The following is a 216,636-nucleotide window of genomic DNA, read 5'->3' as shown; positions in this document are numbered from 1 at the left end:
TTTCACTTAATTTCTGTACATGATGAATAATTATTCTGATTTATGAAAATTATATAGAATAGTTTATTAGAAGTTTTATTAGATACAGAGTAATAGAGGCCGGGGTCAGTTACAGGCAGCTAGAAGGGGAGTTACTGCCCACTGTTAATTAATGTGCCAGTGACTACTAACTGTACTTGTTATATCCCACAGAAATTTTAATCAACATCCTTGTAAATTACTCATTACCTTGCAGTAATTTTTGTGCAGAAAACCCACAATTCTTTCCTGTGTTTCTTCTCCTCAGATGCAAGGGCATAGCAGAACTAGCTTTGGACTGCAGGAGACCCTACTGTAGGCCCTTTATGTGTCAGTACTTCTGACAATTGTAGGTTTAAGATGCATTTTGCATGAAGTAAACATTGCTGATTACACACAACCCAATGTGAAGCAGCATTTTCATGTGTTGATTTTTCATCCATTGCCACAAATGGTGATTTTGAGTCTTCTCAGGCTTCCTTAAGTCAGCATCAGCAAGAAATTTTCTAAGGTGGTTTCAGTTTCAGATTAACCAGATTGCTTCAGAGAGCTCAGCAAATCTGTAATTCACTCATCTAAAAGCAAAAATGCATTCCAAGAGCTTGATAAAATAATGGTAATCTGCATTTCAGTCTTATTTTACTAAAAACACAGATTATTTAATGAACGGTGAAAAAAACATTTTCCAGTGGAAGTTCCATGATGGGTAACGTGACATAAAGTAGGTAGAAAACATCCACTGTGTCACTCTTTGCCCCTGTATTTCTGTGGCCATGGGGAGACCATTATTTCCCTATTCAGTTATGTAGGTAATTAACAGAAGTGCTAAAGAATTTGCACTCTGATGGTTGAAACTATTTCTGTTTGTTCTTTTTGTGCATTATTGTGATTCTTTAATGATTGAACTTACAGCAGCATGTGAAGAACTGTTTTACAGTGGGGTTGTAATTTGATATGATTATTTGGTGGTGAAGGCTTTGAAGTGTGTCTTGCCTCACACTCAGCTGTTTCAGAAAAGAAGGAATTAATTGTCAGCTCTATGGATAGTCAAAGCTCAGCTCTGACCTAAGACATGAGCATTTGTGATGAGGCATATTTGCCTAATCAAAACTGGCTGGTGCTGCTTTGGGATTCTTGAAGGTGCTGGAGAAAGCTGGCTGAAGCTGGCAGGCACAGGAGCTACAGATCCTTTCCTGAAACACTAGTGGGTCATGTTGTCAAAAAAGTCTTTAGATTAATATTGAAAAAATTGGATTACAGATTGGGTTGAATATGCCACTGAGGGAGATGCACATGTATACTCACTCCTGATGTATATTGCTGAAATAGACTAGAGGCAGAGAGGGAGGAGATAGAGTTGTGATTTTTTTTTCTTTCTCTACCATCATCTTACCAGCCGGCAAAGAAGCTGGTACCCCAAAATCTGTATCGCCATCCCCTTTCTCCTTTGGGTGGGGGTCCCCTTCTTCCCCAGCCCAGGTATCCAAACCATATTCTTACCACTGAGTAATCCTATACACAAGGAGGATTTTGGCATTAGCCTGTTTAGCTTTTTCTTACTCAGCCCTACACTGGAAGGATTAGTGTGAAAATGAACTGCAAGTGCAAAGTGACAAAATGGGTCTCTGGCTTACAGTTTCAGGCTGTAACTCAGGCTCAGCAGATACAAAGCTGTCCCTTCAGTTTGTTTTTGTTTTCTTTTTCCTTTTTTTTTTTTTTTACTCACAGACAGCACAAGAATTTTAAGAATATGTAGAATGTCAAAATTGGCACCTCTAAGCCTTCTCAGACAAGGGAAATGGTTTTTCTGCAGCTCCCCATCCTCCTCTGCCTGGATTAACCACGGACAAACAAAAGCAGTGGATTTTCTCCAAGGCTGGGTGCCGAAAACAGGGCTGGGTCACATACAAAACAGGCCAGGTGAGTTTAATGTTTTGTCTATTGATGCCACTGTATCTTCAAAGGCACCATGTCACTCAGCCCTCAGAGGACTTGATGGTCTAAAGATCTGTAAGTAGTTTTAAGTTAAAATAAGATCACATTGACAAAGAATTTGTGTTTCACAACAGCCTTGATCCCCCTCTCCTCTGTCCGAGTATGTGAGGATTCCAAACCCACATAGCCCTTTTCAAAGATGTGCCCAACTCAAACTGGACCCTCAAAGTTTTTCATATCAGAACTACATAACCATAGTTGGGAACCATTTTTCCCTTCTGCATCTTGTGCTTTGCTGGGACAACATCAGCTGATACAGCAGCAAGCACAACTTGACAGCCACTGTGACCTACAGGACTCAGCCATGAGTTTCCATGTCTTCTCTGCATCACATGGAGCTTTCCACCTTTTGTGTTCTCATATTAATAAAATGGCACATTATGATATCCCCAAATATTTTTATTAGCAGGTGTCTTCATTGCAGGTATTCAGCAGCTTTTGTCAGAGTGGACAGAGGATAAGGGCTTGATCCAGCAAGGATGCTTTCATTTCCCAGGCTCAGAGTGGCTGCACTGCCTGAGAGTGATAACAATTAAAGCTGTTATGGAGTAATTAAACTGTCTCAAATCTGAGAGACATGCCAACCCACTGTCAGGTCTGCAAGCTGGTGCCAAAACACAAAAGCATTTTTCGTGCTGGTAATATACTCTGGATGAGTTCAGAAACAGAGAACATTGCTAGTAAATTCTTTGGAGGAACTCAGAAATGACTGTGGAGGTAGCAGATTAACCGAGTGCTTGCTGTATCTCTTGTACTGGGACAGCTGTACACAGCCTCCTGGTGACAGAAAAGCTCCCAGCTTGGTTATTTTAAGTCTATTGATTTATAATATATAATTTATAAAATATATATTTATAATGTATATTATATAATATATAATAATTGAATATAATATACAATAATTGAATATAATATAAATTCATAATTTATAATATTACCTTCCAGAGCTATTGCTATACCAAGACACCACAGATCTGAAATTGGCAGGACAATTAAGGAATTAATTTTAAACTTTTTTTTTTCTAAACCACTCAAGTTTCAGTGGTTCTATTATTTTTTTATACATCAACCAGTTTTAGGACAATTACAGCAAAGTTTTTCTTAGGCAGCTACATTTTAATTGAACATATAGTACTTTTACCTTGACTATCATGACCAAAAAGGAATTAGATTTTTAAGAGATCATTATTGAGAACCACATTTTACCAATGGAAAACTACATTAAAATGTAAAATCAGTTGCCCGGTATTTTTTTTTTATTGGACTAGAGAGACAGGAAAAGAGAGGGCATCTTTTAGGTACAGAATTAAACAAACACAAAAGCTGAATGCATATATATATATATATTTGTGTGCATATTTGCATAAATTAAAGACTTAAAAAGAACAATTATTTATAAAGAAAATCAAACTAAAAACTGTACAAAAATTGTAATTTCTCCATTTTTAACTACAATTCTTCATTACGTTCCTATTAAAAACGGTCACTGATAAGCATTAGTGACTTAATAACTGAGTAATACAGTCCGCTGCCTATAATGTGAGTGAAAAAATCAGTATTTTTTCCTTATTCCTCAAAGACTTTATACCAAGACAATGAATCAGTATCTGATGTTAAGCTTTTGCCATTTTACTTCCTCTCTGAGTGCAAAGAATTACAACAAGAGGAAGAACTAAACTACAGTTGTCCAGCTGCATCAACATAGGACATTTTGGGATGTGCTGTTCTTGCTTTCTAATTATCATAATTGACAAGAAGCCAGAGTTTTACACGTTGTTGGGCACTAATCCTCTAGTCTGGAAGTCCTGGAGTTTAGGAACCTACATCAGTAAAATATGGCAATGACAGAGAGGGCATACAAATATATGTTTTGAAATCTGGAACTAATTGGTTTCTAGGTTTTCTCTACACACTGTCTTCCAAATGCAGAGAACTTCTGCACAGCCAGAACATTAGGGTCTACGCTCAGCAACTTTCTTGTGCACTGGGTCAGTCCCTTTGCATTAACATCCAGGAAAGTTCTGGGAAGATGCCAGGCTCACCTCTGTCATACCAGTCTCCAAATCAGCCGCATAAGCTGCCTGCTTGTTAGGCATAAGAACGATTCCTGATGAATGGGGACCAAGTCTATCTTTGCATTTGGACACATAAAACTGTCCTTGCTCAAGTCATAGTCACTTAGGTCATCTTGTTTGCACAAAACCAGGGACAGTGCTTACAGGTAAGCAAAGCACTGAAGATATTATTGAAAAGGCTGGAGGTCTTAAGAACTTGTGGTTAAACCTCTGAACTGTCACAGAGGATGTTTGGTTTCATTTCTTATCACAGACTGAGCTGTTTGATATCAGACGAGTGACTTTATTTTGCTATGCATCTACCTCTAAATCAGAAATAAATCCATGGTCTTCAACCCAATCAGCTTTAGGCATGATCTCTGCAGAGGCAGGAAAAACTTTGTGCTGAGCATTTGAACACACACTTGACTTTTTCCAAATGGAAGAGGCAGACTTAATAGGTGGGGCTGAGAAATTACCCAAGACACACCTCACACAGCAGGGGAAACCATTTATCTTCGCTTAACTCACTTTCACACCTGTCTCCCCTATTCTTTAGGCTCTGCTATGTACAAGCAGTAAACTGGGGATAATCTGAGCCAGTAATATTTGACCTTCCCATGGCAGTTTGTGAAACAGCTTTCCATGGTGCCACCTCTTGCAATTCATCCCCTAGAGTGTGCATTTGACACATATTTGTTTTGAGGAGTTTTAAGCTGCAAAGATGTATGAATACCTGCCATCCACTTCATCTTGCTTGTCAGGGATGGGCTACCAGGCAGGAGGGATCTTGGGGTTGCACCTACTAGGGCAGGCCACACTTGCAACTTAATTGAATAGATCTGAGAAACAAAACAACTTCTGTGAGTCACATGGAACAGAGCATTTAGTCAAAAGAGGGGGAGAAAAAACCTCAGGAAGAGAGAAAATGTATCTGGTGGTTATCTTTAGGGGAGCAAGGAGCAAAGGAAAGAGACAGAGGACAGGAAAAGTGCAAGTGAAAAGCCATTGCTTCCTTCAGGATGCTCAGTAATGTTTGCTGTAGAGGCAGGAACCAAATTCTTCTTTTTATAATCAGCATAATCCACCAGAAATAATATATAATTCCTTGTAACTGAACGGCTGTCTCACAGATGGATGGTGTAATATGTCCCTTGCTTCCCTCCCTTCCTTTCTTTCCCTCACTGGAAGTTCCTGTAATTGCCACTTTGTAATGTATATTCCAGCACATGGACATGTAGAATGAAGTCTACATGCTCATTTTGCACCATAAATGATGTGTACTGCCTTGTGTCACAAACAGTAAATCCTTTATACCAAAAGTCTGTTCATTTTCACACCATTCACTTGTTCAGTAACAGTTGTCCAGATTTTTTAATTCAGCTCCTTCCACTAATCCAGCAACTGCTGGTCTTGGACAGGTGCAGGGATCAAACAGGCTCAATAAACTGAAACATCTGGCCTGGAAATGATAATAGGCCCTTTTACTTTCCAAAGCAGAGAAGGAATGCAAAGCTTTCAAATGTTAAATCATGCAATTAGCCCTTGTAGTATACTTTTTTTTTTTTTTTAAATTGAAACAATAGTGTTTTCTATTCAGGGTTCCATCATTACTTATGTCCTGCTCTCCTCTCTGCTGCAGAAGATGCCAGGCCAAAGGGGTCAAAACATCATCTAATACTAATAAATTTTTTAAAAACCCAAACAAAACAGACCTACCTCCCCTCCTTCACAATCAGTCATTTCAAGAGGCCCATCCATGCAATAAGCCAAAAACCAAATCTGGCAGTGTTTGGGAAGACCTATGCCCCAGAGAATGGGAAAATGCCTGTACAAGACCAGTTTCACGCAGCTGAGTGATCTCCATCGTGTGAAGGCTGGTAAGAGAACAGAGCTAGTTGCAGACAATCACCCCATTATCTGGATGACACTGGGAGACAGTTGTCCTCACACTCTTTCTAGAGCAGAGACTGTTATCAGAGCTAGACAAAATCTTTCAAACTCTGAAAATGCCACAGGAGTATTTCTGTTCAAAGCTGTCCAATTTTGGAGCAGCTCTCACCATGCTTGTGCTTGGGTTTGGTTAGGCTGTGCCCATGGTGAGAAGGCTCATCTTGCTTTCTTCCAGGCATTGTTCCCAGCTATCCCTGGCCTGTACAGGGCTGCCTCTGCGCCCACAGACCAGAATCAAAACCTTCTGCAGGAAAGAAGAGTTGTCAGACACTTTTATGGTTATGACTAAGGAGATGTTGTCTTCTGGGAGACCATGTATGTTGACCAAATATTAGGACAGGTATGTCCCTTTTTCTGTATTAGAAAATAATTTCCATTTGTTGGTCAAAAAGTTCTCTATCTTCTTGATTAAAATGCTTTGGCTTGACTAAATAAAATTCTTTTTTAAAAAGTTTCAAACAGGCCTCACCTTGACTACTGGCACTCATTAAATCTCATGTGAAGAGTTGGTATTTTAATCCAGCACCATTGCCAAAGTATGGTCTTGGTAACTTTGCACTGACCAAATTTTCCTTTACACTTGGAGCTTAACATGGCATGATCTCTTGAGTAAACTGGAATGTTCATCTTAGGCCAGAGAAACTTGGAAGCCAGTTCTGGGTCCCACTCCAGCCTCAAGTTTCTTCTGAGGTCTGAATGCTGGACTTTCACAAGTGCTGCAAGCCTGGGCACAATTTGTTTGGCACATTTGGGTCCAGGATTCCAAATGTACATTCAGCTCCTCTCACACACAGTCTAGCCTTATAAACCCTATTTGTGAATAAAGTTCTCTTGAAAATACTGTCTTTAGACTCTCATAACTTCTGCTTTCAGGAAAGCTAGAATTATAACAGAAACTGAATATATAGGGTCTAGATTGCCTACAATGCTGATCTCTTCTATACAGCAATGGTGTATACAAGACCAAGGTAATGAAAACAAACAGAATGTTCCTCCTTATTCATTCACGAAAAGATGTTGCAGTGTTCCTGCACTGCTGGCTGTGGAGGTGCAGCCACAGGGCCAGAGGCTGAATGCATTTTACAGACCATGCCATGGTCTGCATTTCACTGCATGACTTTCCTCAAAGGTCATGGGCCTTCAGCTAAAAACACCCTACATCACTGTAATGTGGATGAGCATATAGGTTTCCCTCAGTCACTGTATGTTGACAGTCTCTGGCAGCTGTAGCAGATCTCTGTTCTCATCCTGGAGTCAGTAAAAGGGAGTCGTGAGCCAGGCAATGAGGAAACCAGGGAAACTCTTTCGTTTTCCTGAATTCTTGCCCAGGTTTTCCTTAAGGGCACGAGGCTGTGACCACAGGGATCTCTAAACACATGCTCAGTGACTGTTCACCTGTGTTAATGGCACCTGTGTGATGTAGAGATAGAAACTAAAAACCTTAGAGTTAAGTGAGTACCAGCCTTGATAAGCAGTGTTCCTAGGTCAGGGTCAGGCTTAAAGTAGACACAGCAAGAGACTTTAGCTCTGACCAGGGCTCCTAAATGCTGAGTTCTCCTTTCATGATAGACCTTGCACAGTGAAGTTCCCTAGGGAGAGAGAGGTGCTGTGCAAGAGTCTCCATGTGCTCCCAAAGGCAGCATCCCCACCTTGCTGCAATGGATCTGTCAGACCCAGAGGCAGCTGCTGCATTCCGCAGGTGAGGGAGTTTGGGTTAAACTCTAAAGGGCAGGATGGCAACAGGCACCTCTCCCACCACAGCAACAGGAGAACATGGCAGACAGATATCAACCAGCTTCCTGTTGTACTCCTTCCTTTAGGAATCAGAGGACCAGGAGCTTCTGACCTTAGAAAATAAGGTGGACTGAGATTTCTTTGAACAGGGCAGATGGTACATCCCTGTGGCATCTTTGCTATTCCTGAAAGCCAAAAAATCCTCGCTGATTTTTGAAGAAATTATGCAAGTAAGAGAGAAATTATGTATTGGTACACAGATAGCTGCTCTCTCACAATATTCTACCTATATAGTTGCTGATTAGAATTTTAAAAGTTTCTGAAGTTGTGTTCACAATTAAATTGTAATGATTCATTTTGGAAATAAGTACAGATGAATAAGTCAGAATTGTGTATACCTTCCATTTTCTGATTTCAAGATGTTTCAGCTTCCTGTAAGGAAGAAAGAAGTAATCTCTAGAAAAACATCTCCTACCAGAAAACAGAGACCAGGCCTAGTGGCCATGGCCCCTAATGGTAGGTACCAGCACTTGTACATAATTTTGTAATTTGCCACATGAATACAGCACTGAGGATTTACTTGATTTCACTTGATTTGCATGGATACAAAAACCTCACTCACCAAAAATAGCAAGATCAAGGTCATATTTATTATTGACTAATAAGTTTAGGTGTAAAATGAAATCAAGACAGAGATGTTTTTTTGTTAGTATAGCAAAAAGCAGCTAAATTTGAGTGCATTTCATGAATTCAGTATTCTTTTTACACGTTAGATACTCTGGTTTGTTGAGCTCTACCACTATGTCCTTACATGTCTTCAGTTCACGTACTCACTTCTAGTACACTAAATCCATCCTATATGTCTGTTATAAATAGGGTACTGCACATACAGCAAATGCAGCCCCCACTACACACCCTTGCATGATCTCTTCAAATAGCACACATATTCTCACGCTATATTTAGTGCTTCATCCACGGTAACATATCACCACATCATTATATACAAAATGTCTTCATAAAAACAAACATTGGAGCAGAGAAATGGGTCTCTTCAGCCTGCATTGAAGTCTGCCAAGCCACAAAGTCCTACCAAAACTTTTGTTTTACTTAGTTTAATTCTGATTACATAAATTTTTTAAGCTTTTCCTAGTTTGTGAAGCTCCCAAACAAATTCAAATGACAATTCTCTGCTGATATCAGTCCAGATAGTTATTCTGCATGTGAGTCTAGCAACATGAATAAGCTGTTCAGATAATTGTTATGGCTGAATATTGCCTTCTGGTTTGAAATTTGGACTGTTGTAAGGATCAATATACTGGCAACTTGTTCACCTAGTAAAGATGGAGCAGTCCATAAAAATAGAGCAGTAACCTCCTTCAAACCCACAAGTAAGAAATCTGGACCAAGGTGCTGCTCTTAGATATTGCATCAACATAAAATAAGTATTGAAAAAGACACGAACATGAGAGGATGCACAGCAATGCTGGCTGACACAGTAGCTACAGACTGAGCACACCAGCAATTTGTCATATTTCTCTTTTTTTCATGCTGTAGATTTCACAAAATAAAGGACTCTTAAGAGGAGGTCTCAGGGAAGATAGTAGCAGGGATATGTAGAACATGGATAACTGGTCAAGAACATCTTGAAACTGAGCATGTGATGGCAGCAGAGTGCAAATGGAAAAGGAAGTTAATGCTTGAGAGTGATTAAGACCTGTTGAGGCAAGATAAAAATGTCCAGGAGGAGCCCTGAGTTTGAGGCACTAAATGCAGCAGAAAACATGAGGAATTGTTGGAGGCTTTGTAGGGAAGTGTTGTCCAGGGAACTTGACGTGCCAAGGAATGGTCGTTACAGCAACACTAATGAAAGAGGATGGTGTCTCTTCAAGACCAGCTGTCCTGGTTCTGGCCAGGACTGGCCTCATTTTTTGCAGTAGCCAGGAGGGGGCATGGCCAGGATGCAGAGTTTACTCTGTAACACCAGATGTCATTTTGAGGGGATTTGAGAAGAGTCACATAGCATGGTAGAGGAAATAGTCAGCTTTTGCTGGGTGTTTTCCTTGGGATGTAAGCAATCACATGTGAATCACTCATGTTTTTTTTCTTCTGCACTCTGTCATTAGGATTATTACTGTTTCTGCTCGTTTTTCTTTTTATTAGCTCTTTCCAGTAAATCATTCTTATCTCAGCCTGGGATCTTTCCCCTTTGTGCCTCCAATATTCCTCTCCAGCCTGCTGAAGTGGGAGGAGGGAATGGGCAAACAATGCATAGTTTGGAGACGTTCAGTGGGAACACTAAACTGGGGAATACCATTACTAAACCATGACACCAGGTAAGATAATTTTGCAGTAACAAAAGTTGCATTGTGAAAGGGAAAGGGTACATTTTTCATGATCACACATCAAAATGCCATCAGCTAAGGTACCCCTCTGTAGCACTCTAACCCGGCTGAAATCCTGATGCTCTCTTCCTGCAGATTGACACTGCAGACCATGAAACCTCACACTGAAGTTCTTCAGGGAACCTACAGAGCTGAAACCCAAATCTTCCAAAAACATCAGTTTTGTCTTGAAGCAGCAGGGCTCACTGAAGTGCCTGACACATTGAACCAAGCACAAACAGAGGAAGAGAGGGAGGAAGAACATGGAATGGGCATCAGGGTGGGCACAGCAGCTACCAGGAGACTCAGGGGGCGTCGTCTTGAATTCACTCCTCTGCCAAAAGCTGAGAGAATGGAATGCTGAGAATGGTGCTGACCATGGGACAATATGTTGGTTCAGTGTTAGAAAAAGGTATAGAAAATAAAAGAGCCATTTTTAGCTAGATAAATCCTGAAACAGTGACTAAACACCCATTAAGTATTACAGGAGAGAGAAGACAAGATTTCATCTGGGCAGAAGACAGGTTAGGAATTAAAAGGTAGATCTGTATATTATTGTTTAAGATGTCACTGCCCTGAAAGCAACAGTCAGAAAGATGGATTTCTTAGCTCCTACCTGCAGTCCCTTGTCTTTATAACCATAATATTATCTTACCACATCCCATTAGTAATGTTTTCTTTAAAGCCTATTATGGAGAATGAGTTGAAACTCCCAAATTTCCTGTTTTTATTGCTGTCATTTCTGCTCTTTGTTTTTTGAAAGAAGCCTGTTTTTAAAATGCTCCAAAAACAACTTAAACTGGGCTTAAACTCATTCCTTCTGGTAGTTAATTCCACTCAGAGATTTCATCCAGTCATGCTTTTTCCTTAGCTACAAGGAGTTTTATTAGGCACCATTAGCTTTGTTGGCTTAAAAGAAACTGCTCCAGCTGAGACAGTTTCTAAAATACTCAAAAGATTTTTCATGGAGGCTGAGATGAGAGCTTCAAATTTGCCTCAGAAACAAGTGAGCGAGTAGTTCTGTGGAATATACTCACATTGTGGTCCCACCAAGAAGCCCAGCTGCTGGCTGCTGTGCAGACAATTGCTTTGAAAAAAATCTTGAATGATTCTGAAAGTAACCCCCCAAAACCTAAAAGTAAGTAAAGAAGAAATTAGATAATAAGGGCAGGAAACACTGTAGTGAGCAAACATGAGGAATGCTTATAGTCCAAAACTGAAGCATGATGAATAACTCACATAAATAAGTTTAAATTAAGATAATTGCAATTGCATGGGCTTCAAGACGTTATCTTCCCATCATGGCAGAAGATGGTTTCACAATGTTAAATTAAAAGCAAACGAAGAAAACAAAGTCTTTGTAAGTAAAATACTGGAATTCTATTAACCTTTTGTCTTAGAAGAGACACCCACCACAAACCTCTGACAGAGATGTGCTGCTGCCCTGCCAAAGCACTTCTCAGCCAACTACTCACAGCATAACCCACACACTCAGAGCTGGGCACCACACTTCTGCAGAGGACAACAGAGCAGCCCAGATAAAACCAGCATCAACCTACTTAGAGGTAGAAATCTTCTCTCACATCCCTCTTCTGACCTAGACTTGGCAGCTACACCACTGACTTCAAACCAGGAGGTGACCTCAGCCAAGAGGGTCTGGAGCAGAAAGCTGGTCTAGAGCAGCTCAGGGAGACAATAGAGGGAAGCCCAACTGTTGGTCCCTGTATCAATGTATATGTAGCACAAATCACACTGTTCAAGGTCTTATTTCAGTTTTCACTAGCCCTAAGATGTTATTGCACCCCTGATAATTAGTTGCCATGTTCACTGCTGAGCATGTGTTGTGAAAAATCTGTCCTCTGCTTCAGGTCAAATTCAGCACATTCAGTAAGGATGTAATTAGCTCTTACTGGTGTCCTTCTTTGGAGGAAGAAGCTTAAAGTGCATGTGGTTTACATACAGTTTGGAAAGGGCTGTGATTTAAATAAAAAATAAAATTCATGTCTAATAGAAGATGTAAAAACACAAGATTTTCACAGCATTTTTTCAGATACACCTGAGTATTTTACAGACAAGGTTCTTCTGAACTGTAACAGTTTCTTTCCTATGTATATATTGTCAGACATCTGTACTCTGGTTCATAAGCTACCCTTGATGATTCAAAAAAGCAGTCTTATTCATAACACATTTTAAGAACAAATTTTAAGAAACAGATTTGTTTATCAAAAACTGACCTTCAAACCTTCACTCAGTCTATTTTTAGGACAAGTAAAATGCACTATAACTAACCCATTCATACTGTGGAATAAACTCTGAGATTGTTTCTTGTGCTCTCTGGAAAGTCTTCTTATATACAGTGTTGGCAATTGAAAGTAAAAGCTGCACAGATTTCAGTAGCTGAAATCATGTTAAGAAGCTCATCCATTCCCTTTAATATCTGTAATCAATTTCTCCAAACAAAATGTAGTACAGACATCACAGTTGTAAGCTTGTACTCAAATCTCAGTCTTTAAATACTGGACTATCTGGCCACTAGCTCTCATGTATTTCAAGGGCATAATGTGACTTCTTTCCACTTTAGGATCCCAGTGGACCGGATTATGAACCAGCTGTGCCTGGCAAGCAAGGACCTGGAGCAAAACAAGTGGCCTCAGCATCACCCCTCAGCTGTGGCAGGCACACAGCAGTGCATGTGCAGAGAGGTGCTTCCCAGAGTGTCATGTTCAGCTGCAACATTTCCTTACAGCCTCTCTCTTGTGTGTGTGTGTGTGTGTGTGTGTGTGTGTGTGACCCCAATTCCCATATTCCCATACAGCAAAAAGCCTTTGCAGCTTGACAACATTACAGCATTAAATCTCTGACCTAACAGTGTCTCAATGGAGATGGTGCATGAATCTGGCATGTCCTAGGGGTATCCAAGACAGTTTTGTGGGGCTATCAGACTAAACACAGGATCAAGGCTGAGGACTTCCCAGTGTAAATGATTCTTCATTCTCTTGTTCAGGCTCCTGAGCATACAGGACACTGACCCAGAACCTCATCATCAGTAACTTCTGGCAAAAATATGTCCTCTGGTTAAAAAATCAAATTCAGGCTATCATTTCACTTACCTTTTTCTTTTTTTTTTTTTTCTTTTAACCTGAAGACAGGCTGGATGGGGAAGGAGAAGTGCCATGTGAAGAGACAGGCTGTATTATCATCCTGGTGCAGACATCCAAACATCCAGCCATGAAAAGCAAGGTTTTAGCAAACCAAACTTTATCATCTTGTCAGCTAAACATTTTACTCCAAGACTGCATCTAAAAGAGAAAAGTTTTGTTTTGCACTTGCTATTACTACTCAGTGGGCCAGCATTCCCAATGTAATTAATAATTTGGCTTCTTCAATTTCAGGCCTCCAAATCAACACCTGGAACTCTTCCTCGGGCTTTTCTTGACATGGACACATGGAGTTTTGCTTCTTGACCATGATAACAAGCCCCAGAGCACAGAGGGATGCTCTGTGTTCTATGATTTTGGGACCAAAGTGATGCATTCAGACTGCCTGTTATGGCACTCAGGTTCAAAAGGACTATTTTAGCTGCCAGCTGTCTAAAGCTGCCAGCTGCTGGATGAAGAAAGAAGTAACCACCACACATGAGTTCCACATATAGAAATATGCCCTTCAGGTACAACCTGTGTCTCTTGCCACCAGTAACTGTGGCAGCCAGCCCACAGTGCTGGGGAGCAAGCTTTGTCTGAACAAATGGTTGTCTCTCCTAGACTGGAGGCACATCTCTGGCCATTCCATTGTCTGTGTTAGGATGTCAGTGGGCAGCTACAGCAATTTTTGTCAAGTGACTCCTTGTATCTGTTCCTCAGTTGTCCCATCCACATAACTCATGTCAAATATTCTTGGAGCTGCAAATATAAGGCGTGATTAATTAATTATGGAAAGCATTGTAGATCTTCAGAGAGAAGGAGCTGAGGGAGTCCAGCAGGATCATTATTATTACCACAAAGTCAACATCACATATTCAGTGATGAAAGCCTCTCCGAGGAGTATTGCAAACCTATTGCTGGAATTAACACTCCCGCTCAAATTTGATAGGACCCTTTGTAGAGGATTTTCATTTGTATTCACAGAAAAACATAAATAAGTGCTCAGGCTGGCCAATCTATTTCCTCTGTAACTGGCAGCATTCACAGTCACTTTATTGTATGAAATAATGTCTTGGGTTTTCCTCCCTCTATCCTGCTTGTGCCTGACCTTCCATTAAAAGTTGCTTGGAAACTGCTTAGAGAATAGTCAGTGGTGCTCCTTATTGATATCTTCCTTTTGTGATTTCTTTGCTATTCTGTCTTTTTGTATTCCTTCCCTGAAGCTTTTTATGCTAGATGAAGATGAAAAGAAAGCAGAGAATCAAAGCCTAACATTTTCTTTTTAAAAGGAACAGGAAAACCATACTCCCTGTATACACTGACATGCTAAAGAATAAAGAAATGCTCTTCTAATAAATGCTCCAGCCAGTTTTTAACACACATGTTATTATCAAGCAGTTTACACATTCTTTTTAGCATCTTGGTAATTAGAAACGGGGCATATAAAGTATGTTGTGCATCTAAATACTCCCTGCAATTACCATTGTACAGAAATGCTGGAAAGTGGGCACCATTATGACAGCCATTTTACCAGGGAGGCTTCATAAGGGTAGTTAGAGCTGTCTACTAAAAGAAGGCTGGAGTAGTGGCTCAGAGGATTAGACACTGGTCACCAGAGATCATGGTGGATAGTAGGAATTTAAGAAGCACACTGAGGGAAGGAACTATTCTGCTCTCCTCTGCTCATGGGAGTGTAGATATGGGATTGTCAGGGACGTCCTCTGGGACCAGGAGCAGTGAGGGCTCACCTAAGGTGACAGGGAAGGACCTGGCAGCCAGAGATGTTCCACAGCCCCAGCCAGGAGCAGAATAGCCTGGGAGTGGTTGGGTGCAGCCAGTCTGCAAATAGTCCAGAAAAGGACTAGTAGAAAGTTAGGAGTGTGGAGCATCCAAGAAAAAAGGAAAAACTGAAGGAGATGTATTTTTCTGGCCTGCAGAAGACAAAGCAAGAGAGTGAATCTAAGAGCAGTCTTTCAGCAGTGTATCTATAGTGAGCTGTGGAGATGATAGAGGCAGAGATAAAAGTGAAAGGACAAGAGGCAGCAGTCACAAGTTGTAGCAACAGAAGTGCTGGATGGACTTGAGGAAAGTATCTTTTATGACAAGCACTGACACACTTGTTCAGAAAAGCTGGTGAACCTCCATCCTTGAAAATTTGGCTTGATAAATCTTGGGAAAGCTGTCCACACGTGTCTTTAGTAACAAATCTTGAGAGTAATTTGAGAGGAAGTGATTTTTTTTTTTTTCATAGCAATATATTTCACTGTGCTTTGCATGAACTTTCAGCCTTCAGCTTTTGGCCACATGCTTGCTCGATGCTTTTACACTAGGACACAAAAATGTCTCCATACAGGGCTGAAAATAGCTTTTCAGGTCTAAATAGTTAAATAACAGGACTAGGTAGTTTTTCTCCCATAAACAGTTTGTCTTTATTCACACTGAACTACATCAGATGCAGGTTGCTGCTAGGGCTTGTGACTGTCTTAGGCAAATGGCATGGTACTGGAAAGAAGACATAGCAAAGCCTGAATCTGACTTTATTAAAATTCCACTTTTTTTTGTCTAAGCAACATTTCTCACCTTGGTCACAAACCATGTATAACTGTTACAGGAAATGACAACCCCAGTGAAAATATCTAGACTTTAAAAATTAAGAGGAAATACTTATTTTTGAAGATCTGCTCCAATTTTCTCTATGAAGAGTAGTGATAACATAACTTCAGCTAGGATAGTATTCTTCAAAATCATAAGATTTTAATTTTTTTTATATTTTGTCCATTTTTCCTCATTTTCCTCATTTGCAAGGAGAAAGTGCCAAATATGATGTATTTGTAAATTACTCTATTTTTTTTTTCACATGCTTGTACTTTTTGGATCCACAGGTACTGCTTTCTTGAAGATTTCTGACCAGTATACACATTTTAATGTGATTTAGCATTTAGAAATAAAACAGTAAATTTAACCAGGAAGCAATCCTTCTGTAAAGGAGTCTGCAAAAACCACTTCAATATATGAGTAACTTAAGTCAGATTTTTTATTTTTTTTTTTACTTCTTTTTCCCAAATTTAACTCATTGAATCCTTTATCTAAGGCTTTTGATCATGGTTCTTTGTTGATCACAGTCTGATCAGCTTGCAAACAAAAGGTTACATCCATTCACAGATGTCAACATGCAGCTCTTATCTGTTTCAGTCCACAAATTCCAGGAAATTATCACATGGAGTTCTTTGCGTGCCCTTTCACAGCACAATCTTTCAGTCTCATCTGTAAGATAGTGGTTGGGGTCAGATCTACACATATTAAAGTGTTTATTTCCCAGGAGAGAAATAGCCCAGCCCCTTGACTCTGGGATAATTTTACTTTATTTTCTAAGTTCCTCTAGTTTTGCTGTCTTCTGTTATCCTCCAGTTTGCATATAGCTAGCTGGGGTTACCTCATAGTTATTTTAACAAATGGGTACAATTCTGGCAAAAGTTCATCTCAAAACCGCAGTCGAACTCTGACTTGGGTCTGAAGAGAGTTTTTTACTCACAAAATATTTCATGGATACAGTTTTGAAAAAACACAAGAGTAACAGAATATTTTGCAGTTGGAAGGGACCCATAAGGATCATTGAGTCCAACTAGTAAGTGAACAGCTCATGTGGGGATCAAAACCACAGCCTTGACAGTATTAGATTTTCTTTTTAATATGTATTTGCAGAATATCTTTTCTAATACCTTCAGGTATAATATTTTGCATATACATCCTTTTCAAAAGAAGAGCACTAACTGTTGGGAGACCTTCAAACTTCTATATTTTTCTTAGTTTGAAAATTAATTTTGTTTTATTTTACTGCCTTACATACTCTTAAGCACCTCCTAGGTACATCTCACCTGTTTCATGACAGTGGCTACTCTCAGGTCACCACAGAAACTCAGAGATGCCATGCCCAGATCCCTGGCAGGACGATCAACAATAAAAACATGGGGGAATAGGGTCTGTGTTGGTAGAAATCATTAACCATCTCCCTTCTGGGATAAAGTCTAAGAAGAGAACATGAAAAATTTATGCATCTAGGCAGGTCCTGCTTCACAGGTCATGGGACTCATGCACTTCCATGAAGCCACCCTTTCCCAGTGGGTGAACAATTTCTGTCCTCCAGGCCTTGTTTCCTTGGCTTGCACAAGGTTCTTCAAACTTCAGATTTAGGTATCTCTTCTAATTAATGATCATTTCACACTGTCTTCAAAAGCCATTGGGTTTTGATTAGCCAGCAAATAAAAATGGCTTCATTTTCTCCTCTGGGTACATATTTCCTCTGTCTCCTTGGCAATTAATTGAGTAGGCGAATAATAGTCAGTGTGCTTTAACAGTCCCTGTGAGGAAGGCAATACCAGCCTGGTCACCAGGAGAATGTCACTGCCATTAAGCACTTAGAAAATCAGATCCTCCAAAGGGAGAGAGAAGCTAGATCAGTGCACCCTGTTACGTGAAGCCCTGATGGCTCCTGTGCAGCTGAAGCATGGAAAGCACAGTTTGCAACATACTTTTGTTGTGGATACTCACTCCTCCGTGGAGATGTCAGTCTGGAGACTGACAGGGAAATAGGAGGGAGACAGAAAACATATTCTTGTTTCACCTTATGTGAAAATACCAACCTTTGGAGAAGTCTAGACTAATTGCACTAAAAATGATGAAGTGGTTCTAGCATACCTTGCAGACAGAAATCTGCAAATCAATGTGATATCCCTCCTTTTTTTTTTATTACTGCACCTAAGATGTTGTGCATGTCAACAGCAAGTTTTTTCCAGGGCAGAATGAGGGCAGAAGAAGTCCCCCAAATGTTTTGCTATTCTCAGCACAGTGTTTAGGCAACACATATGTGAGAACAGTGCATGAATATGCCAACCATCTCATTGCACAAATCAGGCAAAATGCAGCATGTGAAATCAAATAGGTATTAAATTTGTCCTGTGATGAAGACATCAAGAACAGGGAGTACTGGATAGCCTCCAGTTCATCTTGATACATTGTGCCTTATTGAAATACTGCTAGCACAGAAAACTTGCTGTCACGCTTCCCAATGAGGTGCTGAGTTCAGAGGAACAAGCTGGAGGAAAGAAACCTTTCAGCAAGTGCCGTTTTTTGAATTCTCTTGGCCTTGGAGTGTATTAAAGCATTGTATGTATTAAGTGTAAGCAGATCCATGTACATATAATCAAATTGACATCAAGAGGTGCTGAACTTGTTTCCACAGCACTTAAAGCAGGCCTTCAGCTTTCACAGGGATGAGAGGTGTCTCTGTCATTAGCTTCAGGCAAGACCTGAATACCAAACTCTCTGAATGCAGCAAAGTGTGTGCAGTGATTCAACAAGCAGAAGTATTTGTAAACACATTCTGGAATCCTTTTTATTGTCCAGTTCTGTTTGTTGGACTGTAATAGAAAACACCTAGAGTTTTCATGGGAGGTCAATGATCAGGAGATGCTTTGTTGCCAGTGAAAGTTGTACATCTCTTCAGATATATTAAAATACTAGAAACAACGTGCTGTGAAGATTAATGATTCGTCATCAACAGGCACCAGGATACAAGGTTAATTGACACTGGCACACTGTGGGCACACTGTGGGCACATCCATGAACGTTTCCTTTTCACATAGGCTCCCCTCTGTACATAGGTGGGCACAGAAATCAGCTCTTGTTTTTCTGTCTTCTGAGAAAGGATCCCTACAACATGAACGGTTTCTCTTCTCTGTAGCAATGTAACATTAATTAGTAACTTTTGCTTTTAAAAGTGTTGGCATTATGAAATTGGTCTGCCAACACTGGTCTCCTTTCTCTTTAATTTTTCTTCACAAAAACCTGAGTATATAATGAAATTAGAAGGTGAGTCTAACCTTTTGTAAATTTTAGTTCAGAAGTTATCACAAGATGAACACAGCCAAGAAAATATTTAAGACCCTGATCAAAAAAAAAATGTTTACCTCCTAGAGTTACAGTCTGAGTTGAATTCTTAAATACATTATGGGCTAAACATGGAAGTGCTGAAAGCTATTCACAAGTTGAAGCAAGGCCACAAGTTGCTGTTAAACATCCCAAACTCTACCAAGGCTTTCTTTAGTTTTCAAGCTACTTTGTTGTCTTACAGAACTGTCACACAAAAATCAGATCAAGTAACCTAATGTTGGTGGGTAGAAAAGTGAGTAAAAAATAAAAATTATCCCAATGGGTAGAAACTTTTTGTCAAGACCTTTCTTGACAGAGTAACTCTAGCTGAAAAGTAGATACATTCACTCAAGTTAGTCTCTACAAGTTATGTTAATGAAATAAAATTTGCTCACGTGTATTGCCATGGGTTATCAATCCTTCAGGAGAAAGGCAAACTTCCTTTTGTTTTGTGTTTATCCCTAGCTGCATTGCCAACAGCAGAAATTCAAACATAACCACACTCTATGCCCAGTGAAGAACAGCTAGGAAAGGTTTCAGCAGACAAATCACTGTTTTGTGCAGTCAACTCACCATGATTCCCACAATTGACATTTTCCTTCTGTGTAATTAATTCAGCATCACAAGCTGTTCAATACTGAACAGTTCTGTGTTTTCACACAGCACTGCTTTTATTTATGACCCCTTAACTAAACTGGAGGATTGAGAAGCTCAAATGGAGACAGAGGCCTCATATCCAGTCAATGGAGGTTGAAGTTGATGAGAAAAGAAAGCAACAGAGAAGGGAAACAAAGGCTTTGGAAGTTTAAATTACTTCTTTAGGGATATGCAGTAAGCATAGGTGTGTCACAGAGCAAAAATAAAATGAGCTGTCACCTGATGCTATGCTCTAATTTGACAAAGCAATACTGACTTTAGGAGGCAAGTGCAATCCTAGAGCATCATGGTTTTAATAGTTTAAAGGATTTATTTTCCATTTATTTCAGAACAATGCTGACTCAGACCAAAAGTTTTGCTTAAAGGTAAAAGCTCAAGTATTAACTCTTTAAGCCCCATATTTTATCTCAATTGTGTGGTCTCACCTACAGAAATACCATAATCTCTGTCTTCTTCAACAACTACCATAACTTTTTTCCCTGAAAAATTTATTCCAGTGGATGGTTCCTTATTTCCATATTACTGCTAATCTGACAAAGGCAGCTGTAGGTGCTAATAGATCAGTGTAACTAGCACTGCCTTCTTTTCCCCAAGGCAATCTGAGACCAGCCTTTGCTGATATACCCAATACTTTAGTCCAACAAAGGCATGGGAAATTCTTGTTGCTCTTCTACTGCTGGGGTGATGCCTTGCTTTGGTTTAAAATATTTGTTAACATTACTCACAGGGGACAAGTAGATGATCACCTTGGAAATGGCTTCATTGCCTCAAGATTTGAAAAGATGAAAGGTGATGTTTTTCCAGAGTTTACTGATAGTACTGGTTTTTTGTGTGCTTTCCATTAGGAAAAGACAAGACATGGCAAGATAAACTTATGTCCTGTGCTAGAATTATCTTTACTTATTCTCATTACTAGTGGGGTCTTTCCCATTTTCCCTAGTACCATCATGCCTCAGCCCCCACTGATCTCTCCTGCAGCCCTACAATTTCCCCTCCCCACCATGAGGCTGTGCTCCAGCGCCCAGCAGGCTGCTCTGTCCCAGTCCCCTGCCTGCCTGCTGGGAGCAGCTGTTGGGCCAGCAGATGCCTCTCAGACCTCTGAAAGCCTCCTCCCAGGCCCCAGCCACCCTGGCCAGGGGCCAGGAGCTGCTGTCACCACCAGACCCATAGGAAAGGAGGTATGTTCCCTGCTCGGCACACTGCCCGGCTCTGCACCAGGTGGGGCAACTGGGAAGGGGATGTCACAGAGGCAGGAGCTGGCCCCTCATTCTGCCAGCAGCAGAGCAGCCTTCCCCAGAGACTATTTCATCTGGATTGTCCTATCTACCTATAAAATGTCACCAGATGCAGGGATGGGATGATAGATCTGTTTTTAAGGCAGAAGGTCTCAAAGTGTGTGTGCCCATAGCCTTAATGCTGCTGTTGCTGCTACCAGCTGAAGAAAGGGACATTGAATCCTCAATACTGCCAGTTGCCAACAGGTCTGGGAGAGGAAAAGAACTCAAAGAACACCTGAAAGGAATGCAAGGAACACACATACCAAGAGACTTGCCAAAATACAGCATCCATCACTACCAGTAGCACTCCAGTGGATGCTCGTGCATTTATTTTGGGAGAGAGTATGGGAAGTATTAAATGGGACTGGGATCTTATAATGATAGTGTTCAGTTTGTATTGTAGAAACCGTGAGCAGCACCCATCTGCAGCCTTTTACTAATGAATGGGCAAGAGTATCACCCATACAATACCAAGTTGTTAGAAGGAACTTAAAAGATGCTCACGAGAAGACTAGAAGACAAAAAGCAGTCTCTGTTAAAACACAAGTTATGGATCATTAAAAAAAAACCAAAAAAAGAGGGTTCTACTTTGCTGTAAATTTATTCATCCATAGAAGGATTCTATGCCATATAAGGATTCTATGCCAACAGGGTAACAGATTTTGCTTGTGCCTCTGAAGGCAGCATCCAAATGTTTTGAAAAGGATGCCTGTTCAGCTTCTGTTCCATTCACTGCTTTTATTGCTTTTTATGCTGGGAACTGTCATGCCAGGACCTCACTCCATACCAGGGGTCACATCAGCACTCTTGTCTGGCACCCACAGTTATGGAGCTGAGAGGTGACTGTGGTGCTGTGATACTGCAGGTGCATCTCCTTGGACCTTGGACACTTCCAGGCATGGATCCTGGAATGGGTCACAGCGCACACCTGGGGCAGGAGCACACAGATTGGAGCAATGGGGTGTTGCAGCTTCTCTGCTTTGTCTGAGTTTCCCTCCAGGTGGATGTATCCCTCATGGTGGGGGTGGTGAGAGGTGTAGACTGAGAAGCCAGATTTGGGGGAAAGGAGAACACCTAAGTGCTTTGCTGATGGAAGCTTTAGGACTCTGTCAGGCTGTGGAGAGCATGTATGCTGGCTGAGTGTCTACATGCACACTGGAAGAAGGAAAACCCGTGACTGAATTAGTGCTGTAGTCAATCACGTGCCAGAGCTGTAAAGGTGGAGCTGGGAGGTGGCAAAAGACAATGACAAGTGTGCACAGGATTGCCCATTCATTGTAGAGAGTCTGCTCCCCACTCCTCACTCCCCATCTTGCCTCTGCCAGCTCAGCTCCTCCCAGGCACGCAAAGGCAAAGGTGCTGCACAGAACCCAGAGCAGCCCCGTGTTAGCCCGTTGGTCCCTCCACCTGTCCCACGGGGCAGGATCAGTACCTGGGGGCCACCCCTGGCTCTCGCTGGCACAGCCACATGCCCGCTGGCACCAGGCTGGGCGCTGCCCAGGGTCTGCGGCGTAGCCGGCCCCCCGCTGCTGGGGCTCGCTGCCTGCTGCTCAGCTGTCCCGTGCAGCAGCCCCAGGGCTTGGGTTACAGGACAGTTTCTAACTTTGTGCCTGTCCCAAGGCATCAGGGCAGAGGCACATGATTTTTAATTTATGAGGACACCCGTAGAGCTGTCACTTTCAAGGCAGGTGTTGAGAAACTGGCAGGGGGCCCGAGCAAAGAAAAAGACTGACCTCACCCTGAAATAATGGTGGCCAACATGGTCACAGGACAGAGAGTATTGACATAAGCAGACTTTAAAAATAACTAGGTCATCCCGCTAGACTAGCTCACTGTCTTATACAAAGAAGCCATGAGGTACCAATTTATAGTAAAAGTAGGAGTGTAAACAGCTATTCAAGGGGTTGAACAAATGTGTAGTGTTTTGAGTCATTATTTTATTTAGCTTTTTTAATTTTCCTACCCAAATCAAGTGCTAAGTCACCAACAGACATAGCATCAGAATAAGGCAAGCTTTCAGGGCCCATGTGTGGCAGTAGCACTGGACAACAGGCAGCTGTGGCTGTACAGTGGTCATTGTTCTGTGCTGTGGCTGAAGTCACCTCACTTCAGATCCAAGTCAAGGCAAAAGTCTAAAATGGCTGTTGGACTAGATAATCCTCATAGGCCTCTTCCAGCTGAACTATTCCAGTCTGAAAATGAAGCAAAGGTCACAAACAAATAAACATTTTGTTGCAGAGGAAAGTCGGTGAATATGTGTTAATAGAACCTGGCCTTAGGAAAAAAGGAGAGGAAATCCAGAGAGGAAATTACTATTTCCTTACCTAATCCAAGCTTTGGAAAAAATTTTAAAGCAGACTATTCTCCATTCAGATTTGAGGTGGGGCTGAGTGCTTTCAGACAAGTGTTGGTTTGCAAAACACACTTCACACCTCCTACGATCAGTGTATTTCACTGCAATTCCTAAGAGGCAAGAAACGAGATTTGGCTTAGACAGAAACCTCAAATACTTCCATTAATTATGAGAGTTATAAGGCCAATAGTGACTTAGGTTTTGACATCTACATCCACAATCACCTATTCCTGGATTTTTGGCACCCATTTAATTCCACACACAGTTGAAGAGTGCTTACTGCAGCTCCTGCCCGCTTCATCTCTGTCTGTCATTGGAGAGAAAGTGTGATTTTCTTGTAGAAAACTCTTTTACAATAACTCTTTCATACCACCTGAACAGTACAAAGGGAGAGGACAAAAACAGACTAGATACTTGTTACTGCAGCTTTGTGAGAATACAGACACTGCATGCTCAGAAACACAAAAATTAAATTAATGTACTGGTTAACACTATTGCTTTCATCAACAGTAAAAGCTGGCAGCAAACTCTTCCCAGTCTTCGCTTCCTAAAGGAAAACTGCTCCTCAGCAAGAGCTTACCGCACCCTTGTGTTCCGCCAAACTGTTTTTCTCAGCCAGGAAAAGAGAAACGAATAATTACAACATGGAAAACACTTGCTTTTGCTTTGACCAAGCATGCCTTTGAGTCAGCTGTCAAAGGTTTGTCACATGGTGACTGTTCCTCATCTGGGTAACTAGCGAGCTACCATAAAAAGTCCAGTATCGCTGGCATTAGGTTGTTTGTCAAGCTTGTAAGGCAGTTTTCTAAATCAAGACATCGTATTACCAGAGGTCAATAGATTGCAATTTCACGCTTGATTATTTTCCATGCTCCTTCTAAAAAGCTACTTGTTAATTTTCAATTTCTCAACTAAGCCTTAAAGATATCAAAAATATTTTGTTCCAGTAGGACACCCATTCTGCTGCCTTTTCTTGCTTGGCTTTAGCATTCTCAGCTTGTCACCCCAGGAAAGGGCAACGCTGTGTTCCCTGTACCATGTTCAATTTAAATCTAATTTTTCCATTGCAACTTGCATCACAAGTGTAACTCCTTTCTTTTCAGTCATGGAAGACTTCTGTAACTCAATTCTGAACGGTAAAAGTATTTAAGATTAACTGGGAGAATAAAAACAAGTGTATATTTTAATACCTTTTTTTTTTAATCTTTTCTGGCACCCATTTTATAAGACAGACTGAGAATAGGCCCTAAGGAGTTTGCAGCATTTCATGACAAATTGTAATTGACAGGCCAATTAAAGAAGAAATACCCTCAACAAAGCAGAATCTGTGAGCCCAAACATCTTATTAAAGAGACAGGCCACCTAATTAGCTTCAAATGGAATTAGGAGCTTGTTCCGTGTTTCTTTTCCAATAATATGGCCCTCCCAATTATCCGTATCCTGTTTCATTCATTTTGACTGTAAACACCTTTCCAGTATAACAGATCCCTTCTTAGTTAGTGTACAGCAGATGAGATTTGACAAAGCCATGGTGCTGTTATTCTCAGTTGGGGTAACCCTCTTTGGTGTTTTCCCTGCTGCACCACAGCTGAGAATTATGTTGACCAGCCAAATGATTATAGTTTCTGGAAAAGTAATTGGGAAAAAAAGGGCCATATAGAAGTGGCATTTCTAGGCATGTCAAAGAGCTATATATTATAGACTGCCACAGAGCAACAGTAGAGTCTGCAAGGTGGAGACAACGTAAATTCTGAGATAGCTGTAATTTTCCAATTTAACCCAACCAGTAGATAGTTTTCATAGTATCTGTTCCAGAAAGATATATAATTCAAATGATCTTTTAGTTGCTTGGTTTGCATGTGCTACATTCAGGAAAAGGAAACTAAGCTGGGCTTTGATAGCTCAGCTGAAATAACCCCTGGTAAATGTTTTTGACCCTGTAGCAAGAAACAAGTAAACAAGACATACAGAGCATATTAAAGTCTTGACTCTTCAAGTTACTGACACATTTGGTGGTGATGACAGTTTAGGGGCAGGAAGATCATATCTTGTACTTAATACTCATTAGTTCAAGGCTCCACAACAATCTTTTACCAAGCATAAATGATATTATCTCTAGATAATATACATCTGACTGTTAATTATACCACTTGGTCTGGTATTAACCTTACAAATATTGGATAAAAACAATATTAATGCATTTTAAATTCCAATATTTGGCTTACATATGGTTGTGTAGTTTTCCCATGTATGTGTACCTAACAGGTTCTATATTCTTAGTTAAAGTAGAAGGATGAGCAGCCCTGAGCCTCTCTAGACTTCTGTGGTTAAATTGCTTAGCAAAGTTGAAATTAACTGTTTATAATTTTGGGAGTAGGGAAAACTTTTCAAAATCATTTTACTGAAAATGCACAAGGGAGGGATCAGTTGATTAGTTCTCACAATAATGATCCATAGCCAAGAAAGCAGCCCTGGGAAGTGGAGACACATGGTCTTTCCAGGCTCAACTTTATAATTTACCTGTTAAGTTCTTAAGTAGAGAAGGACTGAATTCAGTGCTTCCAGTACTCAATGAGCCTTTCTTTGCCTCGTGTCCAGGGATAAGGATGGCAGGGGTGTGAAATTTGGTTTGAACTGCTTTCTTAAATGGCCAAAAAATATTTCTGGGCAAGCTCACTAAAAAAACCATACAAACAATAGCACAAACAGTAGCTCATTTTTTGCTAAACAGCTGTGAGTCAACAATAAACCATCCAGGCAGGTAGAAGCGTTGCATTTTGGAGTTTTGTACCAGACTACCTAAACATAAATAAACTCCAAACAATAGCCAGAGTTGCTGGGTAGCCACTTGATGCTTCACAGTTATTCTCATTATGTTACAGGTTAAGTAGGTTGCGTGTTCAAAGGCAGCCTACCAGCAGACAGTTTGATTAGCTATTTCCAGGCTGAAATCACCCACACAGTTCACTTCTTGAAAATTAATTCTGTGCAGCATATGTATTGTTGCAGTCACAGAAAAGCTGTTGTTACGATCCTGACGCGCTTGTTAAGATTATACCAAAATTTGTATGAAAGGGATGATTCCATCTCTTTCTATTTTTATTTATAATATACATTCTCTAGTCAATGACCAAGGGATTTAATTTTGGAAGGACATGGTATTCTCAAGCAAATATGATCATCGTGTTGTTTGATGGAAACATTAATATACTTCCAGGACTGTGTCAGGCAGAAAAGCATGTGAATTATTTTACACATCTGCCATTTTCTAACTACATGCTGACATAATGTTTATATAATGTGGGTAGGTTGATTAAAATCTGTTGTACAAAAGAGAACATACAGTAGCCCATGCTTATTTTTGCCTTCCATGTCTAATTGACTGGCAGCATCAGTGGAGAGATGAGAACAGTGCTACTGATTTAAAGGAAATTTCCCTAGTTGTTCCTAAACATCTTTCAATCAATGAAACAGTAATACTGGGTTTGAACTCAGTACAGACTGCAAGTGTTCTTCTTGGAACCACAGCTCCAGCTTCCCTAGTAATGCTCCCAGTTTGCATTTAAGACTTCCCAGTATATCCAGTTCCCTGGTTGTGGCCACTGAAGCAACTTAGTCACTAAAGAAGAATTTTATGGAAGTGCTTTTCATAGTGAAAATTCCTTTGCTGGTGTATCATATTTTTTTCCATACTCTTTCTTTTCTTCCCCTTATCATTGCAATCAGGGATATTTTCAGCTCAGATTATTATGAGGAGAAGGATACAACATAAATATCAAAGGTGCTCTTCACCAAACTTCTTCATCAAATGTAGGTCCAGAAGATTTCTCTCTACCATGACAGACACCTTCCAGCCAGTTGGATGGCCAAGAAAATAATAAAACTTATCCATGCAAAGCAGATGTCCTGGAATACCTCATTACTCACAGGTGAGTGTGGGATTCCCTAAATCCTCGTAGCATCCCAGGAAACTGCTTTTCTTTGCAGTCTTCACTCATAAAACTTTGCAGCTTATTAGTGGACTTTTTTTTCCCATTCCTTCTCCTTTTTCTCCAGCACTCTGAAATATTTTTTTTTTTTTTTACCAGCTCTGGGAATTCCTTTGTCCTGTCTGCTTTCTGAGGGTACTTTTTCCCTTTCAGTATAGTCAGGGTCCTCTGTGTCTGGAGCTGCATGGTGGTCAGTAGCCTGAATTAGGCTGGCATTGTTGCAGTTGTCAAAATGAGCTTGACAAAAAGGATACACTGGCACTAACAAAGTAATAAAGCTAATTTCAAATTATTAGAGGTGGCTGATTACACCAATCTCAAAATTTGAATTTTGACCAGGAAGAACATACAGAAGTGTTTCTACCTGATATCCCCAATACATAAAATATTCAAATGTTTAAAGTGTTCATATTGTACAGTGTTCAATGTCCAATACAGAATTATTTCAGATGTTCAGAATTAGAAACCTGCAGTGCATGCTTATCTGCAGATATTTTCCTTCATTAAAATATTCTCTCTTTCATTAACTACAGTAATCTCTGCTGTTCTTCTTCAGAAAGGTTTGCCCAAGGTGCTGTTACTCTTTAACGTCTCCTATATCCCCAAGGATTATGTAAACTGTTGCCAACTCTAATGCAACAAACAGCAATTATTAAAATTCTGTTCATTGAGGAAACATAAGCAAAAGTTGTTTTGTTTTCTGTGGGAATCAAATCAAGCTTAGAGATCCATTCACTGCATTGGGTAGCAAAAAGAAACAACATGCTGCCTCAGAAAGTCAGGAGCCTAAACTGCTGTTAGAAACTCTTTTTGGAAAGGTTTCTGGGATTTTGAGAAATACCTTTAAAAAGAAATCACTGTTGTACTGCTCTTTCTCATAAACACATTAATTGATTGGGAAAAAAAAAAGGGAGCATACATCTCTGGGAAGCAAGGCTTGGGAGGGTGAAGTGGAATGGATACCTCTCAGTGGACATCTTGTAGGCTCACATTTCACAACCCTGTCTGTTCCCATCAGTTCCAGTTGCTAGATTAGTTCCTATTAAGTGTTCCGTTTAACTCCCTATTAAGTGTTCCATTTAACTCCCTCCCCTGTACATTTTATGCCACACTGCTCCTCAGAGGACAACTTGATCTGTAACAAATATGACTTGCATACAAGACTATGTTTTGACATAGCCATATAAAAGGTTTTTTTGCACATTATAATGAGAAGACCTGTGGTAAAAGTCTCACAAATTGGTACCATCCATAAGACAAATACACAGAGATGTTAAAAAAAGTTCATCTGGGCAATTAATATGACAGCTTTTTGGAAATAGGAACAGCTATAGATGTGAAATAACATACATGGAAGTATTTATTATTTCTTTAAATTAAAGTATAAGTGGCTTTTTTTATTTGGAGAAATACATTGCACCATTTAAATAAGGGCACAAAGTTGCACATTCCCTGGCTCTGTGAACTACAATCTTCACTACTAGAAACATTTAACTGAGTGTTCAGGTCCCTGCCTGTTCAAGAGCCCTTCCTTAAATGCAAGTGTATATAGCAATACTTAAGCATAGGTTAGGTCCTTTTCTCAACTGCCATTCACCTTTTTTAACTTAAAATACCTGTTCATTTTGTGCAGAAGTAATTAGCTGCCATCACCCCTTGTGACCAAATGAAAATATAGGATTCAGTTTGGTTGAGGCCAAAGCTGCTGAGGGCAACCAGGTTGGCACATTCTAGTAGGGAATAAACCATTCTGGTCTCAGCATTTCCCTGGAAGCCTTTCACCTGTAAATCCCAGGTGTGAGTGAGGTCAGCCATGGCAGCAGTAAGCAGCTGTTGCCTCTCAGGACTGCAACCCAGCAGGGAAATTGAGTTGGTGGTCCCAGCCCAGGCAGTTGTGCATGGCAAAAATCCCCAGCATAAGCAATATCCTTGATGGCAGAAGTCACATCAGAAAGAGCCAGGACAAAATTAAGCAGGAAAATACATAGGACCCCACTCTCCTCTAAACAGGAGGGAGAGGAGTAAAGGGAAAGGTTTCTGTAGCAAGTCATACAAACGAATAAGCATGGTAGGAATCAGTGACCATGCTCAGGCTGTATTTTTTAGATGCACAATGTCCAAAGAAAACCTGAGACACTTCTCTAGACAAAGTTAAATTTTGCACAAGGAGAGAAACAGAACACAGCACACTATATGGGCATTCTGGAAATATTAAGCATTCTCTAACAAATTCTGAGGCACAGTTGCAAAAGAACGAACTGGTCCTGTGTTCCTTTGGGACAGATGGGAAGCTAGTGACTTAATAACTTGTTCTTACGTCACCTAGAAAATCTTAATCACAAATTCAAGAAAAAGTTGAGAATTACCAGCTTTCATCCCCGATGAAGTCTTATCAGCAAATGCATAAGTACTGCAAAGGCTATCTCACAGTCAATTTTTCTTTAATTCACAAGATGGCAAAGATATGGAAGGAAAAAGCAGCAGAAAATTTCCTTTCCCCACCTCTGAGGGAGAAGGGAAACTGGTTTATTTTATCAGAAAGATACAAAATGGTTATGGCTGATGATGCAGGGACACTCAACACAGTGAAAAGCACCAGCTATTAGATAACCCTCCAGCTCCTCTCCTCTAGCTGAAGCACGTGTTCCCACATCGTCTCATGCACATTCCCAGCCACCTATAATTAATTACTTTCAGACCTGCCTCCTTCCCCTAAAATTGACAGATGTCAGTGGTTTAGCACAGGTCTGCCTGGATTCATCCCCCTGCTGTCCCAGCCTCTGCCTGGCTGCCCCTGCAGGAGGCTGGCCAGCATGGTGAGTTAAGCCTAAGATTCTCAGGATTCCCCACAACATAACAGCAATGCTTCAGAGAGTTTCTGCAGCTTGTTATGGGGGATGCCGTGCATGGTTACCAGAGGGTATATTTTCATTTAGTCTGAATGCTTGGCACCCTTGGACCGTAAACAGAAGCCTAGGTAGAAATAGATGGAATTATTTACTTACACGTCCAGTGATGAAAATGATTAGTCAATTAACTTTACTAATATACAGTATCTTGTGAGAAGATAAGATGTCAACAGACAAAACTAGCTTCCAGGTCATGTCAAAAAGAACAAGCCCTCTGATATTTACATTGATTTATGGTGAACTATGACAAGTATGTAAATTATGAGAGTTCCCTTTTATGTTTACATTTGTGCATTTTTCTTTGGCTATTTCTGATGACAAACAGATTAGTGCAGCTACTTATAATTTGATATCATTGACAGGAAAGCATTCAGCCTGGAGAGATATCCTGCAACCCCATTTTCCTGTACTACAAGAGGCTGAGGGAACCATGTTGGTAAATACCTTCAAGGGGAAAATGGCATCTAAAATTGGCCACAATGACATTACAGGGATGTAATGAAAAAAAAAATGCAGATTAAAAAAGTGTATAACATGAGATACGTTCAATTAGTTATTCAGTTCATTTAAGTAGTCCAACTGGACAATTATAGATGGCTACCAATTCCATTACATAACCATGAAGCAATGTGTTCATGAGCTTCTATTTGTGCTACTGTATCCACCCGGGATGTCTAAATCTCTTTTCAGTTCACTTGCACACTGGAGTTACTGAACTATGGTCCTGCATGCTCACCACACAACTTAATTTCTTGGTGTCTCAAACCATGGAGGTGCTTCAAGCTTCCTCCAACTGATTGGGCAGCCCAGGAAGTGAACATGGTGTGAACATGGATAGCCCTGACCTGAGTTTACATTCATTTTATGCAAATGCAACTTCATCCTCTCACTGTGCACTCCCACCAGCCTTAGTCTAAACTGCTTCTCTAATTCTACCAAAAGAAATAGAGCCCTAGAGATTACAATCAAGCAACAGGGTTCCTTCACACACATAGATCTGAGTGAAAATGTTTAAGGAACTAATTATCTCTGAATCAAAACTGTCCCAAATTCTGTTTGGCAAAAGTCGTGTGAAGAGTTCTGCCACTGGAACTCTATGAACTCTCCATGTCTTTGATTTCAGTGGGCTGTTCTGGTGAAGAGTAAATCCAAGTAATATGCTCTCCAGAGATCTTTACCCTTTAGAGATTTCCTTTGAACATTCACATTCCATCTTTGGTGACTCAAAACAATTTGGACTCTCTTGAATATCAAAAATCCTTTCAGAAACGAAGGTGATTTACTCCAGCTGATGGCCAACATGGAGTCCAGAACATGAGGAGCAACATGCCTACGCTTGTGTATATGAGCATAAACCCAAAATCTGCCTGCATCTTTCTTGCCACTTCTGTGCATCCAGACACCTTTTTTGCTTTAGCACCAACAACTCTGGCCTAGAATCAGCAGCCAGCATGTTACTTGGACCTGATTCTACCCTGAACTTCTCTCACATGTCTGTAAAAAAGTTAGAAGAAGGTTCAAAGCACAGTCTACCTTAGCACAGGCAGAGCTGCCATCTGCAATTAAATTATTTGTGTTGGAGGCTACTTACAAAGCTATCCAGTCCCTGACACCCCCAGATATCACCTATGAAGAAAACTACACATTTCAACACTCCCAAAGCCTGAATTCAGATCTAAACTTTGAGCAGGTTCACAAGTATAAAGATCATGCAAAAAAACTCTCACCTGGGTGAATCCTGAGCATTAGCCAAGCACAGTCACAATTTCTTCAGGATACAGTAGTATTTCTATAGCAGCTTTCAGATGAGTGAAGGGGAAGAGGCAAGGCTACACTATTGATATTTGCCTTCTCTTACAGCTGCCACATGTTCCATCCAGTGACATCCTCTCTGACAACTTCACAAAGGTATGGCACAACTGTTGGACCCCTTTAGGCTGCTTAAAGGTCTGAGGGTCTGGGAGAAAACCTGGAAACTACAAGGAAAAAAAAATATTTTTTTTCACTTTTTTTTTTTTTTTTTTCTGTGAATGTCTACCGAAAGAAATCAGAAAGCTTTGAAAAAAAATTTGAAGGAAACATTTTCCACATACAAAAGATAATTTCTCTTGGAAGAAACAGTAAGAGAACCTCTAATGTCTTTTTCTTTAAGGATGTAACTGCTGAACATCAAGCAATCAATAATCTACCTATGAAATTAACCTTCCACATGACATTACTCCACTGAAAAGCTTGCATTTTCCTTGGGTCAAATGGAATTGTGTATTGTGTAGTGTTAGCAATACGAAAACATCTCCATATACATGTTCATGAAGTAAAGCTGAGTATTACCTATTAGATAAATTTTCATTATTTAAACACAAAGTACACACGCGCAAATACAAAGTTCTTAGGAAGGGGTGATGTAGTTGGACAAACACATAAAAGAGATTACTATTCTTGCAAAACTTTAATCTCTTGTGTTCTTAAACCAGCCAGGATTAAGCACTTGTATTTCCACTACTTCTAGTAGAAACATACACTTGTTCTTCTAACTTAACTGTATAATTGACATTCTCAAAATTAGGAAAATTTTCTTTTGATAACAAGCAAGTAGCCCACATTGGTATTTCAATCTTCAGTTATTAGAAAATAAATTGCTTCAAGAAAACCTGAAAAACATTGTGGAGGGATGTTACTTCCTAGAGCTTCAAAACTTACAGAAACTTTGCACCTCCAACTCTAACTAGAAGACAAAAAAAATTACCCAGGGCCTCAAAAAATACATTTAATAAGCGGCTGAACAAATAAGCTGTTTTGACCTCTTGGTTTAACCATGAATATAAGAGGAAGATAATGTCTTATTTTATTAAGCAGAAGCCATCTGAGAAGTTGAAATGAAAGAAGAATCAAAGATTCCTGTACTGTAAGAAAAATAACCATTGCCAGGATAATAGATAGAAAGGAAGAAAACAAGCGCTTAAGTCACTGATTCCAAGAAGCACTAGGTCTTATCTGTTGACAGGAATATCTACACAAATCACTTGGAGGCAGGTCATTGTGTTCTGCCAAATTGCAAGTAACAGAAATAGCGTAAAATAAAAAAGTGAGCTCATCATGTGAGCTCAGTTATCCTACTGGGTCCTGAGAAAAGTAACTTGGAATAAGAATAAGGGCTGTGGAAGTACCCATCATTGGGTATAGTCACAGTCTGGTTAAACACCCAGTTCTCACCCTCTCCATGGCTAAGTCACACAAAACAAGCCACGGGGTAAAAAAACCCAGCACCAATATGAACAAAAAACAAACAATACTAATTTCTTCACATATTGTGATAAAGACCAGATTGATAGCTATTCATTTTAAAAGCCAGAGTATGACATGCAGTCTTATGTTTACAGATCCAGCTCAGCAAAATGTCTTCTTTTTAAACACGGACTTCAACCCCAAGAAAGAGTTCGCTGTTTGAAAGCCTGGCATGATTAGTGCCAGAAATTAGAGTGTTTCAGAAGCACGAGATACATACTACTATAAAAGTGTAACTTTGCAGGACAGCAACAGGCACCTCTCCTCTTACACAGGGCAGCTGCTCCAGAAATACTCCCTTGTTTACCGCCGGCAGCGCGCACACAGAGTGCACGCCTCCGCTCCTGCGCCGCGTGTAACGAGGGGGTGCGTGCCTGCCCAATCCTCCTGTCAGCAGATCTTCTCGGTTTTCACTTCTTCTTTGCTACTTTACAAACTCTCAGCTATTTTTTCCCGAGCCGTAACACGGGGGCTCTTAGAGATTATTGCCATTCTCCCCCTGCCTGTCATACACCTTGTTTCCAAGTATGGTCACTATGAGGGGACTGTCGCTTGGAGCCTTTGTGGAAAATTAATGGCAGACAGGAAAGGGCAAAAAAGACAGGACAGATGGCTCTGTCACCACCACCAGCCTGATGCCATGAGAGCTCTTCAGTGCCTTTGCAAATGCCACTCTGTTCTACAGACTTACTCTGAAGTTGATCCAATTGCACCCTTGGCAGCTGTCTTTCTTCTTTTTTATAAGATTTTTCCTTGTCCTTTGACTTCCCAAGCTCATCCACGTGGTGAATTCAAAAGGTCAGTTTTTAAATTAGTGACTGGGTGCTGATGGTCTGAAATACTGTTTAACTATAAACCTATTGGCATCTTGCTAGAAGTAGTGTTGAATAGTGTTGTTAATAGGGCTTGTTTACTTGTTGGTTAAAATCCAAATCAGGTCAGCTGAGACTCAAAGATGCAGTGAGTAATCTTCTAATTCAAGTAAGCAAAGGGAGTGATGTCACCTCACTTTATTCTTTAAATGGCATTCTGTCTAGTTTCACTTTCACAGTGAAACACACACCCGTAGTATATTGAGTGCACACTGGAAGCACAGAGAGATGCCTCTCCTTATGTGAGCAGTGCCAGACAAATCGTGGTTTGGTTTATGCACATACTTGAGGGAAGATACACTTAGGATTTTATGTGTTTAAAACAAGATAAACAAGGTGAATAAATTGTGATGTGATGCCCGGACATAGAGTCTGCAGAGAGAAAGCTAATCCCTCTGGAGGACTGGGGTTAAAATTTCTAGTTATGTAGTTTCAACTGACATAACTATTGTATTTATAGGAGAAGTTCTACACTGGATACATCCCAACTCGGTTTGCTGTTAGACAAGAACAATAGTGTTTGCAAAGCCTGGCATGTTTGCATAATTTTATTAATTTGGGGAAAGCATTTCCAGGTTTGGTCAAAATTTTTAAAAAGGGAGAGCTAGCCTGATGACCAGAAGAGCAAGTGCTGTGGTGTGATTCAGGGTGGAATCACACCTTTTGTCTAAGTGTGAAAATGTGTAACAGTCCCAAATTTACAGACAGTATTTAACTGTGGCCACTTGGTGTGAGGGAATACCTGAGATCTTGAATATTGTGGGAACATTAATGGGAATTCTGAGGCAGAAGCAAACAAACCATCTCTCACAAGGGATTCTTCCCATTCCTGTATCTCTGAAGGTACAGGCATTTTCCCAAGTACCAGGTATAGCTCAGGCTTGACGCCAGCTTTTCCCATGGTGGTTTTGTGTTGCACACGAACACTACTGAGTACTGGAAAGTTCTTTGCTGGAAACCTAGTGACAGATTGCCTTCAGGAAGTCAACTGACACCCACCTACTGCAGTGGAAAGAGCTTTCTCTATTACTGTGACTCTAGAGGGAGGGATATTGCCATCATACCACTACATCATGCATAGTCAATAATGTAATTCCTTAGGCAGAAGCCTGCTATTTCACATGCCCAAATTTTGTTTGCCTAATCAAACTCATCTTCAAGACTGACTCAATTAAATATTACAATGTTGAAGTTTTAATATAAAATGAAGATCCAATCTGGGCAAAAAAGAATTATTCTGTAGCAACAGGTTACAACTATGCCTTAATATGAAGTATTAAAAGAATCTACATGATCTGCCTTGAAAATGAACCTGAAATAATTGAGCTTACTATGTCATAGTACAGAAGCTGCCAGCACCAAGATTTATTACTTTAATGCACATATCAAAGACCACTTTGTGATAGCCTGCAACAGGGGTAAACCCTGTTTTTATGAAAACAGAAGCTGAGCAAGGAATGTAGTAGCAGGATTTCAGGACTATTAATGCTAAAGCATTCTTCCTATCATAAGGATGTTATTGATTACTTTTCTAGATTCACCTGAATCACTCAGCATTCCTCCTGTTTTCTGAGCAAGAAGAAGATGTAGCTGAGTTACACTGTTTTCAGCAGATCTTATGTGTTCTTTGTGTTCAGACAGATTAGGATAAGAGTGAATTTTGTCATTTGCATTTTACGAGGCCAGACAACATACAGTGACAATGCCACTTACGAAGTTAAACAGGGAAAGGTGCAAGTCATTGTATGCCGACATGTCTGTTTAAAAGAAGGTGGTCCTATCTCATCTGGGCTTCACTGATAAGTCAGTGCTTAATGCCATGAACAATAAACACGCTGCTTAGATGCAAAGCATGCTGTAGACATCACTGCTGAATCTGCTGTAACCAAAACAGCATCCCATAGTCATCCACTTCCAGGCCTGGAGGCACCTTGTTTGTGTGTTCTGCGTCCTGTCCTAATTTTAGTCAGAGTCTGAAAGCAAAAAAAAGATTGCTGAGAAAGGCATAAAACCCTAACTGCTGTCCAATATTCACACTTGGAAATGGATGTGCTGAATATGGGAGGTGTCCTGTCACAGTCTTTCATGAATGAGCTTTAAACTGTGAATGTAGGTGTGATTTCACGTCTTACATTGATGAAACAGGCAGCTTCCATGCTCCCTAAATTCATTGAGGACCATCATCTTTGTCTTTTCCAGGATGGAATAACATATCTGCCTTCCTTTCCTGATGTGTCTCGTGATCCCTGTTCATCTTCCTTCTCATTTTTCTTGAAACCTTTCCCAACACCCCTACTCCCCCTCTTTGAGTACTTAAGTATTTTGTCCTTCCTTTGTCCAGCTGTATGACTTGGCTCTCTCGACCCTGGCCTAGATTTGGCATTTCTACTTGTTGTCCTTGCAGAATATAAATAATAAAGTGTTGTCAATAGAAGACAAGCATGGGACTTCTGTTTTTGTACATGGAGGCTTTTGTCCATGTTTCCACCTGCTAGATATCATTTAGACATATCAAAATGCATCAGATAATTTCCTACTATTACATTTCCTTGTCAACAAATGCTATAATCCCCAGAGGAAGGTTATGTCATGATGAACGGGAGGGAAGAGCCTTCTGTAATCGTCATGGGAGGACAGACACTGTGCCATTCCTTAGCTCCTCTTTCATGTCTCAGAGGCGTGGCCTCCTTGGCAGTGTTTAATTCTTACTTTGTGTTCCCTTTTTTATATGGCAATAATGATATGTCACCACCATGAGATCTCAGGAGATGGTTGCAGAAGGAGTTTAGGAATATCAGGTTCTTAGGCAATCCACAAAGCCTAACATGAGGTTACATTTTCCAGGCTGCAAGCCTGAGTCAGGTGCTTGATGGAGGGTAACCAAATAGCATCTGCCAACTTAGAGAGCACTTTTGAAAAACAAAGGTGTCGTTAGAGTAAGCCCAGAGTTATTTGCACAAAATTGGACTGGAGTTCCTCCTCTTGGCAGCAAGCATTGGTGCTTGTGAAGAGTCTACATGAGCCTTAATGAATGAGCTAGGCAAATAGAAAGTACTTGTAATTTTAATTACTTCATTTAACAGAGATGAGGAAAGAATATTTTTCCAGAAAGACCCTCAAATCTGAAGATGAGATTTAAATTTTGGTGGCGGCTCCTCAGTGTCAATGTGCATGTGTGATAAGCTCAGGATCAAGACTGTCCACTTTAGGAAAAGACAAATCCATTGTGAAGAGGGAGATGGAGACCCTCTACTTAAATAGGTTCAACTGGGAATAAAGTATGTGCTGCCTGGACTGCAGGCTAGAAAGGAGAGTGCTGCCTGGTGATATAGCCAAAGTGAACCAAGAAGAGCTCCAGAAACAAATGAGGGTAGAGACAGTGCCTCTTCCCCTCAACCATGTCTCCTGTTTTCTCCTATTTCCTATCCCACTCAACATTCTGGAAGAGCAATGCAACTACTGCCCGTGTTGTGGTGAGAGAAAAGAAAGAAAATATTTAAAAAATTATTAAGTCTCTCCATGTTCACTACACCAAAATTTAAAAGTAACACTAGTGAGCTACTGCTACAGATTAATTGGAGAGAGAACAAGATCACACCATCTCTCTTTTCTGCTAACGAAAAGTCTGTATTGATAAGCAAAGACCAAGACTTGCCTTTCACAGAATGTCATCCTGTGGATCAAAAGTGATATGGAGACAGAGACAGTCACGTCAGAGTGACAGTGGACCCATTTCTGTGCCTACCTGACAAACAACTGCCTTGTACTCACTGTAGCCTGGGGAATGCAGAAAGACAAGGGCTGCTCAATATAGCACCTTGCCAATCTTCTCTTCAGGTACAATGTGTTGCAGCAAGAGCTGAAAATAAGGTCATGTACAGTGACTCAGAAGTCATGTTCAGGGTAAGAAAATATCAGAGAGGAGGGGGAGAAGAATGGGATGGCTGCATGGGCCTGGCAGAGAAAGTGTTAGACATGAGGGCTATATGAACATAACATGCATATGCCATTAGGAAGAGAGAAAGCTTGGAATAGACAGGATGCCTAGGAGGACAGAAGCAAGGTGTTAGATAACAAGTTATTAAATGTCAGGTGAATGAAAGTGTCTTCTACACCAGGTCAGGTGAGTGCTAGTTAATTCTGCCTGTGTCAGCAAAAGGGGTAAGAACTTACAGCTGCTCTTGAAAAGCAGTTCCATGAGGTTGAACAAGATGACTGTACTGCCTGGACATTTAGAGCAAGAGACATGGTTTGTATGATGTAATGGTTACAATGCTTTTCTGAGGCACATTTATGCCTTATGACAATAAACAGGGGAAACTTCCCAAAGTGCCCCTGTCCATGGCAGGGGGGTTGGGAATTTTGGGACTTGTTGATCTTTAAGATCCTTTAGAATCTAAACCATTCCATTCTATGATTCTAAAACCATGGAATCTGGTACTGAAATTGCAGGATAGGAAATCACATTATTTACTTGAATAACTTCTGTAAAAGAAGAAAAATTATCAAAAGGTAAAGCTGATGTAAAATGTGCATGAGTGCAGCCTAAGGAAAAATGGGTGGTGAAATATCATGTGTCCCCTCAGGCAAAATACAACCAAGGGCATGATTACCTTGAGGCTCACCTTCCTGCCCACTGGAATTCAGAATGTATTGTTTTTTCATTCATCTTTACCTGTTCTCTAACACCAAAGATGCAGTGCTCTAATATTCCTTCAAAAAGCCTGCATTACCATGATAAGCTCATGGATAACCAGCACCTCTCACCATACAATTGGTTCTTGTTTTCCAAAAGAAATATTCTAAAAGGGAAGGCAGCTGATCCAAATTTTATTTGACTCAATGATTTTAGAGGTGTTTTCCAACCTTTAGTATTCTATGATTCTAATGTTTTATTAATCCATTTGAAAATACTGTTTAGCTACTATTCATGAATTTGTTTTTGGAAAAGCTCAAGAGCCAGAAAAATCACATTTACATTTCAGCGCTACAGAGGAGTGAAAATCCCAGAAAGGTTCACGAACAGTTCTGAACATGAAGAGGAAGTTCCTCTGGTCAACCTAAACTTGTCACCTTTTGGGAACAGTTTCTTGAAAAGTGAGCAAGAATTGATTAAGGATCTCCACTCCACACAAGATTTAAGCAAGAATTTAACTATGATAATAATTCACAAAAGATTGCAGGTGCTGTATTAAGATTGCTTTTCTTTCCTCCATTTCACCAGCTCACTTTGTCAGGAATTATGCAGAGAATGTTTTTTTTCAGGAAAGGGTTCTCTTGATGGCATGTTTGCAGGAATAAATGTAGAGAATGAGCACATTTTTAAAACATTGCCTCCATGGCAAGCATAATATACTGTTCTGTCAAACCAATGGAAATAATTTTCCTGTATTTCAAAGTGGCCCTGGGAGTTCAGAGTATCACTTGGCCACCATCAACTTTTATTATTTGATCTGACTCTTAGAACACTGGCAGTTGCAATTAGCCAATATATGTATCCAGAAAGACAAGCGTCAATAATGTCAGCCAAAAGAGATATGTGAGTAGCTTCTGTATATAGATGACATTTGTTACTACTGTGGGGACTGAGATGAATAGCTGTGTGTGAGCAGGATCTTCATGTCTGCATAAGAGCACCTTAATGACAGTTTGGCCATCTACACTGGTAGACATTTTTAAACATTTTTGGGAACCAAAATCAGTGTGCTGCTTAATTCACTCAGCAGACTCAGTATACATTAAACTCTTGTTATAGGAAGGACAAAAGAAAGCAGGAAACAACTCAGAGGCATCAAGAAACAGCACCTGGGCCAACACTACTTAGGCCAACTGGTAATAGAAAGTGGAAAAAGTGATACCCAAAAGCAACAAGAATGGATTTTTTTAAATTATGCAAAGTCCTTCTACTCAATTAAATCTTCTGTGTTTGAAATTATTTAGCATCTCAAAACAAATACTTAATGTGAAGGCCAAAGTATCTAAGGAAGACTTAATCTTAGTTGGGAAACAAGGATAATGTGGACCCATTGCTAGGTGGAGGGAAGACCCCAGTAATGAGGATGCTGAATAGCAGCTACTGATGCCTTCTGTGCATCAATCTTCACTCACGAGACCAGCCCTCAGGCATTTCTGTTTCAGGAAACCAGAGTAAAGGAATGTTGAAACGAAGACTTTCCCTTGGTCAAGAAGGATTGGTTTGGAGAACATCTAGGCAAATTTTATATCCACAAGTCCATGGGACCTGATGGGATGCATCCATGAGTGCTGAGAGAGCTGACAGACTATAGCCAGGCCATTCACAATCATCTTTGAAGACTCACAGAGTTCAGGAGAGATGCTTGAGGGCTGGAAGAAAGAAAATGTAATCCCAGCCCTCAGAAAGAGCAAGGAGGATGACCCAGCGAACTACTGACCCCTCAGCCTCACCTCAAACTCTGGAAAGATGATGGAGAACCTCATTAGATGCCATCTCTATCCGTATGGATGACAAGTTGATCAAGAGTAGTCAGCATTGGTTCACTGGAGGTAAATACCTCTTGACCAACCCAATTGCCTTCTGAGATGTGGCAGCTACCTGGATGGATGAGGGGAGAGCAGTGGATACTGTGTACCTTGAGTTTAGAAAGGCTTTTGACACTGTCACAACATTCTCCTAGGCAAACTCAAGAAGTGTGGCCTGGATGAGTGGACAGTGAGGTGGATCGAGAACTGGCTGAACAGCAGATCCCATAGGGTTGTGATCAGTGGCACAGGGTCTGGTTGGAAGCCTGTCACTGGTGGTGTTCCCCATGGATCAATACTGGGCCAGGTGCTGACCTGCTGGAAAGCAGCTCTGAGGAGAAGGACCTGGGGATCCCGGTGGACAAGAAGCTGTTCATGAGCCAGCAGTGTGTCCTTGTGGCCAAGAAGGCCAGTGGCATCCTGGGCTGCATTATGAAGAGCATTCCTACAGGTCAAGGGAGGTGAACCTGCCCCTCTACTCAGACCTGGTGACACCACATCTGGAGTGCTGTGTCCAGTTCTGGACTCCTTAGTAGAAGAGAGACATGGAGTTCCTGGGGCTGGTCCAGCAGAGAGCTACAAAAGGGACTAGAACATCTCTCTTATGGGGAAAGGATGAGAGAGTTGGGCCTGAGTTTCAAGAAGAGATAGCTGAGAGGGGTCATCATCAACATCTATCAGTATCTCTGAAGGGGGTGACAAGAGGATGGAGCCAGGCTCTGCTGGGTGCTGCCAAGCAACAAGACAAGAGGCAATGGGCAGAAACTGATGTACAGAAAGTTCCATGTGAATGTGTGGAAGAACTTTACTGTGCAGGTGACTGCATGGTATAAGTTTCTCAAAGAGGTTATGGAGCCTTTCTCAGTGAACATATTCAAGCATCACCTAGACACAATCTTGTTCCATGTCCTCAGGGTGACTCTACCTGAGCAGGGAGGTTGGATCAGATGATTACTGTGGTCCCTTCCAACCATACCCATTTGTACACACTTTTTGAAACTCTATATTCTATTAAAACATTTTATATTACTTGACTGAAACATATGGAGCAAAGTGTTTACATCTTGAGATTTAACATCTCACCAGTGAGGATGTAATTATAATCACAAACCAGGTCCAACTCTGTCAGTCCTCTAACCCTGCTCCACTTGGTCACAGTCCCTTTGCTAACTGGACAGGTTGCTTCTGCCTTGCCTGGAATTTTCTTGATCTTCTCTTCTGAGTGACAGCTGTTGGCACCCTACAAGCATGGGAATTTGCTGGCATATTGTGGGTCAGAGAACATGATGGAGAAGAGCAGAAAAGCCAGGTGAGACCCTGCTAACTGAGAGTGAAGAGCACTGTAAAGAGAGAGAAGAGGAAGGAGGTTTTTCCACCAGACCTGAAGGTCTAATATTTTATTTTCTGTACAAATAGTAACCAACCCATGAGCCATTTTCTGCCTGGACTATGTTGATGAACCTGACTGCAGTGGCAAAGTGTTAAAACACCCACACACAGGCTGACATTCAGCAATAAGCAAATTCGGGTGCCAACACTCACAGCTACTTCTCCGTGGTGCCAAGTAGAAGGCAGTAATATCTCAGGTAATCAAAAAGTCTAAATTACTTCCTTGGGGCTGTGGCTACTGCTTTAGTCCCCAGCTCCTTCCATCTGTCTCTGTCTGGGCTTAGCATGAGAACCACACTGGGTGCAGACCTGGAGTCAGCTGCACCTCACTGTGCCCTGAGCCCAAGACAGGTCTGGGAGCACTGTGCTGAGGTGTCTGACATGGATCTGCCTCTGCACCCTCCCATCCACAGGGTCGCACATGTTGTCACACTGAGTTGGCACTTGGAGTTTCTCTGCCTGTGAACTGTCACTTGTACCCACAAAGAGTAAGCAGCCCATGAGTAACAGATGCACTTCCAGTGGCAAAGTTTTTGTTAGACTGGAATAATTTAAAATACCAGATTGTTAATAGCAACAAACATTTGTAAAAGCACCTTTTGTTACTGCTCTGCTGTTTAGTAAGTGTATTTCTTATTAATTCCAAGTAATCTGCTTTGTGCTGTAACTGAAGATCTCTTGGAAACTTCTGCTTGAACAGTGTGTCAAGAGAGGAGAGGAGAGGAGAGGAGAGGAGAGGAGGATGTATTAAATTGAGCTATTCAAAGATTTTAAAGGCTGACCTGATTGGTTAGTTGTTCAATGCAAAGGGAGAAAGAAAAGAGGAGGGGATGACAATATTAAAAAAGTAGAAGGAAAAGAGGAAGGAGGGGAAGAAGGAGAGAGGAGAGGAGAGGAGAGGAGAGGAGAGGAGAGGAGAGGAGAGGAGGATGTATTAAATTGAGCTATTCAAAGATTTTAAAGGCTGACTTGATTGGTTAGTTGTTCAATGCAAAGGGAGAAGGGCCCTGTTACACAACAGAAGGGATCAGTTTGCAGGACAGCACCATCAGACTTCTTGGTTCAGCATGGTTATTGAGCAATACAGATGTCAAGGGTGATGAAGGAAGGCTGTAGTTCCTATATGAAAATGCACGTTCATTTCTTAAGCTCTCTACAATTATTCATACATCAACCACCACCATAGCCTGCTCACCCAGCCTAATATTCCCTGGCTTTCTTGGATATACCTCAACATGTAGAAAAGGCTTAGGACAGCCAGTGGTCTTCATTAATGCATTCACGGAGGGTATCTCAGGCTCTAGGGAAGTGCAATAAAGCTCAGAGAAGTGAATGAGATCTTGACAGACAGATTGCCATGGCCAGTGTCACTAGCCAAGCAGATGAAAGTAGGTGTGATAACAGCAGAAACAATTATAATAGCTATAAGAGTACTGCATTCAAGAAAGTCATCCAAATGTGCACAAACGTTTTGACTGACTTGTTTTTGACAAATGGAAAATGCTTCCTTATTAACCACCTGCTCTGTTGCTGTTTCAATTGGAAATAAACTTTCCCAACAAAAGTATAGCTCTGTGTAAACCAGATGTCCTGGTTTGTTATTCTTAGAAATTTTCCATCATATAACTACATAATGACAGGGTGAAGAGCCAGGGCTATGGATTTCTACCATGAAAAAATAATGGCATAATCTTCTCTTTAGCAATCATTATAGGAAGTCTTTGGTCAGAAGAAAGCCAGAAAATCCTGCTAAGTCTTCTCCATGAAGCAGATTAGCTGCTATCTGAATTATAGTAGACCAAACTGATGAATTGCACATGGCGCTGACATTAAATCTTGGTGTGTCTAGATCTTTTCTGGTTTTTAAATATGTCTACCCTCAGTTGGAGAGTTAACATGTGTTGTCACAGGGCAGTTGCCTAATTTTAACCACTAGTGGAGCTTGCTTATCCTGGGCCAGAAATAGGAGGCCGAGTGATGGTCATATGTCTGACAAGGAGCCGGGCAGTGGGCCAAAACACATTTGAGCTGGATGGAATTTCTTGCCACTGTGAAAATGCAGTGCTAAATCTTCCTCCCCCACTCGCCTCTTTACACACAAGTGGATCCCTCTAGTACAGTGAACTGTCACCCGAAACTAACAAGGAGGATGTGTCTCCCAGCAATCTGAGCTTAGGTCAAAAGTTCACCACTTGCCAGCCCCCTATGCCAACTTGGACCAAGATTTCTGGAATGGTTAGAAAAATATTTTAATGTAATTCACCTTGCTATGCTATTTCATTAATAACCTCTAAAAATGCAAAGAGTGCGGCCTTAAAATTCCTTGACATCCTCAGCATATGACTAATAATAATGAAACTTTCTTGCTGTCGGCAGAGCCACTCTGTGAACGCTCTGTTTTCCCTGGAGTTTCATGGAGCCTTTAGCAAATGCAGTACATTTGCCATGTCCATTTTTTACAGCATAGTAACTTTTGTTCAGCCAGGCTTGCCTGATCTGGCTCTTTGTCCACCCCCCCACTCTGCACTCTCCTTCCTCCCTGCACTGTGCTATTTTTCTCACAAGAATACTTTTTACAGGCATAATTTGGACGTGCGTGAAATATTCCTTTACATGTTATGTCTCTCTTATTTTCTCTATATTAGCTCTGAGTCCAGCCTCTCACTGTCTACCAAAATATGTCATCCATGCAAGGCATGGGGTTGTTACCAGTCTGAGACTGTGTGTGCTGAGTGAAAAGGCTCAGTCCTCAGACTGGGACAGACCGTGTCTGACATGCCATTATATAACATGAAACCAATGTATACAAGACTGTCTTTAAGAGTACATTTTACAGAGATCCCTATCTTTATATCTTGCTTCAAGCATTTATTTCTAAAATAGCCTTTGGGGTGTGGATGAGACTCTGCTCACTGGGGCTAAATCCAGGGCTGTGGGATTGTTTTCGAAGCCACATCTGCATCCAGGCTTCACAAAACAGGACTTCAAATAGGGCCAGGACTTCATAAAACATGGGATGGTATCTAGAATTAAAGTAAATATAGATTCAAATTTTCTCTTTGCTCCTGATTTTTCCCCAATGGCAAAAGCAGAACAGAGAGTCAAAACATTTTTATTCTCAACACCTCCAAATGAGTAAAGAAATAGAAATCTTACTACAATATTTTAAAAGCCTATAGCAAGGTGCAACTATGGTGTACACAGCGTATTCCCTATCAATCCTTCATAGGTCTGTCTCCACTGCATATCCAAATCTAACAGGATCATGTTTCACAGCTTCCAGTTGACATGTGAGTATTTAAAGATGCCGTGCTAGATGACTGGAATAGATCCTTTACCCTACCAAAGCCTCCTTTGGACCTGGGAGGTCTGCAAAAACATAGCTCTTCTCTGGATCTGATGGTTTTTCCACCATGAGAAGCAGCTGAGGTCCAATCAAGTGCGCTACCATAAACCATGAGAGGTTGTAATCCAAACATATTCTCTCCAACAAGCTTAGCCAGAGGAACAGTTCCCTGAGGGCTGTCCCATGCCATGACCAATTGCCCAGCCACTCTATTTTGCATCCAGAGATCTGTTCATACCCCATTCATAGCACACAAAAGACAAACAGGCAGGTTCAGAAAAGTGTAGTAAGGAGAAGTGACTAAAAACTATTTTTATGTCTGGATGACCTTCCACCATTAACTATAAATCATCCCTTTCCCAATGAATCCTATTTCTTTCCTAACCTTGTTCCCCTGTGCCTGTCTCAATTAACAGTTCATTTTTAGATTAAAGTTGTGCCATATGCACTGAGAGTTTATTTCCAAAATCTTCACACACTAACAGATGTAATCTTTTAGCACAGGTGAGACTGATTAGTGAAAGAGTTTTCCAGAGGTGAAATGAGTGTGGAATATTTTTTCCTCAATATTTCCATATTTGCTCAGTATTTTCCTATTTGTTCAAAAATTTGGCTCAGGAAAAAACCTGAAGCATTCCAACCTGCTCTAGAGGTAAGTAAATACTAAAGAAAAAAACCCAAAAATTTATCATGACAGATTAATGACCTTTTTATGTCCAGAATATTAATTAACAGATGCAAACATTTCTAGCCCCAGATGCCTTAGATTTTATAATAAGAAAAAATTAGATTTTGGGAGTGAATTTTTTATGGCATAGACATCTGATTTGATTTGTAGAAAATAGACAGACTGGGTTTCCTCCAAACTATGTGCCACTGATACACTTCCCCCAGACATTGCCATATGAACATCAGCAGTGCTTTTGGGTTTTTCCACACAGGTTTTGGCCAAAGTCTCCAATCATCCAGTTGTATGTAATGCAGGAGCAGCTGCAGTCTAAGAGGATTGGAAGTATTCCCTTGCAGGCACTTTCTAGGAACACCTACTTTCCATAACCTCTAGGAAAGAAAGAAAGACCTGCTTCTGGCATCTTCTAGTTTCAGAGAAACATCAGCTGCTGGCCTGGACACACTCTTCATGTTGAGGAAGTTTTTCAACTGAAATGTTACATTTTACATTTTTTTTAAGAAAAGCACCCCTTTCCCAATTTTTAGTTAATAATTTCATAGTTTCTGAAAATCTTCATCTTCAGACTTTCATTACGGTTGTCAGAGAAGGAAAAATAATATTTGTGTGTATATCTAGATACACGCAAGACTATTGTGTGTGTATATAGATATTAACACGATATACACACAATATCTATCTATCTATCTATCTATCTATCTATCTATCTATCTATCATCTATTATGTTTCTATACACGTATGTGTGCATGTGTAGTTGCATACATAAACATACATACACTTCTTAACCACTTTTACTGCCTCCTTCACAACCGTCCCTCTGTGACAGGATGTTAGAATAACTTTATTTAGCATTACATCCCATGTGACTGACACACCAATGGTGTGCCATTCTGAGCCCTCACGAGCCCCTCCAAAAGAAAGGGCTTTTCACCCAGAAAAGCCAAAGGTACATGTATTGTATGCAAGCTGATCAGCAGAAAGTAGTCAATACATGTAAACCAATCAGTAAAACAGTCTTTTAAAAGAGCTGTGCATATAGCAAGTGCTTCTTTAGGCTTATTCTTACTGCACTTGCTGTTGGCCCACAGTGCCAACTCTCAGTCAGCATGTTTCTGGAAACTTCTTCTGAAAAACAAGCCCTATTCCTGCACTCATTTTCTTCTCCCTTCCCTGCCTATAGCAAAGCATTTCCTTGTTTGCAGCACTGCTGCTCACTGGGGGTCAGGGAGTCTGTGAAGCTGGAAACCTCAGAGCACATGGGAGCAGGCTGTTAGAAGCATTTTTCACACATCAACAAGACCTGCCCTGTGTAGTTTTACATAGCGTGGTGTGAAAAAAGGTTGCAACAGCCAGCTGGCCATCTACACCAGGAATGCTGCTTATGCAGGGCTAAGATGAGAGTGCAGCTTCCCAGGAAAATGTCCAAATGCAAACTGGGCCTGCAGGAGTGAAGTACACCTGCTGAAGGCACACAAAGAGTGAAGTCCCACCACAGAAACTGAAGGAACCACACTGGGATCACCAGCTGGCTCCAGCAAAAAGGGTGGAAAGGAGGACTGTGGCAGGGAAGGGAGACATAAGCTGAAAGATCCCCTCTGTGAGAGAAGGGTCATCACCAAAAAGCAACAGCATCAGGGAAATCTCTGTCAAAACTATCAAATACAACAGAACTAAAGAGTGGTCAGTTACAGTGCTTATAGTAATTAATGTGTGATAGGCATTTTTAAGGGTGTTCCAAAAGTTCCAAATACAGGTAGATTTCCAGTCCTTCTTGAACATGAATTTTAAAAACAAGAGAAAAGTATTAACTCAGTTGAGCTGTGGGAAATTAGTGTCTTAGGTTTTGATCAAGTGTTTCTACAAAAGACAACAGCAACCTGGAAACATGAGTCCCTCTAAGAGACTGGAGGTGAATTTTGTCCATGAAACTGCTACAAATTATCTTTCAGGCTACCTAACATGCCCAAAAGACAAAATGCTCTTTCCAGTCTTGATTTAGAAGTTTCCCAATCATATCCCTTAGATTTGAAGGTTTGGCTTATAGATGTTAGCTGCTCAGCTTCTCTTTCCATGATATCCCTTTCAAATTGTCTCTGCTTAGGTATTTGATAATTTTGAGAAATTTGTATAATAAGCAGGTTGGTAGGTAGGTAGGTAGGTAGGTAGGTAGGTAGGTAGGTAGGTATTAAATAGATAAATAATCTTGGTAGCCATAGTCTAGCAGACACATAAACTACACCTTTCAAAACATTTGGAGCTCTTCAGTGTGAAAAGCACTATATATTTTGGGCATATTTTCACACATACTTTAAATATTTTTTATTCTTTCTTAAAAGCAAAAGTATTGACTCTAATGATAAAGAAACTTGTAACTGATTTGCGTTTTAGAACAAATTGTGAGTACAGAAGAACACAGTTGAAGAAATAAATGTGTTGGTAAAGAGATAATTCTCTTTTTACTAAGTCAGTGAGGATGATAATTTTTTCTGCTGTGTTTCATCTATGTGTGAAATCGCTACTTCAGCATGTGTTCTCTGAGATGCAGAAGAAAACAGTTCTGGCTAAAGCACATAAAGCTAGTTGGATAAAACCATGCAGTGTCAGGATGCCCTGAATACCCTTTGGAAAATTCATTTTACCCTTGTGCCAGCTTTCTCTCATCTATGCAAAAGCTGTGAGGCAGCATTACTGATTAGGAGATTAACACATACAATTCATGGAGTAGGAGTCATCTTGCTTTTCTCACGTAAGAGGAGCATACAGAAAGGTGCCACAAGACAGTTGCTTTTAGGATCCTGTTGAAAAGATCCCTGAGCGGGGTAAACTAGAAAACACTGAACTGATGGACCTTATTTCTCCAGGGCAACTGACTTTTGACACTGTGTCAGGACAATGCACAAAAGTAACATGAGACAGAACTTGCAACCAGCTTCTGAAGCTCCAGTGAAGAGCAGGACACAGACCCCAACTTGGCTGCAAGCAGAAAAGAAGCAGTGTAACCATAATTCTGCACATTTAGAATGCAGAGCAAGAGAGAACATAGGAGCAAAGAGGTTATATGACATCTTTTCTGATACTGGCTTCAAACACTGTAAATGCACTTGCAGGTGGTTGGAGCGTGGCACCTGGTGTGTTCTGCTGAATGATAAAATTTGTCCACCACCATGTGAACACACACCTGGGAAAGAGCACAACACCCAATAATGGGGGTGTGGTTGCCCCCAGAGCATGGCAGCAAGCTGTGCTCCATGTAGGAAGAGGAAGAGCAGGGTGTCCCATGAGGCAGGAATGCGAGGACTGTGGAGTTTGCTTGGTGCTGGAAGGCGAGAGACTGAAATATGGTTTGGCACGTGCCAGCTGGAGCCACACGCTGAAAGACAAGCTCCAGTCCTTGGGCGTGCAGGGGGCTGGGACAAGGCACATTGCATGTGGGAGGGAAAAGAGCTGTAAGGGGTTCCTGAGTACCCTGATCTTCCTCTGGAGCGTGGAGCTCATGGCAGGCTTTCCCTATCAGCTTTTCTTGAGTGTTTCTGGTTGCCCTGGAAATCACCCTCAGCTGCTGCTTCATCACCTACCTGCCTTCCCCAGGAAGGTGCACTTGGGCTCCTGTAGGCAGCAGCATCCCTGCACAGCAAAACCACTAAAGCCAGGTCCCAGCCTATTCCCAGGCTGGAAGTAAAGGAGCAAATCCGGACAAGAGGCACACAGACTGGTAAAATTGTCCCTGTGACCAGTACAGTACAATAGACAGTACAACAAAAATTGATGCCTTAATGGTGGACAAGCCAGTTTATTTAATGCAGCAGTTGTATTATTTCAGCAGACAGGCATGCAGAAATAGCTTTAAGCTACCTTCCTCTTGCCCTCTGCATTTGGTCAGCTCTTCAGTTTTCATACTCTCCTTTACAATAAACCATGCTTCCATCTCACCAGAGAACTAACTGTCTGTATCAACTTCTGAAAAATGTCGTTCAAAAATTATGCCAGATTCTGAGGTTAAATGAATCCTGTCTATTAATTTCTTGTGAAGTGGCAGCTTTCATACTCTCCTTTACAATAAACCATGCTCCCATCTCACCAGAGAACTATCTGTATCAATTTCTGAAAAATGTTGTTCAAAAATTATGCCAGATTCTGAGGGTAAATTAGTCCTGTATCAATTTCTTGTGAAGTGACAGCTCCAAGTATGTGCTAAACCATGTACTTGGCTCTTACCAGCTATATACAGAACCTCAACCAAAATTGAAAGGCAATTTTTAATGTTTTCCTCAGTTGGGTTATCTTTCTGAAATGAAAATTGTATTCTGTTACCTTGCTATAAAAACTAGATCTGCATTTCAAAAACTTGATTTGTTAGAATAATATCTCCATCAGTTAACTAAGTAGATAAAAAGTTCTTTAATGCACACAAGCCTTCTTCAGCAGAGGTACAAGAATAGTATTCTTTCTGTAGGCTCATGGCTCTTACCTGCTGTGCCAGCTCACTGACTGATTCATATGTATGTGTAAAACTCTTGGCAGTTCAGTTCTCACCTCAGCATGAGAAGAGATTCTTCTTTAAAAAGTAGGACCATCCTGCATGAAGATCCCAGCACATAAGCCCTGATATAAGGATTATTATTTGCCTTTGAGGGTCTGCTTTTGATGTGGGATTTAATTTAATTCATACTTATTCTAATGATTTTGTGTGCAAGCAAGGGCATGGGGCACAAACTCAATAGAGTCTGGAGCATTGCTATTTACTACAAATAAGTCATCTGCATACCAATATCTTATCTTTCCATGTTAAAAGAGGTAAATTAACACAGATACCAATACAAAACTAAGTCATAATTCCTATCTGGGCTATGTATACACTGTTTTTCAGTGGACTGGACTGAAATATCTAGATATTATGAAAATCAAATAACATATTCTTTTGTCCCCTTATCCCTCACACAGTACATACCTGTAGTGTCAGTATGTTTGTTCATTGTTTTCTTATTGTTTTCCTCATTCCTTCTTGTTTGTTTTTCCAGCCTCGCTTCTGAAGATGGAGTTGGATTTTGCAGCTGTGAGGACTAAGTTCTCTATTAAATATAACCATTAAAAGAAAATTAAATGTAGGCTCTGTGCAGTTTCAAAAAGTCAGGATATTTTCCAGGCCCTGAAATCACCCCTATTTACACTTAACCCAAGAGCTACATTATTTGGGGCAATTCCAGGCAATGAGGACACAATTCCCTGTAGCATGGCTCCACCTCCAGTATTTTGCTATGAATTTTCTTTTTATTTTATTTTGCAATTTTGTTGCTTAAAATATAGTCTGTAACCATTTCCTAGTGGCATTCTCTCAAAGCTTAGCCAAATACACACTGAATAAAACAGAAGAGAAGCAGTGAGCCCTTTCTGTATGATATAACATTGCCCACCCTGAGCAATTGAAGTTTCCGCTTGAGGAAGACTTAATCATAGAAGTAAATAAGAGCTTTTCTTTTCCTCATCCCTGTTTCATATTGCTGGCAGTATACTAAAGTCTGTACATACATTAAAAGACAGATACCTTACCTGTTTGTGCTCTGCTGAAAACCTGATTTTCTTGTTGCTCCTTGCATCGAGCCACTTCTTCTCTCAAGCTGCAGTCTTCCTCTGCCACCTACCTCCCTCTGTCTGAAATATTGTCTAAAAGAGTAGAAAGATAGATGCTTCTAAAATGAAAGCATTTACAGGAATTAAAGCCTTTATAGAAAACCACTTTCTTTTTCAAAACAAAATGTGCAAAGGTATGACTGTGCAATCAAAATCACTGAGACTGGACATTGCAGAGGATCTATATATCACAATTACATCAGGAATTTAGTGCCTGTATTAATAGGGCTGTGCTTAAGAAACCTCAAAAGAGGGTAGACACAACCTTTTTCTGCTTTCACACAAAAGCAATTTTTTAAAAAGTAAAATAAAATATAAATCTCCCCTATTTTGTGCATGTGATTTTTAAGGAAAATTTTCACTGAACTTACCTTCCTGCTCGGAGCAGAGAAAAAAATGTATGTTGTTGATATTATATACAAATACAAAAAATATATATCTTGGTGAATGAATCTCAGAACAAGCCAGATTCATCTTCTGGTGGGTCAGTGCTGAGAGGGGGAAAGAGGTTCACACTGATTCAGCTCAGATCTGGATGTGCCAAAGCACCTGCATCAGAAAAGCTGCTGTCTCTGAGGGCAAACTGGGGTCTGTTCCTATGCTGACTTGGGAAAAAACTTCCATGAACTTTCCTGTCACAAAATCAAGCCCTAAATTCAATGCATCCAGTGTGTTCTCACGCGTGTGAATGTATTCCCTCATGACAGCTCTGGATTTCCCTTCCAGCCCTGCATAATGATCTCTTCATCTGCCGCCATCAGTAGAGGAGAGACAGGTGATGCCTCTGGCCCGTCAGGACGGGTGAGTGACATGTGCCAGATGCTGCACCCTGAGCTGGGCTGCAGCTCCCCTGGAAATACATCATGGAGTAAAAATCACGGCGTATGTTCCAGCTGCTGCACAGCGTGTCACTGGAGCAGACGTGCTGTCACATGCACAGACACACACCAAATCGTGTCCCAGCCTGGGGTTAATCAGCAGCTAACAGTTCTTAGAGGAGTAGGGGGGAAAAACGAAAAGGGAAAAAAAAGTAATTCCTTCAAAGGAAGATCAAAATTAACTATACAAGCTCTCTGAGGTTGAAACACAGAGTTTTTCAAAACAGTGAAAGAGACAATGAAGTCAGTGATATGTGTCCCCTTATTTTTGCTTTGGGGTTTGTTATATTTATATTACTGATTTTTAATGTCAGTTAATTCAGTATCCACAAAAACTACCAAGCTGGAAGCTCTTGAGCCTAAAGTCTTCTGCATTAATACAGACCCAGAGCTGGACCTCAGAAACATCCCTGAGGACACCATGGTAACAGTTGCCAAGTCCTAAAAAACAAAAAGCTTTTAGGGATGTGGACCACAAAGACTGACAAGATAAGAAAGAGGAACAGCATTATCTATCTTATTTCAACCAAATTTGACCTGTGTAAACTCACAAGAAGTGCATTCAGCTATAAGGAAAGTATGTGCTTATTGGGGTTCGCTGTTACTTGTCTCTGCCCCAATACAGGTAAGGTGGTTCTGGGCAGGCCACGCTTCAAAAGATGAGTTTGGACTCTTGAGTTTTCGGTCTTCAATTGTGTTTATTATTTCTTATCTACAAAGTTCTCTGTCTGCCCAGCCAAGGTCTGATCAGCAAGGCAGCCCAATGCACTCTCCCCCACCCACAGGGCGGCTGTGTCTTTTATAGTGAAAACTACATATAATATATTTAACTTTTATTTCCAATACTTTTCACCCTTGTTAACAAGTGCACCTTAGCCATGAACCAATCCACAAGTGCCAACATCATCCTGGACATGGATGCCAAGGAGAAGAAAAAAGGACAGGGCACACCCAAATCTCTCCATCTTGGGACTCCTGACCCCCATGTACAGGATTCCAAACCCCCTCTGTACAGTGCTCCAAAATCTATGTTTCACCCTGTGAATATAATCCCTGCACCATTCAAACCTGAAGATTTCTCATTTCCTCATACACAGATGACACATCCCTAGAAGGGTCAAAGTCAAGCCACCAGACACTTTTGGCAACATTCCAAGACCTCCTAGCCCCCCAAGGGTTCTCTCGGTAGCTCTGGACATTCGGAGTGATGTGCTGGGTTCCCACATGTGCTGAGTCCTACAAGCAGATTGAGGCATTAGAGAGTAAAGTAGAGAGCAGGAATAGCAAGACTATTGAAACTGAACTTATCACCTCATGGAGGAGGCACTGCTCAATATAAGTGATACACACAGCAAATAAACAAAAAATGCAAGAAACAAGTCAACACACAATCCCCAGTATTTAGAAATAAGACTGCTGCCACGTAGGAGTACAGTATATGAACACTGTTTAGGAATATTTGTATTAGTTCATTTGTGGACTGTGCAAGAAGATCATCAGTAAATTGGAAGCTGATGTGAAATCACACCAATAAATTTGGTAGGTAGCACAGTAACAAGAAGGCTGGTGAGTAGAGTGAGAATTGGGACATTTGGCAATACCTGAGCCCATTGCTGAAACTCTTGGCCTTCTCAAGAGCAAACAGCACATGAAGGGAGCTGTTTGAAAAGTTGCACATCTACGACCAGGGAAGACAAGTGATGGAAAATGTCTTAGAAAGGATGACTGTACAAGGCATCATGAGCAGATGTCATAGGCTCACATGGGATCGTTGCAGTTTTCAGCCTAGTTACTTGCAATCTCAGTCAGATATGCAAGAGTTTAGAAGAAATTCCGGGAGGTTCCCAATGCCATCAGCTCCTCACCACCAAGCAGTCCATGTCTTTTATGTACATGTAGTATCAAAACTGAAAATACAGTGGTCATCACAGTGGGAGAGCACATCAGTGTCATGTCTTCAAAACTGTGTTATGGCAAAAAAACCCAATGGTTATAAGCATCAGTTGCAAAGACACTTCTTAGCAAGAAAAACATTAGAAAGATAACAAATTCTTGCCTTGATATTTTTAGAACAATGTTGAAAAATTACATAGGTTGCAAATAAATGGTACAAAAACTATTAGAGGAATTGCAGTAGAAAGTTAAGGAGCTCCATCTATTTTGTCAGGAAAAAATATTATATGGAATAAAATCAATTTCATAAGAGAAAATAGTACTTACAAAAGGACTGTTTAGATAAGTGAACTAAGTCTTTATATGAACTAACAGCTGGAGGCTGAAGCCAAGCCAACCCAAGCTGGAAGAGAGAAACACTGAAGGCTGCTAAGGAGAGTGGCAAATTGCTGCAGTGAGGGCTGGATTCTCCATCCACCTCATAGTATCTTCTATTTGTAAAAGCACGCTTTACTGGAAACAGTGACAGTCTCCCTGAGCTTCTAAAGAAGTATATTATGAACAGCAAGAATGATATATGTGGTGCAATTGAAAAGCCAGAAATGCCCCTTCTGAATGATAAACACTTAATCCTTTAACTGAATGTGATACTCAGTGCTCAAACCTTCACACACCAGGGGCTGGCAGGCTAGCACTGGATGTAGGATTTCCAGGGAAGGTGAGCAACTAATGTGGTCAGTGCTACCACGCTTTTGTCCCAGTTTTTTCTGAATGTTGATGTTTTGTTTCATGGTCTGTTTGCTTGTCTGGTGAACCATTCATGGTAGTACCCAATCCTTGCTTTATAGAAAGTTCCAGCCTAGCTGGAAGATGACACTGACTTCTTTTATAGGAATGTTTTTTGAGGCAAGTTGTAACTTTCTGCATCTCGCTGTTTATCAGAATGTATCATTCTTTATTCTGAACAAGATTTTCTTTTCATACTACTGCCGTGAAATATTTACTAGTGTGTGGCTTAGGAGCAGGCCCATGCCAGTGCTGTGATGGGACACAGCCAGTTCTTAACCCATGTCCTTTCTAAAATTGTGCTTTCCTTTACTGCTGTCATAATTTTCTCTCTGAGGCAACTCAGCTGTTTCTTTCCAAGTTTTTGTAATTCCTTATGTGACTCAATCCACCTAAAATTATTTAGTTAAGACCAAGGAAGATTGTTTTTATGTAATTGTAAATGCACAGTGAGATCATTAGTGAATATAGTTTCTGACCCTGGGTTCCCAGGGTAATTTCCTATACCAGGACTAATTTTACAGACTCACCAAAGGCAAAATACTGCCAGCATTTTTGCATGAATGTTTTTATTGCTCTGCATTAAGACACTGAAGTTTACTTGTGTCTTACACTGCACAGTTTTACAGCCAAATAACTGTCTGTAAAAGAACCCTAATTCATATGAGGCCACATCAGACCCGATTCCCCTAGGATATACTTGAGTGTGAGGTAAAACCCCTGAATTCAGCCCTCAAGGAGAGATTCTCCAGGGGGAGACCATCTGCCACATCACAGCACCCAGTCACACACGTTGCTGTTACACTTTGGGTTTTCCCACACAAGCGAATACCCAGCTCTGGCCAGTGTCAGGTCCTACCTTTGCTATGGCACAGAATCCCGCTGAAGGGATGGTCCAAAGAGCAGGAGGGCATTGGACTTACCCTCTGAGAAATGGGGTTTTTTTGCTACCTTGCCCAGCACACTATTATCTTTGAAAGAGGCACAGGTCGGTGTGTGCTGGGAAAGCTCCCTACCTCTCACATGCAGGGACACAGAGGAGAAGTGAGATCCCGTTGTCCCAAGTGAGATCCCTCGGTCTCTCACCATGAGGGAAGGGCTGTTCTTTAGCTGACTGCTTGATTTGGACACCAACCACAGAGTGAGTCCTTCCCTCTGCTGTGAGTATTTGCTTATTGCTCAGGATAAATAAAAATACAGACTATAAGTTACATTTCTTATTTTAAAGCCTCATTTTCTTGACCACTAACCAACACAAAATTGGCTGTGATGGGGGAAGGAGAAACACTGAGGCAGAACCCACAGCCACAGTGTTTCAGGCTACACCGCAGTATGAAAAACGAATTTCCCATACTCCCAAGAATACGGAGAAAGAAATTTATTTAAATATGAATTTTAAACCTTGCACCTGGTGCAGAAAACATTGAAACATGATCATCAGGCCCTGAAATATGATTTTGGTGAATGACAGGCATTCAAAACAATTTCTAGCACTTGAAATATAAAAATTGCATTTTGAAGAAAACAAAATAGAGTCAACGTTTTGTTTTAAATATGATGTTTTTCTACTAAAATTAGTTTAAATATTTGCAGGTCTTCAAAATTCAAAGTGTTCGTTCTTTTCAGATTTCCCCCAATACTTTTGTAACCAATCAGCATTTGAAAAATTAGTAATATTATTTCCCTTGCATTTCCTATATTTTTTCTGCTTTATTACAGGCGCTTAAAATAAAACAAGATGGGTCTCTTCTCACAGTAGTTGTGACCTGTACCATGAAGCTGAACATTTCAAAGAGTTGATATTGAAATGAGAACTTACATCTCTGTTAAAAAAAAAAAACTGCCTCCTATGCAACTCCTTTAAAATGAGCAGTGGCGATACATTCACCTATTTACAACTTTGCGTGTCGTACTCAGCAGAAAGCCAGGGAGTAAATCCAGTTTACCTTCACGATAATTTGTTGTTTTGACGTGACTTTGCCCTCGGCGTTGTTTTAGTTTCTATTAAATGCAAAAGCATCGCCGTTCCCGGGATTTGTAATGATTTAAAAGTTTCTGGGGAGATTCCTCCTCGGGAGCAACTGGTTTTTCCTCCTTCGGTTTATCAGACCTCTCAGCTCGTGTGGCTTTGGAGTTGGCATTTTCCGGCGGACGCCGGTCTTGGTGGAATTTGGATGGGGTCACCCAGATCCCTGCCTTTCCCGGAGTTCCACTTCGCCCGGGCCAGGAGCGGGGCCCGACGGGGTGGGCGGCATCCTCCCCGGGAGCAGCGGGGCAGCACCCGGCGCAGGAGGCACGTGGAATGTAATGAAAGAAATGAAATAAAATCAAAAGCAGCGGGAGATGGGTTGACTCGCTGGGTAAGCCCCCATCTTTCGCCGAACCCCGGTTCCCCCCGCACCCCGCCAGCCTCCTGCGTGGCCGGAGCACGCCCTGTGCCTCCAGCCCCGCTGCTCCCGGGCAGTCCTGGCTGCGGAACCGGGGTCTCCCTGCTCCCTCCGCCTCTGCCACCCTCCGGGCCCGGGGCTGAATTCCCCCTGCGGCCAGGGAGCCCCTCCAGTCCCGGCGGGTTTGCGGGAGGGAGCCACGCTATAGGAAGCGCGGAAGGCAGGGAAAGAAGGCAGGGAGGGGGTGTCAGCGCAGCCCAGCGCGGCCTCATCCCCCCTCACTCCTCCCACCAGTGCGTGGTGCCTCTTAACCCCCGGGAACCTCCCTCCCCCGAAGCATTACTCCACTTTGCAGAACACGAGTTGATGAGAAAAAAAATACTTCTCGGCCGCGGCCAGCCATGAGCTGTTTGGATGTTATGTACCAAGTCTACGGTCCTTCCCAGCCCTACTTCGCAGCAGCCTACAGCCCCTACCACCAGGTACGCGCAGGGGACAGCGGTGAAGAGGCAGAAGGTGGGAGGGGTATCGTCTGGAGGATGGCCATCTGGGGCCTCACCAAAGGGAAAAAGGGAAAAGGAGAAGGGGAGGGGAAAGGGGGGGCGGGAGGGGGCAGATCTGGGAGCCTGCGATGGTGAGCGGAGCAGAACCGCATCCCACCTTGGCGCGGGGCTCGGCAGGGTACGTACGCCGGCGGCAAACGACGGGCTACAGGATGCCTTTGCAGAGACGTGACGATTTTAACCCTCAGAAGGATTTTTAGGGGGTTTGTTTTCTTGTTTGTTTGTTTTAAAGTGTTTGCTTGTTTGTTTTCTTTACCGGGACGGGCTGCTTCCGAGCGCGGCGGGTCGGGGCAGCGATGTGTGTGGGGGCCGTCGGGAGCTGCGAGGCCGGGCTTCCCGGGGCATCGCTCACCCCGGCGCGCCGGCATCCCGGCCGCAGCCACGGAAGCCTCTCGCTGCAGAGATTTTACAGCCGCCTCGGAGGGGTGCTCCGGAGTTACGCTCTGGAAGTGGGGGAGGCGAGAGAGACGGGATGTTGCGGGGTTTGCCCGGTTTGGCGATGGCGGACGAGACCTCGGCGGGAAGGGGAGCAAGGGGCTACAGGATGCTCCCCTCTCCCGGGGCGCTCTCGGCGGCGGCGGGACCCCGGCACGTCCCCCGGGACCCGCGGGTGCTTCCCGAGCTGCAGCCGCGTCCCGCCGCCTCCTGCGCGTAGCTCCGCCCGGGCGGTTGCAGGGATCAGCTAATCCCGAGGTTTTAAGAGTAGGATCGCTCGGCCGCGGGGATGTTTCGGGCTCGCACGGCCCGTGGTGCGCGGGATCTGCTGGCGCCGGGGCGCGCACGGTCCCGCGTGGGTCAGGCTCGGCTCCCCGGCTGCACCTGCTGCACACCGCTCTCCTGTTAACCCCTCTGCGCGCCCAGCTTTTCCTCGCTCTTACCCCTTCCAGAAATTAATTCCTTCCTCCCCCAGCATAACGAAAAAGGGATGGATACAGAGGACGACGCTCCGGGCCCGAGGCTGGCGCAGCCCCCGCCGTGCAGCGGTCTGGCGGTCCCTGTGCCCCCTCCAGTGCCCGGCAGCGCGGCCCAGAACCCGTCACAAACAGCAGATAATGTCTTTCCCCACTTTGCCTTCCCTCCCACCACCCTCTCACCCCCGGATTTATGACATTATTAAGGGGGATGATCATTACCTCAATGGCCGAACAGGGAGCCAAGAGGAAAGGCGGTCGTCGCGACGAGTGACATTATCAAATATACCGCGTGTCTTGGCCCAAGACTCGGCCCCGTCCTCTCGCTTCTTCCCCCGCCGGCCGCCCCAAGGCTCTGCTGGCGGCGGCCAAGCCCGGGCTCCGCGTCCCAGCGCTTATTGCTAAGAAACTCTCAGCAGCTGCAGGCGGGCTAACGCACATGAAGAGGGAAACATCCGCCAAACTTCACAACGCCCGCTGTTTTCCCACTCGGCGGAATAGAGTAAAAGGAGATTAATCTTGTAGTAAATACCTGGAGCTTCTTGGTGTCCAGGGAAATGCTGAGTTTTGCCCCGAAGTGTGTTTGACACTGTCAATCTTCTTCCCCCCCTCTTTGCTTCTACCTCGCTGCTGTGGGTTACACCAGATAGATTTTAGAGGGGTTCTCGCCTTCTCCCAGCTGCCGGCATTGCTCCCTGGGTGCTCGGCCCCTTGCAGCCCCTTGGCAGCCGCCGTTCGCTCCGAAGCCAGCTACAAAGAGCTTTTTTTTTTGCGGGGCTTGGTGCGGGGGACCCGGCGGTGTGACCCCCGCCCGGCCGCGCCTTCCCACCCGACTGCCTTCGTGCTCCATCCCGTTCGGCACCTATGGGTTTCGATCCCCCAGCCCTATTTGCAGTCCCTTCGCTGCCCCCGGACTACAGAGGGCGATACGGGGGTGTGGGGATTGTGGTGTATGCTGAGGGAACGGCGAGCAGCCGAGGACCAGACTTTGGCATCCTCTCGGAGGGACCGCGGAGAGGGCTCGGCGCTGCACGGATGGCACAGGACGGGCCAGCGCACCTTGGTGTGCTGCGTGACCGGCTCCGTTTCCTTTCCTTCCCTGCAGAAACTCGCCCTTTACTCCAAAATGCAGGAAGCCCCGGAGAGCGGCAGCAGCGCCGGCAGCTCCTTCTCCAGCCACGCCGCGGCCAGCATCAAGGAGGAGGACTGCAGCCCCGAGAAGGAGCGACCCCCCGAGGCCGAGTACATCAGCTCCCGCTGCGTCCTCTTCACCTACTTCCAGGGGGACATCAGCGCAGTGGTGGATGAGCACTTCAGCCGGGCGCTCAGCCAGCCCAGCAGCTTCTCCCTCGGCAGCGCGAAGGCGGCGCGGAGCGCGGGCTCCTGGCGGGGTGAGCGCCCGGCGCGGCGCGGGGGATGCGGGGGATGCGGGGGATGCGGGAGATGCGGGGGGCGAACGAGGCCCCTCTGGGCCGGCACCTCGTCCCCGCCTCGGCTCCGCAGCCAGCCTCCCTCCTCCCTCCCACCAGCGGCTGGTGCCCGACAGGCATCCCCTGGGATCCGAGGCTAGGAGCTGCCAGCTGCTTGGCCCTTCTAGGGTAAAAAGGAAAGAATAAATCCCTTCAGATTATGCAGAGGGGCATGACCCAGGGGGAAAGCAGCCTGAGAGGCGGTTGGGGAAAACAAATTGTCTTTTTGCTGCAGGTGCTTTACCTTGAGAGAGCTACCATCCAGCTAGCCACAGAGTGACTCCAAAAGTGTGACTGTGACTAGTGTATTCCCTGTTGACCCTAGCTTTCAGTTTAGAGTGGTGATAGTGATGGGAGCAAAGCAAAAAGCAAATGTGGGAACAATCTGATCAGCTTCCCACCTCTAAAAGAAACGATTGTGTGTGTCTCTGTATCTTGTCCTGCGTGTATCACCACCCTGACTGTTGCTGGAGCGCTGACAAGGACTCTTAAGTTTCTGAAAACAAGGGCTTGCAGATCTGCCCATGGCCATGTGCTGTCAAGGCCAAGGCCATGGCTTATGCACAGCTCTCTGTATCCATGCCTTGATTCACACTGGACAGGCCCACGAGGGTAGTCAGGGCAGAGAGGAATAATCTTCTCTTCACTCCATCTGCCAGAGTTAGGGCTGGCACTTCCTTGTGGGCAGCCTTAGTAACCCTCCCTCACAGGGCCACCTGCTCGGCCAGGGCTGGTTTCCCAGACCTTGCACGGATTGCTGTCTGTAGTGTCTAAGAATATTTCATGGGTGAGAGATATTCAGTGCTGGAATTGATGGCAGTAGAGGAGGTTTTTTCTCATCACGAACTGCTTCCCCTTCTCCCAAGCAATGCCAAGCCTCAGAGCTGACATACTTCCCTGGCAAAGAAGTATTAGGAACATAGTTTTATTTCTTTCAAGAACAGTGTGCATTCCAAATTAATTATGCATAACATCTATTTGTGATATTAATAATCACCAGTCCATCTTGCATGTTGCTAACTGGGCTAAGAAAATGTAGGGTTTTGTCTTTGTCCTGCCAATCTCCAAAGTTCTGCTGAGGGCTTCCAAACAGGCTGACAATATATCTAAGAAACAGATGGCTGTAATAGATGGAGATTTTCCCCCAGGTATTTGAGTAATTCAAACTTGCCTTTAGTCCCATCTCTCACTGTTCCTGCCCACTTTGCTACTGCACTGAGGCAGCAGCCACTTTCCAGGAAGCATTGGACATAAATCTTAGACAAGGAGATTATTACAAAAACAAACAAGAAAAACCCAGACCTGAAAATTTAAGTGGTGTATAGTAGCTCTCAGTTTCCACTGCTGAAGGCAAGAGATGTTTCTCTTGCCTTAGGTAGCAACCTTTTGCTCATCTACATAGTAAGAAAAAGGTGGAGGACATAGTTGCAGCTTCATGGATAAGACATAGGATAGGTGTGTTGGATGTTTAGTTGGAGAGGAATCCATATTTGTTTGGAGCAAGTTCTTATGCTTGCCAGTTTTTCGTGGAATAAAGGGAAGGAAAGGACTGGTTTGGGTGGATCAGGGAGGGACAGAACCCTAGGGAAAAGAGATCAAGTCTGGGGTGTGCTCATTGCTGACTCTTTCCCACTTCCTTCACCCAGATGGATCCTTCCCAATGAGCCAGCGCATCTTCCCGCCATCCTTCTGGAACAGCACGTACCAGCCCTCCTCGGTCCCAGGCAGCCTGAGCAGCCCCCTGGCAGCTGCCGCCCACAGCGAGCTGCCCTTCGCCGCTGCCACCGACCCCTACGCGCCCGCCTCTCTGCACGGCCACCTGCACCAGGGCGGCCCCGAGCCCTGGCACCACGCCCACCACCACCACCACCACCACCACCACCCCTACATTGGGACACAGGGCACTGCCTACCCCCGCCCCACGGCCATGCACGAGGTCTACGGGCCCCACTTTGACCCCCGCTACGGCTCGCTCCTGGTGCCCACCGCCTCCGTCCGCCCCCACCGCCTCACGCCCGCCTCCGTATCCACGCCAGTCAGCCCCCCCTGTGAACTGGGCAAGAGTGAAGCGGGTGCTGCTGCGGCCTGGACGACACCGGGCCCCTTCCCCAGTCCAACAGGAGACGTGGCACAGAGCATCGGCCTCAATGTGGACACAGGTAACGAGCTGCCCTCGGTCCCTCCAGGTCCCCTGGCTCAGCTGCACCCCTGCTCCCTGATTCCACACCGTCCATAGCAGTAGGGAAGGACTCAGAGAGGGTGGCTGAGGTTCTGCTGTGGGGGAATGAAGTGAGGGTGGAAGCCCCATGTGTGACACCTGAGTTCTGCCCTGGGTGATCTTCTTGGGTCTCTCCGGCCAGGCAAGTGAAGAATGGAGAGCAAGGATGGGACAGGCCAACACATCACATCTCCACATCATTATTTGAATTTCTGATGCCCTCAAACATTTCTGAGGCTACAGGTACTTCTGTCCTGGCCCTGGTCTTGCTCCTGCATTGAGCAGTGAGAGCTAGGAGCAGAATGGAGCAGCCCCAGAGGTCACTGCTTGGCTCCATCCTTGTGCTGCCCTGAGGGGTCATTTCTAGACACCGTGCAGGTTCATGAACTAGCTCCTGTCCTTAATTACCTTCTCCTTCCAGTTTTTGAGATGAAAGGACAATTGCATTTGCTGAGCAAAAAAGGCAGTGGTCTTCCCCTGGTGGTGCCTGTTGGGGTGTCTGGAACCAAGGTTGTGGCTGTAGTGCTGACAAAAATGAGTGCACAGGCACAGCCAGCAGTGACCTGAGTCAGTGTTTGTGAAGGGGAGGAAAGTCTGCTCCATGCTGGTTTCGTTATTGCAGCCACTAATGGCTCCTTATGGCGTCCTCACTTTAAACAGGAGGGACTTTCTCCAGTCTGGCTTGGGGTCTTCTCCTTGTTTCACAGCCTTCTGGGGCTCTGGAGATTCCATGCTTTAGACTGATCTCAGCTGACAAGAAATGAAATTTGTTTTCCTCTATTCTTAAATGCCTGTACCTATTTTTCTTCTTCCTTTTTTTTTTTTTTTCTCTCCATTCTCAGGTTTGCAACCTCAGGATAAAAGCAAGGATCTGTACTGGTTTTAGAGCTGTCCTTCACTCTTCTTCCCCTGGCTCTCCCCTGTAGCTCTCTACCAGTTAGACATGGTGGCATTCAGAGCTGAAATCGGGTCAGTTTGTAACAGCTTCTGATCTTGGTTTGCAGCTCGCCGTTACTCCTTCTGTGGTGGATCCCTTCTGAGCTGATGTGCTGACTCAAAGACTCTCAGATCCCCCCTGCCCTTTTCCAAGCCCACAGAGGCCCTGCTGCTCGGGGGAAGACAACGGGATTTAAAAGGACCTGGCACTGCAAGGGTGGTGCTTTAGACTGTTTCGGAGATGAAAGTCGTTCTGTTGCAAGAGGAGAGCCAAAGACATTGGACTTCTATTTAAGCAGACCCCACACCCAGACCTGCAGCCAGACTACTCTGAAAGAGTCAAATCACATTGTGGATGGTGATGCAAAACCACTGGCCTTCATACAGACAACAGAGGAAATTGTGGGGCTTTTTTAGTGGTGTGAATATTTTTTTATGGCAGTGAAAGTTTTCTTGAATACAACCATGCAGAAGCTACTCATCAGTTTTGAACTGGATTTTTATTTTGCATTATAGAAAAGCAAAAGGAGAAGAAACTGGAACTCATGCACATTTTCGGACTATCAATGAACTGGTCAGATTTTTCAGCTTTGTGGTTGTGAGTGGCAAGTGTCTGACTGGGGCCACCTGCCCTGGACTTACAGATATGCAGCTGTTCCCCTCACAACTGCTTAAATCCCAGAAAGACGAAAACCAAGGTGGCACTTCTCAGAGTTTGGCACATTGCATTGGCTGTATAACAGTTGTTTGGTTGGGGGTGGGGTTGTTTGTTTGGTTTTGGTTGGTTTTTCGGTGTTTGGGTGGGTTTTTTTCGTTGGTTTTTTTTTTTTCTTTTTACAATAAACTTTTTCTGGTGAAAGTTAAACCCTCTTAAAGCAGGGGGAGAAAGGAATCTGATGAAGAATGGCTCACCTCCAACCCAACAGCCTTTAAAGGGAACACCAGAACGAAAAGCACGTGATGGACATTAGTTCTGAGTTGCCTCTAACACGTCCCTTTGTCTACTTGTTTTTGTCATTTTGCCACTTTAGTAGCTCTTTTGTTTGGGGTTTTTTGAAAGGGGGAAATAGATATTTAACAGTAGCAAAGCTGTATTAAATGTATCTCCTCCTTTTATCCTGTGTACTTTAATGAAGAATTAAAGCTAAATAAGAGAAATGAGGCAAACTGGAAACTTCAGGATGGAGCAGAGAATGTATCTCTCACATGGATGAAGTGAGTTATTTTATTATTTTACATGAAAGATAAATAGAAATCTAGCTGAAAAGAGCTGAAAATATTTTCTTGAGTAAATAAATACAAAAGAAAAGAAAATATGAGATAATTTTAGATTATGGTGTGGCTGTAAGATTGGTTAAATTAAGGGAGCTGCTTCATATTTCTTCGGCTAAAATAGGGGACTGTAGCATATAGAACTTCTACTGAAGTGATAAATTAAAATGTTACTACCAGGTGATGAATAATGAATGAAACAGGGCAGAAATGGCACTTACTCTATACCTAAAAGCTGACTTTTTTATAGACAAAACATCTGATCCCAATACTATCGTGCTTTTGGGCTTTTTCTCTTTTGTTTTTTTTTTTTTCCTTATGTAATGTCTTTGAAGCTGAGAAATTTTAAAGTAAATAGTAGGAAATTCTTAACATTACCCCCTGATACTGAGAGAAGCAGTACAAAATGAACTTTTGTGCTGCGATCAGAGATTTTGCTTTCCAACCTCTCACAAAATTCGGCATAATGCTCACTGTTTGTCAGGAATAACACAAACTTGCTTCTCCTAGGTTTGGTGATAACTCAATATCTGGGAAAGAATAGGAATCCTAACAGAAAGATTTTGACAAAGCAGTGTGAGTACGCACTGTGAGAAGCTGACCAGGAACACCTCCAGCCAGAGTTTAGCAAATGGCAGGGGGGACTTGCAGTGATTCCCTCAGCCAGACAAACTCATGGGCATTTTTCTCAGAACCTACAAATAGCCAGAGCCCAGACAAGCTGCAAAGGGCAAGGGAGTGACCCCAGAATTTACATTATTTGTTAAACCAAAAGCATTCCAAGGTGTTTATCAAGGAAGAAGGCACTAGCTTTTTGCAGCAGAAAAGTAATTAAAAACACTGTTTGACTTCAGAAGCTTAAAGTTAGCATGGTCAATTTGTGAGCATTTTCCTGAGGACTTTCTCAGTCCTCAGGAAGTTTGGGGGTTTTTTTGGGGTTTTTTTTGTTTGTTTTTTTTTTTTTTGTTTGTTTGTTTGTTTTGGTTTTGGTTTTGGTTTTTTTTTTTGTTTTTGTTTTGGTTTGGTTTGGTTTTTTTTTAAGACAATCTGGGTCTATGATTGGTCATGCTTCACCACAATTATCTCTTTTTTTCTTTCTTTTTTTCTCCCCTCTTCTCTGCAATTCTTAATAAGTAGGGCTGAGTGATGCAGCCCAAACACATTTTGAAATATTCATGTAAACATAAATGAGTCATTTGCTAAATTGGCATTTACAATTAATTTTTGACTGTGAATATATTCAAGCACAAGAATTTATGCAATGAATCCATGGATATTGGTTTTGGCAGTTGTTCTGTGGGTATATTTTTTACTGCTTTATCATGAAAACATCTAAACACAAAAGCCAATGGAGTGGCTCAAGGTGCTAAAAGTATAAACAACTTTTTAAAAATGGTCCTTCTCTGGATGGACTGTAGCCTGAAAGCACACATGCCCTGTTTTGGCTAATCCTTGCAGTTTTGCTCACTCTGTGTTATTCTGACTCCTGAAGGATGACCAGCCTTTAAGGCTTGGGCATTATCTTTGCAGGACTGGGGCCACAGCTCCTAATGCAGTAACAGTGCACGTGACCTCCGTGCCATTTCTCAAGTCTGTTTTATTCCTCTTTGCATCATAGGTCATTACTCCCTTAGTCATGAATGCTTGTAGAAAATCTGGAATTACAAAAGAAACCCTTCTTAGATGTTACGTAAATATTACCTGTCACATGCTTGTCACACACTGAAGGGGATGTGAGTCCCCATCTCTGCAGCCTGGACAGCAGATCCTCCTGAATGTCCCTTTCTGAATGTCATGCACCACACCATGCTCTCGAGCTGCCCACCTGACAAACAGACTAGCCCAGCTGGGACGGACAAACAGACACAAACAGCTTCAGACCCATTCGTGCAGAGTCCAGTGAATGAGGCAGAGGGACAGCATCTGCTGCAGAGCATGGCAGTGCTGGACATAGCAAGGATATTTACTGCTGCCCAAAAGCAAGAGTGTCCTCTCCACAAGGAGTTTCCAAAATGAGCTCTGGATGTATTCACCACAGGTATTTATTTCTCTTTCTGAAAATAGCTGAAAATTAGCAAAGCATGAAGGAATATACTGTTTTGATGATCTCTGAGGTTAAAAGTGATCTGTCAAGGGAAGGATGGAGGTGGGGGTAGAGCATGGTATTTGTGTGTGCAGTCTCCACTTTATTTTAATGAGATGTCTTTGCTTCAGTACGGCTGCAGTCACAAGAATGAAGCATGAAACTCTTAAATGCATATGTGTGCTTTTACATTGTCTAATGTTGGAGAGCTTTAGGGTAGTGTTGCTTATTTCTTACCTACTTTTCCAGCTTGTTTGCCATAGGATCCTCCAGCAGAGGAGGAGGAAGGAGGAAGGGAGAGGACAGAGGGTGGAAGAGAGGTTGAATAATCCCTTTTACATCCCCTAGACAGTGTGCTGCTGCCTCTGGGGTAATGTATCTGCCCTGTCTCCTCCTTGGGTCAGGAGCTGCCGACTCTTCTCGCCTTCCCTTTGAAGTCATATTTAGGCTCACAAGACAAGCTCTAGCTAGGGCTTAAATGTTGGGCCCTTCTTGGAAGGGAGGAAAATGCTGCTGGTGTCTTTGGATGCAGCAGCGTTCTCTAACTGACAGTTGCTGTGCATCTTTTTCTGGGCAAGTGTTGTAATTACCGTGCCCTTTTGATTACAGAAGGATGAGCCAGCTCCTGTGGAGGATTGTAGTGTCCTGGCTGTCTTCCCGGGCCTGCCACCCAGAGGAACAGTTGCAGCAGGGAAAGGAGAGAGTCCTATAGTTATTTTCAGGAGTGAGACATTGATTTTGTATGCTAGGCAATTTTGCATAGGGAAATGCAAGTAGAAGATAATTTTTATAAATAAGGAAGAGAGGAAAAAGAAGACAAAGGAAAAAGAAAAAGAAAAAGAAAAAGAAAAAGAAAAAAAAGAAAAGTTTTCCTTCAGTCACTTCCCAAGCTTTGGGACTACAGCCTAGGAAGCATGATTTTAATTTAGTTGCCAGCAAGGTAACGCTATTATCTAATCTGAATGTAATGACAAGTGACTTAGCCTGGGTTTTTCATGTCCATTTCTAGTCTTAAAGGAGGAGTTACTTTTGCAGTGCACCTTCTACTGGCTCTTTAGCCAGGTACAACCCAGGAAAAATGTGCCTCAAAGCTGTAAGTGCAAATGGTAGCAGAGAGGCCCTTAGGTGCTATGTTGCATCCTTCTTCCCCTGCCCTTTCTGCATCAGGCCCCCTCAAGAGATAGGGAAGGTGCTGGAAGAGCCCGTTCAGGAGTGCAGGAGTGCAGGGATGCAGAGAGTACAAATGCAGATGTGCAGGTGTGCAGGGTGCAAGACTGTAGGAGTGTAAGAGTGCAGAGATGCAGGGTGCAGGTGTGCAGGGTACAGGAGTGTAGGAGTGCAGGTGTGCAGGGGTGCAGAAGTGCAGGGGTGCAGAGGTACAGGAGCACTGGGCTGCAGGATGCAGGTGTGCACTCTCCTGGGCCCCAGTCCCATGCATGGGCACTTCCACTTGTCATGCTCGGCTGCAGCCCACAAAAGCACAGGCTGGCCAAGGACGGGAGCATTTCTTTAGGTATGTGCCAGTTGCTTATTCATTCATGGTAAAGGCAGGATGAACACCTGGCAGGAGTGCTGTCATATTAGGAGATGTAATAGCACATTGGATATTACTGAGGGTACTCCACCTCCCTGTGGCATGGCACATTTCTTTCTGCCCTACCTGGCCTGGGTACAGCTGCAAGTTGCCCCTCCTCCCTCATCATACTCACCCCAACTTCTCCACTTCTCCTCTCCTCGACTTCTGTCCTCAGCCTGGATCCTGCATCCCAGTTCCTCTCTGTTCTCCTGTCTCACCCAGGCTTTTTCCTCCTGCACTTAGTACTCTGGCTCCACACCACAGCAGCAAGGAGCAAAGAAACAGCGTTAGGGGGGACACAAACTTTCCTGCCAATGTTGTTTGCATGGAGTCAGTATTTACATGATAAACAGAATTGAACAAACACAGGCCTTTTCAGGAAGAACCAGTGCATTGGTCTCAGTGCTGCACCAAACCTCTGAGGCAGGAATCAATTCCTAACCCCTGATTTTGATCCAGTGGAACAACTTTTTTTTCCAGAAGCTGGGTCCTAAAGAACTGTGACAGCCCCAGTTACACACAGACACAAATGATTATTCTCTCTTGACAGACCTACACAGCTCCCTCCTTGTATTTAACTGCAGTCCAAGTGAGCTGGATCAGGAAAGAGACACTTGATAGCTGCTGTTTCCGTGGTTGAAATATTTGTGAAGTTAGCGCATAATCTGAAAGCAGAAGCTAATAAATTATAGGGTGCTAATTGGGGCCGGAGTGGAGCCGTCAATCATATTATCCTAAACACACAGAGACCCTCATAACCTAAAAAGGCAAGAAAGCCTCCAGGAACAGCTCCCAGTTGTCACTAGCCATGACCTCCACTTCAGTGAGTGCACAGAGAGTCAAGGCAGAGAGTTTATTCTGCTAAGAAAATGCAAATCCTGTATTTAAGACAGCACTTTTATTTGATTTTGTTTACACTCTTTGGGAGTCTATTTCCAAGAGAATGCTATTATTTTCCTTTGCTGCTTAACTTGACCCTTCTGCCATTAAAAAAAAAAAAAAAAAGTAGATCAGGTAAGAATTTACAATTTTTATATTTGTTTAGTCCTTGGAGTAACAGTCACAAGACAATTCACAGTCCAACCTCCTTGCACATAAGCTTGTTTTTTAAGGGCCATCCTATAACTCGTATATCTTTTATTGCTTCCCATGCCCCAGTAACATATATTCCACTTAAGACCTGCAGGACTCTGTGATCTGAGCCAAAACACAACTGTGCAAACATGGTAACTGTAGGGTGTTTGCAGCAATAGTCACTTTGTCACTACTTATTCTTATACTGCTTCCATCAAGATTGAGTATTTTACTCGTAAGATAAAACTGAATCAAAGAATTCTAAAGAGATTTTTAGTGACACTTTTACCCATACATTTATCTCTGTTTGTACATAGGTAGGCATTCCCGAAAGCATTCCCTGAAGAAAAGATCTGAATGGATCAGATCACCTTGAGGGCCATCACGCAGGGCAGTTGGGGGATCAGGCTCAGGCTTACAAAAGGCAGGTCTTGCTTGACTGATCTCCTTCTATAGCAAGATGTCCTACTTAGTGGATGAGGAAAAGGCTGTGGATGTTGTTTATCTGGGTCAATAAAGTCTTTTACACCGTTCCCCACAGCATTCTCCTGAAGAATTTGGCTGCTCATGGCTTGGCCAGGGTTTTACCCAGCTCACTGCGTAAAAAGCTCCTGCATGGCTGGGTCCAGAGAGCAGTGGTCTGTGGGGTTACATCCAGCGGTCACAAGTGCTGTGCCCCAAGCTCAGTACTGGGTCCAGTCCTGTTTAATATCTTTTTTGTTGATATGGAGGAGGAAATTGAGTGTTGCTTCAGTCACTTGGCAGGCAATACCAAGCTGGGCAGGAATGTTGACTGCTGTAGGACAGGAAGGCTTTGCAGAGGGACCTGGACAGGCCGGATCCATGGGCTAAGGCCAGTGGGATGAGGTTCAACAAGGCCAAGTGTCATGCCCTGCCCTTGGGTCACAACAACCCCAGGCAGCGTTACAGGTTGGGGGAAGAGTGGCCGGAAAACTGACTGGAGGAAAAGGACCTGGGAGTGCTGGTTGGCATCCAACTGAACATGATCCAGCTGTGCCCAGGTGGCCAAGAAGGCCAATGGCATCCTGGCTTGTGTCAGAAATTGTGTGGCCAGCAGCACCAGGGAAGGGATTGTCCCTCTGTACCCAGCACTGGTGAGGCCACACTTGGAATCATACATCCAGTTCTGGGCCCCTCACGACAAGAAGGACATTGGAGTGCTGGAGCATGACCAGAGAAGGGTAACAGAGCTGGTGAAGGGTCTGGAGCACAAGTCTTATAAGGAGCAGCTGAGAGAGATGGGATTGCTTAGACTGGAGAAAAGGAGACTCAGAGGAGACTTTATCACTCTCTACAACTGCCTGAAAGGAAGCTGTAGTGAAGTGCCAGGCAACAAGTGGCAGGACAAGGGGACGTATCTTCAAGCTGTGCAAAGGGAGGTTCAGGTTGGATATTAGGAAGAATTTCTTCATGGAAAGGGTTGTCAAGCAACAGATTGCTGTGGTGGCAGAGTCACTGTCCCTAAAAGAGCCCAAGAAATGACCGGACACGGTACTTAGTGCTATGGTTTAGTTGACAAAGTGGTGATTGGTCAAAAGTTGGACTCCATGATCTTGGAGATCATTTCCAACCTTGATTCTGTGAATCTGTGAAAGTCATCAGAGCTGGTGAAGGGTCTTCAGCACAAATCTTACGTAGAGCAGCTGAGGCAACTGAGGTTATTTAGCCTGGAGGAAAGGAGGCTCAAGAGTAACTTTATCACGCTCCATGACTACCTGAAAGGAGGTTGTAAGAAGGTGATCTGTCTCTTCTCCTAAGTTACAAGTGACAGAATGAGAGGAAACATCCTCAAATTGCACCAGGGGAGGTTTACGTTGAGTTTTATGGGATGTCTCTCCTCAAAAAAGGCTGTCGAGCATTGGAACAGGCTGCCCAGGGAAATGATGGAGTCACCAACCCTGGATGTATTTAAAAGACTTGTAAATGTGGTGCTTAGGGACATGGTCTGCTGGTGCATTTGGAAGTGCTGGATTGATGGCTGAACTCAATGATCTTAGAAGTCTTTTCCAACCTAAATGATTCTATTCTATTCCAGAAAGAAAATCCAGCTATGTCAACAGAATTACAAAAGGAATTAATATCCAGACAGGGAGTGGTTATTTTACAACTCCGTTCATAAGTGAAAGATAGAAGGCAGCGATGAACATCCTCCAAACTGAAGATGTCATACAAAGAAGTTAACACATCATAAAAAGGTTATTTATACAGCAGTATCAGTTATGTCAGTAGCAATAACAACGATATTTTGGCATCTTCACTTGGCTTTGATACCCTGGATTTCTGGCTATTTTTTAGAGTTAAAACATAATAATAGTTAGAGTTGCTAAATGTCATTATAAATAGAGCCGTGGTTGTTTGAAAAATCCAGCTGATTTGCAAGCTTCTGCAACTAGAAGTGCATGTGTAATGAAAGTTTTCAAGAACGAATTAAATGAAAGTGAATTAGAATCTTTTAACCATTAACAGATCTGCCAGAGCTATTTTACAGACATTTTTTCTGCAACATCCTTTTTCAGGTCTAGCTGAATTAATACCAGCTTTGTGTAGAAAGAGGTAAATTTGAATCTAAAGCTTGCTTTCACCATTAAAATGCATAGTCCTAAACCCAGATTAAAGAGGATCAATTTCACCTGGTTATGCTCAGTAAAGCCACACCTGAGTACTCAAATCATTACAGACAGCATGCCACAGATGGCAAAGAAAATTTTTTTAAAAGAGGAAATAACCTGGAGACATTAGTCAATTCAAATAAATAGTTAAACTTTCTTTGCTGAAAACCATCATGCAAGGGTGCAGTGACTGTGCTGTCAGGATATTTGTGCCCTTCTATACAAGTGGTGAGAAGCAAATTTTGAGGGACATTGTGATCCAGAGGGTGTTACTAGGCTCTGTTATCTAGGGTACCAGGAAAGCTGAGGAACAACAACTTTAGTCTCAGGGCAGGAGCCAGGCTTGAGATTCTCAGACAAGTTAGGCTGAGGTGAATTTAGTCCTGATTTTCTTGTCCTCACCACTTATGAGTTTCTGCAGGTAACAAAGACTAACAGAAAAATCTTGTGTTAGCAGTGTAGCTATACAACCTTCTGCTTTTCTGGTGGTCATTTTTGTTTCCCAAATCCTGTGATGATGCCATTGAATAAATGACAGTAAAGTTTCTCGGAGAAGATGAGACCTGAATGTTAAATATATAAAAGGCAAAGAAATAGTCTTGACACCCCAAGTTTTTGTCCAACATGATAAAACCAAGGATGTCTTTTGCCTTTCATATCTCAACAAATAATCCTTTCAAGCTGTATAAATTTTCCCTTCAGATATCTTGACAGCCACATTCCCATAGCTTATGTCACTGGGCACTCCCTCTGTGGCACATGGGAATCAGAGAATGATCCTGCTAGAGCCTGGCATATCTCTCAGCTACATGGACATTTCCATAATTTTATCTTTGATTTAATAAGAACCCCATATTCTTGTCATAAAAAAATATTTTTCTTTCATAGTGTCCTGATCATGGATCCCAAATAGAAAACATGAGGTACATGGGTTTAGGACAGCTCTGGTCATCAGTATGAACCAGCTCAAAAGCTCTTGCAATCAACCCTGAAAAACAGAAATGCATTGATTGCTGGGTGCTACCATCTGCTGTAGACCTGAAAAGAGAAGACTTAGATCTGATGCCACTGAAAATGCTGCCTTAATAAATCAGTAACCTCTGCCATGGCCCTTCACACTTACAAAATAATTTGCAAATATTAATTAATCACCACAGCATTTGTGTTGGGTTGTAGGAAATTCTAATCATAGGCAGAGGTAGAATATTTTCCACTCATTCATATGCACATCAAGTCTGTAGACAAACCAGCTACAAACACATGATATATCCATGTCATCGAAACTCAGCTCCGAGTTCAACCATGGCCTTTTGGGACTCCAGCACTAGTGGGTTGTGTCTGTGGCATCATGTGTGCAGTGTGCTCACCATTGTTGCTCAGTATTTTTGCTGGCATCAAGGAGCACCAAAGAGCCTGAGACAGGAACTGGCTATGGCCCAGAGACTCACGTGGGGCATCTCCTGGTCCATGCCTGGGAGCACATATCTCTTCTGCCCAGCAGCTTAGAGACTGTACTGGGTTGGAGTTTATTCACAGCATCTCATCTTGTGTTGTATTTTAGACTTGCAACCAAAACAATACTGATAGCACAGTAATATTTTAGTTATTGCTGGAAAGTGCCTGTACAGAATCAAAGCCTTCTCTGCTTCTCACTCTGTGCCCCATCCCCAGTGAATAGACTGAGGGTGCACAAGACATTGGGAGGGGACACAACCAGGCAGACGACTCAAATTGACCAAAGAGATATTCCATGCCATGAAATGTCATGCTCAGCAATAAAATGGAGGAGACTTAAAGAGATTAGTGCTCCTTTTGTTAGGAACTGGCTGGGCACAGGTCTACCTGTCTCAGGATAAATTTAAGCTAAACACCTGGAGACAGATTTTATACTGCTTAATATATCTAACCTGATTTACAGCAGCTGAAAACTGGATCCACATGCCTCATACTACCTTTTCCTTTAAATTATGTTAGCACCTTTAAATCCATCCATACTTATTTAAAATCTGTATCCATGGAAGTCAAGACATTTGAACTCAAGGGTTTCTTGACTCTTTCCCTTGATCTGTGATAGGAGGAGGTAAAAAACAGAGGCTAACACAGGCAAGGTAGTACCCATTTCCCTGCCCAAAAGAGAATGTGTTTAAGAGGTCTTTCATTCTCATTCCTAGTCTGTCAAAAAGCAGCATGAAAACTGCCATCAGACTATCTGCTGAAAGGCAAGAGGTGACCCCCTGATAGTGACTAAGTGTTGCTGACAAAGACGTGAATAATCAAGAGGAGTTTGAATGAGGAGAGGAAGCAACAACTCAATAATATAGAGAAGGTAAAATCATGAAGATGTGTTAGGAGAAGGGTGATACAGAAGTATGAGGGATGAAGAAACTCTCTTCAAGTAGAATCATCGGTGGATGCATGGGTGGAGGCTAAGTTTGCCTGCATCAAATTCAGCTTTACCGTAACTCAATGGAATAGTTGCATTTGTATACTTACCTCTCTAAGGCAGGAAAATGAGGGAGGGACAATGGAGTTTTGGCCAGTGTATGGTTAGGGCCATGCTCAGAGCTCACACTGTATCACTGAGCATGACTCAGATGACTGCTGTTACTGGGAAGGGTAGGTATTATGTCTTGCACTGAATTCAACAAGTGTGAATTCACCAGAAATTTGCATCAATAAGTTAATTTTTTATCCTGTCCAATACATTTTTCATACTATCAGGTACAAAAGGCATAGATAGCTGGTCAGTATCCTAAGATTTCATTTATTGGCAGAATATTAAACTTGACACTTCTTTCTCATCCTGCTGTGCTAATTTTTTCATTAAAACTAGGTTTGCCTTGCAACACTTACAAAATGTGAGCACAAGAATTACTTTCCCCTTTTTCCTTCTGTACTGCTTTGTGTATTTGTGACTGCTTCAAGACCTGGAGGACATTACTCCAGGTCTCTGACTGCTCTCTGTCCCTGATGCTCATCTTTTCCACTAACCCAGTTTACACATTGGTTAGGCTCTTCCATTATTCTTTTTTAACGCAGACCTACACAAAACCAAATTGACTTGGGATATCACATCACAGGTGCTCATGAGGCCTGTGAAAGGTATTGTACTTGACAAAATTTTGGGAGGATTGAAGGTTTCTCCTGTTAAAGAAAAAGCTATTGTACAGAGTCCTGTTGTTCAAAACCTTTGTCTGTGACTTGCTGACTGAACAGTGTTCTTGACTTAAGTCAAACTATGCACACCGAACACAATCAGATGTGGTGACTACAGAAGAGGGATCCTCCTGGTTTCTGGCCAGCACATGCCATAGGTTAGCAAACGTTAGTAATTTTTAAATTACTGAAATGGAAGGAATCACTGTACAACCAATCAAGCAGCACTCGAAGAGGAAGGAAACATAATACAGTATTTATTTGTTTATCCATTGCTCACGGTCTGGTGAGCATAGCGAAGTGTTGCAGTTGTATTTATTAGCAAATCTGTCATTTACACTGATTTGCAGATGAAGAAAAATATTTATATAATGCTTGAAAGAGCTTTTTCAGGGACTTTGAAGAATCCAAATTCAAAATTAGGAATTTCTATTTCATTTTAGTAAAATGTTGAGACTCTAAATTTTTTTTCATTTGTGTTGAATCTCTGTTTAAGAAACTTTTGAAATTTGATTGCAGTGAAGTTGCTTCTTACAAATGTATACATTCTGACATCAGATGGAACCTTTACTACTCTCCAGTGTGCCCCATTATAAAATATTTGCATAAAATTATAGCATGTTTCTAGCTTCCTGAAATATGTCAGTGAATAGCTCTGTATAATTTGCAAACTACTGCTCATGATGAAAGGTTAGAAAAAGCTTATTGCTGACTTTTATTCAATGATTAATTGTATGAAATTTTATTATATACTTTGAGTTGATCTCCAAATACTCCAAGGAAGATTACCTCCTTTCACCCAGTACGATAAAAAATAAACAAGGATGATGAACACTCAAAACGGAAAGGAGAAGAAATGTAAGAAAACAAGACTGTGCAGACTGTCAGATGGATGAATTGCTATGCAACTTAATATGCAAGATGATTGCAAACATTTGTTTAAATTTATTAGGGAAACAGACCACCTGCAGCAGTGGACAACCTGGTCACCCTTCTTCAGCTGCTTTCTGATTTGGAGTTTGGTATTTATGTTGTTTTCCTCAGCTTGTAAAATCCTGTTTGTGCACAGTGAAGCTAGACTTCAACTGTTTGGTTTTATTCACAAACAAGATGGTCTGTTCTTTAAAGCAGCATACCAGTACTCCCTTTTTGGAAGGGCTTTCTTGTGGCTGAGGCATATGTGAGTGCATAAACTTAATACCAGAGTAAAATCCCTTACTGTCTGATACAAGTTTTTGTGCTTTAAACTATCTCTTGTGAAGCACCCAAACCATGACATATAGAAAATCAAAGGCTATGTAATTGCTGTCTTATTCTGATACACACCATTCAGCACCTTGTTATGTTTTCAGGTAGTTTTATTAAAGAATTGATTGGCGTTTGTTTGGTTTTTTTTTCAGACACCTCTGTAAGTATGATGATATGCAGAATATTTTCCTTGGATTATGTCTTCTTTGAAGAGATTTTTCTTTTTCCTTCAGTCTCTTAAACAGTGGTAACCAGACTTAACTAATTTCAGCAGAATTGATGCTTTCTTCATCTGGGTTACCTTCTTTAACTATTACCAAATAATTTAAGCCCTCTTGATTCCTTGTTTCCATTAGTGTGGCTGAAAGAATGCTGTCTGAATCTGCACATGGGATATCATTATCTGCATTAAAAGAAAAAAAAAGAAAGAGAAAACAAAAGAGAAACATATTTTAAACAATAAAAGAAAAAAAAAAAGAAAATACGACAACCCAGTAATACACATGTAGTATTAGAAAGCAAACAAAACCAGACAGCTGCTGGAAAAAGTTGGTCTAGTGACCTCATAAGAATGATGATTCAAATTTATTTTCTGCTATTGTCTGTATGGACCAGAGCTTTAGGTAAATCACTTAGGAAGGGCTGCTTATCAGTATTCATACCTCCAGAGGCAGCAATACTGTCATGAATGCATGACTTGCTTCTTTTTCTTGTAAAGAAGCATAAAGCAAAAGTGATTTGAATCTGAACCTTTGTAGAAACCCTGCTAATAATACTGCTAAAGAGTTCTGTAACATTAGCAGTTTTCTATCTACAAAATCATTATATACTGTCTCTCTAGAGAACTAGTCTAGACTTCTGTCTCTCTAGTATTCTGCTCTTCCAGAAGCTTAAACTTGGCAATCCACTGTGTTTTTCACGTTTTAAAAAACTTTCCATTTTTCCCTAATTTGATGCAGTTCGCATCTACATAGTTGCTTGAGATTTATTGCAGAGGATATAAGTTTTTTTAAATATTAAAATTGTTAAATAAGTGCTCAATTTATAAGTGCTACAATTTTTTGCATTTATTTTTGTAATGTGTACCTTCTTTTATTGCATTAAAATAACGTAATAAAAGACATTATTTTACTTCATAACTGAAAAATTAAGCATGTGACATTTAGGGTTATCTGTTCAAAGGAATCACAAGCATTGTGCCATTCCACCAGGCAACACAAAATTTATTATGTCACTATAATCACACATCTCCCCAAGCTATAAAGTCAGAAATTTGTTCCACATGCTAGAGCCCATTAGGATAGGAAATATTATCAGGAAAAGCCTGAAAGAGAAATTTGATTTTAGAAACCTGTTAGCAAGATGGGGTTTGGGACACAGAGCAAACTGTGGTCACATGCCACAGTGACTGACAGCAATGAGAAATCATTTGATACTCACTTTGTCAGTTCAGGGCTATTATGGCCATATTTAGTAATTCAGTTCCAACTAAGCCTTTACTAACCAGCTCAGCTCTTCTTTGTAATTGTTTTTTTGTTTAATTTAATGGCAACCTTCAGGGACAAGTTGCTTTGGAAAAGGCACACAGGCAAATGCTGAGGGGACGTTTGCGGCAAACTCTTAAGAGGGAAACCTTAAAATAAGGACCCAAGTAAAACTGGGTATTTACAGACCAGACATATGCCGGCTGACCTGCCTAAGTATAGAACACTAGAGGAGCATTCAGATTTGTTTCCTGTATAAGTATCTGGAACTGATGAGGTGATGTTTACACAAATGTGAGTATGAGGTCACTGAGATATTTTTACCAGATATATAGATACATTACTAATTCTTTCCCCAACAGGTCTGAAGAACTAGAGAATATATAAAATTTTATAATCCTTTTTCAGCTTATGCACCACTGTGTTTCTCATTACAGAAAAAAAGAGCTAAAAAATCAGACACCTTGCCTTGGTTTTACTTTTTGAGCTGTGGGAATGCAATAAGGAAGAAATACTATTTTTGCAGAATATTCTTATCATATCCAATGATGGAGGAAGAACATAATATTGATGACCTTTCTCCTATGACATGACATGTGTAAGATGCATTGCCACTTTGACTGTGACATTTTTGAGTGTAAGTGCCCTTTCCTTCACTGTTGAGTCATCCCTTAGTGCAGTATTCAACGCTGATGAAAGTTTAGCACCATTCTGCTGTACAAGGCAAAGCTACACAAGGATGACGTACCATGCTTGACTGTTATGTAACTCAGCAAAGCAAGCAAATTAATTTTGTTCATTTAGTTGGAGCAGAAGAATGGATGGAGACACAAAATACTAAAAATGAGCGATTGAAGAAAAAATTCATGATATGTTGTGAAATTCCCCCAGAAATGTGAGGACTAGAAGCACCACCAGCACCCTGGGAAGCCGTAAGTCAATTCAGAGAATTCTGAATAATCTTTGGAAGGGCCTCCCAAAAAATGTTAAGAAATTGAAGGAAGATAGAGAGAAACTGGAGTGGAGAGGCAGGTCAGTATATTTATAAGATATCATTATTTTCTTTTCAGTTTTAACATCGCTAAAATTAGTTGATTGATGTACAGTCATGCTGGGTTATACGTGAGTAAATGCAGGATAAACCATGTGATGTGATCCCCTCAGATTTCACAAGCAAAGCTGGGCTGAGTCAACAAAACACCCCAAGAGGAGACGTCCAAGGAGCACCTTCATGAAATCTGAAGTCAAGTCAGAGAGTCAGCTCTACAGGCTTGAATTCTGAGGGGTTGTCTGCACTGTGAACTGCTGCAGAGTGTACAGTTACCCAGATTTGCTTTAAACAACCAACCTCAGGGCACGAGGCAGGCATGCTCTGTCAGTCCAGAGCTTTGTAGAGGCTGAGGAGTACCCCACTGAGAAGCAGGATCCCACTGAGCTCTGTGCTGTCCCAGGCTGCTTCCTACAGCTAAAATGGCGAGTTCAAAGCTCAGCATTGTACTTGCACAGACACGTCTCAGGTCCTAAATGCATGTGGCTTTGACCTTGCTGGACGCTTTTCCTAGTAGAGCTGCACTTAAAGCTTAAAGCCTGTGCTTAGAACTTGTGCATAAAGCACATCTGAGCCAAACTGCAGGTAAATTAATTACAACAACCTTTCTCCGGGGATAGGCAGAAGTTTACTCTGGAGAGCTCCACGTTAATTGACACACGAAAGAACGATGGCCTGACTCATACTGTAGAGGAATAGAGTTTGCTTGCTTAGCCTCCTCTGAGAAGACCAGCCCTGACCTGATAAAATCTGTGCTTTCCCCTTCCCCATCCCAGCACCTCAGCTGGCTGCTTCCTGTGGCAGGGCAGCCGCAGAGCTGAGCCGGGCCCTGGGTCCTGCCTCACGATCGCAGAGTGCCTGTCCTTGCCTGCTTGGTAAACTCTGGGGGCTCACAACATGTTTTGAAGTCCTGCCTGGAAGGGTGCAAATTTTTGTGATGTCTTGACAAGCAGACGAGGGGGTTTTGGTGTTTAAATTCAAGAAGGTGACAACATTTAAGAAGAGAAAGAATGTCAGTAGAAAAACTGATTGGTTGAGACTGAATAAACTGATCTAGAGATGCTGATCTTATATTACAGCTATTTCAGGGCCAGACCCTCAGCTAGCATAAATTAATGAAGTTCCATTGAAACCAGTGGAGTGTCACCAATTTACACCAGCTAAGTAGCCAGCCTGAGACGTTACTAATTCCGGGTGACATAATCCCATATGATGCTTAGCACCTTCAGTATGGTAAGGTATTTAGAAGTCCAGCCACATTTCCTGTTTCTCAGTAATACCCTCCTCTTTTTCTGGTACATACTCTGTCCTTTGTCACTGCTACACAACGTATGTGGCAATAAACAAGAGACTGGCTGACTTACTGGCATGGATGAAAGATATACCCCCCAGCAAACACACTGGAGAAAAACACCTGATGACATATCTTTGTTAAGGGTGAAAACGGTGGCTATTGAACCTTGACTTCTTTACCTCAGCCATGTTGGTTAGCTCAAGGAGACAGCTCCTGTGCAGAGAGTATTTTTCTGATACCTGACGGCCACCTGGAGCTGGAGGAGCTGTGTTTCAGTTTCTGCACATAGCCAGTAAGAATATAAATAGAACAAATATATATCCGTTTTAATACTCCACTCTGTATTATGTATCAGTGGAGATATATCTGTGTTTCCTGCCTAATGAAGCATATGATCTTGCATGGTTTGAGGGTGACTCACTGAGCTTTGCTATTCTGTCAGACACTAAAGGTGCTAAAAGTGAGAATTTTGTTCATCCTGCATTTCCACTGCATTAATCTGCTTAGTGCAGAAGCAGTGACTTTCTTTTTATTTTAATGTATTGTTTAGAGAACTGTGTACTTAAATCTTTGTAGTAGTAATTACAGATATAAACCTGCTGCTTACATAGTTTATTAAAATTTACAATAAAAAAGCACCAAAAAAACCCCAGTTCCACATTTGCTGCAATGCAGTAAGACTATACAAATAGGAAAGCACTTCCTTTCTCCAGGTTATAAAACAGGATTTATTTTACCAAGTTTTAACCACCCAGGTCTTACATGCCCAATTTAAGCTCCTTGCCTAGGCTGTCTTTACAGTCAACAGAGAAAGGAGGAATGAATCACTTTGTGGAGATGCTTAATCCACATCCTTGCTTTTACACATTAACATCCCCTGAATATGCCTACAAGTGTCTGGTGACTGTCAAACAGCCTAGACACCCAGTGTAAACACAGTTTTTATGTTTAGTTGTCTATTTCTATCCACATCTGCCTACACAAATATCAGCTCTTACAGTCTTACACCATCTGATTTTTTCCTTTGGTCTATGGAAAAGTGTTGGTGTGACTTCACTTGCAGCCTCATATGGCTCATGTGCACTCTCTGGAATCAAACACCATTTGTCTGGAGCACAAATAAGAAATGATTACACCACCAAGTTCCCCTTTTCTTGCATTGTCGTAGCCACTCACTCTTTTTTGGAAGCAGCCTTTTCTCTGACCTCTGCAGGTTTTGGGTCAGCCACTCACTAAGCTAAGTGAGGAAGAGGATTACTGAATTTCAGAAAAATACAAAGGAGACTAGATACAAGGTTCTAAAAATGTTGCTTATCAACACATCTGCTTTAGAGAAGCTTCCATTTGCTCAAGTGATTATTTTACATTCAGAGAGGTGTGTGGAGTAGTTTTTAAAAGTAGTTGTTTGGGTTTAGGAAAAGAAACTGATGACTCTTGCATGAGAAACAGAAAACTAGTACTCAGCCAGTACAGAGTGCACACATTTAATTAATTATGAAATCGTTGATTCTAGCTTTAATATCAAGTCCTCTCAGTGCAAAATTTTGCACAGAGATTTAAAAATATACAAACGATAGTTTTAGCAAGTACCTGAACTGCTGAAAAAATAAATACACTGGCTTTGGAAAGAAAAATGAAAAAAATAAACATTACTAAATTCTAACTCTTGTGTCTTGCCACATTTTTCAAGCAATATCTCCAGTTTAGGAATTTAAAAATCATGGTTTTGAGGGAAAATATGTTTCCTTTGAGTCTTTAGTCTTTTATCCTGGATTTTCTCCAACTGCCTGGCATCTCCTCTTGCCAGAGGAGCTTCTTTTTCTGAGCAATTGGACATCTTTTCCATATAGATCCAAAAGGCACTGTGAGGAGTAGCCCTGACAAGAATAGTCCTTCTAGGTCATAAAGGCAAGAAGTCTCTCCAGCTGCTTAATGCCCAGTTGTCTGATGTCAGGAAAGGCGTTTGCCAAATCAAACAGGTGTTTCCATCTGTAAGGGGCACTCACGGGACCTGAAAAGCTATAGTGCTGTCTTATATGTGCAAATGTAAAAACTGATGTCTGAAAATAGATGGTCCAGTTATTTTTACAGCAATGCAGGGCCATCCTTCTAGCATGCTGCCCTTCTTGGAACTGGGGGAAGAATGGACTAACTTTCAGCAATGAATGGGAATTCTGGTGACAGAGTCTGTGCTTAGGAAATTCCCATTAAATTCAAAACCCACTGGTGTCTCAGTCTTCTGGCTGGATAGTGTTGCCCTCACTCAAATAAATATTGTTAATGCTACTTTAAGCCCAAAATCAATGTCTTGGGAAAGCGTGTCAGAGCAAGAAGGAAAAACTCTACACTGGCAGACCCTGGTCCTGAGTTTCCTTCCCTCCCTTCAAATGCAGCAGTGCAGGAGGTGTTAGTATTGCTCAGGCGTGTTTATTGACACTTGATGTCTGCTTTAGAAGAGTAACTCTTGCAATAACACAGCATATGCTGCTTTTGCCATCCCCATGCTATCCTGCTAGCATGCTGTCCGCTAGCAGCCTGTCTGTATTGGTTTACCCACACTTGCCATCTCTGTGTCATACTGCACTGGCATTAAGGTTATTGAGAAAATCTAATGTTTTTCAGCCCTCCCACATATGAAAATCACCAACAGCATGCATGGACCTGCTAGAAGTGTGGCTACCCATGGGTAGGTAAGACTCAACAGAATTTGGAAGATGTATGATTCCCTGTAAGGCTAAGTATCTTAGCTATTTTGAGGCATGTAATTTCACTTTGCTTGACATTTGTCTCTTTCTTTTGAAAGTAGGTCACCTGGTGAGAGCAAGCATTTCTTGGCTGGAGGCTCGTGGCTGGAGTTTCATTACACACAAAGGCCAATGACCACGTAGCATTTTTGGAAAATATTGTCGAGGACAATCCATCATGGAACAGACTTTTGGATTATTTGGTTTGGTTATCATCTTTCTACTACTACTATGAACACAAGAAATACTTAGTCCCAGCTAGAAATGAATACAAATTTTAAAAATCACTAACTTATTATACAACATGTTACAGATTACAGTCTGAGACATATTCCATGCCCCAAACTGTTTTTGACAGGGTCATAGTGGAAAGCACATTTTAGTCTGGAAACTCAAGTAGAACCTGAATGGCCTTTTTTTGCTTAAATCAATCTCACTTCTGGACCCCACATCTTACTGAATTCCACTCCATGAGATTTACATGGCAGGCAGAAAAACTGTAAAATTAATTCAAAGCTGGAGAGCTATAGAAAATTGACGTGCATGTGACCTTGATCAGAAAATCCAGCAACAATAAGACATCATGAGGAATCTAGAGCTTCAATCAAGTAAACAGCATAACATTTTAATGGGCTTATTAAGACTGTGCTTGGGCAAAGAGGGAGTCAACCTACAAGTGAATTATGAATATACAGGAAAATAAGTGTGGCATTATACATGTAAAGAGCTAGTCAAGTGTTTAGTCTTTTAAATACATTTAAATGGAAGGATGATATGCAGATGAATAAAATTCAAGCCACCCTGTTTCCTGAAGGGTATTTTCAATATGGGAATAACCAAAGGAACCTGAGGAGAAGTTAAGAAGGGCTTTTGAGAACTGAAGCATGAAAACATTGAATGGAAGCATGAAAACAGTTAGTTTGTCTTCTCCTCCCAATGCAGATCCAGCAATAGGTCTGTGGCAACTGACCAGCTGCAGCTGGGCAGAACCTATGGAAAGTGGAGAATGAGAGGAAGCCAGAAGAGGGAACATGACAGCTGGTGGGGAAAGGTCCAAGGCTCAGGAAGAGAGTGTGCCAAGTAGAAGTTCTGACAGCCAAAGCTCTGCCTACTCTGAATTGCCCTGCTTACCACAGTGGCCAGATTTTACCAACTAAGGTGTTATGAACAGGTTTAATGGGGACTAATTTTAAAAGTGACTGCTGTCAACAGATTCTCTGACTAAAATTATATTACGGAGTACAGCGCTATTATTAAAACCACACTTAAAGTCCATTATACTACCATATTTTCTGCACTAAACTGATTTTTTTCCAATTTTTATCCTTCAAACTGACACTTTTATGGAAGCCTCAATCCATATTTTCCTTTGCAACTTAGTAATTTCTAAGAATGCATCTTTTGTTCCTGGCAAATAAACAAAACAATGGCCTTTTTTCTAGGACCTCTGCTGTGTGGCAGAACCTGAAATTTTGGCAAAATAATGTTTCTTACATTAACAATATGTATTTGTCATCCCAGTGAAAGTCATTATTACCTTAGATTGAGCAAGTCAACAGCTGGAGAAAGATCAGGCTTGTCTGACACATGCTAAGCAGAGACTTGCTCTGAAACTAAAACTTATTCATGTTACATCTGTGCCAGGTCTATTCCACCACAAACACGGTAACCAATCTTCCAGTCCCTTTCCCCAGTTCCAAGCAGCAGAAAGGTAGGTTTCATCAGAAATTTCAGCCCTGCTAAAGAGTTTGACAGACATTGATGTAATGCCACAAGAACTTCTTAACTCTGTAGTTTTCATGTCTCTGTTGCCTGTGGAGTTAGGGAGCACAAAGAAGAGATGTCTAAGTGAGGAAACCAAAGTAGCTCGGGAGTGGGTGCAGGCAATGGAATCAGTACAGCCCTGTGTCCAGTGGATGCTGTGCTCCTCTAGCCATCTGAAAATGAAACATCTGGTCTGAGATACTGTAGCTGAGATGTTGTATTTGGACACTATCTTGAGTAATGTGTTTGGGGGGACCCTGCTTGAGCAGGGATGTTGGACTGGGTGACTTCCAGTGGTCCCTTCCAGTCTCACCCACCCTGTGATTCTTTATGAAGCAAATTAAATATGGCAAGTCACCTGGATGCCAGCCATCATCAGTGAAGAGTAAGGCAAAAGGTGACCCCTTTCCTGCTGTGATACATGCCCAAAAAAACAGGACCTGTCACTTTCTGCTTCTGACTGCAGAGCTACCTAGAAGAGTATCCTAGATGAGGCTCCTAGCCTGTGGACAGCTGCATTTAGGTGAGATAAAGTCCATCCAAAATGTAAGGCCTATTAGCTTGGGCATAGTGCCTAATTAATTGGCTGTAGTCCTTTCCTGAGCTAATGCCAGGCTTACATTTGTGCCAGACTAAGTATCTCTTTCCTGAATGTCATTATTGAGAGCTAAGATACCCTTAAAGAAACTAAAGAATTACACTATATGCAAATTGTTTTTCATTATTTCATAAGGGTGCAAAATCAGCTGCTAAAAAGCATGAAATGATAAATTATCTGTGCTGGTCCCTTCATGTCTTTACAAAATTTTTTTGTCTTGAACAGGCTGGATTTGACATAAAGAGAAACTGCAATGGAAATAAACTGACATTTGTAAAGCTTCACCAAATGATAAAGATTAGCAAAATATCAAATTAAGTGACAATTCAACAATGCCAGGGAATGGAATATAGATAGTATCCTGAAGAAAAGTGTCTGTGTAGTTGTGTAATTGAGTACTGTGTCATTCCTGGAATGGATCGGGAAGTTTTTAGGAAAGCATGAAGTACTGAAGTATCAAAACTGTTTTTAAATCAGGTCGAGTTCAGTAACAATTTGTGAAGGGAAAAAAGAAAATCACAAAAAAATCACCTCCAAAAGGAAATCTTTAGATATTTTAGAAACAGTCAGGTTTGGTTTTTCTAGAATGGAAATTAGTTCTTTTACCATTCAATATTTTTCATTATAAAACCATAGCATGCAAACAGAATAAATGAAAAAAAAATAATCTGTGAAATGAAAGTGAAATATTTCAACTGATAAAAACTTTCTTTTTTGTAGAATTCAGATAACATTTTTTTACTAATATTGTTCATTTTTCTCAATATTTCGTTAGTCAAGAATTACTGCAGGATGTGATTAGATCACTATTCAGGCCCAGCCAGGATGTTAATTTCCATATTTAGATTATTTACATCCCAGTTGTACAGACAACTTCAAATTTAGCATTACCTTTTTTCTTAAACCATATCTTCACAACCTTAATAACGTTCTTATATAATTGAGCTGTCCTGTGTCCCATATCTTATGTATGTCTTCCCTAACATCACTTAGTTATTTGTTCACAGTGTGCAGAGAATAGGCAAGACCTGAATCGATCAGGGCTTGGGCTTGGATAGAGGCTACCTTACTGGGGTGCCTAAATGATGCCTCACTTGCAGGTCACTGCTAAACCAGTATTCCCAGAGGAGGTGCCTAATGGCCACGTTTAGCTCATGGAGAGGACATTGATGTTTGTGAAATTGTGACAGATTTTCACGTGGAAGCCTTCTAAGGCTCTCCTGGCTCTTCAAGGAAAGCAGGCATCTATTTTAGAGCAACAGGGTTGTGCACTACTAAGAACTCAGGTGCAAATTGGATGTCTCTGTGAGTCAGGCTTAATTACAGCCTCATCTGGGCCTTTTTGCTTGGTAATCTTACACATCCTTCGTCTAATTCATTGTACCTCCCAGACACAGCATGAACCTTTACAAGTTCAGTATGATAGCAGTAAATCTTTGCTGCTTCCATGAAACAGCCAGAGGATTTGAAGCAGTGACAAATGCAATGAAAAGCACTTTGCTTACAGGGCAGAGGCCACAAGAATAGCGAGTGCTGGCCCAGACTCACCTTCAAAAGCTTCATTGATGACTCCAGCTGATGCCTCTCTGTTTTCAGGGCAGCAGATGAAGGACAGTGGAGAGTGTCTTATCTCTTGCAGTTTGTCATGAATACAAGAGAAAGTAGGTCTATTGTGAGGTTCTTGGGACCAGCATCTTGTCATTAAATCACATCTGAAAAAAAAATTAAATGCAAACAAAAATGATGATAGGGTCATTCACCTCAACATTTACCATTAAACATCTGGGAAGCAAGTTTGGCCTGAAAACTTTCTGTGTGGTACAAAGATCATCACCAGCTGCTGAAGCAATGAAAAACAAATTAAAGATAAAATTAAGTTGAGAATAATTATTTTGAAACATTTTAATTTTTCGGAGGTGGATATTTTTCAGATTGGAAGCAGATATAACATTTTAAAAAATACACATTTACCATGGACATCTACTCTCCCTGAAGAAGTCAGGAATACTTTCTAAGAAAGCAGACAAGGAAGAAATTCTCTCACAGAACGAAAAAAAAAAAAAAAAAAATTAAAAAAAGGGAAGTGTAAAATCAGAAATTAACCTGAACTTTTTGACTTATTTAATCCTTCTTCATCTCAGGCTACCTCACATTCAGGATAAGTTCAAGGCAAACTCTCCAGCACAGGGAGAGTTAATTTCAACTTCTACCTCCAGATCAAAACAAATAGGAATAAGTTTTCCAAAGGCAAACATGGTAAGAATTTCCTCTGGGTACAGGGATTCTAGCCCACCTTGTACAATACTATCACTACCATTTAGTGGAAAATTTACCTCTTGTTTATCTAAATGATAGGGCTGGTTTTTATTCCTTGCTCAAGGTGAGTTTATGCTACACAAAACCAAATCCTACAAAAGCCAGGGAGAGACAGGCTGAAAACCAAAACACAGCCAACACCTGGACATGCTAAGTGTTGGGAGTGGAAAGGGGTCTCAGAGTCTCAAAACCAGAAAGCAGCCAGTGAAAGGCTGGTTCAGGAAGCTGCATCTGGAATGTGGAGCATTTACCTCTAAGCCTTAAGTTCAAACCCTCCCCTGACAAACATCTTCCCAGACCTGCTGCTATGTGATACCAGGCGTTAATCTGCTATGTGAAATGAATTGCCTTGCTCAGATCCTCGCTTATCCGTCTTAAAAAGATGACTGCTGTCCTTCACCACAACTGGGCATCTTAAAAAGCCCTTAGTGACAGCGGGGAGGAGTCACTTGGCTTCTGATTTTTCAATGGTCTTTTTCATTAAAATATTAGTATAAATTGTTTCAAAGCCACTTTTCATCAACCTGTATTCTTGTAGTTTTCAAGTTGAACAGAGTAACTATGGTTTTTTTCAAAATGATTCCATGAAATTTGAAAATCCATTTTAAGAAGTGGTATTGGCTTCCTAACACTGAATCACTTCATCTGCTTGCTTTCAGGTGTACCGGTTATTGATGACACTGGAAATATAGAATGAAAAGAACTGAATAGGTCTCAAAATAAGGTTAAATAACTGGTTTTCCTTCTGCTGCCAGCAAAGTGTCTGCCACACTGAATTCCAGCCTTGGATGCTGGAAGCCAAACCATCTTCTTTCTGGTCATGCTTGTTGGTAGGATATTCAGGCAAAAAACCATGAGTTTAAAAAGATGACTGCTGTCCTTCACCACAACTGGGCATCTTAAAAAGCCCTTAGTGACAGCTGGGAGGAGTCACTTGGTTTCTGGTTTTTCAATGGTATTTTTCATTAAAATATTAGTATAAATTGTTTCAAAGCCAATTTTCATCAACCTGTACTCTTGTGGTTTTCAAGCTGAACAGAGTAATTATGTTTTTTTTCAAAAAGATTCCATGAAATTTTGAAAATGCATTTTAAGAATCTAAAAAGTGGTATTGGCTTCCTAACACTCTGAATCACTTCATATGCTTGCTTTCAGGTGTACCGGTTATTGGTGACACTGGAAATATAGAAGAAAAAGAACTGAATAGGTATCAAAATAAGGTTAAATAACTGGGTTTCCTTCTGCTGCCAGCAAAGTGTCCGTCACACTGAATTCCAGCCTTGGATGTTGGAAGCCAAACCGTCTTTTTTTCTGGTCATGCTTGTTGGTAGGATATCCAGGCAAAAAAACCCACGAGTTCAGGTGCTGTGTTTCATCAGGTTTGCACTTGGGCTCTCATGAGCAGAGCCTTGTGGAAGAAACAGCCAACCACTGAGCAAGAAAGAAACAGGAAATGATACAGAAGTCATAGACTCATAGAATGTTTTGGTTGGAAGGGACCTTCAAGTATCATCGAGACCAACCCACCAGCCATGTGCAGGGACATCTTCCACTACATCAGGTTGCTCAAAGCCCCACCCAACCTGCCCTTGAACAGCTCCGGGGATGGGGTATCCACAGCTTCTCTGGGCAATATTTTCAGTGTTTCACCACCCTTGTTGTAAAATAATTCTTTCTTGTATACAATCTAAATTTACCCTCTTTTCATTTATGAAACAAGAACATCGCGAATGTGGAATATGATTTTTTTTGTTTGTTTGTTTCCTATGACCAATCTCTGCCTTTCTAAATAACTATTTTTATGGGACAATCTGCTTTATAAAGCCATTCAGTTTTGCTATAGAAAAAGGATATTAACTTCTGCCAAAACTGTAATTCAGTACTGTAATCTTCTCATTTTAATTATATTCCATGGTTTTATTTCCTAAATCAAATTACTTGGTGATTGGCTTGAAGTCTCAATACTGGTATTTTTCACTAAGTGTTTAATTCAGATAGGCTTTAGGTTTCTAATGGCAAAAACTTTCATGCTCTCTCAGAATATATCTGCAAATTTCACATGTACAGCTATTTGTGGCATGACATTTAGCTGTGACATCCAAAGTTTTAAGTCATATGGCACAAACTTTCATTAGCTCAGAAATGCATGAGTATGAGACCAGTCAAGAGGGAGAAAGGCAGCTTAACATGCCAAGATACATGTAAGTGACAGACTGAACATATACCTATATTTTTGGGGAGCCAAACATGGGCTAGCAAATAGTGCATCACTTCAGCATGAGAAAGAGACCCAGAGGATTACCCTATTCATGGGGAAAGCCTCTCAGGAAGAAATGAAAAATGACAGTTCCAAACACAACACTGGCTAAAGGTTTATGTTAGGTTCAAGAGGTAACCTTTACACTAGATGTACACCTAGAAACTCACACTTCACACCTATGTTTTATCTGGGGGCAACAACCAAATGTCCAACAGAGCTGCTTATGTGGGGCTGGTTAGAATTTGAGAGCCTGGAAAAGTAAAGAACTAATATTCAGTATTGGATATTGGAGGCAGAATGTGAACATTCCTGAAATTCACCATAGTGCATAGAAGCTACAAGCATTACCAATTCTTTTCTCACGTGAAATGGGAAATACAATTTATGTGTGGTTTTCTTAGAAAATGAGAAAATTTGTCATTATAAAAAAACCCCTGATTTCACCTAATGCATTCCCTACAAGCATTACCAATTCTTTTCTCACGTGAAATGGGAAATACAATTTATGTGTGGTTTTCTTAGAAAATGAGAAAATTTCTCATTATAAAAAACCCCTGATTTCACGTAATGCATTCTGCGCAAGGCCGTGTTCTCTCTCACTCTCTTAATCTCTCCAGGGGATCATTGCCAGAAACAAATAGCAAAAAGCTGCTAGTTACCAAATTAAAATTTCTTATCAAAGTTGCTTGTGTAAGTTTGCAGAGGACTGAGCGTTCCTGAAACTGCAATTTCAAGTCAGCAAATGTCCTGCTGCTTATACAAGTTCTCTATAGACTGTAATCCATGGCCTTTGAGGATTTGTTAAATTAGCTCAGTTCAGTCCAAACCTTGGCATTCTCTTGCATGCAAGCCTCATACCCACATGGCTGTGCCAGATGTGGATTTCTGACTGCAAATGTATTTACATTCATAGGTCTAATTTATGTTTCAATATATGTGTCTCATTTATACATCCCCAAGACCCTTTTTCAATTCTTTATCAAGATTTACCTAGCCACAGTTCTCTGGGGAAAACTAGTTCCTGGAGTAGCAACTTATGGAGGCAAGGGGAAGAATTTTTCTCCCCTTCCAAATAAAAAAACAAACAAACAACCCACTTCCTTCATGCTTTTATACCCTAAGGTTTCTGTGCCAGCCCTACTTGCACTTGCAGTGTAAGCCTATCACAGATTCCTAAACACTTCTCAGCTGAAGTACTTTGGCCTTTGAACTCTCTTCCTATCAGTGATGGTTTGTTTTGTCAAATGACAATGAGCAAGCCAAAGTGCTGAGGAGACAATTACTGACTGCTGATGTCCTGATGCAGGTTCAAAACCACGAGGAGGGAAGCAGGAATGTCAGGAATCCCGGCATGCCATTAATGACCTAGCAAAGCAGCAAAAAGCTGTTTATGCTACTGACAGAAGCTGCATGCAGGTGCTGAGTGTTCACCAAATGAGATAAAAGATGGTACAAGAGTCTAAGCTCATCAACTCTTTGGCTTTCAAAAACTACTATTAGGCACTGATCCTACAAGTTACAACAGGCAGACCTGTATGTAGGACCTATCTCCTGTGCAAAATTCAAGATCTGGGACCTTAAAAACTATTTCAAGCAAAGTTTTCTTGATTTTTTTTCTGAAGATTAGTCACTTATTTTAGGGCAATTTATGAGCCTTTGCTTAAGTTTGAATGTCAGACTAGTCCATGGATATAGCTGCCTCCTGTGCTTTTTTACTCACAGGACAGATGTCGGAAATTTTTTGAGGAAACCTTTCTCAGCAGAAAATATTGCAATTAAAATTTCTTTGGGCTTTCATTTGTTCTGTGACTTCCAGTTCACCCTCTGTTAATAAAGTAAAATTCTAATCTCTTCTGTTCTTCAGTTCCTCCAAGTGCTAAAGCTTGGTTTGGGGTTTTTCTGTGCTTTTTATTGCTAACATGGTATTTCAGCTATATCTACATAAATAATCACCTTCTCTTAAGCTCAGAACATGGTTACTAGTGTAAGATCTATCATGGAGGTATTGGCTTGCCAAACACAGAATTATTCTCAAGTCTTTTCCTCAGCCCTGGGAGAAAGAATTGTTCTCTGCCAGTAGCCTCTCCTATTTGTAGGACCAGTTGTCAAGTGCATTGCTGTGACTGCTTTTGCTGAGTGGGTGATGAAGAAATTGAAACATGAAATTAGACAATACTGATTGTTAAGCTCATGTTCTGCTTCCTCCTTTATACACCATATAATCCGTATGGGTTTGATCTACTTGATGTATTTATTTTATTTTATTAATTGCAAGAATTTTGCAATTAATCTTGAGTTTTGTGCTCAAGACACAAACAGAAATGGAAGGATTTACTTATCCAGTCTGGATAAAGACTAACCAGAGGTGCAGACTTCCCTTTTTCTGTACTGCTTCAGCTTTTCTTATTGGCTTTTTTGAGTTCTCTCTACAAAAGGCAGAGTTTATTTTTCACTTTTGTTCTAATATTAGCCTATTCCTGCACCTATCATTAAGAAAGAGAGTTTTATGTTTTATCTACAGTCATAGACACACAATGTACAGAGACCAGTAAAGTTTTTCTTAGAGACATCTTAACTTCTAACCAATACCTTCAGGTACTCTCAGCCTGTTTTCACATTACTACCAGATCCATGCCTTAAATTCTTATTCACAGCCTGGTGTACTGGATGAAATAGTAGAAGGTTGGCCAGTTTTATTGGAAATGAAAGTGGAGAATGTTGGGCTCTTCATGGGCATGACGAACCTTCAAAAGGATGACCAACTGGCAAAAAGACTCTCGCTTCTTACAAATATTATCAACAACATTTAAACAAAAGTAACTTACAGGTCATCAGGACAATTGCTTGGAGATTCCAGCCTTCCTCCTGATCGTACATGGTGTAAAACTTCTGTGTTGGAGAAACCTGGATATGGCTGTTGACCCAAAGTCAATGTTTCCCATACTAGTACTCCAAAAGCCCTGAGAAATGCCATGAAAAAAAAAAAAAAAGAGAGAAATTCATAACCATGGCAATCATGAAATCACCCTATTAACAGTTAGATTGTGTCTAACCTAAGAATAAGACTCAGCAAAATTAGGAGTAAGAAGACATAATTTGCTTTTGTCCCTAAGCCAACCTTGGAATAGCTAAAATAAATGTGTATAACAGAGGTGCTTTCCCAGACTGACAGAGATGCAGCTCAGAAGACACTGAGTTCCCACATCTTCCCCAGGAAACACTCAGGTTGAGCATGTTCTCATATAAACAAGTGTTCTGAAATCTCTAGAGGTGTGGTTTAAAATGGAGAAAGACAAGTTCTTCTAAGCACCACTTGTGGAGCAATCAGCGACTCCTTTGGTTTGGCACAGAGTAATATAAACTACTTTCTTAGATAAGTGCAAGAGTAGCAGTCAAATAGATGGGTAAAGGCTCTGGGGACTTGGACAAGACCCATGGGCTGAGTACATGCGGCCACTGAAATCTAAACTTGTGTGAATATCAGGTTTCATGGATCTGGTTTGGTCTTGGGGTTTTTTCCATGTCTCCTGACAGTGGGTCTCTGCTTCTTCACAATAAACTCAAAGCCACTTAAAAGCACGCTTTTAGCTAACCTCCACAAAAAAAAAGGACTGTGACCTTGTCCTGATAATGCTGCAAAGTCTGGTCTTGAAAATAAAGTCACTAGAAGACCCTGACAGTGGGTCTCTGCTTCTTCACAATAAACTCAAAGCCACTTAAAAGCACATTTTTAGCTAACCTTCACCAAAAAAAGTACTGTGACCTTTTCCTGACAATGCCGCAAAGTCTGGTCTTCAAAATAAAGAAGTGACTAGAAGAGGGTGAAACTGTAAGGACAAAGTATTTGGCTGTTGGAAGGAAATGTCAATAAACCTAATGGAAAACAAAATGGAACAGCATGCAGGCAGTCAATTCACTGCCCAATCAACCAAAAACCACATTGTGGGCCTGATGCAACTGTAAAATTATTTGAGTGACACTAGCTCCTTCCAGGCAAAATCCGAAGATCTTAAAGCATAAAGAAATATATCCATGAAATATACTGTCATGGTGTCAAATATTTCATTAGATCCTTAAAATTCCACTTCGGAGGACTTCTGCCCGAGCCAACAAATTATTAGAGATGACAATGTACAACCCTACAATTCCTTCTCTAAACCAATATTTTCTTGCTGTAGAATTCAATATGGTTATCACCACAGCTTTGTGGCTGCTGTAACTCACCAGACATCAGAGCGACTCGTAAAGACACCATCAATAAGGCTTTCAGGAGCCATCCATCTGACAGGGAGTAGACCTTCTCCTCTTTTTCTGTAATAATCATTTTTATAGACATCTCTGGCAAGTCCAAAATCACCAATCTTTACTATCCGGGATGAACGCCCATATTCCTTCTCAGACACAAGGCAGTTGCGAGCAGCCAAGTCCCTGATTTGTAAGGCAGAGAAAAGAGGATGGAGTTAGCATTGCAGAAAAACTCAGGTCTGTAAGTCATCTGGCTCAACATTCTCTTCAGAGAAGTGCCAGCCCCAAGGCTGGATCAAGTGACGTAGGGCCTCACCCAGTTAAGTATGGCACATCTTCAAAACTGAAGATGACACAGCCCTTCTGGACAACCTGTTTCAGTGATTGCTCTGGGATGTTGTGAACAACAATCCCATAAATTATTATCTAATTTCCTTTGCTGTAATTTGTGCCTGTTGCTTCTCATCTTTTCCCTGTACCTCTCTGAGAAAAGTCTGTCTCTGCGTCCTCTAAAGCCACCCATTAGGCAGACAAAGACACTACATGGATCTTCTACTTGTCCTTTTCTCTGTTGCACAGGATATGATTCTTGCCTAGGGTGCAGTAAGTCCTTGGTTCAGACCTTAGAGTAGCCCATTTTGGGAGAGAACTGTGAGTGATATTTGGCAGAAAACATGGTGTTAGATTTTACTCCAGTGCTCTCTCCTGTCATGTTGCATTGTGACATTTTTCTAGACGTTTTATCCTGAGTAAAATAATGAGTCCAAATACTGTGGGTAAACCTGGGAAGACTAAGGAAGTACGTTCTGTACCTGTGTATAAAATGCATTTTCTCTAAATAGACGCAGCCTTTGCAAACATCCAAACATATATCCAAGAGGTCAGTGACACTCAGTAAAGGGCTCTGGAGCTACAAGAAACAAAGACAGAAGTTAGCTATTTCTTCCAGCTTTACCAACTCAGAATGACAAACTCCCCATGGAAGATTTCCTCACTGAATGTATTTCCCCATTTGAAATGTATTTCCCCATTTGAAATGTATAGCTGTATTAATCAGTGTAATAATTTTTTCAAGTAGAAGACATTTCAGTAGAACATACATTTCAGTAGAATTCAACACTGACTGCAGATTTGATCTGATTGTGTAAATGACCTATGCAATTGCTATAAAATTTCATTTTGTCCTCACATCATACCATGCCTATTCCCAATCTGCACACTAACTGGAGAAAAATTTACTTGAAGTTGTTTACTCTCTTCTTTCCTTCTAAAGAATTTGAGGATGTAGGCACAAGAACAGTATATTCTTATATGCTTGGACTATGCCTCTCACATTAAGGATATTGTTGTTATTCAAAGACAAAAAAAAAACCCTCTATGATTCCTAATAAACCACATAATGACCACCATTATTTATTACCACTTTCAAAAGAAGAGTTTATGATTTTCACTGTGAGAAATCAGCAGACATCTCATGACTGAAACCACAATTTCGGTCAGTGATCTAATGACATTCAATCTCTTCACAGCATCACTGCTTGCAAGGTCAGCACTGAACACTGAGGTCCCAGGGTGTTAAGGAAAAGCCAGGTCAGACCTTGCTTTGTATAGAAACAGCTGAACATCAGCATGGACTTTTAAAAAGCGAAAAACTGAGAAGTTGTGGGCAGTTACAGGTTAAAAATATGATTCTTATGGTCTTCACCTTTTTCTTTCTGGCTCCTCGTAAATAGCTAAGTAGATCCCCTCCTTCCATCAGCTCCAGTATAAGATACTGAGGTTCATTTAACAGACACACACCAAGTAACTTCAGAATGTGGGGATGATCAAATTTGCTAAACAGAAGGAAACAAGTGTAAGATGAAATATGAGAAATTCAGCTGGTTGATAGCTAACAGAGTGCTTATAGTTGCAAGCAATGAACGAGCAGTTTGGCCTTTACATTCCTGCTTCTATGAACATGATTCAGTAGCTCTCAGTGCCTGGATTTGCTCAGTCATGGGGAGAGTTCAGGGACATCCTTCCAAAACACAGGCTTACACTGTCTTTGACAGGCACTCTAATGCATGCACACATTTTAAAAAAGCACACTTCATCATATTTCCAGGAAGCAAAGAAAAGTAGCCAAATGGCAATTTCTTCTAAGAAAAAGATGATTTATCATCTGCACATTAAAGGAATCTACATTATTTTAATAGAGTATTTTCACTACTGTATTCATAGTAGAACTGCTGATTCAGAGAAATAAACAAAAGTAAAAGTACAAGGTGCAATATATTATTTTCACAGTTCAGCAGGGGACAGTTTTTCACAGTACATTTGCAAGAGGAACAAAATACATATGAGTAATACTTCTAAGTATACCAGCAATCGTTTGTGTGTGTCTAAGACAGGAATTACCACAGAGCAATCAGTACTCTCAGTACTGCAAGTATTCTTCAAAGAATTAAGAGAAGAATATTTATTGCCTCTGACAGTGCCTGTGTTTTTTTTAATCACTCCACTTGTGTTAGAAAATGGTTTTCCCCTCCCATGCTGCGTGAAAGCACTTGCACAAGCAGTCAGAGAAATTTGACTCTGTTGAGAGAATTGATGGTGTCCAAAATGCTGTCAAATGTAGCAGTGTAAACAAACAAGAGAGGGACATTTTCTTTCTAATCTCTTTCAATTCACCTAATCTCAGGTGTGGGCAAAGATTCTTGCAAAAAAGTGCGATTTAGAATTTGACAGTTCCCCCTGGCCCCTAGCACATACCTCTCAATCAGAAAAACTTTGGCACTTTCAGGAACAAAAAGAGGGGCAGGAACACCTGGCACTTTCCTCTGCACCCAGTGCAGACCTTTCTCCACTGAACCGTCATGCCTTACTTCCCGAGGGATGGGACAGACACAAGAATTTCCTACATGTATTTTCACACAAATGACTCACCAATTACCAACATCAAATGACTTTTTGAAATAGAAGCAACTCAATTTTCCCTTTGCTGTATAGCAATAAAAAGGAACACATAGTCCTGGCTTAACTGAGCCAACATGCATAACATTACGAGTCAAATTTTAATGACCATCCAAAAAAGCAAGCATAATAAAAGTTGCAGTTACATATCTTGCAACTTGTATCTTGTATACCTTATCTGTTTGTAAGCACTCAGATGCACTTGTTTTTCCTTTCTACTCTTGGTTTCATTTATGAGACCTCACAGATGAACGTCAAGTGAAATCATTAAACCCTCCATGATGAAATGAAATAATTATTTCTATATTTAAAATTAAATATTCAAATAATATAAAATAAACATTATTGTTGTTGTTGTTTTCATTGTTGCTGCTGCTGCTGGTAGTGTTTTTAATTACTACGGGGATTATATAATACTTAAACTTTTTTATTCTATTCATTTCTTCTTCATTGTATTGGTGTACATTTGGGCCCATGTCAATTTTTACATTTAAATGCAAAAAATGTTCAATTATGTACTCTTCCAGGATTTCTGGATTTGTGTTATTATCTGCAACAAGAATTGAGAGAGCCTCAGAAACTTTAACTATGAGTTAATATAATTTCCATACTACACAGAAAAAAAACCCTTAACTGTGTTTATTACTGCTAGGTAGACTGAAGATGGATTATGAGGAGTTTACGTACAACTCTTACTCTTTATCATTAATTTGAACTTTAATGACTTAGTCAAATTTGGTTTTAACATAGTGTGTCATAAAAGGCAAAAAATGCAAGCTATATTTTTTAAGAGTGTAACCACAAAAAAAAAAAATGGAATGCTGTAAAAATCAATTTTCAGTTTCATAACATCATATTTTCTGCACAAAAATAAATCCTTTATTTTTAAAAAAATTGCTTTTACTTCTGCACGGATGAAACAAAAGTCAAAGTGCAAAAGTGCATCTGAAAACTAAACTACACTCTCAGTCTTATAGTACCAGTTGAAAACTTCAGTTGAACTTCTTGTTTCTGGGGACAATTTGGAAAACAAGATTTCCAGCTGAAACACAAACCTGGTTCTGTGAAATTCTTGCAGTGGTGACAGATGTATAATTTAACACCACCTCAATAGAAGGGGTATGTGGCAGCACCTAGTGGCACATTTTTAAAAAATATTTTCCACTGTAAATTACAGCTTCAAGGCATCAGTTTATTCTGATTTGTTTCCTTCAGTAAAATTGGATAAGTTGAATTCTGATCATTGCCTTTAACAACTAACTTGGTTTAGGAGATCAAAGATACTGAAATACACCAATACAATCCCAAATAAATCCATGATATGAGCATATTGAACTTACAGTCTATACCGTAAATTTTGCTCATCAGATTTATAGCTTTAGTTACATTATATTCATCAGTAGTGATTTACTTGTTTGACAGAAATATGAGAACACCCCCAAAATGCCACAATAATCTGTTTAGAGGAAAGTGCTGCTTTCATTCCCCTGGAAGGCCACCACCCTCAGATGATACCAGCTTTGAAGTGTGCCCAGGGACAAAGCTGTCCCTACCTCATTAAGTGTGCCTCCTTCAAGAATTCGCTCTTCTCATGGTCTGTCGCACCACTCTTCAAAGTCTGCTCAACAGAAAGCAGAAGTGTAGAAATATTTGGTCATCATCACTGTTACCGCATGGTGCTTAAGTAAAACAATCAGACATAGAGGTGGCCTTAAATACACGTTATTTTCCAGAAATCATTACAAGGCTGAGCTTTTAGAGATTTGCAAGAAACACTACAAGGAAATACCCAGATCAGCCCAAAACCCATTTCTCAGATAAAACCTCAGAGACAGATCTCTCTGCCCATCCCATTCTGTTGCAAGAGAACATATTGTTGTGATTACCTTGACTGCTACTTTGGATTCTCCACTTCCATCTGCCAGGATATCTACTGCAGTCCCTTCATACACCTCTCCAAATGCTCCACTTCCTAGCAATTTGTGTAAATTGAGTTTGTCCCGAGGGAAAGCTGGCAGTGATTCAATCTCTGCTTGAGAAGGAAGAGTGCTACAAAACAGCAATATTAGTCACTTGCTCATACCTAAGGATGTCTGAAATTCTATTCAAACAAAGCTGGTACCATTTGTCTCATCAGATATATTTAGGGGAAACTCAGGTGAGGTCTGGATGTTTTGGAAGTTACTGGAAAACACCAGGTCTTCTTCCTCCCCTGTGCACTTGTGTTTCTTGACAGAGTGACATGAAGGATGGGCTGGGGGGGTTCCAGGCTGGGCTGTGTGCCAGAAGGGCAATATGGCAGGGCATCCTTTGGAGCAGACCTGCCCTGCAGCAAACATGCAGCTCTTAACTCTACCTTGAGGTTTCAGGGATGAGTGCCCTGATGTAAACTGGCCCAGGGAAGACCTCTTCGATGTTTTTGTCCTGAAAATACATTTGCTCTGAGGACATACCGTATGGCATAACAGGCATTGGCTAGTCCCACTGTCTCAGTCATCCCCCTGAGTTGAGCTAGTTCTTTATCTTCCTTGATAAACACTATCTGTCCAGGCAAGGCCGGTTTTCTGGATTTCAATCTTTGTTTCCATACTGGAATAGAAAAGGAGACCATTAAGTGTTTTACTCTGAAAGTAAGGTCAAGTGTTTATAAGGATACACACAAGTATTAGAGTTTTTTAAGCACTCTTGTGCTCTCCCTGCAGGTAATCAACAGCAAGAAATGCCTGAGGATGGGCTGAATTTCTATCCTGTCCTTCATACCAAAAATATAATAAGCCGTCTCTAGGGCCTCAAAGAATGAGAATATACAAATTTCTCCCAGCTCCCATCACAGGGAGGGAGCCTTCTCCTAAATCTAGAGGCCAATCATTTCCCACCATCTGAACTGCCTCTCACTGAGGTTTGGCAAACCAAAGGTAAACAAAAACTCAATCACATACCAAAACTGAAGAGTGTGACCACAGCCAAACACAGCACAACAACTCCAGCCACAGAAGCAATGGCAATGATGGTGCCCATAGGCATCATTTTATCTGTTAAAGAGGAAAGGAAATTTGTTTAATTACTGTGTAGGTATGCAATGTCGATCCCATGGACTGGAGCACACCTGAGAGAACCCTTCAGCTCCCTGCTATGTAAAAGTCTTCTACTGCACAAACTTCTCTTGTAGGCTCTATGTGGATGTGTATTTGATCAGACTAATCCTTCTCCCCCAGACTTGGGCCATAATGTGTATGCAGAAATAGAAAATGCTGAACTGTTTGACTACTCAAATGGGATTTCCAAAAACACTCACAAAGTGTAAGTCTAACATTCTGGCTGAAGGCAAGAAGTAATTCTGATATCTTTACCCAGTATGCAAGACTGCCTTTCTTCAAGAATCACATAATAAAGCAGAGTGGCAGAGCCACAGAGACAAAGTGTTATAAATGAGGAGAAGCACTTTTCAGGCCCACTGTTCTGAGCAAAGAGCCTGGATGAGCACTATCAGCAGGGGTCACCATATAAACATCACTATTTGTTACCCATTAGAGGCATTACTTTACCTTTGCAGGAATATTGTTATTAAAATAGCCAGTCTCTGTTCCTAAACTGGTATGACTATTTAGAATAACAAAAAAAGGATTAACAGAATACAGAAGTACAAGACATACCTTCACTCAAAATTATATCCATGCTAACATCACTGTATTCACCAAGTCCCAGCACATTTGCAGCTGCTGCTCTGAACTGGAAAGTTCCTTCCAAGTTCTTGGCCTTCCATGTGCAAATACTGCCACAGGAGCCATTGTAAACCACCTCCCACATGGACTTCACATCGCTGCTGTTGCCAGACTGTTTCCTGCAGCATGCACAGCACGACACAGGAATGTCATTAATGCCACAAGGGTAGTTTACTGCTTCACCCCCAGCCCATTCTTTGCTTCAGTTCCATGGTTTTCACGGCATTTCTCTGCATGCATGAAAGCTCAATCTGGTCATGGGATTCTGGCTACAGAGAACAAAATTGTGCCATTTCATCTGTGCTAGGAACCAAGCATCTTTATCTTGCCATTGGAAATTAAATACTAAACCATTTATACATGAAAAATTGTTCAATATATGCCTGATTCACCTATTTCAGTATATGCCTCACAGCCAAGATTTCAACATGTTCTTATTTACATTTCTGGCAAAAAAAAAAAATTCTGCTGTGCTAGAGCTTTTTGCCCTTCCAGACCGAGAGTAATTCAGTGTCTCTGTGCATCAGGTTTCACAAGCTAAATAGGAAGCAAGTCATTGGCAGTGAAGAAGTGAAGATACCATTCTTTAGCTAGCCATTTTCCCATGGTATCTGCTGACTGCTGGGTGTATTTCTTCCTTTCCCCATTGGACTGAGATTGATTGCTCACAATAAATTCAGAGCTGATTATTCACCAACCAAAAGAAGACCACGTACTTAAACTTGAAAGGCCATATCTGAAATATCATTTCATGTCACACAACACCGTAATACATCATGTGAAATGACCTTCATGAGCAAGTCACTCATTCTCCCAACACACTTTAATGAAGAAAAAAGGCCAAACACTTCTAAACCAGAGAGACATTGGAAAGCTCATGCCCTTGGTCTGTACATGTTGCCACTAGAGCTGTATGAAAAACAGAGGTTGCTTAAAAGGGCTAGGCAAACATTTTCTAGAATGCTGTGCAACTGATTTAGCATTTTTCTACCTGGCGTGAAATTCAATCAAAACCATCAGCCTGTGTACATTCAAACTGCAAGAGAAAAGCTGACTACATTAAAAGACCACCTCAGTGATGCATTATGATTCCAGAGATGAATAAGAAGCTGGAGTCTGGAGAGCACACCAGCTAATGCACAGCCCTGGTATAGACCAGGGGATTGACCTTTCCTTACCCATTTGCAGCAAGTCAGGTACAGATTGTCTCCTGGAATATCAAAATTATTGTTTTCTCAGAGCATGCAGGTCAGTACTCCTGCATGCTCACAGAACTGTAGGAAGCTTACAGCACCAGGAAAATATGTCTGGGTGAAAACTTATATAGGTAAAGCATTTCCAGCTCCAGAGTGTTGTCAGCCCTTAGCTTTCATAAGCACAGAGAAAGAAATAATAGCTGAGTTTAGAAAACTACTTCCCTCCATCAGTAATGACTTCCAACAATCACTGGAATATTTCAGAAGATGGACTCTCCTTATTTGAAAACAATGCATTAATTAAACTTTGCACCAACTGCTTTAAAATAATCTCTTTAGAGTCATGGTCAAAAATTAGAAGTTCAAAGTCACTGCACACAGCAATATACTCTAACCTGCCCAATCAGCCCTATCAATGCCAGTGCAGGAATAAGAGTGAGCTGGCACTCTAGTGTGACATCGATAGCTCAGGCGATCGGTATTTGATGACAGAGCACTTTAAAAATTATACAGTCATCCCATGTGGGTAGGAACACTATTTCTGGCAATATTACAACACTTTCTTTGAGTTCTCTGAACACTAATATATTTATGTATATATTTTAGCCAAAAATACATACTACATGTAAGTTAAGATTTGTGATTTGAAATTCTCTCCAAATCATCTAGTTCACTGACATAGATCCAAATATATAATTGTATTTCAAGATTGATCTGAAAATGTTGTTAGTGTTTTCTTTCCTTCTGTGTTTTCCAGAATTTCTGGAAATTATGGGTACTTGGTTTGTCAAAGAAAGAGATCCCAATGAATGCATCATATACATTTCATTCTTCCTGTCAGAGCCAACCTGAAAAGCCCTGCACACTCAGATTTGTTCTGTGCTGCTACCTGCAGGAAGAGTGCCTCATGCATTGCTTACCTGCTCTCTAAGATGTAGTATGTCAGTTTGCTTCCATTGTCATCAGCCTTTTCCCACTGTAGGGAGTTTTTGGAGTCTTCGGCTCTTTTAGGAACTCCTGGCTTACTGGGAACACCAGCTTAAGCCAAACAGGGGAAGAAACAGAACCATTAAAATGTGTTTGTAGCATGACAAAGGGCCAATAGGCACAGAGAAAAATCTGATGTGCACATGGGTGTTTAGATATACAAAAGGAAGGAGGATCTATATTAATAATGCTCATAGAGAATGAATCCTTGGCCTTCTCTTTGTGATGGATAAATTCCAAAATTTTTACTCACATGCAGCCTTTCACCAGTAACGAGTTCACTTGTATTATAGGCATTTCATTTTAGTTCCCCTCACTCTTCTGCTCCACTTGGAAATGAATCTCATTTCTGTCCCCCTCTTACTTCTGAAGGTATGGTATTTTACCAACAAACAGAACTATTGGGTCTCAGTATAAGCAAATTTCCTGCTAAATTTTAGAAAATATAATGTCTAATGTTCACATGCTGCAAAGTCTTAAAATCTTGTTGTGCTGTGTTAAGTGCTTACCTGTAGTTTTAAAGCTTGTTGAAGAGGAAGTGCTTTTCACTCCTGTAATGTAAACTACTGTTACTCTTACAAAGTAGTTGGTCCAAGGAAGAGTTCCTGTGAGGTTGCATTTGTAAACAAGATTTCCTATGCATGTAGTGTTTGCAGGAGAAAACCAGTCACTTTTTGTTGGCCACTAGAGAAATAAAATATCATTATGGTCAACTTTCTTGCCCTGCTGAAAGTGTGTCACAGTTCTATTCCTGGCTAGATTAACTACTTTGCCACCTCCTAATATCATAGTGGAAATATGACGCAGGTGCTCTTTCAACCATGGACTTTGTCCTCTCAGAGACCAAGGACACAAACCCTAATTTTCTTCTTTGTTTTCAGGAGACCTGCAAGTCTTGGCAGTAACAAAGAACAGCAGATTAAGTGCCTGCTTTACACAGCCAAAAGGAGCCTTCCCCTTATATTTCTGGATCATCATGCCCATGAGTTCAGCTTGCCATGATGCAATTGAAGGGAGGTGGGTTAGTGGAATTTTGATGTGACATTATTTTAGGGCAGGGAAATGTTTGGTGCAGGTCTATTGAATCTGATTCTCTTTAGTAAAGAATCTGCATGATCCAGTTTAGGACGTGACTTTTTCTGCACCCAGCGGTTCAGGTGTTGAAGTCTGAAGTTTCCATGAATGCTGCTCTCACTGCAGCCCTTACTTCTTACTCCTTAGACCTGGTCATCTCTGTGGCATTTTCTCCTAACCTCTATCACAGGGAAATAAATCCAGATACTAGGCTGTAGCTAATATTTACTGCTGAAACTCTTTTCTTCTTTTTCTTGTGCAGGGCAGACATAGGATTTGCAACTGCAAACCCAGTTGGGGCAGGGCAGTGAGGAAACAGGGATAGGACTGCTGAAACAGGAGACCCAGAAGGAATTCTGGTGAGGTCATCCAGGATGTCCTTTGGCGCTATGGAGTACTAAATGCTACAGCTGCACTCCTCCTTGTTCCTGGCAAATGCTGACTCCATCCTGCCCCTGCTGAGCAGCTAAGACTGACATCACCATGCCCAAATTATCCACTGAGCCTCTTCATGTACATCCTGCCACCCACCCTGTCCTGCTTACCAAGCCGGAGTAGGTTAAATTTTCTCTGATCTGAAAAAAAGCCCCACCCCAAAACTTAGAGGTATTTTTACCTTATGAAGCTCAAACCAGAAGCTGGTTTCACTGATGTGCAGAGGAGCTCTCCATTCTAGCTGGAAACTGGTGTTTCTGGGGACTATGTTGATAGGTGCAGCTGGAGTCTCAAAAGTTTTTGCAATGACAGGGACACTTTCAGAAAACCAGTTCTCATCAGGATGAAAAGCAAGAACCTAGTAAGGCAATGGAGGAGCTGTACGATACCAGAGCAGCTGAAAAGGCAGTTTTGCTTTAGCAGCATCAAGTGTTTGGAAGACCAACATTTCAAACAAGACAGTATTTCAGGCAATAGAGATTAAGGTATAGAAATATTTTTGCCCCTGATAGCTGCAAGGTTATATACACCTTCTTTCAGGCTGAAAGTTCATGTCCAGGAGCACCCTTCCTCAGAGACTCTTAGTTTCTCATCTCAGATTTCTACAAAGTCCCGTCTCTTTCTAGATCTTTCTTAAATGCCACACGCTCTTACACAGATATGCAGATGTCACATCACAGTGTTTTAGAGCCACAGAAACACAAAGTCAAGAAGTGCCTTAGCACATTGCTTTTCACTAGGCCTCTGGCAAATATGACCTGTTAGGTATGCATACTTGCATACACACATACAGGTATTTAGATATGTGTATGTATATATATTACCCATTATATTATCTAAATCATTAACAGAAGCCCAAAATCAAATTAGGACGTGCATATCCCCTCCTGTCATCATGTGAATGTTCTCCCAACTGTGTAAATCACTCTATTTGTGATACCCAATGCATATTCTACAGACAACGTTTACTTGGTTACTTTTGAAAATGTCACTCTGATCATAGACCTGCTGTCCAGATACATCATTTATTATTTTTTAAGCCTTCGTCTATAAAGGGAGCAGTACATTTTGTCCTTATGAATCCACATTACATGCTTTTATTCATCTACTTTGCAGAAGAGAAGTCTAAAGATTTGCAGGTTGTGCAAACCAGTAAAACTACTTGCAATTATACCTTGAATGAATTATTTGTTCCAGGCTGGAGCCCACTGACAGACCAGGCAAGCATCCCATTTGAAAATTCCCTTTTTCGCAAAGGTGTCACTGGGACAGGAGGCAATAAATTGACAGAGATTTGATAACGGATGGATTCAAGAGGTCCATTTGGCTTCAGAGGTTCACTCCAGGATATGTTGATGGTAGTGTCAGACAAAACTAATGTTTTAATAGTGTTAACTGCCTCTGGTACTGAAACAGAAAGAAAAATTAATCTCCCTTTTAGAGTAGTCAAGAAATATCACCAAGGGAAAAAAAGAAGGATGTAAATGTATTAATATGATTCATTCACAGGACTGAAACTCTACACATGTAAAACCCATATTCTGGTATAGTCAGTCAGCTGCAGACAAGTTCAAAATATTTTGAGGGACTTTTAGTATCTTCTTGGCTACCCTAATATGCAAGCAGGCAAAAAACCCAAAAAAACTGAACAACAACAGGAAAATATATACATATATATATATATATATATATATACATACATACACCTTTACATTTATAATATATATATATATATATACATACATACACCTTTACATTTATAGTCATACCACTGAATTCCTGCTCCATCTTAGCTTCCTAATCAGGGTCTCAGATCTGAGTTTAGTATGGTGTTTACTTGAATATGCACACACAGACACAAAAAATACCTGTGTACTATTCCAATTGGAAAGTCTTTTCTTGAACAGAAAATCATAAGGGAAGAAAATCCATTACTTCTCATAATTTAAAATTTTTCTCAGAAATAGTCTGGCTGAGTTGTGTAAGGAAGAAATCAGGATGCTGGTCAGATGCCCATACCAGCCGGTTACTCACTAATTGTTCTGGAAAAATCAACACTTCCTTTGCAGCTTTAAGATCACAGACTTTGTGATCGTAAACAGCATGTCCCTACTCTGTATAAAAAATTCTTTATTTCCTATTGAGCTGTCCAGAGGGGCAAAAATTTAAAAAGTCATTACATTATTTATGTTCCCAGTATACCAAAATAACGAGTCCATATATTTTAATTCATATCCTAGTAGTAAGACTACAGATTATTTAATGATATATTCAGAAACTAGACTAGGAAAGGACAAATTTCTTATTTGTCTAGCTAAAACATACATGGAGTAAGAGTGACACTCTGTGGCAAGAGCAATGCATTGTCTTCCTCTTTTTTTCCTTCCCTCTATCTTGCTATTTGATGGAAAGCACAAATTATTCCAAGCTTCTTTCACTTCATTAGAGAATTGAGAAAAAAGCATTGAGGGAATTCACACAGCTTCAGAGGTGTTAAATAGTGTACACACTTCAAGAGGCTCTAGCAGCATCTGATTACAATTTAAACTGGCAGTTACATTCATGAAATTGAGAACATAAGTGTCAGTACACATATACTTTCTATTTACAGCTGGCTGGAAGTTTTTCAACAAATTTGAAAAGCTCTGAATGCTGATACAAATATTTATTCAAAATACTCAGGTTTGTAGGCTGGGTGGGGTGAGGGGTTTTCATTGGTTTGCTCTGCTTTTTGTCTAAGACTTGATTTTCATCCAGAATTTTTGTTTTGTCCCAACTGGAGAAGTCTGTTCTGAGTTTCATGTTTCATTTTAACATGAGACTAAAAAATTCTCTTTGAGTGGAGCAATCCATTCTCCTATTTCATAACTCTACCTTTATGTTTCATCACTGAAAGGATGTACATTGCTGCAGGATAACAGTTTACCATGCAAAAAAGTAATTGTGTCAATTCTTTCTACATCCCAATAGCATTTAACGTTATCAAATCAACATATCACACAAATTTTGTATTACAGATGTGGAATCCCATGCAAAGAATTGAAATCTGCTGATAGAAGGCTAGAAATGTTGGGTGTTTGGGGGTTTTTGTCTGTTTGTTTGTTTGTTTTACTGCATAGGAAGGTTGAGTCATCAAGGTTGGAAGAGACTTCAGATCATGAAGTCCAACTGTCAACTGAAACCCCTAAACCTCTAAACCACATCACACAATATCAGGTGCCTCTTAAACACCTCCATGGTGGTGGGATGGTGACTCCACCACCTCCCTGGGAAAGCTATTCCAGTGCCCCACCACCTGAACAGTGTAAACATTTTTTCTGATATCTAATCTGAATCTCCCATCTCAGATAAAGGGCATTGCCTCGAGTCCTCTCACTGCAGGCATGGTAGAAGAGACCAGCTCATGACATTTAGAGATCCACATAGGATGGGAGCCTATTTGCTTGATGGTGCAGATGCTAAGGGATCTGACTGCTAAGAGAAAAATACCCAGCAGATTTGAACTAGAGAACTCTCAACATATAGCATGTCTGGATTCCATGAGAAGGGTGGTAATATGCCTGCACCTCTTGTTTCACTTCCATTTGAAAGATGAAAAGAAGCTCACCTAAAACAGAGGCTTTTTAAGAGGAAAAATGTGACTGCTCCCAGGATAAAAAACAAGGAATGATCTTTGCATAAGAGAAGCCACTAGTGGCTCACAGGTGGTGCTCTCCTCTGGACAATGGTGGCAAAAAGAGAGGCTGATTATTCTATGAATGAACCCTTAAGGAAACCTTTAAAGAGTTCATCCCTAAGGACAGAAAAAGGGAAATCAGGACTCCTGGAATGTACTTGTTACCAGGTATTCTGGATAAAATATTTTCTTGGGCACAGTCGATCACTAGGGGAAAGAGACATTGAGGAAAGTAAGAAAAACACAGTAGTGGCTGTCCGTACTTAAATTCTAGTTATTCCGTCAACTTCTGAATCAGCCAAAATCCAAGGAGAGGTAAAAAGAGGTAAAGGAAAACCTTAGGAGTCCTGCTGTGGCTCCCTCACTGCATGTCACAACAACATCCACATGCACAGCTGTGCAGGCTGCAGCCAGCCCTGAGGCAGCCAGGTGAAGGGAGCCAGTGCCCAAGGGCCAGAGGCTGCTGTGCCTCTCCGTTTCACTCCTTTACTCTCTCTCAAAAAAATAACTGCTCCAACTCTGCCAGACAAGACCCAGGCAAGAAAACTAATGAAGATGAGAGTCAAAGCATTCCCACATTCCAGTGAGTTCAACACCAAGTATCCCTAGGTACCACCTCCGCAATCTTTCAGCAAAACACAGATATGCTCTCATGTAGACTTGGCTATAATTCTGACTGTCTGACTTAGGAATTAAGAGAGGTGTCTGATGGCCTTGCAAGTGAAGAGTTTATGTGGATCAAGCTGACACCAGCTGGTGACACCAGGCACAACAGAGCAAAACTGACACAACAGAAGAGCAAGCACTGTGTATGCTATGGGGGATATTTTCAGCAAGGGAGTTCAGCAGAAGCACAGAGAAAGTGATCTGAAGAGGAGTACAAAGGCAGCTCCTCATAAAGACAAATGTTCATGTACATAATTGCACATGCAAAACAAGAAGAAGTGCTGAGCAAGGTAGTTCTATTGGGCTGGGCTGCAGCAAGTGCAAAAACACAACATGCACCTTTTGCATGATCCTTCTCTTTCTGGAAGACGTCAAGAGCTTCAAGAAAACTGGCACAGTAGTTGCCCCACAGCTGCAAACGGGTAGAGTGAAGCAGGGAATGAGTAGAAGCATCTTCCTGCCCTAAGTGAGGTATTTACAAGCACAGGAGGCATCCAGCTCAGATTGTAGTAATCTCAAAGAACAATGACTGAAAGGGCACATCAAAATTCTTGAAATCAACTGAAAATGAGCTGTTTTCATTCAGGTTAAAAGTAAAAATGAAATGTTGCTTTTCAGCCTGGTTCACAACAAAACAAATCTGCATTACCCTTAGAAACAGCAATCATGAGAGTGCAATCAAGCCAAGGGAAAAAAAATCTTAATGCTGGATGAATACATAACACAGATATTTAAACATACCTAACCACACATACATTCAAATACAGCTTATTTAAAGCTGTGGTCCAAAGCAGAAACTGCAACTGTTTAGCCATTTTTAATCATAATTTATCTTTCCTCAGGAAGCAAATAACCCAAAGCATTAAAGCATATATACAAATACATTGAGTGAAACTTTCAAATTCATCAAGTCTTCTGGTCAAAACCTTGTGACAATCTACCCAGGTTATATTTTAAGCAGACTATTTGTCCACTTTCTGATTTACAACCCAAACTTGCATACATCTTCCCCTAACTGAGATGAGAACGCAGTTCAAATTCAGAATAAAATATTAAACAAACCTCCATACTGAGTTGTGCCAACTGTGCCTTCTCCCACAGGCAGCACTTCCTCATCTGAATAGTAGTTTTTCACTGCAACTTGTATGGCATAACTTGAAAATGGCTGTAGGTTCTCTAAGACAGCAATAGGACCCTGATATTCCTGTAAGTCAAAATCAGATCATATACATACATTCTTAGAAAAGACAGTCATATGTCAACCCAATCATCTGTCAGTGAAACATAGGGTTAAAAAATAATACAGTAATGGTTTTGCATTGTAATACATTTTAGTGTTTAAACAAAAAACTTAGAATCACAGTTTTGGTAGTATGTCCTTAAAGAAAAGAAAGCACATACCAAAAAACAAGACAAAAAGTTTGGGGGGCTCTTGCACAAAGGAAAACTAAGGAAACTACCACTTACCAAATACCATAGAGAAAGAACAGTTACTGTTGGGATGTAGAAATGGAAAAAGTCGATGACAGAAAGCTACAGAATGTTTCATAAAATCACTAGAAGTGACATTACTGTTTATAGATGATATCACATTCACTTCTGCGTGAAGTAGCCATACCAGTATTGTTTGCTGTGGAGCAGACAAACATTGTCTTGAGTTCCTGCAGATGTTTGTCATTTGTCTGGAAAATACCAGGTATGTCGGTGTGGGCTGGGATATGCCAGGGCAGAGCTGCTGTGGTGTGACAGATGGCAAGCTTAATATAAAACTGGTGTTAGTTGTAGCAAGGATAGTAGGTTTCTCAGTGTCTGGCAAGAGAATCAGGCATCTTTTATCTAGGAAAGACATTAAAACATTAAAAATTAAAATTATGGCTGGACCAACCTAAACTTGCATGGGATTCTGCTGCTATTCGTATGGGAAAGCATAACTACAAAGTATTCTTTCTGCTCTCACAAAGAGAAACAAAAGAAAATTCCACCTGAAACTACTTTATTTGATTACTTTCATGGACACAAAAGTAGTGGTCCTCAGAGAAACTCTTATTTCTCTTTGACAAGATACAACTTTAATAAATAATTTAGGTTCTTCTTGATGTAGAAGATGTAGTTTCTACAATTTGCTACATCTTTGTAGATGTGTAACTGCTGTGTTGTCAGGGCAGCTCATATTGATGAGCCCAAACTTGCCTGTCATGGGAAAGACAGATATGCTGCATAGACATTGCCTTTCTCTAGCAATTAAATGTTATCTGCTTTTTCTTCCAAACAGCTTTCCATGTGTAATGTAACAACAGATAAGGAGAGAGAAATCTGGGAGGTAGAAAAGGAGTTGGAGGGAGAAAACAATAGAAAACTACACTGACAGTTACGGAAAAGTAACAAAAGAAAATTCCTCATTGCTTGGTGTACTTTCAAAAAAAAAATAAAAATATATCCTGCTAAGAAAGAAGACATTTAGGCATGTGCACAGGGGAGAAGGGATGAGGACCAATTCTTGCCTTTAGGCCACAACAACTGACCTCATAGTTGATCTTTTCTTGCAAAGTGAGCAACCCTGCCATTGCTACCAAAGTCAGGTTCATGCATATTCCTCCAAATGTATTTGCAGCTGTCAATGTAAATTAGAAAATCTCCATGGGGATCTCTGGATAGAAATAATCCATTTGGACTGAAATTTGGTTCTTCCCTTTCTGCACCAGCCAAGCCTGGGGCTCTTGCAGGAAACCCTGTCCCTGGGGATAGGGATTGGCACATTCTGTACCAGGGCCAAACCAGGCTCCTACATCAAAGCCAAGCCCACACAGATCTCATGAGAATAAACATGCCCAGAGTGTTGGCAAGAGTAGCCTGAGCATTGGTCAGAGCAGCCACAGGCAGGCATGACTGTACCAGCTACTCAAAAGAATGTGAAATTTTTTTATTCCAAAGAAGTTAATCTTGTTAAAATATTCATTTGCATATTTACCAGGTTTTTTATGCAAAATTGGAGTTCAATAATTATTTTGAATATATTCATCATGCTGGTAGCTGTTCTAAACCTCTGCATTTACAAAGATAATCCATATAGATACCATGAATCCTAATTTTCTATTAAAACTAATGTTTTATTTATTTCATTATCATTCTACAATGGTTTGTTTAAAATATTAGGAGTTTTAAGTGATGCCTGGGTCTACTATAATGTAACCTGTACTCTTGGGTACTTCATTATAAATCATGTTAATAAGCAGAGTTCTTATCTCTTTATCCTTGGAAGGACAGACCTTTGTTTTAGTTTTACAGACTTGTGAACAAACTCACAAATCTGTGTCACAACAGGGATCACTCGCTATCAAACTCTTGCTACAACACTGTGGAACATATTTGCTTTTTTCTGTGCTGCAACATGCACCACCTTTTCTAAATCTCCATGTCTGACACAACTTTGAAAATAAGCATAGTTTGGCATTAACAAACAGGGAAATACTCATCATTGTGACCTTCCACTCTATCCAACACAAGGCCAGTCCTTATATTCATTCTTTTTTAAATCTGAAAATTATTTCTCTGTAGAAGGTACCTCAACCCATAAAGCATACTTTACATGAATACACATCTGCAACTTAAATACATGCCCTGATAGAAATTGGTTACATTCACAAAACAACCCAAATCCCCTCTACCTGGATACAATTGTGCTGCTGAGCTGTAAGCTAAGATTTTCAGCATGTGGTTTGCTCTCTTGTGAAGAAAGTGTCTTCTGCTTTCTTTATCTGTTAGCCAAATTTCAGTGTATTCCTTTGTTTCAGTGGTCCAGAATATAAATTTCTTATCTGCAGTCAAGCTGCCAATTTTATTACCTGTAAGAAAACATTGCATATATAAATTTTATAGTCAGCTCTGAGCAGATGATTTTACAAGAGCTGAAGGGTGCTTGTATTCACAGTGAGTCAATATAGCCATCTTGGCCATACCATGTCCTCAATGACCTCACCTTGAGAAGAGATTTCTGATATTTTCCAGCAGGTCTCATGAAGCTAAGACACTGCTATTCCAGTTTACAGGTGTAGATTTGAAGGTGTTCAATTACCCATAATTATGAGAACTGCCATTCAATTGAAACACACAAGAAATAAAACACAAATGCAAGAGCTGTCTGAAGAAATTTTGTTCTTTTTTCCAAGATGAAAACCACCATGATCTGCCATCTCTCAGGAACAACTAAGACAGTTCATCTGGTAACAGAGCAGCTTTATCAGCGTGCCTCCAGAACTGAGCTGAAAACTAGCAACCAAGAATGTTATCACAGGAAACGAAACATGGATAATTTGTCATACAAGACCCTACCTGCATGAAGTACTTTCCCCACATGATGGAGTCTACAATGCTATTTTCAGGCATAAGTTGTTATTATATCTTTTCATTGAGATAAACTGCAATAGGTGTAGCTAATACAAAACCCTAGCAAAATAATATGATAATATTCTAAGTGAAATCTATTGACAAGTAGCACTTGAGGCCATAGCATTTCTTTTAAATCTTACTAGAATACACACTTGCATCAGTAAACATCTTCACACTGCTCTTCTAGTCCATATGAAGAGGGTATACAACTGGAAACACAGAACACAAACATTTTGTCCATATTGGCTATAGATGAATCAGTTCTATAAACAAAGTGCTTCATGAATGTTATTTTCTGAAATGAATGTTTTTTGAAGTAAGAGACAAGAAGAATCACAAACTACCTAGAAAAATAAAAGACACTCAGACCTTGAATACTTGGTATTCTGATGGTTCTCCAGCAGTGGCAGCCATGCACATCTGAGGCCCATATTTCATCTCTTCCTCTGATGAAAAGCAGCTGGGGATTTTTGGAGTCAGACAGATCTATACTCATAGGTTTTCCCAGCTCTGCTTCTGTGACATTACAGGTGCAGTAGTTCCTCCTCTGTTTTTCTATTAATCCATGTCCCAAGATGTGGTGCACAGTGTTGTTCAGAATATCATAATAAAACACGTGGCTGCCATTATCAAACTCTTCCATCCAGTACAAGCGGCTATCAAAGAAAATGCACTGCTTTCAGTAGGAAAACTTCAACCTGACCAATCTAAATGCAATCCTAATCTGACACAATAACTGGCTATTCTGAATAAAATGGTTACTGTAAAAAAATTTTTTGTCTGGTGCTGACTTTCATTTGCATTACTCGTATAGAAGAACCTATCAGTATTTAAGCATAATTTGAAATTTTTACTCAAACACAGATATCTCTTTGAAATTAGATACGTACAAGCTCAACTAGCGGTACTGAAGTGGCACTACATCCAAAAATTTCTGAGTTACATAATGCCAAAACCCATCCACCAAAAAAAGTCGTTTTCGGTCCTTAACAGTTCAAGTTTTAATGAAAATCATGTCTAAAATTGGCTTTAAAAAAAAGGTATTAGTAGTATGTGTCTTACCTTAAGAAAGGATATGACAACAGAGATGATACAGTTGAATTACTTTTGCTGAGCTGCTTGTTCAAGGCTTTTAGAGATTTTTTTTTGAGCTCAAGATCAATGAAAAATATTTGAGTTTCATTCTGTGGTGTTTTCAGGGCAACAAAGAGATGCCTTGCAATCCAGTCAACTGTGATGGCTGTGACATTGTGAAGATGTGCATCTTTGAAAAACTTAAGAAAAAAAAATTAAAAGGGCAGAATTTTCCAACCTGATGTTAAGACATTATGAAAACCAATTTGTTTCTGAAAGAAAAATGTCTGCTTCAGAAGTAGAAGTCAAAATGCAAAGATGTGTCATGGATTGGAAATATTTTTAGACAAACCAAAACAATTGTTTCACAAATATCAATTGTTGCTTCCATATTCTTGAAATTAGAATGATGTAAATGAAATAAAATTAAATTAAATGTGATACAAATATACATTTCTTGTATTTACTAGTATGAATTTTAAATTGAACATCTGATAAAAATATCAGCATAGCAGATGGCAGTAAACCATTTATGATTAATAGGACAACTTTAACAATGGCATACTCTGGTCATATTTACTTTTTCAAAAACACAGTTGGCCATAAAATATTGGAAATAATGGTGACATAATGATCATTTTCCTAGATTCTCTCAAGTAAGGGAGTGACCAAAGGAGTACCTGAAACATTGAAGCATTCTGTATATCGAGAATAAAAAGAGAATCTTCAGTGATATGGTATGCTTTGTCATCGTTAGCAGTATAACAGATGTCCTTTACATTCGTCTTGGCTGAAAGTTCCCAGATGGTATGACCACTGTCTATGTCAGTAAGAAACAACTTGCTGGCAGAAATAGTTATTAGAGTTGGGACAGGGAAAAGATCTGGAAGGAAAAGGGCACAGCTCAATTAACAAAAAAAAAAAAAACCATCCCAGATAAACACAGTCGTTCATAAGGAAAGCAAGTGCAAGATACAAATAAATTATGGGTCTGAACTTATTGTATTTGCAACAGTAAATAAATAATGAGATGCCCTCTTGTCATCACAGTCAAACTACTAAGATATTTTCAGTGGCATTGTGCATGCTCACCTAACAAATTTGAGCAGAGTAAAACAGACTTGCTCATTTAATTAGCTTTAACAGCCAAACTAGAAATATATTATGATCTATAGCAGTAAACAGGTTACAGGTAAAAACCTACTGTTCCATGTTAACCTGGAGTTGCACAAAAAAGCCAATTTAGCATAGTTTTGAGGAAAGGCTTGAAATTCCCAAAATTTAGTCAGATGATAAGGAATGTGTTAATCTTTCGTATCAGAGGATGTAACCATTTCCCCCATTGTGTCTGTTGTATGTTACATAAAATGTTGGAAGCTATCTATCAGATTGCCAAATTCTTGTACTGTCATTTCACCAGCTATTTCACACAATGAGATGGCAACTAAATCATCCATACCTGATGAATTCCTCTCTGCCATATCAGACAAAGGTCCTGGACCTACAGAGGTGAAGGCCTGCACCTGTGGGGCAGGAGATTTATACTTGTGTTAGCTAACAGCATAAATGACTGCATTTGAGAGCCTGTAGAGTCAATGGAGACAAAACCCCTGTTTGCTCATCTAGGAACATAAGTCTGTGCTCTGTTTGACACCAGGCTGTGCTGGTCAGATGGGACTGTGGCTATGAAGAGAACTTTAGCCAGTGGCCCAGAGGCTGACAATCCCTGCTGCATCTAACAGTTAGAGCTCAAAGCACTCCAGACAGTCTTTTTGTTTCCTTCCCCAGACTGGAACAATTGTTGACCTTGCAACCAACGTGGTTGTTCTCCCTTATTAGTATCTGGTCTATTATATGCTCTCTTGCTTTTAACTTGTCTTTCAAGCACACATTCTGTCTCTTCCAAAAGTCTTGTCCCAATGAACATATGACTTCTTGACAAGTTTTGAACTGGAAGTCTCTTTCCACGGAAGTCACATGAGTCCCTGAATTTCTCAAGCTGTGGCTCTGTTCAAAAGGCCTCTGACCCTCCACCAGATCATTTGAATCTGTGTTCAACTTGCAGTTTCTAGCAGTGGCTCTAGAAAAGTTTCTTTTGGGCTTCACTATTTAGTGAACAACATGATACAAAGAGAGATTAAGCCAGGTATCCACGGGTGAGTCAGCAAATCAGTTCTACAAGCAGAAACCACAAGCTCTTGCCCCAAGCCAAAAAAACATCTCCTAGGCAAACACATCAGACTGCACAGATAACATCTAACATCTAGCACGAGACAGGCTCAGTAATTTTACATACCTGAAACCTTACTGTGAGGTTGGGAAGCACATCCTTGAGAGAAAACTGCATCTGGGTGGGTTTAACATTGCTTTCTATCCACTCCATGAAAGTGCCAGCAGTACTGCTCTGATTCACTAGCTGATAGTAAACTCTGAACTGCAATAATATTCCATTATCCCTTTCAGGTCTGTCCCACCTGAACTCCACGAGGACTTTCCCATCACTTCCATGTAGGTTATTTTGTAACACATATATTCTAGGGTTCCTAGGGGCTGAAGGAACTGTATAAAAAAAACAAAGATAAAATACACAAAACAAAATACTCCTGTTAAAACATAAACTCTACACCATACCTAACTGTATAGAAGATTATCTAAAACTTAATGGTTATTCCTTTCTGCTTTTCATTGATATGAAGCTATCTGATTTTAACTTGCCTGGCCAAAATAAAGAGCTGTATAAACAGAAAAAATACACTCCTGGACTGAGATTGGTACATATATATTTAGCTAAGTCCTGTGTGTAACTATGGGGCTGTAAAAATTTTCACAACAGAGAGCATATTCTATTCCCTCTCCTATTCACTTCAAAATCTACTGCATCTCATAAGCTTTCTCAGTGCTTCAGTCTCAGTCACTCAAGATTAAATTTTAGCTAACTTAATTTTGACATGCATAAGAGCAAAAATAAACACTGAAGCAAGAGTAAAATGTGCATAACATTTTTTTTAAATCTACTAAGTAGTTAAGATATTGCATGCAACCTTTTGTGTTCATTGTAATGAATTCAGTTTCTCTCTCTTGCTTGTAGTTACAGGCACATGCTGGATATATTGTCCTGCATTTTCTGTTCTGAATTCAATTACTTCAATTGTCTGCATTTATGTATGCAATAGATGATTGCCAAAGATACTCAGAAACATGTCCTTGCAACACTGCCTGCAGCTAACTAGCTCTGAAAGCTGCTCATCCTTCACCAGGGTTTCACTTGCTGACATTGAGTTGCTCCCAGTACCCATTACACATGAGGAACAGGATGCAAAATTTTAGTACCTCCTTCAGGGGCCCGAAGGGATACAGATGTCATTGGTGCCTTGCCCCAGTATGTGTACGGAGTGACAGTAAAATCAAAGAGTGCAAATGGTTCCAGCCAATCCACTCGGTAGGATGGCACTGTCAGATTATGGGGGGGAAGGCATCCTTCACTCTCCAGAGGCTGCAAATGAAATTAAACAGAACAAAACGCAAGATTTTTTTCCTGCTCAAAAGGACTTCAGATTTCCAAAATTCCCTCACCAAACTGGTCACCTAAATCAAAACACAGCTTCTCTTCCTGTGAGTGGTCATTGTTTCACCAGCTCCTGTGGCACTGTAGTGATGGATAGTGATTGCCAGCAATCTGCCCTTTGAACTTAAAGTAAAGCTTGCCAAATGCACTAAAGGGGGGATGAAGGCTAGATTTCACATTCAGGTAAAGCCTGTCCCACTGCCATCTCACAGGACAGTTCTTTCTCTGAGTGAGAGGTTTTCTCGTGAATATTTTGATCACTGTGATCTCCTTGCCTGGCTATTCACATTCCAGCCACTGGCTCAGAGCCACTGCTGGCTGCAGTGATGGAAAAGCTGGACAACTTGCATTGTGTTTGCAATTTAGTTTAGTTCTTGACCAATTTGTAAATACCAGAGAAGAAACAAACTCCATTTCTTTTTAAAAATAGATGTATCGGCAAGTAGATGCAGTAATATATGTAGATAATACAGAGGGATTGCATCAATATCCTCACTTGTAGAGCTTTTGATCCCACGCAGTAAAAGACAGTTCCCCATTCCACCTTTGTGGATGGACTCCAAGTGATGTGGAAGCTTGTGGAATTTCCTTTAACTCTGAAAGAAGACTCTGGCACTGAATCCGGAATCACTTTTGGTGTAGAAGTAAAATTTCCTGTCCATAAACACAAGAAATAATAATAATCTAAGGAATGTGAGGAATAGGTAGACTATTCAAACAGAACCTAGAACATGAAAGTAAGCCAACATTAAATAGAAGCAATAAATAATAAAAACTCATATTCTTTTTATCTATACATATACCATCAGCTTTTATAATTGCACATTATCCTGATATATTTATCAGGTGATACATATATACATGTATTGGGTGTATCCTGATACATTTATTAATAAGTTATTAATATATTTATTAATAATTTGCTCTTATCCTTATCTCTTGTCAAATGGCTAAAGAATTTCAAGAATGAAGAACTGCAGGCTGACAATGAATATCTTGACTGAGGAGTTTAGAAAAAGAAAATAATGTACCTGGCAAAGGTTTAAGTGATGCCTGAACAAGGGTAAAGGCTGTAAACTGTGCTGGTTGTGAGAAGGGAATGCTAAGGCTCTGATTGACTTCCTGGACTGTAATGAACTGAAGCCTATTAATCCAGAACAGGCGACCACTGTAGTATTCCAGTGTACCTTGGGATATTTCTGAAGTACTCCATGCTGCAAATTCCGTGATGATGGCATTACTACAACTGTGGAAACATGTATGAAATTAGCAAATTGATAGCCCACATGTAGAGGGAACAGATTTATGCAACGTTTGACATATTGTTAAGTTTCTTATTATTCAAATTCTTAATACTTATAATTCAAATTCTAAAATGTAGGAGGCAAGAAATCAAATAATTTTTTTTCTTTAAACTCTTTAAAGCAGAACACTTTTCAAAATACGAGACAATGAAGAAAGAAGAAAAAGGCCTTCATTCCCTTTACTTCATTGGAAAGCAATTATAAAATGGTTTCAAATTCTGCTGCATAGATACAGAAAATTGAGTTTTTTGAAAAATCAGCCCACCTTCTCTCAGCAATTCCACTGAAACAGTGAAGTCTACTTCAGAGCATGAGGTTCATTCTACTTCACTACATCAGGAGCCCAGATTTATTTGACTCTGCTAGTTTCCTTCCATTATGTACTAAGATCCATTAACATTTTTCCTCACTGGGATCACTGGTGATTTAATCTGCCTTGTATATTGTATGTCAAAACTTACAGGCCTTTTTAGGTTCCAATTTATCTTGGTAAGAGATTAAGTATGTTGTAAGAGGTGTCATTTTGCCATCTCAGAAATGTCTTTGAGCTTAGACACATTTCATACAAAATAAATTTGGAAAAGCTTTGACACACTATCAGGTCCATTAGGATGGATCATTTCTAATCTCTGTATTCTGGCATGCCAGGGACAATGATTTATGGCTGCCAATTGGTTCATAATGGAGCTCCAGCTAAAACTAATCAATATATTTTGATTCTTTAATTGTTCACTATTAATCATAGCAAGTCTAAAGCCAGTCTAGAAAATTCATCTGATTCCACACAAACCCAGCCTGCAATATTATGGGCACATGTAAATACAGATGCTGTTCAATTAAGTTTAAGCAGTTTAATCTGATGCTTGAAAAAAAAAATAATATAATCACATTCTCCACATGGAAGTGAGCAAAAACATAGTTTCACAAACTACTATGCATTATACACTTTGCATTTAGAGAAAAAACATCATTTTTCTCAAGGCTTTAGTGTATAATCAAGCTAACCCATAACATTGTTCGCTATGTTTTGTCTTATTAAACTTTGTCTTTCTGGAGTTATGCAGCCATTTCACGTTCAGGAGGATCAAGAGGAAAGCCTGCTGAGTACTGTTTGCTCAGGTGAGAAAGTGGTGTCAGTTCAAGTCCTGAGATTCATGAAAGATGAGCCAGTTACAGAGCTGCAGGCACTTGGAAACTGTCAAGTGTTGTAAATGCCAAGATAAAACAGACAATAAGCAGCAATTATTTCCTAAAGCTAAGTCTAAAAATTGATGATCATGACCTCAGTTCAGGTCACCAAGGCTCCATACCTTGTTTCTCTCACTGTAAAACTGTGTTACCAACCACCACAATATGTAGTTTGCCATCAGCTAGCTGTGATCATTAGCTCTTCTTTTTGTTTATTGTTAAATTAGTAAATAGTGAGCCCAGCACTGGACAACATTTTTTTTCTTAAAGTGTATGACAAAAACTAGATAATATGTTTGCTATATGTTTACTTACCCTTCTTTGCAGAGAGAAGCTCTGTACAGGTTTAAATATAGACTGTCTCGCACAAGCCAGTAAAGAAAACCATAGGTGAGATCCAAAGTTATACCAACCACCTAAGAAAAAAACAGTCCAAATAGCAATTTGAACACATCTTCACTTCTGAGATAAGAGCCCTTAGGCATAACAGTTGTCTAGACAACATGAGTACCTTTTTATTGGCAAAAATAGAATTACTACCATGAATTTTTATTCTAAAACAAAAAGAGATAGGACTAGAAAATAATCAGGTCCTTGGTGGACATCTATTCATAGCAGCTGATGGTTTTCTAGATAGCATTTTTTAAACATCTGTCACAGAGTTCATCCCTGGAGTATCTGAGTACCTCAGATATGATGGCAATAGCATATCAAGTGCTTAGTGGAACTACCTATCAAAATCTTCAAAATACCTCTGGTATTTCAACATTCTTTGTCTGAAACAGGTGGGTGATATCCAGTCTGAAAGTCAGAATCACCTTTTGAAAAAAGCATTTCAGGTCTTTTGTCCTTGTTTTCCAGCTTTGATTTTATAAATAAACAGTTAAAATATTGCATTACTTATGGAAAATAGATGCAAAATTTTAATTCATTTATTTGATTAAGCAGGAAATTTGAATATTTAAATTTTTGTAAATAATTTATTATTAAATAAAGTGGGGGAGGAAATTAAACAATCTTCCTGTTCATTACTTCAATGTTTCATCTTCCTTTAAGGGAGGTGAAAGATTTGCTCTTTCTTTTTAATAGGTTTTAATATTCAAAATAGAGTTTTCTTGTTTCTGCAGTAAACAACAGATTCAATACCATATGCAATAGCAATAAAATCAGATATTTAATAATCTGTTCTGTGAATAAAAAAAGAATTTGCTTCCATAAGTTAGTCTGCTAAATGTTATCAAGTTTAGTCTATTTTATATCATTAGCACAGCTAACAAGTTGTTTGGGGCCTCTCTGAACATGTTTTCCAGCAGCTCTCAAACTTCTCATGCAAACACTAGTCATAACTATTCTCTTATAAGATTAAATTTCCATTATGTATGTAAGTGGAACAGCCTTTTTTTTCCCTAACTCTTCATTAATAAACTGCAGAAGATGATGACAGGAAAGCAAATGCTATATCACTTAGTTGTCTGTTGCTCCTTATGTAATCACATTCTTGACATATTTCTGTTGACATTGTATGTCAGAAAATCAAGGTTTGAATGATTGCTCCTGTAGGTTGTCCTGTTAAAAATATCTCACAGCGTGTATGTGCCCAAGTGTATATTTAGTCAGCCATGCTATATTTTATCCCATTTACCTATTCTCCCTCCCATGCTCCACACTAAATGACATCTTCCTGAATTTATGTTGCTTTTTTGAACATTTGAGTCCTTCTTCCTTGCCCCATTTCTTTTTTCTGCAGCTATTACATTTTCCTATAGATGTGTCCATGTTCTTTATCCTGACCCCCTGTATCATCATTATTAAAAGGCAAATAAATGTTTGTACTATTCATTTTCAGGAGTTAGGCAGCAGTTTAACACCACCCTTCTGTGATGCTTCAAAAACAGGCAAGCGCTTCCCAGCTTATGAAAGGTACTAGTTTCTGGGCACGACATGTATTTGTGATGGTGCACTGTAACTGAGCATCATGAGATGCAGGATAAACTTAGCTATTTGAAATACCCTTTGACTAAAAATATTGAAATCACACCAAAAGGGTCCTGGCCCCACTTCCATATAATGCACTTTGCTGCTCCCTTATAAAAATACTTTTGTTCTAGTCACACTGTATAGTGTAAACAACTTACTAAGAGCTTTGGAAATTCTATGCCAGATCCTAAATTGGAATAAATCAGAGGAGCTCTGCTCAAATCAATCAAGCTCTGCCAATACACACCAGCTGAGCTAAACAACTGATCAGAAAATAAAATAATTGCCATAGAAGGATTTGGTTCCTGCCAAAGAAATTAGACTTTCAAAGCTCTGTATTTGTTTAGGAAACCTGCCATTTTTACAGTAGGTTCTTCTATTCCTATTCCTAGCAATCAGATTTCAAGCTAAAAGGAAGTACAGCTACAAACTGCTGAAGATCCAGCTGAACAGCAATTCTTTATTAGAAAAACATATGGTGAATACCAGTAAGAACCACTTACACAGAGAACATACTTTAACTGTTGGATAACAGCAATTAACTATTACATATGTGCTTTATACTGAGGTAAGACATGTTCTTTTCAGGTAAAGGACTTCATTGTGCAAGGAAGATACATAACGGTACCTGTGCAAAAATATATTTGCTTCTTGATATTGAGACAATAACAACCAGCTCAACAATTCCACCATTACAGAAAGTTGTGCTGTCCTTTTTTTTCCTGATAGTTTTATTCTGAGTTTTATTTTAATAAAGAAACACCTGTCAGCTACAACTGGTCACTTCTCAATCTAGACATTTCTACTTGGCTTTTTGCCTGTGTGCATCACAGCAGGAGGCTGAGTTCAGAAGTCAGTGCACAGATTAGGGCAGCAGAGAAGCAGGAGAGGAGATGTTTGTTTGTAGGAGGTGTGAATAAGTGAATGGTTGAAGGCTGGTATCACTGACATAGAGAAAGGTGCAGAAAAAAAAAATGACAGGACCAGACAAGCAGTCCTACTGTTGGCAAGGTTCCTGAAAGCAAGAACAAGAAAATTGAGGTTAGCATAAGGCGATCCAGAGAAGCAAGTAGAGAATCAAAAGAAAAGGGCAAGGAAGTTGAGGTTTGCCACTTAGAATCAACTGGAACTTGTCAGTTCTTTGCCATAGATCATCCAGAGGATATGCGCTAAGTCCAAGTGTGCTGCGGAGCCTGGACAACATATGTCTTTCCATGGAGACAGTCCACACCAGCCAGCTTCCACAGAGAGACAGGGAAGATAGATTGGTCCTTTACAGCACAGACCTTTCTCTCATGTACAAAAGTTTTGCAGTTTCTCTGTATGCAGCATTACAAGTATAGCAGGTGGCACACCAGAACCTGCCTTCCTTCTTCCCAAGCCCTCATGGAAGTGAAACACCTGTGAGATTAGCTGGCCTGTCAGAATATTAGTTCCCTTTCATGGACTAAACTAGGCCTGGCTTTTTTTTATAATCACAGAAACACCAAATTCTTTTCTTTAGGGAAAGGAAAGTTAAATGTTCTGGGGAATGATAAAAAGCTAACTAAGAGAGATAGATCTCTAAAACTGGAAAGGGTCTTTAATGGACAACCTGGCTTCAGGTAAAATAGGACTACAATTTTTGTGACAGGTGGAATAAAAACAAAGGCTGTGTTTTGGAGGGAGGTAGGGAGGTATATGTTTGAAATATGAAAAGACAGATCTTTTTATGAGGAGAATACTCAGTCTCAGAGTTCTTCCATTGTGTAGGCAACACCAAATTCCACCTACCAAGAATGAGGTCAAATCTCACGTGGTGGCAGAGGCAGGATGGGTTTGGAGAAGATCACAATGATCTACAAGGAGCCAGCAGAGAACCAAGTTTATAAGAGACTTGATAGGACATCAGAGAGGAGTGAATGTACAAGAATGGCAGCAGAGAGGTCAGCAGAAATACAGAGGTTGTCTGTGCAGGCATCACAGCATAACAAAATGTCTCCAGGTAAGAAAAGGGAGCTAATGAGATTCCACATATACTACAGGATCTTCGGTGAGCTATTGGTGGAACTAGCATGTCTGTTTTCCCTCTTCTTTCTTCTTCTGCCTGGGACCCCTTCTCCACCCTAATACAGCTAAACAACAATGTTCTGTCCCTTTTTTTCCCCTGTGCTGCCCAGTGTCTTTACCCACTCTTGCAAGAAGCTTCTCTCTGAGGAGCTGCTCTGCTCAGCACCAGCCTCTTCACAGCCCTCTGGAGCTCCTTGTGAGCCTGGGGCACAGCAAGAGTGGCCAAGCTGGGACCAGGCCTGTGTCTGACTTGGGCAAGGGATAAAGACAGGATGGGGAAGGAAGGAGAGCCTTGACAATCCTGAGGGTGTTGAACTTGCTGCTCCTGCCACCACATGAGGACAGGATCAGGCAGGATGAGACTGCTGGGGGCAGATGTGGCATCTTTGCCAGCACTGTTGTAGCAGCAGCAGCAGTAAGCTGTGCCAGGCTGCAGCAGGGGCAGATGCCATTCCCCCTCTCTCATCACCACAGGTAAAACCAGCAGCAGTAAGTTGTGCCAGGCTGCAGCAGGGGCAGATGCCATTCTGTAACAGATGCTGTTTCTGTAACAGCACTTCTGCAACCTCAAATGCAACCCTGGCAAGTGCTAAACCTCAAAACTGTCTTGTCAGGTCCTGTAAGCTGGGGGTCATCACAGCAGATGTCATTCCCCCTCTCTCATCACCACAGGTAAAACCTGTTTCTGTAACAGCACTTCTGCAACCTCAAATGCAACCTTGGCAAGTGCTAAACCTCAAAACTGGCCCTGTCGGGTCCTGTAAGTTGGGGGTCATCATGAAAGAGGCAGGATGCTGTGAAGCTCTGGATCCATATTTTGATGTGAAAGTCAGAAGTGACCATCAGACTTAAAATATTTGGAAAAAAAGAACCTTTCACATGTGGGAAGGAGCAGCATTACAACCACAATTTGACAGCTAATGAACACTGACTATATTCAAGAGATCTAAATATTAAAACACACACCACCCTTCCACCCCATCTCTCACAGAAAGAAAGAAAAGTAAAAAATCCATCACCTGTTTACCAGAAAACTGTAGCTGCTCTTGTAACATGAGGTACTCCTCTCCATTCAATCTTGTGCTCTCCACTGAATACATCGTGGCCCAGTACAAATAGCCATTTACTGAATCCACAACTAGATCCTTCACTGGGAACACAACATGAGCTACAACATCTATATGGCCTCCCCACAGTGATTTTCTGTAGATCTAGGGACAAAAGAATTTACTTTAGCATCACATCTAAATCATCAGCTGTGATCAGCTGAGTGTACATCAGTGACTTTTCCACAGCTGTTTATCAAAAGACTGTGCAAGCCTTCAGCTTTCAAAGCCTAAACTTTTTGCATTCAAAGTAAAAGGATGAAGAATAATGCAAAATTATTAGTTCATTTTTGCCAGAAAGTAACAAAAGAAAAAAGCTGAAATAGCTTTTTCCCCTTGCTTTCCCACTTTTGGCAGCCTTCTGTCTGACAGAACTTCTCACCCACTTCATATTCACTATTCACAAGTGTAAATGAGGGTGCAAGGCAGTGTGAAATCTGGCCTCCTAGCTCCAGTTTTTAAAACAGCTTCTGACTTTGCACTTACAAGAAATGAAAGGCATAATTTGACAGCACTGCATAAATTAGCACTACAATTTTGAAGTCAGATACCTTTTAAATAATTCACATGTCAGTGTTCCTGATATGAGAGTGTACAAAGTGCAATTGTAATTATTTTTTAACTGCAATGATCTACAAAATATCACAGAGCAGAGGTCAACCTTGAAAATCTCTGTGTAAACAAATAGTGCCAAATTTGATTAAAATAAAGTCCATCTACTTCCTGGCTGAGACCAATAGGGCAGCCTCCATTTTCACTATCTTCATTTATTTTCACAGTGTTGAATCCAACAAAGCTGTTGGTAACATGTTTGATTTGCCTGTTTTGCACCTGGTGAATTCAGTACCCTGCATTAGGGAATGTTAGTGAATATTTTACCCAAACTTTTGTATAACTGTGGAAAATCACTTAAGTAAAGAAAGGCCTCCTTGTTCTACACTATAATAGCAAAGGTCCAAAAGTATCTCAGGTTGCAAGAAGTAGGGATTATTTTCCCAAATACTGCCTTACAGTCCTTATTGTTGACTTAAGGGATTTTTTTCTTTTAAGAAATGCAGCTATACCTACTGTATTTGCTTTGCCAGCCCAATACAAGCATTGACCCAACCAATCAAAGGCCAACATCCTTGCATTTCTGACGTCAGATACATAAGTGTCCTCATTGGTAGCCTTTCTTTTGTTCAATGTCCAGGTCTGAACTTCCCCCATGGAATTAATCCAATAAAGAGTGTTATTATACCAGTCGAGGTCTTGAAGAAAGAAAGATGTTAATCATTACACAAACAAGTAAATAAAAAAAAACCAAAACATTGTTTTAAAGAATAAAAAGCAGTCAGGCACTTCATCTTTTTAAAAATCAGTACAAATGCACAATTAGGCTCAGCTAATATGAAGGTAGATGCTTCGTTGTAGGAAATAATGTACGTGTATTGTACATATATAACCCTGATTATTATAAATGTATAACATATATTGGGATGCTGGAGACAAACCTATTTAGTTCAGAGGGTTGATTTTAGCTCTGATGTCAGAATGGTTTCACTAAGGATTAATTTGACTCGTAAAATAGAAGAAAGGTGAGGAACCCAAAGTGTTGGCTCAGTGAAGCTGCTGTATTGCACTGCACAACATTCAAGTCTAGAGAACTCTGGTCTTTCAGTGCTTTTGGTGAAATTTATGGAGAGCTAACAAATGCCAAAAAGCCTGTAGCAGCAGCATACAATTTGTTTAGTATGTACCTGAAACATTTCTTATATGAGGATAGAGGAGTTCTCCTTGCCTGTAGCTGTCCAATCGCTGCTTCCAGAGACCCTCAGGGCCCACAGCCAGTATATATGGTTCTTCTTCAGCTACAAAGGAAGAAAACTGCAGTTGTGCACACCAACAAGCAATTTATGTTAACATTTGTATTTCAATAGCAGCAGTTCCTGTTCCTGGAAGGTTACAAAAGCATCTTTAAAACTGTCCCTGTCCTAAGCAAAAAAGGACAAAGAAGAAATGCATGAAAGTATCATAATTTGAGAAATTCAGAGATTCAGGGCAGCTTCAGATCCAGAACAATAAGGCAATTTGGAATCCTGTTAGATGCTGAAAAAACACTCTGGGTTGGTACCTGTCCTTTCCAATGCCAGGTAGAAGTCACCCCTAAGCCAGTCCAGCACCTTAAACTGGAAGCTATTTTCCCCTCAGACTTAGGTTAATTTGGTTGAATGAGGTTTCAAAAAACATTCCAAAGACATGGAAATATCAGACATTTCACACATCTCTATTTCCCCTGATTATCTATGCTCAAACCAAGGATTTTCAGCACTTGGTGAGCTGCACTTTTCCATGAATTGTCATTAACCCTCAGGGCATTGCACAAACCATTTCATCACAGAAAGTTCTTTACAGAGCAATGAAAAGGGATAACACCTCTTTTACCATATCAAATAATATTTTTGATGGAGTATTTGCATTAGAAAAATATAGGTAAGTACCAATGTTAATGCATATTTAATATGTCATATCATTATTCCAGTTTGAAAATCTTACTACTTTAAATAAAAGCAAATTTATTTATCCTGTGTTCTTTAATATTTCTAAGAAATACCTTTTTGTGCCCCTTATTTTGCAGTCTTTGCCCAAAGTGTGTGCCTCACTAGGTGGAAAGGTTTATACACATTTTGTTCTTCATTTTTCCCGTGTGACAAAGCAATTCTCACCTTCTTCTAAAGTTGTACCTCTAAATGACTCTGACCATGGCCCTGCACCAGCAGGAGACACAGCTCTGACTGACACCTCGTATGCTGTGAAGCTGGCCAGCTCCTTCACTGTAAGATTTGTGTTACTAACATTTGAGACAACCCATTCCTCCTCAAATGGGTGCTGAGGTGACACTTTCACATCATAGGTCCAGTTCTGCCAAGCAGATAAACCTGTGTGAAGCAAATAATCATGTTAGTACAGTATAAATGGTTGTAACTGGTGATACACATCCTGTGAGAAAGATGTATATTGGAGACTCCTTTCAAAAATGCCAATATCAGTGGAATTAGGAGAGGGATACATTAAAAATTTACACTTTTGCCCTCTAGCCCCATGCTTCAATCACCCATGAAGAATGAAATTAGAACAAAAATTTTCCCTGCCCAAGTGATTTTCTGGTGTTCAAAGACACATGCACAGAGGGCAGAAACCATAGCACAATAACTGATCAAAAGTCATTGCATCTCTGCCATGCATTTCCCATGTGATACCAGTACCCAGCATTACTGCTACTCCAAAACATACTTAAGATCAAGCTCTGTTTAAAATTCTTGCAGGGGGCATATGAGTTGCCAACACAAACTTGTGTTAATTTAGACAATTTAGCTCTTTTACTGACAAATTGGGGGCTACATTTTTGAAGCAGATTCTATAACTTCCATCAGGATCTGCTCTTGAAGTCACTAAAGCCCAAATCAAAAAAAGGGAAACCATAAAGTTACTTCTCTAGAAAGAAAATAAGTGGACCTTCAGGGATAATTGGCTGAACTTACTGGTTCCAATGGTGTGTTCAGGTGGTCTCCAGCTGATCACAGCTCGGTCCAATCCAAATAGAGCCATGACAAAGTGAGGAGCAGTTGGTAAAGGAAAAGGCTGAGTTGATGGCCCATAGAAAACCAAGTTGCCAATGCCAAAATACTCTGGGTACACCAAATTGCAGTCTACAATGTACTCATTGAAGCTAGAACTTCCCACTGGAGAGACCTCCTCATGGAAAACTGCCGAGCCATCTGTGACTGTAAATGTGTTGTCCTTATAAATGAAGCTCTCCATGTCATTAAATGGCACGTGTGATCTCAGTGTGTGAAACTCTGAACCATCAAGAAAACCTGACACAAAGGCCTGTTCTGTTTTGTTGAAGAAAATGAGTCTCTTAGATTGGAAGTCAATCGTGAAGGTTCTCAGAGCACTGGATCTCACCACCAGTGAAGCTGCAGAGGCAGTGCCAGGAAAGAGAGGAAGGTTTGCTCTGTATATGCCATCCTCCAGGAGACAGAAGATATAACTGGCCATAGAAAAAATAAGCCCAAATAAACACAGTGCAAGAAGTGTGTTGAGCCACAAATATTTTAGCAGCTAAGACATCTGCCTGTCTTTATGCACAATAGAAAAATGCTTTTGGCACTATTAGTATATATATATGCTGGGGAAGTAGACACATCAGTTTTTACCTTCTGGGAATTTGCATAGCACATTATTGGAGAATATTCTTCTATGATACTTTAAATGTTAAGCATGAACATTTAAAATTCATAGAGCTTCAAATTCATAAAAGCATGAAATTTCTGAAACTCAAATTTCTTATTGGAAAAGCTTTATCTCTTCTGCTAACACTCTAAAGAAGAAAATGCATGAAATAGTACTGCATGGCATGTCTCTTGTTCCAATTGTTTTGTAGCTTATTTGTTGCACTTTTGTTTTGTTAACTTAACTGCTTGAAACAGGAACCTAGATGACTAATGAAGTGGAGGAAATTAGAGAGGAGCTTTACAGCACCTTTGGCACCAAATGCTCACAGGAGTTCACTTACCCATTATAGGGATCAGCTATAATCTTCCTAGGGGATGTCACATAAAGAGGAGTGATGTCTTCAGCTACCGTGCAGTTCTCTAAGTGGCACACATGTATCTGGGGAATGAGAAGAAAAACGGGTGATGCATTCATAGGGTGTTTGCTAATGAGCAGACAAGCTGACCTGAGATTCCTTCAGGGCATGGAGAGAGTGAAACACCTCTCTCACAGTCCCAGGTCTTTCTGGGCTCCTGAGTGTTCAGCCAGCCAAGTGTAACCCTTGTGCACAAAGCTACAACAGCTTACCCTGAAGCTGTCTGTCATACCTCTAAGGTGGAGGGGAAATTGTATATCCAACTGCCTATACTCAATTTGGAGGGCATAGGCAAACTGTACTCTGAAAATTATCTGGCAGGGAAGGGAAGTGTATTTCTGGTTCTGGAAGCAATACTTAGGAATTCAGACATCTCTGCCATTGGTCTGTTCATCTACGGCTCATTTGTATCTTTTCATCACTACTGCTTTTCCTGTTCCCTGTACCCCTGTACAGTAAGCAAAAGATCAAATGTGGCAAGAGGATTAAAAAGAATAAAAATCCTCGATAACCATTATGGGTAGGTTTCTAGTCCTTTGTACATTAGAGGATTACATGGCTTCATGCAAAGCCTGACCATTAGTGTAACTGATGTTTTATGAGTAGGAAATCCAGTGCAGGGTTAATCTCCATTTTCACTTCAAACTGAAGCAGCTGTAATCAGAGCTGTTGCTATTGTATGAAACACTTAACATATTTTGTCAGTTATGACAGACACTAAAATCACTATCTATTTATCTGACCACCTTCCTGAGGCAGAGTAGGAAATGAACAGGGTAGATGGGTAACCAAGAGAAACAGTGTGCCAATACTAGGTATGAGGATGGTGTGAAGTCAGTCTCAAAAACAAATTAAAACCAAAACACTTATATCCTAAGGAATAAAATGAGGCAAGGAGCCAGAGTTCCACATAGGGTGTTTATTTTAAATATGACCTGATAGTCAAGCCTTTCTTCTTTTCTAAATTACTAAATATGTTAATGTTATATTAAAATATATTTCTATAATTATATTTTTGCATACATATCAATACATAAATCATATTTTTCTCATGTAAAATTAAGCATGCAATGGTTCAAATTAAGCAAGAAATTAATTAAGCACTAGAGCATTACCTTTTCATTCATGACAAAATATATCCTCTGGTAAAGCCAGTCTACTGAGATGGACACAATATTCCCCCAGCCAGCATAAAAGAGCATTAGGTCAGATACATCAGACATATTTGCAACTCCTTTCACCCAGATAGAATTCCCCTCAGAAAAATAGACAACTTGCTGATAAATATTCACAGAAATACCTAAAAACAGAAAGATATGTGCACACAGATAATGTAAGAAAGGTTTCCATTTTTCCTTGCCTTAAAAATATGTATTTTTCAGTCTGCAACCCATCATCATCATCATCAGAGAAAAGTTAACTGGTTTTTTCTTCTCACTTTTAGTTTTTCAGATAATAAGGAAACATTCCCATTTGCTATGTAAGAGACATTATTATAGAGAATTGCCCTTCAGAAAGGTAATCAAAGAGAAGACATGTAATATGCAAACCGACACTGATTGCCCCTCTACAGGTCAAACAGATGCAGCTGGCATCTCCTCACAAAGCACCATTCACTCTAGAATTCAAGTTTGAGATAATCTGTGCCACCTCTGCACTAGCAAAGCCTATTTAGCCAGGGGCAACATTCTTTCTCTGGAGCCTTTGCGGCTCTGAAAAATTTAGTAGATAAACTCAGATTTCCATGCTGTCACCAAAGACCAGTGCAGATAAGAAACATTGGAAGGTGAGTAATTTGAGATAACACGGTTATCTGGTGACTTTGGCTGCTAAATGCCTCATTTCTTTAGTATGCTAACACACTAGCACTATCTTTTAGCACTTGGTATTATTTTATTCAGAGGTTTGAAACCGCTTCATTTCCCCATATTCACATTGAGAAAAAGTAGAAATTAATCGCAGAGAAACGTGGATTAATCTTACCTCAATTTAGATACCTACAATGTAAAAAATGAACCAGCTGCCTAGATACAGTGAAGAAACAGTTACACTGGGGAAAACCATTTATCGCTTCCTAATGCCTGTCACTTCAAATACATCAAATCATGTCCTGAAAGTTCCTATTTCTTCTGATTGACTATAAAGGGAGACTAGACACTGTCTCAAGCTATGTGAGGTGCATTCTGTCCTTGGTATAAAGAGGTCTTAGTGACACTTGACAGAAAAAGAGAGAGCCCAGTCCAATTTTACCTGTGATGTTGTGTTGTATAGCACCATTTGGCAGGCACTGAGCAGCTTCGAGGAAATGTCCTGTGTATCTCTTCCTTAAAGACTCTTTTCTGGATAGGAAGAGCCATGCTGCTTTTTCCTTAACTAGCAAACAAAGAAAGTCAGATTTTAGATGACCACAGCACGTCGTTAACTCAGACACATCATTAACAGACATGCATGTGCACGTGTGCCCAAACGTATGTATGTCTGTAGGTATGAATACATTCTTACATTAGCAGTGACAGACCAAAACTTAAACTCTTTGAGTGCTGAAAGTATATGGAGTTATTCACCATTACAGTTGATTCTGGCTCCTTACACAGGGTGAGAACAAGCCATGTGAATTTCACACCATCATTCCTGCAACAATAGTCAGTTCCCTAGTGAGGAAAAGTAAACTGGAGCAAATGAAGCCTTACTGAGCCGAGGAAATGAAGGCACTAAGACATCAATGTGACTTCAAGACCCAACAGAAATAGGATATTTAACCCCTCTGGATTTCTTTGAAAACCCCAGTCAAACTAAAATATTATCCCATAGAGCTGGAGAGAAGCAAGGTGAGTATGTTTATTTCAGGTGTTATATTGTAATGATTAGTGATTTATTCAACAAACAAGTACCTATTACAGATAAAGATGATAGTGGGATAATATTATCTGTTTCAAAGGTGATAAACTTACTAATTTTTTTTTTTCCTAATAAAGTCACAGAATTTGAAATCAATAAGGATAGTTTTGGTCACAAAAACTGATTTCATGCTTATAAAGGTCCAAGTAATTTACATAAAAACCAATTCAGTAAATCTGTACCTTCTGTCTGGGCTATACATAGCCCTGGGAAAGATTGCTTGCCTTTTTTCTGAATCTCAGATCCTTGGAAATCTAGCACACACCCTGCTGAATTGATTGTTACCTTCCTTTTTAAAGATGGTGTATTATTTCAAGTATGATTTTGGCTAATTTCCATCAGCAAACAATCCTTCCCTTTTTTTTCTCCTCTTCAGCTTAAGCAGCTGTCTGCAATCAGATATCATTTCCTCATATGGATATCACAAAACTGTGATCAAATGCTGTCTTAATTTATTCCCAGATAATCTGCATAGGTTGAGCTGCTGCGAATTTCTCACATGATGCACTGTGAGTAATTTCAATAATGATGCCTTCAGAGCAAAGTACAAGAGGCCAATATTACCTCTTTATCTCTTTTCAAGTAACGTTCCTCTCAATCTACAGCAGCAATCAGATTCTTTCCCCGACCCTTCTCAGGGCTCAGATCCACACAGCTCAGTGCCTGATGCAGCAGCACCATTTCTGGACATGATACACGACGAAGGGCAGTTCCTGTTCGTGTTCCCCACCCCCATAAGGTGGGGATTTTGGGAGGCTATAGGGTTTGTTTGTTTATTTGTTTGTTTGCTTTCTACTTTAAATTAATTGCTTGGCAATTGGATTGACAGCATGAACACTGTCCAGACTTTTCAAAAATGACACAAATATTTATAACTCAGGGTCAGCCAGCCCTAGAGCAAACCTCTGTGGAGTTGTAAGTAAGGAAACACCAGTGTGTCTGAGCTAATAAACACGGACAAAAAACAAAAAAAAAAAAAACAAAAAACAAAAACAAAAAAAAAACCAAAAAAAAACCCCAGTATTTTAAAAAGCACTAGAGAAGAAGCAAGTTCAGTTTCTTTAACCAATGGCAATTCAGAGACAGTCTTGAAGTGTTTTCATAAAGCTGAAGCATTTCCAGGTGTTTGACAACTGAATTTTTCATGAGAAGGGAGGTCTTTTATTCTCTTTCCTAAAAGAACATTTTGATAACATCAATTTCACTCTTGTTTGTATTCTATCTCAACGTGTATCTTTCTCTGCCAATTAATTAATAATTCTGCAATTCTTTGAGTAATAGTTATAGCACATCATTACCTTCAATATTAATTAGTTGACATAGTAAAAGAAATGCCTCCATGAAAGAGCAAAAAAAAAAAGTTGGTATGATTTCACATACTTGATTTGAGATAATTTAGAATTTTTGACAAAAGAGTTTCACATGAAGTGATCATTCCCATGCTGTGCTGCCTTATCACATCCACAGCTGAAGGACAGGACCCTCTCTGATGAGCTATTGACTCCTCAGTGTACAACTCCCTGACATGTTCACAGTCTAAATATTTGTACTCCTGCCAGGAGTGGGGCAGGCCAGGAAAGATGAGTGTGTCCCCAGGAACAGACAGTGGTAAGGACTCTGCTGCTCTTGTACCTTTGGATGCTGGGGTTGTGATGTTGGCTTCAGCAGGGGGTCCAGCGCCGACCTCATTAACTGCCACAATACTGAACCTATGGCACACCAAAGAGACAGGTTTTGGTTGGCAGGTTCCTTTTGAAAGATTGCCTGAGAAACATTTTACCCAGTAGGGAAGCTGCTACAGAAGCACTTGACTTTCAGAAAATGCCCTTTTAAATATAATGCTCTGGGAAAATTTAGAATAAAAACAAAACCAACCAAAGTCTGGATTGTTCAAAGGCAAAACAACAGCACAATCTTCTAAATTTCAATTCAAAATATATTTTCAGACTCAGAAGAATAACTCAACTTCATTTCCAAGGAAGATCTCCATTTACCAGTGCAAGCAGAATGCTGACATCTGCATTTAATAAAAATGAAGAAATTTTTCCAGATGCTTACAGAAGTAGTTTCTCCCACTATACTAAAAACATGCCACACAAGCCTAAAAAAATTAAAAACAGCAGCTAAGAAAATGCCTCCCAGCCCTATATCCAGTTGCTTTTCCTTCCTCACCATCTGACTTCTGCAAAAGCAGCCAAGTTACATGGGATAACTCTGTTACCTCAAGGAAGGTGCCCTTGCTTTTGGCAAGGATGTAAGTAAATAACAAAATTGTGCAGAAGTGGTGTTAAGACATACTTGGTGCTATCTGGGCAAGAAGTGTGACCTCATACCTGGCCACGTTGGTATCTTTTCTTTTTGTACCTGTAAGTGGTGTTTGGGAAGGTGGAGTAGAACTGAAAGCTGTGCCTTCTTGAGGCTCTCAGCAGTTCATGATTCTCACTGGTCAGGAGCAAGTTATATCCAATAATCAATCCATTCGGAAAGAGTGGTGGAGACCAACTAACTTCAACAGTGTTTGGGCTTGAACTCTGAATGTCTTTAATGACAGGAGCTGTTGCAGGAACTGCAAGACAGAAATATCTGACTCCGGCACTTGATTAAGACTTTAATTGATTTTGATTTTTAAATACATTCTTAGGTTCCCCACCTGTTAATTCATTTATACACCAATAAATATTATAAGAGACAGTTAATATTTCAGCTACATTTCATTTTTTTAATGTCCAGGAAAACAGGACTGTGTTTCAATCAAATACATGCATAATTATGTACAGAAGTATCCCATGCCAATAAATATTATAAGAGACAGTTAATATTTCAGCTACATTTCATTTTTTAATGTCCAGGAAAAGAGGACCGTGTTTCAATCAAATACATGCACAATTATGTACAGAAGTATCCCGTTTGCCCTCATGATTTTGTCCATGTACTCTTCTGTGCTTGATTTTAAAACCAAAAGCAGGGAGAAGCCCTAAATCTTCTAGGTCAAACAAAAAGAACCTATCGGGTTTTTTTTTAGTTTGGTCTTCTGCGGCTACCCAAGAGACTACATCCACACGGTTCTAAAGATTAGGCACCAATGTTTTCTGCCAAAGAAATAACAATGCAACTCAAATGTTTCCACCTGAAAGATGGAACTAATAGTGCAATTCATTACCTCCACAAGCATGTGTCCGGTAGCTGGGGCTAGGTGGAGAATGGAGCTGCAGCTGAGATGTAATGATCCAAACCACTTGAAACACATATTCTGTGAAGGCCTGAAGGTCTTTGACGGTATATGAAGTTTCAGATACTACCTAGATTAATGCACAAACACAACTGGGCTTCTCCTTCCTCCAGCTGCAGCTACTGTGTAGGATGTTATGAGGGCAAAAGAGGTCTCATACAACAATATACGTATTTCAGAATAAAAAAGGGCAGCATCCTACTATAATTAAGAGGAAATTCTGAAAGTTATTTTCAGCATAGACATTGATTTTCCATCACTTCAAAACATTTTCTCTTCTGTTTCCTCAGAACACAGCACCAAATCTCAACAGTGAGCAGGTAGATCAAAGGATTGATGCAATATAATAGTAAATTTTAAGAAAAAAATTTTTTTAAAAGCTGAAATAGTAGCATATTACAAGCAATGTATTTTAAACATATACCACAGGTTTCAGATACAAAGGAGCCTAGTTACATTGAAATATTTATTGTCTGAAGTAATTGCTCCCTATTATTTCATCAATGATTCATTCAGAATAACTTCCTGCTTAGCAAATTGCCTTTACCTTTGATTTGTGGCACCAACTTGTCATGCCCTGTAAATTGGTCCAATAGAGATGATGGCAAGATAACAAGTGTACAGCTGACGCAAAAGAACAAATTATGAGAATAACTCTACTAAGTCAGAACAAAGGTCTTTCTAGCCAAGTATTGTGCTTTGACAAGAACCTAAAAAAGTTCTCTAGGGAAAGCTATTTAAAAAAAAAAAAAAGAGAGAAGAAAGCCTTCAGCCTACTTCTCCTGAATATTCTCATTGGCATTTCACAAGCATGACTCAACATGAAACAATGGGAATATTTGCATTTAGTAGAACACAATTTTTTCTTCTGCTAATTTTTTCAGTCACTTTTCAAGCCCGATTTAGTAATTTTAGCAATTTTAATATTCAGGAGTTTAAATTTAGCAATTTAACATCCACACATGCCAGGAAGTAGCTGAACATTTCAACTACCCATTCAGTGAGGAAAGACATCTTGCTAGTTTTGAATCTGCTACCTGCTAGTTTCCATCAAGGTCCCTAGTTCCTATGCTAGAGGAAATGGGGAATCATCCACTGCTTCCCAACTTCCCCATGCCACTTATGATTTTGAAAATCTCTTTCATGTACTTAACATATTATCCAATATTATCCAATATCTTTCTAAAAAAATAGATATATATAATTAATATATATATATTTATTTTTATATACATATATTTATATATTTTACATATATATAAAGAGCAGAGAAGAGCCAATTTCCTTTCAAAGCAACAGGAGGTGTCCTCCCTTACCTCTGTGTACCTCCAGTCACCAGGGAGCTTGTTGAACTTCCACTGGATAACATATTTCACCCCAGAGATGTTAGCTGCCTTCCACCCTAATGTGACACTGTGGTTTCCAATGGCAGATGCAAATGGAGCACTAGGTTTGTTCAAGTAGCCTGAGGGGAAAATACAATATAACAGTAAGAAAAAAATCTTTCATGGAAATCCCTGCATCTCAAAGGTAAAAACCTTTTACCTTACACACCTAAAAGCTGCAAAGCCCATAAAAACATATAAAAGAATATATTGAAAATATTGCTGAGTAACTCACATGGCATTTTAAAGACAGTTTGATAAGTCAGACAGAAATGAATCAGGTTCAATGTGAGTAGTTGTGACTACTACCCCATACTTTTATAACTGCATTTTTAGTTACAGCTACTTATCAAAATTTTTCTGAATAGAAACACAGAGAAGACACAAGAGACTTCTGAAATTATAATCAAGGGGACTATTTCAATAGCACTGTATCAGCAAGGTATCATCTTAAGCAGTTGAGACTGGATTCAAAAAGTCTCATGTCCATGAAAGGGAGGGGAAAAATGTTTTACTCCAAGATAAACTTCAGTGTATTTATTAAAATAAAAGAATGTTAGTTTTCTGATTAATGAAAATACTCTTTAAATAAATCCAGGTCACAGAACAAGACTATGAATTTATCAGACTGTCAATTGGACACAGGACTCTATTCAGACTTACTTAGTGCTTCAACTCCATATGCATCCTCTGCACAGCTACAGCCAAACTTACAGGAAACTGTCTGTGTAGGACACAGAACTCACTGGTTAGCTTTGTGAGAAGGCAAACTTCCTTCCAGAATCATGCAGACACATTTTAAATGCATACAAATTCTGTGGACATTTTGCATATACACAAACCCTATGGAAATAATTATATGAAATCTAAAAAACAGCACTAACATTAATTCACTCCAAAGATTTCTTGAGAGTATTTTCATCAATTCACTGGGCCTGAATTAAAGGTTTCCTCCTTACACACTGTCCCTTTGTGGAAAGCATGAATATGGGGCTACATTACAGCTGAAAATAGACTTCAGTGATGACCACGGAGTTGGGAAGACAAGGTTTTTTACTAGTTACTGATATATTCCACATGTTGCATTTCACCCTTCCTGCTTCATGTATTCCCTATGAATAAGGCATATTCTTACAATGTATTAACAGTGAATTTTCAAAATACCTGAAATCGACAATTTTTTAGAGTAGCCATGCATAATTCACACTTCATTTTCAGCAGTTACTCCTTTTGTTACAGTTGTGCCTACAAGCTGCAAACATCACAAGTACCCCTGGGCAGTGAGCTCCACACTAATGTCTTAAGAACAGAAAATTCCTGAGTTTCCAGTTCAGGTAGGGAAAATAAATATAGTGTCATGCTGCTTTTTATGTAGGGAACTAAAGAAGAAGTAGGAACATGTTCTAGGAGGGTCTCAGTAGCTTTAAAATTACATGCAAGACTGAGTCTCCTGGAAATCCAAACCTTTTGAGAAATGGTGATTTGAGCTTTTCTAGGCAGGAGGTTTATTTGGGCTCATTTTATTCAAATTCATTCAGCCTTTAAAATCTTGACGTTTGCTCCATACAGCAGCAACCTTTCAAGTGATAATCAACCTTTAGATCATTCAGAAGCAATTCATTATGGCAACTGAGGGAAGTTTTTTAATTGCTCTTCCTATGAAAACACACTTCCAGCACCTCATGGAAACTGATAAGACATGTTATTTCAGACAACACAGTTGCAACCAAGACAGATTTGAAAACTTGCTTAGCTGTATATTCCTATATACATTATGTCACATCTAGACATTCAGTGCCAAGTGCAACCACTTATAATTTTTTTCCAATATTTTCATATTCAGAGAAATAAAATAATTCAAGGTAAATTATCACCACTGTTAGCAGGTGACAATTCAGGTATTAGTAGTTCTGTAGTGAACACTGGAGCTCTAATTTATGACTAATATTTATTTGCTTTAAGGGGTAGTGTCCCCAGATTTCATGCTGATTCATAGTACCTTCTGCCTCATTGAACATAGGTATTTCTGAACATTTGTTATTTGTTGTGTTATTCTTTCTTCTGATTTTTGTCTGAACCTGAACCATAAATCCAATTTTTGCTTGAGGTAAGAGGATTTCTAAGGCTCCTAACTTTAAATTTTGAGGGACATTTGCCAGCTGCTCTACTTGAGAACAATAAATCTTCGTATTTTCTCCATCCATCAGCAATGTTCTTGCATAAGCCCAGTCTGATGTCTTTTCTTGTGACTGTTCCCATGAAATTCAGTGGCAATCCCCTGTTCCTAGGTGGAAGGAGAAATACTACCAGATTTCAATCACAAGGTGTATTCAGACAACAGAACTGAGCTAATGCCAGAGAAAAAGTCCCACTCTTACTCCCACTCCTCTGCTCTGCAGGCTGCAATGACCTGGTCCTCTCGATGCAGTGACACACTTTGTGCCTGACATGTGGGTAGTCAAGTCAGTCAGCTGATCCAGTGGAAAGATATTCCCAAAAAAGCCCTTGCAGAGTCAGCACATTTAAATAGCATATTGTGTGACCAGACAGGCAAACAAAATACCCCCACACTCACTTTATGTTTCTACAAAAGTAATTTGGTTACTTCTTGGGCTGGTCCTACACTCCAAACCCACCATTTCGTGTATTAGTAAACTTTTGTCATCATCACAATTGGATAGACTAAAAACTATTTTTAAAAAAATCCTTTCAATCAAATTTCCAGATTGCCAATGGGTTTGTATTCTATTCGTGACTCTCTCCAACTCCTCCATCACCTCCTTGAAATGTGTTGCTTCCATCTGGGATCAGCCTTCATCCTGAGGTCTCAACAGGGCCAAACACAGTCTTTCAATCATCTCACTTCTATCCTATCCCGTCCTCTCCTCTCCTCTCCTCTCCTCTCCTCTCCTCTCCTCCTATCCTATCCTATCCTATCCTATCCTATCCTATCCTATCCTATCCTATCCTATCCTATCCTATCCTATCCCATCCCATCCCATCCCATCCCATCCCATCCCATCCCATCCCGCACTCTACATTCATGCTGAAAGTGCCCATCCCTTTACCAGCACTTTGTTGACCCAAACTCATCACTGTGAACACCAGTCCACCCACAGCACTCCCCACTTGAGGTCTCTTTCTAAGGGGTCACATGTTGACCATGAATTGCATTTTATTTAATTTAGACTCTATCCAGGCAAGAGTTTTATCTTCTAGCTCCCACTCTGGTTCACTTCTTGCCAAGCTGTATTATACCAGCCTTAACAAGCATTCTCTCAGGATAGTCTTTGATGGAATTAATGAAAAACTGGATGAACAACACTCTTGTGAGAGCCTAGAACATGGTTTACATAGGTCTGTCCTGTTTCATAATACTGAGATTAGTCTGCAATGTTCTTTACAGCGATGTTCTTTGTCACACAGCAGCTCTTAATGCAAACCTGTCCTTGGTCACCATGCTGAAAAGGTACATGTAACTCATTCTTCAACTTTAGGGAGAACAGAGCAATTAGACCTGAATTGATAAGTTTGTGTATCTACATTGTATTTCTTAGCATTGTGTAGACATAGCAATCACTGAAATAGTGATTTTTATTTTTTTTTTTATTGCTCTCATGGCATTTAACTTACCTCACATGTTCTAGTGTATGTCTCATTCTGCCAAGTAAAAATTAATAAAATGTGGGGTTAGTAAAATATAATCACAGAGTATTTCAAACAGATAACACCAATTTATTAGAATTTCTTACAGTGAAAGTACATTAGAAAACCTTATCACTGGCAAATAATGAAAGAAGGAAAACCCACACTTGAAAAACAGAAAGTCAACATTAGAGTGATGCTAAGGTTGAATAAGATTCAAGTGTTCAAGAGATACAGAAAAAATAGGAGTTTAAAACCTATCATGGCAGTTTCCCAGACCACTGCTAGTTCTCACACATCTGGTTTAGTAAAAACAAGAAATCAATCTACTGCAGGCCATGTGCTTCATTTACATTTGCATGCAATTCTGAAACAGCTCCAGCAAAGTCCTGAAAAGCACTAGTGCATTCTCACTGTCTAAAAATCTGTGTTGAGCTTAATGAGCTGCAAAATACACACATTCTCACAAACTAATTGAAAACCTTTGATATTAGCTGCAACTTGCATAACAAGAATTATTAATTTTCCAAAACAAAATTTATAAGGAAGGGACAAAATTGTAGGCATTACACTTTTCATAGAAGCACTGCTCTGACTGGATTTTGAACTTCTGCCATTGGAGAGGATACTTGACAGGCTGGAGACAAGAGTTCTAGAGCCAAAGCTCAGGTAATACTCACACATTTCAGTGGACAGTCAGTTTGCATGGTTGCATTCCAAAACTGACATCCCTGTGTACACTGCAAAGACAGAGGATGGCCTTAAAAATTACTTGGAAAGCAGAATTCCAAAGGCAAGGGTTACTCCAGCACTAGCCATACATTAAAGGGACACAGGGGTATTATAAGTACTCAGATCCTACAGTAAGAGAGTTGTGTTGTATAGTGCCCTTCTCCATGTAAAACCAAATACAAAGAGAAATAAATTCAGTCTTGTTCTGGAAATGAGTTTACTCAGCCAGCCACGTTGTGGCCAGTGCTCCCACCATCCCAGCTTTGTTTTACCACTTGCTCTCTGTGCAGAAGCAGCAGATATGCAGTGTTCAGGACAGCAAAGCATAGAGGAAAGCTGTTCAGCACAAGCCCTCCCACATGTGCATGCCAATAGGCATTGGCTTTAAAACCATGAGTTTTCAGAGAAGCAATAAATATTATGTTGTTAAGTTTTGATGTTGTACCTCTCTTGTTTATGCTGTCCCATCTACTTCTTAGTGATTCTGAAAGTTTTTCTTTTTAAAGGGAAGCTGGAACAACTTTAAGAGCAGAAGATTGATGCTGAGTGTTGCAAAGCTTCATGAAAAATATAGTGAAAACTTGATAACACTGAGCAAAGATACTCAGTAACTTAAACAGGTGAGTCAACCTTGCTATGTATTGTCATGACAACACAGACTTTTATAGTCCCAGCATCATAAAAGGCCCAGCCTCATTCAATACCAGGTGTTGAGAGGCTGCTTGCCACTAATCTGTGGAAAATACTGAAGACTGAATTCTCCACCACTCTTCAAAGAATGTGTATAATCACTGATACTGAAATTGGCAGGAAAAACTTCCTAACACAACCTGGGCCATTAGAAAGCAGGCATTCTTTATCTGTACAGGACACACAGAAGGACATCTCCTTATTTCTGTGTGTATTTTGAGACTTTACAACAAACTATTTATCCACTATAATCATATATGTAAAATAGGTTTTTATCTTAATTATCTAATCTAATCTAATATATAAATTATCTAATATATAAATATCACTTTTCTAGAATAAATTTCCAGGCATCTGCCTCCTACTGGAAGTCCTGTTTATAGTCCTGAAGGTTTATCAAGAGGGGTCTCTGGTGGCCATATTCACCAAATGCTTCAATAGTAAAGGTGACTTTTCCTTGAACTTTTTCTTTGGGCATGAGCTGTTGGTTCCTGTTACATAACTTGCAAAAACCCCACTGCAGTCCTCTTTATCTGTTTCTCCATTGGTTCCAACCATGTTTATCATCCTGCATGCCTACCTTTACATCCTTTTATTTTTATTTTTTTTTTTGCCAGTTAGTCTTTAAGCTCTATTCAGCAGCCTCAGGGAAGCTGAAGATTTTTATTCACTATGTTATTTATCACCACCAGCTTGAATTGCATTTGCAATCTGAACTAGGAAATCAGCTGAAGTCCTCCAAGAATATTCCTATAAAAAGCTTAGGTTAAGCCCACATGACAGACACAACCATTTGAAATCCTAGAGAACTCTAAATGTTCAACAATTATGAATTTTCTTACACTGAATCACTGAGAAAATGAAATAAACTACTTAACTGTACAGAGATAACTGAATAAGACAATCTTAATGACTTGCATGTTGGAGGCAACACTAGTTTTGACTCATTGTCTCAAAAATGAGAGGTTATGAACTTTGTAGATCACAAATGTGAGCACAACTCACAGCAGAGAACATCACCCTTTACACAAGTTCTTTAAATAAAAAATATAGCCATGCCTCTAATAATTTGAACAAAATCTACCCACTCGACTTAGTGACTTATGCCAGATGGGCAACTGTGCATATTTCCATGAAGTCTTTGAAAATATGATCATTGTACCCATTGTATTCAAATAGCAGGAACATAACATGTCAGTAATTAACAAAGTAAACCATTACTCACCGCTCCAGTGATGTCACTAACATTGCAAAGGTTAGTAATTCCAAGTTCTCCTTCCTGTAGGAATATATACCCTTTTTAAAAAGAATTAAAATATTTCCTCAAAATTCTTTTATTAAAACACATTAAGTCATTGACTTCTTGTAAACCAAATTTTCTTTGGCTGATGTTTCCTCATCTGGAGAAATTTATTGTTCATAAGTAGCTTCTCACTTGATTTCTGAGATACCATCAAACAAAGACATTGGCAGAATCAGATGGTGTTTGTCAAACTGTCTGAGGTAGGAATTGGCTCTTACCTCCCCATTCTGGTTCACTGAGTCAATAACAAATCCTGCACAAATATGTTGGGCTTAAATGACAAAGCCAAGTGGCTTTGACCTCCTGGGAGCGGAAAGACCTTCCTTCAAGCTAAATGCCTTTTGTCTGGCCACCTTTTGGAGGAGTTTTACGCAGCCATATGGTGATCACCACCACCCTTCTTCTCCTGCCAAAAGTGCTCGCCAGTGAAAATGCCTGCTTTTTCACATCATCCAAAGTGTGCAAAACCTATCACTGTCACTGAAGTGCAAATGATTTGAGGATGTATGCAACAACCTTAGAGAAGCTGAATAGCAGCTTTTAAATTTTTGAACTGACAGCAGGTGAGAGCAACCTTAATAAAACAATTCTTAGTAAAAAATTTTCAGCACCTGGGTACACCATGACAATAGTGAGAATCAAAGCTGTCACAAAAAAAAATTGAATACAACAAGTAGACCAGAGGAGAAAAATAATATTTACAACTCTCAGACTCAAAGATTACATTTTTCACACCTGAATCAATACATTCACTGAACATAAATGTGATTTTCCTGTCTTTCAAATCTGAAAGGAAGAGCAGCTTATTTCTTATTCTGAATTAATTTAAACTCAAATCAAAGGATTCCCATTAAAGTTATCATTGCATGATAGGTTTCCATCAGGGAAGGCAATTAACTCTTTGACTGGTGCAAGAGCTCCAAATAGTTTTAAAGGAACTGTCAGGGAAGTGTATGAAATAAAATAGAGCAGGTGATAGTTCTCTGCAGCAGGTTTCCACAATTAGCACTAAGGCACAGAATGTCCTTTTAACAAGGCAAAGACACACAGTGCTCTAAAACATATCAACAGGTTTCTGGCAAATAGAAGCAAGGAGGCAACTCCTGAAGAAAAAAGAATTGTCTTGATTTCAGACGTTTTGCTTATCTTTTTCTTACATTCATAGAATGTATTGTACACTATTTCAAGCAGTATAAAGATAGTATAAAACTAAGGATCTGACCACTAATTTTAATACTTACAGAATTACCCACAATTTAAACCAGCTAAACTTAAAAATTAAGCTGCAGCTAGGTTCAGGATAGCTGTGTGTGTCAAATAAAATTTCTTGTGACTTTACAGTTTTTCTCGATTATACAACAAAAGCCCTGGACTAGACTGAAATGAATAAGTAAAGTGAATAAACTGAAAGAATAAAACTTTATCTTCCCCACCATCCAGGGTCTTTAGCATTTATAGTAATTGCAGGTAGTCAGAGCAGTGTGATTCCACAAATTCAAATGTTAAACATTAATTCTCAAACTCTGCTCTTAATAAAACACATTCTTTAGAGAAATTTTGAAAACACTGATATGTAATATGAAGTTCTTACAGTGCTAACAACAATCTGTTTTTCAAAAGATTAGGTACAGGTGTTGAAAACTTACCAGGTTACTTGCACATAAGTTTTGACAGTTCCTTGAGAAAGCACAGTAAACTGTAGAAATCCACAGGCAGCAAAGCACAACAAGCCTTTTTAGGGGGAAAACCCACAGGCAAGCGTTCTTCATAACTTAAACAATTTCATCTGGTAATCTGCCTCTTCCCTTGACTTAGGGACAGAGTCAAGTTTAAGCGACGGAGATACAACTGTGAAATTTCTGCATGTCTGATCATTAAAACCTTTTCTGAATCCTTGTTTACAGTCCGCTCCTTCAACAGCTTCTCAGCTTCCTGGAGCACCTGTCTTGAAGTTACGCAACCACTATTTCATAGTTTCTTATTAAGCCACTGAAACAAAAGAGTTGACAAATGAAAGTCAGTGTATCAACTTACACAAATATCATTAACGTAAAAAGGAAACTAAGGGCAATGCTTAATCAGGTGCTCCGAGCCACACGGAAACAGGGAAACATTGGGAAAAAACAGCATAATGTTAATTTTTACTAGATTAAGCTATTTCTAAGTCTTTGTACGTGGATGCAACTAAGAAAATTTGTTGGTGATGATGAATAACTTTGTTAGAACACCATTGGTCATATCAGACATGGCAAAAATTTTAATCTTTTGTTTTTAATGACTGTTTTCAAGTGTTCTGTTTCCACACCAAAATACCATGCAGAACAGACCCGTGTCTGCCTTCAGATGCAATCTAGACACAAATTAACCTAAGCCAGTTTGCTAAGGGCTCTCTAGATGAGGAGGCGCAATTGTACAAGTTTGAATCCATATCATGGAAGCAAAATGAAGCTGACAGTAAAATTGTGTGTCTGATTTAAAGAGCGGTCAGGAGTTGAAGTTAAAAGTTGAAGACTCACATTAAAGAGGTCTGTGGAAAGTCAGGCTTAAGACACAACCAGGCTCTGGTCTGTGGCTCATCTGTGCTGTACCAGCAGAGATATCCACAGAGTAAATCTGCAGTAGATCAATCCAGCTTACACACACACACACACACACACACATATATGAACAAATGCTATGTCATTTTGTTCATGTATGACTCATTATAAATCAAATGTGCTACTTCAGAAATTGTAGCATTTTGATGATCAGTTGAGGCTGGCACATTCTGTTATTGCTGCTTAGAGAGAGTACCTGCTTTCCCACCATACCTTTCCAAGCCCCATTGACTCGCCAAGGAAACATTTCTGCAGTCATGCAATAAAACAGGCTGAGAACCTGGTTAACACTAACCCAGCAACAGCAGAGGTGAACTGATTGGCATTAACCTGATGCTGTATTTTCTGGCTTAGGCTTTAGTAGAATCCCCTGTGCTGTTCTGTTCATGCAGTGAAAGGAGGAAATGCACCAAGGCAGGAGGAAAGGGAAAGCCAAGATGGAGACAGACAATGAATATTGGGAATCAGGTGGCTCAACATGGTCCAAGGAAGGAAAGGCTTTTAGGACCAGGTTCCTTCCTTTTCTTCCAGTTGCCCTAGGAAGCATTGGGTGGTTTCCTTGTGCATTATCTCAGTCTCCTCACCACTGTTCAAGGCAGCTTCCAGATGAGACTAAGGCTCATCTAGGGTGAGATTTCCTTTCAGCTAAGGGCTTTCAGCTACACAGGTGTGGGGGAATTGCTGCCCAATTTGCTTGTCACTTCTCCACTCCAGAAGGACGCTGCCCCCACTCCAGCCCATGAGCAAAGCTGCTCAAGAAGGAGCTCCTTAGATCCAGCCAAAATAAGCCAGTTTAGTCTGACTGCTTAAACAGTAGGTCTCTGCTAATCCAGCTCATCTTGGCTGAAGAAGTTTCATCAGAGCTCACGTGACCAGCAACACTGAAGAGGAAGCTGGTGACAGGCAGATGGAGGCTGCAATTTCTTCCTGAAGCAAAGAACTTTGGCTTTGGATAGTTAGGACATTTAGGACCTTCAGGATTTGGTCTCTAGGACTTTTAGGTCTATACTCGTAAATTCAATGTACCCACATCAGTACCCCAGCAAGTGGCATGGGATAACCCACAACCCACACTTTAAAAATCTCTCATAATCCAAGAGAGAACAGGCACAGCTGAGATACCTATGGTCAATGGCTCTTGGATTTACTATGTCCCGAACTGTTCCTGAATATTATTTGTGCTAGTGCTGATGTGGATCAAAATCAGACAGAGTTCAACAACCGATCTCTGTGCTCAGTCAGGATTAAGAGTGCTGTCTGGCATGGATTTAAATTACTAAGATGTAGTGCAGGTAAAAACATATGCCTAAATTCAAACTTTTTAAAAAATCTTTTAATAGCATTTAAATAGTCAACTTTTTTAAAAAAATTGGGAGGGGATTTTTTTAAGGAACTGTTTGTTAGGATATTTAGGGTGTTTTTCAGGATGTATAGGGAGAAGCACTGGAAGATGAGAAACAGAGAATTCATAGAATCATTACAGTTGGAAAAGACTTCCAAGATCACTGAGTCCAACCTTTGACTGCACACCACCATACCAACTAAACCACAGCATGAAATGCCATGTCCACGGGTTTCTTGAATACTTCCAGGGACAGTCACTCCACCATGTCAAGAACCAGGTTAACTCCTGGTGAGGGATATAATCAAGGTGTATCTTAGTCTGAAGAAAAAGTCCACAGCATTGTAAAAATAACAAAATAATATTTGGATTTTCAGACAAGGAAATTTGGTTACTATCAAACAGACATGATGAACTCTTTGTAACAGGAAAGCTTGGCTGTTACTGATGAGGATAATTCTTGTCAGTGAGCTTTTGCACATTCATATAGGGGTAGTGCACACATGCCTCGTACAAATGGGCTCTAACCATTGCAGTTAGTTAATAAAATAGTAATATTAAAGGCACCGTTCAAACGAACTACTCAAATGGTGCAGAAATTTTTCTTAAACTTCCAGCACTGTTTTCCACCAGGTGTCACTGTAACATCCCATAAACCACGACTTTCAAAGAAAAAAAGAGCTGCAATATCTCCTTTCTTGTTTACCTTCCTTTGAAAACATTGGGAGAACAAATAGTAACAGTCACCCGAGTCTTTAGATTTTTAATGTAAATTTCAGGAATTCTACAAGAAGAGAACACTTATGGGCTTTAGAAGCCGAACATTAAAAGGACTTTTGTAATATCTGTAAATAATAAAGCATTAAATGTAATTTTTAAGTACATCACTTCCATTTCACTGTACCCTGATGTGGAAGTAGGGATCCAAATTTTGTGAGATATCATTAATAAACCTAATCCTTTATATTCTAGATTTCCTTAAAGAATATAATTTCCTTTATCCCAAAGAGCAGCACAAGGAAGTTGCGCTTGCAGACCAGCATATCTGCAAGGGAGAAGACTGAGAATTAAGAGAAAAATAGAGAAAAGAAAACTTGATCACAATTCCCTACCTGGACAGAAGTACATACCAGAGCTCTTTACAAACTATGGATTCACCTTTCAAGTTCTTTTGAGTTTCTTGTAAGAGAAATAGAACTATGTACAGACAAATGGTCAGCCCTGATAACAATGAGTAAGGGCTATCATACCTTGAGGAAAAACATGTACATTATTACTGCCAGTAAAGTGAGTAACTAACAGCTCCTTTATACCTGAAATTATCACAATTTCATAAAAACAAAACTTCCTGTACGTGGACATGCACAAGACTGTGCATATGTACACATGAATGGCACAATATAAGCAGACCAAGGATCAAAGACACAAAGCTTTAGTACTTTGCTGCACTTACAGCAGAAGATTTAAATTATTGGCTCAAGGTGGGCTGGCAGCTTCCTCCACCATTCACCACCATTCTACCATTCACAGCCACAGGCTGTTGCACATAGAGCCAGAAAGATCAGCTGGGAAACACTTTCTGGCCTGCCAAAAGGTTACAGCCCCACACATTAACATAAACTGATGGCAACCTCAGCTTATTTTAACAGTACAGGACACAAGCTCTCAAATGGTTAGCTCACAGCTGATCCAGACCTGGAGTTGTGCCATCATTCCTGCCCTTGTGGCAGCAACCTCCATCACAAAGTTTGGCCAAAAAACTCAACGTAATACCCACTCAAGCCATCTCATTTTTATCTCCTCCCACGTTTGAGTCAGGCACCTAAAATCTCATCAAATGAAACAATTGTCTGTGTGCTGCCGCTTGAACACATCTGTGCACAGTTTCACAAAACAGCAGCACACAGCAGGAATCGGCGGGACAACAAAAACTGAACACGGGATGGCTGAGGAGGCAGGCAGGGGCACCCAAAGCCCGCAGATGTTCGTGTCTAATCTGGGCTGTTTGTGTCCTTTCACACAGCACTAAAAATTCCTTGAAGATAGACCACCGTTTATGAGTCAGTCCTGTCTTGATGGGAAGGAAAGTTAGGAGAGGTGAGAAAGGAGGGACTGTCAATCCCTCAACCAGCCTACAGGGCAAAGCAATGAAAAGGAAAATCTCAGCATTTACTTATCAGTTTTTACCTTCTTTGTCTGGGGGAGGTCATCATGAAAAGACATGCTGATGTGAAGTACTAAGTGATAATGGATTTTCACTCTTTTCCAAAGATCATAGATTATTCTCATTTTGCCTCCAGCCATGGGCCCCATTAGATTTTTAATTTCTTAGTAAAGTAAATGAACAAGGACCCTTAGGGCAAAAAGCTTCCCTCCACTGCCCTGGCCTCCCTCCTTCCCCTTTTATTTGTTGGTGCAACTGTTAAGACAGCTGTTTGTCTGGCAACAGCAGCCAGTCGGTCAGGGAGTGCTGTGCACAAACAGAGGGAAGGCCATACAAGAGAAACCCCCCGGAGTCTGGCTCAAGATTTATATCTATCTCTGCAGATTAGAAAAGTGGGGTTGGGGAGGGGGGGAGAAACAGACTGTTAAACTGGATCAAATTGGAAAGACAGTCATGCATGAGATCCTTAGCTAAACCAGTCAGGAGACAGGGATTTTCTTCTATTGATCTGCAGTAATGATGACTGGAGAAATGTCTCATTAAACGATGCACAATGATGGATTTCAGACTAGGCAAATTTGAGCTGTGGAGATTAACAGGAAGAGATGTAAAAGCTAGGCCAGGATAGAAAAGATAAGGAATGCTAAAAGGTAACATGGATCTATAAATACATTGCTAAAAAAATCAAATCTGAAAGAAAAATAATATATTAGGGATAATTAAACTATGCTTGTGTGATCGTTGTACACAACATTAGGAGAGAGAGTGAGCACAAAGCAACAAATAAAACCTTGCTGTTAAGTAGGTAAATCTTGCACTTCTTTTTGTATTGCTTTAAAGAGGTTGAGTTGGCAAGGTATTTGCAAAGCTATTTAGTGAATTGTTCAACTGTGTTATCTATTAGATATCTCCTGATTATCATCAATCAAATATGCTTTCTGAAATTTGAAGAAAACTAAATTTCAACATACACAAGTAGCAGGCAGTGCAACAGTGTGAGTGTAAAATGGACTGATGCAGGATGTCTGAAGAGGATTGCATGAAAAAGATGTGCAAAGGGTTTTAGAGGGAAACAGAAGGAAAGAAGATTGCATACCACAGAGGGAGTGACTTATCAATCTGAGCATGTAGATCAGTGTGTAAGAAGATATAAAATCAAGATTAGGAGAAAAAGACAAAAGGTGCAGAAGCAGTAGTGCAGATTACACAGCCTTCAATCTTTGTAAAAATCTTCAGAACAGTCAGGTGTTCAGTTTGCATAAATATCTCCCATAAAAGTCTCTACCTCTAACACTTCCTTGTTTCCATGGTATTCCCAAATACCTGAGCATTTCATCTCCCAGTACTTCCATAAAAAGAAATTGCTTATCCAGCAATCCAGGAGAGAGCCCATCTGCCTTGAGCTCCTTACAGATTGAGAAGCAACAGTGCCCACTATGGAGACAGGAATTAACTGAGGCTGGATTTGACCATTTCAACCACCAGCCTGAGAAAGTGTGTTGCTGGACTGTTATTTGGATGTACTACTCGCTAACCTTTGGTAAGTATCTAGAGTCCCAGTCCTTCTCCAGCCATAAATTCCCACCCTTCTCTTCTTGACTGAGCAGTACCCCTGGGTACAGGCACTGGCACTAATGGCAGGAACAAGCAGATCCCTTTGTCCACACAAGCAAGAGCAAACCTCCTCAGAGTAAGGGGTGGGGAGGCAGAAATTAAAGATGTTCTTTAAAACACAGGCTTGTTGCAAACAAGCTAATCCCTTCTTTTCTGAAGGAGAGGGAAATATTCTCTGGGAAGACCATAATTAGCTGGGATCTACCATCAGGAGAAATCCTGGGGATGGTAATCCAGCACATCATTTCCACCTGCAATAACTGCTAAGAAGGTAAATGCTGTGGGCATGGGCAAGACAACACTTTGTATTGCCTTGTTACCATGCACCAACACCAGAGGCAGCCCAGTCAGCTTCAGGCTTTATCCTCCAAGAGTTTCAAACCCCTCTGGAGCACCAACAGCTGCCATGGCTTTAGACAAGTCTGCTCCTTGCCCTTCTGTGTGCAGGGGAAGGCCTGAGCAGAGCTCCACAGCCCCCAAATTCAGATCAACCTGATGGCTGAGCTCCTCCACTGTGCATCCAATTCCTGTTATGGGGAACATGGGGCTTGGTCCCATTCCCTAAACACTAGGGGAAGGCCTGAGCAGAGCTCCACAGCCCCCAAATTCAGATCAATCTGATGGGGGCCAGCCCCTGCTGAGCTCCTCCACTGTGCACCCAATTCCTGTTATGGGGAACACGGGGCTTGGTCCCATTCCCTAAACACAGTCCCCAGTGACACCCTCCCTGTTGCAGGGAGCCCCAGATGTTCACCCAGGACTAGCAGTGTTTAGGTACTACGTCAGGGGGTTCCCAGGGCAGAGCCCATCCGACCCCCAGCCAAGAGCAGGGCAGCCACGGCTGTCATCAGGCACCTTTCTGGGGACAGAGAGGCCAAGGTTGGGATGTGGGCCCAGGGCTGGAGAGTGGCCCTGGTGTTGCACCACTGGGACAGGGGCTGGTGGCTTCATGTGGCCTAGGTCCCTGGGGGAATGGGGACCCCAGTGCAGCTGGGCAGAGCCAGCCCGGCAAGTGCCACCCTGGAGCAAGGGAACCCCTGCCCTTCTGGACCAGTAGCTGAGAGCCAGAGGGATCATCCAAGAAACTCAAAAAGCCACTGATCAGAGTCTGCCAACTCCATTGGCTGCAGCAGCAGTCACTCAAATTTAGATGTATTGATTTTAAATTAATTGCAATGCTTTAAACAGCCCAGAGTATTATCTGCCTGCAGCCATATGTGCTGACCCTCGAGCTGGCACAGACCTGCTGTCAGAATCACAGCAAGATGGTGGTTTGGGTGTTAAACCAGCTTTTTTATTTTCTTTTGCTGAGGAAATTTCCTTCAGGCTGAGGGAAGTTTCCTTCCTCAGGAAGTTTTCTTTACTGAAAAGCCGGGCAGATGCCAGAGCAAGGAGGGGACAGGCAACAGAGCTAGACCCGCACACTGCCGGTGAGGGTGCATCCCGATGCCGAGAGGATTTATCACCTGTGAAGGACATCAGCCCTGGCATGCCCTGGCATGGTCCCAGACCTGCTTTCCCTTCCTTTCCTTTCCTGTCCCAGCAGTGCGGTCCCTCCCGCCCCCTTGCACCAGCTCTGGCGCTGTTTTGAACCTCTGCTGAGCTAATTCAGGTCCCCAGCACAGAGCAAAGCCATCCACCTTGTTGTCAAGAAAATGTTCTGCTACCTCAGCAAATTTAATTAGCTCAACACAACATCAGGTGAGCTCCAGGAAGAGGGGAAGTGAGGCAAAGAAAGGAACCCTTTGACCCAGATGGTGTGAGCCTTCACTCGAACAGCTGCTATTGTTAACTAAATTTAAGTCCGATACATCATTGTCCCTTAATAGAGGGAAGCCTGGGGAGCAGGGTCTGCTGCTCATGACATGTTTGAATGTGATCTTGCACAACAGAGCAGTGACCTCTCTCTGCATTACGATAACACAAATAGTAAGAGGTGGCCTTTAATTGTGAGCGCATCTGGACTCCTAAAAGATTTGCACAACAATCACATGTTAAGCTGTAATGACAAACACTACCTCACAATGTAAAGCAGGCTAAGACAGGAGAAACATTAAACGAGGGATGTCACACAGGTTCATGTGTTTATGCTCCCAAGATTAAAGATCTGAATTGGTTTATGAAAAGTTCATTATTTTTCCAGTATTATTTACATGGACAAGCACAATGATTTGCCTTTTCTCAGCTTAAAAGGACTCAGTGGAGCTCAAAGAAGAAAGGGATGCACTAAAAAGATAAAATCTCTCTATCAAAATGGATATACGAGAATGAATTATTTTAAAACAATAACTGAAACAATTATTTCTGAGATTCTTTTGGCTTGGTTAGGTTGTTTGTTTTTGGGGGGGTTTTTTTGGGGTTTTTTTGGGTTTTTTTTGTTTGGTCTTTTAAAATTTATTTTCCAGCCGTGTTTTGGATTTCTACAAAATCACAAATCAGAGAAAGACTGTTCTCTGAAAAAAGGTTAGTGTGCCCTTTTGCAGTAATGCACAGGTTAAGTAAAGACCATATCCTTCAGCCTCTCTGGGCATTTGTGTTCTCAATCCAGTGTACTGGGGAATACCCATCCTAGCAGCAATTTAAATTAGGTGCATACACATGCTGTCTTCTATTGCTCTGCAAGCTGCAGAAGTTGAGCAGAGTGAAGAGCTATGGATACAGCAACATCTTGAAATGTTACAGCACTAGAATCTAGACAGCACGGGCCCAGAGGAGCACTTGGCACTGCTGTCAAGAGAGGCTCCCCCAGTAATTCATGGTACTTTAGATTAGGCCTAAGAACGAATCTGAAGAAAGAGGCTCTGCCCAAACAGGACTGCTAAGCAGTAATGTTTTATTTAGTGGAAATTCCAGGTGCACAGATTGCCCAGGTAGATCTACTCCAATGTCTGTATGCCAGTAAAAATAGCTCACTGCATTTTCACCCAAGTTTTTCAGATAAATGTAATACATATGAGAAATTGTCTATAAGTGTGTCTATATAATTGTCTATAAGTGTGTCTTTTGTTAGTAAAACAAAACAGCTATAAATATTTTCTTTATGTAGCAACAAGTTAGGCTGTACTTAGAATGGCTGCCTGTAAATGTTATAATTCTTTTCTGACTATGGTATCTCTGTCATGCTGTTTTTGTTTCCTTTGCTTCAGTGTTTGCTATTTTATTGCATTAATGTAATTCTACCAATCAAAGCAACAACAATAATGAAAAAATCCTGGGACAGTAACATAGAACAAGGAACATCAAGAAAAAATACTGGGCATAAGATGCAAGGAAGTAAGTGAAAGTTCATGGGTCACCAAATCCAGGCTGCAACCAGCAGAAACCAATGTGAAATTACCTACATGTGCTCCAGAGTGGTTTGTAACTGAGAGGAGGCTGAAGAGCAGCTATTCATTTAGAGGATAGGATTTGCATCTCTAGATCCCTGGTAACAGGAGCATATTGGTGGGAGTGTGGGAGAGGAATTAGATAATGCCATGAGAATGAATCAAAATCCATTTGATTGCTCTCTTTTCCAAGGAAAATTACAAAGTCAGCTAGAAAACAGTTACACATGCTAACATGAATCCCAATGATTGATTAATATATCATGCTCATCTTTATTGAAACAGTGAGTCAAATACCTATAAATGCCTAGAAGGTACAGTATTTAACAGTACACAGCAGAAGTCTGGGCCTAAAAGATTATGGTAACTCCTGAAAAGGGGCTGAGTCCTTGTAAATCGCTCAGGAGCAGGGTGCTGCATGAGAAAGCCAGAAACTGCAGGGACTCAGATCTTCTGTGGAGAGCAGAGGTAACTGCAGAGCCTGAGCACATAATTATTACCAGGGTCAGTTTTGGCCTGGTTGGAGCAGCTGATAACAGTCTTAGCTGTGGCTGGCTTCACCAACACCATACTCGCCATTTGGCATTCTGGATGTGCATCCTGAATCCTTTTGTGCCAGACTAATCCCAACTGTCCCAAGGCATCTCCTCTGTGAATCTGCCTGATTATTTGTGCACATGAGGAACTGTGGCTGGATGGTGGGGGTTGTTACAGGGACTTTGGCCACAAGCAGTTGTTCTCTGCCATGGCTGCTCATGCCAGATGAAGATTTTCTTGTTCCCAGATGCTCTCATCCACTGGAGAATGAAGGGTTCACTCAAACTTTTTAAGCTATTGAGGACAAATGTGTATGAAATAGAAAAATGTTAGTTAGACAACATGCCCAGGCAGCAGGAGACAGAAATTAAGGTTAGGTAGCAGAGCTGCTCACACAGTGAATGCCTGGCCCTGGCCCTTATGTCTCTCACCTGTGCAGGCAAGCAGCCCACAGGAGGTGCATACCTGGGCTGAATCCACACGGACAGTCAGCCCAGCCCCACCACCCTGCACCAAAACCTTCATCGTGCTCAAGGGAAGGAGGGTAAGAACATCTAATTTTAGTGGACAAATGCCATGCTGGATATAGAGCAAAAAAATTAAATACAGGCTGAATTTAAGTCTTGGAGGCAGACCTAACTCCAGCTCAACCATATATATCACATTTGGAAAAAGGTCTTTAGGACCATTTCTGAACCCCGGGATGAAGGACAACTACCAGCATGCATGTCTGATATAACTAAGAATACAGTACCTTTAATGGAAAGAAGACAGAAGAAAGCTAAAAGTTCTTGCTTAGGGAAAGAATATCTGAGAAATTACATTGTCCACACAAACCTAACTTTAGGTGGCAACAAATATGAATTATTGTTCTTTTATTATCTTATGAAGAAAGAATGGTCAAAACTGATTTGAGTGTTCACCAACATGATACATTTACTTTCTGTTGTGCAATTATCTTCAACAAGGAACCTAAAGCAGGCTCTAATTTTTTTGTATTTCATAAACAAACACAATAATACATTAATGTAATTAAATATAAGAAAATATTTAGTCAAACTCACATTTTTCCAATTATTTGCAAAAAGGCAAAAAGTTTCTTACAGAGACAGACTACATTTGATCAGGCTTTTACCTTCAATAAATAGCCTGGCTTCAAAAGCAATTCACAGTGAATCCTTAAACTGTATATACAGTTGTGTTCCACAGCTGTGTCAGTATGAATTACAAGAATTTGACCTTGTGATTCATTGGCGTAGTAGCCCAATGCTATGCAGAAAAGTTGCACAAGAAGCTTTTTCTCCATACATAATGATTATTGCAGATTTATGAGCTATGCTTCCACTATGTATAGCTGGCTTACTGCTGTGCAGACTTCCACAGGGCCTGTACAGAGCACAGGGAGGGGGGAGGGACCACATTCCCACACATCATAATTGCTAAATTAATAAGCATGATTCCCATCCCTCTCTCTTGAAACAAATGAACTGGAGAGAAAGAAGGCCTTACTTTTCAACTCCTGAGATTTTCAGCCTGAGTTCATATCATACCCTGCAGGAAAACTGCAACATGGCATGATAACCCTTGCAATTAGGAAGACAAGCTAGATCTGGTGTAAACAGGATGACTTCTTTTAAACCAAGCAGTCACTCAGCTCATACATATATCTGCTTTCAGCTGTCTCAGTTATACAGCCAGGAATATAATGATCAATAAACCAGCACATAAACTGCCATCTCCAGTGTACATAAGTGGCACACTCTCTGTATTAGAAATTATCAAGTCCTGCTTGTTTGCATTCATCTCCCATTACTCCACACCTTTTGAGAAAGATTATAACAATAATGTTAATTTTATTTAAAAGACATGTGATTCAAACATAGTTGGTTATTGCTGGAAATGACCGCTGGATTGCTTCATATTTTGCATAAGTAATTTCTTAGTTCCTACTTGGATGCAACCCCATAAACATGAGTAAATGATTAAGACTACTTGTTTCCCATGGAAAAAAAAATGCAGACTGTGCAAATTCAGCTGTGAATTTCCTCTTGAAAATCCCAAACATGCTACCGTTAAAAATTACACATGTATTAATGGCCAAACTTTGACCTTTTTAAAAGTATGAGGACTAATACCTTGCAGCATCAAAAAAACTCTTTAAAAGACCTATAAAAAACACTCAGAGCTTTGTCACTGACAATGCCCAAGGATGCTGCCAAACTAGTAAATTATAAAACAGTAAGCTCTGTTTTGACAAAAAGTGTTATGAATCTCTAGATCATAATATTTTTCAAGGCAACCTTAAAACAATATGTGTAAATGAAAAGGAACGTTCTGCCCCATATTTCTTGACAGCAGCATAGTATGTTTGGTTGATTGTCTTCAAAACCCAGATGATTAGCAACTTTATTTCTTTTTCCTTGAAAGTATGAAAAATTATGACCTAAGACGACCAAGCAGCTGTGAGAAACTGCAAAATATGTGGCAGTGGGACAAATGATTAGTCTTCAACTTGATCTCATAATTACATCATAATAGGTGACATGATTGGATAGGTTACAGCAATTAAAGTGATGAAAAGTGCACATTCATCCCCTATATGACTCTCATTAGAGTTACACCCAACTGCTGCTATTGCAGTGAATGAGGCTGCTTATCTCTTAGCATCCAATTATCCCATAGACATTCCCTACCAGGGCTGGGAAGAGCCCTGCTATCACACCCCCACTCAGACAAGACCTATGGTTAAGACAAAGGCCTTGAAGCCTGCTGCTGTTTCGTTTTCTCTCCCGGAATTTATTGCTTGGAATTTCTTTTTCCATGTTCTTCAGGTCTAAGAATATTTATGGTCTCTCTCCCCTGGGGATTCTTGCTACCAGTGTAATCACATAATGACACTACCTGGTTCCAATTCATCCATATGAGTGCCGGCAGTGACCAGAGCTAGTGCAAGTTAAACTGTTTCTTCTTTCAGTAGATTTTTTTTTTCCTGTCTGATTCTTGCCTCATGTTTACCTTAAAGTGCTAATGAAGCATTCGGTCATCCCATCCTCTTAGCTACCTGCTCAGAGCTACTTGAAAAGTGGAAATGTTATTTTACTGACTCCCTCTCTCCTGGACATTTTCACACCTGAAGAGGGATCCTTACACTGAACAGGGAGGGAAGCTGGTAACACTTGTTTCCCATGGACCCAGGCTGGCTCTGAGGAGGAGGGCACAGCTCCACAGTCTACTACAAATGGGTAGATTTTTTGTAACTCCAACGAGCAAATTCCAATTTTTTTTTTTTGTTTGGTGTTTTTTTTTAGGGGGGGTTTTTGGGATGTTATTTTACTGACTCCCTCTCTCCTGGACATTTTCACACCTGAAGAGGGATCCTTACACTGAACAGGGAGGGAAGCTGGTAACATGAACTTCACCAGAACCCAGGCTGGCTCTGAGGAGGAGGGCACAGCTCCACAGTCTACTACAAATGGGTAGATTTTTTGTAACTCCAACGAGCAAATTCCAATTTTTTTTTTTTTTTGCAACAGTAGCTAGGTAAACATCCAGAGGAGTCCTGGAGGTCAGTCCATCTCCTCATGGTTTAATGGTATGCAGACCTTAGTGGAGGGTGGTTTTTTACAGGCTGAAATGTCCGTGCAGTTCCATGGGCAAGGCCTTAGATTCCAATTATAAAAACAAAGCATAGAGCATTGTGTCCATAAAATACTCTACATACACAGAATAATTCATGTGTATCTCAAGGAATTTGCTAAACTTCCTAAGCCATGCCACAGCCTTGTGGCAGCGTTTACTTTGCTGTAGTCTAATCATTTTGTACAGAGAGGACTCCTCATGCAATTTATACAAATATTGCATCTAGACACATTTAATGATTTTATTTTATGTGTTTTATTTTCTGAATTTTTTATATAACCACCACATACACTTCTGGCAGAACACAGTCCCTGAATTCACGGAGATCGGCAACCACAGCATTTTGTTCTCAGCTTTATCCTGTAAATCCACTATACCATTTGCTTTTGCCCCAGTGAAAATGCAAAACTTGGCCCATATATAAAGACTGCTAAAAGGCCTCTCAATCTGCAAACTATCCTTCTGCTAATGAAGAGATTAGCATACCTCTCAATGCCTAGAATTGTTCTTGCTGTTTTGTGATTTGTAACCTCGGGTCCTCTCCACCTCATTGTGTTTTCAATTACTCCCCCTTCTTCTATGCAAAGAAAAAGCTTTCCTCTTACTAAGAGCAGGAACTTTCCTGTTAGCTGCACAAAGGCAAGACTGCTGCATTAAGATGAAACTTAAACCTCTTTGTATAAATTAAGTTTTTGGTTTCTATTATTTTTCCCCCAGAACCTGTACAGAACAAGATGCTTTTGAAAGGAAGAATATATGCAGTGTCAAGCTTGCAAGATAAGCTTAGGAGAACTCTGCGGATGTGTTTTTCCCTCCTCCCCTGTCCCTTGCCCCAGACAAACTACCAGTTTAACATCAAACGAGGAACACAAGGACACATCAGATGATTTACATCTGCTTAAAAGCAGCACTTTCTCTGTGTGTTTTGTGCAATTGTACAACAGTGTGTAAAAAGTATAGGTCAAGAAAGTAAATCCATGAAGCTAGAGACTGTACAAGCCTACAAATGAAACCTGGGTATGTCCCCGTACTGACCATCCACCTTCTGAAGTGTTTTGAGCTGATTTGGTCCTGAAGTCCTCACTCGCTGTTTGTTCATCCTGGGGTCAAAGGTCTGTGGAGTAAAAACTCAATGGCTCATTTGCAGCTGGCTGCACAGTATCCATACAATGAAATAAGACACATTACCTAGTTGTAGGTGACTCAGTTAATACTATTTGCAGCAAACACACTCCTAACTCTCACCCTTGGGAAATTACCTGTAAAGGAAAGGCCTATGCTCATGCTAAAGAGTAGCTATGTGTTTGGGTGAATCAGGTCTCTTCCGAATCAAGTCAGTGTTAGTGACCAAAATCAGTTGCAAAAAGCTGTCAGAAGTGGTTTGGCAGGGAGTTTTCCCGTTGTGAAGTTCCCACCGTGTGACAGCATATTAGTCAGGCTCAATGTATGCCTTCCTTCTGAACTAATCTTTGGAGTTAACTCAAAGTGCTTGCCTTTAGAACTGTATTTATTTAAAAACTGGTTTTAACTCTCCTCCTTACAAAGGGAAATTTGGAAAAGTACACATGAACCAGCGCAGCAAGGTGACAGGGGTTACACAAGTCCTCCTTGTGAATAGCAACTTTGAGAGCTATAAACTATTTCATTCATCTTAATGATTATTTAATCTTGGAAGCAGACAGTAAGTTCCTTGCCTACAGCATACTGAAAACTGACAGAGAGAGGGCATAGTAATGAGAATTTAATAGCAAAATAAATAATACAGAAGCTACTGCACTGATTGCATTATTATTATCCTGCTGAAGTCAATAGGAAAGCTGTGCTCCCAACACCGGGGAGAGGAGCAGGGTTTTCCCCTGAGCACTCCATGTTTGCAGCAGGAAACACGTGGCCTTGGACAAGCGACCAGCTCCGGCTGAGCCCGGAGTGGTGAGATCGAAAAGACAGCCTGCACGCTTTCCCTCCACCAGTGCTCTCCTCACTGGCCATGGGCGGAAAATAAATACCACTCCCAGATATTTTACAGCCCCAGTCTCAAGGGCATGACTTATCATTTCACTACGGATCACTGAAATAAAAATAACTGCGAATTGAATCATTATCTCTCTGTCTCAGAGGGCATTGCCAAGCCTCCAGCGCCCAGGAGATGAAGAAAGCCTCTTTCATGGTAACTATCAACCTACCTGCGCTCTTGTTCTGAGCCTCTAGAGCTGTGTGACAGGCAAAAACTGTTTTGGCCTTCCAAGGCTCCTAATTTGCCTCTACCGATTACCAACCATCCAAGTTCTGTGGAGAGATCAGCACTAGTGGCATTATCTGCAAGCTCCATGGCAAAGTGTTTTGCACACTAAATTTCCCAAGATCACCAAAGCAAGTTTATCACAGTACTGCTTCCCTAAGGTTAGTTGGGATTGACCTGCAGGACTGTTCTGTCCAGATTCATAACTCTTAACAAATATAACTAGAACCTGGCACTATTACTAGAGAATATATTCTAGATCTCAGTTGATGGAGCTCAAATCACTATAATTCTCAGTACCAACTCATGTAGGACTGACTGGTTTGATTGCCTGCTGAAACTAATACAAAACTATGCAGGCTCATATATTATATTGCTTTTCAACAACTACCACTCTTCCAAAGAGGATATATGTGTTGCAACATATGTATTATCCTATGCATCTCTCTCCCTCATATTTCCATTTATCCTGAGTCTCTTTTGTAGGTTTTGGACCAGAATGTGGTGTTGGAAAAACTATTTCCTGTGACCACAATATTTTCACCGTTTCTGTGGGGTCTTTAAGTCCAGTCTTGAGGCTGTTGCAGAGTTTGACTTTCTCGCCCCTTTGTCTCTGTAATCACTCTCATTTGTATGGATTTGCTCCTGACAATCTGTGAGACAAGAACAGGCCACTTTTATTCATATGGACATACTCCTCTTTAAAAGTCTCTCGGCCTTCGGCCTTCGGAGTTTTGAAGTGAGTGACCTATCAACAGGCCACTTTTATTCATATGGACATACTCCTTTTTAAAAGTCTCTCGGCCTTTGGAGTTTTGAAGAGAGTGACCTATTCCAACCTCCTTCAGCCAGAAGGATGCTGGCATTTGTTGGCAAAATCCAGTGAGGATTAGCCTGACCACCAAACACTGCTGCACTAACAAACACTCTCTCTGCCTTATTTCATCTCTAACATTTAGTCTAGATTTCAAACTCTCCTTTGAAAAAGAAGGGTAAGTCTCAAATACTAACAACGTGTGTTAAATACATATACCAAGAATATAATGTACTGGGTACATGGCAAAAAATATGCCTGATCACATATGGTGTCTGAAAAGTTAAAAAACAGACATTAACACTTACAAAACAAGAGCGCAATTAGAATAAAGGTTTACCAAACTCGACTTTTTCTAACATAATATAAAATCTAGCAATGTTGTCTCTGACATACAAGTTAATTCTGTACTTCATTTTAGCATAGCAGCACAGTGTTCCTGACCTGTCAGCAGTGTGAAAGGCTCGTACCATCCCCTCACCATCCCTGAAAAGGCTGTACAGAGTCAGACAGCTCACCTTCAATTCTCCAGGGTACTTTCAAAAGGCAAACCACTGGGGCCTGCTTAACATTCGGGTCTCCTGCAGTTGCTGGCACTGTGTTCCCTGTCATTCATCTGCAACCCTCCCTGTGCCACAGGTTTCTTCAGAGCTGGGCAGTCAAGATCCCACCCAGAAAAAGAGATGCCCACAGCAGACTTTAGAAAACTCCTATTTAATTCAGCCCATAATTCTAACAGACAATGCTGGCACAGGCTAACCATACGGTTTGCAAACCCGCGTGGAGACACTTCCTCAGCACCGGGAAGCCCGGTCACTACCCCAGCTGCGCTCCCTCTTGCCCACTCGTGTCCGCCCCCGCCCCCGCGCCCCTTCCAGCCGCGGCAGCGGGAGCGGCGCCTGGGAATTGGCCTGCGAAGGGCAAAATAATCCTGCTTCCTCGAGAACGTACTCGTGTATACGAGAGCGTGTATATATGCATGTGTGCATGTACACGGCTCGCCAACTTCGGGGGCTCGCAGGCGATGCCGGGGGCTGCGTGGGTTTGGGGAAACGCCGCGACCCCGGCGCAGCACCCCGGAGCGGCGGTGGGTGGGAGAAGCGGCACTCGGCGAGGGGAGGGGGCGGCGGGGCCGCGCCGGCCCCTCGGTCCACGGCAGGAGGAGGAGATACCCCGAGCGGCAGCCCAATGGGAATTGTGGCGCTTCCCCTTCTCCCGTTTCCTCTCTCCACCCCCAGCCCCAGGCCGGGGAGGCGGGAGGCGGCAGCGCTGCAGCCCGGCCACCGGCGGGGCACGGGGCCAGAGGCAGCCCCGCACGGCCCCTTCTCCGCCTCCGCAGAAACACCTGCGGGGGGGAAGGATGCCGGGAGGCGGCCGCCCCCCTCCGCGGGAGCGCGGGCTGGCTCCGGAGCCGCCCCAACGGGAAGGAGGAGGAAGAGGAGAGGAAGAGAAAGGAGCAGGAGGGAAGTGGGGAAGTTGTGCCTTGCCCGCCCCGCCGAGAGCCGGAGCCATGGGCCCCGCCGGGGGGGCGCGGGCCGCCCCCTCGCTGCTGCTCTCGCTGCTGCTCGGAGCCTCGGCCCCGCTCTGGCTGCGGGCGGAGACGCTGGGTGAGTCCGGGGCCGGGCGGGGGGATCGGCAGGCGGGCCCCGGCGGCTCCCCGCGCTGGGGGCGAGCGGAGGGGTGCGGAGGGGCTGCCCCCGCCGCCCTCGCCTCGCTGCTCTGCGGGAGCGTAGCCTGAGCTGCTCTCAGGGCTGTATATAGCTGACCTGGTTAATCCTCGCCGAGTTTATCCCTGTGTCTGAGTAGCTGCGAGATTAAAGTGGTAACCAGCCTTACGGTAAACGTATACTATTTTTTTTTTTTTTTTTTTTTTGTCTTTTATAATAAGTCAGATAAGCGGCGGAAAAGTCTGCGGAAAGTTGCGAGCAGGGGGAGGCCACCTGGGCTCCTGGCTGCGGCCGCGCCTCCGCAGCCCCGGCGGGAGCCCCGGGCGCGGCGGGCGGCGCTGGGGCAGCGGCAGCTCCGTGGCTGCTCCCGCGGCGGCCGGGCCGGCAGCCCCCGTCCCACAGCCGCCTGCAGGCAGCTCTGCTCTCCCACCGCCTCGGGGACAGAGTGCAGTGCCCGTGCTCGTGCTGGGACAAAGTTTCGTGGGAATCTCGAGGGGATGTTACGAGCCTTTTTGTGGTAGTGCAGACTGTTGCAAGTAGAGCGCGGGTACCATTCTCTTTGCCCCGTGTTTTTACGCTTCCTGTGTAAATGACCAGTACCTCTGACATCTCTGGCCGCGGAGTTGCAGCCTCTTGGCTGTTGCATTGCGTGGCCTGATGCATCCAGTCTTAGAAGACTTCACTGGCAGCTACCGATAAACTAGCTAGTACTGGAGACTAAGCATCATGATGAGCTTGACAGTGCATTCAGATAACTGTAGAAATCCCGTATTAATGTTCCGACTTGGCTGCAAATTATAGAACCCAGCGCTGTGCATTAGCTGTATACAGGCATTAGCAGAAAGTACTTCGGCTGATTTATACCTGTTCTTCCCATAACCTCCTATTAACAGAGATTTCTGATATGCATCCCCACAAAAGGTAGAAGTTGGAATGAGTCATGTTGCCACTTGCCAGCTTCTTGGTAGCTTTGCTGTTCTGTCCTCCATGTGCTGGGATTCCAATTTGATATGTTCCAGGAAACATATGTAGCAAGGAAAAAAAAATCCATTAATCCCCTCTTTTCATCAGTTTGTGTTGAAGGGTTTTATTTTTGTTTGTTTTCTCTTTCACCACTGCTTGTCCCTCACTCAATGGCACCAGGGAGAAGAAAGTCATTTGGGTTGCAACCTAGTAATAGTAAGTCTGCTGGGATTTCAGGGGGTTTTTGTGCATACAGTAACACAGTAGTAAGTATGAATGTCCCTTCTTGTCCATATTCCCAAATTAGTTGGTAAAAGCACTTTTGCTTTATTCATGTTAAAAATGTTCCTACTATCAAATCAACAGACTAGAAAAGCAAGTGCTATTCTGCCTGGTTCTCTTTGGACCAAACTCGGATTTACAAGATAATCTGTCCAGTGTCTAGAAAGCAGAAAATATGTTGATTCCCCACCACACACACTTCATTTCTCCACGGGAGAAATTCTTCTGTGTTTGTTTATTACTATTACCCTATAAATTAAGGGCTAAGTGTTCTAAAGTCACACCAGTGGAGAAAGGAGATAAGGATAAGTGGATACAAACTTCCTGTTACACAAGCTTCTTGACTTGATTTAAAAGTTGTAATGGAGCAGGAGATGTGCCAGAGTGAATCAGGCTCGAGTTTCAGATAATTCTGTATCTTGTCATCACTGGTGTTTCCCATTAGCTGGTTCAAAGAAAGATGCACTTGTTTAAGTATATTGATGTTAAAATATCCATTTTAAAAAATGAAGCATTATATTTTTCTGACTCCTCATGAGCTGACTTTACCTTCCTCTTAACTTTTTCTTGTGGGGGCTACAGAACAAGGATGAAAGGGCTGTTATACCTTCTGTTCTTTTCCTTTGGTTTCAAATTAAGGAAAGACCCCTTTTTTCACTGTATCTTGCTTATTTCAGGGAATGGCTTGTATCTGTGTGGTTGTGTAGAGTCCAGGTGTCAGCACTTTTACTGTTCTTGAAAATATGTTAAATGTGTGTGTGTTGTCTCAGGAATCTATCAATGTGGAATTTTGTTGTCCATAAAATGATAAGAAAGGCTGAACATCAAGGGAAACTATTTTAATTAAAAAAATATTTATAGGCTTAGTAGGTCTCACCTGGGAACAAATACTACATCTATGACTGTCCACGAGTAATACATGGCTTTGGAATTTATAATAAAAGGCGGTTCTTTTCTCTTTTTATTATGCTGTATATCAATCTTTTGGGATTTCAGTTGCCAGTTCTTTACTGACAAGTAAAAAATATACCTTTTTCCCTGTCTGCCAACCTCACACAGCTATCCTGTATCCTGGTATGTCTTCTAAAAATCTTCCCCAGCATTTAGATCCCAAGGCAGAAGGGAGCCAAACCTGAACACATTATCTTTGCCTTCACCCTTCCTTGTTTTTTTTTCTGGTGTTGTTGAGCAAGACCTTGAACCATGTAATTGTGAGCAGCAGAAATCAGAGTTGAATCTGAGTCTTCCAGAGTTTTGACTCATTTTCTATCACATTTCTGACCAGTAGGACTTAAAACTGACCCCAAGGTTGTTTGTTTGTAGGAAGGCATAAGAGGAATGGGGATTTTAATCTATTAAGTACAAGATTTAAGCCACTGCTCTTGCTGTACCTCATTTATTTTCACTTCAAATAAAACACAGCTATGAAACTAGTTCATGTGGGATTTGCAGATCAGCATCCAGGAGTGAGCTTTGCTTGCTGTATTCCTGGGTCTGTTGACAATCGCACCCAACGCCCAGTTGGAAGAATCGATGGGGAGTAGACTATTAAATGTTTTGAGGAAAGGTTGTTATTCAATGTGACAACAGTGTATCCAGTAATTACGAGAGATTATGCCTGTTCCCAGGGGCTTGCACAATACCCTTGCTGAAGAATACTGGTGTGATCATGCTAATCCACTTTGTATGCCCATTTCCAGCAGTTTGAAATGCAGATTGAGATGAGTCTTTCTTGTACCCAAACCCCACCCCCCACTTCAGTTTCTGAATATAAGTGATTGGTAAATTTTCAGTTTGTTTGCGTTTTGTCCTTATGTCTGTTTCCTTCCTTGGCTCCCTCTCTCTTGCCTTGGGAATGCTGACTAGAATTGCTAAAGAGGGAGGCAACAGTTTTCCAGTTGCAGTTCATAAGCAATGCAAGTACCCACCACAAGAAAACTGCGATGTTTTCAGTCACACAGACTTTGCTATAAATAGCTCTGAGCTCTTCATAAGTACTTCTCTTTAGGTTATCAGGGGATGTATTTCAAACAAAATCAAAGGCAGGGAGGGCAGCGGGAGTCTCTCTGACAACGCGGGGAGAAAAAGATGCTTTGGGAAAGTTGTTACCTGTATGGCTGTTGAATCATATTTCACGAAAATTATTTGTTGGTTTGCATATGCAAAACTATGTTCCTTTATATTTATCAAATGCAAGTGTCACCTTTAGTCCATCTGAGTTACATGGGTAGCACAGGAAAAATTAGCTTGAAAAAATACCACTTTTGAGAACAGTCATGCTGCTGTATAGAGATGCCTAAAGTACCTTTTCAAAAGTATCTTAGATACCAGGACTGGTATAGTTTTGAAAGCCCATCTGAGCTCTCACAGCATGCTGAGAAGTGTGGTCCTGTGTGGTGGCAGGCACTGAAGTCCTCAGCTCAGACATCACTGTAGTTTGGGGCTGGCTCTGTCGGATCAGATGCTCTCCTGTGGCATGTACTCATCAACATATGGGTTTGCACCATCTGCTAAGAATAAAACAAGCCAGACAAAATCAAAATAAAATCCTTCTGACTGGGTTCAGTGGAATGGTGTTGGATCCCAACTAACTGCAATAAAAAATATTAATAGCAATGCATAAGAATGAGTGCACAACTTCCCCAAAAGGTTTAATTAGTGTTACAACTGGGAGTGGGAAACTTCAAACTGGGACAAGCTAATAGTGATGCTTAAATAAAGAAAAAGATAGTGGTTTGACTAATTTTAAGAGTATACAGATACCTTCATTTTTGCTTTCAAAATAAATTGCAAACTATCTAATTAAACTGATTTTTGCCTGTGAAAATTGTGTGAGTGCTAAAGCCACAATTTTGAGGTTGGCTGCATGCTTGTATATAGAGAGAGGCTGCCAGTAGTTTTGGTTAGGATTGTTGATCCTGCATAATTAGGCCTGGGAGCTGAGTGTTTTGAGGAGAGGAAGCATTTTGGTTGTTCATTGCCTCTCTCCCTGTCTCTTCTTTTGGCAGAGCCAGGACTTGCCTCTCAGAAGTTTCCTTCCAATACATGAAGGCTTAGTTTGGTGATGGTGGTACTTTCTCATCCTCTTGGAGCAAGATTTGCTGTCCCACTGTGACCATATTTGTTATTTCTGTTTCTGTGATGGGATGGGACTGCTGTCGGGTGGCAGCTCCATTCTGCTCCCCACATAGGCACAAAGAAGGATGGGAGGGCACCCATGCTGTGCAGTATTTGCCCATGTCCAAAGAACTTCAGTGAAGGTGTTTTCCAGCCAACCATAATGAGGGACAGGACAATAAAAGGGGAAAGCAGAGCAGGGCAAGGCTAGAAACCCAGTCCCCAGACCTTCCACAGGACCAGGGTGTTCACTTTTATACTTAGTATCATGCATTTCAGCCCAAGCTACATCTGTAACTGCATTGTGTTCACCAGGCATTTAGTTAAACTCTAAAACATTGTTTCTTCCTTCAGTTACTGCAGAAACCTCATATCCCTCACAGTTTTATTCCATGATGTTCGAGTTTCTGGCATTTCCACCACAAATTGTTCAACAATATTGGATTTCAGGCTAATGCTTTGACATTAAAGTTGAAGTCATGTTGATGTCATCTTCCAGATGTTCATGTCTACTGAATAAAAATTTTGTTTGTTTGTTTTATTTCAAATTACAAAAACACATGGGGAATTCTGGATGTGATCCCTCATGCTATACAAAGGCCTGTGTGTGTCCTGTCAGAAATCAAACAAAACTTTTCTTCATGGAGTAGCAGCAGAGACTTCAAAAAGCTGGAAACATAGGTGGATTTCTTCACCCACCCGAACAGAATAGCTTTGTTAGGTGCCTGAGCCTTGTTGTTGCAGCTGCACTAACTGTGCAGAAAGGGTATGTGTGGCTTCTGCCTGAAATTCACTCGTGTTTTGCTGTGGTGCCACACCAGTTCTGTGTTGGTTTGTTGTTTTGATCTTAATAGTCAGCAATGCCTCATTTGTAAAATGAACTCATAACAACAACAACAAAAAGTCCACACTTTGTCCTCCGGGTCTGCAAAAATATATTTTAACTTGTAAAATAAATTCAGTTATCCTGTGGGTCTCCCTCTGCTGGGATGCTTTAGCAGCGAGGTTCATGGCTCACATTTGAGCTATTGCCTTCCCTGTTGTGTCAGCTTTCTCCCAAAGGCAGGGGTTTTTGTATTAGCCCATGTTTCTTGTGTCAGCATGCTACAGGGGAATTGAAGTTCAAATGCCTCTGAGCTCCTGCAGGCTTTTTGAGCAGTCATGTTAGCATTTCAAACCCAAGGAATCATCACTTCTGATCTAGCATTTTAGCACAGACAGAAGAGACGTGTTTAAACCCATGGTCCTTGCTAATGCTTGTGTTTTGAAAACTAAATCACTAACTTTTTTTAGATGAAACTTAGTTGCTGTGTTTTGTAGGTGGAAAGCAAACTAAAACTGTATCCAAATAAACTAGGCAGTTATACTGAGACATTCACTCTCAGGTTGAGTGAAAAACTGTCTACTGTATCCTGTTTCAAAAGTTGAGAATGTGATTGTTTAATACTACTGCCAATCAAAAAAATCTGGTCAAAATGGAATTATGGAGTTTCAGTATTAGTCGTGTACACAAGGTGGCATAAAATATACTCCTCTCTGCTGTTTTCCACATCCATAAATACTTTTTATGCAGTCTCATTAATGTCTCACAGAAGACACAGAAGTGATGCTGTGGATCACATGTGGTGCCACAACCAGCACTGTAGTACTCAAGTAATGATGAAGCTGCTTTCCTTTCTCTCTCTCTCTCCTTTTTTTTTTTTTTTTTCCTTTTTCCAATTTAAAACATCCTTCACAGCAACTATATGTAACCACAATGAATTGGGAAGATCCCAAAAGCTTATGGAGCTTCTGCATGTACCGTTTTGTTTAGTACCTTGAGGATGAGTATCAAGCAGGCTGGCTGTGGGACGATACTGATCAAAGGCAATTCTTGCTTTCAGTGCATCAGGTCAGAATAGTTCTTTGATTGTTTCTTCATCTTAGTTCAGTAAAATTTTGTCTTCCATTTCTACTGAAGTTGCAAAAAACCATTTCTTGTTAGTTTGAAGTAACCATGGAGGAAATAGTTTCTTAGACACTGGGTTCACTGAGTCAAAAGACATGAATTTTTTTGTTTTGTTTGTGCTGATAAATGAAAATTATTGTTTCCATCACAAACCAGTTTGTTTTCTCTTGAGATATTTGTTGATTTACACCTTGGGGATGATGGGGTGTTTGTATAATTCACCTTGAGAAAAGTAGCATCCTTTCTCTTGTTCTTTCTTATTAACAAGTGACATACTCCACCTAGGCCTACTGGCATAAAAGGTGGATGCATGATTTTTCAAGTAAGTCAGGACAAGTTTGATTTCCAGAAAAAAAGACCATCCTCCATCATTGATAACTGTCTTGCTCAATGTGTATCACACTAAAAAGGTAATTGCATATTAAAATGAGGGGAGTGTGTGGTTTCATTCTATCATGTTCAGCCATTTCCTCTTGCCCAAATTAAAACTGTTTTGAAATCTTGCCTTCCCACCTGCTACTGTAACTGGAACAGCTCTGCTTCAGCCTCTCCTTACCCTGGTGTCTCTGAATTTCCTGTCCCTGTGGGTTTGTCAGTCCTTAGCACTGCTGTGAATATTCCTATTCCTGTGCAACCCAATATTCGAGTCTGGCCTTGAGCTTGCAGCATATGTTTCCCACACAGTCCAAATTTGGTGCAATATACTGTAAGTTAATCTCCAGTAAAGCATAGCGCAGAGAAAAACCTGGGAAGAAAACAGATGGAGAAAGTAGAGCAAACAATTTGCATACATATGATATGACTCTTAGTTAAGATTAGCATTTCCTACTTTGCCTGAAAAGCCCTTAATAAAAATCCAAAATTCCAACTTCATGTTTGCCTCAAGTCAGCAGAACTGGAGGAGATGTCCTAACGGCCAAATGTCCCCCCAGCCCAGGGACAGCCCAGCACAGGGTGGGAGAGCTCCATCTCCTGCTCCAGCCCTGTGTTGTTGACACATTTCTGGGATGCTGTAGGCAGAGGGGCAGGGCAGAAACTGCTGTCTGTGGGATATTTGCTCCTCATAGCCTTCATTGCTCTGAACCATCCCCAGGGTCCTGAGTTACTCTGCACGGGTGGCTGATGGAGGAATGTGGCCATCTTCCCATTTATTTATAGTCCTTCACAGTTCTTTCTGAGCATGCAGGTACAAGTGCTTGGCAATGGACTCGGTGCCTTCTCTGCATTTGAGGTGTGTAATATGGACATGTATCTCATAGTAATTGTTTATTTATTTAGAAAACAAAAAAATCAGTTTCCCTTTTGCAAAAATGGGACTCTTTAAGATTCCTCTGAAATTTCCATACATGTGTAGCTCCATTCTCATGTTTGTCCAAACCTGCACAACAATAAGATGTTGAGATGGTCAACCACAGCAATATGCCACCTTCATAAAAAGAAGGCATTGAAAAATATTTAAATGAAGCCTTGCAGTAAATAAATAAATTATGAATCTCTTTTGTTTCAGCAGTTAAAAAGGCATAGAAGTTTTCTCACACCCACAAGCTCAAGAGTGCTGTATTTAGAGTGCTGAAAAGCAAATTCCAGTACTGAAGCTTGCTTCTCTGGCGGGCTACATTTGGGTATAGTGCCTAAGTCCTGGAAGCAGTGACTAAAACATACTTATTTTTGACATGTACTCTGGTACTGTCTGTCTTTCACAGATTGCAGTGGAAGCAGATCGTGATTCACATTTTGTGTTAGTGTAAGAAGGACTTTACTACTTGTTCAGGTTTCAAACCTGCATGCTGAGTGTGAAGCTCTGGCTTAGTGGACGTGGCTTCGTGTTGATAGAAGTTGCTTCTAAGGAGATAAGCAGGATGGCATCTGCTTTCTTTTAACCTTTTAGAGCTAAATATATAAAATCTCAGATCTTGGTATGTATTTGTCTTTGACAACTTCTGCAAAGATGAGAGGTTTCTGGGGTAGTAAAGGCTGCCCAGGTCAGTTGTAGCAATCCTGTAAAGTCACTACCATGTAGCTGAAAACATTTCCCTGGCCATCTCCGATGGTTGTGCTGCAATGGCTAAAAAACTCAAACTTTGAACAATGGTAATATGGATGTAAGCTACACTGTTAGATAAGAGATTCAGAAGGGTTGTCAGGGATTTTTTTCTTTACCTGATGATGGCAATCCAACTGGTTACCAAAATAACTTTTCATATGTTTGAGGCAGAGCACCTCGTGAGGCTGGCTGCAGGGGACATCCCGAGGAAAGCCAGTTCCCAGCTGCAGTCTGAATGGCTGTGGGGTGATTGTGGCTGGGCACGTGGTGGGAATTTGTGATTTATGGAACCACTGCAGAACCAATTGGAGGTCATTTGCTTCTTTCTCATTTCTACTTTAAGAGGGACATTACAGTAAATAATGTCTGTGAAGAGGAGGAGAAAACATGCTGTGGTTTGTTTGGCCTCCTTCTCCTTTTGCATCCCTTTGAAGTTGGTAAGTAAATAATTTGGGCAATAAAATCAGCACTCCACAGTGTTCCTTTGTTTCTTCTGCTGCTCTACCTTCCCTTCCTGCTCTCAGCCCTCCTGCCAGCCACCACTTGGTTAGCTTGGGCAGCGAAATAAGTGTCCTCAGGAACTGCTGCAGCACAGAGGATAAAATGTTTCCTGACTTCCTAATGGAGTTAAATTAAAATGCAACTCAAAGAAAATATTTACATGCTATTTGGTTTTCCTTTTTCAATAGGGCATACTGTGATGTGGGAGACTTTTTCCCTTAAAAAGATATTAATACTAATTTGAAGGCCATGGAGGATAACAGTCACTTTTTTTTTTTTCATTATAGACTTGCCTTAATTTTTAATAGTTTCTTTCATTATTTGAAAATAGGTTTTTTTCTGTATCCACAAAATATTGTGAAGAATGTAAAGCTGGACTTCAAAAAAAAAATCCTCCTGTAGATTTATATACTTTTGAAGCAGGGCTCAGCCAGTTGTTTGGCTGTGTAAATGGCACCTGCCTTGAATCCAGGGGTTTGTGGAATTCCCACATTTCTCCCTCCACCTCTCCCCTGATCCCTGTGCCTCTGGGCCCCAGCACTGCTGGGAAGGAGGACTGGGGGTTCTCACCTGCCCAGCAATGCATCAGGCTGTGGTGTTGCCCTTGGTTTGAGCTCACTGCCAGGAAAAGCACAAAGCTCTGACATCTCACAGTTCTCTGTGGAAGTGAAGGGTTTAGGTCCTGGCTGTGTGGATGTGTCTCTTCTGTTGTAATGGCACAGTAAAGAGCCGATGCTCTTGACCCAGGTTTGGCAGTGGAGAGGTTAGAGATGAAGCACTTAACTCTGCATTTACTCCATCACCTCAGAAAGCAGTGCAGGTGTGAACCTGTTTGTGTTTGCAGCATGCATGGTTCTGTTAGTGATGAAGGTTAGAGTTGCTGTATGAAAACCTAAAGTGTTTTCAGACCACTGCAGTAGATTAGGATGGCATCTGGCAAGAAAACTTGGATTTTCTCTCTTTTCTCCTATCCCATAGGAGCGGAGAGGGCACAGGTTTAACTGGAAGGAGTTGATTTCTTTCTTAGATACTTATCTGTTCTTATGCATAACTCAAATCATATTTCAAGCACAGATGCAAAACTTGATTCAGTTATTATTGTAGCTTTTAATAAGCTGGAGTTATTACTTCCGTGAAAGCAATATGGAAGATGAGACAAATCCCTTTTCTCCTTGTGGGGCTTCTCATCAGAGCTCTCAGAGCCATAGCCTTTACTCCATGGCATTCTGCTCCTTTTGACTGTGCCCATTTGCTGCCATGGCTCTTCAGAAAATGCTGATTATTTGAGCTGGATTCAGAGTTTAGGTATCCAAACTCAGTTTTCTGCTCTCCTCTCAAAGGAAGGAGTTGAAAGGAAGAAAGGACAGGCCATGAGCTCCCAACAACTCTGTTCCCATGTGGAGTAGGGAGAGCTTGCCTTCTTCCAAGCACCACCATGAAGGTGACCTCCAAAAGGATGTCAAACTGGGCAAGAGGAGGCAAGGAGGGAAATAAAGTTGCTTTGGGGGGCTTCATCCCAGTGGAAAGAGTGGGCAGCCAAGGGAGATCAGGTAGCAGTAGTCTGTAAGCAGGGAGACCAAGTGGGAAAAGCTAGGGCCCCGCAGGGCTCATCGGATGGGATGGAAGAGGGCAGGGAGCCGCGGGCTGGGTGCGTGATCACGCCTAGGTATAACATGTATTTAGCACTGGAGTCAGTCCAAGGCTGTTATGAATTGCTTCGTGAGGGTGAATCAGAAGGATGAAAAAGGCAGCTGTTTGCTGCCAGGACATTGTAGCAATGCTTTTGAAAATGCTTTGATATCATACACTGTAACTGTTTTGCAGTTGGCCGAATCAACATGTTTCTGAAAGGTGCGGCAAGTGAAAACTTTGTAGAGGACTTATTTGAAAAACTGTAGCCTTTTGCCTGTCTCAGGAGGGAACGTGCTGAGTGGTTGCATGAAGGCACTGTGTGCATCCACACGTGTGTGCAGCCAAAGGCTGGAGAAGCCCAGGGAGAGAGGAGTGAGACACCATGGCTCAGATTGTGTGCTGGGCCTAGGAAGGGATGGAAGGAGAGAGCCAGTCCAGCCAGGTGGTTCTGGGTGACAGGAGGGTACCTGAAGGAACCAGCATCATCTTCAGGGATCTCTGCTACTTCTGGCACCACCATTTTGCTAAAGCCCCAGTGTCTGTCAGGGGCTGTGTCTCAGGCAGTTCACAGGATGGGGCCAGAGCTTGTTTGTGGGCATTGATTTCATCCCCCCTGTCCCTCCTGGGCAGGTTAGATGCCAGAGGGGACCCTCCTGCCTGTGGGCCAGCAGCCATGGTCAGACCCAGCCCAGACACAGCTGCTTGGAGCTACTTCTCCACCTTGTCTCACATGCATCCATTACATCTCTGTCTGAGGGAGGGTGGGGAATACCTGCCAGCCCCTTGGTGTCTCCTCTTGCCCTCTCCACAGCCACATGTGCTGGTGTCTTCTGGTGGATCCCAGGTTTGGATTTACAATCATGCCCTGCTCTTGGCAAGCACCGTATGAGAGAGGCCAAGGTGTGAGTGCTGTGCCTGCTGCTGTGGCAGAAGGTGCCAGCTGTGGTTCTTTCTTCTTGGGAAGCTGTTTCCATCATCTGCCGTGGGAGATTATTTTTATCTCTGGTAAACAGCCTTAATTCCAGTGCTGTGATCTCTGGTACCACCTGCAGGTAGGCCAGCAGGTGGTCGCCCACGATTCAGAGATCATGATCTTGGTCTTGATTCAAGTGCCAATGGGAACTTGTTTTACAAAGCATGTTTGATGTGTTTTCAATAGCTCCTGGTGCTGAGGAGAGATTTTATTAAATCTGAGTAGGTTTAGATTCTCTGATTATTTAGTACCTTGTGTCAAATATGTTGCTTTGCTCCTGTCCAGTGAGAAGTGATGAAACCTGGATGTCTGAGGCAAGGCTGACAGCTTCTTGCCAAATGGGGTGATAGAAAACAGTTCTTAGAAGTAATGATAAGTGAAAATTTAGTGTCAGCAAGACAGTCTTTGTCAAACTGACTGGTTAAATAAACGTATTTCCATCCAGAAGAGCTGTGCCTATAGGAAAGAGTGTGACACCAGGAGTTTAAGCCATAGTTTTCATAGGGACAAGGGATTGTGTTTTTAACTCGGTGTATTTTAAGTTTGGCCAACACATTTCTACTGAAAATAAAAATTTCCTGTGGAAAGTAATAAGAGCAAAACTAATGGCAGTATTGTTCACATTTTCCATTTGATAATGTGACTAGGGATGTGCTTGAATTCCTTACAACTTGCCTCCTTTTCTGATCCTTGTTATATAGTGATATTTTTGGGTTTTTTACTAATATTTGGTCATTAATTTGCTCTTTGACTTGTCAGATCCTGAGCTTTATTCTACTTTCCCTCTATATCTTCTGACTCCTTATTTTTGGTGTGTTTTCCAGCAAATTTCAGTGTAACAGAGCAAAGAAAATCTTAATCTTGCTGAGAAACTCAGAGCTGCAGTCAGCTTTCTTTGTAAGAAGCAGGAGTTACTAGGACTTGTTGTGACTTTTTGGACATTACTATGGTTCTTGTGGCAAACAAGCTTTTATCATTATCTTTTGCTTCATGGCAGGCAGGCAGAACTAAGGCAGCAAGGGATGTTATAGGGATGTTATAGATATAGGCTGATGCTGAGCCTTCCTCTCCTGATCTGGAGTGTTTAGATGGCCATGCTCCACCAGGGAAAAGTCAGAAAATAGCATTTATGCTTTCTTAGCTCAAAAGATGTTCTGGTGTTAATGCTCCCTGTCCCTCCTGGGCAACAAAAAAAAACAAAAAAAAAAAACACAAAAAACCAACAAAAAACGGAGTTTCCCTGGGAACAAGACCTTGTATAACCTCAACAGAGGAGGATGGCAGGCTGAGGTCTCTCATGCACAGCTTTGCCTGTACACTTGCTGCAGAAATATAAGGCTCTGTGACCTGGACAGTCGTCAGGGTCTTATTATGATAGCAAGGTATTTAGTTTTTTGAGCAGCATTTTTCACCACAAAAGATCCTTGGCATTGTACAGAGGTGACAGAGGGCAGAACATAACCCAGTAAGATGAAGTCTGTGACTTTCCATTTTAAGGAGTTCCCCATGTGGTTCTGTAACTTTCCCGTTGTTTTGCCTTTTCTTCCCTAATAAGGATATGCTGCAAACAAAGCTCAATATTGTAGTTTCTTTATTTCAACTAAAATAAATTCTCACAGTTAGAAACATGCAGTTTAAATTAAAGGCCATGGGCAGTTCTTTTTTTACTGTACAGCAGTTGGTTACACGGGCATCAAGGTTGTCCTGTGTCCTGCTGGAAGTGATCTGGTTTTACACTGCCTAGACATCTATGAACTCCTCTCACTTCAGGAAGTTGACAGCTCATCTGCCATAATATTTGTTATATCTTCAGTCATGTTGCCAAAAGTTTCCATTAAAAGGTGATTTGCTCATGAAGCCAGCTTGCCTTTCATCTTGAGTATTTTCCTAGGCATCCTAAAGTCAATAGTGCTTGGTTGAAAGCCCTGAGCAACAGATGTTTCTTTAAAGCATGTCAAAAAGGAGATCTGAAAATCCATATTGAATATGTTTCATGGTGATATGATTTTGGATCTATATCTCCTATTCACCTCTATTCCCAGCATGAACCTATGACAAAAATAAATACTAGGCAACAAAGCTAGTAGTAATGCCAAAGCTTCAAAATAAATGTGATTGCTTGTGAAAGAGCAGTTGAGTGAGTTGGATGAAATGGCAGTGTAATTATATGGTAGCAAGTCAAAGTTTGATAGCTTGGAGCTTATCTTAGCACAGCATGCCACTTTCCCCCCACCTTGGTATGGCATGTTTCTTTTTCAACACTTCATTCCTAGTTTTCCATTTTAAAAAATCCTATCAAACCTTAAGTTTGTTATTTCTAATGATTTTGGAAGGTAATTCAGATAGTAATTAAAATGGCAGAGACCAAAACCGTTTAACCAAAATATCCCCAAAAGGAAAATTTTGGGTAAAGTGAACATTGTGAATTCTCCGCTCTGCAGGATTCTTTATTTTGTTAACACTTATTGGATTACCTTCAGTTTTGCCAAGATAAAGGATAACAGAATGCAAGACTCCTATGAAAAGTGTGCCTATGCCCTAAATGACCTGAAACAAGACTGCCTGTATGTGTGTGTATACGACACTAGTCCACTGTCACAAATATTCCCATTATTTGGAAGACTGAGCAGAACAAAATGGCTTAAGCTTTAGTATACAAATTTTAGTTACTAGTATGCTTTTAAATAGTTCAGTAAAAATTGCTTCCTTTAGTAGTCAAGGTCTCTTATCTGATACCTGCTTCCTTCCCCCTCTATGGATGCTTCCTGTTTTCCATGTCAGTCCACACATCCCCCTATGTATTTCCATGCGCTCTTTCCTGTTGTCCTCTGATCTGCTGCAGCTGCTCCTCAGATGCCTCTCCACCAAGGAAAGGTTCCAAAGCTGAGCTGGCTCCTATACAGTGCCATGAAGACACACTTTGAGGGCCCCTACCCTCACCTCTTGAGCAAAGAGGCAGCAGCTCTGAATTTCTGGGCATGCTGCTGCAAAGTAGCCTGTGTACCACTAGCAGTGCACACCCCACTTTGGAAGTCCCTCTTGTGTCTTCACCCCGTGCTGTTAGTATTGTGCAAGTGGGACAAGAAAAACAAGGAAAATAAGATGTGTCAGGTCTGTGATAGTACGCAGTTAAGTCATGTCTGTGCTTTCATGTATGACTCAGTTACCCTCTCTGAGATGGCTATTGCTGTGGAAATAAAATGCTGACTGATAACTGGGAGAAAATTACTTAAGGAAGGATCCTGCTCCTTACATGTGGAATTGCATCTTCATGGATTTAGTAAGGTTTGGCTATAAGGCAGAAAGCCAGAGAGACACCGTCTGTACATTATTGTCAAATACACCCCAGTTCATGGGTGTTTCCAACCCTTCTTTCTACTGCTGTACAAGAGAAACGTGACTATATGTATTTCAGCTACCTATATTCCAACAACAACAGTAGAACTGAGGTGGAGTATTACAAAATACTTATTTAAAAGGGAAAAATGCACAAGACATGATTATGTAGCCAGCATTTTCTTACATTTTTTTAAATTGAGGAATACATTCTATTTATCTTCCTTTCTGTTCTCCTACTGCAGGGGATGGATGTGGGCACACAGTGATGTACCAAGACAGTGGGACACTGGCATCCAAGAACTATCCTGGGACATACCCAAACTACACTCTTTGTGAAAAGAAAATCCAAGTGCCTCCAGGAAAACGCCTGATCTTGAAAATTGGAGACCTGGATATTGAATCACAGAAATGCGAGTCCAGCTACCTTACTATCCAGAGCTCTTCAACATTGCATGGTATGTAAGAGACAAGGCCATGGTCGATGCATGAACTGGTGAAAGTGTGAGTAAAAGGCAGCTTAGCAAAATGCAAGAAACATCAGCCTTTGTCCTCTCCTCCTCCTTTCTGTATTGAGGTGTTTCATTCTCTGTGTGGGAAGCCATTGTCCCACTGTGTGTGGTGCTGTCAAGGCTGAGGGTGCTGCCATGCTGTGCTGCAGAGGGGCTGCTGGGGCTCGGGCACAGCACTCCTGAGGGCTCTGCCTCCACACCTGCAGAGCTGGACCATCACAGTTTTGGTACAGCAAGTCTGTAGATCTGTATCAGCCCTGTTCCCTTCTTGTGTAGGGGAAGAGCTTCCTCACAAACTAGACAAAGATGAGAAATTGGAGTCAATGATCCTGTGTGTCTCTATTCCTAGGCAGTCCATGGCTCAGAGAGGAGATAACCTTTACTATTGCCAGCTGTTAGCCACCTTACTAATGTACAAGCTTTAATACTTGCAGATATTAAATGCATACAGCCAGACTGCGCTCTTGTAAGAGATTTGCACAGGAAGATAAGCAAATAATCTGCTACAGCTGTGCACTTAAAACAATCATATTGGCAACCGGATTCTCCCCAGAGACAACATGAGGCCTTCCTCAAAATAGTTTTCCCAACCAGTTGTCACAGAAACTTTTGATCTGCACTTTCTAGAAGAGTCATACTGATTTTCAAGTCATGCACCCTTTTTCAGAAATCCAATTTAAATTCAAAGCTGCATGGAGTTCTGCACTGTAGGAATGAACTCATGAATTGACAGTTCATAAAATTTTGCCTGCTGGGAGTGGGCTGTGTAGCCTTTCAGTCAGCTGAGGCTAAATGTACTGTCCTGGACTTAACAAACAAAATGAATTCAAGGAAAAAATGTGATGAAGATGTGAGCTGCACAGAGCCTCTGCAGGTTTTCCACCTCGCTGCTTGGCTCAGAAAAGTATGTGGTTCTCCAAAGATGAGATCTCATAGGATATCTTAGTAGTAAGGAAGGTTGATTGCCTTTCATTTATCAGCATGATGGGCTTATCACTCATCTGGCAAGAGAAGATCAAGTGAGGTATTAAAGGCTTGTTCACAAAGGAAGGTAAAGGTAATTATTGTTCTCATGGGGGAGGTATTACATTTTGAAACAACCTTCAGTAAGAGTGGGCAGTGACATGCTGATATCTAAGCCTGAACAGAGCTTGATTTGAAGCATAAGGTACATCTCTGTTCATGTGTGCTGGAATTTTTTAGTGTTATTTATTTCTTTCTTCACTGAGAAGTGAGAAGTGGTGACAGGTTGCCCAGAGAAGTTGTGCACGCTCCGTCCTTGGAAGTGTTCAAGGCCAGGTTGGATGGGGACCTGGCCAACCTAATCTGGTGGAAGGTCCCTGCCCATGTCAGGGAGGGTTGGAATTAGATGCTCTTTAAGATGCCTTACAACCCGAGCCATTCTATGGTTCTGCGATCCATTTCATAACTAAGAAATGAGTGGTGTTCACCTGAAGTAGTCTGTCTGTACTTGGCAGTAAGAAATAGGTGGCTATTATTGCATTATCATATCTTTGAATAATTTTTATTGATACTCTCTTGACATTTCTAATCTAAATCTTCTTGGAAACAGGGATAAATCAACATACTGTTTTTTGAAGTGAAAAATGAAGCTTGGATGTTGATTGAGATTCTGGCTCCTTACAGATCAGCCTGAAGGCATCTTCACATCATTTATACTGCAGTTATTCAGCCTATAAGCACAGAATGGCTGTGTATTATGCAATCAAGTCCACATAATTAATTTTTTTAAAGTATTCCCACACCCATTTTCAGATCTGATTAGTAACGTCTGATGCATGTGGACTGTAGTTTGCATTCTCAGTAGTGAACTGCACAATTAGCAGATTTTGGTCATATCTGATTAAACCAGTTTTACAGTTTAGACAGACTTACCATCTGTAATGGTTTTTGTGGTCTGCAGCTCACTGTAGACTTTCCCACCAGCATACCTACAGAATGTCTGTTGTACATTCAGGCAAATCCATGCAGAATGGATGTGGAAATAGTTCTATAGGCATAAATTCATTATGTTGCTTATGTTTTAAAAGACACGTGAATTCTTAGATGAGATTAGAGCTTCTCTAAGTCATTTTTTTCAGCAGTCTTACTATAGCTTTGGGCTTCAATAAGTATTTATACAAGTGAAAGAAGCCCTGTGAATAAGCCCTGCTACATCCATTCAGTCTGTTAAGTGTCCTTTTAGACAGCTGTTTCTGAACTCAGATCTCCTCTTTGCAACCCTTCCCTCTTCATGAACATCTACAGGCAGGTCAATATCTTCCCTCTGGCTGAGGAGATACTGACCTTAGACATCAAAATTCTTTCATGGGATGATGGAGACTTGAAAATATTTTGTAAGCACTGAAAACATCTGAGCAATTAAAAACTAATCTTTGTGTGTTTTCTGTATTTGACCTGGGTTGAAAAGGAAAACCTAAAAAGCAAAGTATGAAAGATGATAATGTAAATACTGCTCATGTTTCAAATTAGTCTGAGCAGCCTTTGCTCTTTATTTAGGAGGTTTGCAATTATGAGACAATAAGGTCCAAAGGGAAATATGTTTTAAATATCATGCTGATTTCTTCAACTCTACAGAAGATGACAGTATGAATGTCAGTATGAATAAAAACATCTGTTGAGGAGTATATCTGAAGCTTGGAAAATTGGTCAGAGGCAAAATACCAGATTATGTGTACAAATATAAAATTAGTGTGGAGAAGGCTCCAGATGATAAAGTATTGTTTTCCTTTCAGTTTTCTTCCAGTCTTTACATATAACTGTGATTCATTCATCATTATAACCATCTGCAGGGATTCTTGCAATACAGCAAGGAGTAACTCAATTTGTCTTTGGGGTATTTATGTTCCATGCAGCAAAGGGAATCTGTTAAATACAAATGAAGGGATTAATTGATTTATGTTAGTGGGAACATTGATGCTACTTTAGTAAGTTGCTGACTACAGATTAGAGCACCTACATGCAGATTTTATAAAAGTTCAGGACATTCCTTGAATTCTGCAGATGGATGGAAGCGTATGATTCATTCCTAGAAAAACATGCAGTTGTTGTATATGCTGATCTACTGAAGCCTTTCTCAGTCTCAACTAAAACACAAATGTGACACTACAGTTCTTCTCACCTTTGGTACTTCGCAGCTTTGATGGACCTTTGATGAAAGCAGCTATTGAATTTATATTTCTCCAATATTGCAATTAAAAGATGATAGTTAAATAATCTTAATGAAGCTCTAAAACTGCAGTCATACAGGGTCTTGGCGCTGTATCTCTGAGTTATTACTCTGCAAATTATTTTCTTTAGTGTTCACTGGAGAAAGGAACCTGCAGCAAGCCTTTTCTTTCAAGCTGTTAGTTCTGTATCCAGACGTAGCTGTGAAAATATTAATCATCAGTCAGCAAAGGGAGTCTAACACCCGTTTTGGTGAAACTGAGTCACCTTTGTCTGACAAACATTTAAATATTAGCACAGCTTTGCACAGGTTGTCTCTAAGAGAAATAAATAGATGATCGTGGTCTGTTTCAAAGGCACAGTTTTTGAGTGGATTAAAATATGGTGGTTTTTGTCCCATAGAAAATTAATATGAGCATAATCTCACAGTGCAGACAAGATGCAGCCTTTACCGAAATGCTTTTCTTCTCAAGTTAATTGCATTATCTGAGCATATTAAAAATACTGAGCTCTGAAGTAGAGCTTCTGATTTTTTAATTAGTTAAAGGGATATGTGAAAACAAGATTAACCATGTCAGCCCTGTGGTTCTCAAGAACAAAATTTGCACTACTTATGAAGGTGGATCATAAACGTTTTAAAAGTTTGACAGGTACTGCTTTTAGTCTGCTTCTTTTCATGTCTCTATCAAATTTCTGTACCTCTTTTGACCCCCTTTTTTTGCTTTTTTCTATCTCTTCCCCATCTAATGGCTTGGTATTTTTTCCCTTAATTTTGTGAGATGAACATCAGTCTTGACTGGAGAGAAAACCAAAAGAAGAGATAAGTGCCTACTTACTTCCTCATTCACTTGCAGTCAGTAGGAGGTTGATGTGTTCCTCTGGGGTGGATGTCAGAGCTGCTGAGTGACTAGTAATAATTTGGAGAGTTAGTGCAGTTGACTTGTTCCTGCATAATTTACAGCTGGTAACTAACGTGAAATAGAGAATTTACTGGAAATGCTTTCTTCTCCACACACCCCATCACTAAAGGTATAGAGTGCCTTCGGATGCCTCCTACCTGTCATTATGACTTGAGGGGATTCATCAAACCAGTTGCTCCTTATTATGTATTGAAATAAATATCTTGTTTGAATAAAGGGTGTGTCCAGATTTCTTTTTCATCCCTCAAAGGAAACTTGTTATTACTGTATTGTTTCTGGTATTTCAGGAAACCCAGAGAAATGCCCAGACAAGTTCTTGCTAAGATCAAGTTGAGCACTTTCTTAACAGTCAAAACACTTTTAACAGCTGGGTTTCACCTGAGTGGTTGCAGTTTCCTGAGTTTTCAGCTTTGGAAAGATTGATGAAACAAAGAATTGTCAGCATTTTGTTTTATCAAATGGGCCTTTTTTCCTGTTAGCTGCATACAGTGTGTTAGTCTCTGTTTTTTGTTAAACTACAGTTCTTCACTCATGATTCCTAGTTGTTGCTGTGTTTCTCTCTTTGGATTTGGCTAAAACCACAACCATGTCAAAAGAGGCAATCTCACCTGAGGTCAACAAGGCAGACCAGCCTGTGCAGGTGGCCCAGATGCTCCATTTTAAAGTTGTGATTAGTTCCCCAACCTAATTTGGATGCCTTTTTCTTTCCTTTATTGCAGTCTTTGGCAACCCTTTGGAAACTAACCAAAAGTTGTGTTTGTTTTTCCTGAAACAAGAAATGCTCACCACTCAGCCTGAGGTCAGACTGTGCTGCACAGAGTTAAATGTTGAATAACCAGGCTGTCTCATCCTGACTGCTCTGTCATCTCATATCTGCAGTGTTAAACACCACCTTCCCTGCATCCTGCAAGGAAGGACATAGAGCAGCACTTTGTGTCCTTGCAGGGTCCTGCTGGTTCCCACTGCACCATGTGCATGTCAGGGCTGGAGCAAAGAGGACTTCTCTTGGTAAGGGGGAGAGGAAGAGTTAAGGCTTATCAAAGTATCCGCATGTGCATGTCAGGGCTGGAGCAAAGAGGACTTCTCTTGGTAAGGGGGAGTTAAGGCTTATCAAAGTATTCCTGTGAATGTGGGATGGAGATGGATTTTGTGACTGAAGGTGTTTTCATACAACAGATACTTGCTGGTTTTGTGAACTACTTGTGAAAGGCTTGCACTCTGGATGAGTTTTTATGTCTGAAGTTAAACAAGTGTAATCCCTGTTCATCTCATCCCCTGTTCTTCCCCAGCTACTGAGGTAATTCCAAATTGATTTATTTGAGAAAAGGCTACAATTTAAAACAGTTTTCCCCAAACAAATGCAGTAAAACATGATAATCCTTTAGAGGCACATCCCTGGATTGTTGCATCTTGCCTGCCAACCACAGCTTCTTCTGCAAGTAAAGACTGAAAAAAGGGAGAAGATTTTCTGTTGAACAGAAAACATAATTTAAGAAACCAAGTTTCTTAAAGCCCTCTGCAAATGTCAAGCTGCAGATTTCAAATGAAGTTGAGGAATATGAAAACAGAATGAGCATAGTGAACTGGTCATTCAAGAGATGAAGAGGGAAATAGTTGCTTCTAAAAGGAAGAAAAAGCCTTACAGAAGAGGCAGAAAGTATTACGAACTAGAGAAACTAACAGCATGTAGGCATTGCCAGCTGGTGTGAAAGAAGAGTCCTCTGGGCACAGTACTTCTTAAGGAAAGTAGAAAAAATAAAGGAACATAATTCAACAAGGAAAGCTCAGGAGCTGTGCCAGAGCCTGGTTGACAGTAGAAGTAAACTAGACCTCATAAAACCAGACAATGTTGTAAAGATCATCAGATCTGCAAAACAACACTATTATGAAAAAGACAAAAGCAGTAGGCTATTGCTAACATTGAAAAAATAAACAATGTGTAAAATAGTCTCTTCAGTCTCCAGAGGGGCCAGCCAAAGGATATCCATGAGACAATTTACTGTGTATCTTGCAGGATGTTAATACTGCTTGGAGACAAAAGTGTTTTATTTAAGTCACCTAAACTATGCCAGCAGATCAAATGTTCTGCATGAAAGGCATTAAAAGTTAGTTTAATTACGGAGAATATTAAAATTAGTATACTTGAAATGATTAGACCCCTAATATCTCTCTTGCAGAATTTTTATAAATGTGTATAAAAGGAATCTGGAGTGAACAGACGGAACCACAGTTGGGTCAACTTCTTAATGAGACACAGAAAGAAGGAAAGGCCCTGGCATCCAGATATAGTAATATTGAAATATGTAGAACACCTACTCAGCTTCATCACATGTAACACATCTGTTTATTAAATCAAACTCTTTCCTTTGTTCTTATAAACAAACTAAATAACCTTGCCTACTTACCCCAGCAGAGCTCCAGCCAAGTCACTTTAACAGGAAGCTGAGAGAGATCAGCATTCATGACTCGTTTTTCAAGCCGAATATGCAAAACAGCCCACCTCACAACTAACATTAGAAGATGAAAAACTGATAACGTGATCTGGCAGTTCTCAAAAGGGATCTTAAAAAACTTCTGGCTAAGTCCCAGGTTTAGGAATTAAATATTTATCCAGAGTCAAGTCCAAATGCTGCAGTAAAAATTAACAGGACACTATAAGCAAGTTTCTCATTTTCATACCAGGGCTTTCTCCATCATCTCTCATCTTCACTATGGTTGTACAGTAGTCATATAGACAGCTCAGGCAAGTCTGAGGACCTGACAGTGTAGTGCTGGTAAGGTATTACCTGAATTGTTGACAAGAAATATATTGAAATGTTTTGCAAGGCTTCCTCAGTTTGCAACAAAAGAACAAGTGAATGTTTTGTAGCATTAATAAATTCCACCTGCCCACCCCCTCACACCCCCCCCTTTTTTTTTTCTTACAAATCTTTGCAGAAAACTTATAAACCTTTGGAAAATATTCCTCCTTTGTGTATATACTCTTTCTTGTTTGTATGTCCCTTAAGGAATTCATCCTAGGCTCCCTTTTTTTTGAGCTACCTTAGGGAATCTCTTGGTACACCAGAACTGCTCTTGGCAGAAGATAACCATAGCTTGGTAACCTTTTCAGATTTATTACTTAATAGTGGGAACTTGTCTTTAGACACTGAATGTTGGTTTCTTAAGCTGATTGCTTCTGAATTTCTTGCTTTAATTTGGATTATACAGCTCTGTATGTCTAGACTATTTTGTATTTTATTTTATTGGTTTTGCTCATGATGTATGATTTGTTTGTATAATTATCTGGAACGTATTTAGACTTGCTACTGGAGGAGACACTCATCCCTGATCCAGCTGATGTGTGGTTGTGTGAATCAGCCATCTAAATTATACCTCCAGAGCAGATAGGTCACTGCCAATCGCTGCGAGGGAGAAAGGCAAAGAACACTTGTGAGAAAATGAGTAGACACAGTCCTTGAGAGAAGAAAAGGACTAAAGCTTTCTCAGGTGTTTTATTTTGAAGACGTGCAATACTCCCTGTCTTTTCCTCGTTTCTTTCTCTCTCTCAAAAAAAAATATCTAAGTTAGCACTTCTCCCACTGCAACCTGACACAAAAGACCTTCTCAAATAAATCACTCGTGCAGTTGACTGCTATGACACAGTGTCAGATGCTGTCTTTTTGATAAGTTCATTTCCTAAGCAATTTGTTTAACCCTTTTTATAGACATTGTTTTCTCTGACTAAGTCGTGAGTCATTTTTCAACACATGAGTACTCCAGGGAAATGTCACACTCGTCGCTTGTTTCTCTGCCTGCCTGCCTTCACCATATGATTTTTAAGCCAAAAGGACAAGAGTTCCTCCTTTTGTTTGTGCCATTCTGCTGACAGCTGGCTCTCATTGGCTCTGATTGGGCTACTCTAGAGGCTGACCTTATAGTTGTTATAAGGCAAATGAAGTATTTGGAAAAGAGCCTCTTCCCTAACCCAGGGCATCAAGCAAAATGAAGAAGCTTTTAGGAGCCTGTTATGATGGGTATCACTCATCACGAAATTTGTGTCATGATGTGAATGTAATTTCTTGTGTCTCAGAAGTCAGTTCCAAGTTGCTCTAAAGTAGCCACCACCAAGATGAGGTTGTCTAGGAAAAATCAAAGTGGTTGTTTTTCATCCCAAAGGCTCGCTTCAGGACACAAAATCTGTCATTCACCTCAGCAGAACAGATGGGCTGAGGGCTTGTAAAGGGTCATTTTGGATTTTTTTTTCCTTTGGGGAAAAAAGTCTGTTTGCCATCTTACAAAAACCTCTTCTTTGCAGTTTAGATTGTACATAGACTCATAAATTTGAACAAGTATATCCAAAATGCTTTGAATTTTCTGTATTATCTGTGCCTGAGGGCAGCTAGGGACAAGTGTTTGCACCCAGGTATGGTGACAGAAGGCAATTGCAAAGACTGTGGGAGCCTCAAAGGAACACTCCCCTTGGGAAATGACTTTCTGAGGAAGCAAATGTAATTACTAGGAGTCCTGGGCACGCCTGCTGTCACAAGAAAGGAGTGTCCCAAAGACTATTCCAAGATACTGCTGTTGGTAGCTATAAAACCCTTATCTAATTCAATGCAAGCACAAGGCCGTTGTCTCCCTGTCCCACTCCCTTTATCTTCCCCTTTCTCTCCCTCTCTTTTTTGTTTAAAACTTTAGAGACTCGAATTATATACTTCCATGTGTTTTTAAGTGGAAAAAGCTTAGGAAATGTTCTAAGGGAAGTATACAAGTTACTGCCTTGTATACAATTTGGCTTGTGGCATGCAGGTCCTTGAAAACCAGGTGCTCTGTTTCTGATCCTAATCCTTTCTGACTGGCTGCTGTGCCACAATGGCATGAGCTGTGTGTATTTGGAGGGTTTATCTCAGGGACCCTGCCTAGATCCCTTGGATTGCTTTTGAATGTAGTGTCATTTTCTCTAATGAGTTACTGCTGGCTGTAAGCATGCTGTACTTCAAAGGTCAAAGGGTATTAATCCTTCTCTTAAGGCTTATGTGATGAGAAATGTGGATGCTGGAATTGCTGCCATGCAGAGACAACTGGATCCTGGCCACTGCTTGTCAGGGCAGCTTTAGAGCTCATAGTCATAAAGGACTGAAGCCAAAACCCTTTTGTCAACATTTGGGTTGATACTGAAAGAGAATGAGTGTGTTATGAAATTCTCTGCTAATCATGAGACTTTTCCAGCCTAATTACGTCATCTAAATTTTTGAAATCTTCTTTGTTCTGTCTGTAGGGCCGTACTGTGGTAATGTGATGCCTGTCCCCAAAGAAATCATTCTGGATAGCAATGAGGCAACTATTCACTTTGAGAGTGGATCCCACGTGTCAGGACGAGGCTTTTTGTTGTCCTATGCCAGCAGTGATCATCCAGGTAAGGTGATATCCAAAAATAGTAGAAGATTAGTGGCATAGCTCCCCTTATTTAATTATCATCTTTACAGACATAGAGATTTAGCCTAAATGTTTGTTCCTAAGTATTTCCAGATTAGCATGAGCCATGGTATTTTTAATAGCATGTATGCAAGAAGCAGTTGTAACATTAACCAGGTATAATAACTGCTGAAATCCTACATAGACTATTTGGAATACGGGGCCAGTGGAGGGGAAAATAATGCCTTCTCCTTGAAGCTCCACTGTGTTTTGAGCTCTAGCATCCATCATACTGTGGTAGAATGGAGGGGTAGGAGGGATTAAAGTTTTCATTCCCACATTTAATGTTCTGCATGTCTGTTCAACTTGAAGAAGGTGTAAAGCATAAGAAGAGTAGAAGAGGGAGTTGAAAAGAATGAAAGAAAACCATAGCTATTGCTTCCAGTCTAATGAAATTGCTAAAGTATTATACAGAGAGGTCATTAAATGTAATTTCATGTTCTGGCAAATATTTGTCTGTATTTTTACATCCTACAATGTGAATTGACATTTGTAAATTTTCACAGATCTAATCACCTGTTTGGAAAGAGCAAACCACTACACAAAGGCTGAATTCAGGTAAAGAGGGTTTGCAGCTCTGCATTCTGGCTTGCTTTGCAGTATCTGTCAACTGATTCAATTGTTAGAAAATGTTAAAGAGCCTTGGTTTTCTGGAGAAGTGAATTTTTTTGAGTAATGGTTTAATGCTTGGTTGTGAGAAGCAGCAGTGCAGAATAGAAGACTGTGGCCCAGAAAAATGATGGAATGGAGTTGCAGAGCTCTCAGCAATTCTCATTAAGTGCATACATATACATGGTATATGTAAAAAGAGTTTCCACTTTGAAATTCAAAGTAGCCTCAAATTCCAGTGCTTCCTCTGGGAGCAGATCACGTCCCAGCTGATACAAGATTATCTGAGGACAAGCTATAATTTCTCGGTTCCTTGAACTTTGTGATAGGTTTGAAATGGTAATAAATTGTGCTCTTTTGGCTGCTGTCTGGATGAGCATACAGGCTTCTTATCTTACTCTGAAAACTTGTGTGGTAGCATTTCTAGAACAAGAGAATTAAATAGAAATAAATGCCCTTGCTAAACTGCTTTTCTGGTTCTTTTTGTGATACTGAGTTCAGTCCACCTATGAACTCAAGGGCCCATTTATTTGGCTCCTAGACTCACTAACAGAGCATCAGTAATTTAGAGAAATTACTGCTAAAATATTTATTGGTTTGAGAGCATTTCTTTTATGGGAGTTTGTTTGTGTGTATTGTCACTACAGTTCATGCCTTAAACAAGCCTTTCTTCTCTCACTACAGCAGATACTGTCCTGCTGGCTGCAGAGACATAGCAGGTGACATTTCTGGGAATATTGGAGAAGGATACAGAGATGTAAGTACACAGGGTAATGGGAGCAAATTTATAAAGACAAAAGAAACAAGAATAGAACAACTTGGTTTCTACTTTTGCTGTTTGACTTTTGTTAGTAATTCTTCTGGGCTGTTTTGCTATACCTTTTATTATCAGTATATAAGTAAGTTATCAGTATATAAGCACACAGAGACACTTTTCAAACAGACAAATCAATTGTGTGAGAACAAAGTCCACTGATTGTCAAATATACCTACTGACATGCGGTTTTGGCTTTCTGGAAAAGGCCTGCCTACTGTTTGTCCTTCTGAGGCAGTGCTCATCCATGGATGAAATACTTCTATGATTTTAGCTTTTACTTGTTTGGTGTCCACATGTGAAAAATATACATTTCAGTAACACGTGGGCTTTCTCTAAGGTTATGCCTGCAGTATTCCTAGTATATGCTCTGAGATTAAATAAATATTAAACACTGCCTAACCACATCCCACTGCTAACTACCGACCTCCTGGGTTGTTTTAACTTCTTGTTCTTCAAACTGAAAAAGTTGAAGTGGTTGCATTTATCCACAGTTCATATGGCTCAGAGCTCTGCCCTCTCTGTGCCCCTCTCCCTGGACTCTTCTCTTGTCATGTCTGTGAAATCTTTACCTCTCTCACAGTGGAGTAAGCCTAATCATACCACTGAAGAAAAATCCCACCCTATCACAGTCACTGAGTTTCCAAAAAGTCAGCACTCACGTTTAACCTGTTCATCCAGTTATTCAAGCGTGCTGGCTCCAGCCTGAAAAGTGGCAGAGCTGAAGAAACAAAGAAATGCCACATTACATTCTCATTAGCTGGAGTTATTCTGCCCTTGGTTCCAATGGTTAGGGCAGAAAAGCAGCACATGGCATGACCTCATGCAGATTTTATCTGCACTGAGGAATTTGCAAAAGAAATTTCCCCTCCACCATTAAGGAGGATTTTGTGATGGGAAGAAACTGCAGGGCTCCCCTGGAGATGTGCTGCTTTGTGCCTCAACTCTCCCCACCCCTCCCTGGAGGGGACAGCTCAGCACCCCAGCTTGTCCAGTAGCACAGCCCAAATTGGGCCAGTGTGAACCTGCCTGCAGCCTCCAGGAAAGCCTCCTTTCTACCTTTCTCTGTGCTGTTCCTGCTTCCCATCCCTAGCCCTGTTATTACCACCTAGATGGCACATGAGTTGTCCTGCCTGTATTTTTCAGCACTATCCCACCTGAGATAATGGGAAATGGGCTGCACTTAAAAACCCAGCAGCAGCTACTCAACACATAGCCAAAGCCCTAATGTACACCATAATTCAAATCCTAAAGTGCAGTAATAGATAGGTCTGTCTTCAGGCAACAACACCAAGGAATTATTGATTTATCTTCCCAAGGAAGTGTGTTGCCTTGCCTTTGACTTTTTTTTTTTCCTGAGGAGTGACAATCTTACAGCACCTTCTCAGAAGCAGATCATTTGTTTTTGAAAAGAAAAATTACTTTAGGAGACGTATATTTTTCAAAGATTACTCCTCTTTCTCCCTCCCCTGCCTCTTATTCCTCTTGAGCTTTTGCTGGATTTTATGACTGTAACACCTGTATAGTGGTAGCTTGGCAGGGAAGGCATTAGCAGTTTGTCAGATTGATTTCCCGAGCCTTGGCTCCTGCCTTTCAGACGTCTCTGCTGTGCAAATCTGCGGTGCACGCCGGCGTGGTGGCGGACGAGCTGGGCGGGCAGATCAGCGTCACGCAGCACAAGGGCATCAGCCGCTACCAGGGCGTCGTCGCCAACGGCGTCCCCTCCCTCGAGTGAGTACCACGGCTGGGCACAGGGCACTGCCACCACCTGCACAAGCAGGTGGGACACCGTCCTGGGGAGGAAAGGATGTTATGAGTGTTTGTAGGGCTTTATCAAAATGGTGTTGGTAATGGAGATGGGAAGAGGTTCCAGGTTTTCAGTGGCTCTATACCATGTAGAGTGGTATTTTCTTTTTTTTTTTTCTCCTTCTGTTCCTTCCAAAACATATTTACAAATTACTTTGTTAGCAGATACATGAGAGTATGATGTTCTGCAACAAACAGCTTTAATCGATGTGCTAATAAATCATGATAAGCTCATGTTGAAGTTTAAAAAAGGCTAGGAAAAATGAGTAGGTAAAAAGTGCCATTGAGCCATAGGGGATTTAATGAACAACTTCTTAAACATTGTGCTTTTGACATGTTCAGAGATTTTCTCTTTTAGAATATTTATAGAAAGGGTGTTATATTTACTGCTTATCTTCTGACTTTTAATTGTACTGCTGTTGAAGTAGAAATAAATCCTCTAATCTCTATCCAGCACAGTAAGACCTTCCAGCAACTGCTTCTGTCATTCCTGTTGGTTTATAGTTTTTAATTTTCAAATGTTATCTGGATTTTACATGAGGCCTTTTTTTTTCTTTTTTAAGAAGGGAAATTTCCATTCCATAACCTATGAGAGCTAAAGCAATATGTAATTTTTATACTATTTTCCTGATTTTTCACAACCTCCTGACAATTTTACAATCATGGTTTCATTCATTAAAAAAAAGGCATTCGTGATCTGTTGCTGTGTTTAAACTTCAGCAGAGACTGAAATGCTTTATATACAATGGCACTGGCGTATACAAAGCTGGGGCATATGTAGATCATAGCCAAAGAAGAACTGTACCGCCTAAATATTTTCTATTTTTCTTGAAAGTTAGTTGCCAAAGAAAATGCATGTAAAGTGGTCTCAAGCAAAGCAGGACTGAGAGCTCTGGTCAGGCACTAAGCCCCTCCATAAAACAAATAACACAAATTCTTTCCATGACACGTGCCAGCTTAGTGAAACCCTAAATTAAATATTTTGTACCTTATATAAAGATGTTACAGAACTGTTCACGTACATTCATATGCTTGTGACCCTTGATAATCCCAGTGGAGTAATTTGGACGGTAGCACATCAAATTTTATAATGAAAGGGAGTTGTGATTCCCATTTGTAATTTTTTTCCTAGTACAAGAGCCAGTGGGCAAAGAATAAAGTGTGTAATTCTGCAAGTGTGCACTTGCTGGGGGCTTTATCCCATTTAATATGAGGCCCCTGAGCGAGCACCCTAAGGAGGAGCAGAGCCCCTGCAGCTCTCCTGCCTCTAGGGGCAGACAGAGGCACTCCTCGAGCATGATGCACATCTCCAAGGGACAGAATTGCCCCGAGGAGACAACAGTAGCTTTATACAGGTTATACAGGAAGCCACAGGCTCACTGCCTACAAACTAGAGGGCACAGGGTTTGAAAAAAATAGGAGTGTCAGCACAGAGCTTCCTAGGATGTTTCTGCCACACCTGGCAGCTGGGACAGTCTCTAGAACAGATGAACTGTTGGTGTGAGCCCAGGAGAGGGAAATTGGAGTGTGTAGGAAATGCTTTTGTTTCAAAACATGAAAAAGGGCTCTTAGAAACAGTAGGCCTGTTTACTAAGAAAATGGACCAATGCATTTTGTGCTTTAAAAAATCTTTTATAAGAGGTATCTACAGAGCTGCATGGCTTCCCTGTTTGGCAGTACCTACACACTGAAAGAAAATCCTGCAGATGAGCCAGTGCCCACAAGAAAAAATTGGTGCTTGAGCAGCAGTGCCTTAAGAGCTTTTTGGATGCCCTTAAATAAGAGCTTGCTCAAGCTTTTAAAATCTCATTTATAGTGGATTTCAGTATTAAAGGTTTAAATTATTTAGGGACTTTAGCCGAAATTGACCTCATCAAAAGCTGCTGCTGGAGTGCATCGAGCTGTTTAGTGTTGTGCTGTGAACATGGAGTTATGTCTCGCTCATCCAGCACCCTGCAAGAGCTGACCTTGGCCTCCCCACTCCATCTCTATTGTGTTTGTTTGGCTCCATCATGTGTGAGGCTTTCACTTCCCATGATCCATGTGCAGACCTGCACCCCCAGATGCTGTAATGAAGCCTGAGTGGCTGGATTTATTGGGCAGTTCTGATACCCCAGTGCAAATACACAGGGAGGGTGCTGTAGCGTGGCCTGTGGCCTGTGACTGTACATCTGCACACGTGGAATCGTTTGCCTTTGAAAATGCAGGAGACTTCATGCTTGTCAACAGTGAAAGATGAGATTTGGGGTTAACCTGCACTGCTTAGGAGAAGCTTGCTTGAGACCAGCTCTGGCAAAAAAAAAATGAAAGGTGGGATCCTGAAGGTTGTCAGGCAAATGAGGAACATGGAGTGATACCCTCCCTTGGAGGACAAAGTGGAACCTGTGTGACAAAATTCCAGCAGTCACATTAGGAAACTGATGAATTACCACTTACTGAATTGGCTTGTTCTCTTTAGTGAATTACAGTAGAAATTTATCAGCTTGATTTCATAGCTTTGTGGACCTTAGAAATGCTAACCTCCTCTATTTGTTAAATTTGTAGTCCTCTATTTGAAAGGGTCCTGGTTGACTTTTTTTCATTATAAGTATTCAAGGAGCACTGTGATGCTGTTTTGGGTAGGTTTTACTGATTACCTCAGTATTTATTTTCTTATTTTCTCTTGAAATTAATTTCTTTGCATTTACTAAACAATCAACAACTGTTTTGGCTGTGATGTGAACTGGTTTGAAGTGAGCAGAGTGCATCTGATTGCCCTTAAGGATTGCCTGTGGGGAAGATGTGGGAGGGAGGGCTTGTGTTTCCCCTTCTAGCTACTCAGCTGCCTACATGCCCAAATAAATCAGCTCCCACCCAGAGCTCTGAAGGGCTTCGTTTGCCTGTAGTCATTAGTTTTCCCTCAGTGACAAAAAAAGGCAGTGTTTTTATTGACCTTGACATGGGACTACTTCCTTATTCCCCATTTGCAGTGCTCTCAAAACATATAGCCCTGCAAAATATATAACACCCTGGTAAGGCTGCAGACAGTAGCTTGGGGGGAAATTTTCCTGGCCAAAACCAAAGAAAGGGCAGCCTAAAAGGGAACTGTCTCCATGCTTAGTGCAGAAGTTGTTTTACTGCTTAGTCACGCTAGCCAAGGCTTTTCAAAAGGGGCCAGCGATGCATGCAGCTAATTGAAGCAACAGCGGAGGGGGCAGATTTTCAAGAAATCCAAACTAATTTCATATTAAAACCCTGGGTTTTCTTTTTATTAGGCAGCCAGTTGGAGTCATTGCTTCTGGAGTGAAAACTCAGGGGCATCTCCTTGGCAATTAGAAAGCAGCTCCCTGAGAGGCCAAGGAAAACTCAGCTTTCCCTTAGAGTGGTGATTTTATCTTGTACTGCATTGTGCAGGACTGTGTGGAGTGGCCCAAGAAATGGCTTTTCCCCTGAAGCAAAATAGTCCATGTCAAAAGGAAGAAGAAAAAGGGAGCCATAGATGTGGTTAATGGAGCATAAAGAACCATTCCTGATGGGAGATGCTGGCCATGGTTATAACAGAACTAGTTTCCACCCAGATTAAAACAAGGAGTTTTCATCCTCTGACACACCTGTAGCCAAAGCAGGAATGGCCAGAGCTGGTGTGGTTTAGTCTCCATCAAGTGTAACTCTTTCACAAGCAGCAGGAGTAACAGGGTGATGCAATGGGAAGTTACTCCAAAGCTTTAAAAAATGCTAAAAGCCATTTAAAAATTTACCTGAATTCAGTCACAGTGAGAGACGCACTTGAGTGCTCTTAAGGGGGTCAGCATCCTGCTGGCAGAGAAAGAGGCTGTTTGGCCAGAGGTGTTTTACTGGATAAACAGTGATTCAGCAGCTCTACCTCAGTACTCCTGTGACCACCTCATGAGAGGCTGAATTACTTTTTTCTTTTCTTGCAGTGGTTCTCTGTCAGATAAGCGATTTACGTTTACTTCAAATGGTAAGAAAAATTGCTTTGTTTTTAGCTATTTAAATATTTTCTGTAGAAGTTTTAAAAAATAATCAGGAGAATGTCAGGCTGTGTCTAGGAAGGATATTTTAGGATAACAGTTTTTTAAAATTGGCAAGTGAATAAAAAAATTGAAGGGATCTGAAATGAGCTAGAAAAAAACCCACAGAATATGTGCGGTCATACGCACATAGATGAGAAACAGAAATAGTATTCTGCTGTTACATTTCTGGTGCCAGCATATGAAAAATGACAATCAGATAATCCCATTTTTATGTACTTTATGCCACAGAAAATGAAAGCAGTTTTTCTTCAGACATTTGTAATTTCCATCTTCATCATACAAGTGGAGAAAGAAAACATAGGAGAAATGAAAATGTATTTATATTACACTGATACAGAAGGCATTTTTGTTTATGGCTTTCTAAGATGCAAAACCCTCTTTTAATCTGTCAAGCCATTCATTTCCATAAAACACAGCAAAGAGGGGGGAAAGTTCGCATTCGTTCATTTGAATTATATTTCACTCATTTGAGATAAAATCATTTACTATTCGACTGAAAACTGTAGAGCATGTATAGGCCTTTGAATCTGCCAAGGAATTATTTTTAACTTCATTGAACCATATTCCACTGGCCTGTTTTCTCTGAAGAACCTTGATGTGCAGAGACTTCGTGGGTTCTTTGGTGGAGTTTGTAGTGCTTACCCACAGATATTATCTTCATGATATCACATCTTGGCAGCAGTATCAAGGAGCTTCTCTAATGAGTAACTTTCCTAGCCCTAATTGCAGGTGGGAATCATGAAATATTTACAGTAAAGTATTCCTCTCAGTACAGTACCTTCATCTGTGAAATGTTTTGTACAGCAGAATTAGTTAATGCCAATCTCAAAACATAAATATTATGTTTCAGAAGGAAAAATTTAAAAATAAAAAATGTCTTCACAGGAATGAGACAAAAGTGCAGAGATTAAAAAACTAAATGGCAAAAATAGCAGATGTAGTCAGAAGGTGTCATGTATGTAGGAGTTAGACTGGTAAAGGATTGGGACTGCAGCACTCTGGTACTGGATCATACACTACAAATTGACTGGTAAACACCACAGCTAATGGAGAGCATCAGGCTAGCACTAGATTCAGCAATGTCTGACTTTGCTGTTGTGGGTGGTCTTCAAATGTTGCTAGCCTAATATAAAAATATCCTGTGAAAATGCAAAATAACTCCTTCTGCCTGTCTGTGTGGGGACTCCTAGGCTGCAACAAATCTCTCAGTCTGGAAGAGGGATTCCTCTCCAAGAGCCAGGTTACTGCATCTTCCTACTGGGAGGAGACCAATGAGTTTGGGCAACTGCTCCTGTGGTCCCCAGACAAGGCTTGGCTACAAGTCCCGGGATGGTCTTGGGCCTCTAACCACAGCAGCACCCGCGAATGGCTGGAGATAGACCTGGGAGAGAAGAAGAGAATAACCGGTACGTCGCTCTCTGGTTATTACACTGTTTCAGCCGGAGAGGAAACTGAATGCAGCTGAAGAGCTGATAGTGCACTAATGCAATGCTTCTTTTGTTGAATGTAAGGAAATGTTCTGCACTCAGGAATATTATTTTCGTGTTTAAAACAAGAAACTGTTTGCAAGACTGGTCTTCCTACGAGGATATAGGATTGAACTCAACTGTGCATATCTGATTGGTAAAGATGCTGACAGAACAAAATACTTAAACAGGGAGCAGTAGAGTCTACGTAGATGACCTGGAATCAGTACGAAATGTGAAAATCACAGCCTTTGAAACAAGGCCTAGGTGAAAGATATTCCTGTTTCCATCTCTTGATTTAGTTGCAAAAATATATATTACAGTTGCTGCTAAAGATGTAAACATGGCCAATACAAACCATAATATCAAAAAGCAATTTTCATTTTGGAGTCAGAGAATCACAGAATGAGTATAACTGGAAGGCACCACAGTGGGTCATATGGTCCAACCTCAAGCAGGGCGATCCTAGAGCACACAGCCCAGGATTGTGTCCAGGTAGTTCTTTGATATCTCCAGTGAGAGAGACTCCACAACCACTTTGGGCAGCCTGTTCCAGTGCTTGGCCACCTGCACGGTAAAGAAGTTCTTCCTTGTGTTCAGGTGGACCTTTCCATTCTGCCCATTCCCATATTCTTCCCATTACCTCTTGTCCTGTTGCTTGGCACCACTGAGCAGAGCCTGGCTCCATCCTCTTGGCACCCTCTTTTCAGATCCTGGTGGACATTGATGAGGTCTCCTCAGTCATCTCTCCTCAAGGCTGAACTGACCCAGCTCCCTGAGCCTTTTGTGCTCTGTTAAAAATATCCATTGGTCTAAGTTCACAATTTAAAACAGATTTCTATTCTTCACCCAAATTTTAAATTCAATTTCCACACAGTTTGAAAAATAAACTAACACCTTGAAGACCAAGTTTTCCAAATTGTTTTGGCTTCTGTGTTTGCATTTGGAAATGTTCCCTTAAAACAGGCACATAGCAAATGAAAATGTTTCTTGTATTTTCTTAAAAGGGATTAAGACCACTGGTTCTGGATCCATGAATTTCAACTTTTATGTGAAGACATTTACAATGAACTATAAAAATAACAACTCAAAATGGAGAACTTACAAAGGGATTCTGAGCAATGAAGAAAAGGTAAGGGAAAGTGGGAAGGGTAGGAGAACACAAAATGATAATGCCTGTGCTGTCTTGACATTGAAGGGCAGGCTTTCACTGTCAAGAATGATTAGGAGTTTCAAACTTGTCTGGACTTGGGCTGTCTTCACCCAGTGTAATTTATGGCTACGGAGCACATAGTGAGCTTGTCAAAACAAGGAAGTTATCCAGGGATTGGTGAAGCTGTGGGACACACACAGGGAGGCATGTGTATGTCTGCACCCTTTTTTAAAAAAAGTGCTGTAATTGGAGCTGTACAGCAGCTGTTGGGGCAAGTCCTTAGCTCAGCTCAGCATTTGCCTGTGCCAGGGATGCTGTTGATGGCACCAGCAAAGCTGAGGGTCAGTTCCAAATGCATTTGGATGGTCAGTCCACCTCCCCCCACCAAATGAAACAACCCCTCAGGGGAAGGGCAGAACTGCTGGTAGAGTTTGAAAACATTTTCCCCTGAAAACTTCATGTTTTCTTTCAAACAAAAGAAATCCCAAAAGCCTTCCTCCCTGTCCCCAGTGTTCAAAGTCAGACCTCCACTCATCATTCCTGAGGGATCTCAGCTTGCCTCAGGAGAAGGCTCTACCATCCTCAGGGCTGATGGCAGTTTTTGAAAACTTGGCAGAGTTGAAGAGAGATTTCCTGCTAGCTCTGCTTTTCTTAGCTTGCATGGCAAGGAATTTCCGACATTAACAGTGTTAATATTTTTTAAAATGTTAAACTGAGGGGATGCTGGCCCAAAGAGTGACAAATCAGCCTAGTAGTGGGTGAACTGCAAAGGCTTAGCTATTTAAAATATGCAGGCTTGCAGTTTCCCACAGTGACTTGTTATATACAAATATCCTCTGAAAATATTACATACAGTCTTAGTTTCAGCTAAGGTGCATAACAGAACCTGTCCCATCAGAACCCTATATGGCCTGGCATTTTATCTAAGGCATGCTGAGCTCACTGCTCTGTCTCATCAGGGTTTTAAGCTTTCCTAGGTTGGGCTGAAGCATCTCCAAGAACTAATATTGCAAGGATGGTTGTTCTGCACAAGGGGCTGAGCTGATTCTGGGTAATAATATATAAATGCAGTAACAACTGTGTAGTCAATAGTAATTCTTCAACTTTGATATAGAAAACTGACCATTTTACTAAAATGTCTAGAAATGGTTCACTTCAACTTTTTCCTTTTTATGTTTTATTCGCTATTTCCAAGAAAGGGTGCTGCAGTGCTCTTAAATAAAAAATGATAGCATTATATCAGCATACATTAACTGGGAATTACACAGTATTGAAACGGTGATAATCTTTCTCCTCTGAGCTAACAGAAAAATGTGATCATCCGGCACAACTAAAAAGATTATTTCTTTCCAGAGCTCTCAATTCCTAAAATCTTGTGGCTGAATCCCAGGTTATCAGTGTGTTAGTCTTCGGATGAAAATCTTTGAAGTTGGATGTCAGGTGCATGTTAAAGAAAGAGAGTTTTAAAGCAGGGCAGACAATGTGTGCACCTTTCGTTGCAGGTGTTCCAAGGCAACTCCAACTCCGGTGACATAGTGCGCAATAACTTCATCCCTCCGATTGTGGCCCGTTACGTGCGGATTGTCCCTCAGACCTGGAACCAAAGAATAGCACTGAAGCTGGAGCTGATGGGCTGTCGAATAATGCCAGGTATGGGCAAGCAGTGCATGGTGCCTCTAAAGCCCCCTGTGCTGCCCAGTGCCACTGATGCCCCCTTCTCTCTCGCAGCCAACAGTTCGTTCACACATTCCATGTGGCAGAAACCGAGTCAGAGCACCGAAACCTCCCTTGGAAAAGAAGACAGGACTGTTACAGAACCCATCCCCTCCGAAGAAACTAGCTTGGGTAACACTACCTAGCACTGCATTTTCTCTAGGATGCATCATGTCTTCAGCCCAGTCTGAGTGAACTTTAAACTTTCTCACAAATCAAAACTTTTATTTTCCCTTCAGACTTTAATAATGACAGAGCGAAGAGGGAGGAGCAATAGGTTCTTTTTGTCTTAAGGCACAGAAAGAGATTGAAAGCCTTAATTTTCCGTGATGTGTTAAACATTGGGCTTTGGTTTCCCTGTCATATTGGTTGATTTGCCATGCTTGGTGGGTGGCTCAAGGGAATACAGTGAGCGCTCAATAGCAATTTTTGGGAGAGTTCTTCCTCACTCATCCTGTATTTTAGAATTTTTTAGCATGTGAAGTAGTTGTCTCACTAAAGTGTTATCTTCTCTCCACACAACCATGACTCCTTCCAGAGCAAGTTCCCAGCTGAAAGCAGCATACAGTAGTGCCTGATTGTGTAATTAAACACTCTTCCATAATGCCTGTGTTTATGGGGGCTCAGACAACCTCAATTTGTGTGATTCTCCCTGAATTTGCAGTCTTCATCCTTTAATGTTGTGGAGCTAACTTCTTAGACTTTAAAAAGCAAACAAACAAAACGTGGTGCTTATACTGACTGTTTGGTGGGCTCCTAGCCAGGCAGGAATTGCCAGACCCACTGTACCAAATACTAGTACCCATTAGGTAGCTGAGAGTTGTAGAAATACCTCTGTGAAAAAACTAGTTGTGAGAAGCAATCAGTGAAAGAAAAAAAACTCTGAAACTGCTTGCCAAGAGCAAGCAAGCTCAGTTCATCTGTGCAGCAGTATGAGTAAACCATATCCACGTTCACTGAAAATGAAATCTACTGAGATTTCATCTGCTAAATTGTAAATACCCTGTGGACACTTCTACTGCCTTATTCTTACAGCTGGGAAGTGTCTGTAGAAACAGGGAGCAGCATGCTCCTGACACAAGAGCCACCCCACTGCTAATTTTCAAATCCCTGCTCTAAAGCATGTTGTGTTAGGATTTAACAGTGGCTAAACAGGTTTTTCCCTAGGTTCCCTCATGGAAATCTTTGAACCATTTTGACTGAAATGTTTCAGCCAGTTCAGCACGAGCCAGATACTTGGCATGTAAAATTGCAGTCTCCTTTGGCAGATTTATAAGCAACTGCAAACAGACTGTGTATGAGTGGCTTTTTAAAAGTCATCTAGTGTGTAATAAGAAAGAACTGCTCTTTGTAAGGATGCATATAGATGCCAAGTCAAGTGCAACCCTTGAGAAAGTATATTCAACTATTTTGTTTCAACATTGTTCCACACAGCTACGTGGCATCCTACCATGGCTGAGAATTGTCTTTTAGTTTTACAGTTGTACATTTTCATGCTTTCTTCAAGAAGCATTCCTACAACATTATCCACCTTTTGCTGTAGTAAAAATTACCAGCTTTAGAGTAAATTACCTTTTAAACTTTTATATCTTCTTTTTTCTCACGCAGGTTTAAAGCTTACAGCTATAATTGTCCCCATCTTCATCGTGCTGTTTCTGTTCTTGTTCTCTGGAATTTGTATCTGCGCAGCCCTACGCAAGTAAGATGCTGGTTTTTGTCAAAGGAAGCACTTGTGGGTACCTAGCTAGCATGTCCAACTCTGTGGCCTGTTTCCAGAGCCTCCTTACCAGGGAGCTAGGAATGGATACTATTTGCCTATTAGTCTTTCTTTTAAGTAGAACTCAGCTGTCTCTGTAAATTGTATTTCTTACTGTATGCCTCCCCTAGTCAGAGAAAGATGAAGGTAAAGCAGGTCAGAACTATGCATAACCAACTGTTCTCTTCACCCTACATATACCCACAAGCATTGAGGTGTAAAGCAGTCAAAGACAGCATAATTTCCACACCAAAGCCAAATAAAAATTCAGTGAAGAGAAGGCAGATTTGAGCTATCTATCTGGATAATTTTCTTTATTTCCCTCCTGTTGTGTTTCTGCTTCCCAGCCCTTTAAGTTAGAGCACTTAACCTAGCAGGCTGGAAGCAGAGCTCGCCTCTGTGGAGTCACACACACACCCTGGTGTAAGCAGCTAAGACTAAGCCATTTCATCTCACAAGACTGAGGACTGAAGAATCACTGCTAACTGTGCTTCCTGCTAAATGCCCATTCCTATGAGCTGTGCTTGCATGTCGAACCAGGAAATGCTTCTGTCAGCAGATGGGGATTTGGAAGTGTAAGCAATACTCTGGTGATGCTGCTTCGTCATCAGTGATACTCAGCTCTGCTCTGGATTCCCAGTAAATCTATAAAATAGCCAAAGAATTCCAAAGAGCAGACCCAAACATAGCCCAGAGTGACACATCTAGACATAGACACATCAAACTGATGAGTGCCAGCCCTGGAAATTTGAACACCAGCACTCAAAACTTGTGCATAGATGGAGAAAAAGAAAATGTCATAGTGCTGGTTTGCATGCCTGATGTTCCAGTAAACAACAACCTCCAGGAACTCGAAGTGAAGCCTTGTCCTCAGCAACTAAATAAAAAGGCTCTGCTGGAGCTAAGGCATGAAGCTGAAATGCTGTAAGTACTGATGTTTATAAACCCTTTCCTCTCCTCGCAGGCGAGAAGCCAAAGGACTTTCCTATGGATTATCCAGTACTCAGAAATCAGGTTAGTGGAGGATCCTGCACTTTGTTCTGTCCTGTCCACTGGGCCAGTAGGAAGGGGTTTATGCAACTGAGCATTTAATGCTTGTGAAATAGCATCCACATTTCCTCATTCAAATTCACCTCTTCATACAAGGGAAACAGCAAATGATAGTCCCACTTGTGTCATCCTAGAACAGTGCCCTGAGAAACAATATAATTTGGTTTCTATGACAGAAAGGCAATTAACAAAAGATCTATTATACAGAGTGCATAAATTAGCATGTAAGAGTGCTCCCAGGTGCCCTCCTTTTCCTTCCCACTTCCAAAATACCTATTTTGCAGAAAATTGCTGCTTTTCTTTTCTTTTCCCCACAGCAGAGGGGATTGCCTTTCTCTAAGAGAGCAAGGGATAATAATTTTTTATGGCTTTAATATTTTCTTCTCACTGCCCTCCCTAGCTGAAACTGTATTTATAAAGCCTAACAACAGTGAACTGTATTGCATGAGGGATTGGCTTGAGCACACTGCTTTAGGAGATGACTGCAAAATCCAGATGAAGTATTTTCTTTGTCTTGCTCAATAACATTTTCTAGAGTGGGGTTCCCATCAGCTTGGCAGTTGGGGTGTTTTTCCTGGCCAGCCACTTCTGTAGAGGAATATTCTTCTGAAACTCAGCTTTCCATAAAAAAACCCAAACCACTGAGAACTTCATATGTCTCTTGACAAGTCTCTTGCAATAGCTCAGCTGCAAAATTTCATCCCTCAGTAGGTGCTGACGTCAGTGAAAGGAATGCTGTTACCCACTGCAGCTCGCCCTCATTAGAAAATTAATTTGTACTTAACATCATATTTGCTGATATGATTTTTCAAGGTCACATCATAATCCTTTCTCACTTGCTAATGAGGACAAATCCCAAGAAATTGGAGATAGCCTCTTACCCAGTCAGTTCATTTGTTGTATGTCTGCTTCATAAATCAAGTTCCTAAGCCCTCGAGAACCAGGCTTGGGGCTTACAAAACTGTGAGTCAAACTCACCTCTCCACAGACCTCCTGGTGCAGGCTCCAGCAAGTCCCTGACACTGGGGATTCTTTCTTTTCTGTCTTACAAGGATGCTGTGAGAACAAGTTAATTGATGAGTGCAGGTGCTCAGATACCAATGAATCAGAAGCCACACTAATCTACTGAAAAAGGAGAAATTTCAAGTATTATTTTTACCATATGCTCAATGCCAAAACATAACTGACTTAAAGTTGGTATTTTATCAATATACTTTGTTAAGGCATCACTGTAGGCACCTACAGAGTTTGAGCCCTTCTTGCCAAAAAATCTTATATAAACTTGGAATCCCAGTTGATGATTCACTTCTTCCTTCACCCTCCATATTTAGGGGGCTTTTTTTAAACAAACAGCCCATTTTAGTCATGTTTTTCAACTATTTCAATATATTGACAGCAATGAGTATACCGAAAATTAAACTTACTGTTAAGTCTTCTGATTCTAAGCACTTAACTTACTGATAAGTCTTCTATTTTAATTTCTTTTTCACAGGTTGTTGGAAACAAATCAAGCAGCCCTTTACCAGACATCAGTCAACTGAATTTACCATCAGCTATAATAACGAGAAGGAGACACCACAAAAGCTGGATCTGGTCACCAGTGACATGGCAGGTAACAGCTGCTCCCCTTCAGATGCATCCCTTTTGCTCTGTGTGCAGAGCCAGTAACAGGGAGAGGGATGGCCCAGCAATGTGACAAGATTCAGCTCTTATGCAAACTGAGGCCCAGGAATAGATTTATTTATGTTCATCCCAAATGTATAGTGAAGCAGCTAAATATATTAGGGAGGGAAAGACCCACTGTTTTGGAATTTTGTTTTTGTGGAGTTTTTGGAAAAATTTCCTGACTCTGAAATAGTTGCAGCTGAAGGTAATGACGGAAGGCACTCAGGCATGGATGAAGTGCAAGAATGTGCCTAGGATAGGATTGCTTCCCTTTGCTGACTAATTTTTGTGGTTTTATTTAAACACAAGTGCCTCTGGAAATAAAACAAAATATGATGCCCCTTGCTGCTGATCAAATAGAAAAATTACTTAGTCGGTTTACAGTGGGATTTCATGCCTAGCTGGAAGTTGTGCTCAGATCCCTGTGCAGCTTTCCTGAACTATCTGGGAGATGAGGCCTCCTGAAGAGGAGGCAGGTAGGTGAGAGGGAAGAAGTAAGCTGACCACAGAACTTCCTCCTGTGCTACCTTGGCTCCAGGTTTAAATAGAGCAAATCCCAATGAAAGAGCATCAGTACTATTTGCATCCCAAAGGGATGATTTTTTAATTCATCCTCTTAGCACATCTTATCCCTGCCTAGTCTAGTCTGTCTGGTAAGGCTAGTGAGACCAGCCATTTCATGGGATCAGCAATCTTGAAGAAAGATTAGTTTCCTGTTTTTAGCCTCCAGACCTTAGAAATTCCTTAGAATTTCTTCATTGTGTTTGGCAGAGAAATACATTTTAAAAACAAATGGATGGTTACTGCAATTCCATATGGTGCTTCTCTCAATATCTTTCAAAGACAGTTTCAATCCTTTATAGAAACTTTCAATATAAATATGCAGAGACCTATAAAGCAGCTTTAAGGAAAAAGAATGAATAAAGGTTGTTCACAAAATATGGTTTTTTGGTTCCCTGGCCATATCTTGGGGGGTCTTTGCTCTCTCCACCATCCCCTCCTGCTGTGTTTGTGGGAAGTCTGAACTCTCAGCCTGGCTCAGGCATATTCCCAGCCTTAGCATTTCACCTGCAGTCTCCTTAAAATTAAAAAACCATGAAATAAGAATGTGAATGCAACCTAGAAATGTGCCATTTAATAATTGAATTGCAGGGAGCACACAGTTTGCATATAGGTTATCATGCTACATGGAATTCCCTCACTTCAGACCCCCAGCTGCCTGCTGGTTCCCAAAGGCAGCCAGGAGGAAGCCAAGATGCTCCATCCTGAGCAAGAGAGATTTCTGGGGATGGCAGCAGCGATCCTGGGGAGAGCTGCACTACTTACTTAGAGAAATATCATAACACCTTCACCCTACATGCTGAAGTTTGGGACACAGCCAGAAACTGCCAAAAAGATTCACAGGACATATGGGATCGAATTCGACGCTCATGTCAGATGAACCGCGATGCCAGAACAGAAACCGAGCTAACTTCTTCACGCCTGCCTGAAAACACGATACTTTAGCAGTGTCATTTACTAGAGCTGTTCAGGCCACCCTTGGTATCTGCAAGAGATTGTCACCAGCGCCAAAGCGAGAAAGTTAGAACGTTCACTTTCCTCATAATAGTATTGCCTGTTTTTTTCAGAAAACCTTCTTGTTCAGACCTCCTCACACGGCAGCCTGCCACCAACCTTAGCTAGCGGTGCAAACACGCTCTTCTTGAGGCTGTGTTTCCTCCATCTCGCTCCTTGCTCCTGCTCAGGCTGCTTGCCTTAGGCCAGCTCTGTCCCTGCCATCCCCCTTGACTGGGTGACTGCCCAGTCCCTCCAGCAGCACCATTCCTGCTTCTCCTGCCAAGCTCATCCCCCCTGGCACGCCTGCAGCCGTGCTGAGCTGGCTTAGCACATTTCACACTTCCATTGACTCTCTTGGCTGCCGTTTTGCCTAACTTCATCCTTCTTGTCAGTCAGCTGCTGTGAGATGCCTTTTAAATAAAGCCGGCTCGTTAAGAATCCTCTGGGCATTTTAATTATTCCAAAAGTGGAACACTCATTTTGGAGAACTTCTTGCTTGTGGATCTTCATGCCATGTCCTTTGTCCAGTTTGGTGCTAATATTTTGTTGACCTGACTCTTTTTTTAGGGCTTTCAAGTGTGTTTCAGACATGTTAATTTATTTGGGAGGGTAGGTAGGGAAAGGGAGGGAGAGAGTAGAAAAAGAGGTGGCAGATTGGAGCTTCTCTGTGGAAGAGCTTCTGCCATGTTCTGCAATTCTTGCTCGCTGAAGGAGGTTACAGGATTGGTGTTGAGAAAAGGTTTCCTCACATCCCAAATAACCACACTTTCGATACAATAACAGAGTAGTTTTTCAACATAAAATACCTATCTATGCATAAGTATTATATACATAAGATAACCAACCTATGCCTTATTGAGCATTTCATGCTTCCTTTTAGATTATCAGCAGCCTCTCATGATCGGAACTGGGACAGTAACACGTAAAGGATCTACTTTTCGCCCCATGGACACCAAAGAGGAGGGAAGAAGGGGGAGTTCTGAGTTTGAAAATCACTATCACTGTCCTCACAGAGCTAACAGGCACGAATATGCTCTGCCCCTGACCAGCCAAGAGCCCGAGTACGCCACCCCCATCATAGAGCGGCACATAGCAAGAGAAAATAATTTCCCCCCTGAGAACGGCTACAACGTTCCTGTCGCCTCATCTCAGATACATTCCCTCACCGCTGGCAGCTTCTCCAGCTCGTGCAAAACCGACACCAGGAACGGAGACTATCAGACACCCCAGAGTGTCATAAACTACGACAAACCCAAAGTTAATGGTGTTCTGACCTCCGTGAGCTACAGCACAGACTACCAGAAGCCCCAGCAAACTGCTCTCGGGGGCGAGGGTTACTCCACGCCCAGAGACTGCCTAAAGCCCATAAGCCAGACAGCAATGACAGCTCTCTTGTGACTTGCCGAGCAGGAGCGGCACGGTGCGCCGGAACATCACCGCACAGCTTTCTGAAGTGAAAACAGAGTTTGGAGGGACTCTGCTGTGGGAGGCAGAAGGCAAACAAGCCCTGTGTACATAATATTGCTGTCTTGCTGGGTTCTGACATCTGAAGAAAGCATATGCTGTTTATCACTGTTTATAGCAAGAGAGATGTTATCAGTGAAGACTGTACATCTTATTTTCTGTAACTGATCTCAGTGCTCCATTTGCAATGTGTGCAATTTGTACATAGCTCTTATTTAAGGAGAATTTCCTAGGTTTCCTTTTCACCTGGGGGTTTGAAAGGATTGCAGGAATGACTATTTAAGAAAAACAGTCCTCTTCTTCTGTCTTTATCTTACCTGCTGCTGTACTGGCAGCTGTAAATGGTGTATCTTATGGTTGTGTTGATTCATCTCCTTTCCTATGATAACTGAAGATAGGGCTGTAGTTCTGTCTGGGAGGATAGAAGTTAAACTTCTTGCTGCATAATGTGTATGAGAGAAGGCAGCTGAGTATTTAAATACTGTGCTCAAACACAACTTCCCAGCTGCTTTTTTAGCAGCAATTCTCACATGCTTGAATTTGATCTAGCATACAAGCTGAGCCCATCAAACTTGCAGTTCATGTTAGAAAACAGGTAGAAAGGCTGAAACTGGTTTTGGGTTCAAGCCATGGTTATCACACCACAAAAGGAAAAAAAAAAGAGAAATTAAGCCAAAAAAACCAGAACAAAACAATGTCTCAAATACTAGTTAATCTGGAGAATTTTTTTTTTTTTAATTTAGGAAGTGTGTGTGTAACCAAAATGTGAATTTACAGCTGAGAGTTCAATGCTGTTCAAGATCTAGCTCATTCTTTTGCTGCTAAAACTTTAAGGAAATTTGTTCCTTGGCACAAAGCAGCAAACTTCCTGAACTCTTCATTTCTCCACTAGCTATTTTTCTGTCTTACAAATTTAGTGTAACATTTCTGTTAGAAGTATATCAACTAACCGAAACACAGTGTGTGTATGGGTTACTGTTGCAGTTAAATTTGCAAGACAGCACATCAGCACTGTTGGTTTTGAACAGTTTTTCTTTTGCAGCTAATGTTTCCCTTAGTTCCGTTTTCAGACAAACTTGAAAAAGCTTGGGATTGGGTGCAATGTATCGCACAGTAGCTGGCTCCTCTTTCAGCAGGGGCAGCTTTGGAGCAGAGCAGCTTCTGGTCATGACTGGGACCGTCCACTGCCCTTCTACCTCCAGTGCTTGGGGCATTTCTTTGAATTCAAAAGCTTGTCCTAAAATGTCAAGAAGCAATATACTTCTGTGAAGAAAGAATGGTGCTATACTTAAAGCACAAGGTTGGGAAACGAGACCAGTGAAACCTGAGCTCTGGGAAAGCCGCTCTTTGAAGGCCCTGCCTTTATTTCCTTGTATGTAAACGGGATGATTTGCAAAGGATGCAACGAAGATTGATCATCTGTTCACAGAGTGCTTTCAGATCTCTGGGTGGAAAGTGCTGTCAGAGGACAGACTGGCTGCAGTGGTACTGCTCACAAATACTGCTGACTCTGGCCAGACCCGAACTTAAGGCGAGCTCTGAGTGGGTTCTTTGCACACCCTTGTTTTGCCATTCCCCCGCGCTGCCGCACCGTGCATGCAACTCCCGTGCAGAGAAGAAAGAGTCAAGGTAACCTCGTAGCCTTCCTGTGTTTGCTGTCAATACAGTTTCTGTGAAATGTCTAAAACACCTCAGGTCCTGAAGTGAAACAGCAGCAGCCTGTTTGTTAGACCGAGCTGGGCGGTGTTGTTTACCTTCTGTTGTTTACATGTCTGTGTAAATAAAGAACACTGGTATTTGTAAATCAGCCACACAGGCCTGCCACTTCACTCGGTGACTCGATTATCACTGCACGCCCACTCCTGCCACATACCCTGCAGGGTGACAAGGAAGTGTTCCTTACGCCCTGCAAAAGTGCCAGTTGCGCTGCTGCAATTCACGGCTCCAGTGTGACAGGCTAAAAAAATATTCTCTCCGTGCCCCATTTAGCCCAAATTTTCTGTCCATAAGCTCTAGAAAAGAAGAACCCACTGCAGGATGCGCCAAACCCCACTGCAGGATGCGTATGATTGAGGAAAGGATGAGGATGCCCTCCTGATGAGCTTGAAACCAATCCTCTGCCCACACAACTAATTAGCCTGACTTGTCACTTGACAAACAAGTCAGTAATCAGGCCTACTCCCCACCTAATGAGGCAGCTAAGGAACACAGCAATGCAAGGGCACCAGGCAGCAGATGACACTACTTGTATTATAATGAACTTTTTGCATATTTCTGGCACATGCTTGGCACATCTGCAGCATGGTACAAGTGTCAAAGGGTTCTTGGCAGGATCTGCCCATTTCTGCTGTCATTCAAACCCATCTTAACACAGCTGATTTAGCCTAATGGAAAGTTTGGTCTCAATTTACACCTTGCCTTCATCCCCACCCCCATAAAAACTAACCCAACAAACCTGCAAAGCTGGGTTATAATGCATCCCCAAACATCTTCAGCCTCCCTTCACAGCGGCTTGGTGCTGACAGGGACAGAGGCAGCACATCTGGTCACTGCCATGGTTCTTCATGGTTCACATCTAAGTGCTGAGCGTGGTTAACACTAAAATCTTCGGGCCTTTTCACCTTGGCCCTGGAAATTTTTAGCAACCCTAGCAGCAGATAGGCAAGGGAACTTCCTACCCTACATCTCTATCCTAATGGTGGCAGAGATACAAAATCCTGGTATAGGCATGAAAGATGCTTGCCTGAATCTTACCAGTGCTAGTGCCCATCCTCATGTGCATCCTCTGAATGGCTTTTTACGTGCTGATACATCAAATTCCAGCTTGTCTACATCAGCCTGTCCTCACTGCCAAAGCCAGATGCAGGTATAGCACAGGCAGCCTTATAAAAATCACAGGTTTAAAGACCTTTATTCCACAGTGAGTATGCAGCATTTTGGAATATTTCCACACTCAGAAGGCCTGTCAGCTCTCGACGTCTCTCCAGTATCTCTAGAGATTGTGTGAGAGAAGAGTGTGATCCTCTGGTGAGGGGAGACTTTCAGTGGTGTTTTGATTCCAAACTTCTTCCCAGAGCAGGCACTCCCAGTGGGTTGGAACAGAAAAGCCAAGCCAGAGTCCACAAGAAGGTTAAATATTAACTGCTCCTGGCACTTAGGACCTGCCTGTGCCATTGGTATTGACAGCAGGTCACTGACTTTGCAGGGAACAGGGGCAGCCCTGTAACTGCACGTCTAACCAAGAGAACCAAAGGAGGTGGCTCTTGTGGTAAGAAAGTGTAAAAAATGGTGTCAGCTACCTACAACTCATACAAAAAAAATGTTAGCAGGCATTTCCAGCTGGTGCCTTATATTTAAAACACAAAAAAAATTTCCAAATAAAACACAGGAGGTTGGATTCTAATCATTAGAAGCACCTTGTGAATCCCATAGCGTGGCTAAAACTGGGAAGATTAAGTTTTTAATACAGACTTCCTTCAGATATTTCCCACTGACTTCCAGAGAACTGGCAGTCCTTCACTCCATGGGCAGATTTTAGTGGAACCCTGTCTGAAGCACAGAATATTCCCTACAGAGGATGGAAATATCAGGCTATAGGTCCCAGTACAGGAGAAGATACCTAACTGTACTTACCTGTTTGGCCGATCACTATCATTAAAGCAAAAAGTGAAAAAATGAAGAGAGTTCAGAGAAGGGAGTCTGTTTTCTCAAAGCAGTCCTGCAGGATCAGATTCCCACTAAAAAGTAACCTTGTAGAAATCCATCTGTATTCTTCTGTTCACCCTCTTTCCAAAATCAGGTAAGCTTTGCTCAGCAAGTGGGCCTCTTAAAGGCTCCCCAGCCTGTAATCAGGCCAGACCAAAGGAATGACAAGGTTATGTTGTTGCATTCCTTTTTCCTTATTATTTTCCATATTAAAATTGTCTACTGACCTTTTCTTTCCAATGTCAGCTATGATGTAAGTTTGTACTGACCTCTAGCCTACACTGTGATTAGTACAGTGTGAAAGCAGAATTTACCATTTCAGTTGAAACTCATCAGAGTTGTTGATCCCTACACTGAAAATTACCCTGCCACAGCTGTGTGGGGTTAACCAGACTACCAGTGCAATGCCTGTGAATTATTGAAGATAGAGTGAGTTTCACAGAACATACTTATTTAAAAGGAAGGTGCCATTTCTGCACAATCAGTTTCAAACTCAAAATAGAAACCTCTCCTGAGGGCTTCCTTTTTTTGAAGCCCCCTTCCTCCCCCCGGTACAGTCCTACAATCCATTAAGGACACACGACAAGGAGTCAGATAAAGTATTTCTAAACTAGATAAAGACAAGAGGGAAGACATCCTTAGTTGGAGAAAATTCCTGCTACCCATGATAAGGAGGATGCCTTATATCTAACTTTCTGTGCTATCTCGTTGTATAGTCTGGACATGAGAATTTGGAGACTTTCATTCAAACCAATTTCTTTAGGCTTTGCCTCACATTAAGTGGCTGTAAGTCCTGAGAAACCTTTGCCATCTACAGTAGGCAAAGGTTATTTAGTAACCTCTTGTCCTGGGCTGAGTTAATTCATTACTTAGACACTGACAGCACAGCTACTGCTCTGCCATGTGACATCCAAGAGATTATCATCCTGTTTATTTTTGTATAGTCACAAGTATAAAAAAGAGAAATCCAGGAAGGAGATAACTTAATCAAGTTAAAGCACAATTTTTTTTTTTTTTTTTGCCATGGTAAAAAAATGAAAGTCAACAAATATGACACTGTAGTGTTACTAAGGCATTTGTGCTCTGAATAATCACCCTGAACAGACCTCAAGAATCCATAAATTTGATTAGATACAGAATTTTTAATAGACTTTACTGGAAAAGTTCCCTTATATTATTAATGTATTAATAATCTGCATTATTGGCCAACCCGAAGAGGAACAGTACCCTGAATATCCAGCACTTCCTCCTACTAAATCTGAGCTACCAAAAAGAATGAGAAAACTTACAAACATAATAAATTATTCAAAGCTTGTAACAGTCTCTCAGCCAAATCAGATGACAACAGACAATAATAGACTTTGAAAACACACGTATGTTGCCTACTAGAAGGCAGGCAAAAAGGTAGGGAGGGAGCCAAAATTGTAGGCTGAAGAGAAACACCAAGACCAACTTAAAACAAACAATATAAAAACACACAGCAATGGGTGATGCCTGAGCAGCGACAGGGAAATCATCAGAAGCCTTCCTCCATGAGGAGTGGCAGATAGCAGAGAAGATGGTGATGTTTGCCATAAAACAAGGGGAAAAAAGACCCAGACAGTAATATTACCCACCACCCTGCCCATGGTCTGAACAATTTAACCCACTGAGCATACACTAGAAACCAGTCTTTACAAATGTGTTTTGTGCATCTTAATTTCTCTGGCCCAGGCAAACACCATTTTGCAGATGGGCGAACTGAGATAGACAGATAAGCTGCCACCTGTCCAGAGCTGTAGCAACAAATCAAACCTATCCAAAAATGCAAAGGCCTCTGAAAACACCAACCACAAACCTGTGAAAAGTCCTCTGTCAAGCAGGGAAAGACAGGGGCGATAAAGACTAAGACGAGCTAGCAGACCTCACTTGAAGAGGCAGCTTTTCTTCACATCTATGGCTAAGCTTTTTATCCTTAAGTGACACCATCTGTTCTGACAGACAGTTTTATAAAATTTGAATAAGGTGACCTGGATAAAGCATGCCTGTTATATGGAAATGCTAGTGTCACACGTGGATGTGGAAAGGTTGTGGATGGTTCACACATGAAGCACTTTCAGCATCTCATCATAAAAGGCCACACAAACCTTTTCTGACACGGCACAAAACAAAACGAGCCATGCTTTTGACAACAATGCTGCAGTAAGTTTTCTACTATCTTACAAAGACCTTGCAGATGGCATTCACACTCCTTTAAGTATTTATGTATATAGGTAACTTTTTACCATATGAAGTCATGGTCCATTCTCCCCTCTTTATAATACAACTGCATCACTGTACAAAGACCAGCACCAAGGACATATTTATGTCTCTGCTGACAGGTCTACTGATCACCTGGTTAATGGCAACAAACAAGGCCTGCAGACTGGACTCTCATTTGGTGGTCTCTGGAAATGAGCACCAGCAGAGAAAAGACAATGGTGGGTCAACATGAACTGACCTTCCTCTTCTCCAACCAAGAAGCTTCTGTCTGAACCTGGACTAGAGCAAAACACAATTGTCGTCTCCTTTTTTTCCTGCTTCTCCTTGCCTGTCATGACCATGGGCAGTCTCTGTCACAGGAACGTGACAAGGGCTGATTCTGTATCATGGCTGAAGGGCACTGGCAAAGTGCAGGCAGGAGTATTTATGAACCTACCTGGCATCTCACTTCATGTTTTATCAATGCATTCGGTCCCTTCTTTTGGAAAGCCTTAACCATCCACAAACAAGAGATAAGACATTTCACTGCTTGTCTCTGAGTTTGTATGAGAGCAGAGCACTCATTTTTTTAAAGTAATTGATGGGGAAAATCAAGTGGTTTTTAGCAAGTCATGAATGCAGAGCTGTATGTAATTATACTTGTCTGTGTTTATGAGTGTTTGGACATATGCTTCACTGATATACAGAGAGGACAATTTTTAAGTGTAGTATGTGCCATCTGCAAAATATTTGCTACAGGATGTCAATTAAACTGGATGTTAATTATTTTAAGATTACATGTTTCTAGAAATAGCTCTAATGAATAAAGTTTTTTCTATTTTTTAAATTAAAAAAACCACAACCAACCAACCAAACCACAAAAAAACCAACCCATGAAACAATAGGTTCTGTTTCTCAAAGGTTCGTTAATGCTGAAGATTGGAAGGAAGCTGCTGCCCCCTCTTGGCACCACACACATATGCAAGTACTTTGCACGGAAAAAGAAGACTCTGGTTACAAATTGCAATTATTAAGTAATAGACAAGTTTGGAAGTGGAAAACAGCATAAAAACTGACACAGCCCCAAGGACATTTGCCTACTTACCCAGACCATTCAAGATAACCCCATTAACTTAGTAAGATGTGGGGGTCATGATACACAGAATTGCCATGTCTTTCATTTTTAAATAAAAGTAAATAATTTGTGACCTGGATTTAAAATACCACTTCAAATAATACTTAAAGGAGGACCCTAATTCTGCTGGCTTCCTGAATTGCCTTGTAACACCCCATCTCTTTCACAAATTAAACTGCCACACTGGATAAAAAAGGAAGATCAAATAAACAGGACAGCCTGAAGCAGCACACATTTGACAGCTATACAGAAATCCCCCTTCATCATATATAAAAGTCAATTTCTCTGTTCCAAGCCCAAACCTTCCACCCTCAGAAGCTGAGGGCACCCACTGCAGGGTTTAAATTGCAGCACACATGGGGAATCCCTTCTGACAGACCCACAGACTACCATGCAAATTATAAATTAAACCAAGAGGAGCTGGTGCATTTATGGACATAACTCAAAGGCTTCACTTCTACAAGAGGATCAGCATGGGCAACGTAGAGCAACCTTCTTCCTTGACCTTTAGCAGAAGAGTCAACAGTGGCAAACTCACTACAGGTTGTTCCAGCAGGGATTGAATAGGGACACTCAATTTCTTATTGGAAGGGAAAGCATTCAAGTCAAGGACATTTCCAGCAGTGTAAGCCCAGTGGACCAAATATGTGACTATTCCAGTTCAGCAGTATGACTTTTAATGCTTCCATTCCCCTAAAGAAATTGATGACAGACACAAACACTTGGACAACAGCAAGTAAAGTAACATTAGAAAAAATATTTTCATGGGAATCTGACTTATTTCATTTGACAGAAGTAATATCTATGCAAATATTTAGACAGCTCATAGGCAAATTAAGATTTAATCAACAGGATTTACAGAGATTTACA

The 216,636-nt window shown here is 41.0% G+C and overlaps 3 protein-coding genes and 2 long non-coding RNA genes across 13 annotated transcripts; 3 read left to right on the top strand and 2 right to left on the bottom strand.

Moving 5' to 3' along the window:
* Positions 1–23,060: 23,060 nt before the first annotated feature.
* On the bottom strand, positions 23,061–51,051 carry LOC120512817. Of its 4 annotated transcripts, none has more exons than XR_005630133.1 (4): positions 50,939–51,051; positions 32,116–32,364; positions 23,462–23,600; positions 23,061–23,329 (listed from the first exon to the last, which is right to left on the bottom strand). It is a non-coding gene; the product is annotated as an uncharacterized LOC120512817 (long non-coding RNA). The 4 variants fall into 4 exon arrangements; XR_005630131.1 differs by lacking the exon at positions 50,939–51,051 and adding an exon at positions 34,365–34,556; XR_005630132.1 differs by lacking the exon at positions 50,939–51,051 and adding an exon at positions 33,894–34,091.
* Positions 51,052–57,885: 6,834 nt separating this feature from the next.
* VGLL2 (vestigial like family member 2) lies at positions 57,886–65,087 on the top strand. 4 transcript variants are annotated; one of them, XM_039731554.1, is made up of 5 exons: positions 57,886–58,015; positions 58,398–58,524; positions 60,622–60,907; positions 62,632–63,144; positions 64,046–65,087. In XM_039731554.1, the coding sequence occupies exons 2-5, from the start codon at positions 58,444–58,446 to the stop codon at positions 64,087–64,089; spliced, it is 924 nt and encodes a 307-aa protein (XP_039587488.1). In that variant the 5' UTR covers positions 57,886–58,015; positions 58,398–58,443; the 3' UTR covers positions 64,090–65,087. The 4 variants fall into 4 exon arrangements, with proteins under 4 accessions (XP_039587488.1, XP_039587489.1, XP_039587487.1 ...); XM_039731555.1 differs by lacking the exon at positions 57,886–58,015 and having other exon boundaries at positions 58,393–58,524; positions 64,208–65,087; XM_039731553.1 differs by lacking the exon at positions 57,886–58,015 and having other exon boundaries at positions 58,393–58,524.
* A 360-nt stretch (positions 65,088–65,447) lies between these two features.
* Positions 65,448–91,143, top strand: LOC120512816. Its single transcript, XR_005630130.1, has 4 exons — positions 65,448–67,449; positions 83,627–83,694; positions 83,808–86,035; positions 89,582–91,143. It is a non-coding gene; the product is annotated as an uncharacterized LOC120512816 (long non-coding RNA).
* On the bottom strand, positions 76,421–146,653 carry ROS1 (ROS proto-oncogene 1, receptor tyrosine kinase). The gene is made up of 44 exons (XM_039731552.1): positions 146,453–146,653; positions 144,729–144,782; positions 142,762–142,821; positions 142,070–142,096; positions 139,100–139,160; positions 138,368–138,516; positions 136,983–137,121; positions 136,187–136,388; positions 135,455–135,531; positions 133,175–133,297; positions 132,040–132,224; positions 130,850–130,947; positions 129,813–130,324; positions 128,997–129,209; positions 128,031–128,141; positions 127,360–127,541; positions 126,205–126,396; positions 121,475–121,575; positions 119,699–119,913; positions 119,164–119,321; positions 118,433–118,595; positions 117,399–117,661; positions 116,562–116,625; positions 115,783–115,985; positions 115,091–115,302; positions 114,398–114,684; positions 113,308–113,484; positions 111,261–111,478; positions 110,705–110,846; positions 106,475–106,707; positions 105,482–105,658; positions 104,301–104,475; positions 103,725–103,842; positions 101,540–101,727; positions 100,826–100,918; positions 100,340–100,475; positions 99,773–99,935; positions 99,440–99,504; positions 96,637–96,766; positions 95,744–95,841; positions 94,911–95,114; positions 93,512–93,646; positions 87,659–87,822; positions 76,421–77,581 (listed from the first exon to the last, which is right to left on the bottom strand). The coding sequence occupies exons 1-44, from the start codon at positions 146,573–146,575 to the stop codon at positions 77,436–77,438; spliced, it is 6,936 nt and encodes a 2,311-aa protein (XP_039587486.1). The 5' UTR covers positions 146,576–146,653; the 3' UTR covers positions 76,421–77,435.
* Positions 146,654–164,330: 17,677 nt separating this feature from the next.
* Positions 164,331–210,504, top strand: DCBLD1 (discoidin, CUB and LCCL domain containing 1). Of its 3 annotated transcripts, none has more exons than XM_039731614.1 (15): positions 164,331–164,685; positions 179,787–179,999; positions 189,423–189,560; positions 190,126–190,177; positions 190,916–190,985; positions 192,640–192,773; positions 196,769–196,809; positions 198,073–198,288; positions 199,356–199,480; positions 201,004–201,151; positions 201,230–201,346; positions 202,823–202,913; positions 203,935–203,984; positions 205,513–205,632; positions 208,123–210,504. In XM_039731614.1, exons 1-15 carry the CDS (start codon positions 164,439–164,441, stop codon positions 208,638–208,640), a joined length of 2,280 nt encoding a protein of 759 aa, XP_039587548.1. In that variant the 5' UTR covers positions 164,331–164,438; the 3' UTR covers positions 208,641–210,504. The 3 variants fall into 3 exon arrangements, with proteins under 3 accessions (XP_039587548.1, XP_039587547.1, XP_039587549.1); XM_039731613.1 differs by having other exon boundaries at positions 190,913–190,985; XM_039731615.1 differs by having other exon boundaries at positions 190,913–190,985; positions 202,823–202,909; positions 208,123–208,288.
* Positions 210,505–216,636: the final 6,132 nt, after the last annotated feature.

The sequence above is a fragment of the Passer montanus genome, unplaced genomic scaffold (assembly GCF_014805655.1).
Source record: "Passer montanus isolate IOZ18808 unplaced genomic scaffold, ASM1480565v1 scaffold79, whole genome shotgun sequence".
In the NCBI taxonomy this organism is placed as follows: Eukaryota; Metazoa; Chordata; class Aves; order Passeriformes; family Passeridae; genus Passer; species Passer montanus.
The sequence above is the reverse complement of the archived record's forward strand: the minus strand, read 5'-3'. Positions and strand labels throughout refer to the sequence as shown.

What these genes read in the sequence shown, in the direction of transcription:
- DCBLD1 (XM_039731613.1), top strand. Translation starts at nt 164,439, where the DNA reads ATGCCGGGAGGCGGCCGCCCCCCTCCGCGGGAGCGCGGGCTGGCTCCG. An exon ending in GCTGCGGGCGGAGACGCTGG is followed by an intron (nt 164,686 to 179,786) that starts GTGAGTCCGGGG and finishes CTCCTACTGCAG; the next exon opens with GGGATGGATGTGGGCACACA. An exon ending in AGAGAAGAAGAGAATAACCG is followed by an intron (nt 198,289 to 199,355) that starts GTACGTCGCTCT and finishes TTTTCTTAAAAG; the next exon opens with GGATTAAGACCACTGGTTCT.
- VGLL2 (XM_039731554.1), top strand. Translation starts at nt 58,444, where the DNA reads ATGAGCTGTTTGGATGTTATGTACCAAGTCTACGGTCCTTCCCAGCCC. An exon ending in GAGCGCGGGCTCCTGGCGGG is followed by an intron (nt 60,908 to 62,631) that starts GTGAGCGCCCGG and finishes TCCTTCACCCAG; the next exon opens with ATGGATCCTTCCCAATGAGC. An exon ending in CGGCCTCAATGTGGACACAG is followed by an intron (nt 63,145 to 64,045) that starts GTAACGAGCTGC and finishes CTCCATTCTCAG; the next exon opens with GTTTGCAACCTCAGGATAAA.
- ROS1 (XM_039731552.1), bottom strand. Translation starts at nt 146,575, where the DNA reads ATGAAGAACGCTTGCCTGTGGGTTTTCCCCCTAAAAAGGCTTGTTGTG. An exon ending in ACTTATGTGCAAGTAACCTG is followed by an intron (nt 144,783 to 146,452) that starts GTAAGTTTTCAA and finishes ATATTCCTACAG; the next exon opens with GAAGGAGAACTTGGAATTAC. An exon ending in ATAGCTGATCCCTATAATGG is followed by an intron (nt 130,325 to 130,849) that starts GTAAGTGAACTC and finishes TTCTATGGCCAG; the next exon opens with TTATATCTTCTGTCTCCTGG.